The sequence below is a fragment of the Solanum verrucosum genome, unplaced genomic scaffold (genome assembly GCF_900185275.1).
Source record: "Solanum verrucosum unplaced genomic scaffold, falcon-dt-bn FXZP01000278.1, whole genome shotgun sequence".
In the NCBI taxonomy this organism is placed as follows: Eukaryota; Viridiplantae; Streptophyta; class Magnoliopsida; order Solanales; family Solanaceae; genus Solanum; species Solanum verrucosum.
In genome coordinates this window covers 5,019,214-5,305,367 of record NW_026020332.1, presented here as the reverse complement: position 1 = coordinate 5,305,367, position 286,154 = coordinate 5,019,214, and the positions used below count along the sequence as shown (strand labels likewise).

The 286,154-nt window shown below is 32.9% G+C and overlaps 30 protein-coding genes and 1 pseudogene across 38 annotated transcripts; 12 read left to right on the top strand and 19 right to left on the bottom strand.

The window, feature by feature from the left end:
* Window positions 1-7,402: 7,402 nt before the first annotated feature.
* LOC125836495 (RNA exonuclease 4-like) lies at window positions 7,403-9,541 on the bottom strand. Its single transcript, XM_049515667.1, has 7 exons — window positions 9,507-9,541; window positions 8,746-8,894; window positions 8,515-8,645; window positions 8,227-8,438; window positions 7,962-8,168; window positions 7,764-7,844; window positions 7,403-7,646 (listed from the first exon to the last, which is right to left on the bottom strand). Exons 1-7 carry the CDS (start codon window positions 9,539-9,541, stop codon window positions 7,403-7,405), a joined length of 1,059 nt encoding a protein of 352 aa, XP_049371624.1.
* A 2,589-nt stretch (window positions 9,542-12,130) lies between these two features.
* On the bottom strand, window positions 12,131-14,917 carry LOC125836373 (uncharacterized). The gene is made up of 7 exons (XM_049515549.1): window positions 14,842-14,917; window positions 14,065-14,216; window positions 13,322-13,452; window positions 13,000-13,217; window positions 12,712-12,918; window positions 12,470-12,550; window positions 12,131-12,365 (listed from the first exon to the last, which is right to left on the bottom strand). The coding sequence occupies exons 1-7, from the start codon at window positions 14,874-14,876 to the stop codon at window positions 12,131-12,133; spliced, it is 1,059 nt and encodes a 352-aa protein (XP_049371506.1). The 5' UTR covers window positions 14,877-14,917.
* Window positions 14,918-21,706: 6,789 nt separating this feature from the next.
* On the bottom strand, window positions 21,707-27,001 carry LOC125836590 (uncharacterized). The gene is made up of 14 exons (XM_049515777.1): window positions 26,691-27,001; window positions 26,313-26,457; window positions 25,434-25,501; window positions 25,259-25,312; window positions 25,085-25,168; window positions 24,904-24,989; window positions 24,636-24,716; window positions 24,049-24,179; window positions 23,743-23,784; window positions 22,887-22,963; window positions 22,714-22,807; window positions 22,556-22,637; window positions 22,227-22,299; window positions 21,707-22,016 (listed from the first exon to the last, which is right to left on the bottom strand). The coding sequence occupies exons 1-14, from the start codon at window positions 26,783-26,785 to the stop codon at window positions 21,848-21,850; spliced, it is 1,281 nt and encodes a 426-aa protein (XP_049371734.1). The 5' UTR covers window positions 26,786-27,001; the 3' UTR covers window positions 21,707-21,847.
* A 1,928-nt stretch (window positions 27,002-28,929) lies between these two features.
* Window positions 28,930-31,666, bottom strand: LOC125836253 (carbonic anhydrase, chloroplastic-like). Its single transcript, XM_049515426.1, has 7 exons — window positions 31,555-31,666; window positions 30,169-30,306; window positions 29,927-29,975; window positions 29,683-29,799; window positions 29,450-29,589; window positions 29,246-29,351; window positions 28,930-29,104 (listed from the first exon to the last, which is right to left on the bottom strand). The coding sequence occupies exons 1-7, from the start codon at window positions 31,638-31,640 to the stop codon at window positions 28,940-28,942; spliced, it is 801 nt and encodes a 266-aa protein (XP_049371383.1). The 5' UTR covers window positions 31,641-31,666; the 3' UTR covers window positions 28,930-28,939.
* A 4,369-nt stretch (window positions 31,667-36,035) lies between these two features.
* LOC125836494 (uncharacterized) lies at window positions 36,036-38,585 on the top strand. The gene is made up of 4 exons (XM_049515666.1): window positions 36,036-36,247; window positions 36,365-36,882; window positions 37,221-37,244; window positions 38,428-38,585. Exons 1-4 carry the CDS (start codon window positions 36,036-36,038, stop codon window positions 38,583-38,585), a joined length of 912 nt encoding a protein of 303 aa, XP_049371623.1.
* Window positions 38,586-57,550: 18,965 nt separating this feature from the next.
* Window positions 57,551-152,961, bottom strand: LOC125836709 (MYB-like transcription factor EOBII). Of its 3 annotated transcripts, XM_049515926.1 has the most exons (4): window positions 152,955-152,961; window positions 61,238-61,360; window positions 60,864-60,993; window positions 57,551-58,124 (listed from the first exon to the last, which is right to left on the bottom strand). In XM_049515926.1, the coding sequence occupies exons 2-4, from the start codon at window positions 61,314-61,316 to the stop codon at window positions 57,800-57,802; spliced, it is 534 nt and encodes a 177-aa protein (XP_049371883.1). In that variant the 5' UTR covers window positions 61,317-61,360; window positions 152,955-152,961; the 3' UTR covers window positions 57,551-57,799. The 3 variants fall into 3 exon arrangements, with proteins under 3 accessions (XP_049371883.1, XP_049371880.1, XP_049371881.1); XM_049515923.1 differs by lacking the exon at window positions 152,955-152,961 and having other exon boundaries at window positions 61,238-61,463; XM_049515924.1 differs by lacking the exon at window positions 152,955-152,961 and having other exon boundaries at window positions 61,268-61,371.
* Window positions 100,138-103,962, top strand: LOC125836491 (cysteine-rich receptor-like protein kinase 46). The gene is made up of 8 exons (XM_049515664.1): window positions 100,138-100,548; window positions 101,413-101,734; window positions 101,992-102,254; window positions 102,375-102,585; window positions 102,702-102,885; window positions 103,113-103,163; window positions 103,248-103,398; window positions 103,528-103,962. Exons 1-8 carry the CDS (start codon window positions 100,138-100,140, stop codon window positions 103,918-103,920), a joined length of 1,986 nt encoding a protein of 661 aa, XP_049371621.1. The 3' UTR covers window positions 103,921-103,962.
* Window positions 105,060-108,636, top strand: LOC125836490 (high affinity nitrate transporter 2.7). The gene is made up of 3 exons (XM_049515663.1): window positions 105,060-105,068; window positions 106,473-107,731; window positions 108,378-108,636. Exons 1-3 carry the CDS (start codon window positions 105,060-105,062, stop codon window positions 108,619-108,621), a joined length of 1,512 nt encoding a protein of 503 aa, XP_049371620.1. The 3' UTR covers window positions 108,622-108,636.
* LOC125836710 (LOB domain-containing protein 25-like) lies at window positions 118,787-119,407 on the top strand. The gene has a single exon (XM_049515927.1). The coding sequence runs from the start codon at window positions 118,790-118,792 to the stop codon at window positions 119,303-119,305; it is 516 nt and encodes a 171-aa protein (XP_049371884.1). The 5' UTR covers window positions 118,787-118,789; the 3' UTR covers window positions 119,306-119,407.
* Window positions 129,012-129,736, top strand: LOC125836711 (cyclin-dependent protein kinase inhibitor SMR6-like). Its single transcript, XM_049515928.1, has one exon. It carries the CDS (start codon window positions 129,196-129,198, stop codon window positions 129,508-129,510), a length of 315 nt encoding a protein of 104 aa, XP_049371885.1. The 5' UTR covers window positions 129,012-129,195; the 3' UTR covers window positions 129,511-129,736.
* On the bottom strand, window positions 137,570-142,455 carry LOC125836706 (uncharacterized). Of its 2 annotated transcripts, XM_049515920.1 has the most exons (6): window positions 142,200-142,455; window positions 141,978-142,069; window positions 141,463-141,562; window positions 140,007-140,838; window positions 139,603-139,736; window positions 137,570-138,511 (listed from the first exon to the last, which is right to left on the bottom strand). In XM_049515920.1, exons 1-6 carry the CDS (start codon window positions 142,292-142,294, stop codon window positions 137,641-137,643), a joined length of 2,124 nt encoding a protein of 707 aa, XP_049371877.1. In that variant the 5' UTR covers window positions 142,295-142,455; the 3' UTR covers window positions 137,570-137,640. The 2 variants fall into 2 exon arrangements, with proteins under 2 accessions (XP_049371877.1, XP_049371878.1); XM_049515921.1 differs by lacking the exons at window positions 141,463-141,562; window positions 141,978-142,069; window positions 142,200-142,455 and adding an exon at window positions 140,934-141,076.
* On the top strand, window positions 149,877-154,237 carry LOC125836708 (serine/threonine-protein kinase D6PKL1-like). Its single transcript, XM_049515922.1, has 3 exons — window positions 149,877-150,425; window positions 151,157-152,335; window positions 153,240-154,237. The coding sequence occupies exons 2-3, from the start codon at window positions 151,170-151,172 to the stop codon at window positions 154,072-154,074; spliced, it is 2,001 nt and encodes a 666-aa protein (XP_049371879.1). The 5' UTR covers window positions 149,877-150,425; window positions 151,157-151,169; the 3' UTR covers window positions 154,075-154,237.
* Window positions 154,238-155,674: 1,437 nt separating this feature from the next.
* On the top strand, window positions 155,675-159,594 carry LOC125836268 (altered inheritance of mitochondria protein 32-like). The gene is made up of 5 exons (XM_049515440.1): window positions 155,675-156,003; window positions 156,399-156,484; window positions 156,891-157,196; window positions 157,358-157,441; window positions 158,952-159,594. The coding sequence occupies exons 1-5, from the start codon at window positions 155,767-155,769 to the stop codon at window positions 159,259-159,261; spliced, it is 1,023 nt and encodes a 340-aa protein (XP_049371397.1). The 5' UTR covers window positions 155,675-155,766; the 3' UTR covers window positions 159,262-159,594.
* Window positions 159,595-159,716: 122 nt separating this feature from the next.
* On the bottom strand, window positions 159,717-161,360 carry LOC125836267 (U-box domain-containing protein 3). The gene is made up of 3 exons (XM_049515439.1): window positions 161,079-161,360; window positions 160,482-160,933; window positions 159,717-160,224 (listed from the first exon to the last, which is right to left on the bottom strand). Exons 1-3 carry the CDS (start codon window positions 161,291-161,293, stop codon window positions 159,899-159,901), a joined length of 993 nt encoding a protein of 330 aa, XP_049371396.1. The 5' UTR covers window positions 161,294-161,360; the 3' UTR covers window positions 159,717-159,898.
* A 12,282-nt stretch (window positions 161,361-173,642) lies between these two features.
* LOC125836277 (putative glucose-6-phosphate 1-epimerase) lies at window positions 173,643-178,113 on the top strand. Of its 2 annotated transcripts, none has more exons than XM_049515448.1 (9): window positions 173,643-173,667; window positions 173,747-173,888; window positions 175,233-175,307; window positions 176,554-176,610; window positions 176,691-176,848; window positions 176,957-177,088; window positions 177,310-177,412; window positions 177,618-177,717; window positions 177,812-178,113. In XM_049515448.1, the coding sequence occupies exons 2-9, from the start codon at window positions 173,808-173,810 to the stop codon at window positions 178,021-178,023; spliced, it is 918 nt and encodes a 305-aa protein (XP_049371405.1). In that variant the 5' UTR covers window positions 173,643-173,667; window positions 173,747-173,807; the 3' UTR covers window positions 178,024-178,113. The 2 variants fall into 2 exon arrangements, with proteins under 2 accessions (XP_049371405.1, XP_049371407.1); XM_049515450.1 differs by having other exon boundaries at window positions 173,649-173,667; window positions 173,760-173,888.
* Window positions 178,114-178,347: 234 nt separating this feature from the next.
* LOC125836278 (chalcone isomerase-like protein 1) lies at window positions 178,348-179,544 on the bottom strand. The gene is made up of 4 exons (XM_049515451.1): window positions 179,163-179,544; window positions 178,842-179,082; window positions 178,670-178,761; window positions 178,348-178,590 (listed from the first exon to the last, which is right to left on the bottom strand). The coding sequence occupies exons 1-4, from the start codon at window positions 179,482-179,484 to the stop codon at window positions 178,457-178,459; spliced, it is 789 nt and encodes a 262-aa protein (XP_049371408.1). The 5' UTR covers window positions 179,485-179,544; the 3' UTR covers window positions 178,348-178,456.
* Window positions 179,545-183,758: 4,214 nt separating this feature from the next.
* LOC125836276 (uridine kinase-like protein 5) lies at window positions 183,759-187,452 on the bottom strand. The gene is made up of 14 exons (XM_049515447.1): window positions 187,340-187,452; window positions 186,697-186,788; window positions 186,432-186,501; window positions 186,204-186,319; window positions 185,967-186,063; window positions 185,795-185,874; window positions 185,343-185,537; window positions 185,107-185,190; window positions 184,958-185,018; window positions 184,815-184,875; window positions 184,565-184,658; window positions 184,231-184,303; window positions 184,070-184,152; window positions 183,759-183,989 (listed from the first exon to the last, which is right to left on the bottom strand). Exons 1-14 carry the CDS (start codon window positions 187,404-187,406, stop codon window positions 183,828-183,830), a joined length of 1,335 nt encoding a protein of 444 aa, XP_049371404.1. The 5' UTR covers window positions 187,407-187,452; the 3' UTR covers window positions 183,759-183,827.
* Window positions 187,453-188,886: 1,434 nt separating this feature from the next.
* LOC125836198 (probable methyltransferase PMT9) lies at window positions 188,887-193,072 on the bottom strand. Of its 3 annotated transcripts, XM_049515313.1 has the most exons (8): window positions 192,543-193,066; window positions 192,254-192,418; window positions 191,804-191,986; window positions 191,119-191,713; window positions 190,687-190,799; window positions 190,358-190,578; window positions 189,269-189,594; window positions 188,887-189,070 (listed from the first exon to the last, which is right to left on the bottom strand). In XM_049515313.1, exons 1-7 carry the CDS (start codon window positions 192,783-192,785, stop codon window positions 189,282-189,284), a joined length of 1,833 nt encoding a protein of 610 aa, XP_049371270.1. In that variant the 5' UTR covers window positions 192,786-193,066; the 3' UTR covers window positions 188,887-189,070; window positions 189,269-189,281. The 3 variants fall into 3 exon arrangements, with proteins under 3 accessions (XP_049371270.1, XP_049371269.1, XP_049371271.1); XM_049515312.1 differs by having other exon boundaries at window positions 188,887-189,594; window positions 192,543-193,072; XM_049515314.1 differs by having other exon boundaries at window positions 188,887-189,594; window positions 192,535-192,727.
* Window positions 193,073-196,849: 3,777 nt separating this feature from the next.
* Window positions 196,850-202,096, bottom strand: LOC125836608 (uncharacterized). 2 transcript variants are annotated; one of them, XM_049515799.1, is made up of 7 exons: window positions 201,686-202,096; window positions 200,902-201,042; window positions 199,258-199,413; window positions 198,966-199,055; window positions 198,815-198,873; window positions 197,465-197,615; window positions 196,850-197,383 (listed from the first exon to the last, which is right to left on the bottom strand). In XM_049515799.1, the coding sequence occupies exons 1-7, from the start codon at window positions 202,013-202,015 to the stop codon at window positions 197,309-197,311; spliced, it is 1,002 nt and encodes a 333-aa protein (XP_049371756.1). In that variant the 5' UTR covers window positions 202,016-202,096; the 3' UTR covers window positions 196,850-197,308. The 2 variants fall into 2 exon arrangements, with proteins under 2 accessions (XP_049371756.1, XP_049371757.1); XM_049515800.1 differs by lacking the exon at window positions 200,902-201,042.
* Window positions 202,097-217,800: 15,704 nt separating this feature from the next.
* Window positions 217,801-218,507, top strand: LOC125836255 (uncharacterized). The gene has a single exon (XM_049515428.1). It carries the CDS (start codon window positions 217,891-217,893, stop codon window positions 218,272-218,274), a length of 384 nt encoding a protein of 127 aa, XP_049371385.1. The 5' UTR covers window positions 217,801-217,890; the 3' UTR covers window positions 218,275-218,507.
* Window positions 218,508-224,144: 5,637 nt separating this feature from the next.
* Window positions 224,145-230,835, top strand: LOC125836209 (uncharacterized). Its single transcript, XM_049515327.1, has 5 exons — window positions 224,145-224,573; window positions 229,244-229,280; window positions 229,397-229,633; window positions 229,774-229,821; window positions 230,172-230,835. The coding sequence occupies exons 1-5, from the start codon at window positions 224,272-224,274 to the stop codon at window positions 230,658-230,660; spliced, it is 1,113 nt and encodes a 370-aa protein (XP_049371284.1). The 5' UTR covers window positions 224,145-224,271; the 3' UTR covers window positions 230,661-230,835.
* Window positions 230,836-230,961: 126 nt separating this feature from the next.
* Window positions 230,962-233,793, bottom strand: LOC125836210 (glycerol-3-phosphate dehydrogenase [NAD(+)]). The gene is made up of 11 exons (XM_049515328.1): window positions 233,326-233,793; window positions 233,167-233,243; window positions 233,000-233,072; window positions 232,655-232,872; window positions 232,469-232,576; window positions 232,312-232,375; window positions 232,183-232,220; window positions 231,963-232,083; window positions 231,829-231,883; window positions 231,697-231,745; window positions 230,962-231,318 (listed from the first exon to the last, which is right to left on the bottom strand). Exons 1-11 carry the CDS (start codon window positions 233,468-233,470, stop codon window positions 231,157-231,159), a joined length of 1,110 nt encoding a protein of 369 aa, XP_049371285.1. The 5' UTR covers window positions 233,471-233,793; the 3' UTR covers window positions 230,962-231,156.
* A 2,233-nt stretch (window positions 233,794-236,026) lies between these two features.
* Window positions 236,027-236,374, top strand: LOC125836489 (early nodulin-like protein 2). The gene has a single exon (XM_049515662.1). It carries the CDS (start codon window positions 236,027-236,029, stop codon window positions 236,372-236,374), a length of 348 nt encoding a protein of 115 aa, XP_049371619.1.
* A 1,138-nt stretch (window positions 236,375-237,512) lies between these two features.
* Window positions 237,513-238,034, bottom strand: LOC125836488 (BAG family molecular chaperone regulator 4-like). Its single transcript, XM_049515661.1, has 2 exons — window positions 237,806-238,034; window positions 237,513-237,667 (listed from the first exon to the last, which is right to left on the bottom strand). Exons 1-2 carry the CDS (start codon window positions 238,032-238,034, stop codon window positions 237,513-237,515), a joined length of 384 nt encoding a protein of 127 aa, XP_049371618.1.
* A 5,049-nt stretch (window positions 238,035-243,083) lies between these two features.
* Window positions 243,084-243,626, top strand: LOC125836487 (uncharacterized). The gene is made up of 2 exons (XM_049515660.1): window positions 243,084-243,200; window positions 243,308-243,626. Exons 1-2 carry the CDS (start codon window positions 243,133-243,135, stop codon window positions 243,624-243,626), a joined length of 387 nt encoding a protein of 128 aa, XP_049371617.1. The 5' UTR covers window positions 243,084-243,132.
* Window positions 243,627-244,426: 800 nt separating this feature from the next.
* Window positions 244,427-247,919, bottom strand: LOC125836486 (protein WVD2-like 7; annotated as a pseudogene).
* A 4,300-nt stretch (window positions 247,920-252,219) lies between these two features.
* LOC125836602 (uncharacterized) lies at window positions 252,220-253,468 on the bottom strand. The gene has a single exon (XM_049515793.1). The coding sequence runs from the start codon at window positions 253,416-253,418 to the stop codon at window positions 252,279-252,281; it is 1,140 nt and encodes a 379-aa protein (XP_049371750.1). The 5' UTR covers window positions 253,419-253,468; the 3' UTR covers window positions 252,220-252,278.
* A 1,840-nt stretch (window positions 253,469-255,308) lies between these two features.
* Window positions 255,309-257,701, bottom strand: LOC125836485 (uncharacterized). The gene is made up of 6 exons (XM_049515658.1): window positions 257,484-257,701; window positions 257,315-257,388; window positions 256,425-256,555; window positions 256,286-256,335; window positions 256,123-256,188; window positions 255,309-255,552 (listed from the first exon to the last, which is right to left on the bottom strand). Exons 1-6 carry the CDS (start codon window positions 257,699-257,701, stop codon window positions 255,309-255,311), a joined length of 783 nt encoding a protein of 260 aa, XP_049371615.1.
* Window positions 257,702-260,779: 3,078 nt separating this feature from the next.
* On the bottom strand, window positions 260,780-264,581 carry LOC125836130 (uncharacterized). Its single transcript, XM_049515213.1, has 7 exons — window positions 264,499-264,581; window positions 262,896-263,145; window positions 262,718-262,800; window positions 262,110-262,258; window positions 261,968-262,017; window positions 261,805-261,879; window positions 260,780-261,436 (listed from the first exon to the last, which is right to left on the bottom strand). The coding sequence occupies exons 2-7, from the start codon at window positions 263,126-263,128 to the stop codon at window positions 260,842-260,844; spliced, it is 1,185 nt and encodes a 394-aa protein (XP_049371170.1). The 5' UTR covers window positions 263,129-263,145; window positions 264,499-264,581; the 3' UTR covers window positions 260,780-260,841.
* Window positions 264,359-271,603, bottom strand: LOC125836129 (serine/threonine protein phosphatase 2A 57 kDa regulatory subunit B' theta isoform-like). Its single transcript, XM_049515212.1, has 4 exons — window positions 271,332-271,603; window positions 271,082-271,214; window positions 269,296-270,725; window positions 264,359-265,188 (listed from the first exon to the last, which is right to left on the bottom strand). Exons 3-4 carry the CDS (start codon window positions 270,508-270,510, stop codon window positions 264,829-264,831), a joined length of 1,575 nt encoding a protein of 524 aa, XP_049371169.1. The 5' UTR covers window positions 270,511-270,725; window positions 271,082-271,214; window positions 271,332-271,603; the 3' UTR covers window positions 264,359-264,828.
* Window positions 271,604-274,151: 2,548 nt separating this feature from the next.
* Window positions 274,152-283,729, bottom strand: LOC125836226 (AUGMIN subunit 6-like). 2 transcript variants are annotated; one of them, XM_049515342.1, is made up of 13 exons: window positions 283,320-283,729; window positions 283,176-283,232; window positions 282,839-282,933; window positions 278,950-279,100; window positions 278,392-278,517; window positions 278,127-278,283; window positions 277,721-277,781; window positions 277,346-277,640; window positions 276,731-276,856; window positions 276,246-276,407; window positions 275,908-276,157; window positions 275,357-275,830; window positions 274,152-274,773 (listed from the first exon to the last, which is right to left on the bottom strand). In XM_049515342.1, the coding sequence occupies exons 1-13, from the start codon at window positions 283,533-283,535 to the stop codon at window positions 274,733-274,735; spliced, it is 2,211 nt and encodes a 736-aa protein (XP_049371299.1). In that variant the 5' UTR covers window positions 283,536-283,729; the 3' UTR covers window positions 274,152-274,732. The 2 variants fall into 2 exon arrangements, with proteins under 2 accessions (XP_049371299.1, XP_049371301.1); XM_049515344.1 differs by having other exon boundaries at window positions 275,357-275,827; window positions 283,320-283,645.
* Between the last annotated feature and the right edge of the window lie 2,425 nt (window positions 283,730-286,154).

Sequence of the window (286,154 nt, the reverse complement as noted above, 5' to 3'; positions counted from 1 at the left end):
TTCAGTCGAGTTGGCAAGGGTAAGACATTTTATAGGTTGTTTTCAATCACCAGATATGATACAGAATCAACCAAGCAAAATGTGCTATTAAATCAAAACAGGAATTCACATTTTACTAAAAGAAAAAAAAACAAGCAGTAACTTTCTCCAGAAGCTAGGATTGGAAACTCAAACAACACACAAGGAATAAAAGAACATTGCTAAAATACTTGTAAAATCACCAATACTTAGGTATTCAGCAAAAAAGTATTCATCAACATATAAGTATTAGGAAACATAACTAGCCTTAAATCGGCTTTAACACATAACACCGCAACGTAGACTAAAATTAAACTAAATAGAAAAGTAAAGGAAAAAGTTACTTGGTTCTGGGCAGCGACTGGAACTCGAGGCTGGATGTGACGAACTCCACCACCACACCGACTCAAAATAGCCGCGAATCAACCGAATTTCAGTGACGAAAATAAGAACTCCCAAATACTTAACAGGGTGCTCTTTTATTTTTCTCCAAAAACTCTTCCTTGAACAATAAGAGGGAGGGGGTATTTATAGGACCTAAAATCTCACGAAATTTGGAAAGATTTTCGCTATGGGATTTTGAGAATTTTCAAAATCCCTTAACAGAGAAGGATTGCCAACTAGTTAGTGTACGAATTCGTACCATTTTGAACAAAATTGGAAAAGGAAAATAAAAAATTAGAAGGGTATTACCGTTGAGGAAAGCAATGCTGGAAGCTTGAGGTGTCTTCGAGCTCGTGCTATGCACGCGGAGAGTACGAATTGAAGGATAAAAGAGGAAAATTGAGGCGGTGAATCTGAGGATTTAAAGTTGGGTTCGTTTGGTTGCTTTCGAAGAAGAAGAAGAAGAAGAAGAAGAAAGAGGTGGGATGGGTGGCGCTTAGGGGAGTTCTGTGTGTTCTTTCTGGGAAACAAAAAGAGTGTGTTCGCGCGTGAGGTAAAGGCGATTAGGAAAATAGTGGAATAAAGGGTGTAGGCTGGTTTAAAGCTTTTTGGAGGCAAAAAATTGGATTAAAAGCTGAGGAAAAATAAGTGGGTTAAGGAACTGGTCCTCTTACCATATCTTAAATAAATTGAAAGCAAAAGTAAACTACGTATTTAATTAAAGATTAAGCTTCTCAACTCTTGCAACATAAAACAATTATTTTGACGCAAAAAACCAATATGTGAATTAATCATTTTTAAAGAAATAAAATGCATATTTAATTAGAAACCTATTTTTAGTAAAAACGACCTTCTAAATGTTTATTCAAATTGAAAATTATATAAATCTCTATATTTTAAGTATTATATAATCTATATGAAAAAATGGCAAAAGTGTCTTGAAAAATATTTTTTTAAAAGTATTTTGATTTATGAAAATAATTATTTCAAATTGTTTGAAATTTGAGAAGCTTGAAAATTAACTAAATTGTGGAGGGTCAAAATTAGGTGTCAACAGGACCACCGTTGGGTTAGGCCTATAAATAAATTTTTGATGTAGTCTAAATAAATATTATATTTTTTGCTAATATATTTCTTAATTATGAGTAAATATTATTATTATTAATATTATAAATTAGTTTTCAGAAATTTATATGACATTCTAATTAATACAGTAAAAGTACCTATTTGAACTAACTAACTAATAAATGGATCACATATTTATTTGACAAGTTCAACATTATAATGTTTAGAATAACTAAATAATAATTATCGAGAAATAATAAGACACAAAATATGATCGATAAATAAATCTGAATTTTCTTATATTTAATATATAATTAGTATTTTATTATTTTAAAAAGATAAAATCAAGAGAAAGCCAATGATCTTTTACCATTTGATAAAGATTACATCTTATCCATTCCGTGACAAACTTTTGTCTTATCTACAATATTCTCATCAAGACACTCACCTTGCACACATACATACACTCATTACACTAACATTTTTCCTCTCCAAAAACCACAAAAAAAATAAAAATATAATCATTTTTAGATAATATTTTTGTTTTCGATTTTCAAGGAAAAAAATTACGAAAAATATGTTCTTTGACTTTTTTATATCTAATATGTTGTCAGTATTTTATTATTAATTATAATAAAAAGATAAAATCTACTGAGAGTCAATAATCTTTTGTCACTTATCAAAGATTTCATTTTGTTCATTTCGTGACAAACTTTTGTTTAACCTACAATATTCTCACCAAAACACTCATGACTTGCACACATTATATACACTCACTCCACTCTTGTTATTCCTCTCCAAAAAACCACAAAAAATATATTGTCATTTTTAGATAACATTTTTGTTTTCAATTTTCAAGAAAAAATTTGCAAGAAATATGTACTTTGATTTTCTTATATGTAATATTTTATTATTAATTATTATAAAAGAAAAAATCTGGAGAGAGTCAATAATCCTCTGTCATTTATTAATGATTCCATCTTATTCATTTCATGATAAACTTTTGTCTTACCTACAATATTCTCACCAAGACACTCATGACTTGCGCTCTTTTCTGCCTATTACACCCCTTCGCTCTAGTGATTGCTTCGTATACTACACTTCTTATCCAGCGTATTGAACTCGTTTATTCCATTCGCTCCCTAACTCTAAGAGCAACTCCTCTTTTTAGAATTGTTGAAGAAACTACTAACTCTAACTATCTAACTGTACTGATCGAGGTCGATCTCACTGACCCCTTGCTTTACTACGCCCAAGTCGGAGGCTAAGCAGTGCAGAATAAGGTGAAGGACTGAAGGTGGATATTGCTCATCAAGAGCTTGGTTAAGTGTCCAAGACCGTATGACACTCACTCCACTCACTTTTCCTCTCCAAAAACCACAAAAACTATATACTCATTTTTAGATAACATTTTTGTTTTGGATTTTCAAGAAAAATAATTACAAAAGATATGTTCTTTGATTTTATTATACCTAATATTTAGTTAGTATTTTATTATTAATTATTATAAAAAGATAAAATCTAGAGAGAGTCAATAATCCTCTGTCATGTATTAATGATTCCATTATTCATTTTGTGACAAAATGTTGTTTTACCTACAATATTCTTAGCAAGACACTCACCTTGCACGTATACCCAAGATAGGTGATGGAACAAGACCCATGACACCTCAATATACTACTAAAATCAAACAATAAACTAACTCAATGAATAATATATACAATATAGTCATTTGTATATATTAACCTGTTTTTACAAATTAAAATTCATGAAAATGAAAAAAAATCATATATAATTTAAATCCATTTGAAAGAGTATCGCTAACATGTATGAGACAAATAATAGTACAAGATACAGAAATAAGTTCATATAATTTTGTGAAAAGACATATCTATAGTACCTGAGAAGCTCAGAAGTCTCACACTAAATTTGCCCAAATAAAAAGTAATTAACAACTTAAATATCTAAATATCATATTAAAATTTAATCAATTTTCTAAATTCTACCTATAATCACATAAATTAAAATAAAAAAAATACTAAGATCCTTGTGCTAGCATGAGCACTTGTGTCTAGTAGGTAATAGAAGACGGAGCCTCTAATTTTTTTAAATTTTTTTTATGCTAATTAAGTAATATTTTGTAAATTATTCAGTACATTGTTAAAAAAAAAAAATCATACATGTAGAGTATGGAATAGAAATCTCACTTTTTATTAGAAGATTGTAAATTAATTAATCAATATATATTCAGATTGACTAAATATGTAAAATGAAAAGCCGTCCTTGTAGTATCAAAATGCTTGAGGCCCACAATTGGGCTATTTTAGAATATTTGAGAGAAAATGATCAAAATAATCCTTAATGTACATGTGGTGAATTGTTATTTGTTAAGAATCAAAATGATCATATTTTACTTAAAACTATATTTATTAAGTGGTATATATCAAGGACTAAAACAACTTAACTTCGGCCAATTTATACATTATAGATCATTTGGATCATTTTCTCAATATTTGACGATATCCTATCCTAGAATTAAAAGTTTTAATTTTCTTTTTATTATGTTTCGTGTACTTGATATAAAAATTTTAAATTCTTACACGTCATTATATTACATAATATTTTTTAATTCATTAAAAAAAATACAAACCTTATTATTAATAAAAAAAAAATTAAAAGGGAAGAAGTTATGGTGATCATTTCACAGAGGATCCTCCTATTTAAAGGATAAAAAGGATGGGGATACTTGTATATGGCCTCCACCATGTGATACGGATTGATTTATATATATCATATTTTATATAATCTAAATAAATATGATATTCTTTGTTAATATATTTCTTAATTATGAGTAAATATTATTATTAATCTTATAATTTAGTTTTTAGCAATTTATATGACATTCTAATTAATAGTAATAAATATCACCTATTTGAAACAACTAAACAATAATTGGATCACATATTTATTTGACAAGTTCAACATAATAATGTTTAAAATAACTAACTAATAATTATCGAGAGAATAAGCACAAAATAAGATTGACAAATAAATCTGAATTTTTTATATTTAATATATAATTAATATTTTATTATTTTAAAAAGATAAAATTAAGAGAGAATCAATGATTTTTTGCCAATTGACAAAGATCTCATCTTATCCATGATGTGACAAACTTTTGTCTTACAATATTCTCACCAAGACACTCACCTTGCACACATACATACACTCACATTTTTGCTCTCCAAAAACCATAAAAAAATATATATAGTCATTTTTAGATTACATTTTTGTTTTCGATTCAAGGAAAAAAATTACGAAAAATATGTATGTAGTTGATATTTTATTATTATAAAAAGATAAAATCTAAAGAGAATCAATAATCTTTTGTCACTTATCAAAGATTTCATCTTATTCATTTCGTGATAAATTTTTGACTAACCTACAATATTCTCAGCAAGACACTCACTTGCATACACTCACATTTTCCCTCTCCAAAAACCACAAAAAATATAGTCATTTTTAGATAACATTGTTTGTTTTCAATTTTCAAGAAAAAGTTACAAAAATATATGCTCTTTGATTTTCTCACATCTAATATTTCGTTAGCATTTTATTATTAATTATTATAAAAAGATAAATTTAGAGAGAGTCATTAATCTTTTATCATTTATCAAGGATTTCATCTTATTAATTTCATAACAAACTTTTGTCTTACCTCCAATATTCTCACCAAGACACTCATGACTTGCACATATACATACACTCACTCCACCCTCTCAATAAACCGCAAAAAAGTATATAATCATTTTTAGATGATATTTTTCTTTTTCGTGTTTCAAGAATTTTTTTTTACAAAAACATATGTTCTTTGATTTTCTTATGTCTAATATTTTATTATTAATTATTATTAAAAAAAAAATCTAGAGAGATCCAATAATCCTCTGTCATTTATCAATGATTCCGTTTTATTCATTTCCTGTTAAACATTTACCTTACCTACAAAATTCTCACCAAGACAGTACTCACCTTGCACTCCACTCACATTTTTTTCTTTTTTTTGTCATTCACCACTAGAATTCTACACACTCAGACTATTCCTCACACCACACACAAGATCTTTTACCCTCACACGAATACACACTCAACACCTCACAAAATCCTCACACCACTCCCATGGCAACACACACTCACGTTTCTTTGGTTAGTTCACCACTCCAAATCACAGCATTCATCCACAACAACTACAGAAAGAGAACTAATAAGTCGAGGTCGCGTTCATGCGTCTTGACCCAATTCTCCTTTATATAAAATATATAAATTTTTTACTTGACAAATCAGTAGACTCAATATATCTTTAGTGTGATACACGAGGAGAGGTCATATTTACGCGTCTTGAAAGTGTGTGTTTTGATTCCCGCGCCCCCTCCACACACACATATTTGAGAGTACGGAGCCAAAAGGATAATTTTTTTCTTTTAAAAAACATAAACAGTGAATTTTTTTTTTAACCAAAAGGTCTTCTGATAAAATTGACGCCGTTACTCTGTTAAAAAAATCGCTGCCCCAGCAGCGTTCTCGTCCAATTTTTTTTCTTCTTTTTTCCTTAACATCACTGCCCCTGCAGCGTTTTCTCAAAAAAAAAAAAAATTAAAATTAAAATCACTGCTAAAGAAGCATTTTATATATATATATTTCTTAAAAAAAATTTTAAAATCGCTTGCCAGGCAGTTATTTTACGGAATTTTTTTTTAAAAATAAATCATTTAACCATACATATGCTGTGGGAAATTCATTTTCCAAAGGCAGCAATTTAAAAAAAAAAAATCTCTGCCTGGCAAGCGATTTTTTAAATTTTTTTAAAGAAAATCGTTGCTATAGTGGCGATTTTAATTTTCAAATATTTCTTTTAGAAAAACGTTGTAGGGGCAGCGATGTTAGAATTTTTTTTTTTGACAAAATCGCTGCCACATCAATGATTTTAAGGAAAAAAGAAAAAAAATTTGGACAGAATTGTTGTTGGGGCAGCGATTTTTATTTTTTTTAACGGAGTAACGATGTCAATTTTGTCAGGAGCGAATTTGCCCTTTTGATTTTAAAAAAAACTGATATGTTGGGGTTATGCTTTTTGAAAGAAAACAGTTGTCTTTTTGGCTCCGAACGGCTAGTTTTGACGCACGTTCGTTGCACGTGAATGTCAAATTATGTAATATACTATTTTTAAAATTAATGTCAATGTTATCAAACCAAAAATATAAGTAAATGATTATAAATGGAATAATATATTATAAATTCCTATAAATAATTGATGTAAACTTTCTTATGAATACTAAGTGTATGCATATTGAAAGTTATGAAATCAATATCCGAAAATATTTGTATATGTTTATAATATAAATAGATAATGTGATGTGACACCTTACATCTCTTTGAAAAAGTTATAGATCAGAACTCTTCGAAAAAATCACATCCCTTTAATGTGAAAAAAATGATTGTTTTAAATTTAGGAATATTATAATAATTTACATTTAAGTTAGAGAGTTCATACTTTTAAGATAATATATTCTCTCACTAACGAGTAGAACTCTATTACAACTCTACAATGTATGTACACCAAAGCACAACCTATATATTGTAGCTAGACATGAATTGCATCAATACAATTGAGCCTTCTTTTCCTTTTTGGGCAAGGTGCAATGCAATTGAGCATCAATACAATTATTTTCTAAAGGAAGTCATTTGCAGCTATATGGTGCACATACATTACGAATGATACCAACTAAAATTGTAACATCATCATTGAATCTCATGTCACCAAAATAAAGAAGTCCGGGTTTAGTACTAAATAATAATAGCAAAAAGAACTACTATTACATTATTGAATAAGTAAATATAGTAAATGTTATCTAATAAAGAGTGTTTTCCCCCCTCTTAATCAATTTATGTAAGAATCCAAACACCAACAGTAATAATCAGACCGTGAGATTTCCAACAATTGTGCAGGCGTCATCTTCTCAAATTCAATTTGTCTCCATGACCCAAAAATATTACAAGTTTTTGGGTCAATAACAAGTGGCCACTCCTCCATTATATGAGCTTGTGATTTCATTTTCATGTACAACCTCATTGTTGCCACACAATCATCATATGGATCTTGAACTCTTGTCTGAATCTCATACCTATCAATCACAACATAATTTGATTTTAATTTTTGAAATTAAGTTTTCATATTTAGAAACTGATAAAAAACAATATAAGTCACAATAGTTAACAATTTTAAGTATTTACGTACGTACCCAAGATAAGTTTTGGTCAAGTACTTGAGTGAGTTGCTGTTCTTGTTTGTGTCCATCAGTGGAGGGTATTTTGCAGTATCCCTTCATACAAATTTAAAAAACGTCAAACAATATGAGGAATTTACATAATATAATACAATAATTTTTACGTCATAATTAATTGCCTTATTTATCAGGTTATTGATCGTTGTCACTTACCTTATCATTACTGATGAGTATTGGAGTCCTAAGCATTTAAAAACACGATCCAAATCGTGACCAACAAGGATCCTAGCCCTTCCACTTCCAGAATGAATTTGCCAAAGAAGTTCCCCATTACAAATATAATATTGAATTTTTCCTGCTACTTGGTTTATTGGCATTGTATTCCTCATGTGTTCTGGACTTATCCCCGATGTTTCATACCTAAACATTCACATTATTATTCAATTCGTCTACATTAGTTAATTAATTAATTGATTACCTGTAGTTAGTGATTGGCCTATTTGGTGCAACGTAGGAATCAAAGAGGATTCTTTCATGTTCATCAATTAGACAAACTCTTGCACAAAGGTCAATAGAATCATCGATGCCACCACCTACTATTTTACAAGAAATAGCAACAACTTTTCTTTGGATATTGTCAATCCTTAAGTCATTTGGAAACCCCAATCTCGCCACGCGATAGAGAAAACCCTGGAAAATAATCATCACAAGTATAAAGATTTGAGCAAAATAGGATAAGTTATTGAGTTTGAATAAACATATATACATTATTTGAGCGTGAAAGTTGACATAATTCCTTGTGAGCCCTTAATGCATTACGACTAGCAAAGAGTGTCAAACAAATGTTACATCCTAGCTCCTTGAAAATCTTTTCACAATTAGCCTTTGGTAATGGCCCTAAAATAAAAATAGAGCAAAATTTGTTAGCAATGTATAATCATGTTACAAGTCATATGACTAATTAGAACTTTTTGCTAGAAAAAAAAATTGTATATACCAATAAGGTGTTGTCTCAAAGATGCAAAAGATCGACAATGTTTTTCACAAATCCAACACATAGGTTCATGAACTGAATGATAGGATGTCCTCATGTGTTCAACTAGAGACTCCATTGTGTTGAACTTCTTATAGCATGCTGCACATTTCCTGTAGTCCATGAAATTTGTAAATAATTCAGCTATTATTTCAAAAGCTCGAGAAAACAGCCATAGGATAGAAAGACAATACAAATAAATTTACAAATAGAATGGATGACTACTTAGCCAAACTGACTTCTACTAGTGGATCTGGAACCTTCTACCTCTCCTATCAACAATTGTACGTAGAGCAAGGTTAAAGGTTTAAGTCTATTAGACAAATGGCAACTTTTGAGGAGAAGATATGAAAATAGAAAAAAAAGAAATTTTGTGTTACTCTTAGTATTAGTCCATCTGATAGGTTAGGTTATAAGGTACATGTCTCCCTCTAACCCTTGTAACTTTTTGTTATATATCGATATGATAGGGGTCGTCAAGATAACCCCTCACACCAAAGACTCACAAACTAAGGTGATGGCTTATACAAAAACCATCTATATATACATGATTATTAGTGCAGTTAAATATAATGAAACATTAATTAACCTATTTTTACAAATCAAAATTCACTGATAGTAAAAAAAATCCTATATAATTAAAATCCATTTGAAAGAGTATCTATCATGAATGAAATAAAAACAAGTTAGTAAAACTTTGTGCAAAAGACATTTATATATAGTACCTGAGAGTTTGAGAAGTCTCATATCTATGGTCCATGACATTAGTAGCGCTTGGAAGAATTATTAAAAATTGAATAGAAAAGAATGAAATGTGAGAATAGTTGAGAGGGCATCAAGGTATTTATATAACAGAAGACAAAGACTTTCAAAAAATTTTGAGTGCTAATTAAGCAAGATTTTGTAAATTATCAAGTGCATTAAAAATCTCACTTTTATAAGATTGTATCTTAATTAATAGATACATATTCCATATTGACTAAATTAAATATGCAAAACATAAAGTTGTTACGATGTAGTAAAAAAATACATATCCACTTAGCCAAACTGGCTTCTACTAGTGGATCTGGAACTTTCTACCTCTCCTATCATCAACTATCGAGCGAGGTTAAAAATTTAAGTCTACTAGACAAATGACAACTTCCTTCAATGAGGAGGAGATATGAAAAGAGTAATTTTTTTTTGTAAAGTTAATATGACTTTTGATTAAGATGCGAAGATCTTGTATAAGCTACTCCTTCCCATCAACTTTTTAGGTGTTACTCTAAATTGTACTAATCCCTCTGATAGGTTAGAGGTAAGGTCGGACTCCATGTCCCCCTCTAATCTTTTGTAACTTTTTGTTATATATCGATATGATATATATAGGGGTTAAAGCTAAGTGATGACTTATAAAAAAAATCATTTGTATACATGATCAGTGTAGTTAAATATGATAAAACATTAATTAATCTATTTTAAGGATTAAAATTCACTGATAGTGAAGAAAATCATATATAATAAAAATACATTTGAAAGACAAAAACAAGTTAGTAAAATTTTGTGAAAAGACGTGTTTATAGTACCTGTGAGTCTGAGAAATCTCATATATATGGTCCATGACAACAACAATAGTGCTTAAGAAATATTTAAAATTGAATAGAGAAGAATGAAATATGAGACTAATTGAGAAGGCATCAATGTATTTAAATAGGTAACAGAAGGCAAATCCTTGAATTTTTTTGAGTGCTAATTAAGCAAAATTTTGTAAATCATCAAATGCATTAAAAATCTCACTTTTATTAGATTGTATCTTAATTAATAGATATGGACTAAATTAAATATCCAAGACAGAAAGCCGTTACGTTGTAGTCAAAATGCTTGGGGCCCTCAATTGGGCTATTCTAGAATATTTGAGAGAAAATGGTCAAAATAATTCTTGAGGTTGAATTATTTTTGTCCTTGATTTATACTCCCTTCATTCTATATTAGTTGAACTTTTGCGGTGTTTCACACCCTTTAAGAAAAGTAGATTAAAACATAAATTAAACATAATTTTTCATTTTTACCCTTATTAGTTATTGTCAAATTTATTGAAGTCATCACATTGAAAATCCAAATGAAGGGTAAAATTGAAAGAACACTCTAAAAGTAATCTAGAAAACTGAACAATATATTAAGCTAATTTAAAAAATGAAAAATGCCTCAAAAATTCAATTAATATGAAATGGAGGGAGTATCACTTCATAAATATAGTGTTTAATGTACCTAAAATGTGCTTATTTTGATATTTTAACTGTAAAATTTAGTAGTTTCTGTTAAAGTTAAATTAGAAAATTGTTATTCCCTCAGTTTTTTTTATATGTCACTTTTTTAGATTGTACTTGTATTAAGAAATTAAGCAACTTTACCCTTCTCCCTTTATTTAATGTTTTCTTAAGTCAACTTTTCAATAAAGGATGAATATACTAGATTTCTAAAATTAAAATGCATTTGGATGACTATTTAAATTTTTTGGTTTATTTTCAAAAAGCAGACTTTATAGAATAATGAATGGAGAGAGTAATTAATCAATGTATGAAGTACTCCAATGAATATTAATTACTTATTAGTTTTCCTAGATTGGTCAAATTATATATTTTCAAGACTAATTAATTACTCTATCAAGGGTATAATAGGAAGAATATGGTAATTTATGCATTGATTAATGACAAGTATTTTGATCCAACTATTTATAAAAAAAATTGACATATATAAAACGAAACGAAAGGAGTAATTTTTTATTTTTTTAAACCAAATAGAGGGGGACATAAAGCCTAACGTCATTTTACATCTTAGAAAGATCATATCCTATTAAGATTCTGATTCAAAGATCTTTACAAAACAAAATAACTATACGAATGCATTTAAACTACAATTGTTAATGGCTTAATGCATATAAATAAAAGTACTCAAAAAGACTAATACCTGGCAATTGTTAAATTTTCATGGTTTTCTTTTTTAGAGTTAAATAATAAGAATTTTGACTAACATTTTACGATGTATTTTTTCATCATATTGATATGCAAGAAATTACAATTTATAGTACTTTTAGTATAGTTTTTGAATATCTAAATTTTTTGTTTAAAATACCGAATTAATGTAATCTAATTTAACTTTAAAAATTTGTCAAATTGACTTTCGAAAAGCACAACATGACGAATAAAAATGGACGAAGGTAGTAGAATTAAAGATCAAAATGGTCATATAATTTCATACATTATATCAAAAACCAAAACAACTCAAAGATGTAGTAATAATAAAAAGTAATACTATTACATTATTGAATAAGTATATATCATAGTCGATTGTCGTTCAGTAGATCAATTTCCTAGGAATCCAAACACCAACAATAATAATCAGACCGTGAGATTTCTAGTAATTGTGGAGGCATCATCTTCTCAAGCTCATTTTCCCTCCATGATGCAAAATTATTACGATTTTGTGGGTCAGTTGCAAGTGGATAATTCTCCCTTTTATGAACTTGTGATTTCATTCTCATGTACAACCTCATTGTTGCAACACAATCATCATATGGATCTTGCACTCCTATCTGAATTTCATATCTATTCGATTACAAGACAATTAAGATTGATTCAGGACGATGTGTGAATTTGAACATAAAAAGTCACAATAATTAACAATTTAAAGTATTTACGTATGTACGTACCCAAGATAAGCTTTGCTCAAGTACTTGAGTGAGTTGCTCAGCTTGCTTGTTTTCATTAGTGGAGGGTATTTTGCCGTATCCCTACATACAAATTAAAAATATTAAAAACAAAAAACATTAAACAATAGGAGAAATTTACATATAATTTTTTACTTTGATTGTAATTAATAGGAGTAATTAATGTAATTTAGTAAATTTACTCTCTTATCATATTACTAATTGTACATGCATGTTGTGTTTACCTTATCATTATTGTTGGGTACTCAATTTCTAAGCATTTTAAATCATGATCCAAATTGTGACCAACAAGGATCCTTGCCCTTCCACTTCTAGTACGAATTTGCCAAATAGGTTCCCCGTTACAAAGATAATCTTGAATTTTTCTTGATACTTGCTTTAGTGGCATTGCATTTCTCATGTATTCTGGCCTTATCCCCGATATTTCATACCTAAACATTAACAATATTATTGATCAAATCGTCTATATTATGTTAATTAATTAAACTTTAGTACGATAATTAATTAATTACCTATAGTTAGTGATGGGAATATTTGGTGCAACATAGGATTCAAAGAGGATTCTTTCATGTTCATCAATGAGGCAAACTCTTGCACAAATATCAAGAGAGCCATCGGTGCCACCGCCCACCATTTTGCAGGAAAGAGCAACAACTCTTCCTTGACTATTGCCAATTTTTAGGTCATCTTGAAAACCTAATCCCAACCTAGTCATGCGATAGAGCAAACCCTGAAAATTAACAAATATATTTAAAACTATGAGAAAAAAATAAGGTGTCAAATGAATAAGTTGAGTTACGTTTAACCATAGTTGTGTTGTTGGAATAAGCATACATTATTTGAGCGTGAGAATTGACATGATTCCTTGTGAGCCCTTAGTGCATTCCGGCTAGCAAGGAATGTCAAACAAATATCACATCCACGTTCCTTGAAAATCTTCTCACACTCAGCCTTTGGCAATGGTCCTAAAAATCCCATATAAAGCACAATTTGGTAGCAACGCATAATCATGTTACAATAATGTGACTAATTTAGCAGAAAAAAGTTAACTAGACTCGGAGGGAAGCTAGAATTAAGATTTTGGGGGTTGTAAATTTAGAGAAAAATATTGCAAATATGCTTGATGGTGGGGTTTGAAGCCACAACATTAGTGTGAAAATCATTTTCACCGCCCGACCCTTCCTTACCAGTGGCGGAGCCAGAATTTTCGATAAGAGGGTTCAAAATCTGAAGAAATAGACACACGAAGTAGCCGAAGGGGGTTCGACATCTACTATATATACCTAAAAAAATATTTTAACCATGTAAAAATAATATAATTTTCCGCGAAAGGGGGTTCGAAATGGTAAGGTGGCTCCGCCACTGTTCCTTACCACTGAGTTGTCAATCAAATTTGTTAGGGGTTCACAAGTTAATATATATACATATATTTATTTATTTAATTTTCTAGTACAAATACAAAGTCTACAAAAAAGCTAGAAGGTTCGTCAGAACCCACGAACCCCCACCTAGCTCCGCCTATATATCTAGACTAGTACTATTGCAACTTGTTGCTAAGAAGAAAAAAAAAAGATTACCAATGAGATGCTCTCGCAAAGATTCAAAAGATCGACAATGTTTTCTACAAATCCAACATATGGGTTCATGAACTGAATGATAAGATGTCCTCATGTGTTCAACTAGATGCTCCATTTTGTTGAACTGCCTATAGCATGCTGCACATTTGTTCCTGTAGTCCATGAATTTTTAGAGGGGTTAAGTTCTACGTACTGACAATATAATATAAACAAATTTGCACAATCTAGTCATTTATATATAAGGTAAGTAATGTAATTAGCTATGATAAAACATTATTTAACCCTTCATCATAGATTAAAATTCGCTGATATATAGTATAAAAATCGAATATAATTTAAATCTATTTGAAAGGATACTAATATATCAAAGAGTTAGTGCTGGGCTAGAGGAAAATCAAAGTTTATCAGAAGCTTGGTCTAAAATTCCTGAAAAATTAGCTTTTTATGATTACATAGGCAATAATCCGGGAAAAGGAGGATTATTCAGAGCAGGTTCAATGGATAACGGGGATGGAATAGCGGTTGGATGGTTAGGACACCCTATCTTTAGAGATAAGGAAGGGCGTGAACTTTTTGTACGTCGTAGTATGCCTACTTTTTAAATACATTTCCAATCGTTTTGGTAGATGACGATGGAATTGTTAGAGCCGATGTTTCTTTTAGAAGGACAGAATAGAAGTATAATGTTGAACAAGTAGGTGTGATATATAAGATACAAAAACAAGTTAATTAGTAAAACTTTGGGAAAAACAAAAACTACATATGTATATATAGTACCTAAGAGTCTCAGAAGACTCATATCTATGATCCATGACAGTAATAATAGTGCTTGAAAAATATTGAAAAGTGAATAGAGAAGGGAGATTGGTGAGAATAGTTGAGAGGGCATGAAGGTATTTATATAGGTAACAGAAGATGAAGCCTCTGACACTTTTTTTGATGCTACAATATTAAAATATCGTGTATACAATATAGATTAAAATTTTCATTTTTATAAGATTGGTATATTAATTAATATATATATATATATATATATATATATATATATATATATATAGAGAGAGAGAGAGAGAGAGAGAGAGAGATTGGTTAACTATGCAAAATTAAAAACCTTTGTAGTAATCAAAATCCTTGGGACCCCACTATTTGGGCTATACTCAGAGACGAAATCAAGATTAAGAGTTTGTGGTTTTTTAATATATAGTGGGGTTCAAATCCACAACATTAGTGTGAAAAACATTTCCACGACTTCTTCATTACCATTGAGTCATCAAGCAATTTTGCTAGGGGCACAAGTTAATATACATATATTTATTTAATTTTCTAGTACAAATATAAAATCTAATAAAAATATTGATTCGATCGAACCAACGAACCCCACCTAGCTCTGTCCTCTGGCTATACTAGAATATTTGACAGCACCATGTCCTAGAATCAGCAAGACCACTCATATCTAAGGTTCTAAAAAAATTTGAAAATTTTACATGTCAATATAATTCATTTATTCATTTTCTAAATTTACCAACCATACTTGAAAGGTAAACATTAAGTAATATATTTGTAGTTTGACTCTTGTGTAACCTAACTAATTAGGTGTACATATCAATTTGGGGATGTCAAATGGATGAGCTAATTAAATGTTGAATTTATGATATGTTAAAATAAAATGAGTTAATAATAGGTGAGCTATTAATCGTTTAAGTATTACTTGGACTGAAATTGACTGAATCTAGGATAAGATACATAATAGTCATGTCCCAATTAAATTGTTTTTAAAAAATAATTTGTTAAATTACCTAATAATTTTTAATTCATCAAACAAAAAAAAGTTATTAAGAAAAATATCCTGACAATAGTTTTCATAGATCTATTTGATAGCTACATATATATTTCAAATCAACCTATAACTTTTAGATAGGATGAATAAGACTGATCAAATGTGTTAAGAGTTATAAATATGTGAACAAATTGTTAACTCATTCAAACTCAAACAATTTAAATATGAACTAATTTTATCATCCTATCATCCTTAAATATGATATATGCTCAAGTAAAAGTTAAAGTTAGGAATGAATGAGATGCCAGAGTTATGGTTGTAATTATCTTCTATATGTGAAGTGATCAGAATAAATGCTTTATTGATACATATATATCTTTATCAAAGACTCTTCAAGTTAAAATTAATTTCGACCGTACATGTCCTGTCAGAAAGGCCAAAATTAACGTTAATATATACTTATGTTATTTGAGTTGACAAAGATATATTGATATAAAGAATATTTATAGTACTATATGATATAACAGGATAAGAAATTGAAAATCTTAATGCAATATGTCATAATGCACTAAGGTAAAAATGGGACGTACTATCGGAAAAAGCATTATTAGAGGCTGTAGATAAGGTATTCCTTTTTTATGATCATGTTAGTTTTACTTTTACCTATTCACATAATCTTATTTAGATTCATAAAGGGACTGATTCAGGCGGCTGCAAATTAATTAAGCTCTGTTATAGAGTATTCATGAGGGAGAGATATGTGTATTTCTTTTTTGAAATATGATAAGGATTTATGTCATAGCTTACTGTAACAATTTCAGATGTTATTATGCCTAAATTATTATTCCTTTTTCACTATTTAATTGTGGTAAGGGTGGTGTGTGTAGGATGGTTAAAGTATTAGGAACAGGATTATTTCTTTTTTATTGCCAATACATATTAAATACAGAGATACTAACAACGAGAAAAGTGTGCGAGAGAAGGAGAGAGGAGAGCGGGATATACAGGAGGGTGGGGAGCAAGTTTCTAAATACATGTGACTCACACTAGATACATGTATCTGGGATATCAGATATAGAGAGAGTGGCGAGCACGATAGGAGAGTGACGAGCGAGAGAATTAGATACACATGCAAATCCATTTGGATATAGTGTATCTATAACAAATTATACTTAATTTTAACCTCATGTATATCTGGGCGCGCTAGATACATATATCTGAAATCCAAAATCTGATAAGTTTTATAATATTATAAACTAGCATGAATCTAAGTAATATTAACTCCTAAACTAGAACTAGGGATATGTGAACAAACTGTATAATCATACTATATATAATAATACTTTGAATCATACTATATTATATAATAATTATGTGAATCATACTTTTTTATAAAGCCTACGTAATCATATATAGTAGGATTCGAAGTCAAAGGTTGTGGATGTGATTGGGCGTTACTTGCCCACTTGCTACCTATGATTATCTAAGATACTATCAGATATGTTTTTTTCCTCTAAAGTTACGATCTTTGTCTAAGATTTTCACCATAAGATATTTGGTCAATCTTTTTTTTTCACTAACAAATACTGGAAGTCACTCTATTTATTCAACTCTATCTTTTTGACCAAAATGGGACCCCACTTAATATATTCGTATATTATGGATGCTGCTAGAGAAAAGATGTAAATTTAGTGATTTACAGTTCAATAATAGTAGTAATTTAGTAGATTCTTGTGAGTTGGGACCCTTCTATTCTTCTTTTTGGTTCTAGCTGAGGGAGGATACATTAGAAAGTTAAACTTCTATATATTGATGATAGTGGAAAATTTCCATCTACTATCTAATAATCACCCAAAAGTAATTACTGAAAAGAATAAAAAATGTTCTTTAACGCATTAGAAATGATTTTAAAATGTATTTGTTTACCAACGGGATCAAATAAATCTGCTACCTTATAATGGCTCAAAACACCCTTACTGTAACATGATTCAAACATGTCATCCTTCTACCTATTGGATAAAATTTGTCTCTGACATTGTTTTCAGGCTTAAATAACGTTAAAGACAAATTTGATCTATTTTTAGTACATTAACGACATTTTTTAGCCAAAAAAGTGGAAGAAGGGACAAATTTAATCCAATAAATGAAAGAAAGACATTTTTTAATACGTTAAAGACATTATTTATCCTTTTCAAAAATGATTGCAACTATCTTGATAAGTGGAGTCATATATATATTATCTGGGAAAAAAAAGTCGACATAAACTACAAGTTAATTGATAAATATTTAAGTTAGCCGATAAAGGAAAATTAATTAGTTTAACCATTAACACAGTTTAATCGTTATAATAAATTGCTTGCAATAATTCTTTGGTAAATTATCATGATCTCCAATTATTATCTGTAAAATTGGCTTATAACTAAAATAATGCAAAAAAGAAAAATATTGCACTAGAAGGGTATAAAATTAGAAATAATTGTGTTCATCGAAGCTATTCCATAGAGGAGGTGAAATTGCTAATCTCATAAAAATATCCATTAATTTATATCTAAATTCTAATTCCATCGACTAAACAAACCTTATTGATGATGACTTTTAATTAAATTTGTTCCCTTTCTTTATAATAATCTTTATCGCGGTCAAGTATTTGTTTACGTTATGTAAGAATAATTTTATGTAAGTTGTGTGCCACGTGTTTTCAGACCTAAATATTGTCTAGTATGGGACTGTCAACTAATGAAGGTGAAAAATACGTAACGAATATGAATGAATATGCCAGAGAACATTTAGGTTTTTATATATTTTCATTTAAAATAAGTTTTATATAAATAATAAATAATATGAAGGTAGAGACAGGATGGGTTTAAGAAGTGATTGTGCGAAGGAGTGGGTGGTGGGGTGGTGCCGGAACTAGGATGCTAGCCTACTAGGTAGGATATCGAGGGAAGCAAATTCAGAATTTAAAATTTAAAATTTTATTATAATTTTAAATTAATATATAATAGATTGAGTTTATAATTAAATACTTATAAATATTTGATAACATTTTATATATGAGTAAAAATTGTTGACTTCCATTCTCTAAAGACCCGCCCTAATCGGTGGACGGTGAGGATGGGTGGAGTTGTTTTTTTAGCAATAAATATTTAATATTTTAGTCTCAATAATTTGTGTGAGGTTTATAATATTTATAATTAAAACCATCACTAGAAAAATGTAATTATCTGATTAATTCTCTTCAAGACCGTCAACTCAAAGAACTCTTGCTTATTCTTGAATCAATGAAATACTTGTTGTTGAAATTTCACTACGAAAGCGGAGTCAAACTTTAATCACAAACATAGAAGTATGCAAATTTGTGGTTCACCACTTAAATGAAGTGTTGATGATAGGAAAATACATTTAACATAATATTTTCCAAAAAATTATTTCATTGGAGAAATCTTTAAAAATACGAAAAAATGGATATACAGACAATTATTCTCTTTGACATGGCTCCTTTGTTTTTTTCTCTTTAACAAACGGATTGGGTACGTAACAAATTAAAAAGTTAGAAAGCATAAGATTCTTCAAAAATCAAAACGGTCAAAAGGCAAGCCACCAATAATCGTGTACGTAGAGGGAGTGGATACGTACTGATGTGATGTATATGTGAATATTGAAGGATATCCCTATATTCATCGCTACAAGGCGGAGTTAAAAATTAAGATACAAAATTTGCGTTTAAAATAATAAAATTCTAGGTTTATATATTTTAAATTTTGACTCTGCATGCATATGAAGGTTATGAAACCATTTTTTGTTCTTCTTCTGCAATTTGCTACAACTACTGCTATTTGTGCTACTTTAATTTGACAACTAGAACAGAGCTTGCTCTCATAATCTAAATAATTATCGTCTCGATTTTATTTTATGTGATACCTTTTGATTGAACCCTCCATTAAAAAAAGAATATTTTTTTTTTTGCTTTTTTTTTTTACCCTCCCTAGGAGCTCCCACCTCTTTTGCTCCCTTGGTGACTTGAACTCGCAACCTTCGGGTTGAAAGTGAGGGATGCTTACCATCCGAGCAACTTCCTCTCGTCAAAATAATAATAATAATAATAATATTGGTGCTACGACATGTGGTTTCAAATTTGTTATAATGATGTTTCTGCAACTATAACAACATGTCTAGTATCGTTAAAGGTACAAATCGAAAAATTGAAATATTAAATTATAATTAAATAATTTTTTTATCTAAAATAAAACTAATTAAAGAAAAGAGTCACATATGAAATGTAACTTCTTTACACCAATCATAGACTCTACAGTTACACCAAGTTTAATTAATATTTTAGTATATCTCAAAAACTTAACAAATTAAGGGGGTACTAATTAGTGGAGAATAAATGTTGGATGATTAATTAAAATATAAAAAGAAGTTAGGAGATTGATTCATAAATAAGAAACAATTAAATAGGTAAATTATGCATGCAGAATGAATAATATAAACACGTACGTGCATGACAAGTTCAATCCTTTAATTTTCCTTTTTGCATATGCGACTACTTTAATTTCTTTTCTCTATAGACTATAGTTTTCACTTTTTATCATTCAAAGGTTCGAACCAAAAGAGAAATGAAAAGTTCCAAACTTTGACTGACCTCCCACATCTTTTTGTCCATATATCACCACAATAAAATAAAATAGATTTTTTAGCGGTAATAAAAAATATTTTAGTTCCTATATTATGTTTTGTTGCAAAAATATTTAACAATAATTGAATTATTATTATTATTATATTTAGAGTCGCTAAAATTTAGACTGTCATTATATAAAATATTGGTTAGAAATATCATATTTATTATTATCGCTAAATAATTATTGCAAAATTCTTTATTTGTTGTATTATATATCTCTACTTTCTTGCTTCTACAGAGAGCTGCTAAAATTAAAAACATAGTATGAGATTAGTTTTTTCAAGTTATTAGATTGTAAAGGGAAAAAAAAAGTTCTTGCAAACGATGGAAATGTGTTAAACGCTTGCATTTGTTTATTTTTATTAGTGACAATTACTAATTGAAAGATAATCACTTAGAAGCTGATTTTTCAATTTTTATCAATATTATGCATCTAAAAGAGATCGAGTTTATTCACTCTTTATCACATCAAGCTGCCAAGTTTAGGAAGGTAATCAAAACCTACAATAATAATGCAGGTATACATTGAATAGAACATGTCGAGTTCAGGGAATCCCGATTGTAGACAGTGAAATTTTATTGATAAATTCATACTAAATTTGGATTAAATCTTAAATTTATGATACGTTGACCAAATTAATTTACTGGTTAATAAAGTCGGATTAATATTTAAATCAAAATTATATGACTTAAATCAAGTCCAAATTACATTTGGGTCAGTCCATTAAGTTGACAAGATGAGCCCAACTTATGTTCTTCAGGCCCAGGCCTCAAAATTGCTCGGACCAAAATTAATACCCCTAAAGCCCTAGCTCAAGCTTAGATAAAGAGGTCTTCATAAGACCAACATATAGACACATACATACACATAGAAATACATAAAGCATCCTTGCTCTTTGGTGGTGATCTGCAAGTCTTCCGCATACAAAGAAGTCTTCGCTCCAAGTGTTGAGCCACAAGTATTCCATCAAATCAAGAACATCCGTGAAGAGAAGAATCAGGGGATTATATCTTTTTCTTAATGATTTTATAAAGATTAGTTTGCTTGCTATTTTCCTTTTTTGTTTGCTGTATTTCAGGAATTGAAACTTTAGATGCTTACACCGAAATATTCTGCTTTAATGAATTGGAACAACCACCTAGATAAGAAGCAGAACAACCATAGTCGTCCTCCAGAACAAAACTAGAGAGCACTTTTCATGTGTGTACTATCTAACCAGATTAAACAAGATGCAAAAAGAATAGCACAAAGTTTTTGTGCTATGGCGCCGCAGAGGCTACTACTCAAAAGCTATAAGAATGACAAGTTGAAAAATCAAATGAGACTACAACATTTTGCCAAATGGTCTTAATTCCCTAGGCATGCCATCAAAATTCCCAGAATTCACATCAGATTGAAGTAATGGTCTCTTCCCAACTTTCCAGTGTATGCCTTCTGCCAAGTGCTCCTTGGTTGGTGTCAGCATTACAAAGTTTGGATCAGCCCTTTGATAGCTGCAATTTCAAAGATATCGAGAACTAAGAAATCTTTTCAAGAAGTTCCTATGATATCTACTGGACACGTTACACTTGGTAATGATTCCTGCCTCTCCATTAAAGGAAATTGTCAGCCAGCTTTTGCTAGCTTGCTGGCAGTACAATTGGTGATATCTACTAATTGTGAAAATATATATGGACTCAATATACAACTGAAGGATAACCAACCTTCCTTCTCTAATGTTGTCAACACGAATGCCAAATCCAAAGGCTGTTGCTCCTTTTGCCCGATCTCTAGTAGCTGTCAACCAACATAAAGTGATTATCAGATATCATCAGCCACTGAGGCTCAGCACTTCTGATCTATACTTCTTAATATGAGAAGGGCAGACACCAGTTGGCATGAAAATCCAACAGTTAAATTATTCTTTCACGATATCGTTTTAGCACATATTGTGATACAGTTAGTGTTCAGGGGCGGGATAAACTAAAAATTACAACAGTAAAACAAATACACTCTTTGATTATGTTATATGTGTAGCATAAATCATTATTACCTGAAACATTGAAAGTGAAGGAAGGTTTCCACCATGACTTAAACGCCAAAGCTACAGATGAGCTTAGAGGCCCCACCTTTCCCTGTGGAAGTAACATTTGCAGTTATTACCCCTGGTTTTGGTTAGTACGCAAAAGAGAAAATCCAGAAGGTGATTACCTTGACCAAAAAGTTTTTATTAGCTTGCCAAGATGCAGCAACTTGAAAAGTGGAATCGTGGATGCTGCTGGCCGGAGCTTTCTCATCATTTACACTGCCACAAAAGTTTACAACCAAGTCAGATCCTACTCTACTCTGGCCAGCCTAGAGCTTGCTACACTATCTCAGAATACCTTGTCTGCAACTCAAACCCGAAATCTATATAGTTAGTAATTCCAACTACTTCGTCTTCTTCTAATGGATTTTTCACCTGATATTACATAAATTACTTGTATTAGTACTACCATTAATGAATCACAGAAAACTTCTAGAATAATGTCAAAAGCCGTAAATCAAAATAAGCAAGCACACATTGTTCTGTTTCTGTTTTCAAATTAATGTTCATCAAAACCAGGAGATCTCAAATTAAAGCTTTTTACATTAATAAGAACTTTTATCGCCTCTGTATTTTTCGGAAAACTAACAGCGAAACCACCTTTCTAATCTGATTAGTGGTAAGCCCTCTATGATTTTCCTGTGTACTTCTTTTACTTTCCAGATTGTCTGTTGCACACCACTCCTGAAGAATTGGACTATACATACTTTCCGCACTGGCAAGAGATAATTCAATACATGAGGTCTCAATTAAACCAAGGAATAGTTAAAATTACAGAAATGTTCTATTATACAGACGTTAATACAACTTCAAATCCATGGAAACCATTGATGCATATTTCCTCTTTGACAAATCAGCAGAAAAGAAAAACTTGCCAAGACCCAGAGAACACATTGTATGTACTAAATAGGCGTAAAAACAGATTAACTATAACAAATATCTAAATCCAAGATAAAAGGAGGAGTTAGTGGCATATTATGCAACATAATTCTTGGGGACCCGTTCAGCAAAATTGCACTTTTATCATCACATGCCGCTGATTAAAATAGACAATACTTCCAAAATAAATTGAACTTGATGCAAATCCAAATTGCATTTAAAAACAATGATGCTAAACATCCTGAATGACATTTCCTTAAGGAAGAGAAGCATACCCGTCTTTGAACCACCACATGTTGATAGAATGAAGCAATAAACTGCAGAAAAAATTATTTAATATAAGAAGTATACCCCAGGTACAAATTACAAAATACGCAATTGAAAACAATAGTCAGTGCATAACCAACTAGTATCTAGCCAATAAAACTTCATAAAATATTCTCCTGATCCAACCAGAAATGGGTCTAGAATTAGGCCCAAAAGTCTATAGCAACAAATGAGAACAAGGGTTTTGCGGTAGTGCAGAAAATTATCACAAAAGAGATCTTAGCAAACCACTGAAATAAGGAAATGCAACAAACCTGTGAACTTTTCGCAAGCTCAAGGCCAAAATTGAAGGATGGGCTCAAAGGGCTGCCTGATCCCACTCCGTAGCCAATAGCACAGCTCCAATTTTCTAAGTTCTTAAACTTTTGGTCATTTTTGCTTCCAACTATCAATAGTAAACAGAACCAATAAAAATACTGTCCCATATGAATTTTGAGTTGTTCTCTCTCTCTCTCACTCACTATGCATGCATGCATCATTGGGTTAAGAAGCAATTAATGAACTGTAAAGGAACATTTTCTCTTAGATACCCAAGCTTTTACCCTATAAAACATCGAAATAAGCTTAAAGCACTTCCACCATGTGAAGTGGCCATGCATGTTCACAGCAAATGGATTCCTTGCACAGGATTAGAGACATGTATTACACATCTTATTTTATTGGAAGACAAAGGTCAGATATGTGACGCATAAATGGGAAGAATAGGACATCTTATTTTGTTGAATTTATCAGCACAAAATCATTTTTTCCAATCAGGGGTATATCTTGTTTACTAGTGACTAAATAATGAATATCTCTTTACCAAGGAAACTAAGTCAGTGGTAGAGTCCAAGAAAATTACACTGTGATTCATACTGCACCCCGGTGGTTAACCTTCCCATCTTGCTCACCAGCCATGCACTTTTGGGAACATCATCTCCCACTGCACCAACATTCATTAGTCCACTTATGAATTAAACAAGAAACAGCAAAAGATTATTCCACTCACAGCTGATAAAAAGGAATGTCCAGACCAGAAAACTTAGGAAAAGCAAGTTCATGTAAGCAACAACAGGTCCCATTATGTATGAACATAAAACTTAGTAACTTAATCATTGCATGTCACATACAAGCGAAAGGCATAAGAGTAGCTCCAACCGAGAGATTTGATGAGCCATATCTCAAACCCATGACTCCATAATCTTGTGAAGATACTCTGGACATTCAAAATGATCATATATCAGTCAATACATGTTCACAAGTCTAGACAAACAAATCTGACATCCCGGTCTATAACAGAATCAAACCAACCTATTCTTTAAAAGCACTGGGAAAATGCCAAAAGCTCCAAACCCGAATTTAGGGTAGAATGCACATGATCTCATCAGCAGTGTCCTAGAAAAGAAGCAAATGGAAGAACAATGGTACTGTTGTTTTTCAATCTAAAGAAAGAAGAAACTTCTTATGGAAGTGATTCAGACTTACGGATCATCATTTGATACGAAAAGATCGACAAATGTATGTGGATCCTCAACATCACTGGAACACAATTTGGACTTTCAGAGATAATCAAGAAGTTTACCATGTGCAAAAAATCACATCACAAAGATAATAAATCTTCAAGAAGCCAAAATAAAATTAAAGCAAAAGACAAGAATACCTTTGCCACCGAAATTGGGCATTTCCTACAATTTTCTCCTCAGGCTTGTGATCAAGCGGGCCTCCAACCTAAGAAGGCTAAGGAAAAACTTTGTTTCTTGTCAAGTTAACCCGTCATGAGGCAAGGAAAATGTTAAAGCTATACCAATATACTGTCCATAGACAACTTGATGGAACACACACAGGACAAGGCGTAATGTAATCTTTTACAAGAGAAGATACAGTTGACGAAGTTGAGAACTATTATTGTGAAAACACATAAACTACTGAGGAAGGTGAATTTTGCACACTAGTACCTTGACAATCTGCGGAGGATGAAGACTGCATGTCTGGCACATCTACAACTTCAGCTTGACCAATTTAACATATATACATATATTACCGAAGAACCTTAAAAACATATAATTATGCTAAGTTCAAAACATTAATGTCACAAAGGAATAATGGATATTATGGTACTCCACAGCCACTGACTTAAAAATGTTAAATATGTCTCTCTGTAGACAATCGAAATCGCAAAGCCACATATTTCAAATTGACCAGCAACAAAACCTTTCCAAGTAGAAGCAGTTCTTGCCTCTTAATAGTGAATTATGGTGTGAAAAATTTCCCAACATTTTCCAGACCAAAGCCCACAAGCACATTGCCAAATTTGAAATGCCACATATTTCAAATTGACCAGCAACAAAACCTTTCCAAGTAGAAGCAGTTCTTGCCTCTTAATAGTGAATTATGGTGTGAAAAATTTCCCAACATTTTCCAGACCAAAGCCCACAAGCACATTGCCAAAATAAAAAGAATTGAAAAGACTGAGAGCTGGAGGGATATAACTCATACTAGCTACTAATATAACCAAATTCATAAGACTATAGATGGATACAGTTGCAATCAAATCAACGTGTGGATCATCAATTGGCTTAAGCATAATTCTGGTGCTAAAATGCCTAGCTTCCTCGAAATAATCCTCAAAAAGGCATCTCAATGCCAGTTTCCCAAACAACATGTTATATGATGATTCCAGCATCCTACACCGCACAAAGACCATATTATATAACTAAATCTTGTACGAAGAGGCAAAATTTGGTTCGATTTCCCAAATTGAAGCTAGCATTCACATGGAAATTATTAGTTCACTATCTAAACTTAAACTTAATTAATGTTGGTGAGGGTGAAGGTGAGGATTCGATTTCCCAGCAAATTGTAAGGAACATATCAAACAAAATAAATAGTGATAATTGAGAATAGAGGTTAGAATAACCTTGTACGGGCGGCGAGAGGAGGAAAATCGAAGAGCGGCGGAACTAAGACCATAGGCGGTGGAGGTTCTACGGCGGCCGACCACAAGTTCCCCATCTCTCACTCTTTTTTCACACTTGCTATGCAAATTACAGTGAAGTGAACACCGGAAATTACCCAAGTAGGGAAGAAGCAAAAAAAAAGGCGGTTAGGGAAATTCCGAAATCTCAGAATCTTTGGCCGGGAGTTCCTCTTCTTACAGCGACTGTTTCAGCTTTCAAATGGACGCCGATTCAGTGACGTGGCATATGAAATTAACTACCACGTCCTAAATCTTCATTTTCAAATTATAATACAGTTCAATGCACTGTGTCCCAACAATCTTTTTTAGCCTATTTTATAAAGTAATGTATACTTTTTATATTATAAATATAATTTGCTAAAATAATTTTTTAACCCCTTTCTTATGAAATTATGCTAAAATAATTTCTATAAAGGTACAACGAGTAGAATAATAGAAAATTACGATTTCACAAGTTATATTGTGTTGGTCCATTTTTATACAAACTGCCTTCACAAGTAATTATCATATACTAAGAAAATAATTGCCTTGTTCTTAATGTGTGGGCCGTAATTTTGCTCATTTAGCTTGGACGCACGAATATTGAAAAGAGTTTAAGGCTTGGATGCACGAATAATAAAAAGAGTTTAGGTTAATAGAGTGGGGGAATGGGAGGTAGTAAGCAAGACAACTACATTTTGACTTTTTTCTTAATAAAATGAGTTTCGGTGTATGAGGTCGATGGGTAATAGAACTCCAATCCTATATTATTTTTTAAGGCTTTGTTGAATTTGAAATAACAGCCCTTGGCTCTTCCTCCGTCAGCTAGAGCTTGACTACTGTAACGTCTAGTGAATTGATTCCTCCTAAGACTGGCCAGCCCTATGCAGTATTATTGTTCACCACTTTTTTTACCCAACAATAAGCACATGACAAAAGGAAAATCATCACTATGACCACACTTTCTGAACTAGTAGTAAAACAAATTAGTTGCTCCAATATTATTTATTCCAATTCCCTCTGCAGAACAGAGTCATTATTACAACAACATACCCAAATGGGTAGAACGTACGTAAACATTACCTATAACTGAGTAAAGGATCAAAATTGTCCCTTATCTTTGAGATAAGAATCAAATTAATCCTTGTCTTTTAACATGGAGCACTAATAGTCCTTCATGTTTCAAGAATTGGTACATTTTTAGTACCCTTCCAAATAACCGTCAAACATTCAAACGGTATTTTTTTTTTTGCACGTGAGAAAGACGACCATTGCTTACCAATTCTTTTCCTTCTTCTCCCTCAAACAGTATTCATCTATTCCTAAGAATGGACTATGAGGCCAAAAAATCACTGCCCACTGGAACAATTGCTCAGCAGCTTGTGTGCAAGAAACTTGTTTGCAGATGAACACCAACCAACATGTGTAGTATCCTCCCAATTAAATTTAATTGGGTATTCTAGTTATCAGTATGTTATCAATAATCAGAGGACACCCAATGATCTCAGATTTTTATATTCTTTTCTCGAATTTAAACAATCTATCACATAGGACATTGAAGAAGACTCAATGATGATAAAAAGTATTTTACATTCATACAAAAAAAAGAATTTTACTTGTCGGAGACTTCCATTGAAGGGAAATAAACAAAAATTAAAAATAAAAATAAAATATTCTTCAAAAACAACAAGATGCAACTCTCTTTATTTTGATTTCGTTTGTCTGATAGAAAAATGATAGTCATGAACATAGGAATGGATGGGTACTATTTGAGGAGAAGATTTGGTTAGCAATGGTGGAAACAGAGACAGCCTTTCTCACGTGCAAAAGAAACTTCCGTTTAAATATTAAACGATTATTTGGAAGGGTACTAAAAATGTACCAATTCTTGAAACATGGAGGACTATTAGTGCTCCATGTTAAAATACAAGGATTACTTTGATTCTTATCTCAAAGATAAGGGACAATTTTGGTCTTTTTCTCCCTATAACTCATAAAGATAAAGAGGTTAATTCTTCCTCGTCACAAATACAACGAACATAGTCGTTATTACAAAGACAATTTCACCACTTGTCTTCTACCATAAAATGGGAGAATCCACCCTCTATTTTATTTAGACATTTTTTGAACTATATAGACGAATACAATACGAAGAAAAAGAAAGAGCAAGAGGTGTCACTATTCTCCCACTAGAAAGATGGTAGTTGAATTCAGATAGAACAAGGATGAGAAAGGCCAAAGTGAAGTCCCCATAGCTTAAATTCTCCTTTAATGAAATCATAGTAACCTCCCTTCAATGCCAATGTTTTATTCACCAAACCATCTCTCACAAATGGATAGGTCAGCAAGTTGGCTAGTGATACATTCACAGCTTCCTGCAGTTTATTCATTTCCATTATTTCTAGTATACATATCTAATCAATAAAGTAGTAGCTAGTACTAGTTGACTTCAGTGACGAAGCCAGGAATAAATTTTACACATGACGTTACACTATTAGATCAAAACATTATTTTACCTTCTCACAGTATTTGCACTGTTCTTCAAAACTTATATTTGGATGCTCAGCTAGCACCTTGGCCTTGGCAGGTAATCCAATTTTCACCCAATTCTCAATAAATTCACTGCAATATCATCACATATACCGTATATTAATTTCTTCAATTAGTCATGTTGTATTGTCGATCAGATCAGTGTATATAACTTAAATAACGATACATACGTTGATTCAGAACCATCTTGTGGAAGACTCATGAGAGCCTTGATACCTCCACAGGTACTGTGACCAATGACTAGAATATTTTCTACCTTCAGATGGAGAACAGCGTATTCAATGGCAACTCCAGTTCCTGAGTACCTAAGCTGTTACAATGCCAAATCCAATATAAATTAATTAAAATTAGGTAAATAATTAACCAAATTAATTATTATAGGGAATTAATTATGTATAATGACCTTGTCATAAGGAGGGACCATGTTGGCTATGTTTCGAACCATAAAAGCCTCACCGGGCTGAAAGTTGAGGACAATGGATGGGCTCACTCGTGAATCCGAGCATGCAAACACCAAAAACTGTATAGTTTGTTCGTTATGTAAAACACTCAAACGATAAAATTGAAATAACATTATTAATATATTCTTGAATATTTAAAATATCACTTATTTTCAAACGGAAGGAAGGAGTAATAAGATCTTGTACCTTGGGTTCCTGGCCTTTTTTGAGTTTGTCAAACAGTTCTGGATTTTTGCTGATACACGTAACAAAATATTATTATTAGGCACTCGTCATTTCAAGTCGTTTTTTTTTCTTTTTCTTTTGTTTAATTTCAATGTTTTTGTTGCTGCACTTGTGTGTATCACTTTTTCTGATTATTTAAAAAAAAAAATGAGAGAAAGGACAAAATTATTATGATTTATAAATATGAAAAAAGAAAACCTTACTCATATATCTCTGTTTTGAAATAATTAAAGCCACACTTGATCCTGTGAACCGGGTCGAACGGTTTGCTGCTTGTTTGTAACTCAGCTGTGATTTCATCGATTCTTTCTGCTACAACTGGTCCCAGCTCTCCCTTTTCACTGTAGTGCCATGATTTCCAAATTAACATATATTATTGATCGATCGATGCACACAATTTAAACTCATAGATCATTTTCTTCTCCATAAATCTAATTCAGAAATTCAAATTATAAACATATATGGCATACGTTCGAAAATACCTTATCTACATAAATATGGTAATGTGTATTTTTTACCCGATTCATATTACTTGACCCCATTAAAAAAATAGTTATTTCTATTTATTTGTCTAATTTATGAAATCAAAGAGAAATTTATTACTATATTTTTCTCTTTATATACCCTTAGTATTAATTAGAGCTGTCAAAACGGGTCAGTCCAGCCGTACCCCGCCCAAGCCTCGCAGGCCAAAGAATTTGATGGACTGGGGCGGGCCGACCCTTCATTTCAAAGGACTGTAAAATGATCAACGCTGCCCAACCCCAGAAGGGTCAAGGGCTGGGGCGGGCCGATCCTCTTTTTTTTTTTAATGTCAAATCAATGTCACAAACAGTAACATTGTTTCAATGATTCTAAAAAAAAACTAGCAATAAATATTTAAAGAAAAAATAATAATCTCTTAAGTAAATAATATCTGAAAAACAAACTGGTAAACTAAAGAACACTTCTGACTAAAACTTTGATTAGCAATACATAATTACTTAAAGTATTTTGTTAAATGAAATCAAGAAACAAATTAATTGTTCAAGCCATAAAACATTCTATCATATATAATATAAATAGTGTTTATTATTCAAGTCTTATATTCAAAACTAAATAATAAAGAAATTCATGAGGTAAGCTCCTTAGAAAAACTCCACAAACACTTATTTAGGTTTTCTAGTTTTTTATTTTTATTTTTTTAATATTTATTTTAATTAAAATTAAATAATTTGGCCCATGCGCCGACCCCGGCCCGGCCCCGATCAAGCCTCAAGGGCTAAGGGCCTAAAAGGGTTGGACTTATAAGCCCCTGTTTTAAACGGGTTTGTAAAATTCTATCTCAACCCTATCCCAATAACGGGTTGAGTCGGGCCGCCCCATGGGCTAAGCCTTTTTTGACGGCTCTAGTATTAATTAATAGTTAGGTAAGATAGTAGAGTAGTTGTTTGTCCAATTTAGAGGTCTAGATCATCATTAATAAAATTAATTTAGTAAAATACACATTTAATTAGTTGAATTCTTTTTTTGGAAATGTAATTTTAAAAAGTAATTCCATGATTTCATGTAATGCTTTAGATACGAATCATACGATAGATGGTCCAAACCTGAGAAGGTTCTGGAGGGAAACAATGGCCTCCTCGTAAGATTTGTTTGTCATGTCTTCTTTCTGCAATTCCCCATTATTTTTCATCAGAATTAATTAGCAAATATTCATAAAAAAAATAGTTTAATACGTGAGGGGACTTATCGAGACATAATATAATTCAAAATAATTAGATCGATGTTTGCTTTCTATAGTTTAAGCATTTTTTAGATGTGATATATATATATATATATATATAGAGAGAGAGAGAGAGAGAGAGAGAGAGAGAAAGAGAGAGAGAGGTGGAGCTAGGTGGGGGTCATGGGTTCGCACGAACCCATTAACTTTTTCGTAGACCCTATATTTGTATTAAAAAATTAAATAAATATATGTATATTTTGAATTATATTATGTCTGGATAAGTCCCCTCACGTACTTATCTCTGTTGAGGTTTTATTTTAATTATATTATTAATAAAAAAAAAATTAAAAAAAAACTCCAAACAAAATTGATTTAGAACCCTCAAACTCCTAACCTGGGCTCTGCCTCTCTCTATATATAATTGTTTGATAATCATTAATCCATGCATGGAATAAATAACCTTGTACTAATTATTAGGTGAGTTTTACTGTTTTCATTAATCTAGCCATGTCATTAATTATAACACGGTAAAAGGGTGAAATTAAAGAGAAAAAGTCATGCACGTAGGCTAGCATGAATATATATATATATAAAGAATGAACGACTTGGCTAGATTATTAATAAAAGAAAACATTAAACGAATTTAAGTAATATTATATACACCTGTATATATAGATTCAACATTTAATAATTTTGTACAAAACTTACCCTCAAAACAAAAAGACGGTAAGCTCTAGTCATGACTACTATATATAACCAAAGACCTTTTCTCTTGATAATCAATAAGAAATTTGTGTTATGAAACATGATGGGTGCGTTTGGTATGAAGGAAAACATTTTTCTCCAATTTTCTCATGTTTGGTTGGATTAAATGTTTTGGAAAATGTTTTTCAAATCAACTCATTTTCCTCAAATTTAAGGAAAATGACTTCCCTTCAAAACTTAAGGAAAATATTTTCCAAAACTCTCTTCCAACTTCAAATTACAATTATTTTTTTGTTAAAAAAATCAATTTATTTTGTCCCTACCCTCAAACCAGCCCCCCAACCACCCCCTCCCCCAAAAAAATAAAAATAAAATTTAAAGCTTATTTTTTAAATTCAATTTTTTTACCCACCCTCACCCCTACCCCCACCCCCTACCACCACCCCCTACCAAAAAAATATTTAAAGTTGTTTTTAAAAGATATTTCTAATTTCAATTTTTTATTTTTTTACCTCCACCCCCTACCCTCCCCCCATCAGCCCCCTATCACCCTCCACCCCCTTCAAAAAGAAAAAAAATCAAGTTTGTTTTTCAAAAATATTTTCAACTTTAAATTTTTATTTTTTCATCCCGATCCTCAATCACCCACCCTCCCTCCCTGGCCACCCCCCCCACCCCCAAAAAAAATTGAGTTTGTTTTTAAAAAAATATTTTCAACTTCAAAATTTTATTTTTTCACCCCTACATTCGACCCCCCCCCCCAACTCTCCTACCAGCCGCCCCACCCCCCCACCCCCCAAAAAAATTTAAGCTTGTTTTTAAAAAATATTTTCAACTTCAAAATTTCATTTTTTCACCCCTACCCTCGACCCCCCCCCCACCCATCCCTACCCAGCCCCACCACCCACCCCCTACCAGCTCCCCCCACCCCCCCAAAAAAAATAATTTAAGTTTGTCTTTAAAAAATATTTTCAACTTCAAAATTTCATTTTTTTCACTCCTATCCTTGATCCCCCCACCTCTTACCCAGCCCCCTCCCCCACCCCCAAAAAAAATTTTAAGTTTGTTTTCAAAAAATATTTTCAACTTCAAAAATTCATTTTTTCACCCCTACCCTCGACCCCCGCTCCCCCACCCACCCCCTACCAGCCCCCCACCCCCAAAAAAAAATTTAAGTTTGTTTTTAAAAAATATTTTCAACTTCAAAATTTCAATTTTTCACCCCTACCCTCAACCCCCTCATCCCCCAAAAAAAAAATTAAGTTTGTTTTTAAAAAATATTTTCAATTTCAAAAATTATTTTCTACTTTAGTAAAAATAAAAGATATTTCTCAAAAACATTTTTCATTCATAAATCAAATACTAAAATTTTTTTCCGGAAAATATTTTTTAGTCACCAACCAAACATGAGAAAATAAGTCAAAAATCAATTTGTTTTCCAGGAAACACAGTTTCCATGGAAAACATTTTTTTCCTTCATACCAAACACACCCGATTTTTCCATTCATTTTCCACCAAATCAGTTCAGTGGAAAAATGCATGATGAAAACTACTTAATTTTCATTGAAATATTGACCCTAATTTTTTCGTTTGAAAACACTAGTATTTTCCTTTCTCATGATTCAATCAAAATATTTGTGAGAATAACTAAATTTTATTGGAAAAATAGTGATTGTTTTAGTAGTGAGTTGTCTATAATTTCAATTACATACTAGAAGTATATTTCATGAATTACAAACTAGCTCAATGTGATATATAGCTGGTTGTTATACATATATATGACAGCTAGTTTATATATATATATATATTACACAGAAAAAAAGAAGCTGATGATTTAAGAAAAAAGAGAGTATACCAAAAGTTGGTGAATTAAGAAAATACTGAAGAGTTGCTAAGTCTTTCAAAAGCAGATGGAAAAGAAATTAATTTGGATTTGTTTGGAGAAATTTGGGTTTCTTTAGCCTTCTATTTATACTACTACTCGATTAGCTAGTATAGCTAGTCATAATTAGCTAATAATGAGTTATCATATTTAATTATGTATCATGTTGTTAGTACGTTAAATATATAATATATATGTATATATTAATATATTATTATATACTCCAAATAATGACAATAGTGTTGAAAATGATTTAAGGGTAATAATTCAATGTATTGAGTTGCTACACCTAGCTAGAACTTTGATCCTTATTTGTTTGTTTATGTGTAGAGTGAAAAGATTGAAGAACCACCTTTTCGTGTGGTATAGTGGATGGAGCTGCTCTTTTTTTAATTCAAATCTCGGATTTAAGTTATGAATATGCAAAAAACCCTTGGTAGGAAACGCTTTCCAACAAATAGGGGCCTACGCAACGCAAATTCAAAATAGTCAGACTTCAATGTGGGTATCAAAAAGGGGTTAGAAATAAAATAAAAAAATCGAAGCTTCCAGCAATCATAATTGACCTTAAAAACAAGTGGAACATTTAATTAATATTAACTGATTATATTATTTATATTTATACAGTAAAATTTGAACTTGCGCTGGCCATTCCTAATTCATTTTACTTATGAAATGTGCGCTAAATCAGAGTCTCCCTAATGACCTTCGTCTAATCTAATCATCATATTTCAACTGTTAGCTAATTAATGTAAGTGAATTTAACATGTTTTGAAGAAAATATGTCAGATTTGAAAAAAAGATACTCAATTTTTTAGAAAAGCATAGTTATTAACGATCATGATTAAAGTGTGTATTAATTATGACATTCAGTTAGTTAGATTCCATTTTTCAGTTAGTTAGTGCAGTTAGTTAGTGATGTCATAGTCGGTTAGAGAGCTAATTAGTTAGTTAGATATTTTCTCTTTCTCCAGATTAGTTGATGCATAGTCACACATGTATATAAGTACTTCATTGGTGATCAATGAAAGGTGTGAGTTCTCATTTTACCAAATCACATATTTCTTCTCTGTTATTGTTTTCTCTCAGTTGCCAGTTATGGATTCCATAGTTTCAGCCATGGTTGAGTTCTCACCATCTGTGTAATTCTTAATATGGTATCAGAGCAAGGTTAGTCGATCTGTTCTTCGTCTTCTAATTAGTTGTATTGCTGTTTGAATTGTTATCTTCAATTGATACGAATTTTCGAAGTTTATGTGTTGATTCAAATCTGAGTTCGATCACAATTTTCTTTTCTGAGTTTCGATCACAGTTTTCTTTTCTTTATCTTGTCGAGTAATTCACAATAAGTTTTGTTGTGTACATCCATGGTTGTCGACGACAATGTATACACATCTGAGGGAACTAACACATCTGGAAACGACACTAATAGTGCTTTGTATGTGCATCCCTCAGATAGCCCAGGGATGATGCTTGTCCCTGCTCAATTTGATGGAATAGGATATCAATCCTGGAGAAGAGAAGTTATGCGAGCTCTATTAGTGAAAAACAAATTGGGTTTTATTGATGGGAGTTGTGAGAAACCAAATGCCAATTCACCTCAATTGCGCAAGGAAATCTCAGACAATGTAGAGTATGTGAATAATTCTGCTGAACTTTGGAAGGAGCTAGAGGATAGATACGACCAAACCAATGGGGCAAAACTCTACCAGATACAAAATGAAATCAAAGATTTCACTCGAGGAATCTTAGACATCATTGTCTACTATACGAGGATGAAGAAATTGTGGGAGGAGTTGAACACTTTGAGTGTGAAAAATCAATGTAGTTGTGTATGCGTGTGTGGTGCAAAGGATGGTATGCACAAGGCAGAGCAAGATAGACGTTTAATTCAGTTCCTTATGGGACTAAATGAAGTGTACACAGTAGTGAGAGGAAATATCCTCATGATGAATCCACTCCCTTCCATGGGACAGGCTTTCTCACTGTTAATCCAGGAGGAAAAACAAAGAGAGTTTAAGCCTATTGGTCGAATGCCCACAGATTCAATCTCTTTGAATGCAAATTCTCTTAATAACAAGAGTCAATGAGGAAGGACTTTCAGGACAAATTATCAAGGAAACAGTTATGCAAGTGGTAATAGCAATTATGCTGGTGGTAACAACAGTTTAGGAGGGAACAATTATGCAGGTGATAATAGCAGTTCAGGAGGAAATTATTACTCAGGCAATAGCAATGGTAAAAATGCTATAGTGTGTGACTATTGTAAGAGGACTGGACACAATAGGGACAAGTGTTACAAGTTGCATTGGTATCCTCAAGGCAACAATAATCAAAACTACAGGTCAGAGAGTTACAATGGTGGCCAGAGTTTCAGACAACAAAGCCCAAACTTCAAAGGAAAAAGAGTGGTGACAAATGTATATGGTGCTGCAAATGACATGATGAATACTCATGGAGAAGAACAACCACAAGGTAACAATCATCCAAATGTTAGCTTCACAAAGGAACAATATGGACAGATTATGAACATGCTGCACCATTTCCAGAATGAGAATGTGGGAGAAGATACTGGTGCTAATAATGCCTCCAGTGTTGCTGTTGGATCCATGAACTTTGCAGGTATTGTGGTTTGTTCTTCCTCTACTGATCCTTCATGCAAATGTTTTGAATCAAGTGCTAATTTGTGGATCATAGACTTAGGGGCATCAAATCATATAACCTTTAACAGAACTTTCCTAATCAACATTAGAACCCTACCTTTTCCTATACTAGTTTCACTTCCAAATGGATACAAAGTTAAGGTAACAAAATTTGGGGATGTACCAGTCACATCTAATATCACTTTACATCAAGTATTATATGTGCCTTCTTTTAAGTATAATCTAGTTTCAGTCCATTCCTTAACAACTTCTATGAAATGCATAGTCTTGTTCACTAATGCATTGTGTCTGTTGCAGGCCCCTTCAGTGAAAAGGCCTCAGGTGATTGGTAATAGCAGAGATGGACTCTACTTCTTGTGCTCAAGATGCCTGAAGACTTATAATAGAGTCAATACAAGTCAAATATGTTGTTGTTTTCCTAATAATAGTCTTTTTTCTGGTTCTAGTAAAAATAAAACATACAATTCTTCTACTGTCAAACCTTGTCTTACAAATCAATGTAAAATACCTACTTCTAATGCAGATCAATCTCATAGTGTTCACAACTTTGTTCCTCTTGTTTGTACTTCTACTTCCAATAATATTGATGTCTTGTTTGATCATAATTCTTGTAACAATTCTGGAGATAATGTAGACTTGTTGTGGCACAATAGACTTGGCCATGTACCTTTTGTGAAAATGAAAAGTATCACTGCATTACCAGCCACCTTTTCTTCCAAACAACCTTTTCCTGCAACATTTGTCCAATGGCAAGACATGAGAGATTACCTTTTAGTCACAGTACCAGCCAAACCAAATCCATTTTTGAACTACTCCACATTGACTTATGGGGACCATATCACGTATCCACATATGACAACTACAAGTATTTCATTACATTAGTAGATGACTACAACAGGTCAACTTGGACACATTTTTTAAGTACCAAAAGCAATGCCTTACAAGTTTTGAAAAATTTCATAAGTATGGTGGAAAACCAATTTAACACCACAGTAAAAAACATTAGGACAGACAATGGGCTGGAGTTTACTAGCAATGAAGCACACCAATTTCTTTTATTCAAATGGATCATTCATCAGAAAATTTGCCCGTACACACTACAACAAAACAGTTTGGTGGAAAGAAAACATAAATATTTGTTGGAAACAGCCAGAGCCTTTTTGTTTCAATCTAAACTACCAATAAGGTATTATGGAGAATGTGTTCTGACAGCTACCCATCTCATCAATAGGCTTCCCTCAAGCCATCTGAAAAATAAGTGCCCCTATAAACTGTTGCATAAAAAAAACCAAATTATAGCCAACTTAGATCCTTTGGGTGCCTTTGTTACCTCACTGTGCCAAAAGTACTTAGAAATAAATTTGAACCAAGAACCACCCCACATATTTTCCTGGGATATCTTTTTGGAACAAAGGTTACAAGGTAATGAATCTGGCTACAAAGAAGATACATGTCTCTAGGGATGTGATCTTTCATAAACATGTCTTTCCTTTTACTTTGTCAGCTGACAACAATTCTTTTCCTTCTGTTTTGAGGTCTATTCCTTCTCCTGATTATACTGAATTAGACTCATGTGATAACTGTGTAAGTGACTTTAACAATGTAACTGATACAATTCCCATTCATCTACCTGACCACACCATTGAGGATCCCATTGCATAACCACCTCCAGCCCTTGCCATTACATCTCCAACACCACCACAACATATCCCTTCCACAGTAATGCAAAGAAAATCCCAAAGAGAAAATAAAATTTCACAACATCTGAAAGATTACATTGTCAACATTCCTAACTTAAAATCTGTTACCATCAACACACAAAACACACAACATTATCCCAACAACCTTTCTCTTACTGCCTTATTTACCAAACATCACCATGTGTCTCCTAATGTCATTGCATCTAACAGTCAAGCTCTTGTTGAGAATGTTGTCATGATAGTAAGCCATCATCATATGAGGAAGCATCACTGAGCCCTGCATGGCAGAAAGCTATGACACAAGAATTTGAGACATTGTATGCCAATAACATTTGGGATCTTGTAAGCCTACCAGCAGACAAGTAGGCAATTGGTTGTAGATGGGTGTACAAAGTTAAACATAGAGCAGATGGAAGCATAGAAAGGTTCAAGGCAAGACTGATAGTCAAAGGATATACACAACAGGCTGGAAAAGACTATACTGAGACCTACTCACCTGTGGTTAAAATGACTACTGTAAGAACCTTAGTAGCATGTGTTGTGAAGAAAGGCTAGGGTATGTTTCAATTTGATGTTAATAATGCATTCCTTCATGGAGATCTCCATGAAAAAATGTATATGAAAGTGCCTCCAGGCCTTGAGATACCTAATCCAGGGCTGGTTTGTAAGCTAAATAAGTCACTCTATGGTCTCAAACAGGCAAGTAGGCAGTGGTATGCCAAGTTGACTGATGCATTATCATTCAGGGGTTACACACTCATATTATGATCACTCATTGTTTTACAAGAAGACAGGACCCTTGGTAGTGTTTGTTGCAGTATATGTAGATGATATTATTTTGACAGGCACAGATACAACTGAGATTGCACAACTAAAAGTGTATCTGGACAACACTTTCAAGATCAAGGATCTTGGCAGACTCCATTACTTTCTGGGCTTAAAGATACTTGACACAACAGAGGGGGTTCTTATTTCACAAAGAAAGTTTGTTTTGGACTTGCTCAGAGAATATGATTGCTTTAATTATGCATATCTATCTTCACCACTAGACCCTACTGTCAAACTAAGAGCCAAGGAAGGTACTTCTCTACCTGATCCACCTTCTATAGGAAGTTGATAGGCAAGTTGAACTTTCTCACTAATACTAGACTGGACATAGCCTTCAGTGTTCAACAATTGAGTCAATTCATGCGAGATCCTAGAGCTCCCCATCTACAAGCATCTTATCACCTTCTTATATACCTAAAAAAAAATCCTACTTTGGGGGTACACTTATCTAAGGACCCTGACTGCACAATTCAAGCATTTTATGACTCAGATTGGGCATTCTGTCCAGACTCAAGGAGATCAGTTAGTGGCTATCTAGTATTACTTGGGAATAGCCCCATCAGCTAGAAGGCCAAGAAATAAGAGAATGCCTCCCTATCGTTAGTTGAAGCAAAGTATAGATCACTCAGAAAGGTTGTAGGAGAGTTGACTTGGCTTCACATGTTGCTTACTGAATTGACTGTTCCCATCTCTTCTCATATTGTTGTTTACTGTGACAGTCAATCGGCTATATACATTGCTCGTAATCCTGTGTTCCATCAGAGAACTAAACACATTGAAGTGAATTGTCAATTTGTGCGCAATAAGCTTCAGGAGAGGCTCATTTCTCTGCACCATGTGTCCACCTCTGACCAACTTGCTGACATTCTTACCAAGGCTCTCACTGGTGTCAAACATTCAGCCATTTTACACAAGTTGGCCATGAAATCATCACCTCCAACTTGAGGAGGGGTATTAACGATCATGATTAAAGTGTGTATTAATTATGACATTCAGTTAGTTAGATTCCATTTTTCAGTTAGTTAGTGATGTCATAGTCGGTTAGAGAGCTAATTAGTTAGTTAGATATTTTCTCTTTCTCCAGATTAGTTGATGCATATTCACATATGTATATAAGTACTTCATTGGTGATCAATGAAAGGTGTGAGTTCTCATTTTACCAAATCACATATTTCTTTTCTGTTATTGTTTTCTCTCAGTTGCCAGTTATGGCTTCCATAGTTTCAGCCATGGTTGAGTTCTCACCATCTGTGTAATTCTTAATAATAGTCATGTTTGTAACGTATACATACTATATTTTCACATTGTTAGTCAATTTAAATATGTATTATCAGGCTATACTGTGCCATCTTTGTCAAATTATCAATTTGTAACGTTTATCACAAAAAAAATGAGTTTATTTGACCGATTTTTTTAATTTGTATCTTGTATTGTTTTAATTTAAAGCAATGTTGTTTTGAGGTCCCCTTATGAGTACAAAAAAATACGAGTTTCTTTGTCATATACTATTGCCTAGCGGTTCGCAGTATCAATAATCTTGAGAATTTTACAAAAATATATGGTCTAATTAAAATAATTACATCTACATAGCTCATATTTAAAAAAATAAAAATAAGAATTAGTAATGAAATTTTTTTTGTAAACTAATTTCATTTATAGACAGATATCAAATAAAATTATAAGCAACGGACTAATTATAAAATTCGTCACTAATTTATTTTTTATAAGGTATAAGGACCACATCACATAGCTCGATCTCTTAATTATATCTTCTTCAATTCAATTAAATGAATTGTTAGGAGGTTTTGAGTGTTTCCTACCGCACTTTTGCAGGCTGAAAATTGTATATTTTTTATTATAATATCTCATAAGTTATGTCACATATTTTTAATGAATTTATGTCTCTAAGTTCAATTGCAAAGGACAAAAAATAAAGATTAGACTATTTGAATGACTACAATTAAATGATTTAGAGGTGTTAAATGAGTGGGTTGAGCTTAATTTAAATGAGTTAAAATGAAGTGAGTTAATAAATGGACAAGTCAATTACTTTAAGTGAGTTAATAAATGGACGGATTATTGACTTGTCCAAAAGTTATTTGGGCTGAAAATGAACTAAAATGGGGGTCATAACTCGATCCGCACAAATTTTACTTGTGTTTAAAATTCCTCATTGCTGAGCTAAGAGGAATTTTATTACAACTTCTCTTCGATCTTTTACCCATCACTATCTTATTTCACTGCATGGCCATTTGATGTTTTGTTCTCTCTCAAATAGTCAAATGTTTTCTTCCAATAATATGATATATATAAAAATCAATTTTAACATTTGACTTTATAATCAAGTATACAATTAAAAGTTCTAAACCAAACTATACTTTTCATTTTTTATTTTTTGAAAAGTTTGAATGACTTGAAAGAATTAACTTAAATGGCCGTTATCCAAACATTTAAACTAAAAATAACCAACAAACATATAATATATGTATGTATTCATTTATGATATCATCTAATCGTATAAAATGTATAATATAGACTGGCTAGTTCCGCAAGAATACCAAAAATAGTGGCTATCCCAGAAAAGATGCTCATGCGTTCTTCGGCCCACTAGCAACCCGGCCTTTTTCATCGGGTACAAAAAATATTCGTAGCTTTGTATACTAAACTAAAATGAAATTGAACAAAACAAGTAAAGGACTAATATATTAATTTTGTCACCTCTTTCCTCTTTAGAATTATAATAAGTAATTAGTAGGTGAGGATTAATATATACAATGGTGAAAATAAAAATAGTAGGATTCATATACATTTGAATCAAAATTGTTTTGGATTGAGTCGTAATTGTTGTTACTGTCACCTTTTTCCTCTTTAGAATTATAATAAGTAATTAGTAGGTGAGGATTAATATATACAATGGTGAAAATAAAAATAGTAGGATTCATATACATTTGAATCAAAATTATTTTGGATTGAGTCGTAATTGTTGTTACTGTCACCTCTTCTCTCTTTGCGTTAGTTATAATATGAGGCATCGTTTAAGTGGATTATATCGATCTTTATGGAAAATAACCTAATTATACAAATCTTTCTACTATATTTATTATTCGTATAGTTTGAAAAAATCCATATTTGTCTCACTAATTAGTAATTTCATACAAGATTTCAAGTTAGATACTCCTAAATATATGTATTTTTTGCTACCAGATACTTTCTAAAATACAAATTCATACGGAGAGAGGTGAGCGAGATAGGAGGGAGGCGAGCGAAAGAGTCTGTGTATCTTAGATACATGCAAATTACACTAGATATATGTATTTGAGATACCATATCTATTACGAAATACAAATATAAAGAGAGAGACGAAAGAGAGAAGAGAGAGCTAATCAAGATAGGAGAGATGTGAGTGACATATATATATATACTAGATGGGGAGGCCCGTGGCAAGCACGGGCCCAATAGTCAAAATATTATGCTTGTAAAAATATTAATACTAATGAATCAAGGGTGATACCTTTTGCAGAAGATGGATAATATCATATATTATATACTATTAGAAATATTTAGAATATGTACAACAGACATCAGTATGATGCCAACTTGAACGATCTGCAAATACTAACTAATGTAATACAACCAAAATAATTATCCTTACTTAGAAGAGTGATATAGCAGATGTTTCAGTTTTGATATATAAGATTAGCATGTCATTGCTTATCATATGTAGAGGATACAATTGTGCAACAAGCTAAGAAATGTCTGCTTTATAGTTTATACTTGGATCCATATGTGACTATTTAACACGTGTTTGCTCTTTAGTTCCTTATTTCTCTTCATCTTCTTTCGGGTAGCCCCATTTTGTATTCACAAAATTTTCTGGTGCTTCTCTCTCTTCTTCACTCTTTGCATGTATCATCTCTCTTCTTGTGTGCTTGAAGATTTTGGGGCGTCATACTTTCAAATGAAGTTGAGACGGTCCGCAACCCTATTGTCATTTCCTCTTAAACTATATATCTTGAATTTCACTTATTTAAAGGAAAAGTTGAACAAGAAATTTGTAAAGTAAAACCTATCCTACATGCATAATGACATAAAATGTGAAAACTTCTTCATAAAATATTATGTGTGTCAAAAATACAGATAATAACTCATTAAGGAAATGAATATTACCTAAATCATTTTCAAACATCATTAGTCTCCTATTGTATGATCATCCTCTCAATTCCACAATTGTAATTATGAATATGATAAACTATGGTGTTTTGGTATCGTCTGCCAGTCTGCTAATAAATCAGAAGTTGCAATTCAAACAATACAAAAATAACAGAAGAAATTTAGATGATACTAAAAGCATAGCTTCTATCTCAGAATAACTACTAAATACTAATACAACATCATCCAAAATAGAACACTATGGTTCCCTACAAATCTTAAAAGCTTGAAAAGTGTGTGAAATTGTACTTGAAGGCTTGAAAATTAGAGAATCTGAAATCAATCATTTTCCAAAGCAGGTCTGTTTGTAGAAGTTGACTGTTTTTCTCGGTCACTTGCCTCACTCAGCAACACAATTGTTTAAGCGAGTGAGGATCCAAAAGTTCTAATTGGCAAGTGTATGAAACGTTTTTGAATTAGAGAGGAGTCAAATAGTACTACCAGGAGGACGAACAACTCATTCACGTTTCAAAATTCCTATTGACATTGATGAGAATTTCACTTGCAATATTAGTAAACAGAGTTCATTAGCGACTCTAATTGAAGATTAAAAGTTAATTGTTTGGGATGAGGCTTCATCTTTTCCTTGTTGACACGTGTATTGTTATTTAGTTTGTAAGCAAACCACGTGCACTCCTGAACACCGCCACAAAAATTGTACTATGTGCTGGGATATTTTAGTCATTGAATAAAAGTTTTAATATTCCAGCCAAGTAGTATGTATGTAAAATTTCCTACCATTTATAAAAATTACAAAAATCTCCTCTTGGATACATCCCTCCCATTATGAATCATGTTCATATATAGTTATGTATCCCACAATACAGAAATGGATCCAACACAACAACATAGTAGAAACAAATGTATCCAACAATAGAGGAATGTATCTGACACAACAGAATCAGTAGAGATCAATGTATCCAACAATAGAGGAATGTATGACACAACAACGGAGTACAGACCAATGTATTCGACAGTAGAGGAATATATCCGATGCAACTGAATCTTAAGTAATGTATCATTTGCAATGTATTGAACAATTGAGTAATGTATCTGAGAGCAATGAAAATTTCAAAATTATTGTAATTAAGAAGACTTCCGGAATAGGATGTAATTAGCACGGTATGAGATTTCTCTATTTTATACAAATTTTAAAGAACATTTTACCCATCAATTTTCTTTTCTCTTATTATTTTACTCCTATATTATATATTTATTACCCTTATTTAGAAGTGGCACTTCTAAAGGACTAACACAACTTAAAATAATTGTACCTTGTGTTGAAAATGTGATGAGACAAATAAGGGCAGTTTTGGTATTGTGAGATAATTTCATAATTCATAATTCTATATCCTCATGTTGATTTTGTTAGTTTAATATTTCAGATGAGTTGAATTTTTCAGTTCAAATTTGAAGAAATTGTATCCCTAAATTATGTATTTTCACTTCAAAACTTCTAAATGCAACTTATAAGTATAAAGTATGAAATATTAATCAAAACTTAACATTGTCAATTTTGCTATTCTAAGTTTCGATTTTTCAGTTCAAAATTTAGAACATTATTATCCTAAATTTCAGTTTCCAATTCAAAACATCATGGCACTGTCATAAATATTAGTTTTCCAATTTAAAATTAGTATATTATATCCTTATGTTTGGTCTTGAAATGTTCATCATGTAGCTCAAACTTGATGATTTTAATACCAATCTTCCAACTTGTATATCTATGTTCAACAATAATTATATATGTACAAAATAAGGCTACAAAATAAGGCTTAAAAGGAGGAAATGATTCAGACAATGATTGGTTCACATATAAGGTGAAAGGACGGCCACACTGGTTGAGGTGTAAAGGAGGTGGGAGTGAATAGATTATAATTGAGAAGCCAATAGAGAAGGTGATGTGGCACCTCTCTATTTCTTGACATTTTTTTTTTATTTCTTTCAATTATTTTTTTTCTTGCAAAATCATCTTCTTAACTTATACCTCTTCAATTATATAAATTCTATTCTTAAATTAAATTTAATAATATTCATAACTCCCAAACCTTTCATATGCATAACCTCTCAAGCCTTTCATATTTGTAACCTCTAATTATTTAATGTAGAAGGTTATATTAACACTATAAAATCACCCTAAAATTATGTGTTATATTGTAGTGATCTTCAATTAGAGAATTAGTGGTAGACATGTTACAATATTTTTAAGCTTTAAGGTGCATTATCTTTTGGAAATATGATTTCATATATTACTTTTAATTAGCAAGTAAGGCTAATATGCCAAACCATATTTTTGTTTCTTTTGGATAAATTATTTTGGTTTGTTATTTTTATGATTCTCTTTATAACCATAAAAATGGAGATTCATTTTAGGAGTAATAATTTGTTATTATTTTTCTTGACTCTTGTATATAGGATGAAATGAAATCATCCAAAGATGGAGATTAATGGATTTTTAGCTATATAGATTGATTATTCTTTATTGTTTTAGGTGCTTAAGAAGTAATGTTTCTATTATATTATTTCCTTTTGGATTATTTATGTTTTGTCAAAAATGATTATATGTGTAGGAGGACTTATGATTAAATGTAATTTTGTCCTTATTCTTTATCTTTTTCTTCTTTTGCTAGATAATTTTTGTACTTATTTGATTATATTTTGCAAATTATAGGAGATATATCTATAATGAAAATGGTTAGACATTCTTACATAATTTGATTTTACAACTCTTTCTTTGTTGAAATCATATATTTAATATTATTTGTTTGTGTTCGTGAAGATATAAATCTTGAGTTTTTTTTAAAAAATTATTTAATTTAGGGAAAAGAGTCTGATATAACCCTCAACTTTGTCATTTGGAGCTGATATGCCCCTCGTTATGATAGCGGCTCATATATACCCTTACCGTTATACAAACGGCTCACATATACCCCTACCGTTACAAAATGAGCTCACATATACCCTTAATTTAACGGAAGTGAAAAAAATAGTTTTAAATTTATATTTTTGACTTTTAAATTTTAAAAAAATCATGTAGGGGTATATATGATCCTTCTAGCGAATTTCAAGGTATATTTTAATCTTTTTTATACATAAATTATTTTTTGAAGTCTTTGATTATCATTTTTTGAGTTTCTTATTCTTATTTTAATTTTTTCTTTCGTTCGTTAGTGTAAAGAGAAAATTTTAAAACCAATTTTTTTTGTGGCTATATTATAATTTAACACAATTTTTTTCCACTATATTGTTATTTAGTTTTTGTATTGAAAAAAAATTGGGACATCTATAATAAAGTTTACCATAATGAGGGGTATATCAGCTCTAATTGATAAAGCTGAGGGGTATATCAGGCCATTTTCCCTTTAAATTATTCTCTTTAGACCTCTATGTAATTCTTAGATAATTTGATTATATTATATTGATAACACTCTTCAAAAAATTTATTTGTTAATGTAAATTCATATCTGACTTTTTTGTTGATAATAGTAGTTTATTGTGTTTGTGGGCTATAATATTTTAAAACATAAAAGCATGAAATGAGTCGATAGATATTGATATGCTACTTAAACAAATACGTACATATACTTTCATAGTTTGGTGGAGCAATTTTTACTAACAAAAATGATAGAACATGAAAATGAAAAGTTAATTTATAATTTTAAAAATACAGTTGGTTTTATTAAAAATAAATTATTTATTAATGTGTAAAATTGCAGTCTTTAAAATTTTCATTTTTGTTGTTTTTGAGGAGATTTCAAGTTGTTTATTAATAAGTGAAGTTGCAGTCTTTATATTTTTCATTTTTGTTGTTTTCCAGGAGTTTTCAAGTTATTTCAAAATTGCGTTAATTTATAATTTTGAAAATACAGTTAGTTTCTTTGATTTCTATTTACTTATAATAGAATATTTGTCTCAATAACTCTATTTTTATTGTCTTCATTTTCTATAATTAATTTCTTTATTAGTGTAAGAATGTACAAATATAACTCCTATTATGTTACAGAATTTATTATATTGAATGTAATATTTATTTAAAACGTGAAATATACTTTTTAATATTTTTGTGTTTAAGCCAAGCAAAATTAAAAGAAATAGGAATTTGTATGTGTAATTTTTTTGAATCTTTTTTGCATAGTTAATTCTCTTTTTTGTTCTGTTTTATGTTTATTTTTGAATTTATTTTCTTATATTCTTTTGTTTTCCCAATATAAGTTGTCCCAAAAAGTAACTGGATATCTGAACTTAAATATAATAATATATTAAGATATGGAAACTAACTAATTAAGATTATTATTTTTCATCATTTAAATATGTAAACTTATTTTTATTTAAAATGCTTTGTGTACAACTTGGTAGTGCCGTATTCGTCCTCTAAAGTGTCACTTCTAATAAGGAGTAATATAGTAGTATCTTTTAATGTTTTATCGTAACGATAAATAGGGTTAATGAGAAATAGTTTTTTTATCTCTAAAGTAGAAGAGATGAGATCTCTTTGCACTTTACCATTTTCAGATTCTACTTTATAAGACTACAGTAAATATATTTATTATGTTGTTGTTCACTATCACAAACAGAGATCTTCGCTACCGTGAACTAATTAAAAAATTGTGTTAAATCCCCACGCGTCTATAAACTTGGTCCAATCTGATAGGCTATTCAATATCTTTCACTTTTGTATAAATACCTATACTATAGTTCTTTCTCATCAAACCACGTCTACTATTTAGGCAAATTTTATTTTCTTGATTTGCCTACCACTGATTTCTTCCATTGCTTTCTAAATTTTTATTTAAATCTCGGTATGGTTATACATTTTTTCTTTTTAATGGTTTTCAAATTTTGTCATCTGATAGTGAAGAATTTATCGTTCAAATTTCTTTATTATTGAAATTTTGTTGTCTGTAATCACCATTTGTTTTTTAGGGTTGTTTTGAATTTAAAACAAAAGGGTAAAATCTAAATGGGTCTACAATACAATTCCTAGAAATCCAACTTGAAAAATTATGTTAAAAATGGAAAATAAAAACTGAAATAAATTTAATTGAGAGTTATCCTCCGTTTGTTCCATTTTATGTGACACTTTTTATTTTTTGAGAATCAAATAGTTTAAGTTTGACCGAAAATTTGCGCATGGTATCTTCAATTTTTTAAAAATGGAATTTATATATTTGTAAACTACGTAAATATCAAAGTATTATAAGTTACAATAATTAATAATTCAAAATATTTTAAAGATGTATAAAAAATTTAATATCAAAGATTAACTAAAGAGAGAGTAAAAGGGGAGAATGGAAAGTAGGAAAAAAGGAAAAAAAACGAATATATAGAGAGAAATTGAGGAAAAAAGTCAGAAAAGTAATTCTTCATGTGGGTTGTTGTATATGTAGAAAGACACATGTACAATTAATGAGGCACAATTAATTTTATAGTACAATTTGAAATGCTTTTTGTACAACTTGGTAGTGTCGTGTTCGTCCTTTAAAGTGTCAACTCTAATAAGGAGTAAAATGAGTAATAATAATAAAGTTAATGTACAATTCTTTTTGCACGTTGTACAACTAATTTAATAAAGTTAAAAGTTAATGTAGAAAATTCTTTGCACGTTGTACAACTAATTTAATGTAGTGTTAGTCCTTTTAACTGTCATTTCTAAATTAGAGTAAAATATTCTGATGGTCTTTAGACCTTTGAAATTCTGACGTTGAAATGCAGATATAAATAAAAATTTTATTTTGTACCAGACACACTAATTGTCAGTTGTATGAGGGCCTCTTTGGCTGCCATTTGTATATTCTGGGACCCACTGGCTACTTTTTACCTATATGAATTTCTTATTTTTTCTCTCCTTAAATTTTAATCTTTTCTCTTACTTTTTCTTTATCATCAGACATTGTCTTCTTTTTTCAGCTTCTTTTTAACCCTTAACGTAATTTTAACTTTAGTTTAATTAATTATTTTTTCATTTTATTCTCTCTATTAATTTATTATTTTTTGTTCTCGAAATTCAAGCTATAAAATATTTTTTATAATATTAACATGACAAAAATTGCAACTAATAATATTTTAGGTTGAATTGCAACTTAGTGAGAAGGTTATATTTTGAACAAACACTATAAGTTGCAATTCTTATCATGTTAATATAATAATAGAAAAAATATTTTAAAAATATCAATTAAATTTCACATAGCTTGAATTTCAAGAATAAACATATATCATATAAATTGAGAGAGTATGTATGTATGTAGGAGTTTACGGATGGTCTTTCTATTATATTTTCTTGTTGGAGAATATTAGATACATTTAAGTGTTTACGAAATTAGAAAATTATGAAACTATTGAGAAGAGAAAAAAAATTGATTTTATACTCTTTTGGTATTAGTTATTTTATTTTTTTTACACATTCTTTAAGAAATTATTAATAAAAATGATAATTTACTAATTTACTCTTTAAGATATTTTTTTTTTTATAACTTTACAAATTTTGTTTATACTTTAAAACAAATAATTGCTACGGTAATGAAAATTAAAAAAATGATAGTTTAATTTTGTTAATCGATAAATAATTTTAATTATTATTTTTAGTAATTTATATAACTAATATAGGATAGAAAAATAATAGCAAATGTTAGGAGTATGATGAATTAGGCTAAATTTTATACTTTTAAAATTATTTAAAGATACGAAAAATAATAAAATTTGAAATAATGGTTAAAACAAAACAAAAAGTGGAAAAGTTAAAATAAAGGGAAAAAGTTAAAAAGTAAGAGAGAAGGAACTTTGACCCATTTTTTTGAAAATGAGACCCAAGTAAGTAATAATTGCAATGTTAGTCCTTGTAATTGTCATTTATAAAAGTTAATGTACAATTCTTTTTGCACGTTGTACAACTAATTTAATGCAGTCAAAAGTTAATGTACAAAATTCTATGTATGTTGTACAAGTAATTTAATGCAGTGTTAGTCCTCTAAATCTCACTTCTAAATAGGAGTAATTTGAGCATATGTATTTGTATTGTACAATACAAGAATTTATTATCCTTCCACGTGTAGAAAAGAGCCAATCAAATTGGGCCACAAAGGGCCAAAAATTATGAGGCCTTATAGGTACAACTTGAAATGCTTTTGGTACCCCTTTTAGGAGCTGTGTTAGTCCAACTCAAGTCCCACTTCTATATAAGGGTAATAATAAAATATATATATATATATATATATATATATATATATTCATGATGAATCATGTATAACAACTCCTTGCCGACTCTACATGTGATTTATAATCTTTCACGTGGACATATTTCACCATTGGTTGATTTTCACACATTAGAAACATGTGCTTTAAATAAACGAGTGGCTAAAATATTGAGGGAGTCATATATTTCGTATATGACTTTCTGTACCGTGAAAGTGTACACTTGTTTTTCTGTCGAAAGACTTTTTAATTTCTAACTCTTCTTTGATAATAAAGAAATAAAATTTGAATTTAACTCGTTTCAAAAGTTAATAATTACAATAAAAGAATTGTTCAAGTTCATATGAAGAAACCATTTATTCTAGTATTCCATTCTCATCCGGCGTGGGAATTAATTAATTCATTCATTTCTATTTTGTCATATTTTGAATGTGTATGTGTCTGAACTAATTAATTAAGAGAATTATATACAGATTTTATAGTGTTAAGAACTAATTATATCATATCCTTGCTCTTTTTTCAAAATATAAAAATTCCTTAAATTTGGTAGAATTCGATTACATCACAAAACATCCCGGTACATTGCGTTCCGATTCTGATTTCGTATACATCCATCAACATTTCAAAACATCACGTCCTGGTTCCGGATACATCACTCAACATCCCTATACATTGTGTACATTTCGATACATCATGTAAAGTGATCTATTTGACCGATACATCGCGTAAAGTAATGTATCCGAGAATAGGAGAGAGTAAAAAATTTTATAATTTTTTCAAATGATAAAATTTTCTTTAAAAATATAATAAAATAAGTTGTGTATTTTGATAAAAAAAATTATTAATAAATAAATAACCAATGGCACAGACCACATTTCATGCGAGACAATTTGAAGGTCATGCTGGTATTAAGCTAAATAAGATTCAAATGCACGACATAATTGTAGACAAGCAATGGGATATAGTTACGGGTCGAACCAATAAGTAGGCGTTTGGCTATGCGATACCATATCACGATATGGTGTTGCGAGATGGAATCATCGTTTGGACATGCGATTTTACGCTGATTCCATCTCATGATTCCATATCATGAGAGGTGATACCATATTCTCCAAAAACCATGATATGGAATTATATGGTGATTCCATATCATGATTTGAGATATTTTAATACAATAATTGATCCATGAGTTTATATTTTGTTAAAACAACCCCACATTTATATCTACTAACCATTTGTTTCATATGTAAATAAAATTTATAATCACATCATTACTTTTTAAAATTTATTATTCTCACCAATATAAAATTTATTATTACTTTAAATTTGGTGAATATAAATGATAAAGTAGAAATTCATTTGGTGAATATAAATAAGAACGAAGGGAGTAATACTTTTTTGATTTTTCATAATAAAAAAAACGTCTTAATTTTATGACTAAGCATAATATTGATAAAAGACAATTTTCACTGGCGGTGCCGCACTTTCTTAATTTTAGTATTCGCAAAATGTTCGTTCACATGACTGAAGAATATCGAGTCCAATGGATTGAGGACTTGGGAAAAATTTGATCAATTAGTTATTAATATTTAGTCAAGTGGACTAGTTATAATTTTTTTGATTAAATTTTAGTAGAAGTGTTTTTGACTCAAACTTGTGGTAACTTTTTAAAATTCCGTTATTCTATAATATTTAACTATTGATTTTTCTTGTAAATAGTTAGAAGTCAGTGATGTTTGTTAATTTTTATCTTAGTGTATTTAACTTCTAAGTTAATATTTACTCACTAATGTATGTTTTTTTTCTACTTTATCGGTTATTTGTAAGGGCCCGTTTGGCCATAGATTTCCCAAATAATATTTGGGAAAAAATTTGGCAAATAGTGTTTGTCCATACAATTTGCCATTATTTGGCAAATATTTTTGGCAAATATCCTAAATTCCCAAATACTAGTTTTTTCTAGTATTTGGGCCAAATCTCATTATTTGGGATTTTTTGAAAATTGAAATGTTACCCCAAACTTTTATCTTTTACAAAAACACCCTCTATAGTAGTTGTTTGTGTCGTATTACATAATTTTTCACGTGAACACCAACGTAGTGATGAAATATTCAGTGAATATTAAATGATGATATGGTTGTTGATGAAAATGATGAACAATCGGCTCAGGGTAACAAAGTCATGTGATTTGTCTACTTCACGATGTATGACACTCACTCCAAACTACCACATTGCTCTAGTGTCATGGACACTATTTGTTATTGTTGCAACGAAGATTCAATTGGCTTGTAATACAAACTGATGGTTAGTTTTGATAGTTTTTAAAATTTATGGGTATAAATCATATTTTTCTAAAAAAGTGAAATATATTTCCCAAATACTATAGCCAAACACATGGTGAAATTTCACCCAAATTTCACCCAAAAAATATTTGCCAAGAATAATTAGAAATTTATGGCCAAACGCTAGCTAAGAGTAGTTGAGAGATATGAGCATATCAAGTACAATTTATGTTCAATTTTTTTTATTAAATTAAAGTTAGATGAAACAATTACTTAAGTGGAGAACAAATAACTTTGTAATAATTTATTATGCGATTGTATAATTTTTGTTTATTTGATAAGATTGAATAAACAATTGGGGTTATTTTAATAGTTTTACAACTTATGAGATTTTTATGTTTATGAGAAAATATACAACACAAAAATTCCATATCACATGTCCAAACAAACCTTCAATTTCATCTCATGATTCCATATCATGATACCATATCGCATGACCAAACAGGCCCTAAGTGTGTATATTTTAATTATGAGGAATTTTAATAAATATATATAATTTGAATTATAATTATGAATAGTATCTATTGTTTGAATAGTTAGTATTCATAGCAATAGCTTTTAGAGAAGAGAAAGACTAGCGAGATTGAGAGATAGAGGATTTCAGGATACATCTTGTATCTCAATTAACTGAAATATACAAATTACATATACACAATTTCCTTTCCCTCTCCTAAAATCTCAATCTTACATATAAATACACATATTAACTTTGAAACTAAACATAGATATATATTTTATAACCCCTAAATTAAATACACACATATAATCTATATATAAAAAAATTCTGTGATACACAAATGGAAAAGTATTATACAGTTGTAGCACCCTTTAACTAAATACACAAATATAGTTCTTTCTGATAATAGTAGTTGTATCAGTTTTTTCCGATACAACCTAGTAATAAGTGTACCCATTCTTTATGATGCATAGATACAATATTTTTTGATACATAGATATAGTTAGTTGTATTAATATGTGTCAATTTGAAAAAGAAACAATTTGATAATAGGTGTATCAAATTTTTATACACAAATTTTTTTTTACTTCTGACATACATATAATTAAATATATCAATTTAAGAAGAAAAGAAGATTCAAACATTGAACAACGAATCGAGAGCCTAGAATGATTTTTTCATATATATATTGACATTAGTCAAATAAAAAATAAATCAACAATCATTAGTCATTAATAAAATATTAAAGACCAAGAATCACATGCATATATAGATAAAAATAATTTAGGCAAAACTGTAATGCGATTTCATATTAATATAAGAAAGAGAAAGAAAAGAAGAAATATTCATACAATGAATTGTAGAGAGGACGAGAAGGAAACGTGAGAGGATAGAGAAAAGTAAGAGAGGGAGAAAGAGGGAAGAAAGGAGTGTGGCAAGCTAGAGAGAAAAAGATTTGTTATAAAAGCATAAGTATAGCTATGTTAGATAATTTTTTTAAAGTATCGTATCAGGTTATGTTGGTTATGTATATATAATAGTTGTGTTTAGGGGTGTACAAAATCAAATCGAAAATCGAATCAAATCGTAAATCGAGTCAAATCGAAAAAGAACCTCGACTAGTGATTTGGTTTGACTTGATTTGGTATTGGAAAAAAAAAACCATATTTGGGTTGGTTTGGTTTCAACTAAAAAAATCTACCCGAGACCAAACCAACCCAACATTATATGTATAATTTTAAAATTTTATTTTATACATAAAAATATTTACTTTGATATAATTTTAAAATATTTCTTACACTTTTTCATAGTTTTTATCTTTTAATATATTATTTCATGTTTGAAAGTTAGAATTTTTATTGGTCCAATAAAGATTATAGTTAATAGATGTTGGTAATCATAATAAAGCTTAAATCAAAATCAAATTAATACTAATGCAAAAAGAAAATCAATTCAACACAGAATGACAATAATATTGAATATTTGTTCTTTATTTTTACATAGGTTTAGACAATTAAAATACATAATCTAATTTTAATTTCCTTTAATATTTAGTCATGTAACTAATACTTATTAAACTTATTTTAGCATGATTTAGTACTTTTAAATTATTATCATTTTTATTATGACTTATTAATTTACAATATTTGTTTTACGCGATTTCATTATTATTTTTTTGTTGGATATTTTAGTGTCATTAATCATATCATATTTTGTGTTATTTTCTTAAGAAACACCTTAGATAGTTGTATTTTGGTAGGGCTAAAGAAATATTTGAAGTACAAGTAAATTATATGTTCGTGTGAATACTTTACCGAAAATCCGAAAACCCCGAAAAAATCCGAAAAAACCCGAGGTTGAAAACCCCGAGTTTTATTGGTTTGGTTTGGTTTGGTTTATAAATTTAAAAATCCGACACAAATGGTTTGATTTGATAGTTGACAAATCCGAACCAACCCGACCATGTACACCCCTAGCTGTGTTTGCTTAGTTATATATTTTTTCCTTTAGTATCCCACCTAAATCTAATTGGACTGAGATGAATCTGATTTAAAATAAGCTAAACAATGAATAAATCCAACTCATCCAATTTTTATCAAGATTAATTTGTTTTCTTAAAATTGACTTAATTACAACACACACATATATATATATCAAATAATATCTTTATCTAAGTAATTTGACAAGGTTGTTTTTCATCTGTCAATTTTGCAAATACATAGCACAAATCAACCAAATTTTTAAATGAGCTGAAGTGGATTGGATAAAAATAGATTGAATTCATAAACTAAACTTAGATCGGATTAGACAAGTCATATTTTCATAATTTATTTTATCATTCTTAGTATCACCATAGTAATTAGCTAATTATTACCTTACTTACACCGTATTACCTAATTATAAATATTTTATAAAAATGATTTATCCTATCTTATATTAATTACTCAACCTATAGGTTATTAATTAATACTACTTATAATATCAAAAAAAAATTCAGTAATTACCTTATAATTAAACGAATAAAATATGCATGGTTGAAATTCATCTACTACTACCAGCCATATATCCAATTCCAAAAGCTCTATACACACCATATGACAATAATGACAAAAGCAATTAATTAAAGAACTTAGACACTTCATGTCCAACAACTAAATCAGTTTACAAGGTGACAATGACATGACATAATTACCTAGCCTTCCTAAACAAGGATCATGGGCCTAATTACACTAAGTTTCTGAATGTTTAAATGCTAAATTAGGGTTGTTTTGGAAGTTGATATCCTTTAGTCATAAGTAAGTTACATTAAGGGAAATAAAGTAGTCAATAATTAATAAAGATGAATTAATTAATATGATGAAAAAAAAAAGTAGATAGTGATACTGATAGGGACCATGTGGAGACTTCCCTTGGAGGATTCAAGAGTTAGGCTTACGTCCAACTTTAAACATGCAAGGCCATGCACAAATATAGTTAAATATGGAAAGCTAAGATTGAATTTTCCTAAAATAGATATATTGCCTTTCCATGTGTCTATTTTTCATTAATTTAGTTTGGTGTATGCTGGAACATCAATATATATTTTTATGTGTGTACATGCCTCATCATGATATTATTCTTGTCATGCATCTTCATATCTCTTCACGATGCATATAAAAAATTACACACTAGAAACAAACGTTTTTTCCATCGTGAATCAGTAAAAAAAATTGTGTTGTAAAACATGATTTTCACACATCATTCACACTAAACTAGCTCAGGAAACAGATTCTCATTGAAATATATATTGCGTAAAACCATATAACATTTTAGTAGTGTGATTTAAGTAATCGAGTTAGGGTGAAAGTAAAATTATCGATATGATGTGAGAGTAGTAAAATAAAAGATAAGACAAATAGTGGATATTAGGTGAAATTTGCATGGAAGATTAATATTCCAAGAAATTGTGAAATTACTAAACCCCTTGATAAATTTAGAAATTTCAAATGTCTAATCACTTTCTATCTTTGTCAAATATAGACTTAATTCCTATCTACAAAGTACATAGCCTAATTAGATGAGTAGTTGATGAGATACACTTTCTTCTAATGATTAACTACAAGTACATTATAACTTTTTTATTAAAGTGATCGGCTAACATCGGATTAGATTTTTTAAAATTTTAGATTAAGACACAAAATCATTATTGCTTGATCATGACATTGTTTTTAGTACTTATTTAATAGAAAGTTTCGAAAAGTGCTTATTTAATAGATTTAGGTAAGAGTCCTCTCTAAATATTCTTTTATTGAAAAATCTTACTAACAAAATTTTATCTAAGATATATATTGAAAACTAACTTTTAGTATATAGCGGCAATGTAGGTCATGTATTCGAGTCGCAGAAGAATCATGCATATATGGGAATATGTAGAGAATCATAGGCACCTCCATACATCTATATATTATTAAAATAATATGAACAGGGTTATATATAAGAGTTCGTCATATATATTACACATTGGAACACTTAAAGAACTCAAATTATGCAGAATTTTAGCACTATATTATATAGGCTAGCTGTATATCTAACAGCTTAATTTTTATAATACGTTACTAATGGTTTTCAATCTAAGGTTTAATTAATTACTCAAATTAAATATTCCAAACATAATTAATCTCCATTAAGTAATTGCATTGACCAGATATCCTCCATGCTCCACATGTTGTCATTTGTTTCAGTGAGAAAATTTGTGGCTTGAAAATTAGTGTCCAAATTTCCATTGTATGAAGTTGGAGAGTAAGTCTCTATGTTATCTGCTTGACCAGCTGAGGATATTTGACTACTACTTCCTTCTTGATGATCAATGTTTTGCTCTGAAGTTCCTTGTCCATTTATGTTCTCTCCTTGCTTAATGTGCTTCTGAATCCTAGTCCTCCAGTAGTTTTTTATCTCGTTATCTGTTCTTCCAGGCAAATGCTTTGCAATTTTCGACCACCTGTACAAGAAGTGAATCCAAAATTTAGAGTTAGTATCTTTATGACGAATACTATCTAATTTCTATACGTACACCTTTTTTTTTTATGTGTATGTCGATATAATTTGATCTGAAAGTAATGGATTCAGTTAAATCTGATTTATTCTAGTACTATGATCAATTCACTACTAAATATGTATATGTTATCTATACACAAAAAAGAAGAGGATGTATGTCAACTACAACATGAGATTAAAATGTACCTGGTTAGCTTGTAAAAACATAGTTAATTTTATTACATACTACACCTATTTATTTTTTTATAAGATAATGTAAAGTTGTTGGTTATACGCAGGATGTTGGTAAGATGATCATGGCCCACAAAGTTAGATTACAAAAGTTATATTTTTTTTTTCATAATTGAAAGTATTTCAATCACGTTTTGTAGTAGAAAAAGATGCTTGTCACGTTCTATGGTTGGAATTCAAACATTAAAGTCCCATTTGCCTCTTCCTATTTATTTAAACTCAACTCAACCAAAACGTTGAAACTAGAGAAACACACACACACACACACACTTACTTCCTATACTCACACCAAATATTATGTCTACAAAATAGCCACAAGTTGAAGATATTAATGAGCCAAGAAGAATTCAGAAGTCATTGCAATGCTCAATCCACCACAACTAATTTTTTGGTAATTCATGTTATGCACTTTCACTAGCCAGATTATATTTATGGTACGTTTTATTATTACATGCACCTATAAAAAGATTTTCAATTTTGATAATCAACACATTAGTATATACTCAACACACACATACACACAAGGTGTGAGTCAAGTTAGCTAGTGTCTTTGTTTTGTATATATGTTTTTCTTTAAGCATGTATGCACAAACAAGAAGTAGGGAAGTGGTTATATAGCTTTTGTTGAAATGTAAGACTATCTTATTTAAAAGTTTAAATCGAGTATATTTTTGTTGAGTTAGGCCCCTCACGTGCGAGCTTAACTTTTTTTTATGAGTCAATCACGTGATTCATTTTTTTGTTGGATAAAAGGTGATAGTGACTTTCGATGCTAAGACTTTTGTCTGCTCTTATATTATACGGAATTGTATTAAATGGTCATTTCTCATCTAAAAATTTAAACATAAAAGATAGACACAATTTTATTCACATATTTATACCTTCAATAATATTAACTAATAAAACTTAAGATTTTCATATAAAGTATACTTTTAATTATTCAATTATATAATATTTTCAACACCGACTAATAACCGTATCTGATAATTATTGGGTGCTACTTTTTCAGGCGGTTGTGTTAAAACATTTTAGTTACCCATCTAAGTACTATACACGGTAAATATTACTCTATTTTTTTTCTCACAATTTATATGATACAATTTAAAATTTCAAAACTCAAACTTTAGATTTTAACTGTGAATTTAAACGTAGAAACTTCTGATTGTTTTAAAATAAAATTTATATTATTATACAATAATTAACTATATGTATATAGAAATTTTGGTATAATTTGTTTTTATATGATTAATTTTCAAAAATCAAACTATGTCGTATAAATTAAAGTTTTATATACAAAGAAATTACGATCAAACAAAAACTTACTCTCAAAATTTAAACTGTGATACAGAAATTGAGACGGAGCGAATAAGTATCGTACAGCAAAGGGGTCCATTTATAAAATATAGAAAATAAGGTAGCTGTCAATTTCATAGACAAGTTGGAGGTGGGATAATAAAAGTCATTGACATGTGAGTGAAATGAAATTGGTTCTTCTTTAAATGGAAACTTCTATCTTTCTGGCTCACTTAAACAACGTGTTTTTATATCACATTGCTATTATGTAATACCGAATACTTGTCTCACCACTGTCCCTTTTTTTCTGTTTTCCTGAGAAAACGAAATATTAATATTCTCAGTTGTTCGAATGGTAAGTATCTTTCATTTTTAACTTGAAGGTGGTAAGTTCGAGTCACTAAGAGAGGAAAAAAAAAAGGTAGGAGCTGCCTAGACATGGGTGAAAAAAGAAAAAAAGAAAAAGTTATGTTCTTATTCTTTTTAAAGCATAGTTTACTTTCTAATCACTTCATACAAGTTAATCAACAACATCAAATTACTTTTCATGTGATAATTAACTTTAACATACCTTAGTTAAGCCCAAAAAACGGTTTTAAAAAATTAATTTCCCTCACCTAAAAATAGAAAATAACATAAAATAGTGTACCTTATCTTTGAGAGATATGATTTGCTTCTTAATTATAAATTATGAAAATACTTTTCTTTGTTATAATAAGTATAGTTTCTTTAGATCTCAAAAATAAGTTTGAAAGGAAAAATATGTAAGGCATCTTTTTAAAATTTTATTAATGGAAGACATAAACTAGATGAAAGTTTTTGAAGGATTTTTTTTTTATGAAACAAAAAATAGGGAAAATTAAACTTGTTTGGAACACAAATTATAAAGTACCTTAGATTATATTCTCCACGTTTAAATTCTCAGATCTTCCATATGGAAATTAAATTCCATCACGTTTTAAATATTGCTTCTCATCTCTCATATACAAATCTAGTACTATAAACATATATGGACTATATGTTATGGAGTGGCTCTCTTTGTCCACTCAACAATAAAAAAACACATGGGAAAATCCAATACTTGATGGACAAAATTCCACACCAATTTTTATTTGTTAATTTATGTGTAGTACTCTTTAGAATAATAATATGTACTCACTTGTTTCCCCACTTAGCATGTAGTTCCATGATCAAAAGTTGTTCTTCAGGTGTAATATTGCCCCTCCGGACATCAGGTCGAAGATAATTAAGCCATCGGAGCCTACAACTTTTTCCGGTACGTTTGAGACCTAAAGAAACAAGACATAGAGATATATAATATGTTATTAAATTAAACAATTTTTTTGTACATGTAACAAAAACAATATATGGGGTATGTTTTGAACAGACTAGTTCACGTTCACTTAGTGAGCTCTCTGTCTTTCACAGTTAAGGTGAAACGCTCAAACCCTATCACTCTCTTGATGTAATAAAAATATTTTTAACTTTTTTTTTTATATCTAGGATTTCGCTTACAAAAAAGGAAAAAGTTACCAGCAGATTTAGCTAGAGAGTTCCAAACACCTTCACCATGATTAGCAATGTAGTTAATGAGAATCAAATCTTCTTCCATAGTCCAAGGCCCTTTCCTCACTTCAACATCTTGAGAGTTGCATGTTTTATCCATCTTTTTTAAATTAAAAAAAGAGGTGAAGAGAAAAAGTAACCAAAAAAAAGTAGAGCGAGGAAGATGAGAGAATATTGAAGATATGTGGTACTTTGTGACTAGGAACTAATGTGGTTGGGCAGATATTTATAGGGGTTGGCTAAAATAAAAATTTGTTACTAATAATTTAGCCTTTAAGCAGTGTGACATAATGAGAGCTTTTAACCTAACTTACTTTATTATGAAATCATACTTATTAATCTTCAAAATGAGAACTTTGTAATAGCCTTAAAACTATATATATATGTGCGGGCATACATGACAGCTATTGATGTGGCCATGCATGTTCACGTTATGTAACCCCGCAGTAGTGGTGGAGTCAGAATTTCAATTAACTGGTGTCAAAACATAAAAAAATACTAATATCTTGTAGAAATCAAAGAGTGTGAATATATATATATATATATATCTAACTACACAGTGTAATTTTTTAATGTAGGAATGTAGATCGACAATCCTCAAGTATAGGTGGCTCCGTTACTGCCCGCCATCACTGCACAATTCTAGAACAATGTATATATACTCATTTAATTTCATTCTTTTTTCTTAAATTGAGTACCAAGTTAAATTATGTCACATATTTGTTTTTTAGAATAATATATAAAGAAATATTAAATTAATGCATATTAATAGCTAGTTTAATGGAGAAAAGATCATTCTAAATTATTATTTTTTGTTAATAAGAAAGTTAAATGAAAATATGAACCTTAATTAAAAGCCGTGTATAAAGTAATTATATCTCTCCATTTTAAAAAATGCAATCTAAAGTTTGCCTTCATTGCAAAAAGTTACAAGTTGCCTCCCTCCATTTAGAAGATCAAACATTTTTTTTTTGACAACAATGTATTAATATTTTGTGATTTTTTATATTAAATTATTAATTATGCTGATTCATATAATGCTTCTTATGTATTTTTTAAATTATATAAAATTGTATTTTTAGAAAACTTAAGAAAAAGAATATGTCCAGACTTAAATCAAATATAAGATGTACATACTCAGCAACCTTCAACTTAAAATGATACGAATGAAAGTACAATTGGTCGAATGATACCAACATTTTTGTACTTTACAACTCAAAATAGTAAAAAGTATCATATAATTAATATTATATAGAATAAAGACATGCAAAATAAAATTTCATAAGTTATTTCTTTTACCTCATCATGCCCCTCCTTTTTTCTTAGAGTTGTTTTGTTTAATATTTTTTATTTTTTAAAAAAAACTCTCATTTTCTATAACAATCGGGTTTCGTCGTTATAGAGAAGTCAACGGGGTAAAATTTGGAACCGAAAAACTTTTTCGTAGTATTTGGATTTTTCCAATCTAGTCCAGATTTGGACTAAATTAGAGTCGTTAAGGTGGAGGGAAATCTGGTAACAATTGGGAGAGTTAATTATGATTTTGGTTACATGAGTAGTTAGATAACTCGTTAAGAAACCCGTACGACTTTATGGAATTAAATTCGGGCGAGTAGAACTCCCGGAATCGATCTTAGCGTGAAGGGTTTTTTCTGAACGTCTTGGTTAGAGGTGTGTTGTGAAATGGGGGTCTTGGATTTATTAAAATAGCTCATTGGTTCATGCAAGCCGCCTTGGCGGGGATTTTTGCCGCTCTGGCGGAGTCGTTGCAGCGGGGTGAGGGCCGTTGTGGCGAGTTTGACGCGACTTAAGGTCGTAAATAAACCCCTAAACGACCTCATTCTGCACTTTTTGATATTTAGAGCTAAAGAACAAACCCCGGGTGACTCCTAACAGTTTTTCACCATTCTTGAGGCTAAAGGTAAGCTTTTCACTCCCCGAATCCATTTTTCGATCCGTAGAACGTAATAGAATGGGTAATTATCGATGGGGGAGGGTTTTTTTTATCTAGATTCTATGGTGGAAACAACCCTAATTTGGATACATGGGATCATGGGTTGATCTAGGGTTCATAGAATTGTTAGCAATTTGGGTAATTAGTGATTGTTTATTGATTCACGTATTATATTGATTGTTTGTAGACCAAGAACAAGCGGAACGAATCCGAAAAGGGAAGGATCAAGTTTCTTAGGGTTTCAAGCTTGTTTCAAGGTAGGTGATGGTTGTGATTCTAAGATTGTGTGATGTATGTTTGTTCTTGCTTCATTGTGATACTTGCATATATGTGAATGTTGCATTACTGATCACACTTGTTGTAAATAAGATAGATGAATGATGAATGTCATGAACCATGACTTAAATGCATGATCTTGACGATATATTTGTGATTGTGATTGTGGTGTGTTGAAAGGATCGGTACTTGCCACGTTCCGGCATAACTAACTTGGATCGGTTGCCACATTTTGGCATAATTATAGGATCGGTTGCCTCGTTCCAGCATAATCATTGGATCGGGTACCACATTTCGATATGTGAACTGTTTGGGTTTGGGTTACATGAGAGAATCAATGACTTGTCATAATCGTGTTTATTGTTGAGCATGTGATAATCAATATTGTATATGTTCGATATTTTGCATGTTTACAATGTTGTATTGACTTGCTTATGTTACACTTAGTGGGATAGCCGCGTGATCCTACCAGTACACTATGGTTGTGTACTGATACTGCACTTGCTCTTATTTTTGTTGAGTACATGAGGGCATCTTCTGGCGGCTACTGACAGACCTCGCTTAGAAGATCAGTGATCGTTTGAATTCAAGGGTGAGCCAATTCTTTCGGGCTGCCATGAGTTCTCTTTCGTCTATGTCCATCATTTCAGACTTAGACTTTTCTAGTTAGTATTAGTTCGTTAGTTTGGGGTTGCATCCCTTCTTGTTTAGACTTGTTGAACTTTAATTTAGATGTTTTGGTACATTGACTTTCAGGTTCTAGGTTATTTCTTCCGCATTGTTTAGTTCGTTGTTAGACTTTCGTTAGAGTTTATGGGAACTCTATTTCTTTCCTTAGTATTTAATTTGCTTTCGTATCTTTAAATGCCTTAGTTTTTGCTTTAGTTGCTTGGTTTGGGTTGTAGTAGTGGTTCTCCCATCGGAGGGTTAGTGTGGGTGCCAATCACGACAGTCTAGGTCGTGACATTTTCTTTATCTTGTATTTAAATTAAGTTAATACACTTTTTTTTACCTTATATCGAAACTTTTTCTTTTTTACCTTCATTCATTGTTTTTTCTCTTTATTTTTCTATTGATTTTATTTACTCTTTTTATTTTCTTTGTCTTTCATTTTTATTTGATTTCAAATTTAATTTCAAATGTCTTGTATTTAAAATAAGTTAAGTTCGAACGGATATCAAAATAAGTGAAGAAAATCAAATAAAACATTAAAAAAAATGTTAAAATTAAATGACACTTTTTAATTATTTTTTAAAAAAATACACATAATTTTTTAATAGGTGTGTCAATTCAAAAGTGGACAAGCAATTAGGGACATGGAGATTGATAGATTTTGATGGGTTAAAATTTAAGTGTTGGGCTTGTGAAAAATGGTAAAATTAAGATTTAAGTTAATTAAAATTTAACAAAATATTTATATTTTATTTATGAATAATATATAAATAAATTATAAAATTTATATCTATAATTTCTTGGTTCGGTTTAGTTGTTTTTGCGGGTTTTTTAGTAAAACCAAAACCAAACGTAGTAGTATCGGTTTTCAAATTTTTAAACCAAACCTAACCAAACTACACTAAATATCAAATTTTTTAATCGATTTGATTCAGATTGCGGTTCAATTTGGTGTATTAACTGTAATCATGAACAACTCTAAACACAAGTAAATTTAGTGGCATAGCTAAAAAATTCAGTTTTTTTTTTTTTTTTGGAAGGGTGTAAAATGAGAGTCTACCATAACGGAAAAAATAGTTCAAATTCTTTTTAAGGAATGTTGAAAGCTAGGAACAATAATAGTTGAATTGAAGAAGATTTTCATCGTTGTGGAGTGATTTTTCGATGAAAAGCATAAATTTTTTTGCCGAAAAAGGGACTAAAAGGAGAAAAATTGAAGCTTTTGGAGGAAAAATATTGATTTTTTGTTTCTAAATGGGGCAAAGAAAATGGTATGGATAGGGACTATTTTGTATTATTTAAAACTTAGATGCAAAAATAGACATCTTTTTAACTTATAATGCCTCTTTCACAAATAAATAAGACTTGTAAAAGCGATTTTTTAGTCAAATCATGATCCAAAATATATTGTGAGTTTGTGACTGTATCTATTGACAAATTTCACTATCATAAGACGTATCAATAGTTATATATTTTAAATATATAAAAAGTTACATGTTTTATCTCAATACTAAACATAAGAAAGCGAGAAATAAATAGGAGGAACAAACACTAACATAACAAAATAAATGTATTCCTATCTCATACTCTCATTTTTTTCGTATATTATAATATGACTTTCTACTTAATGTTATCTTCTAGTAGCCTTAAATCAATATATGTAATTAAAATAGTAAAGTTAAGTTATTTTTCACGGTTCACAAATATTACGTGTTTATAATCTCCTCATTATTACATAAGATTAAGATTAATTCCTCTCAAAATATGATGAAAAAATAATTCTATAATATAGTGATATTTTTTTTTATAACAAGGAACTACCTAAGATTCCAAATAATTGTGGTACTTTAAATTACAAAATTTCAGCGACCTCAAAGAGTGGTACAAGTCACACTGGACTCTTTTTTTTTCTTCTTTCTATAACGATACAAAAGAAGGGAAAAACAATTCAAACTTAAATATTTTGGTGTGTAAAATTTAGACAAGACCTCTAAATTTATAGCCCGCGATTAGATAAACCAATGTCGTTTTTTTATTTAAAAAAATGGTGGTGCTTTTACAAGAAAAAAAACGGAAAATAAAATAAAATTTTCATTTCCTATTTACACGCCAAAACCCAAAAACTTAATTGTAAAGTTAGAAATGAACATAATAATTTGGAGGTTCATTTTGAACTACTGCATTTTTTTTTATCGGATGTCAAACGGCCATATATATATATATATATATATATATATATATATATATAGAGAGAGAGAGAGAGAGAGAGAGAGAGAGAGAGAGACTAGAAAAGATTAAAATGATTTACGATGAACTTCAAAAATTGCTAGAAGGAATTCCAAAAAAATCTACTTTTAGTAATCTCATGGATTCGAAAACAAGAAAAAATATATTGAGACGGAGGCTATAAATTCCTTTTAGTATTCTAGTAATCACTTTGTTATTAATTCTTATCAAAATATTCAAACATCGACCTAAGACACGAACCACCTCAAAACTTGAGCCTCAATCTGGTCTAACCCTAACCCGATAACCGATCCCAACCACTACTTGAGATCTGACACTTATTAGTGATCGAAACTCGAACCTAATCCCAAATTGAGATCGGAGACCTGACTTCTAGCCAAGACCTGGGATAAGTTTGAGTCTCAGTTTGGGAGTTAGGTAGTGGTGTCTCTGAAGTCGGAACTCCGGTCTCAAGGTTGAAATTCGGGATGGGGAAGCAAGTGAGTTGGTCGAGATCTGACCATGGGTCCCTAGTCAGTCAGGATCAGAAGTCAAATCCTGAGTTGGGAAGGGAGTCAGGTCACAACCCTAACCCTATTCTAAGACTTACTCCCAAATCGAAACCAGGCGACCAACCCCGACTAGAAGATCCGACTGACCCCAACAAGTAACTTGAGACCCTAGCTAACTCCTAACCCACCCCATGGGCCTAACTCCCAACACCAACCCCTATTCTAAACTCGATTCCTAACCTCGACCTCGATCTCACCCCTAAGTCGAGACCAACTCTCAACCTCAACCCTGACTTTGGACCTCAATCTGGGAGCCAATTCTTAACCCTGACCCTAATTCGGGTTTCCACTCCTGACCTTGGACTCGATGCTCGACCCTGACCCAGATCCCAATCCTAACTCGAGATTCGATTCTAACTTTGACCCGTGACCAACTATTTATCCTGACCCTAATTATTTTTTTCCAATTTAAGAAAAATGACTTCTCTACGTATAGTACGTAAGAAATTAGAAACACACCCTTCTCTTCATACACAAATATGAAAAATTTGAAAAACAACTTCTTCATACCAAACTCACCCAAATGTTTTCTCTTCTCAACAAATCTATCTATTGGTTACTTCTATATTTATAGTGTTAGTGTTTTGCCCTGATTTTCTTACCATATTCGAGTTTTAATTTCTCCTTAAAAGAAAGTCAAAGTATTACCATAAATGCTTGAACTTTTTCTGAAAGGAAAATATAATTTTCTTCCATATTTGATTTATTCTTTCGTTAGAGGAAAAGTTTGGAGATCTATAAATTGAAGATCCATATTCTCATAGGATCCACAATGTAGTCATTTAGAGAGTTGTTTATGGGGAGATTTATTCTCTCAATAATTTATAATATTTTTCTTTTATATTAGTTTTCATATAATAATATTATGTTTTTAGTATAATTTTTGTCATCTAATTTATCATTGTCTTGATTTGCAATTATAAGCTTCCGCATGACGCCCTAATCACTTTTAAACCCAACATATAACACTTCAATGTGCCAAAACTCTTAGTCTAAGACAAGATCTCTTAGGAGTATACTGGAAAGGGTCTTTTTGTTTCTGGAGGTTAGGTTGCCATGTCCCCCTTTGGCTCTGTAATTTTTAGTAATCTTATTAACATGGTTAAAAAAAATAAAAAAACTAGCTCTGCACAAGGTGATTTTTACGTATAGTCCTATAAATATCTTGTTAGTGAAAAATTACAATATAATAAAATTGCAAGATTACAATTGAAAATAAAATGAAGAAAATAAATCTATTTAGGCTGAGGCGCGAATATCTCGCTCTCTTTAAGGAGATTCAAATCCATTGCAACAAATGTTTTTCACCGGTCCAGCAGTAGTCCTTCTTGACTTGTCCTCTCCAGGATACAACAGCCTTACACAAAGTATAACTCAACAACTCTGGACAAGAGTTGAATCCAAAGCTCCACAAAAAGAACAACTCCCTTCAACTAATAAGAACTCTCTTTTTTACTAACTCTTTCACTCTATATTTTTCTTGTGTATTGTGCGCTCCAAACCAAATGAAGACGGTGGTCTTCCTAGCAATGAATAGGAAGATAATGGGGTAGTAAATAGTGAAGATAAATGATCTTAGGAGTTACATAGGTTATAAGGTATAACGAAGAAATAAATAATAAGATAATAGAGAAATAATGGTCAAATGCACCAACGGCTAAGACTGTTGCAAGAAAGGAATTGAACATAACACTAACTCCAACAAATGGAGTAATGCGGCAGTTAACTCCAAAATGGAGTAACTCACCAATTAAAAGACCACTAACGGGCAGTCCCTATTCCTTTCTGCAACATATTCACAAAGACATAATAAGCCTAGGACATTATGTAACAATTTAATTAATATTAAAATGTTCAAAAGATCAATAATTCCCCACTCATTTTAATATTAGATAAGAGAGTCCATCAGCTTAAGGAAGACTACTATGCATAATGAAGGTGTGCTCTACATTGAACCTCCACTTAGTGAAACAGTAACTTTTACCCCGGAGTCGTAGTGGTCTCAGACTTGAACTATAACTTCTTAAGGGAAATAAAATATCACTGCTTACACATAATAATCAAGGTGTTAACATGAGCATTAAAGCCAACACGTTACGGCCTTGTGATATCCCGGTTTCATGAGTGCATTTGAGAATAAGCCCAATTCTCATAGGAAGCGACCTACTTCCACACTCACATAGGTGAAATCGGTTGAGAGTGCTTTTGTAAGCTTGACACTCCACCCATACGGGATACATATATTCATTAAGAGTTTTATCAACTCAACCTTCACAAATTACATGAAACAATGCACTCACATCATAGGGAGGGAATTAAAAAAAATAGTGCATTTTTCACAACAAGTCATCATATGATTAGTTTTTCCCTTTGAACTTGGTTATAGGATCTCTAGCCCTCAGGTTGGGTGTCACGCCCCGAGCTACCCCCAAGACGCGGACACGGGACCTAGGACCACAAATGATCCCAAGCTAACCCTGCTGGCATGATCATGAGCATACTAAAGAAACTAAAATGATGCGGAAGCTAAATCATAAATAAATATGAAAAGATGGGGAATACCCATATACTATAACTGAATATATAAAATCTGAGAGTTTAATACAAAAGAAATATCAAACTCAAAATACTAGGCTGAATCTAACTATGTCTGAAATAAGCCTCTAAACTGACTAGAAATGTTGGGACATGCCCCAACTAGATCTAGCAAAACTGAAACTAAAGACTAAAAATACTGAAAAGAAACTCATGACTATTGTCCTCGGAGAATGAGGACTCACCACTGATTCTGCTGAACTGGAGATTGGGAACCGATCTAAGCGTGATCTGAATGCTGAGAACTTGAACCTACATCACAAGAAGATGTAGCGCACGTATGCGTCAGTACTTGAAAGGTACTGAGCATGAAGGATGGAGTAAAGCTGAAATAACATATAACTGAACAAAGCATATTGAGCAATGATATAATCTGAACATGATATAGATACTGAAAATACTGAATACTGAGCTAACTGATGCAATGACCAAATTTATAACATGCTGAGACTGAATACTGACTGTACTGAAATATGGTCAATGCAATAGAGTCTGACTGAACTGTGGGAGCTACTAATAACCGACATAAAACCACATGAGCTAAATGTGGAGTCTGATGTATACGCCCTATCGAGAGGACCCAATATACCCTGCCAGAGGTATAGAGGCATGCTGGCGTGATCACTAAACTGATGTTGCCCACATAGGGGACTTACACCTACGTGGCTCGTAGTTCTGGGACTATATGGGTACGCTGAAACCCTAGTCCAACTCGGTATTATGCTACTCTCAATGAATTAAGTGGTTAACTAGTTATGACTGAATTTCTGTAAATACTGGATAGTTCGAAACTGAACATGCAAACTGAGAATGCAACAATTAATCTGATAATGATGCATTCATAAACTAAGGCATGTAAAACTGACTACTGAAATATCTAACCTAGCATGTGTAATTCAAGAACTAAAGAAATACATAGCTAGGGTTCTGAAATTCATACGATAAACTGAGCAATAACATGATAATCTGATTTGGAATATTTAAATAACTAACTCATGATGATCTGTTCAAATTCTAGAAACCCTAGGTCTGTTCATAATCATGAAATCAAGAATCTGACTGAATTCTAGGGACCTAATGGGCGAAAGTAACCCACTAGTGAAATCCCACATACCTGGTGACGAATTCCACGGAGAAATCTTTCGATTTCGGGGCTGGAACTGAAGAAACCTCGTTGCGTTCTTGAACTAGGGTTCTTGACCTTTTTCTCCTTCTTGATTCTAATTTTCTAAGTTTTGATTAATGATTTTGACTAAGGTAAGTTCTAATTATGTTTCTAGGCTTAAACTGATTAAAACCTCATGATTTAGGGTCTAAACGACGTATCTTAGGGGTTAAACGAAATAGAAAAAGACCAAAAGACCCCTGAATTAACTGCTGTCGGAGTGACCTACGGATTGGACCTACGGGCCGTAGGTCAATCTACGGTCCGTAGATTGCGTCCGTAAGTCAAGCCTGCTCAACAGGCCTTCACTAAAACGAGCATAACTTTTTACTCGGAGGTCGGAATTTATCAAACTCGGTGGCGTTGGAAAGATAATTCAATTATCTATCTAACCATAGGTCATGGGACACATAATTCATTTTGTACTAAAAGTTATGACCATATGAAGTTGACCCATCAGAATTTTCAGCTAACTGGCTGCTAACCTTCGATCTACGGTCAGACCTATGGACCGTGGATCGAATGATGGTCCGTGCTGGTCAACCGTAGTTCGGGACTGAAGCTGGGCTTTTGGGGCATCGATCCACGGATACAAACTACGGTCCGTGACCTGACTTACGGACCGTAAGTCCGGCCGTGGGTCAACACTTAGACAAATTTTCTAACTGAGTTCTGGGGAAGTTTTCTGTCACGAACCACGGACCTACAGGATGGATCGTGAGTCCATCTACGGTCCGTGGATGGTGTCCGTGAGTGCCACCTGTAACACCAGAAATCTAAAATCTCCATTTTCGGATACAGGGTGTTACATTGGGTTTCCTATTTCTGAAATCTCCATTTTCGGATACAGGGTGTTACATTGGGTTTCCTCATATATGACTCTAGAATTTATAGGCTTCAGTCCCATCCCCCTCGATGTGCTCCAGACCTTTTCTCTCGTTAAGTCCTTAATAAGAGGATCTGCAAGATTATCACATGATTTGACATAATCAACATTAATGGTACCATTTGTCAAATATGATCTTACATTATTCCTCCTTATAGGTCTGGATTTACCGTTGTAATAACAGATTTGAACTCTAACAATCGCAACAGTGCTATCACAATAAATTAAAATAGGAGGAATTGGATTTTCAAAATAAGGAATTTGAAACAAAAAATATCTTAACCAATTCGCTTTCTCACTAGTTGAAGCCAAAAATAATTAGTTCAGCCTCCATGGTAGAGTTAGCAATTATAGTTTGCTTTTTTTATCTCCAACAAATAGCACCACCAAAGTAAAGGCATAACCAGTGGTAGAACAGGAATCACATGATAAAGTGTTCCAATTTGCATCACAAAAGCCTTCAAGTACAGCATGATATTCTTTATAGAACAAACCACAATTTTTCGTTCCAATTAAATATCTCATAACTCTTGTTACAACATGCCAATATTCATTACCTGGCTTACTTGTAAACCTGCCAAGTACTCCTACTGCACATGCAATATCAGGCCTAGTGCAATCAGTCACATATCTCAAACTTCCGATTATGCTAGCATATTCCTTTTGATTTATTACATCATTTTCACTTTCAACAGTAAATAAGTGAACACTTGAATCAAAAGGAGTAGCAACATGCTTGCAATCAAGAAAGTTATATTTTTTCAAAATTTTCTCAAAATAATGTGACTGGTCAAGGAAAATTCCATCACATGTTCTTGTTATTTTTATTCCAAGAATAAAATTTGTCTCACCAAGATCTTTCATATCAAAATGGCTTCTAAGAATATTCTTAGCTTCATCAATAACATTCATGTTAGAGCCAAAGATCAACAAACCATCAACATATAGGCAAATAATTACATGTGAATTATTCCAAGACTTATGATATATGCACTTATTACACTCATTTGTTTTAAAAACCATTTCCAATCATGCAGGAATCAAACTTTTCATGTCAATGCTTAGGTGCTTGTTTCAAGCCATATAGGGATTTAGTAAGTTTACATACTTTCCTTTCTTTGCCTGCTTCAACAAAAGACTCGGGTTGTTCCATATAAATTTCCTCATTTAGGTTTCCATTTTAAAAAACAGTTTTTACATCCATTTGATGAATTTGCAAATGAAATTTTTTTTAGCCATAGCAATTAAAATTCTTATGGATGTAATTCTTGTTACTGGTGAAAAAGTATCAAAAAATTCTAGGCCTTCTAGTTGTTTAAAACCTTTTGCAACTAGTCTAGCCTTATATTTATCAATAGATCCATCTTGTTTCAACTTTTTTCTTAAGACCCATTTGCAACCAATAGTTTTACAACCTGGTGGTAAATCAACTAACTTCCAAGTTTTATTAGAAATTAGTGATTTCATTTCATCATGTACAACCTCTTTCCAAAAAATGGAATCATGTGAAGATAAATCCTCTTTTCAAGTGAGAGAGTCATCTCCAACATTAAACACATAAAATTCAGAACCAAAATCTTTTTCTACTCTAGCTCTTTTACTTCTTCTTAACTCAAAATCATCAACTTCTTTATTTTTCAAAGTTAGAGTAGAAGAACTAGGTAGTGACAAAATATTTTGTTCAATCCTTTGACCCCCACTATTTTTAGAATCAAAAGGAAATTTATTCTCATGAAAAATAGCATCACCCTATTCTATCACAATATTATCTTCAAGATTAAAAAATCTATAGGTTGTACTATTTGAAGCATAACCAAGAAAAACACAAGTAGTAACTTTCTTACCCAATTTTGTGATCTTGGGATCCATTAGCTTCACAAAAGCTAGACAACCTCAAACTCTTAGATATCCCAAACTTGACTTGTAACCTTTCCACAATTCAAAAGGTGTCAATTTAGACTTTTTATGAGGCACACGATTCAACACATAACAAGCAGTCAAAATAGCTTCACACCAAAAATTTAAAAGTGCATGTGACTCAATAAGCATGACATTAGTCAATTCAACCAAAGTTCTATTTTTTCTTTCTGCTACACCATTAGATGAAGGAGAATAAGGAGGAGTAGTTTCATGAATTATTTCCAATGATCTAACAAAAGAATTAAACTCATTTGACTCATATTCACGGACTCTATCACTTCTAATTCTTTTTATTTTTCTTCCAAACTGATTTTCAACCTCATGGAGATAAGTTTTGAAATTTTCAAAAGCATCACTTTTATTTTTCATCAAGTAAACTTAGAAAAATCATCAATGAAAGTGATAAAATATCTATTACATCCCATCACAAGCATACCCCTTTCCCACAAAAATATCCTTCTTCACAATTACATATTGATCAAATTCAATAATCTGTTTAAAGCCTGTTTTATTAAGAAGAAAATTAGACATCAAATTTTTTCTCATGAAAGGAGTGTAGAGTACATCTTTCAAAGTTAATACTCTTCCAGAAGTAAAACACAATTCGACATCTCCCGTTCCAAGCACTTGAGTTTTGTGAGAATCACCAAGCATGATGGTTTTGGGCTCCTCAAAATGAGTATATTTTTTCAACCAGCCTTTGTCATAACAGACATGGCGGTTTGCACCAAAAGCATCCACCATCCATCAACACTCTCAACCATGTTTATGTCAGTAATCACCGCCACAAAAGGTTCTTCGATAACGTTTGCCTGAGGGTCAGGACCACGTTTCTGGAATCTGCAATATTGAGCAATATGCCCACTCTTGCCACGAACAAAGTACGGTCCCTTATCTTGAACTTGTTGATTTTGTGCTTGGTTATTTTCACCATTATTTTTCTTAGGAGGTCTACTATTATTTTTCTTTAAAAAAAATTTCTTAGGCATCAAAGAAGTATTTTTGTGAGTTTCAAGAGTAGCATTATTTGAAGTAATTAAATTTACCTTTGTCGTGATGTTGCTCTCTTCTTTTTGTAAAAGTGCATCTTGGCCCCTTGCCTCTTCATCATCATACTTTTCCACTTTCTCATGATAAGAAATAAGTTCATCATCATCCATGGAGGCGTCATCAACTTTATTAGGATTCTTCTCAGTTAACACATAAGAAACATTGAGAAGATTTAAGTAGAAAAGTACTTTACCCTTCCATCTTTTGAAATGGTTACCATTGAACCGAAATGGCTTGTTCAAATCTCCCATCTTGACATCCGTTGTTTTTTCAATTGTAGCCATTACTGACTCTCCTTAAAAAATTTAGTGAAAAATTACAATATAATAAAATTGTAAGATTACAATTGAAAATAAAATGAAGAAAATAAATCTCTTCAAGCTGAGGCGCGGATATCTCGCTCTCTTTAAGGAGATTCAAGTCCGCTGCAGCAAATATTTTTCACCGGTGCAGCAGTAGTCCTTCTTGACTTGTCCCCTCCAAGATACAACAACCTTACACAAAGTATAACTCAACAACTCTGGACAAGAGTTGAGTCCAAAGCTCCACAAAAAGAACAGCTCCCTTCAACTAATAAGAACTCTCTTTTTTACTAACTCTTTCACTCTATATTTTTCTTGTGTATTGTGTGTTCCAAACCAAATGAAGACGGTGGTCTTCCTAGCAATGAATAGGAAGATAATGGGGTAATAAATAGTGAAGATAAATGGCCTTAAGAGATACATATGTTATAATATATAATGAAGGAATAAATAATAAGATAATGGAGAAATAATGGTCAAATGCACCAACGGCTAATATTACAGTGTTCAAAAGACCAACATATCTATTATACTATAATATTAGAATTCTACACCAATCATAAACTATATTAACGTAGAATTCTACATTCTAATCTTAAACTATTTCATTTTGAAACTCCAACTTGGAACAGGATATCAACCCCAATTAATGAACAGGGCCAATTGGTTCGAAACATGCATGTCTCAATTTTCATGGAGGAGTCATGGTAATTTCCAGCTTAATAATCACTACTAAAAAAACTGAATTTAATAATGGACTAATTTTATAGTTAAATAATAAAATTCATCGCTAATCTTACTTAACAATATATTTTAGTTAACTATAAGTAAAATAGCGACAGACCAACAATAAAGTTCGTAGCTGAGTTGAGGGATATTCTAAGAAGTCATAATCGAAAATCCCCCAATGGGTGAACGTCTGAATGAGGACAAGAAAAGCTATACCAACAAATTAGCTAGGGACAATCTTTTCAATAGTTTTAAAAGAAGAAAAAGATCCATGATGAATAGTAAAAATCAGACGAAGAATATTGAGCACAGTGCCCAAATCAGATATTTTACTAAATAGATTCAAATAAAGTTGAACTATATGTTTATAAATTATAATAACGTTGTTCGATCATTCAAATATTCTTTTGGATGGTATAGCAAAATTTTATAATATTTAGATTTCAAGAGATTTTTCTGGTAGTACTAATTATATTCACTCTCAGTATCTTTTTTCATATTCAATGAGTTAGGCTTAAAAAGAAAAAAGAGAGCAAACACTGGACTTATTTTTCTTTGCGCCTAGACAACTCACATTTCGTAAAAACTAAAAGACTAAGGCACTCCCTTCTTTTTCTTTTGAAAAGATTTTGTTAATGAAAAATATTCAACAAATCATCATTTGGTTTATGTTGCTCCTCCATCATAGGAGCAATATTAGGAGTTGTTTGGTTAGTGGGATAAGAGATAGTACTGATAATTTTGAGATAGAATATATGATTATTTTATCATATATTTGATTATCGATTTTAATAAGCCTAATATAATAAAATTAGTAACTATATCATATAAAATAAAGGGAAAAGGCTCAAATATCTTATTGAACTTTTAGAAAATGCTCATTTATGTTATTCGTTAAAAAAATGGCTGATATGTCATTTTCTTTTGAAAAAAGGCTCATTCGTGTCATTATTTGTTAACGGAAAATATTTTTGATTTTGCAAAATCATTTTTTACACGTGGTCAATTATGATTCGTCCATGTCAGTAATTAAATCTTTTTTAAAACAGAAAAGGGTCAAAATTGTCCATGAATTATGCAAAATAGACCACTTATACCATTCGTTACATTTGGGATAAAAAATACCCCCACCGTTATCCTAAGAGACCAAAAATACAATCCAGAGTTAACAACCCAAATTTTTAGTGACGAGTAATCCCTCCACCTAAGCGTTGCTAACTAGGATTCACATAAAAAAAAAACTAAATCTTTTAGTGGCAACTTTAGTCGCCACTAAAGGTTTTGACTTATTTTTTGTGTTTTTTTCTTCATTTAAAAAAAAAAATCACAAATGATATCGATAAAGGAGGAGTTTGAAGACATTATATATATTCTATTTCTATTCATATGTAAATGCATAAAATGAACAATGATGCACTATGTAATAAGAAATTTGAATCGAGAAGTAATTTTGATGATTTTCGTAATAATATTGGATGTTTTTAATATTTATAGTGCATACTATTCATTTTAGAAAATTATGTTGAAACCGAAAATTAATTATCATATTCTTTTGTTGAAAAAATAGGTTTTACTAGCGAATGGTTGTTGCATGGTTAGAGCCTTAGTCGCCACTAAAAATCACTCAATACCTTTAGTGGCAATATTTTTGGGATTTTGTGGTGATTTGTCGCCGCTAAAGGTCTAGTTCTTTTGTAGTGAATTCTAGTTGGCCACACTTAGGTGGAGGGATTAGTCTCATTTGGCTTGCCATGTCACTGAAAATTTGGGTAGTTAACTCTTGAGGGTATTTGTGGTCTCTTGGGATAACGGCGGGTATTTTGATCCCAAAATATAATGGAGGGTATAAGTGGTCTATTTCGCATAGTTCAGAGATACTTTTGACCCTTTATGATTTTTAAAATGAAAAAAGCTCAAATATGCAATCGGACTTTTTAAAAAGGCTCATCTATGTCATCGATTAAAAGTTTTGTTCATCTATGTTATTTCAGTTAACAAACTAATGGCATGAATGAGTCTATTCTCATACAGAAATGACATAAATGAGTCAAACTCTTACCGAATGACATAAATCAGTTTTATTTCTCAAATCTCAAAGTTCAATGATAGATTTGAATTTTTTTCCTAAAATAAAATAATCTTACTCGTGAAATATCTTTATCTATTCCATCGTGATAATCAAAGGACCTCATACCCTTTATTCTCCGCGTCACAAGTTATGTGCAAACAGTTGGGAATTTAATCGAGTAGGAGGTACTATGAATACATCTTTGTCTAATTTAGGAATCGAGTAGGTAGTACTGATTAGTTATGCCTTCACTGTTGTATTTAATTTAAACCTCAAAGATGAGGTAAGTTACTGTAGATTTGATTAGAATATATTGTTCTTTTGGGATGGCTACAACTACTACTTATGTAGGTCTATATGTAGGCCAAATCAACATTTCAAGAGTGCTTATACGTCTTTTCTCGTTCCCTTCCATTTTTCATATAGTTTCAGATCATACTTCCTCCGTTTCATTTTATGTGATACCTATTGATTTGACATAAAATTTAAAATTGTTATGTTTGGAATCGTTTCATTAAGGATAAATAAATATTTTAAAATTAAATAGTTTTCAATTATAAAATGTTGACATTAAATTAATTGGCCCTACTAATAGAGGACTTGATCCAAATTTTCAAACATATGTTGAGCAGTCTAGTCATAGTAAATTGAATTGTGGAATTAGGTGTAAAGAGTTGTTATCCACTCAAAATGTTATCAAAGAAAGACAAGAAGGGACAAATTGCGACCTAATATAGTGAGAAGTATGGTTTAGGCTAAAAATATTAATGGATCTTCCTCCTTACATGACTGATTCCTAACAAAACTAGGGCATCCCTCCACCCCCAACCCTAAATCTCTCTAGGACCTTCACCTCGGGACAGAGTTAGTAATCCGCATGCGAGTTTAACCGATCAAATTTAATAAATTTATTTTGAATAATTTATTTGTGTTTATAAATTTATTAAATATATAAAAATATTAAATTTAAAATTCCATTATAAAATTAAAATCTTAATTTCGCGAATGAGTCACCTCCCTTTAGATATATAATGGAATCCATCATCAACCACTCATAAACCTAAATAATCATCCACCTGTCTTGTTAATAAAATATTCACAACTGTATAGAATTTGACATTTCCTTTATAAACTTCAGTGGAAATAATACTAATTTAGGAAACCAACCAACCCCAAATCCCCTTTTTATGGGTATCAAACGGGGTGGGCGCTGGTTGGACGGTTGCGGGGCAAATCGATTGAGTTTTGGGCCTTTTTTCCTTCCTATGTGAATAAATAAAAGTTTAAGGTTTTGGGTCTTTTTTCATTTTCTTTGTGGATAAATTTAGCCCAAATTTGACAAGTCCACTTTTGCCCATAATCTCATTATTATGGTGCATATGTAAGACTTTCTTTTAGGTCTTATTTGAGAAAAATCACAAGAGATTGAGAGCAGCCATATAGAGAGAAAAGTGAGAAAGTGCAGATTTTCGCACAAACTCTAGCAGCCAATTTCAAATTGCGATTCCCTCTTCGTTTCTTATCAGATTGAGTTGATTTTTGGATAGCTTGTTTCTTTCAACTTGATCTTTGATTGGGAACTGAGTGAGGGTGATTTGGAGTCCTGTAGCTCCAGATTTTTGCTCGTGAACAATAGCTGCGGGTTTGATGTTTTTGCTTCTTTTATTTCTCCAGTTTTTGGTGCTATCTTGTAGTTGTGTTGCTCATTGTTTGGCACTTTGTTAGTGACTATTTTGGAGAACACTTTTGTAACTCTTGTTGATTTTAGTGGAGCTTTGACCTTGTGGTTTTTACTCTTCACACCGAAGAGGTTTTCCACACTAAAGTTTGGTGTCTCATGTGTTGATTTATTTTTCTTGGTTGGTTGATTTGTTTGCTGCCCAAATAGTTTTATTCTTGCATTATTTTGTCTTCTCTTGGTTCAAATAGAAGGGAAAGTTTGACTTGGGTTTTCTTCCGCTATTGCCCTGTCGTGCACATTTATTTTGTGCTTGCCTTTCCCAACAAAGTGGTGTCAGAGCATTTGGTTGTTGTTGATTTTCTATTTGAATGATGGAGTCAAATATGAGCAAGGTGGTTTGTTTAAATGGTAATAATTATCATACTTGGAAAGGCAAGATGAAAGATCTTCTAATTGTCAAGAAAATGCATCTACATGTGTTTGTTTCTAACAAATCTGAATCTATGAATGATGAGGATTGAGAATTTGAGCACTTATATGTTTGTGGCTATATCAGACAATGGATTGAATATAATGTGAGAAATCACATTGTTAATGAGACACATACAAGAAGCTTATGGGATAAGCTTGAGACACTTTATGCTCCGAAGACTGACAACAATAAATTATTTTTGTTGAAACAATTGATGAACATCAGGTATAAACAGGGCACTCCTATTTCTGATCATATTAATGATTTTCAGGGTGTTCTTGACCAACTATCCGTAATGAGTGTAAAATTCGATGAAGAAATTCAAGGACTATGGCTTCTTAATACTCTGCCAAACTCTTTTGAAACTCTTCGAGTTTCTTTGACTAATTCTACTCCCAGTGGTGTTGTGACCATGTAATATGCTAAGAGTGGTGTCTTGAATAAAGAGATGACAAGAATATCTCAAGGCTCATCTTCTTCTACTTCATACTCCAATGTTTTGGTTACTGAAGACAGTGGGAGAAACAAGTTTAGAGGTCAGAATGACAGAGATGAAGGTAGAGGAAAGTCAAAGTCTAGATTCAAGAATGTTACATGTGATTATTGCCACAAGAATGGGCATATCAAGAAATATTGTTTTAAGTACACGAGAGATATGAAACAACAAAAGAAAGAAGGCGATAATGAAAATCATGTTGTTGTTGTTGCTAACGATGACCTTCTTGTTTCTTGTAATGATAATGCCATTAATCTTGTTTGCGATGAGTCTAGCTGGTTTATGGATTCTAGTGCTACTTCTCATATCACGCCCAGGAAGGAATTATTTTCTTCTTATACTCCTGGTAATTTTGGGATGTTAAAAATGGGCATGCAATAATCATGAGGTTGCGGTTCTTGGTATTGGGACTGTTTGTTTGGAAAGTAATAATGGTTCCAAACTAATTCTCAATAATGCCAAACATGCTCCAAATGTCCGCTTGAATTTGATTTTGGATACCTTGATGATGAGGGTTATGTTAATATCCTTGGTGCTGGCCAGTGGAAGCTTACTAGAGGTTCAATGGTTATTGCCCGTGGTGACAAATTGTCTAACTTGTACATTTTTCAGGGCTCCACTTTCAGAGGCTCAGTAAATGTGGTGGAGAATGATATTTCATCATTATTATGGCATAGAAGATTGAGTCATATGAGCGAGAAGGGGATGGACAATTTGGTTAAGAAGAATTTTATTTTCGGAGTGAAACAAGCAAAGTTGAACAAGTGTGTTCATTGCTTAGCCGGTAAACAGAAAATAGTTTCTTTTCAGAGTCATCTGCCTTCAAGAAAACCAGATTTGTTGGAGTTGGTACATTATGATTTGTGTGGTCCTTTTAAGGTAAACTATCATGGTGGTGCACTTTACTTTGTGACTTTTATTGATGATCATTCGCCCAAACTCTGGGTATTCTCTTTGAAGTCCAAGGATCAAGTACTTGATGTGTTCAAGAATTTTCAGGCCTTGGTTGAGAGACAGAAAAAATTGAAATACATCCGTTCTGATAATGGTGGTGAGTATATTAGTTCTTTTGATAGATATTGCAGAGAGAAGGGTATTCGGCATCAGAAAACTCCTCCAAAGACTCCTAAGCTAAATGGTTTAGCGGAGATGATAAACAGAACTCTTGTTGAGAGGGTTAGATGTACGGTTTCAGATGCTAAGCTGCCAGATTCCTTTTGGGCAGAAGCACTTAATACTACTGCCTATGTTATCAATTTATCTCCTACTGTTGTTTTGAATGGTGATGTCCCTGACAGAGTTTGGTCTGGTAAGAATGTTTCTTACACTACAAAAAAAATGTGAATTGCATGGGGATTTTCATGGGGATTAGAATGAAAATTTGCAGGAAAATAAGTTTCCTACGAATTTTCATACTAATCCCCAGAAAAATTCCCATGTAATTCACACTTTTCTTGTAGTGTTATGATCATCTTAAAGTTTTTGTGTGTAAAGTCTTTGTGCATGTTCCTAAGGATGAAAGGTCAAAGTTGGATGTTAAGACTAGGCAATGTATCTTTGTTGGTTATGATCAAGATGAATTTGGCTATCGTTTCTTTGATCCAGTTGAAAAGAAACTTGTTAAAAGTTGTGATGTTGTGTTCTTTGAAGACCAAACAATTGAAGATCTTGACAAAGCTGAGAAAGTTGATTCTCAGAACAGTAAGAGCCTAGTTGATGTTGATCCAGTTCCTTTGACTATTCCACCAGGTGAAAATCTTCAAATTAATATTAAAGATGGTGATCATACTCAAAATGACATGTATGCCATTGATGCTCAAGTGCAAAACGATGTAGTTGGTCAGCAACCAACTATTATTGATGCTATCGAAAGTTCTCTCAAAAGATCTACTAAAGAGAAAATATTTTTATCTCGTTATTCTCCCAATGAGTATGTACTCTTGACTGACGGGGGAGAACCAGAGAGTCTTGATGAGGCCATGGAAAGTGAAGAAAAAGAAATGTGGATTGATGTCATGGAAGATGAAATGAAGTCTCTACATGATAATTATACATTTGATTTGGTTATTTTACCTAAAGATCGAAAAACTTTGAAAAGCATGTGGATTTTCCAGGTGAAACATGAAGATGGTAACCTAATTACACGGTACAAGGCTATATTAGTTGTAAAGGGCTTTAACCAGAAAAAGGGAATTGATTTTGATGAGATATTCTCTCCAGTTGTGAAGATGTCATCCATCTGTGTAGTTCTAGGCTTGGCTGCAAGTTTGGACTTGGAGGTTGAACAGATGTGTAACGTCCGGCAATTTGAAATAACTATGAAGAGGCTTAAAAATAAAAATAGTCGTTTTTGGAAGGAAATTCAAAAAAAATCTGGAATTTGGTTGTGTGGGAAATTAGTGAGTTTTGGCCAAATTTGAGCAGTCATAACTCCTAGCTCAGGATGAGTTAGGAGTAGTTCCAGTTATTTTTGGAAAGCCCTTGGAATGATCTTTCCAACGCTGCCAAGTTTTCTCAATTCCGAGTTCGTATGAGCGAGTTATGCCCATTGAAAGTTGGGCAGTTGGCAGGAAATCCGTCCGGAAATTTAAGGGGATTTTGGTCTTTTCCCTTGCCATTTCTTTTGGGATTATATTGTTGTGTTAGGACGATTCTTGGATCATTTTTTGTCCCATTTTAAAGAGTGACAGCTAGGGCTTGAGAGAAGAAGAAGAGAAGAAGAGGAGGAAGAAAAGATCAAGCAAGGAGTTTCCGTCAAGGATCCTCGTGGATATCGTCGGGGGTGATCCCTACTAGGTATGTGAGTTCTTAGTGTGGGTTGATCCTTTCCCCCACACACCAAACTCATTATTATTGAGAAAGATTGGATATGTTGTTGAAGTTGTTAGGTTGTGTTATTGATGTTGTTGATTGTGTTGTTGAAGTTATTATTGGTTGTGCGACATGATTTGGTTGTGTGTTTGAGTTGAATCTCTTGTATATTGAGGGGTTTTATTATCCTTAGTGTTTGGGGTTGAATCCAATAAGGTTACAGAGGTTTAGAGTTGGAGAAAAGACATAGAAAAGTCGAGTTTTCTGGGGAAGGGTCTGGCGCGTCGCGCTTGCCAGCGCTTCCCAAAGGTGACTCTGAAGTCCAGCCCTTGGGGCGGCGCGCCTCACAGAGCGCCAGCAGGTGCCTTCTGAGCTTCGAGGGCTGGCGCTCCGCGCCTTGCAAAGCACCAAGGACGCCATGTTCTCCCTTTCTTTCCACACTTTCTCATGCATGTTCCTAGGTATTGTACCTATGTTTCCTAGATGTTTCTGTCACGACCCGGGAGCACCCCCTAGTCGTAACCGGCGTACTCGACCTCGAAGAGGTCTAATACAAGCCTCTTAGCATTCATTCATCGCATAGACACCAAAACCATAAGGAATTAAAAACTTTCTTCACACACGAAGATACTTTCAATAAATAGCAAGCGGAAGACTTTCTAGACTTTATACAATATGTCTCAAAACCATCTAATACCTGAATATAACATTGGGACTAAGCCCACTCAAAACTTAAGCAAATACTAGAGAGACATAAAAAAGGAACATGTTGGTTATTTCCCTCGAATCTATGAGGACTCACCAAGTCTTCATCTTCAACTCTTAAAAACCTATCAAGTAGCCATGACATATCACCATCTCCAAATCCCTACACTTTAGTCAAAAAGCGAAAGAAAGGGGTTAGCACAATTAAGTACTAAGTACGGAGACCATGCAAGAAAATATGCACAATGGACATTTACAAGAAATGTATGCTTTCATATCCTTTGATAAAACCTTTCCTTTACAAGTATAAGAGACATAATACAAGTCATCATTAACATATAAGACCATAGCCAACCATACATCTACTTAACATAAATCCATATACAACTCATGCTTAACTTTAGAAGGACACATGTCATTTCATTACCATAGGACCTCTACCTAATATAACCTTAAGACACACTTGAGTGAGACAAGAAGTGACCGCCCACACAACCCTCTTCAAGCACACTTAAGTGTTCCCCAAGATTACCTTAGATAAGGACTTTATAGGCAAAGTGCATAATCATACCCGATAGATAGCATATTAATGAGATGATATGTATAATGATGCTTACATAAAATAAATCATTTTTAATGGGGCGTAGTACATGTGTGGTGAGTGACCATCAATATAGTATTTCCAAGGCCTACCACCCCCTTGGAGAGGCGAAAGAGGTACAAACCCCTCAATGTGGTTACCAGGGCCTACCACCCCCCGAGCTAGGAACCAAGGTACAAACCCCTCGATATGGCTATACGGGCCTACTACCCCCCGTACTAGGCAACCAAGGTACCAACCCCTCGATACGGTTATACGGGCCTACTACCCCCCGTACTAGGCTTGGTCGACTCACAACACTTATATAGAGAAAATCATATACATGTGTCCATTTCATCATCATTTCAATAATTATATAACCATTCGATTCATAGGACGTACATTGGACCTTCCATTTCCTAAGGATTCTATAAATGGGCATTTTATCAAACACATGATGGGTTATTGTTCATGTAAATGAAATCATGTACTTCAAGAGTATTAAGTCCAACCAATTCCGAAATACATATAAATCAGCCCACCAACAACATACATATATATATCAACCTTCATAATTTGATCATGGAAGCATGAAAACCATAAACATCACATAATAATTCCATTTCATGATAATATGCAAAAATAGACCATAATAGGATGTGTAGTAGTAATTCCATAACTCAAGAGTTCATAAATAATCATAAGGACCCATAAACTTGAAGTAGAAATAGAGGATAAATGGTTGGACTTGTGGAAAGGAAGGTTTCCACAATCAAACTCACATACCTCAACTTGTTCACGAGTATATCAACCTTAGAAATACAATTACATAACTTATTTAACTTCTATTAGCTCAGTAATATTGACATAAAATAGGATCATCATCATAAGTAAGCCTAGCATATACAAATACAACTATGCTCCCAAAACAGTGAATCTGGCCAGCCTAGTACCTCATGTTGCATATTAGATTTGAAAAGGAAAATGGCAGAACTAGACTTTATAACCTTCATGAAAGATGTAGATACATCTCTTAGGGTTGCAAACAAACAAGGATCACCGCAAAATATATTTTGTACAAAAAGATATAGTCAAGACACTAGCCGCTGGTCATGCAGGATTTCAATTCTGGGAATCTGGGCAGAACTTGCCCTATGTTGCGTCCCATATTTCGTATCCATAACAGTTAAATTAGAATTCTACATAAACATAAAAGTTGTAGGTATACGAGTTAGCTTTCCAAATCATATTTATTCACTGCAAACTAAGTTCTAGAGCAAGAGATATGCCTAAAATACCAAACACTATCCAGCTCAAAAACAGGTTTTGTCACTTACATCCGGAAGGAATGCCATATCCTATCGATTCATATTCAACAAAGCTTCTAATGTATCAAGAAGAGGCACCTAAGTCTACCAAGTCAAGACACACATCACATTATAAAGATCCTTCACATTCCATCATCATCACATATGAACAATAATAGAGGACACACTTTCAATCACAATACAATAACACTTTAAACAAGATCACCTTGAGATCACATGAACACCTTTATATTCACAACATGATTGCCTTTACTTCATTTGATTCTCATTCAAGTCCTTCACATCACATTCACATATATGATATCATGTCAACACTTCAATTCCTCCTATAATGCCTCCAAGGCCATAAACACAATACATTCAATAAGTAAACACCTCCACCATAAGTGGATCACACATCAATCTATCACAATTCTATATCAATTCTACCTTAACAATGAAGTTAGGTCCACTTACCCTTTTTCCCAAGCCACAATCACCATTCCTCAACTCTCCAACAATTCACAATAGATAAGCATAGATAATAATAGAAGTCAACTATTCAACTCAATCCAAGCATACTTCCATCATCATTCAATCATAAATAATAAACCCACTTCATAAGCCAACTTTAGGAAACTTGCCAAGACATGGGTTCATGGAAATTTTTTTCTTAAAACCATCAATAGACACCATTAATAACGTAAATCATCAAAAAAATCATTTAATGCAAGAACCCATGCTTAGAATCGAAATTAGGATTTTTGTGTTTTTGGAAGAACTTTGAATCATTTGAATTGAGCTCCTTGAAAGGAAGAATAATCAAGGATAAAGGATCCCCATACCTCTAAGTTGAAAACCCACGAGAATTGAAGAAGAAAGAACTCAAAATCTTCAATCCTAGCTCCAACTTCTTCTTCTTCTTCTTCCCCTCTTCTTCTCTTCTTCACTCAAGAACCCTAACTCTTACTCTTTTAAAATGGAACAAAAATGATCCACAATCAGCCTAACACAATAATATAACCTCAAAAGAAAAGATTTGTGAAAAGACCAAAATGCCCTTAAATTTCCGGATGGACTCCTTGCTAACTGCCCAACTATCAAAGGGCATAACTCGCTCATACGAACTCGGAATCGAGCAAACTCGGTGGCGTTGGAAAGATCGTTCCAAGGGTTTTCCAAACATAACTGGAAATACTCCTGGATCATCCTGAGCTAGGAGTTATGACTGCTCAAAGTTGGCCAAAAACTCACTGATTTCCCACACTTAACCAAATTTCCAGGTTCTGAACTTTTTCCAAAAGTGACTACTTCCAATTTCAAGCTACTTCATATTCATTTTAAATTGTCGGACGTAACACAATTAAAATGAAATTACATAAAAAACCCTCATAGAACCTCATTATAAAGTCAACACAAACTCATAGGCTCTTGCTTAACCTATCATTTTCCGAGTCGTTACAGTTTCCAACACTCTAATGTACATTTAAACCTCCTGAACTCATCTATAAACATGCGATCATATACCTTGAATCCATGATTCAATTCGAGGCGAGTTTGGATCAAAGTCAAGTGAAGTTAGAGTCAAGTTAAGCAAGTTAAGAAGTAAGGCCAAGCAAGTCTTTAGAGTTGTTCAAGAGTCTTTATTGAACGTTTTAACTTCATTCTAAAGCTCAAGTTTCAAGTCGAGAAAAGAGTATAGAGTTTCAAGTTAAGTCAAGAACATAAAGTTGAGTTCATTCCTCAAAGTTATTAGGGAACTATGAATTCCCAAAGAAGTTTTAAAGAAATATTTTTACATTTAAACAAGGTTGGAAACTGAGATTTCCAAAGAGCCTTCGGGCTAGTTTTTGAGTAATTATCTCAATTAGCAGGAAATCATATGTTTTAAAAACATAAAAACCAGTGCATTTTTTTGGAGTAGTATCAAAGAACCCACAGCTCCCATAGAACCATGTTAGCCACCATAGGTAGAAAAGGGTCATACTTTTTAGATGAGTCCTTTTCCAGATAGACTAGTGGATCCATTAGGCAGTTCAAGTCTTATACCTTTTGCCGGGTGTAAGATGCTCTGACAGCGTGAGGTCAATCGTTGTATCATCACTATAGCTCTTAAGTGATGGTTGTCGGTTAGAGAAACTCTCACAGCAGTTATTGTATCTTCATACACAGAAATTATTGTATTTTTATATACATCCGATCATTGTATTTCTATATACATCTCAGGCTTATTGTATCTTTGTATACACTCAGATTTTATAGCATGTTTAAAGTAGTCTTTATTTATATCGCACTTGTTTTAAATTGTCTTATATTGAAAGAAGTCAGTCAGGTTGAATTGAGTCAGGTAAGCTATTCAGTTTCTTCCAGATTTCCTTCTATCCTATGTTGATTAGTTTTCCAGCTCGCATACTCGTACATTCAATGTACTGATGCCAGTTGGCTTGCATATTATGATGATGCAGATACAGGAACATCGGATCAGCATCCTACACGTCGTTGATCCAGCTGAGCAGTTTAGAGTCAGTGGTGAGCCTTCTTGCTTTCCAGAGGACTCAATTATTTTGTATTCTTAAGTTTTGTTTTATTAGGATGTTGTGGGGTCTGTCCCAACATCCATCTCAGTACTTTAGAGGCCTCATAGACAGACAGACAGTCAGTCAGTTAGTTAGAGTCTCTCTTTTGTGTAGATATATGTAAATATTCTATTTTGAGACTCGAGTTGCCATTTTGGCCAGATTTTATCAGTTGGGTTGTTTTTAACCTTTCATTGCATTGAGTTATGCTGTTGAGTTAAGTTTTCAATGAGTTAAGAAAGTCATGCCAAGGGTTCACTTGGGGCCAGCAATGGTTTTCGAGTGCCGGTCCCGCCCAGAGTCTAGGCTCGAGGCGTGACAAACTTGATATAAGAGCACAGAGTTCAAGAGTCCTAGGGTGTCTATGAAACTGTGTATGTAGAGTCCTAATTATCGATGTGAAGCGCGTAGGGGTGTGCATTCGGTTTTTCGGTTTGGTTTTACACTATTCGGTTTGGATTTTCGGTTTTTGGTTTTGTAAAAGTGTAACCCAATCCGATCCAAAATAAATTTGGTTTGGTTTTGTTTTCCTCTATTCGGTTCGGCTTTTTTCGGTTTGGTTATTCGGTTATGTCAATAATTAATAACATATATAACCAAAGTAATAATATTTAATCCCTTAAATATACTTTCGAATATAAATCATAAGTAAAACTTAAAACACAATACTTAGAAGTATACCTATTATAGATGTAATTCAAACATAAAATATAAACGTAATCATCATGAAAGGCAATAACCAAAAAGGGACAAAAGTGGTTAACTCCAACTTAATTCTAAGCCTAAACATTTTATATATATATATATATATATATATATATATAATTCGGTTTTTTTTGGTTTTCGGTTTTTATTTTTAAAATCGAAAATCAAACCAAAAAACCAAACAAAGTAATTTATTAATCCAAAAACCAATCCGAAAAACCAAAAAACCAATCCAAATAAAAATTCGGTTTGATTTGGTTTGGTTATTCGGTTTAATCCGAATAGTGCACACCCCTAGAAGCGCGCCACATCTATAATTGGGAGGCTACAATATTTAGGAAGATTTCTCATTTCTTTCACACTCATCTCGTGCGTTAGAGTTGATCTCTAAAAAGTTTCCTTTTAATTTGTGCTTGCGTGTGTTTTCAGATAGTCATGCCTCCACGAAGAGTTGGCAGAGGGCATCTTCCTAGACATTATGTGGATGAGCAAGAGTTACCTTATACCCCGGGAGTGCAAGATCAATGGGAAGTTTCTAATGCCGAGTTCAAAGAGGCAATTAGAATTCTGAGTCAAGTTGTAACTAATCAGATTGGTCAGCAAAGGGGAGCTCGACAGGAAGCAGCTGACACTTATAGGATCCGTGAGTTCTTGGGGATGAATCCTCCGAGTTTTATGGGTTCGAGCACTTCTGAGGATCCAGAGGACTTCATTGAGGAGTTGAAGAAGATTTTTGATGTGATGCATGAGGCAGATACTGAGCGGGTTGAACTAGTTGCGTATCAAATGAAGGATGTTGCTAGAACTTGGTTCGACCAGTGGAAAGAGGGCAGAGCTAAGAATGCACCACCTGCGAATTGGGCCAGTTTTGAGGAAGCTTTCTTAGGGCATTTTTTTCCTCGAGAATTGAGAGAAGCCAAGGTACGTGAGTTCCTCACACTTAAGCAGGAGTTTTTGAGTGTTCATGAGTACAGTCTGAAGTTCACCCAACTATCCCGATATGCTCCGGAGATGGTGGCGGATATGAGAAATAGAATGAGCTTGTTTGTTGCTGGGCTGTCTCGGTTGTCAAGTAAGAAAGGTAGGGCTACAATGCTTATCGGGGACATGGACATATCTATGTTAATGGTTTATGTACAGCAGGTTGAGGATGAGAAGCTGAGGGACCGAGAAGGGTTCAGAAGTAAGAGAGCCAAGACCGGTGATGAGTCCGGGCAGCAGAAAGGTAATTCAAACCGTTCCTCCTTTCAGCAAAGGCAAAAGGGACCTGCTCCATCATCTGCTAGAGCACTTGCACCCAGATACAAAGGTGAATTTTATGGCCAGAATTCGAAGGACTACAAGGCTAGACCAGCACAATCTTCGGGTAGTGTGGCGCAGGGGAGTAGTAAGCCTCCGCCAAATGTGGTAGGAACCACTCAGGTATTTGTCGAGAGGGCTCCATTGGTTGTTTCAGGTGTGGTCAGAATGGACATTTCATGCGAGAGTGTCCAAAGAATAAGCAGGGTAATGGGGGCAATAAAGCACAGTCTTTTTCAGTTGTTCTACCAGACAAGACGGCACCTAGATGAGCTACTTCTAGTGTAGGTGGAGGAGCAAACCGCCTCTATGCAATCACCAGTCGGCAGGAGCAAGAGAACTCTCCTAATGTTGTCACTGGTATGATCAAAGTCTTTGCTTTTGATGTGTATGTTTGCTAGACCCAGGAGCAAGTTTATCTTTTGTAACTCCTTATATTGCAAATAAGTTTGATGTTCTCCCTGAAAGACTTTATGAACCCTTTTGTGTTTCAACACATGTTGGGGAGTCTATTCTAGAGGAAACAGTCTATCGTGATTGTCCTATTTCTATCAATCACAAGAGCACCATGGCTGATTTGGTTGAGTTAGACATAGTAGATTTTGATGTCATTCTAGGTATGGATTAGCTTCATGCCTGTTATGCATCATTAGACTGTAGAACCCGAGTGGTCAAGTTTCAGTTTCCGAATGAGCCAGTCTTAGAGTGGAGTAGTAGTTCAGCAGTGCCTAAAGATCGTTTCATTTCGTACCTTAAGGCAAGAAAGTTAGTTTCGAAGGGTTGTGTCTATCACTTAGTCCAAGTTCATGACTCTAATGTTGAGATACCTCATTTTCAGTCAGTTCCTATAGTAAGAGAGTTTCCAGAAGTTTTCCCTAATGATCTACCCGGAATTCCTCCTGAGAGAGAAATAGATTTCGGCATAGATCTCATTCCAGATACTTGTCATATCTCTATTCTGCCATATAGAATGGCACCAGCAGAGTTGAAAGAGTTGAAAGAGCAGTTGAAAGATCTCTTAGAAAAGGGTTTCATTCGACCGAGTGTCTCACCTTGGGGTGCTCCGGTCTTGTTTGTGAGAAAGAAGAATGGTTCCCTTAGAATGTGTATAGACTACCGTCAGTTGAATAAGGTTACCATCAAGAACAAGTACCCTCTTCTGAGGATTGATGATCTTTTCGATCAGCTTCAGGGTATCACTTATTTTTCGAAGATTGATCTCATATCAGGCTATCATCAGTTAAGAGTAAGGGAATGTGATATTCCAAAGACAGCATTCAGAACCAAATATGGTCATTTTGAGTTTTTGGTCATGTCATTTGGTTTGACCAATGCACCGACATCTTTCATGGACTTGATGAATCAAGTCTTCAAACCTTATTTAGATACGTTTGTTATCGTCTTCATTGATGACATACTAGTCTATTCAAGGAATGAAGAAGATCATGTTAGTCATCTCAGAATAGTTCTTCAGACTTTGAAAGATAAGGAGTTGTATGCCAAGTTCTCTAAGTGTGAGTTTTGGCTTAAGTCTGTGGCGTTCCTAGGCCACATTGTGTCCGGCGATTGAATTAAAGTTGATACTCGAAAAATTGAGGCAGTGCAGAATTGGCCTAGACCCACATCTCCAACTGAAATTAGAAGTTTCTTGGGTTTAGCTGGCTATTATAGAAGGTTTGTTGAGGGGTTCTCGTCTATTGCATCTCCTTTGACAAAGTTGACTCAGAAGGCAGTGAAATTTCAATGGTCTGAAGCTTGTGAGAAAAGCTTTCAGGAATTGAAAAAGAGATTGATTACAGCTCCAGTTTTGACGCTACCAGAAGGTACTCAAGGTCTTGTGGTGTATTGTGATACATCTAGAATTGGTTTGGGTTGTGTCTTAATGCAGAATGGCAAGGTTATAGCTTATGCCTCCAGACAGTTGAAAGTTCATGAGAAGAATTACCCAACCCATGACTTAGAGTTAGCGGTTGTAGTGTTCACTTTGAAGATATGGCGTCATTACTTATATGGTGTGCATGTCAACATATTCACTGATCACAAGAGCCTTTAATATGTGCTTACTCAGAAAGAGCTTAATCTCAGACAGAGGAGGTGGTTAGAATTACTCAAGTACTATGACCTGAGTATTCTTTACCACTCAGGTAAGGCTAATGTTGTTGCTGATTCTTTGAGCAGGTTTTCTATGGGTAGTACCGCCCATATTGAAGAAGGAAGGAGAGAGTTAGCAAAAGATGTACACAAACTGGCATGCCTGGGAGTCAGATTTACAGATTCCGTAGAAAGAGGAATAGCGGTGGCGAACGGGGCCGAGTCATCCTAGTGTCAGAAGTGAAAAAGAAACAAGATCAAGATCCCATTTTGCTAGAGTTGAAGGCAAATGTTCAAAAGCAAAAAGTATTAGCTTCTGAACAAGGGGGAGATGGTGTTTTGAGGTATCAAGGTAGATTGTGTGTACCCATGGTGGATGGACTCCAAGAGAGGATTATGGGAGAAGCTCATAGCTCCAGATATTCCATTCATCCGGGTTCCATGAAGATGTATCGTGACTTGAGAGAAGTTTATTGGTGGAATGGCATGAAGAAGGGCATTGCAGAGTTTGTTGCTAAGTGTCCAAATTGCCAACAAGTAAAACTTGAACACCAAAAGCCCGTTGGTTTAGCTCAGAGGATAGAGCTTCTAGAATGGAAATGGGATATGATCAACATGGATTTCATCACAGGGTTGCAAAAGTCTCGCAGACAGCATGATTCTGTTTGGGTAATTGTCGACAGAATGACAAAGTCAGCCCATTTTCTACCGGTAAAGACTACCAATTCAGCAGAAGATTATGCCAAGTTATATGATTAAGAGATAGTGAGACTTCATGGAGTTCTAATCTTCATTATTTCAGATAGAGGTGCACAGTTCTAGAAATAATTTCAGAAAGGCTTGGGTTCGAAGGTGAACTTAAGTACCGTCTTTCATCCTCAGACTGATGGGCAATCAGAGCGCACTATCCAGACCCTAGAACATATGTTGAGGGCTTGTGTGATCGATTTCAAAGGAAGTTGGGATGATCACCTACCTCTCATTGAGTTTGCCTACAATAACAGTTATCACTCTAGCATCCAGATGGCTCCATATGAAGCTCTTTAGGGGAGAAAATGTAAATCTCCTATAGGATGGTTTGAAGTTGGTGAAGCACAGTTGATAGGACCAAATTTAGTTCACCAAGCTATGGAAAAGGTGAAAGTGATTCAACAGAGGTTGAAAACAGCACAGAGTCGTCAAAAATCCTACACGTATGTTAGGAGAAGAGCGTTAGAGTTTAAAGTAGATGATTGGGTATATTTAAAAGTTTCCCCATGAAAGGAGTTATGAGGTTTGGGAAGAAGGGGAAACTTAGTCCCCAGTATATTTGACCTTACCGCATAGCCAAGAGAATTGGCAATGTTGCTTATGAGTTGGAGTTACCACAAGAACTAGCAGCGGTTCATCCGGTATTTCATATCTCCATGTTGAAGAAGTGCATAGGTGATCCTTCATTGATCCTGCCGACAGAAAGTGTTAGGATCAAAGATAACTTATCTTATGAGGAGATTCCTGTGCAAATTCTAGAGCGTCAAGTTCGTAGGTTGAGAACGAATGATGTAGCCTCAGTTAAGGTCCTTTGGAGGAACCAATTTATTGAGGAAGCCACTTGGGAAGCCGAAAAGGACATGAAGAAGAGATACTCATATCTCTTTGAATCTGGTGGAAATGTAGACCAAGGTACTAATTTCCTTCTTAAGTTCTCTTTAAATTTTAGTGAGCATGTTGTTGCTTGTTGTTATTTGCATGAATTACTTGTTAGGTGTTTGAGTTTCATGTTACACCCTTAGTCTTGTTAGAGTAATCCCATTCGAGGACGAATGTTCCCAAGGGAGAGATATTGTAACGTCCAGCAATTTGAAATAACTATGAAGAAGCTTAAAAATCAAAAATAGTCATTTTTGGAAAGAAATTCAAAAAAAAATCTGGAATTTGTTTTTAAGTGTGGGAAATCAGTGAGTTTTGGCCAACTTTGAGCAGTCATAACTCCTAGCTCAGGATTGAGTTAGGAGTAGTTCCAGTTATGTTTGGAAAGCCCTTGGAATGATCTTTCCAACTCCGCTGAGTTTTCTCAATTCCGAGTTCGTATGAGCGAGTTATGCCCTTTGAATGTTGGGCAGTTGGCAGGAAATCCGTCCGGAAATTTAAGGGCATTTTGGTCTTTTCCCTAGCCATTTCTTTTGGGATTATATTGTTGTGTTAGGCTGATTCTTGGATCATTTTTGGTCCCATTTTAAAGAGTGAAAGCTAGGGCTTGAGAGAAGAAGAAGAGAAGAAGAGGAGGAAGAGAAGATCAAGCAAGGAGTTTCCGTCAAGGATCCTCGTGGATATCGTCGGGGGTGATCCCTACTAGGTATGTGAGTTCTTAGTGTGGGTTGATCATTTCCCCCACACACCAAACTCATTATTATTAAGAAAGATTGGATATGTTGTTGAAGTTGTCGGGTTGTGTTATTGATGTTGTTGATTGTGTTGTTAAAGTTATTGTTGGTTGTGGGACATGATTTGGTTGTGTGTTTGAGTTGAATCTCTTGTATATTGAGGGGTTTTTTGATCCTTAGTGTTTGGGGTTGAATCCATTGAGGTTAGAGAGGTTTAGAGTTGGAGAAAAGAGGGAGAAAAGTCGAGTTTTCTGGGGAAGGGTCTGGCGCGTTGCGCCTGCCAGCGCTCCCCAAAGGGGACTCTGAAGTCTAGCCCTTGGGGCGGCGCGCCTCTCAGAGCGCCAGCAGGTGCCTTCTGAGCTTCGAGGGCTGGCGCTCCGCGCCTTACAGAGCGCCAAGGACGCCATGTTCTCCCTTTCTTTCCACACTTTCTCATGCATGTTCCTAGGTATTGTACCTATGTTTCCTAGATGTTTCCAACACTCTAATGTACATTTAAACCTCCCGAACTCATCTATAAACATGCGATCATATACCTTGAATCCATGATTCAATTCGAGGCGAGTTTGGATCAAAGTCAAGTGAAGTTAGAGTCAAGTTAAGCAAGTTAAGAAGTAAGTTCAAGCAAGTCTTTAGAGTTGTTCAAGAGTCTTTATTGAACGTTTTAACTTCATTCTAAGGCTCAAGTTTCAAGTCGAGTAAAGAGTATAGAGTTTCAAGTTAAGTCAAGAACATAAAGTTGAGTTCATTCCTCAGTTATTAGGGAACTATGTATTCCCAAAGAAGTTTTAAAGAAATGTTTTTACATTTAAACAAGGTTGGAAACTGAGATTTCCAAAGAGCCTTCGGGCTAGTTTTTGAGTAATTATCTCAATTAGTAGGAAATCATATGTTTTAAAAACATAAGAGCCAGTGCATTTTTTGGGAGTAGTATCGAGCACCGAATTGGGGGAGTGTTCAAAGAACCCATAGCCCCCATAGAACCATGTTAGCCACAATGGGTAGAAAAAGGTCATACTTTTTAGATGAGTCCTTTTCCAGATAGACTAGTGGATCCATTAGGCAGTTCAAGTCTTATACCTTTGGCCGGGTGTAAGATGCTCTGGCAGCGTGAGGTCGATCGTTGTATCATCACTATAGCTCTTAAGTGATGGTTGTCGGTTAAAGAAACTCCCACAGCAGTTATTGTATCTTCATACACATAAATTATTGTATTTTTATATACATCCGATCATTGTATTTCTATATACATCTCAGGCTTATTGTATCTTTGTATACACTCAGAGTTTATAGCATGTTTAAAGCAGTCTTTCTTTATAGCGCATTTGTTTTAAATTGCCTTATATTGAAAGAAGTCAGTCAGGTTGAGTTGAGCCAGGTAAGCTATTCAGTTTCTTCCAGATTTCCTTCTATCCTATGTTGCTTAGTTTTTCAGCTCGCATACTCGTACATTCAATGTATTGATGCCAGTTGGCCTGCATCTTATGACGATGCAGATACAGGTACACCGGATCAGCATCCTGCACGTCGTTGATCCAGCTGAGCAGTTCAGAGTCAGTGGTGAGCCTTTTTGCTTTCCGGAGGACTCAATTATTTTGTATTCTTAAGTTTTGTTTTATTAGGATGTTGTAGGGTCTGTCCCAACATCCATCTCAGTACTTTAGAGGCCTCATAGACAGACAGTCAGTTAGTTTGAGTCTCTCTTTTGTGTATATATATGTAAATATTTTATTTTGAGACTCGAATTGCCGTTTTGGCTAGATTTTATCAGTTGGGTTGTTTTTAACCTTTCCTTGCATTGAGTTATGCTGTTAAGTTAAATTTCCGCTGAGTTAAGAAAGTCAGGCCAAGGGTTCGCTTGGGGCCAGCAATGGTCTTCGAGTGCCGATCCCGCCCTGGGTGTAGGCTCGGGGCGTGACAAGATGGATGTTAAAACTGCTTTTCTCCATGATGACTTGGATGAATAAATTTATATGGAGCAGCCGGAAGGCTTTGAAGTCAAGGAAAAAGAGAATTATGTTTGCAAATTGAAGAAGAGCTTGTATGGTCAAAAACAAGCTCCCAGACAATGGTACACGAAGTTTAGTTCTTTTATGAGTCAGCAGGGCTTCAAGAAGACTTCTTCAGACCATTGTGTTTTTGTGCAAAAATTCTCTGATGACTTTATTATCGTTTTGCTTTATGTTGATGACATGCTTGTTGTTGGTCATAATACTTGCAGGATTAAAAAATTTTATTCTTGCCTTTTTTTGTCTTCTCTTGGTTCAAATAGAAGAGAAAGTGTGACTTGGGTTTTCTTCCGCTATTGCTCTGTCATGCACATTTATTTAGTTCTCTCGTCTAGTATAAGCTTTCTTAATTTTTATTTTCGCATAAATTTGTGAAGACTTTATTTCGCCCCAACTCACATAAAAAATTTTAACCATTATTTTTATATTATTATTTAGCTTAAACATTCAAGTTACATTTTATTTTGTGCTTATATATGATTAGGATTAGATGAATGTTAAGTTGATTGGACATTTTAAGAGAAATAGACTTTTAAGTATGGTGGAGAGATCAGTTTCACCATCTCGTTCGGAATCGGATCTACGCCATTTTGGATCTTATTCAAATTAGATTTATGTATTTTGTCTTAAAATTTCTGCTAATTATTTTTTCTTTAATAACTTTAAATTGACTATTAGAAGACAAATAGATTTCAAAAAGATGATATCCAAGCCCAAATCATATTACAAAATGTTTGGAACGGAAAAAAATATTGAAAATCCAATTTATAAATATGCTAAATATAATGTAAAAAGTCAATAAATTGTCTTTTCGTTCACCAAAAAAAAAAAAAGGTGATGTACAAATTTTATAATTTTAGAGAAAAAACTTAAATTCAAATTTAACCAAAAGGAACAAAACAAAAATAAAGAAATCGTATATAGGTTAGTTTAGAAGTTCAAAATTTATACTAGTGAGTTCGCAAAAAAAATAAAATAATACTGAATTGGTTTATAAAAAAAAATCGTTTTGATACAACTTCATATATATATATATATATATATATATATATGCTCCACATCTGCAATCGTGTCTCCCTCCTCGCGTTCGCATAAATTTAAATCCACTCCATTCCATTGTCATTCCTATTTTTTTTATATAGTTGTATGTGGACATAAGTTAATGTTGTGTTGATATGATAGAATGCCCATACCATAATGGATGATAAATGAATGGTTTATGTTGAATTGAAGTGTTAAAATGAGTTGAATATTACTGTCCAACTTTTGTTGTGAAATTTCACTTTATTAAATTTATATTTATTTTCATTTTCTTAAGAATATTTAACTAATATCCAATATTAACAAACTGTAAATAAAATTTGCATGTTTGCTCTTTGCTTCTTCTTATTCAACTACTTCTTCTTAAAAATCTTTTTCTTAATTATTGTACAATAGAATTTTTTCTTTTGAATCTGTATCAAATTGAATTATAATTCGAAGAAATTTTTAATATAAAAAATGAATTATTTATATTAAATAAGTCTTGAATATAATGGCAAATCACCATTATTGCAATAGGAAAGAATTGATCGAATGGTAAGCACATCTCACTTCAGACTCAAAAATTGTGAGTCTGAATCACGAAGCGAGCAAAAATGATAGGGGCTTCTAGAAAGAAGTAAAAAAGAAAATTTGACTTAAAAAATCATCATAATTACAAGATGAATTTGTTACATTTGTTATTTTTTCTGATAAACTGATGATGAGGTTTGACATTGGTGCTGGCAAGCCATACGTTAAAGTTAAAGGCGAAAATTGACTAACAAATTGAAACGGATGGAGTACGGGTTGCTTTTGTGAATGTGACCTCATCATCATGACTAAAAAAGAGAATGAAGATTGTTGCCACATGTACTGTTTCCAGTTAAGTCTACACTTGAATTTATTACTATGTGGAAGAGTTAATTTCTCTTGTACTTTGAAGCCAAATTAAGTACAAATTGGCATGTTCTTTGTGGGATTTTGCTAGCTTTCTATCTATAAAAGAGATACCATGACTTAAAGCAAAACCAATGGATGATAATTAATTTCAAAGAATTCACTTTGTGGACTAGAAACCATGAACTATAAGTACTTTCTAATTAATCCAGCTACATTTTGTTGGTTTATACTGAACTGTCAATGCAATTACTTCATCTTTAGTAAAGTGATTTCAATGCCATGTCTTAATTCTTTCTTCCCAAAGGAATGTATTTGGACAACAAATATTGATTTGAAGGCCTATAAAGAATATCGATGAATCACATCAACCTAAAACATTCTTTATGTTCGAGCCTATATTTTAAAACACGATCATATATTTTGTGTCATATAAACATGTTAAGCATTTTATGTAAATTATACAAGATAGAAATTACTACGCTGTGTGAAAATGTTGTTAGAGAGAGCACACTTTTATTATTTAATGATATTTCTCAACACGTCTCTTACGTTCCCGGTCTGATTCTTTGATGGTGAGAGTCGATCTTAGGACCTCTATCTGCTCTGATACCATGTTAAAGTGTATGACCATCTCATCTAAAGCTTAAGTTGTTAAAGAGAGCACACTATTATTATTTAATGATATAAATTACATAAAGAATTATATTTATATAATTTCTTAGAATCAATGTAGACTAGATTAAAGAAAATATAATAGAAGAAAAAGAAGAAGATCATATAGATTAAATGATATTTACAAGTAAGGAAATAAGTTTTCATTCTATTATCATATAGATTCTACGAAGATGTCTAAGTAATTCTTTTGATTTGGTTTTAGAATAAAAGTCTCAACCCAATTTAGATATGCCTTGTCATAGTTTTTATTTTTAGAGTCAAACTATAAAAACTTTAACTAACATTTTATTATATATCTTTTCATTATATTGATATGCAAAAAATTGAAATTTATAATACTTTTCGTATAGTTTTTGAATATCTAAATTTTTTTGTTTAAAATATCGAATTAATACAATCTAATTTAATTTTAAAAATTAGTCAAATTAACTTTCGAAAAATGCAACATAACAAATAAAAGTGGACAGAGCGAGTAACTAGCAAGAATTGTTTTCTCTTGATTAAGAACATATTTAGACGAGCTTATAACTTATCATTTATAATCTGTTTTATTATTTTGATCTCTGGATCGTTTAACATGATAATAAGTAGTAAAAATGAAAATTAAATATGTTTAATTATACATCAATTCATCACAAACCCAATTCAGAATTTTTTCAAAAAAACATAAATTTTCCCCAAAATATGAAAACACAACAGAAACCCAGAAAATAAGAAAAAAAATGAAAAAAGGAAGATGATCGATCACCTATTATTTCTATGGCCAATGTCATCGTCATCGTTTTGTGTTTAATCTTTTCGATTCTTCCGGCTGCTATTGCGAATCCTCGAACAGAGCTCGTTTATAAATTCTGCGGTGTGGAGCAAGCTGATAATGTTTCAGAATTCAACCAAAATTATGCAAATGCAATTGTAGCTATGGAACCCGAGATAAAATCCAACAAATTCTCAATTTACGGAGAAGGATTAGCTCCGAATCGAATTTTCGTTTTGGCTCAATGTATGGATGATCTATCTAAAGAAGATTGTCAGATTTGTTTTTCTGCCATTAAAACCCAATTGCCTGGTTGTTTTCCCCATATCAGCGGTCGAGTTTTCTTCGATGGGTGTTTCATGAGATTCGAGAATTATAGCTTTTTTTATGAATCCTCTTCTCCCCATGACGTTAAAGTAATTTCTCTTTACCCTTTTTCTTTTTCTTGCTATTTTTTTTTTATTCAAATTTTATATTTGGGGATTTATCTTTAAAAAACAACAAGAATTGTTATATCCTATGTTGCTCGGATTCTTCAAAATTGTTGTAGCACTCATGTCAGATCTTCCGAAATGTACTACTTTTGGAGTGTCACATGCACCATCAATATTTTTAAAGACTCCGAGCAACATAGGCAGATTCTCTCATGTTAAATGTGATTTTCCTATTTGCACGCTATGATTTGAACCGGTTTGGCATCATGTAGCTCCGTACTTGATTAGAAATGTGTTATCATCTCATTTGACTGATAGTTTAAGCCATTAGGACAGGGTATAGGGTATAGTTTTAGTTAGTTAATTATATATTCAACATGATCCCTAACATGATGGCCTAATTCTTTTTTCATGAGCAAAACACGTGGAAATTCTTTTAGAGAATGGGTGACGGTGTGTGTGTCTGTTTGATACAATACATGTTAGAAGTGTGTGACCCCTCATCTAAAAATTAAGCTATTAGGGAAGGTTCACTTTATTTAAGTAATCACTGCCTTCGTTTCAATTTGTTTGGCCTATTTTGACTGTGAGGATAAGAAAATAAAGAAAACTTTTGAATCTTGTCAAATATACCAATATGTTTTTTTAATCTTGTGTCCTTAAATATGTCATGAGTTGGAAACAAAGAGTTGCTGGAAAGGGAAAGAATCATTCTTTTCGAAACGTACTAAAAGGAAAGTAGGCCAAACAAATTAAAACAGAGGAAGTATATGTTTAACAAATTTGACAATGGCTAGCTTGTTTATGGTCCTCATGGTTATCTTTTTTGGTTAAATTTGAATGAAGAGATGCAGTGATGCAGTGAACTTGAAGAATGATCAATTTAGGGATGTCGCTACCAAAGTCGTCAAGGATGTGGTAACCATGGCCCCAGTTCACGGTGGCTATGCAGAAGGACGAAGGAAAACATATGGTTTATCAGTTTATGGCATGGCTATCTGCTGGAATACTTTGGACGAAAAAGCATGTTCTGATTGCCTTTCAAATGCAAGCACAGCTGTTCTTGATTGTTTGCCATCCATTGAGGCACGCTCCCTTAGCGTTGGCTGCTATTTTCGTTACTCAGAATTTGAATCTAGCAATGGTTCGAATTTCTTTAATTCTAAAGGTCAGCTCTACATCTCATGCTTGCTCTTGAGAAATTTTTATGGGACTTTAATCATCTGTATCTTAAGACAATAGGCGTATTTTATCTTGTTTTAGCATCTTAAGTATTATTTTTCCAGGTTACTATATTATACCCGCTTTAAGTAGTTAACTCTAGTTATCTGTTCGTTTTAAGTAAGTTAACCAAATAGTGTAAAATAAGTATACCCTTTTAGTGCACAAAAGGGAAACTCACTTAAGAAGGAATTCATTTTGCAGGAGCTATTTTCATGTACCTTGTATTTATTCTTGTTGCTGTTGGTGTATGCATAATAGCTATTCTGGTTGGATATATTGTGGGCACAACTCTCCATGAAAAACGAGTGAAACACCAGACGAAACATAATGGTGATTCTTCGGATCTTGAGTCATCTGTTATGAAAAGGAGCCTGCATTTCAAATATTCAACACTAGAGAAATCTACAGACAACTTCAGTGAAGAACGCAAGATTGGCCAAGGTGGATTTGGTGAAGTCTTTAAAGTATAAAAGCATACTACTTCGTTTTCTTTTCTTTTCTTTTCGTTTTTCTCACCCCTGTTTTGCTTCTCTGCTTTGACAATGTTAGTTCTGCTAAATAAGTCTAGAATATTTCTGAAGTAGGGGACTTTGCCAGATGGTAGAGAAATTGCTATCAAACGGATGTTTTTAACTACCAAAATTCGGAATGAAGAGATATCCAATGAGATAGACATTATTGGACAAGCCCAACACCAGCATTTAGTTCGTTTTCTTGGCTGTTGTTTCACTGCCGATGACAGCTTTCTTGTATATGAGTATCTAGAAAATAAAAGCCTTGATCTTATCTTATTTGGTACGTATTTTATTCTTAAGATCTTTAATTCTTCTCCTCCTTTCCCGAAAAGTCATTTGTAACTAGAAATACTATCATACTTAGTTGATTTTCTTGACTGTATGCATGGAAGAAAGATCCAAAGAAGAAGAAAGAATTGGATTGGAAGAAAAGGCTCAAAATAGTCGAAGGGACAGCTGAAGGTTTAGAATACCTTCACAATGATTGCCAAGTTCGAATCATTCACAGAGACATCAAACCTAGTAATATCTTACTAGACTCGAAATATCGTCCCAAAATTGCAGATTTTGGTCTTGCCAGGTTAGTGCATTTACTTTAGGTTCATTGCCTTCAAAAAGTCGAGCCTTCTTAGTCGTGTTCAAGATTTATGTCACCAGGAAACATGGAGAACTACAAGTGTCTATTTTTCATTTTTATTAAGACGAGCTTAAATGGAGCAACATGGACAATGATAATTCATATATCTGACTTCGACTTGCTTGGAATTGAGATGTAATTGTTATTTGTTATGTTATTGGTCTTTCCAGAGTTAATATCAGGGAAAAAGGAAGTGCACCTCTTGTCATTGCAGGCACATTGTATGTAATGAAGCACTTAAATTTGGATTAACCTCTTACCACTCTTCATTTTGTCCTAGCCCGTGCTAATCCCTATACCTGCAGCGGATACATGGCTCCGGAGTACCTTGCTCAAGGACAATTAACAGATAAAGTGGATGTTTATAGCTTTGGAGTTCTTATCTTGGAAATAGTAAGCGGACGGGAGTTCAACAAAATTCCAGCCAATGACACTCTAGACACCCTTGTAACCATTGTAATTTCCCCTCAACACTCAGCTTTTTCAAATTTACTTCTAGACGTAGTTACACAATCAGGTCATTTTATATTTCTATTTTTGACAGAATTTGTGTGTTTGATATTATCTTATTAATTTAACGTGCAGGCTTGGAAACATTTCAAGGAGAAAAGGGCATATCGGATAATAGATCCAATTATGGAGATAGAAGATGTGAATGAAGTAGTAAGGGTGGTTCAAATTGCGCTGCTATGTACTCAAGAGTCACCTATTATGCGTCTAGATATGTCAACAATCATTAAACTACTTACACAAGAAAACTTAGAAGTGCCTGTTCCTTCAAAGCCTCCTTTCATTGATGATTCATTTTATGGTTCCGAACAACATGGCTCTATTCATCAGCATCATCCCTCTGCATCATCAGTTGATTCTTGCAGATATTATGACACACACCAAGATAATGGCTCTTTTCATCATTATCGTCATCATCCCTCTGCATCAATTGATTCTTGTTATGACACGGAAAGTGTTTTAGGATGACAATGGTGCTCTCTTTATGGCCTCTGCAAAAACAGAGCTAGCCATTCTATTTCACGAGGAAAATGATGAATTCTACAGAGCTCGGATCAGATAATTTTGGAGATTATTATGAAGCTATCCGCCTGTAAAATGAGTGTATCCATTTTCCCAGCTTCGCGCTATAGTGCAGACTGCAGTGCTTTGATCAAGACCGGTTAAATCCCGGAATACTGCAAAGGCTGCTGGAAAGACCAGATAAGTAGAAAATTAAGTTATGTATATTGACTGTGTTAAGTTTTTTTATATCTTTATAATAGAAATTTTACTTATAATACAAGTGACCTTAATGTTATTTAACCTACAATGATAGAAATTTGAGGTAGATTGATCTTATAGTTCAGTACAAATGTTATTTTAGTTATATGAATTTTGTCACATAGGAAAATTTTCTTCTATTCAAATTGCAAGAACTGACAGAGAGATCATTCAAACCATAACTCCGTAAGGGGAGTCATTTTCAGCAAGCTCGATTGATGGGGACAACTTAATTTGGTGATACTGTCAAATGACAAAACAAAATTGAGTTTATTTTGTTTGGAACTTCTATTAATAGACAATCCGTGTACGCATTGTTAAGGTGATTCAGGTGATACTGAGGAGGGCAGGACCCTTCTCTACTTGTTTTTCTTTACCGTTCAAAGCAAAAATGATTATTTATTTATTTTGATATATAAAAAAAACATACTACATTATATTTGAAACTTCAAAGTGAACTTTGAACCCACTATAGAAGTATTTGGTCAATATGAGGGTCCTAAGAGCCTGTTTGACCAAATACTTCTATAGAGGTAGACGGGGTGTATATAAGTTTAGTTAATCAACTAGAGAGGTATTTTTAAAACTGTTAATAGTTCAGAATGAAACTAATAATTTGCGCCGAATTCAGAATATTTTCCATACTTCTATGAACTAACCATAGCCAAACCCTCTCTAAGAATATCTATATCCATGCTCCGAAGTAAAGATGGTTCTTCTTAACAAGTCGTTGTTTTTCCTACACATTATGTTTCTAAAGTGTATGATTTTTTTTTGTCCCTTTTGCACTCTCCATTAGCGTAAACCAATTCAAAAAGTGATTTCAAAGGCACTACCATTACCAAATGTGTCAAGTTAGTTGCTCTCATTTCCACATCAAGAAATTGTAGCAAAAAATATGGACATTCTTTTTTCCTGTTTTGGCCATTAAGTGACGTCCAAGAAATTATGTCCATATATTCATATCATATCAAGGTATCTTCCTTTTTATGGGTTATGGCCATATCTTAGGTCCAGTAATTCCCTAAAATGTGCATAAATTCCTTCTTAATAATAATAATATATAGGTGTTTGAAATACGGAGTAACCGTTTTCCCCTTTCGTAAGAGAATTTTATTTTGCACTTTTGAGATTCTTCACTCTCAGAAAAGAATACAACAACATAATAGTGTATTCAGCTCGTTTCCGATAGACCTTCAGCTCAGACAAAAAATAGACTAAAAAAAGACGTAATTGAAATACATGAGACAATAGATAGTAACAAAATAACAAATAGTAGAAGAATAGTATGACAACCAAATAATACTACAATCGAACTACACAAAACAACAGATATATATCAATAAAATCGAAGAACCTTAAACTATAAGCATAGCATGAACGCCCTCTTACTAGCATGAACAACATTCACCCATTTACTAGCATGAACGCCCTCTTACCTACTAACTTTTTTACCCTAATTCATCTCCTTCGCACCTTTGTATCTAAGGTCATGACCTCACTACACCGCAACTACACCATGTCATGTCTAATCATCTCTCCACAATATTTCTTCCGTCTACCTCTACCTCTCTTGAATTCATCCCAAGTCAATCTATCACACCTCCACACTGAAAATACGTGCTTCTTCTCATCACAGGCCCAAATTATCTAAACATCACTTTCTACATCTTATCTTCCACCGAAGGCACTCTCAAAACATAACTTCTTAAAAGAGCTTATGTACCTACACTCGTGTTTGTGTATGAGTATTCGACTATTCGTTATCTCATTTTAATGAGACGATTTACATGATTCAAAATTATGCCAAAGCACATAAATATTTTTTCTTCAAGACTATATTATCCCATTTAAATTTATTTGCTCGGACAAAAAAGAAAAGAATAATAATAATCAAAATAGAGATACAAGAGTCACACAAATTCAAATCAGTGACTAGAATAGGTTTTTAGACTAAATAAAACAAGTTGATGGAGTCAAAAGAAGATTACAAGTTTAACTCCTCCATGTAACCTTAAATGCATCTTCTGTCCATTTGCGGAAGTAGTCACAACACACTTGCTACATTGGCTCATGCAGCATAGGCGTGTTAAATTTATTTGAACTCAATACTTTGAATCGCATAAATTTATATTTAAAAATTTGCAAATGTCGAACACAATTTTAATATTCAAATACAAATACGACTATCACTTCAAAAACAAAAGTTTTTTTTTTTTTTTTCAAATTTCACAATTTTCACGATAACGGGTCTCAAGTTTAAAAGGTGGTGCTTGGAAGCTCTGTTTTCTCATCAATCTACTCACGTTAACCTTCACTATAAATATAGTACTTGCTCAAGTTTTCCAAATTCAATTCACTCAATAGCCATGGAAGAAGAGAAATCACAGTCCAAAATCGATCATTCTCGTAATAATTTCTCCATAGCCGTAGATTATGATCACAAAGCCACAGAATTCCGCCCATTTTCATTATCTTCACCTCACATGCGAGCTTTCCATCTCGCATGGCTCTCTCTATTTTCCTGTTTCTTCTCTACTTTCGCAATCCCTCCACTTCTCGAAGTTATTCGTAAGGACCTCAATCTCACCCAAACCGACATCGGCACAGCCGGAATCGCCTCCTTCATCGGTTCCATTTTCTCCCGCCTTGCGATGGGACCTGCCTGTGACGTGTTCGGTCCACGTGTTGCCTCCGCCACCCTGTCACTCCTCACTGCTCCGGTAGTCCTCTCGACTTCTCTAATCTCCTCTGCGAAAAGCTTCATATTAGTTCGATTCCTTATCGGATTTAGCTTGGCTAATTTCGTAGCGAGTCAATTTTGGATGAGCTCTATGTTCTCCGGATGTACTGTTGGGCTTGCTAATGGATTCGCTGCCGGTTGGGCAAATGTAGGCTCTGGCGTGACTCAATTAGTCATGCCGCTCGTATATACTCTGTTCACTACAAGCTTTAACATTCCTTCGTTCATTTCATGGCGTATTGCGTTTATTTTCCCAGCGATATTTCAAGCGGCAACAGCGATTTTGGTACTCGTATACGGCCAGGACTTGCCTGATGGAAACTACAAACGTAAAATTACAAATAATCAAAGTGAAAATTTCTGCAGCGTACTTTTTAATGGGCTGAAGAATTACAGGGGATGGCTATTGGGATTGACGTATGGATTTTGTTTCGGAGTTGAATTGACTACCGATAATATAATAGCAGCGTATTTTTACGATCGGTTTCATGTGAATATTGAAATGGCAGGGGGTATTGCAGCAAGCTTTGGGCTAGCGAATTGTGTGTCGAGGCCTGTGGGCGGGATAATTTCTGATAAAATGGGGAAGAGATTTGGGATGAGAGGGCGGTTATGGAGTTTGTGGGCGGTGCAGATGGTGGCTGGATTGATGTGCGTGCTGCTTGGCCGAGTGAATACAGTTTGGGCGTCTGTTCTGGTTATGGCGTGCTTTTCGTTGTTTGTTCAAGCTGCTTCAGGACTCACATTTGGCATTGTGCCATTCGTATCCAAAAGGTAAATTCATAAATCAACTTTAAACGTTTTAATTTTTTTTGGCGTTTAGTGAAGTAATTGACAGCGATAGAATTTTTTATAATATATTTTAAATCACGAATTTAAAGAAAGAAAATCTTTTAAACTCCATTTTCAATCAAACGTCTCCCATTAATTGGTAGTTGTTAAACTTTGAACAGCTTAAGAATAATGGCAAGTCTCCTTCAAGTGTCAGTTACAGAAGGGGAATTGAAATTCTCTTCCTCTTTGTACTGCAAAAACTAAAGTTTTCGACTAGGACAGAAGTGTTAAAACTATCGAACTTCCGACTCTTATACAATTTTACTAAATGAACTAACTATAATTCATTACAAAATATCTATCATACAACAACGAATTAATAAATAACATATTTTCAATTTCATTTTATAAATTGATAACTTCATTACAAACTTTCAAGTAAACATTCCAGAAATGGTGACAGGAGACTCGATAGCGGCATGTACGTACAGGAAAATAGTAGCAAGCAAAGTCATACTAATTATGATTCAGAATAAGACACGTAGAGTGAAAAAGCAGCTCAATTTCACATTAATTTATTGCCCTAAAATAATCCCAACTCATTTCTATAAGTAATTTGTCCTGTTGTTCTACTTGATGTATGCAGGTCGTTAGGTGTAATATCAGGCATGACAGGAAGCGGTGGGACTTTAGGCGCAGTTATAACACAACTCCTGCTATTTTCAGGTTCCACCAAATTCTCAACTCAAACAAGCATATCAATTATGGGCTTAATGATGATTGTCTTTACTCTGCCTATTACACTAGTCTACTTCCCCAAGTGGGGAGGAATGTTTTATGGTCCTTCAAATATTGATGAAGATGATGAAAACTACCACCTACTACATTAAGACTCATGTTGGATCCAAAAATATAGATTGAGTACTAAAGTATATATGAATAGTAAGTTAAATATAGGAATATGTATATATAGCTATGAGTTTAAAATAGCAATTTGTATGTATTATGTTATTTTTATATTATTAGTTATTGATAATGTCGGTGTGTGGAGTGTTTATAATACAATTTAAGAGAGCGTATAATTTCTGATGCGTTATTTGATCTACACAGCAAATTATTCAGAGCATAAAGCAGGGGCAGAACTAGAAGCCCTGGTATAGGTTTAGTCGAACTCAATAACTTTTGCTCAAATAGTGTCTATGTATTAAGAAGTTTATTAAATATGTATAAATATTAAGTTTAGAACACAGTCATTAACACTTAAAATCATTATTATAAAATTTAGAACCCTTAGAATTAAAATTTGATTTCACCTTTGCATAATCCCTAAATAATCCGACCACAAAATGATGATAAATTCAGCGATTATTTGGTATAACATACAACATTTTTCCAAAGGCAGAAATCATCACAAAAGAAGGAATATTGAAGGCCCAAAAACGTTGTGGACAGTTATGTTGGGCCATCGAGTCTACCGTTACTTCCTGGACCAAGTTTGAGTGCTCATACAAATTGTTTATTTGTTTTAAAATGGGAATTTATTTTTATTTTATTTTTGCATATATCCACTCAAATATAACTTAATTATGTTTCATGGTTATAGTTTGTTAATTACGATACGTAGCTACATGTTAGAGGGAGGAGAGAGGGCAAAGGTGGAGAGAGACAAATTGTATATGTATATATATCTGTCAAATTATATATGCATATCTGTCAAATGATTGTATATATGTAATTGGTATACATATGTATTTGTATATCTGGCGGGAGAGATTGAGAGAGGGAGGAGAGAGGCGAGCGAGAGAGGGCAAAGAGTGGAGAGAGACTAATTGAATATATATACATATGTATAATTTGTATTTGTATATGTATAAGCGACGTAATTACAGTTAAGAGTAAGCTGTGAGCCGTAATTAATTCAAACTATAGCTATTTTAGCTAATTAACTAGTATATATTTTCTTATATGCGTAATTTTCCCTTTTATAATTTAGTTGAATATGAATAGATTATTAATTTAAAACTCAATAATTTAAAAAAATTAAAATTTAGAATCCATAAACTTCAAAGTTTAGTTTCATTTATGATTATGAAACGCAAGTCACTTCTAAGTATACGGTATTTCTAACGTTAGATTGTTTGGAATTTGGGATAACGTTCATCATTATGCAGTTTACACAACATAATCAACATTCTTACTAATTTTACGTGACCTCCTACATACAAGTAGGGAGATCCTGAACTAAGGTATGATTCCATTTTCCTTTGATGACAAAGAAAGTTAAAGTGTATGTAGGAAGTTTTTGAGTTACAATCTTGTCGTCACTCATCATAAATAACTTTGCGTGCTTAGTTCAAGAAAATATAGAGTATATATTTTTTTGAATATGTGTATTGAGTGTACCACGAACCTAAAATAAATAAAAGTGTCTTATTTCAATAGGCTAAAATGATCATTATTACCAAACTCCAAATTTTAGTACCTTTAAATTGGTTTGCCTTGTGGAGTCTAAATTATTGTCCAGAACTACAACCAAACCCAAAATATAAAAAAAGAAAAGAAAAGAAGATTACTCCAAAAAGTGATTGTGATTGGGCAAAAAGAAGGCCTAATACTCCCCTTATCATTGTAGATGACATGCCATCAGGGCGGAGCCACTTAGAGTCGAGGATGTTCATCCGAATTTAATCATTAGTGAAAAATTATATTATTAAAACATAATGACGGAGCTAAAAATTTTACGAAGGGTGTCCAAGTATTACATAAACAATTTTTTTTTATGAATGGATGCACTGAAAAATTTAAAATATTAATACTACCTTTTTTTACGAAAAAATGTTCTAAAATTTTAAATATCAAACTGCATAATATTTAGATTTTTTTTTGTTTAATTTAATATATATGAATTGAATGAACAAGCATAAAATGGGTGGGCGGATTTAGCTTTAAATAAAATCATTTTTACGTTTTAAGCTTTCACTAATCTTTGATGACGACAACAATAACGAGACATCAATAATGGAAGCAGAATCAAACGAGATGTTTATGTCTTCCATGATTCTTAGATCCAGAGGTAGCACCGGTCCATCAATAGCAGCATCCCTTCCTCTCGCACCCGGTCTAGTATCTCTTAGGTCGATATCCAGTAGCTCCAGTAGCAGCAGAGGGAGAAGATCGGTAGTAGAAGGTAACGAACTAGAGACTCAGAGATTTTTGTTCGCTTTTAGCAGTTTTATAGAAATAATTTAGAATTTGTTTATTAACATTAAATTAAATAATTACATTTAAGATTTATTTCAAATTTTAATGAAAAGAAATAAAAGGTCAAATTCATTGAAAATTCAATTGGCTACTAAATGTAAATTTCTAAATAAGAATCGTTTTGATGAATTATATTTGAATTAGTTCAAAAATCACAAATTTAATAACTATTATTTAGAAAGTAATTTAATTAGCTTAGACAATTGAAGGAGCAAGTTAATAAGAGTAGTAATAAAATAGAAGAGTAATGATTATAAAATACAGCTATGAGGATTCAAACTCGAGCCTACAGTGTGAGCATAAGAGGAGAGCCTCACAACACTAGGCAACAACATCTTATTGTATTAAGAATGTCCACAATATTAAATTTAACCATTTCAAATAATATTTACATATATATATGGTATAATTTTTTGGGGAAGGAGACACCCTCGGGACATTATAGCTCTGTCACTGTTAAAATATAGTTAAAATTATATTTATGTATATATAATCGATGTAAAACTCACTATAACTTCTTCGTATGTTGACTCTTCATATGTTTAACCCCATTTAATGAAAAATCTAGTCCGCTATTGCGTGCCATCATATTAGAATTATTTGTTTCCTTATTTGTTTGAGCTAGGTACCTCCTTTTATATATAAACACAAAAACATGAGAACGTGAGCTTATAATTGCATAGGTGGTCGGCGAATATCAAAAGCCAATCTCTTTATATTATATAGTCTATAAATAAAATTTTAACCTAACTTTCAATCGAAAATTCCTTAACGACGAGCTAGAATTAGTAGGTTATTTAAGCCCCACCTATTTTTTTTTTTAAAAAAATTGTTCTAAAAAATAGCAGAAGAAGTACTTATATAAAGATAAAGATCAAAAGGTGCTACTTGAAAGTAAAAACCATCATATACAGAATCTATGGTATATCTTAATTCCTAAAGCTAGCAAATATATCAATATATTATGCAAGAATTAAATTTAAATGCAATGAACATAAAATAATATTATAATAAGTAAATAGAAAATGTAGTTGGGGGTGAGAGGCGTATTATACTATATAAATAAAAAAAAAAATTAAACAACCAATAATCCACTTCCTAATCATTAGCAGCACATTTCATTTCACGTTTTGTGATTACTCAATACTGTAAAAAAAAAATCTGCAGCCCTTTTCTAAGCTAGTGATCTATTAATTTTCCTTAAAATTTAATTAATTACAAAAATACATAAAGATGTGTGATAATTGATGATTGGGCAGAGAGAGGCAAATTCAAAATTTAAAGTCGAATGCTTCAATTCCAGTATATACAAGCAAAGTGAGGCTACAGTATGTGACAATATATTCCGATATAATCAATGTGATGCGACATCATTCTATATATATATATCGACACTTATGTTCATAACGGATAAGTATATAATAGTAATGGGCACAAACAAATATTTGCATATATCAACGTTTACTCGTATTTGAATTTCTAGACTCGCCCCCTAATATGTGATATGTGAAAAATCTTAGCAATGGGCATGGGTGTTAGGTACTTTTGTTTTTCTTCGATAATTCAGTTTTATATATATATATATATATATATATATATATATATATATATATATATATTATCCCCTATCAATTTCATCCCTTGAAATTTCCCTCATGATTTATTTTGATAAAGTTAAAATAAGATATAATATATATATATATATATATATATATATATATATATATATATTATATCTTATTTTAACTTTATCAAAATAAATCATGAGGGAAATTTCAAGGGATGGAATGGAAAGGGCTAACCTTCATCATAAAAAAAGTTGGGCTCAATAATTGATTTCCTTTTAATATTATAAAGTATGGATTCATGTATCTCAAAATTTTGTAATGAAAATGCTTATATATATTACTAATTTATTTACGATGATGAGAGATTTCCACAATCAGAATGGATTCCCACCTCCCAAAAAGAAGAAGCCTTAATTAGTACTCCTCTTACTTTCCTTTTTAGTTTGTTTAAAAAAGAATTATCTTTTTTTATAACATTTTACTTTTAATTTTTCACGTGGCATGTTTAAGACCACGAGATTAAGAGCAATTTTGTACATTTGACATAACTTTAATTTAGGACCACAAGATTCAAAAGTTTTCTTTAATTTCTTAAACTCCATATCAAGTCAAACCAGACCACTCTTTTTGAACGGAGGGAGTACTTCATAATTGCCACTCATTATTTAATCACATCAACAATAATTTAAGTACTCCTACTTTCCATTTTGTATGTCGACTTTGAAAGAGGGAAAATTAGAAAGAAAGAAAAAAAGGTAAGGAGAGGTATTTGATAATTGGAATGTCCTACATTGATGATGAATGAAATTTAGGATTTTTTATAAGATTTAGGTAAAAAAAATAAAAATAGTTAGCTTTTGAAGTGTGTGTTAGATACAAGATTAAATTTAATATGGTATCAAATTTAGGTCCAATGTAGAACCTCAAATGTTTAGATTCGGGCATGAAAAGGGTGATGAATGGAATGTGCGCAATCCTTCTCATTTGTGCTAGTGTTTGGGTGTTTGGGTTGTGAGTTACGTCCAAGACCTAGTTAAGTGACACAATAGAGTGAATATATGTTTATAATTAACCATAGCTTGAGGCGGAAACTATTACTCAATAAACGCGTGAAATGTCGAAAACACACCTAAATTATCACACACTTCAGTATAGCCAGGGGTGGAGACATCTTTGGTCAAGGGCTCATTTGAACCCCTTCGACAGAAAATTATACTTATACATGATTAAAATGATTTTTTGTGTATATACAGTAGATATCAAACCCTCTTCCGCTAGTTTGTGTCTCTACTTCTTCAAGTGTTGAATCCCCTTATTAAAAATTCTGGCTCCACCATCGTGCATAGCAATACTTGGCTCATGAAAACGAAATGCGTGAGGAGACATGTTGAGAATATAATCATATAAATAAAAATATATTATCAATAACAGGTTAAATTTTTAAATGAGTTGATTGTATATATATATTACAACGGTACTAGAAAAAATCAACTTTTTTTTCAGGCAACTACTGATAACATCCTATTTGTCTAGCATGACTGAAAGGGACAGATAATTGAACTATTCATGTAATATTATCCGTCCTTTCATGAAAGATTTTGGATCAGTGAATTGACATTATTGTTCTGATGGACACAAAAAAATTATAAGACTTCAATAATAGAGGCTATCATGTTTTTTCGGTGAGCTCAATTATAGAACCTAATGTTTTTTTTTTATCAACTATAGATTTGAGGAATATCCATGTATATATTTGGTAGGTAGGGGGGAGTTTTTTCTATATGAACCTTTGACAAGAATTTTAATTATTTGGGTGATCGACACTTTTTTTTCCTTTAATTAATGAAAACGTAAACCAATTACCCACTATCAATAATAATAAAGTGTTTATGCAACATCAAGCATGGCATTAGAAAAAAGATTTCTTTTTATATGTAAAGATATATAAGGAGAGTGCTCTTACTTTTATAAAAATTTAGGCAAAAATCAAATGTGTCGATCAAAAAACCATACTTATAGGCTATTGCTAAACAATGAAACTACTAGCAAATCATATACTTAAAAGGCACATGAACTCCAGCATAATTAGAAATGTGTCGTTCTTTTTAAACAGAATAGAAAATATAACATATCGAAAGAGATATTCATCAACCGGAGGTGAAAGAAGTCCAATCATGGCCTTTCGCCTATAAAAAAATTGTGGTGGAGTGAGAATATGTTCACACGCGCGTGCAAATAAATATATGAAGGGAGAGAGTCTAGTGGGGTAAATAAATAGTAAAACAGCAAAAGATTATATTTATGTTCTCGTAAAATACTATTCCTAATTTTCAAAGAAATGAAAGTTGAATTTGGTGAAGCAAACAAATAGAAGGAAACAAAGAGCATAAAAACAAAATAGGACAATATTCACAAACAAATCGTATGACATAATTGACTCTGCAACCCTGCCTGCTTCGGTTTCTAATTTCCTTTTAATTTGATTATTTATTTTTAAATTAGGTATTTTGAAATTATTTACTATATAATAATTGTGGTATATTTTTGTGTCACCCCTCTATGTGAGTAATAATTCTGAGATAAAATAATATATTTATTCTTTTCTTTCAAAGTTTTATTCAGAAAAACAAGATTAAATTAAATTGAAAATAAAAGTTTATCTTTATTTACTTAGTATAAACCAAAGGCATGTTTAATGCTATGCCTTGTAGTTGTATATCTCAATTTTAGTCCAATAAATTAAACATCTCTCTGCATAGATATATCAATTAAATAATTTTGTCATTATTTTGGTTTTCATATTACAATTTTAGGATAACTTGTTGTGCAATCAAATATAATAATTCCTAGAGATTTAAGTTATCTATGTGTCTAGTAAAACCGACTTCTATAACAAGTTATTACTATTTAGGTCAACAATAACAATAATATATTTAGTGTAATTTCACAAATTGATGTATGAAGAGGATAAAGGGTACGTAGATCTTATTTCTATCTCAGAGGTAGAAATATTGTTTCTAATAAATCTTCAACTCAAGAAAAAATAGTCCAATGAAAAAAATAACGGAAGTACAAAAAACAATTGTTAATAACGAAAAATAATAGATAGTAACAAAAGAGAAACTACAACAAAACAATGTGTTAATCGAGGTACAAGGAATCAACATATGATAGCATAAATTGAAGGATAAGAAACTATAGAAGCAATACTACGACTACTAATATAAAAGGATGATAAGACAACACATTGCTACCTACTAACCTTTTATCCTAATATTTGTCTACCACACACCCTCCTATCTAAGGTCATGTCCCCGTTAAGCTAAAACTGTATCATGTCATATCTAATCACCTCTCCAATACTTCTTTGGTCATCCTCTACCTCTCTTGAAATCATCCATAGTCAACATCTCACACCTTCACTGGGGCATCCATGCAACTCCTCTTTACATGTCCAAACCATTTCAATCTTATTTTTTGCATTTTGTCCCTATACCAAATACACTCTCACCTTCTCCTAGATATCTTCATTACCATGTATGTCATCCAACTATATATGACTTGTTATAGAAAGTTATCTACGATTGTAGGTCAACTTAATATGATATCAGAGCTTAGATTTAATGGGTCGCATATGACAAAGGCAGATGGTGGTGTGGGGCTTGATGTACTTTTCTTTACGAGTTTAGAGACACCATATACAGAAAGAAAGAAAAAACTAGTTGCGGGATTTGGTTGTCATAAAATACTCAGATAATGTGGGGGCATGCAATGGATCTCAAAAATTGACTCGTGGATTGTGGTGATGGGCCACAAGAAACTTAGTTTGACGGGGAGATTATTTAATTGTGCGAATAAAGTTACATTGATAGCTAAAAATATTGAGAATGAATCTACAGATAAAGTGTAGGATCTCTTGATAGTGTGATGTGTTTTGGAAAAGAAATGTATGAGTTTGCTCCAAGCAGACAGTGTTAAGAGTATTATTGAACTATTTTAGCCCAACAACTGGTATCAGAGCTCAATTTCAATGAGATGAGTATGACGAGGGCAAATGATAGTGAGACTTGATTTACTTCTCCTTACGAGTTTAGAGACGTACACATACAAAAAGAAACTATTTTTGCATTTTAGTTGTCATAAAATACTCAGATGATGATGTGGCGACACACAATGAATCTCGAAAATTAACAAAATTTCACATTGGTACGAACTTGACCTAAAGCGGACAAGATCACACTGTACTAAGAGTATCTCAGACCGTTTTAATCGAAAAAATTAAATTATCAAAAAAATAATATAATTTTGTATTAACTAAATTAGGCCTTCACATCAACGATACTCACCAATCGCATCCGTGCTTCTTTTGTTTGTTCTTGTTCTTTTGAAAGGGACAGTAATTAAATTTTGAAGTACCAAAAGTGTGGTATTGTATTGTATATATATACCAAAAATTGAATGTGAAGCAAGATCATATGATGACAATATACAATAATCTCTAATTGGAGAATAATGAAGTCGGCAAGGGACTTTACAGTCACCAATATTGTTAATATTAATAATTAATATTGCAACCCCGTCCCTATTTATTATGGTTGGTCTTTTTGCTTTCCATTCACTTATAATATATATATATGCTTATTGCCTTCTCTTATTTTCTCTCTCAACTTTTGTTCTAGGGTTTTCTTCCCTTTCAACTCTTTTGTTGTTTTTAAGTTCTAATGGTGAAATATTCATTAATCCTATAGGAGAATCATCAAGGGACAAAGCTTGAAAATTAGTCACTTTATCAAGAAGATCAAGAGGTATATATATCACTAGTTGTCTCTTTTATGGTTTTTTTTCCCTTCAATGTATACTATATGGTGTAGATCTAATATATGTAACTCTTTTTTAGACGTTTTCCTATGGATGAGTTTAATTGGCATATTTTGAAGGATAGTCAAATGAAATAATAGTAGTTGTGTGACTATTAGATTTTGTACGTATAATTTTGATTTAAAAAAAGGTCTTGTTTTGCGGAACTTTAATTTGCAAGTGGAATATATGTCGAATAAAATCATATAAAAGACTTTAGAAGTAGTAGTAATTAAGTCCACATGTCATGTTTTGCTACTGATGACTTAACTTCCCCTAGACGACAAATTATTTAGAGGCTTAATTTGAGTCTGATTTTAGTTTGATCCAATCTAATTAATTAGAGGATGTTCACCTTCAATACAACAAAAACAACATTTAGCGGCAATAAATATACACATTAACAAGAAGTGATAAAGCTTTTACCGGCATTAGTTAATTGTCATTGGATACATTGTGCTTTAGGGACATTTACAAAGAGTGCTAAATGCCGCTAAATATACATTTTTAGTGACAATTAAACTATCACCGTATTTAATTTAAATTTAGTACTCAAGCAACTGCACGATAAACACTTTAATTAAGGATAGATAACACTTAATTAGGTATTTCTCATCACAGTTTTGAGAAGATCTCTTGTTGAAGGGAAATGGATGTAAGTTTTATTTTAGAGATAATGTTACAGAATTAAATACTTTAATCTCGTGTTTTATCTTTGATACGTATATGTTCAGGATTAAAGGCGGGAGTATTTTATTAGCTTCAATCTTTAGTGAGTATATATACGTACCATACTACTTAAAAAATCACTTTTTTTACTTTGAAATATATTCAGTGGCTATTCTCGTACATATTTTCATTGAATTAGTTAAGGAAAAAATGTTCAGTAGTTATTTTTAATATTTCAATGAAAATTTATTTTTCGCCATGTGTATTTCCGATGAACCGGTTTGATAGAAATGAGCTATCTATGTAAAAATCATATATATAACACAAATTTCTTCTTGATTCAAGGCGGAAAAAGTCTTCATTTGTGCCAATGGATTTATGTTTTGTCAACTGATAGTGTGAAACAATTTAGACCATCATGTTATGTTTTATCCGTTATATAATAAGAATTAATTAGTACTTCTACATATCAAGTATTATGATATTGTAAAATGAAAATAGAGAAACAGAATATTTGTACCATCATGTAAGATTAAATCGACATATAAAAAGTAACTCTTCGTAGCAAGTTTGATGATGGTCATCTCATAAATAAAGTTATAATCTACTTATAACATGTTAAATTGTTCTACTAACCATATGACTATATAACTTAAACTCATTGTGAATTAACACAAATTCAATTTCTAATTACTTAAACAGGATGTCTTCTACTAGCAAATACTCCACTCCTCCATGTGCCGCTTGCAAATTTTTGAGAAGAAAATGCTTGCCAAGTTGTGTTTTTGCACCTTATTTTCCTCCAGAGGAGCCAATAAAGTTTACAACCGTACACAAAGTATTCGGGGCCAGTAATGTGAGCAAGCTTCTGAACGAAATCCAGCCTCATCAAAGAGAAGATGCAGTCAATTCTCTAGCTTATGAAGCGGAGGCGCGATTAAAAGATCCTGTCTATGGATGTGTTGGAGCAATTTCAGTTCTTCAAAGGCAAGTTCTTCGCCTCCAGAAGGAACTCGATGCAACGAATGCTGATTTAATGCGATACGCCAATTATGAAAAAGTTAATAATAATAATAATAATCAAGAAAGGAATCATAATTTTCAGTATGGGAGAAGAATGGTGAATTCTGGTTACTATAATTATTCTTCTGCATGGAACAATGGTATTTCTGGAGGTCACAACAATATTGGTACTGATAATTGTGATGGTGGCAGGTGAGGAATTGTATTTGTTAATTAACTTTGTTTTTTCAATTGAGGGAAAGGAAATTGAACTTGAATTAATGTACAAATTGAATATTGTGTATTTGGTGGATTATTGATCGTTGCATGTTATATAGATGGAGATATGTGTTTTGATTTATGCTAAAATAATAATGTAGCAAGGTATTGTGCTCTTCTTGTCCCAACCGAAACAAATCCTACTAGGAATATTATTTTTTGTTATTAGTACTATTATATTTTGTTGCTTGAAAATAAGTACAGGAGTGGGGCTTATCATTTTTAATTTTTAGTGGTGCTAGCAATCGAGGTTAATTACTTAATCTTGGTTCCCAAGTCAATAGCATATGAAATTAGGATCATATATACATCTCAAGCTTGGATCTCCGGATAGATTGTTCACATATCCAATATTTGACGATATTTGAGTGTGCTGGGGTGGATGAATGAAATCGGGTCCTTTGAATAGATTTTCACGCATCCAGTACCAGATAGTTGTTAGAAAATAGCATACACAGCGGAAGCATTCCAAAATCATACATCTTGCATGAGTATAGACAACAATCACAAATACGTATCACATACAAGGTATGCTGAAAATTAACTCAGGATTACCTCTTGAAGCGTGTGCAGATATCTTGAAGCAAATCCAACTCCAGCTCTACAGTCTTCTACAGTGATCCCAAATAACAATTGAACTCTCTCAATACTTGGGTGGGCAAGTATCGTATAGAATACTGAATTTTTTTTCTAGGTTAGAAGAATCCCTACTTATAGAGATGTCTTCCTAGTCCAAAAAGGAGAAGAAAGTATAAATCCTTATTCTTCAAGAAAACCCCTGAAACTCACGTTTCTTTCTTGGATGAAATATACACGTTACTTTTCCTTCTTCTCCTAGAAAATAGGATTCTGAGTTCTAGTTAAATTGGGCACTGGAGGGACCACTGAATTTATTACTGAGGCTTCCTATTATGGAAATAATTCCAAATAATTAATTTGAATTATTCTTACCATAATAAATTACAAATCATTCCACTAAAAATTCGTAATTGCACTCCTCTATATATATTTTGAAATTCACCATTAAACACTTATGTAATTCCCCATGTTAAGATTCCAGATACTAATCAATAAATTAAATTACTGACGAATTTAATTCAATGATTAATTTCCTTTAGAGCAACACTTAACTTATTTCATGTGCCAGATTCATAAATCTACCGGCCGGGTTTACACATGAAAACTTATAAGTTTCTCATAAAAAGGTGTATCATCAATCTCTATACTGAGACATGGATTCCATCAACTAACTAATTATTTCACCAATACATATTATCATCATCCAATCTACCAGACATATTGACCCATCTCAGAATCTCACCTTTTAATAAATCAAAACGATAATTAATATATACAGATCATAATCGTTATATCAAGATTAAGAATATAAGTACATTTAACAGTTTAGAGAATATGTTTTTATCAGTCAGTCTAAAACATCTATCTCTGCTCGGTCCCGTTCAATACATACAAAATGCACTAGCACGAGAAGTTAGAACTATACCATTCTCATAATCAAGATAAATTACATTTAATCTCGTGCTACAATCTTTCTGATGGTTTTGTCCAAAATTTCCATCTACGATTGTGAACTATAACTTTTAACTTATAAGAACCGATGATTTAATCTTCTGTGTATAAGCTTAAACTCTATACACCAAATCATCTACTATATAAATTAAGGACACATATATGACAATTGATCTATTTAATGTAACACTTTATTGAATTGAATAAATGAATAAACAATTGTTCAATAATAATACTATATCAAAACGCATGGTTAATAGTATATCCTAACAATAGTGTCTGGGTGTGTGTGGATGTGAAGAGTTTCTTGCACTGTTATATGATATTGGAGTAGTTTTGATTCCCTCATCATGAACTAGCTTTTGAATTAATCAAGTTGCTCTATCATTTGCATACCTAGTTGTTGATATTACTGCCTATCATATCACCAATGAGAATAATTTACAGACGTTGGCGCACCTAACTGAAAATTGGAAAGTGACAATATATCGACCGCATCCTTCCTTCAAATCAGGAGCGGATCTTGGGGGTGGGAGCAGAGGCGGAGCCAGGATTTTCAGTAAGGGGGTTCAAAATCTGTAGAAACAGACACATGAAGTAGCCGAAGGGGGGTTCGACATCTACTATATATACGTATAAAATTATTTTAACCATATATAAATAATATAATTTTCCGCCGAAGGGGATTCAAATGAACCCCCTTCTTACAAGGTGGCTCCGCCCCTGGGTGGGAGAGTGTTCACCTGAACCCCCTTGAAAAAAATTACATTGTATATATATATATATATATATATATATATATATATATATATATATATTTTGAATTCTGTGAACACAAGACAAGAGGTTGGCTCAATGATTTAGGGGTTCAAAATTTGCTTGACCTTCCTAGTTCAAATTCTTGGCACTACATTTTTATTTTTCGAACCCCCAAGTAAAAATCTTGAATTCGCCACTGCTTCAAATAGTATATGAATAGAGGAAATGAGAAAAATAACTTCAAATATATATATATATATATATATATATATATATATATATATATATATATATATATATATATATATAGTATGATAGAAGTGACCTATTAGGAAAATGTTTTTGGGATAATTATGAGGCTCAATAATTCGATCTATCACTTAGTTTACAAAATGTGTACAAAACATATTAAATAGTAACATACACTTTATACTAAATTTATATTTACAAAACATATTAGATAGTACGTAACATACACTTTATACTAAATTTACATATAATATGCATACATATACATAATTATATATATGTTGTTTCAACTTTCATGATGTTTATGTCATCACCACACTCTCCAGTTGTTGATTTTGACTTAACTTTCAGTATATTCTTTTTCACTCACCAATAAACATCGAAAAATAATTTTGGACTTGTAAAACTATTTACAGTAATTTGCATTGAGTAATCTATATGACATTCCCTGCCTATTTAGCCTATACTAACAAACATTCCAATGTCCATTGTGGCTCCTTGCGTTTGTGTGCTATACAAGCTAGTGACAATGAGTATGGACAAATTAATTACTACTAGTACCTTCGTTTTAATTTATTTGTTGTATCCTAGTTACTATTAGATGGTCAAAAAATATTTTTTATTGTAATTTTTAAATACTTTGAATTATTTACTAGTGTGACTTATGATACTTAAATTCAGTTTTTAAATATGTACATTTTATTTTTAAAAAAATTATGTTTGAATTCACACTAAATATTAGTTAATTTAAGTTATTTAACCTTCACATTCTGAATCAAGCCATATAAATTAAAATTTTGATAGTAATTTGTACTTGATCTTTATATATATGTATGTAGTTAAAATTCATTAAAAATTAGCTCAACAAACATCTAATATTCCATAGGAAGGCCATGAGCTAAAAAGAAAATTGAAGGCTCTTCTTTTTAAAAAAAATACTTAATATGTGTACGAGGGAAAATGGGGAGGTCATTACAAGATAGAAAATCAAAATTGTACCAAATAAGGTAAAAGTTTAAATAGTCACCCAGTTGAGCTATCAAAATTTCTTAATAGATTTGAAATCTTGTTTCGTGTAAAATCGATTTATTCCACAGAAGGAAGATTACATTAGTTTTCCTAACTATTTACGATTTATCATTTTTATCTGAGATACAAAATCATTAAGTACAAATGTGTAATAAGTCGCCACAATAGACATCTATTATAGATAGCTTACGAGAGATTCCATGGAGGAAAGCAATTTGCAACAATAAAGGGGCTCTCAGATAAACATTTGCAATTTTAAGTAGTACAAATGTGTAATAAGTCGCAACAATAGTTTGAGTGTTTAATCAACTTTTCGAGACATGTTCAGGCAATTCGATGTCATAATTTCCTATGTACTATTTGAACTTACTGTGTGTGTATACTTGGAATCAATTTGACATACAATGTTAATATCATTGACAGTGCATGCCAGATGAAGTACATTATAGAGATAAATTTTGAAGAAAACAGCAGAAGAACAAATATTAAACGTTCAAGCTTAATAAGGGAGAATATTAATTAATAGGTTCATTTTTTCTGCATACTTTCATATTAGCTGATGAAAATTGTGATTATGTGGGAAATTTGGAAGATACAGGGATTAAAACTTTTACAAATCTGATCTTGTCAAAAGGAATTTACAGATGCAGAGCAAGTTGACCTGTAGAAAAGGAGCAACATACTAAGTTGAAAGAATCAGGGGCGGAGGCGTGGAGCGAGAATGCCTGGATACGAGTTCAGCCGAATCCAGTAACTTTTGCTCAAATAGTATATTCGTATTAAGAAGCTTATTAAGCTAGCGTTTGACCATAGATTTTCAAATATTCTTGGCAAAGAAAATTTGGGTGAAATTTCACCATGTCTTTGGCCATAGTATTTGGGAAATATATTTCACTTTTTTAGAAAAATATGATTTATACCCATAAGTTTTAAAAAATATCAAAACTAACCATAAGTTTGTAGTACAAGTCAATTGGATCTTCGTTGCACCAAATAACAAGTGTCCATGCCTCTGTTACCCTGAACCGATTGTTCATCATTTTCATCAACAATCATATCATCACTTTCATATTCACTGAATATTTCATCACTACTTTGATGTTCACGTAAAAAATCATGTAATACAACGCAAACAACTACTATAGAGGGTGCTTTTGTAAAAGATTAAAGTTTGGTGTAAAATTTCAATTTTCAAAAGATCCCAAATAATGAGATTTGGCCCAAATACTAGAAAAAAACTAGTATTTGGGAATTTGGGATATTTGCCAAATAATGACAAATTGTATGGACAAACACTATTTGCCAAATTTTCCCCCAAATATTATTTGGGAAATCTATGCCCAAACGGGCTCTAAATATGTACAAATATTAAGTTTCGAATGCAGTTATTAACACTTGAAATCATCGTTATAAAATTTAGAACCCATAAGGTTAATGTTGGGATAAGCATTGTTTTGATAAATGACGAAATGCATTTTACACGTTGGCAAAGTCATCTCATGAGAAACTGTTTCAAGAAGGACTTCTATTTCATAAAGGAGTTTCATTGCAAGAAGAACTCTAAATGAAACAGAGTTGTGGAATGAAAGAGGAGTCAGTGAAGGAGTAGAAGACTTCAGAAAGCAAAAGTATAAATAGGAGGAGAGGCGTCCATACTAGACACACACTTACAAAGCAAAAACAACTGAGAGATTGATTTCTGAAGTGCTGTTGAACAAAGAATATAGAAGAACAAATCTAGGAAGTTTTCTTAGTATTTGTGATTTTTATATTGTTAGATCAGTGATTTATAAACTGATTAGAGGATCTTACTCTTTAAGTTGAAGGCAACTTGAAGACATTGGGACACATACCTTGGAGGTTTGTGCTAGAATGAGATTAGGTAGTTAATCTTTAGGTTACATAAATTCTTTGTAATCTCATTGTTGGTTGAGGCTCGTAGTTATTTAGTGAAGTTGGGGTAAATCCTGTTGAGGAACAGGTCGTGGCTTTTACACCTTTTGAGTCGGGTGTTTCTACGTAAAATATTGTGTTCTTACTTTACAGTCTTTACACCTTCTTTGAAACACATTAGACAACTTGGTTCACTTAAGTAAAGTCTGATATAAAAGTAAAACAATCTAGATCGTGTAGAATATCAGTTAAAATTCTGACTTCTCCCATGTGAAAGATGATCATCAGAGCAATGGCATACCTGCTTTCCACGCAAGAAGCAACACCAAACTGCTACAATTGACCTGAACAAAGAACACATTAGAGACTGGTCTGAAGCAATTAACTCGACATATCTTGTCATCTAGACAGATCTCTATAACAGTCACTCGTTATAATGGTATTTTGATATAACAACTCCTGAACGGACTTTTCATGTTATATTTTACTTCACTATAACAATATTCCATCTATAACAGTAATGCCATTCATATTTTACACTATTTGTAAAATTACCACTCTAGCAGTTGTGCACAATTATTGTGTAACACTAATATTTTGTAAGAAATATATTATATATAAAATAAAATATTAATAAAATATTTATGATAATCATCATTAAACTAGCAGATAAACCTCTAATATTGTATTAAATTGGTTAACAAGCTAAATATTTGGACAAAAATATTCGTCAATTTAAGCGAATTTGCAGCAAGAATGTTCCGACTTTAGTGTCTTATTAATTACTTGCCGGTTTCTTTTCATAGAGTTGATTTTGTTATATGTTTTTTATTCAATTTAATACTATGTTCGATTCAATTTGTTTGTCTTACTTTTCCTTTTAGTTTATTTTAAAAAAAGTATAGTTCTTTTTTGACAACTCTTTAATTTTAATTTTTCACCTAACATGTCTAAGACCACAAAATTAAAAGATTTTGGTACTTTCTACGTAACTTTAGTTTAAGACTATAAGATTAAAAGTAATACATTTTCTTTACTTTCTTAAATTTCATGTCAAGTTAAAAATCAGACAAACAAATTAAAACGGATGAAATAATATATATGCATAACTGTCTAAAGCTGGTGAACTAATTGAATTGGTGCATATTCTTGAGAAGCATCATCAATATGCATGCATTATTCATTCAAGTACAAAGCAAGTATTTATTCTGATGTTTATGCTTTTATCTCATTCTGTTGTTTCCTAAAATACAACAATAGCCTAAGAGATTTTTTTAAAAAAGATAGAAAAAGAAAAACACACAGACATTTCATCTTTTTAATCGATCATAGGTCAGTCAGGCATAATAATTATAAATAACCAGAATGAAAAGTGAAAATGAGTTGGAAAAAGAAGAACACAAATAATACATAGTATCAAATGGACAATTACATTTCACATAATAAATTAAACAAACATATTGTGTATATTCATAATCAAACAAAGAGAGATATGGAGATGTCTAGTTGAGAAAATGACATTAATGTCAAGTGTCAATTTCACTAGGCCATGCATTTGTTATGGTTTGTTCCAACTTGATACGATTATTCTTTATTTACTTGTACTTTAAGCTTTTATATTACTCCCTCCGTCTGTGGCATCTTTCGAATTTCGAAATTCAAACAAGTCTATCTTTGACTGTAAGTTTTTCATAGATCTTTTAAACATTTTGAATTATCTGAAAATTTCGTGCACAAATTGTCGGTCAAACTTAAACTGTTCGACTCTCAAAAAACGAAAAGTGTCACATTAAATTGGGATAGAGAGAGTACCAACTACTTGATATACTACCTCCGAATGGGCCTAGCATTGTGTGATCCGAATTTAGTCGAGGCTCCAATACGAGTTTCGACACCAGGTGAGAATTTTTTAAAAAAAAAAAAAAAACTACTTGATATATATTTGACAGTTTTTTTTTTTTTTGTAGCTATTCGAATGTTTTAAAAAAGAAAACTTGTTACATTGAAGGAGAAAAAGGATAATGAATGTAAATTATTATTAAGCTACGTTTGTAACAAGTTGAATTTGTATATTTTAATGGGAGTTTGACCATAAAAATTAGACGTATTTTGTTATCAAAGTGGATGTACTTCAATAACATATTTAAAAGAGTTATATTCAAAAGAACACATTATTAACTCAATTAATGAAATATAACGAGAGAGAGAAAAATCTATAATATTCATACTCCAAACAACACCTATTATTAAATTCGATTAATAATGAATAACAAGAATACAAAAACAACATAAACGATGATTGACTGAAAAAACAATAATTAAATATTAATTACAAAATTATATTTTTTTTCAAAAAAACTTATAGCTATTACATCATTAAATAGATAACAAAAAATTATATTGTAATAATAACCATAAAAACTAACTTAATAAAATTGAGTGACTTTTGAAATACAAAATAATCAACCCGTTATATTTGGCCGTGAATACTAGTTTGAATTATTTTTTATTTTTTGTGAGTAATTTAGAATAAAAAAGTCATTTTTGTGTTATTCAGATTTCAGAAAATTCTGAAATAGAATTCCAAGTTGAATTTTGAAATTTTATGGTGAAAAATATTTTTCAAAATTCAACTCCAAAAAAGTACACTAGAACGAGTAACATATGGCTTGATATACAGTGTAAAATTTAGTCTCATCCTTATAGACCCTAATTTGATATATATTTTACGTATACATGACAAAGGAGTGACAACAACACTAACTACGCTTTAATCCCAAATAACTTGACGTCAACTAATGAAAATGCACATCGTACAATAACAAGTTAAAATATAATACACCAAAAAGTCTTTTTGCAAATCATTTTCTTCTCATTAAATTATAAAGAACCACAATATTTATTTATTAATCAAATTATAAAGAACCACAATATTTATTTATTAGCTCAAACGTTTTGTATGTACAAATGCAATGAACCAGCAGGAATGGGACGAATGATAAGAATAAATGAAAAGGATATGCTGATTATTAAATCATTTAATTAATAGTAGTAGCATTTATTATTGTTATTTGGTCAACAAGAGTGGGGATACGGGCCCGATAGTGAGAAAAACAGCCATGTGATCCAAAAAATACAAGGTATCCGAGGCTCAAATATACATTTTTACCTCAAATTTAATTAAAGAAAAATATATATAGTATTTATTTGAATTTCAAATTTAGAAAAAATAAAATAAAAACTGTCAACTTATATTTAGATATGAACATCTGAAATGACTTTATACTATATTACGGATTTTTTAATTGACTCTTGAACTTACATAAAAAGTAAGGATCACTTATAATGATTTGCAAACAAATTTGTTGAACTTGACTTGACATAATAACATGAGAAACTTGGGCACTTTCACTAAAAAAATCATTGTAAGAGATAAGGATTCAATTTGACAACCTTTTTCTTTTAATCCATCCTCACTCCACCCCAAAGAATTGAATTTAGTTTGAATTTATTTTAGTTTATAACTTTCTAGATAAGCTTAGATAAAAGATTAATGTTATTCGATCCATTTCAATTTGTTTATCTTGTTGCATGGGCTTGACTAACATAGTTTACATTTTTTGTGCAGTTTGCAATCAATTGCACACTAAACATGTTATCACAAAGTGTTCGCCACAGAATACTCATCCAAAGGATAGAAGTTGTGGATTGTCCCGGGTTAAAAAAAAAACATCTCTTTACAACAATCACATAAATATCATGCCTAAAAAAAAAGTTATTTTTCAAAAAGTCTTCTTTCTTCTTTATTTTGTGAGAAAATTATGGACATGGAGGCTTAACCTTAAAAGGCCTTTTGAAGGGCTCCAGCACGAATGGGTTTGGGCCGCAGTGGCATCCCAACAGAAAATAATGACACTTTACAGGGGTAAAACCGGAAACTAAAAAACTCACATTGGCGGGAAAGAGAGCCGTTGCTCTTCTACCCACCAAAAAACTGGCGCCAAAAATCTAAATTTTCAGTTGCCCATTGCCCGAAATTTTACGGGCTGCCCACTTTTTTTCCTGTCCCCCTCCCAAAAAAAAGAATTTTTTTCATATATATATATATTTAATATAAGATTCTTTATGAATCTCATATATTTTTTCTCTTAATAATTATTGCTCCAAAGTTCAATCTCCTCTGTAACTTTTTTTTTCCCTTCATTTTAGCGCCTTTTTCCCCAATTTCTTTGATTCAAAGTTTTCGCAAAAAATTCACCCTTTTCGTTCGTTCAGTTACTTTGATATCCTCTGTTTTTCTGTCTGCTAAAGTTTGAATCTCTATTCAATAAAAGATCATTTTTTGCGAATTGGGGTTTTGTTTAAAACATGGGATTTTCGAAAAAACATCAAGTAGAAGTGAACAAAGAAGAAAATAAGAAATGGGTAATTGCTGGAATTGCGATTCTTGCTCCGTTGAGATCAATTTCTACCAAGTCAAGAGGAGATAGTTCTGAAGATGAAGAAGAATTTTCAACAACTCCGACGGCGAGAGGTTCAAGGATACCGGAAAGACTTCCATGTCCACCGGCGCCGATGAAACGCCGGCCAAAGTCCACGTGTCATTATAATAGTGGTAGGGAGTTTTTTAATCCACCTGACCTTGAATCTGTATTTATACGCCATGTGGAAAGAGCTAATTGAGCTAATATGTGTAAAAGGGCAAAATGGGAACAAAAAAAAGTTGCTATTTTGCTTTTGTTGATCTGTTTCTTTCTTCTAGTTTTTTTTTTTTTTTTTGAGTTTAGTAAGTTTTATTAGGTTAGTTTGTTAGGTTTAAGTTGATGGCGATAATGTAATATACAAGTTTAGTTTGTAGTTTTTTTATTTTTCTACAATGAGAATATGAAAAATCTCAATTTGCAAGTTTCTATGTGTGAATTGGTTCAAAATATGCTTCTCAATTTGTACAACTTTTGCCTATCTACTTTCCTTTTTCCTAATATGTAAAACAGGTCAAAAGAATTTATCTCAATTTGCAAGACTTTTGATGTCTACTATTTTTGTTTTGATATGTAAGCTGGGTTTTAAAAAATATATTCCAATTTGCAAGACTTTCTACTTCTATTTCACTGTGTTTTTTCGAACTCTAGAATAATCCGCAACTTGTACCACAAAGTATGGTGAGCACTTTGTGTAATGCAAATTCTTTGTGACAGACTCGACTTAAAAGATATTAAGGAGAAATCGATCATGAATCATCTGTGTAAATAACTATCCTCCAAATCAACTGAGTCATCTCAAAGGACTCTGTTTCATTGTTTATAATATGTTAACCGGATTAAAAAAATTGCACCACAATTGAGTAGCATTTAGCAAGACTTTCTGCACTCAGCTTTCCTTGTTTATATATGTACAACAAAATATTCAGTATAAATTTTTTAAATAGAATTCGTAAATTAGGATTCGAAAAGAATGATATGTATGCAAATTTTACCTTTGCCCTGTTAGTTGTGAAGGTAGAGGTTATTTCTTATAGTCCTTTACCTCAAATAACTCGATTGATCTCACAAATAAAATTTGAAAAAACAATATATATGTAAAAATAAAGGTATTTTTATTAGACCTTTGGCTCAAATAATGCGAATAAAATTTGGGTGTTTCATAGTATTCTTATTATTTCACCTACTTCAATTTTGCAACTCTGTTTTCCAAACCTAATCAAGCAGATGCACGTGGATTTTAAACAAATGGAGGGGGGAAAAAACAAAAATAACCTGGATACATATAAATTAACTAAGGTAAAATCTTTTATTCATGCACTGCACGGATGCTGTCTTCACTAACAAATTCACTGACCAATCCCAAAAATTAAATCATCTCTTTTACTCCTATGAAGTTGCACTTTTTCAGCACATACCAAAAATATTTTTATAATTATAAAAACATTTCATTGGTTATACAAAAAAAGTTTTAGTTTCTTTATAAGGTAAGTCTGTGTATATTTTATCTTCCTCATATCTTACTTTGTTGATTATACTGACTATGTTATTATTTATGTTTTTTTTAGTGAAGCTTTGAACTCTTTAATTAATTCAGACATTGTTAAACTGTTATATTTTAAAGGGGACAAATTAAAAATTATATTATTGAATCGATGTAAATTACATTATATTAAGTTAGATGATGGTACATAAACTAGGACGGAGGGAATATTTCTTTTCTCTCTTTGGGAAAGGATATTGTAAAAAGGAAAAAGAAAGAAAAAAAAGAGTGTAGCTTTACTTGACACCCAAGAACTTTTTTGTAGCATTTCAATAGTCTTTGTATGTGTCCCACTTTTAATATTGGCAAATCCAACTTCTCCTCGTTAAAATGCCTCACTCGTAATTAAAAGACAAACACATGCATAATGGACATGTACTGTAAGAGAATCCTATGTGGGGTAACTATAAAATAAAATGTTACTCATTGAAATTAATGCACACCATTTTCGTGACAAAGAAAAAGTTCGCCTTTTTTTTCTTTTTATTTTTCATCATTTAGTATTCGGTATTTATATTAAAGGTCGATTATTTCATATTTGCATCGTATAGGCAGTGGCGGATGTAGAGTGTGTTCAGGGGGGTCATCCGACCCCCCTCGGAAAAAAAATTACACTATATATATAAGATCAATTTTTTTTGTGTACGTGTATATAGTTAAAATTGAACCCCCTGAGCATATGTCAAAGGAGTAGCTCAATGGTTTATGGGGTTCAGGATTTCGCCTATGTTTTATTTGAACCCCCTTGATAGAATTCCTGCCTCCGCCACTGCGTATAGGACGGGGACGCACTCTTCCTTAAAAAAAAAAGTTCATTCCTAGCCTTCAAATTTGAAATATCTGGTTAAGAAATGAACAACTTCATTTACTGCACTACATTATTTGATAAATTTATCTTTATTTGATTATCGATCATGACTTAAAAGATTCAAATTACGTGTTTAAATAAATTTTATTTCATATCGCATGAATGGGATCGTTAATGTATTGTCAAATCAACGATCTTTAGGGAATGACTTAACATGTTAAATTTACCTAATTAAAGTGAGTTAGAGTAGATACCTTTGTGTGCATGACCAGCTACTTAATTAGTGTATGAAACTTTTCTCATAATGTAAGATGCTAATTAATTCAGCCTAAAATAAAGAATAAAGAAAGTACTAGGGATTAGAGAAGTTTAGCAAAGCAAATTCATTATCTGCAATAGTACACCTAACTTTGTCAGATTGACTAAAACATTGTTTAATTTACGTCCTTTAATTTAAAAGAGTTAACAGTAGTAATGATTTATTGCGAAAATTATGGAGAATAATAAACATTCAGCTTATGTTATGTATTATAGCTACACTTTTTAAGAAAATTATAATTCGCGGCAACTGTTTTTCAATTCTTGTTATTCGCCTGATTTGTGTAAATATAGAATTTGTATAATTCAGTTCTTGATTGTATAAATTCAAAATTTATAGTATGTTTATCCTAGCTATTTGCATACGATTTATGAAAAATTTATAATAAATTACCATGTTTGTATATTGGCAAGCGAAACATACAAATGTATAGATACAAAAATTATATATACTTATCTTATTTGCATATTCGCAAGCGAAATATACAAACAAACAGAAATATGCAAACCACAGTCTCCATAACAAACAAAACTATAGCTTATGGAGCGCAATTATCGAAACTATAACTATAGAGTCTTATTATGTCTATTATATTTGTTATTTCTGAAATATTCTCCAATTTATTTTATTTTATTTTGCATTATCAAGTCACCTACAGAATTTTACCACAAAGATTTAGAAAAATGTTTTTTTTTAATAATCAACATATATATCGTATTAATAGCGAAGAAAATATGAAGAATGCTCCAACATCTATTATATATATAAAAAAATATATATATAATTTTAATTATTTATAAAATAAATATAACTTTTTATTGAAAAAGGTTCAGATAAATCTCTCAAGCCCTTACTAATTCTACCGTTTTACAATACACCTAATATATAGGCTAAAGAAATTAAAATTGAACCCTTTCGATAAACATAACCTTGAATAGGTAATTACGAAGAAGTCGTTTGTAGAAAATGAAACTAAAATTAGATTAGAGTAATAAAATAGAAAAACATTTACCCTCCAATTAAAATGAAGAGTGCTAGTTTAGGATAAGTGTGAATTGTTACCTCGTTGGGAGCACCTATGCATGCACCCAAAATTATCTCTTTTTAAATCTTATCTTTAAACACACAAAAAAGACAACTCTAAATAATTCTGCATCTATAGAAGAGAGACTTTAATGATTGGCCGGAAAAAAAAAAGTAGTTTTTAAAAGTTAAACTTAAATGATTTTTATGTTAAAAAAATAATAAGCAGAAAGAGTCCAAGAGTTCAACTTTTAATTTTTAACTTTTTAAGTCATTTTAAACTTATTTTAAGTTATTTTTTAATTTTGTCAAACACTTCCAATTTTTTTTTTAAAAATGACTTAAAAATAAGTTTGATCAACTTTTAAATCAATCCAAACAGACTCAAAGTGAGCATTTTAAACATAAAGTTTATATACTGACATCAAAAGATGTGGTTCAATAATTAGGTTTATATTTCCCTTAGTTGAAAGTCTCGGTTCAAGCTTTGGGTATATAAAAATTCTTTATGGGAGTGTTACTCTTTGAGGTCCTATTTGGCACGGATCCAAACTAATCGGGCTATAATGTGAATCCAAATGCCAGGTGAAAAATAAAAACAAATAAAAATTGTACTCTTATTGAATACTTTGATCCCAATTTTTTCCCACACAATCAATATTTCTATGTGTAAGTTGCGAAGAAATTTATTTATTTTTTGAATTTTTTTTATTTTAATATGTGAGCCATCTTTCTTTCTATCTCTAAAAAGATCACGCTTTTATAATTAAAAACAATTTAACTTTAAATTTTTTAAATAATTTATAATCATACAAACAACCCTACCTAAATTAGAACAAAGAAAATAAAAACAAAAAACTCAATACATAAATAATTAATTTATACATTATTAATATTTAATACATAGGTAACTCTAATCAACCATCTCAACAACCTCAAATGGAATGATGAACTTTGACTAACCCAAATAAAGACTAAAGATAATAGTTTAATTCATCTCATTTCCATTATATTATAGCCAAGAAAGAGTAGTTTATTTGATCAATCATTATCTGTTTTGGTGTAGGGACACTGATTTTATTAGCCAGAGAGTAAATAAATTAGATATAGGGATAAGGCACAGGTATCCTAGATTATGACCGAAATTTCATAGACACACAAAAACTTAACTAGGGTCATATTACCCTCCCCCTCCCAAACTCATTTTTTCGTATTTTTGTGCACCTTTTATGCTGACGCGGCATCTTCAACCATCCAAGTTGGTTATATTTGTACACATGTGTTGTCACGTGTATAAATATTTTTTCTAAAAAAAGTTATTTTATTTTTACAATTTTTTTTAATGTTTTATATTTTTTAAAAAAATCTCTTTATCTTGTATTTAAATTAAGTTAATAAACAATTTTTTACCTTTTATCGAAACTTGTTTTTACCTTCATTCGTTGTTTTTCTCTTTTGTTTTTCTATTGGTTTTATTTTCTTTGTCTTTCGTTTTGATTTGATTTCAAATTTTATTACAAATGTCTTATATTTAAAATAAGTTAATTTTGAGCAGATGTCATAATAAGTGAAGAAAATCAAATAAAACATTAAAATCAAAGGACACTTTTTATTTATTTATTTATTTAAAAAAATACACATAATTTTTAAAAATAATTAAAAGTGAAAAGATGATAAATTAATTAAAAAAAGTTAAAAGTGAAAAAGAAATAAAAATAAATATTTTACAAAGAAAGAAATAAAATTAATTAAACATATATAAATTTTAATATCAATAAATATGTGTACTAACTAATTATAAAGTTACCAATAAAAAATGACATGTGTCCAATTTGTGTACTCATCACTTGCCTTCAAGAGAGTATGCATTCTCTATGTCATGTCGCGTTTGTGGTGTATTTATTCAATTTTAAATTAGTTTATGAGGTAATAAGACCTTAATTAAGTTTAAGTGTGTCTATGGCATTTCGATCATAGTCTAGGGGGTACTTGTGTCTTATCCCAAAGATATATAATAATTCCTCCGTCCATTTTTAGTTGTCATGTTGCATTTTTTAAAAGTCAATTTGACTAATTTTCAAAGTTAAATTATATACATTAATTCGATATTTTAACAAAAAAAAATAGACATTCAAAAACTATACGAAAAGTATATAAATTGCAATTTTTTGCATATTAATATTATGAAAAATATATCGTAAAATATTAATTAAAATTCTTATCATTTGATTCTAAAAAGAAAATTATGACAATTAGAAATTGACGGAGAGAGCATATACGTAAACTATAGTAATTTAGTAAACATACAAGGATAAAGATTCCTATTGATTGGCCTAACATAGTTAAGTTTGATTTTCAAGTGCACAAAGATAAACATCAATTATTGGACCTTATTTTTCCATCTCATCCATTAAGGTCAAAACATTATTAGTCGTACGAATTTAATTATATTTTGTTGCAATTTATGTAACCTTATTTAACTCGACATACAATGTTAAGCTTTTTAAATTTGTGGTAGGAATATTAATAGTTTGTTTGGTCATATTTTTAAAATTAGTTTATTTTTAAAAAATAAATGATGAAAAATAGTATTATGTATTTGACCAAAAAATTTAAAATCACTTTTAAATAAGTAACAATTAGTGTTTGATTAAGTTTTTTCAAAGTTTGACCAACATAGGCAAACGAAACAATTATATGTCATTTATGCATTAATTTTATAAAATAACTAATATCAAAAACCGTATATTTTTTATAAGAACGACATATAAATAAGAACAGAAGGGTAATATATTTTGAAATTGAAGAGGAATCCAAGGGAAAAGTATAATGGGGGGTTGGAGGAATCCTATGGAATAATCAGTTGCCCAGAAAATGATGCTTAGAGTACTACTCCATTGTTAGTCAAGTGTGAACACTGAACACAACAGCACGTTTCCCAATTTTCTAAAAGTAAAACAATTCAACTCTTTGGCGGGAACTTTAAAACAGATTTTTTTTGTATTTGCGCTTAATTTTAAAATTCAACATGTTAAAAAATGTGAATCGTTTTAAATAAATAATATATTATATATTTAAAATTTTTGGAACTGGACAATTGCGCAAGGAGTGTAATTTTTTTGGGGTCCACTGTTTTATCACTAAGATTATATGTTTTTTTCAAAAAATGTATATTAAAATTTTAACTGTATCAACTAAAACAAATATAAATTCAATTATTTAAAAATAGAGAATAATTTGGGAGGGAACAAAGGTAAAGTAAAAGAGTCAATATTATATTTTTAAGCAGGTTGAGTCATTAAAATAATCTTTTTATTTCTTAAAAGAATTGCTTAAAATTTAATGAAAAATCAACTAAATATGTTGAGACTTTTATAGGTTAAATACTCATAGTTAATTGACTTTTGAATTATAAAACAAAATTAAGAGACTTTCTAGGAAAATCACCCTTAGTTAAGTGACATCTAAGTAGAGCTGTCAAAAAGGGCCGGCCCAGCCCCCCCCCCCCCCCCAAGCCTCGCGGGACAAGAAATTTGAAGGGCTGGGGAGGGCCGGCTCTTCATTTGGTAGGGCCTGAAAATGCTCAACCCGATCCTAGAAGGGCTAAGGGTTGGGGCAGGCTAGCCCTTCTTTTATTTATTTTTTTAAAAATTTATAATTCTATAACATCAAGAAAATGAGAAGATTTTCAAATCAAATATGGCAAATAATGGTGTTGTTTCAATAACATTAGGAAAAATCTAATGTAATTAGCATGTATCTCGCATATCAGATACACGAGTGAGAAAAGAGTGACAAGCAAGATGGGAGGGAGGCGAGGTTGCGAGATTTGTATATGTATCTTAGATACATGTTAATCTACTTGGATAAAGTGTATCTAGAACAAATTAACCTAATTTTGAGTTCATATATTCCAAGATACATGTATCTGGGTACGAAGATTCATAATATTACAACAAATCGTGTATTCAAATAATTAGATTATACACTAATGAGATTATTGTAAATTACTCTTAAATAAAAAGTTTTGGCTTTTGGGCCGACCCCGGCCCAGCCCCGATCAAGCCTCAAGGGCCAAGGGCTTACATGGGTCGGGCTTATAAGCCCCAGTTTTAAATTGACTTAAAAAATCTTATTCCAACCTTACCCTAATAATGGGTAGGGTTGGGCCGGTCCCATGGGCTAAGCCCATTTTGCCGGCTCTACATCTGAGGTATCATCTCATGAAAGTCACCAGACTCATCCCTATGATTAATATTAAAATTGATGTAATTAGTATTAGCATTACAATTTTAACATATTCAAAAGTTAAATTATTATTACTACTATTGAAATAATTTTCTTGTAACACTATATGAATTTGGACGTTTGTCCGACTACACGCCATTGCTGATTGTTTTGTTTTTTTTTTAAAATAAACGATTCCTTCACGTGTATCTTACAGAATGTAGGCAGCAAGTTGAATATATTCCTACTCCTGGACCATTAGATGAGCTGATGGTTATGTATTCAGTTAACAGTATGAGAAGCCAAATACTCGTAAAGAAGCGAAGACGAAGACGATGATGGATCAACAAATGTACTCCCAGTTCCATTTTGCTAGTATACAAATACAAAAAGAAAGGAAAATTGAAGTGTATCAACAAGGATACACTAATGTATGAACACACAAAACCCAGCATGGAAGGTGAACCATACACATGTATATGTATGTCGCACTGTTCCATGTCCAAAGAGACTCAACCCAGTTCCAGAAGTCACCAACTCTTGCATTGTCAAGACCTACTAAAGCTCCTTTCCACAAATAATAAGCTACAGGAGGAAAAACCAGAAATATTAACACTACATTGCATGCTGCCCTAATAAATGACTTCAACGTTTTAGCTTTAGCATCGAGTATCAAGGGTCTAGCCATTAAACACATAGGGACCAGCATAAGTGCGCCGAGTTCTGCAGTTGCAAAGTTTATGACTGACATTATGCAAAGTCCAGTACAGGCGGCAGCAATTGTGACTGATTTCAAAAGGGTCCATTCCATTCCTTGAGTTCGGTTCATGTGTAGAAGAGAAAAGGAGGAACCCAGAATCGCTTGCAAGATTAAGAGGATGAATGCTGAAAGGATAATCCAGCTTAAGAGGTTGGTCAGAGGTGGTGAATCTTGTACTAGAGACAGAAAATGTGGAAGTAATGTTACAACGGCACCCCAAAAGTGGACAATAAACACGGTCTTTGCTGCATGAAGCCATCTCCAGGATCGAAATGAGATGGCTGGGATATCAGAAGAAGCTGGAGAAGATGTGACCTTCGTTTCTATCCCAGAAATCCTTCTGGTAGAATCAGCGAAAAGAGAAGCTGCGACCATTGGAAGAGGAGCAACAAGCAAGGCAAACGGTATCATGTAGACTCCAACTGACACAAATTTATTCGGAGATGTCAAAAGATAAAGAAAAAATGACTGGTGAAACTTCTCAAGCAGATTATTTACAGAACGGATCACTCCTTCAACCAATCTGCAACAAGACAAGAAATTTTGAAAGACAAATTAGTTGTGCTATTAATATAATTTATGAATTGGGGAGGGGGGGGGGGGTGGATTTCCAATTATTAGCAAACAAAAAACCACTTCTAGCGTTCCAAATTGGCCCTCCCTTTTCTGTTCAGGGGATGCCCTAAAATGACCATCCCCTCTCTAGTAATAGCATTCCTTATCCCATTTTGTCCTTTTTTTATACTTGATGAGTCCATTTTTGTCCTTTCAAAAGCGTTTAAATAAACCTTGAAAAAAATAAGGTTTATCCACAGAAAGTAAGATAACATTGAACATTTTGTGAGGGTTAAGCATTAAAATTGGTAAGAAGAGAAGAACACGCTTCTTCAGAGTGATGCAAACATAAAATATTTACAGTATTTGTTATAATTAAGTTGAAATTAATGTTACTAACTCATTAAACCTCCAACATACGAAAATGACAATATTTATTCCAACTCCTCAAAGAAACACCTTACATATGATTTCAAGAAGGCGTCAAAAGATGACATCAATCACAGTTGATATTTCATTTTTCAATAAATTAACCATAAAATAATTAATTTGCCGCACTCAATTTCATATAAGATTACTTTAGTAATCTACTAAAAAGTTGGGGGAAAAGGAAGAAGAAGAGAAGCCCTGAAACTCAAAGTAGCAGCAGAAAAGGACTTGCACATTGGATGAAAAAGAAAGTCATATATTTGAAGGAAAGGAATAAGTAAATCAAAAGAAGTAGAGGAACATGAGTGGTCAAAGAATAAATGTCACAAATACTAGATGAATAAGAGGACAACAAAGATAACGTTCGAATTTCGATCATACGTGAGAGATGAATCCTATTACTTTTTTCCCCTTTACTTTTTAATCTTTTAAACTGAGATTTGAAGAATCCACCTTTTCTTGTTTAGAATGGTACCAATTCTTATTCGGATCATTATTGACTAAATGCATACTTCTCTTAAAGCACAATGGATTCACACATGTAGCAATAATCCTGCGCTTTGCATGCTTTTTGTCACTAAGAGGTAGCTTATAATAACACTGGGGGAGAGAAGGGGATTGAGTACTGACCTGCCACCTTGCAAAAGTAACTCGTTTGGTCGGTTTTTGTAGTTTGCTACACGTTTTGCTGAGATCTCCATAGTAATGGCATCAACTTGATAATCTCGAAAAACACCATGAGGACCTGTGGGAACACCCAGTGCCTAAAATAAAGTAACAGTTGCAACATATGATCAGAAATCCAACAGAGTAACTTACCTAACATTCACAAAGACTAATTTTTCTAACTTTGAAATGTTTTTTGTGACTAAAACGTGTAGCCTCCCACAACTGGAAGCACACAATCCAACCACCAACAAGCCACAATTCTGTTTTCTAGAGGGTTTGGGGGGATGGGATGTTTTGAAAGCATGTACCAGTAAAAGTGTTACCTCTTAGGTGTTAACAAAGAAGTGTCATTTTGAAGTATATACCTGATTATATAACGAGCTAGCAAGTGTAGCAGTGCCTTCAATATATTCTGCAACAGAAATACCAAAGTTCCATTGGGGATTCAAACTTCTAGCCACTGTGCCCAGTTTGTGAAACAGTTCAGCCAGACTTCTCAACCACCAAGAGTCCAGCAATGACTCTAATTTCTCAACCTTCACCCGTAATCGTTGCCCATTTACAGCCAAATAGTTCACAACATTGATCAGATCGAGGTTTGGCATCTGTCCATTGGATGCTTCAGCATATAAATTGAGAACATCTCTCTCTGCTTTCTCACTGCCATCTGTAACCTTTATGACAAGGGCAGCAGCCATTGTGCCAGCACGTAGAAAATCATTGGGTCTCTTTCTTCCAGTTGTTGGACTCGCATTTGATTCAAATAGACTTCTTCCAGAACTATCAAATGATGGTGTGTGATACTCTCTTAGCCACGCAGCAACTGCAGCATATTCCCCATGCTGTGAATCCGCAGCAAGCCATATGATATCTTTAGCTAACCACGTCACTCGAGTGAGCAGGGAGAAAATTGAGTATGCAATACCTAGTGATAAAGCCTCGCCCATGCTGGTCTTAACAGAATTATAAGGGGTCACCAATACAATAGCCTCCTTCCCATCACCACGTGGAGCTCTTATAAATCCAACTGTATTGATACCATATGATGAACAAGTATAATTCTCCTGAGCTATTCCTTGATCAGGACTGGAGAAAAAATGCAGGGGGTTAAACTTATTCACTTGAGGTAGGAACTTGTGAAAATTAACTTCACCGCCCAAATCCGTTATATGTTGTGCAACCAAATCTTGAATTCCTCTACATCCATGAAACAAAGGAATGATTTAGATATACATGTAGATATAGAGTAGAATTAGGCTGTCAAAAGTAGAGATAAACAAATAACGACTTACAAAGGTACTACTGATCTCAAATAAACTTTTCCTACTCCCCCCTTAGACACCTCAATGTATGTACAGTGGTTTATGTTGGTGAAAAGTTTCCCTATTAAGTTATTGTCTGAAGATTCTGTTTGCTCCATTATCGAATAAGGAGAAGAAGACATAAGAAACGAGGGGTGTAAAGAGTCAGAACCTTAATTGCATAATGCTATTTAGGGCACAAAAACATGTAAAGGAAACCACGTAGACTCTTTGCTATATCTAGCTTTCCCCACCAAAATAGTACAAATAGAAAAGGAAGTTCCTTATCATGTGATCATCTTGAAAGAGTACTCCTACATGAGATAATGAAAGTGTACACTTTTCACCAAATTAAGGACATCATAGTTTTATTAGAAAATCTCAGTCAGCAAGTAATCAATGTTCAATTATCATTTGTCAACTGTTTTCTTCTAAGGATCTCAGCTACATTAGAAGAAAGCAACATGGACACATGAAGGAAAGATATTTGGCATAAAATAATGTTGAGGCAAGTACATACATGCTTGATCTATCAGTTTTGAAATCAAAGCTAACGACCTTGTTCACAAACATTCTAGCCCGTGAAACATCATCATTCGACATCATGGGACTAGCAGAACCTGCAAAATGATGGTCCAAACCAAGGTTAAGGGGGAGAAGTTTTATAGCAGTAATCACTAGAGTTGGACATTCATAGAAAGGACAAGGAAATTTTACAAGGTAAGCATAAAACTAGCTTTCTATCAATCAATCAATCAATCAACTACAAATCAATCCTACATTAGTTGTTCGGCTATGCAATCCTCTACATTCACTCTACTCTGTTCAACCCTATTCATTCTAAAACTGAATAATTGAACTTTATTCCAACTCACATTACAAAAACTCAAGGGGCAAATTCCTGCAAGAGCTCAATGCCATAACGGCAAGCTACCGTTAACATTTTTCGTGATCTAACATTCGTGGAATTTGAAATTCTGAAGAGATAATTTGTGCTTTCACAGCAGAAAAATGAGGAATAGCAGGATAACTAACCAGGCATGAGGGCATTTTCGGAAATGTAAGTGTTCTTAGCGAGAACAGGCAAAAGTAACAGAGCAAAAACACCAGCTGCGCAGCAAGCCACACTGAATACATACCAAAATGCAAGATTAATCAGTGAATAACTCAAAACCGTTAAACCTCTCATTCATATGCTTAATTTACTACTTCAAAAAGTGTATGAAGTTTAGATACAGAAAGAGTAAGCGAGTAAACCTAACAATGAAACTGTGAGAGATAAGGAAGAGGCCAAGGCGGATGATTGGTCGAGGCTTCGCCTTCGCTGGCTCAGCATCCGCCATCGTCTCCATCGGCGTCGATAATTTCTCCTTTCTCTCTCTTCGAAATCGGATCTACTCTACACTCTTTGCTCTCTTCATTGATTCATAATTTGTCTTCAAACGACGTCGTACGGATTGAACTGTTGACTTGGGATCCGGCGGGTTTCATCGGGTTGTCGGGTCAATCAACTTCTGATTCAACCCTCTTTGCCGCTTTTGCCCTTATTTCAGCTACGTACATTCCATTGGTTAGTTTTCTTCTTGCGAAAAAGGACAAATATAGTCTCCGTTATACTTTTGGGACATTGGTGTTCCTATCGTTCAAAAACTTGAGTATATATACCTTTTATACTAACAGGCATACACGTGTCATAATCTTATCAACCTATACGCTCTAATTTTTGGACGGCAGGGGTACCAATGTCCCAAAAGCATGACGAAGGGTAGATGCATTCCATTTACGTTAGTTCGGAGTATATTTGTCCTTTTTCCTTTTTTTCTTTTTTTATGCAATGTCTAAAATTTGTATTTTAAGTTGCATTGAAAGTTTCATTGTTTTTAAGAAATATGATTATTCAAACAAAAAAGGATCTAAGTTATCTTGAACTATTGAATTTGGTGTAAAAATATGAGCAACTTTCACATATAACAAACACAAAATTCATATTTGTATGTTATAGCAAAGTTTGCATAATTACGCTCCATAGCAAACATAAATATGTATATTTCGCTATACATATACAAAAGAAAGCAATTGTATAATCTGTTTTGGTATACATATACAAAAAGATCAATTGTATAAAGTGAGAGAGGCGAGTGAGCGAGCGAGATCTGGGAGAGTGGCGAGCGAGATCTGGGAGAGGGGAACGAAAATATATGTATATATATAATTTTCACGCATTTTATACATTTGTGTTTTTGTATAAAGTGAGAGAGGCGAGTGAGAGAGCGAGATCTGGGAGAGGGGAGAGAGGGAAACGAAAATATATGTATATATACAATTTTCTCTCGCTTTATACTAAACAAACGCATTTTATACAATTTGTGTTTTTTGTATAAAGTGAGAGAGGCGAGTGAGAGAGCGAGATCTGGGAAAGTGGCGAGCGAGATCTTGGAGAGGGGGGAGAGGGGAACAAAAATATATGTATATATACAATTTTGTCTCGCTTTATACAAACACAAACACACTTTATACACTTGTGTTTGTATAAAAAATGAGAGAGGCGAGGGAGAGAACGAGAGTGGCGAGCGAGATTCACCAAGAGAGATGAAATAGCAACAGTTTGCTATGAGGTACAATTAAATCAAACTATATTTATAGTATTTAATTTGAATTAATAATTTGCTATTATATACAATTTTCCCTAAAAATATCCTTCGTTAACCTTTTGACTCCAAAATGCCCCTAATGTCAACGTATTGGCTCTAAGAAGTGACCAAAATTTAACTAACGGTTCAAAAAATAGCTATTTACCCATTTCTTTCTCCTTTACAATTGAGGCCGGAAATTCTTTTTGATTTAAAAACAATATAAAATTCTTTTATTTGTCAATTTTTATTTATTAAACGGTTTTTTCTTTCAAACAAGAGTTTAGGTTTGTGTTTATTATCTAAAAAGATTATTTATTTTGTTAAACTATTCAAATGTTTGACGTGATTTGTAAGCAAATTTCACTCTTGTAATTTTTTTTAGATATTCATGTTGTTTATCACTCAATTCATTTTAAACCTGTATTTAAATATAAAGGAATTAGATATTTCATTTAGTTTGATCTAATCCATTCAACTCGTTTAATATTCAATTTCTACCGCTTCTTTATCACTACTAATTTAAATGGTCAAATGTCTCAAATATTGATAACAACTCATAAATAAGATTCATGAATATATTAACACATGAATTTACTACACCACAAGGCCCAAGAAAATCCTAACGTTGGCTAAACCTTAGATATTAATCAGATCCCTATAATATGCTACTCCCTCCATTTCATATTAATTGAATTTTTGAAGTGTATCACACCCTATAAGAAAAGTAGATTAAGACATAAATTAAACATAGTTTTTTTATTTTTACCCTTATTAATTATTGTCAAATTTATTGAAGTCATCACATTGAAAATCCAAATGAAGGGTAAAATTGAAAGAACACTATAAAAGTAGTCTTGAAAATTGAAGAATTAAGTTAATTTGAAAAATAAAAAATGCCTGAAAAATTCAATTAATATGGAATGGAGGGAGTATTACATTAGAAGTAGAATGAATACCCTTTTTTCTTTTTATATTGCTACTGTTCATTTAAATTTTTTTTCTCCACTATTTAAATTTTGAAGTCCTTCAAATTAATATTCATGGTTCAATTTATATTTGTTTTGGTCTACCTTAAAATCAAACTGATTATGCTTGTTGGAATGTATCTATCAACTAAATACACAATGTCTCATATTGTGGTCCATGTCTATCAGAAATCAAACAGATTGATAAATCTATTATCTATCAAAATATCTATACGTGAAATATTTCACTTTAAAATATGACAATTATTTATCTTTTGTTGATAAAACAACAATCTCACATTTATATATATTTTTCAAAAAGTTATATAACCTTAATAATATAAATAAATCATTCCTAAATACTTCAATATATACAAGCAAACAGTAGAGAAAACATGTTAGCATGTCTATACAACATTTTAATGAATAAAAGTATGTACAACATCTCCACAAAAATCCTACCAAAAAAGAAACATCTCCACAAAAAACATATTTATAGTCATGACAAATTATAAATTAGTATATTTATATATTCAGTTTGATTTTTTTAGTATAATAGAATCAAACCAAATATCATCATTTATTCACATTGAAAATCAAATCAAATCATACCAAATCAAGAGAATATGTCAATAGTTTCAACTTTTCTTAGACGCATTTCCCTAAAAAAAAAATATGTCTTACAAAGAAATTAATGAATTCCATACTTAAAAAACAAGATAGAAGATATTTTTATAACAGAGGGGAAGTCCCGTAGGCCGTAGAATTTATTTGTACGTAACTTACCAAAAAAAAATTATTAAAATTATGTTTATATTTAATATAAAAATATTATTTTCTGCTATTCAATTTATAAATAACGATGATCTGATTTCCTATTAATGGAAAGGATAATGATGTTGATTGATATAAGCATGTATGCTTGATTGCAGACATTGTGGCACACACTGTCTCTTCTCTTTTCCAACGCGTGATAGGGCAGGGCATGCACCATGGCTTTACATTTACTAATGAGTCATCAATTGCAAAATTAAAATTTTAATCTCTTTCATATGGAGAAAATATTTTTATAAGATAATAGCTTTTCTATATCGTTTAAGTAATATGTAAAGTTTATTTTTGATTATTTATAAAATTATATTACAGTCAAATATAGTTAGAGTGAGGAGGATCAAACAAGAGTAGTTGTTTGGATAGTAATCGTCTTCTATTTTTAATTTTAAGATTTTAAATTCATCAAAAGAGTGAAAGTGGTGAGAATTCCTAGAAGGGATAATGAAAAGGAGGATATATAGAAATAGATTCAAAATTAATTATTTTGGCTCAATATGTAAGCTTCTTATATTGATATTTTTAAAGTTGTAAGTTTTTATCTATCATTTGTTGTAATTTAAATAAATTTTATGTTCTAGGGCAAAAATACTGGGTTCAAAAGAATTTGACGCTATAATATTAAAAATCCATCTTTGAATATGCAGTGATACAAACTTAACATAACATATTCAAGTGAAACAATTAATAATTATGATAATTTATCAATATATATTTACATGCAAGAAATCAAAAGCTCACATTTCAATTAATTGAATATTTAATATGTTGAATTTGATATCTGCCTAATATCTGAATTTATAATAATTGAAAAATCAAAAATATTATCAACCATACTTTTATTTTATGTTTGTAATAATTAATGCGTCCTCCTATATCATGATTCATGTACACTTAATTTTCTGCATGGACCAAGCACATAAAATGTCTTTTTCAAAAATAAATGACGATAAAAATGAATTCAAAATTTTTATTCTATTTATTTATTTTTACTTATTTATTATTTCATTGAAAAGATCAGTTTTATTTATCATTTTTAACGTATCAAGAAAAGATAATTATCCTTTTCATGTTTTATTTTTAGCATTAGTTACTTATTTTCTAAATATTTTTTCAAAAACTAATCCTACGTACTAAAATATCAATTAATTGGAATAGTATGGTAAAATAATTATTCAATTATTGTTTTTTAATGAGCGTGTCGAGCCTAAATATAACAAAGTAATACTCCCGTTGTCCCTAATTACTTGTCCACTTTTAAATTGGCACACTTATTAAGAAAACAATGATTAACATAGTGAGTTTACCATTTTACCCCTATTAATTATAAAGTGGATGAATTGAAAATTTAAATTTCAAGAAGTTCTACCTTTTTCAAACTAATTAATTGAGGGTATAATAGGTAAAAACAATTTGTCCATTCTTGATTTGTCAAAATGGATAAGTAATTAGGAACAACTATAAAAGGAAAAGTGGACAAGTAATTAAAGACAGAGGGAGTAGTTAATTAACGGATTATATATTCCAATATATCACGTTTAATCGTGCCATAATCTCATTATTAGGTGACCAAAAAAGAAAGAAAACTATAGAAATAGAGTAATTAATTGTCTTGTGGTCATGATGGACAAGAAGACACTAAGGTAAATATTCAATAATTATTCCACAATGATGCACAAATTTAGGCGTGCTGCCTATGCGTTGACCTATGTTCTTATAGAATCAATTACTTGGTTATTTCTATCTCTTTTTTTTTTTTCGTTTGTAAATCTCGATTTAGTATAATAGTTTACTAAATAAAAAGATAATTTGTTTTAGGCAAACTGTGTGCAACATTCTAGTTTAACAGTTCGTAAATCACATTAAAAAGATATATCATATTCTCTCTGTCCCTAATTATTTGTCCACTTTTAAATTGACACACACCTATTAAGAAAATAATGATTGACATAGTGAGTTTATCATTTTACCCTAATTAATTATAAAATGGATGAATTAAAAATTTAGACTTTCAATAAGTTATACTTTTTTCAAAGTAATTAATTGAGGATATAATATGTAAAAAACAATTAATTTCTTGATTTGTCAAAATGACAAGTAAAAAAGAAAAATTTGACAAGTAATTAGGGACATAGTGAATATTACGTAAATTTTGTGCAACTTTTGTGACCTCTCATTTGAAAGATCACTTGCTCAACCAATGCGATTACCTTCCATATCTAGGATTAACTTGCCTTAAACAAAGATTAGTTAAATGGATAATCCTTTAATGACCGGAGAATATTGACCGGCGGTGCACATGCGGCGGTTCTAGTATGTCACATGCGTGCATGTGAAGCCTCCGCAATAGTAGTTAATGTTTTTGAGTTTCAATTAATTAATTATTAAAAATATATATTATTTAATCATATGTAAAACAAGAATAATGTATTTATTGATTTGACACATGTGGCGAACACAAATTGTCATTTTTTGCTATATTGATACAATAAAAATATATATTTTAAAATGTTGATCCACATAATTTAAATTATCAACCATTAGGAGTAATGAAATTACAGTTGGAGCAACAAAAAAATGCTTGAGCTATATATGATTATTAGAATTCAATGAATTGTCCCATCAAGGACTATCATATCGCATTTGAAATAGTAGAAGTTTTATATTTTAAGGAATCAATATTTATTTCGTTAATGATTCTTTCTTAAAATTTTATATTTTTATATTAAAGAGGATTTCTTGGTCATATATAAAGGTTGAATTTTAGATTTACGATTAAATTAAATGAAAACCAAAAATGCATTTTTAAATACTTCGTCTATCCTAAATTAGATGATAAAAAAATTCATTCCATCTACGCATTAATTAAGCTAATAATTTTTTTTACTCATTTTAAGTAAATGGATTCTTTTAGTTTCTCATATAGATAAAATTTAGAGTTTGCAAACCATAATATTTTTTTTGCTGTTTAAATTATTACTCCATTAAAATGCGATGGGAAGACTTTAGCGTTTAATGAATAAATAAAAATAGGTTTTGTTTTAGCAAAAAAAAAAAAAACGAAAATAAGCAATTGGCATTTTTTATTTCTAAGTCCCAACTGAAATTTCAAAATTGCTTGCAATTTAGGGTGTGGAAGGATTTTCATCTATGTGAATTTAGTTTAATACTTATATATGGTTTAGAAGTTTGGATTAAATTTTTTGTTCACACATCTTCTAATTAGAGAAAAAAATAATGCAAATGTCTTTTTAAAAAGTAATAAATGACTTCATATTTTCTAAAAATGTCAAATAGTTTAAAACACATTGGCCAAAGGACTAACACTATTTCTCTATATGAAATACTAACTACTTTGGTCTGCGGGTAATATATAATCTACTCCATCAATTCTTTGCCGGTTGTTTCTTTCGAGACAATTATTTAATATATATTTTTAATTTCTCATATGATTTGTTAATTTTTTAGATTACAGTTCATTTTTTTAACAAACTAAAAATTAGTTTATGAGAATATGTTAGATTAATACTAATATTAACTTATTTAGTATAATTTTAAAAGTGATATTTGTACGCAGACCTTTATCCTATCTTGTGAAGGTAGAGAGAGATTGATTCTACTAAACTTTCAACTAAAGTAAAGCAAGAAAATGTCGGAACATGATACAAAATTTTGTAAATTTATGTCAACTTTAGAAGACAATCTAATATTCTGTGTAATATTAAGCAATATATAAATAAATATTAAATTAAAATATTAATTATCTAAAAAGTAATTTCTTGTATTTATATGACTTTTGAAAAAATAAACAAAATCTAAAAAATGATCCAATTTCTTCTTCTTATTTTTTTCCACAAATCAATCATCTTTTTCAACTTTAATTGGAATGTCCTACTAAATTAACAACATAAAAATAGTTCTCTATGTGCTAATTAAAATGAGTTCAAGTTTTTTTTTTTTTTGCTAGCTATAAGGAATCATAGTAGCTATCTTTCATGTGCTTTCTAGGTAAACTTCATCTAAATGTAACAATTCGCAAATCACCAAATAAATATAAATTGCATTAACAAGCTCGTACGAGAAAATCAACTTATATCGAAAAGTCCTGCTAAATTAACAACATAAAAATAGTTCTCTATAAGCTAATTAAAATGAGTTTGATCAAAATACTACTTTTTTCATAATTACGAACTGTAGTCACTATCTTTCATGTGCTCTCGAGGTAAGACTTCATTTCAATGTAAATATCATAAATCACTGACAAACATAAATTACACTAATAAACCCACATATTGCAAACTCGACTAAAAAAATACTAATGATATCAAACCTAAAATAAACCATTTAGAAGATCTTTGTTCAATCAACTCGACTATAGCCTAGTCGGCTTAAAATGGAATTTTAATAAGGATATCCATATAGCTGGCTTAATTGCTCTCCGTACTCTGAATAAAAGTTGTCCAATGTATTCTAATGCAAATATTAATATGCATTTTTCCAGCTTTCTCTCTCAAACACACAGTGCTAAGTTACAGTATACATATTTTTGTATTTTACGATAAAGAAAGAAGCTTTCTATACTACTACTCCCAGTTCAGTATAAGAAGCAAGAAAAGGAGTTGAAAGGTAAAGCACAAAGAGAATTATAGTAACATTTTTTTTTTATATATAATTTCTTCTTAAAGGTGAAGACAGCTTTTCTCGAATCAATTTGCTTTAGCTTTGCTTTGTTTCTCTGTCTTTTGCTTTGCTTCTTAGTTTTCTTTCATTCTTTCATTCATACAACTTTCTCTCCTTTTCTTGTCTTTCTTCTTTTTCTTCTCCATTGTTAATTTCTCTTCAAATCCCATTACCCCACTAAAACCCCAACTCACTAATTCACCAGAAAATTGGAGTATATTACTTACCATCTTTCTTGTTTTTTTTTTTTTTAATTTCGATCGGATCTGATAAAGGAGTTGCAGAGTAAAGATTGTTTCACTTTGGAGCGAGTTCTTGAAAGGGTCTTAACAGTAATGAAAGATTAAATTTCTGGGTCTCATTTCTTTAATCAGGTAATAATCAAGAACCCCTTTTTCTGCTATTTGTTTGTTTATCTGTTTTGTTGATTCTTGTGGAATTGTGCGAAGAAGTAAAGAAGGAAACTTCAGAGAACCATGCAAGAAGTGTTAAAGTTTATGCCTTTTTTGGTGTATGTTCTTTCCTGGATTTAGGAAGTAACTTAACTGATAATGTAATGTCTGGTGTGAAAGATCTTTGATATCTACTGTCATGCAATTGTGTAGTTGAAGTTATGTTTGATTTTAAAGCATTGATTGTAATGAACGAATCCAAGATGTACTCCTACAAGTAAAGGGAGTTCGAACAGAGATTGGTTGTTGAACTGGAATAGAGTGTATTAGTTTAAGTATAGTGTTCATACAGAGATCATTGACTCCAACTTGTTTTGTATTGAGACGTAGTTGATTGATTGACTAGTTACAAGTGAAGTATTGAGTGATTAGTTACATGTTAAGTATTGAGACGTAGTTGATTGATTGATTAGTTACAAGTTAAGTATTGAGACGTAGTTGATAGATTGATTAGTTACCAGTTTATTAGTTTCTTTGCCAAAGATTCCTTCCGGTTTGTTTAAGAATTTTTTTGCTGGTAATAGAACCGATTCCAGAATTATTACTTATTAGAAAAAAATACTTTGTTCTACATGGCTTTAAGTGCTTATTTTGTCTCATAGAGTAACATAAGCTAATACTCTCACTTTTTGTGGTACAATGGATGTGTCTAGGTGAAAGAGAATAATGGAGTCACTTGTTGAAGGAATCAGTTCCTTGCCAAACAGTCGCACTCCCTTCACTGCTATAAAGGGTAATACATCTTCAGCTTCCAGGACAAGTCGTCCTCCCCATCCTACATCAATGAGACAATCTAGATGTAAAGAGTTGTCCTTCGATCCAATAGCTATTGATATTGGGTCAAAGCCAACTGATACCCCAACAGGGTCGGTGGCTGCTTCTAAGAGTTCGCATAAATCATCCAGTGATCGTATAAAGAGGGATGATGTCTCTGACTTGAGGAGACACTATTCTGAATCGACTAAAGGAAAAGAGTGTCTGAGAATAGAAGATGCTCTTGATCAACCATCAGAAGAATGTTCACTGGACCGCGTATTAATCTTTGAAACCAAATCATCTATTAAGGATCCACTTCATGATAACAAGCACACTACGTCAGGTGGCTATGTGGAACGCAGGGATTTTATGTTACATGCTGTTGCCAGAGGAGATGCTGACCTTCTAAATGGTCAGTTGACATCTCAATCTGGAATAAGCTATTGTCCTAGTCCACAGAATAGCTTTTATACTGCCACACAGTACATAGAACCCAAACAAAGTTTCACCACTACAGAAGTCATCAGTGAATGTGCTAGCAGCATGGCCAAGTCTGGTGGAAGTGGTGATGTTAGCAACTCGTGCGATATCAGTGATAGCAGAAAAACAAGTTTCTACAGAGGCAGCACAGGTAGTGATATTAGTGATGAAAGCAGCTCTACTAGTGTCGGCAGTACAATGTATAAACCACATCAGGCAAATGATACAAGGTGGGATGCAATTCAAGCCATTAGATCTATTGATGGAACACTGGGCTTCAACCATTTCAGACTTCTGAAGAGATTGGGAGGTGGTGATATAGGAGATGTTTTTCTAGCTGAGTTGATTGGCACAAGAGATTATTTTGCCATGAAAGTGATGGACAATGCAGCTCTAGAGAGTCGCAAGAAAACTGTAAGAGCTCAGACAGAAAGAGAGATACTACAGTCTCTGGATCATCCTTTTCTACCAACACTATATTCACACTTTGAAACAGACAAATTTTCTTGCTTGGTGATGGAATTCTGCCCTGGAGGAGATTTACATGCACTTCGGCAAAGACAGCCAGGAAAGTTTTTTCCCGAGCATGCTGCCAGGTTAGGCTAGTTTCTGAAATGCATAGTTGTTGATGTTGTAGCTATTTTACTTAAATCTCCTTTCAGCTGGAAGTGTTTTATTTTGTCCATATATCTACATATTCAGGACATCTTTGATCTGTGTTTTATTTTGTCCATATATCTATATATTCCGGACATCTTTGATCTGTAGGTTTCACGGTCAATAAGTTAGTTCTTGCTGCAATCTTAATGATCAAAGTACGTTACATTGATTTCCCAATAAACCGGTCTCTATCATATTTGATTGTTTTTGTCTATGTTAACAAATTTTCTTTCTTGAAACCTGCATATATCATGATATAAGGGGGTCTCAAGAAACCCTATTAAATTGGAATTCCTATTCATATTTGGCATAAGGGAGGTCCTGGATAAATTGTAGTATGGCTAGAATATTATTTTTTTAGCTACTTCTGTAGCATATAGTGGTCTTACAGTTCAAACCACAATGATGAGAGCTGAGATATCCTGCACTATGCTCGTCACAGTTCACTTGTTTTTACTCCATTTGTTTGCCTTGACGTGAATTGAATTAAACAGATTGCTAATTCTATCTAGCTTTCTTCACTTTTATTAAACATTGAGCTCAAACTGGATCCTTGTCTTTTATCCATTAAGCAATTACTGCATTTACATTATATTATTTTCCAATATACATGTTAATATTCATCAGTAAATCATTCGGTTAAGAAATGAAAACTGATTTGCATAAAGTTTGTAGTGTTGGTTATTATCTCTGTTAGAGTGCCATGGATAATGGAGTGGTTTTCTCAACTCAAGATTTGTTTGTTGTTTTCCATATCATGGACAAAATTTACGAAGGTGCCCATGCATCTTGATCAGTGATGTTAACTTGCTCTTGTTATGTTGTTGTTTTGGAGTATAGGTTTTATGTAGCAGAAATTCTCCTTGCTCTAGAATACCTGCACATGCTTGGAATCATTTATAGAGATCTTAAGCCAGAGAATGTTTTGGTTCGAGAAGATGGCCATATAATGCTGTCTGATTTTGACCTCTCCTTGAGGTGTGCTGTGAGTCCAACATTGGTTAAATCCTCAAATTCAAGCTTAGAGTCGAAGACTTCATCATACTGTGTCCAGCCTGCTTGTATTGAGCCATCTTGTGTCATCCAGCCTGCATGTTTTTCACCGCGTTTCCTAAGGCCCAAGAAAGGAAAGAAGACGAAACAGAAATCTGAGATGCACAATCAAGTGAGCCCGCTTCCAGAGCTCATGGCTGAACCGACAAATGCTCGATCCATGTCTTTTGTGGGAACACATGAGTACCTTGCTCCAGAAATCATTAAAGGCGAGGGGCATGGTAGTGCCGTTGATTGGTGGACTTTTGGGATCTTTCTCTATGAGCTCTTGTTTGGGCAGACACCTTTTAAAGGAGCAAGCAACAGAGCCACCTTGTTTAATGTCGTTGGCCAGCCCCTGAGATTCCCTTCATCACCTAGTGTTAGTTTTGCTGCAAGGGACTTGATAAGAGGTCTACTTGTGAAAGAGCCTCAGCATCGCCTAGCATATAGGCGGGGTGCTACAGAAATAAAACAGCACCCTTTCTTTCAGAGCGTTAATTGGGCACTTATCCGGTGTGCTAGTCCTCCAGATGTACCAAAGGCATTTGTGCTACATGACGCGCCCAGAGCACCAGCAACAACGGGTCCAGGTGTTGATGTGAAACCTACTGATAATTATTTTGAGATTGATTTCTTCTGAGTATACTTGTTTTCTTGACAGTTTAAGTCCCCATATCATCTATGATGAAGATCCCTTAGGAAGAACATCAATTCATTGTTCCTTTCGTATGAACATGTAAAGTGCATACTGTCCTGAAATGCAAATGCATAGGAATTGGATTATGGAATGCCACTTTTTCTCACATATCTTCTTCATTTGTCAGTGTTTAAAGCTTATCCAACTCGACAAATGAAATGGCTCGTCGTTGTTGTCTACTTCTCTGGTCCATAAAGTTATTTTAGGTGCAATGGCCAAGTATGTTAATATGAAGGAGTGAAATGTGAGAAGCATAAGGCTTATAAAGGTGAGTTTTGCTGCTGGTGCTTTTAGAGGTTCCACTTATGAAGGAAAGAGTTGATTGACAAATGAATTGGACTGATTGAAGCAAGGCAAAACTATGCAAGTCTTTTTGAAAGATGACTTTTACACAACCATCATCGTCAGCCATCACCATCATTAGTGTCAATCATAACAATCACCAACCACCTCTACGATTACAACCACCACTGCTATCAATCACCAACAACCACCGGTAGTCACTACTCACTATCACATCAACCATTCCAACTATTACTATCAACCACCATCACACTCCTATTATAAGCTTGTACAAGTTTGTTACTCCATCTGTCCCTAATTACTTGTCCACTTTTGAATTGACACATCTATTAAGAAAACAATTAATGACATAGTGAGTTTACCATTTTACCCTTATTAATTATGAAGTGAATGAAAAATTCTACATTTTTCAAAGTAATTAATCATTTAATTGAGGGTATAATAGGTAAAAAAATTTTGTCCTTTCTTGATTTGTCAAAATGGACAAGTAATTAGGAACAACTATAAAAGGAAAAATGGACAAGTAATTGTAATATTTATAAGTACACCAATGCCACCACAACCAAGGAAGTACAAGTTTGTTACGGTACTTATTGCCATCGCATACAAATTTCTTTTAACACAATTTTTTTATAAAATTCTTTTCTACTAATGTAGAGTGAGTTTTCAGAAATTCAAATTGTTCTCTAACCTAATATACTAGGTAGAGAGTTATGTGACTCTGACCTAGCGTTTAGCAATTGAACATCTATTACAAGACAAGAAATTAGTCAAATTTACTCCTATTTTTATTTACACCCACCGTTCAAATTTAGAAAGTTGGCTGCTGGAATTTAGCATGACGCCGACAACACGCATCTTAAAGTCAAATATGAAAAAAGGGACTCTTTTAGTGCCCTTTCCTTTTTAGTTTACCGCCATATATATTTAAGAATTATTTTAGATTAGAAATTTTAGCGTATGTCCACAACATACACATTAAAGTTAAATATGAAAAAATGGCTCTTTTAGTGCCCTTTCCTTTTGAGTTTACTGTCATATAAATATTTAAGAATTATTTTAAATCACAAATTTTAAAAACTTATTCTAATATACTGTGTCAAGTCAAATAGCATCACCATGGACAGAGTAAAAAAATATTTCTCTGGACTTTTCATTACCTTTTTCCAAATAGTCCAAAGAAAAAAAATGGTGCTTATGAGTTTTGCAACATAAGACCAAATAACTTGTCAAAAATTCTTGCTACTTAATACTCCAATAGGCTCATTCTCTCCACGTTTCCCATTTTACTTTCACTACTCTCTCTCTCTCTGCGAATTCTAACAAACACCGATGGCCGGGAACTCGGAGGACGAAATCGTCTCCGACGACGTCAAGTTTGGGTTCCAGCGCCCAGAGATGTATGAACTTAAGCTTGCCGGTACTGCTACCGTCTACGATCGTCACGTATTCCTCTGCTACAAATCACATGAAGTTTGGCCTTCTCACCTTGAATCCTCCGACTCTGATCCACTTCCGAAGCTATTTGCTGCTACACTTAAAGCTCGCAGGGATGATATCAAACTCAAGGTTAGTAATTACTTAAGTCAACGTTAGTAATGAACTTCGCCTCTATTGGATTTAGTTTTTGATTCAGAAATTAGCATATCGGTTATTTTGGATCTAGTATGGATAATACTTTTGAACTAGTATAAATAACATTATTGAACATTTGTTTATAATTTATAGTGTTCAAAGTTTGATACAAGTATTAGAATACTTGGCTGGTCGATTATAATGCACAATTAGTAGGTTGACGTTATTAGCTTTTCAAATGTGTGTTGGATAAATTTTTAGTACGCAATATAATAGTTCCACTTCGCTGATCAATCAATTGGAATGTTGTCTGTAGTTTTACGGTTTTAGCTTTGCAAGTGTGATACTGAGTTTAATGCGTTTATTGGCTCGGTGATTGTTTGTGGTAGACTATTTTGACGATTTGCGAAGTACGTGAAGACATTGGACTATCGGATGGAGATGTTCTGATTTTTCCTGATATGATCAAATACAGGTAGTTTTCAACATTCTTCTATGTTCTTTTAAATATCATTGTATTATTCTCTGTGTAGTAGACTAAAAGTGATGAAATACATGACTAGTCTGTCTGAAATCTAGAAAAGAAAAATAAATTAGTCCTGTATGATTAAATACCATACTGCTGTACTCTTCTATCTCATAGAGTAATATTTTTGGCACTTTTTGCATCTCAATATCTAAGTTTTAGTTTAAAATAAATGAATTAATGTAGTTCGATTTACTTCTTTTTTAGATTTCACTTAGTTAGCAAAAAGTGACAAACTAGTTAGGACCAAGGGCTCACTTTTTTAATTACCTCGAGATTTTGTTGAAACATTCTATGCATCTCCAAGCATTACCTTACCTTGAACTTGAGTTTATGTCTGGTTCTTTTAATCAAGGAATTTGAAGGAGTCAGATGTTGATGCTTTTGTTGAGGATGTGCTTGTGAGTGGCAAGCCATGGACTTCTGGACCGCAGGAGACAATAAGTGGTTCTTATGTTTTTGTCTGTTCCCACAATAATCGAGATCGAAGGTGTGGTGTCTGTGGACCAATTCTGATTGAGGAATTCAGCAAGGCAATTGAGTCCAAGGACTTGAAAAACGAAGTTCACGTGGCTGCTTGTTCACATGTTGGTGGCCACAAGTATGCTGGTAATGTGATAATCTACAGTACTGATAAAGAAGGGAAAATTGCTGGGCATTGGTAAGAGCTAATTATATACTTATTGAGGTGCTCTTCTAGTTTCCATCAGTTTCTTGACCAATTCAGTAGAATGTGGCATGTTAAATGGATCAAAATGGAGAAGCTCCTCATTAGAATGTCTATTATAAATATGTTATATGTGGTCCATTGTCGTAATGCAGGTATGGCTATGTTACCCCAGATGAGGTACCTATTTTGCTGGACGAGCATATCGGAGAGGGAAAAATCCTTGAACGACTTTGGAGGTTTGTATTGGATGTGCTTTGCTTTTGTTTCTCATTTGCACAATTTGGGGTTTGCTCTATATTTGTCATAAATTCTTCATTTAGCTTAACGGAGGTTTGGCCTCGTCAGCTTAATCTTAAGGAAATATTTCCGATGCTTTTCTTGGTAAAAGTGCTTATAAGATGTAGATTTTACTCTTCTGCTTTGGGTTTTCTCAATGTAATTATGATCAGAAATTAAGCGAGTTTTTGCCTGGAAAAAGAGTTTGCTCTGCACATTACCTTTAATCATCAATCATCTCACCACATGCTAACTCGCTTGAGTAAAACTTGGTTTAGACATTCAGTGATATTAGTTATACAACGGTTATTTTCTTAATCTTCAAACCAAATGTTGAAATCATTTTTCTAATACCTCCAACCAAATGACCCTCAGTGCATGAAACAGAGAATATAGACTTTGTGCTAACTTGGTACTGTTTTAGATGTTATTGAATTTCTATAGCTCATAGATGTTACAAATTTGGTTCAGTCCATTTTTCTTTTCTGGTGTAGGTTGGTGAGGTAAGAATAGCCTTATATTATGATTATGATCCTTATGAAAGAAAAATGATTTGATCTCTCCCTTACTCATATTAGGAATTTCATCTCATAAATCTAACTAAGGTCAACAAATATCATGTATGTTGAACGAATGTGTTTGGCTGGACAAGCAACCTTGTAGATTAGTAGACGTGCATACAAGTTGTCTCAAATGCCACCTATCCTAAAATAAAGTATGCATTAATACATAAGCACCGATGCATACACACACACATATCATGTATGTTGAAACCCTATATAAACTTACCTATTCTAGATTATCTTTTTGCTGCCTTAACAAAACCACTCATTGTGACTTTAATGTTAACTTGAAGCCAAATTCAATTGTGTTATTTGCACCAAGGTTAAAAATAGGTCAATCACTGGCATCACTAATAGAAAATTTGCTAGTGATTTCAAGATAATGTTCTATAATTGTTTCATCTGCTCATGTTGCCAAATTTTTCATAAAAGATAATCATAATAAAATTTAGCCCATAGATTTTTTCATGCTTGATCATGAGCTTTGCTTGTGAAAAGCTTTAATTATTGTATGTTAATTAATGAACTATCGTGATCAAAAGTAAATAAAGAGTGGTAGAAGATAATGGATCTTTGGTCTTGTTAGTGGATCTATTTTTTTTTTCTATTGCTTTTTTGCTGGTGATGGATGCCTATTCTCCGCATTCAATTTGAAGACGGGTATGAATGTCCTTGTTGGTGGGAAATGCTAGAGATTGATTTTGCTGACTAGTTACGTAATAGAGTGCCAAAGATAATGCCTTTCCTATTACAGAAAAGTGAATTCCTAGCATTATAAAACTTCTATTTTGATCTCTCTAAGTTTCAGTTGGAAGCAATGTTAAGCAGTTCAAAAGTTAAATATTTGCTCTTTTTCTCATATTATTTGGAGTACAGTTGTGATACACTTTACCCTGGTTAACTATAGGGGCCAAATGGGACTGCATACTGAGATAACTAATAAGGTGAATGAGCTGAGTGTTCTCAGTGGAACCACTGTGGACAAAAAAGGAAATGCGCCTGTAGAAACTGCTAGTCAGGGCTGTTGTCAAGGTGCTGCAGGATTTTCTTGTTGTAGAGATGCAAATGCTGAGGGAAAAGAGGTAGAGAAGGGACAGGGAAGACTTCCATCCTGTTTCAGAAAATGGGATAAACCTGAAGTTTACACAGCCATTGGCGTCGTTGGAGCAGTGGCTGTTGTTGCTGTTGCTTATGGATTTTACAAGAAGTCACGCTGAAATGTTGTCAAGAAAGTGTATGCATCCAGAGATTCTTTTTAGAGAGTAATGATGTAACTCTAGACCATGACATTTGCTACGTGTTAGGTGTGAATTTTTCTGAGGGAGTAAAACGTAAATGCAGAACGTGTCCGACTGGGGAGATGAGCTCCTCTTGTTTTCTTCAAGTGAGCCACCGTAAAAGGGCCACTTAGTTACACAACTGTTACTTACTACATATACCTGCAGGTTTAGTCTATACTCTACAAAGATGCTTTAAATTCAGGTGTGGAGGTCTTACTTCCTGGTGGTTTTGGTTAAAGATGAATAATAAGATCAGCACGGGTTTTGGGATGTTGCATGTCTTGTTGCAAAAGTTTGTGGAAGTTGAAGTTGCTTTGTACATGAATTCACATTACTTTTACTTTTCATTTGATATATTCCTCAAACTAATATTTCAACACTTAACTTCAATATTTGCAAAATAGTAAAATATTACTGTAGTGTAAGAAACTATCTAAACCCTATAAGTTTATGTGCAGATATTATGATATAATAATCATACCAGATTGATCCTTTACCCCTTTCCAAAACTCAGAAAGAAAATGAATTGTACTGCTACTATCAACACAACTTGAACATCTATCACATGAAAATGTCATGTTCTAAGTTTTGAAATCATTTCCTCTAAGAGAGCTACTGACATCCCTTCTGGTTCTCCTACTTGCTCAATCTGTCTCATAATCTGCTCAAATAACACAATATTCTTCGTCTGATTACTCGTTTGGCCACAATTTGAACAGTCTCTTAGAAGAAAAAGCAGTCTTTTTGCCTTGTCTCTGGCTCTCCTTGTCCCATCAACGCTCAACTGAAGCAATGCTGCCATTGCTCCTTCCCTTAAGATCATTCCTCTGTATCTGTCTCTGCAGCTATCGCATATTAGGAGTAGAATTGTCACTGCATGTTCTTTACATTGTCTTGAACCTGTTGAGACAGTAATACAATCAAGTAATTAAGCATTCTACACTCTCTAACAACTTAAGTGTTTAGGTAATGTGGTCACACAGTTCTACGTGGTATCAGAGCAGCAGACAAGATGTCATAGATTTAAATCATAGTGCCACTTGAAAAATCAAAAAATATTTTCACGTGGTTAACCTTCAAGAGGCATAATAACATTAAGTAGAAGTGCACTATTTCTAATGACTTAAACTTTTAGATGACATGATCAAGCAACTAACCTTCCTCCATTGCCTCCACCAAACACTGGATTGCTCCCTCTGTTCTTGCAGCTTCCTCTAGTGCAATTCTTGATGAAGAAACAAGATTCTCTAGCAACGCCACTGCTTTTTCCATTACCAACTCCGAGGTAAGTTTGATTAGTCGGATCAAGGTAGCTACCCCTCCATATGAAACAATGGAAGGAATAAGCTGATTGCAAGTTGAAAGATTGTGAAGTGTTGACAAGATATCCAAATTAGCCTGGAAGCTTATGTTGTTGTAGGATTGTGAATTTAACAATTCAAGTAGAATTGGGATTGCCCCAAATGAAGCAATTTCCATCTTGTTTGAACCACAGGAAGAGAGGGTCAGGAGAAATGCCACTCCTAGCTCTACTAACAACTTGTTTTCGCATTGAATTACATCTAATAACACTGTTATACCCCCTGATTTTGCTATGAGTGTCTTATTCCTGCAAAAATTAACAAGAATATTCATCATTTCAGTTCTGAAAATCAAACAGGTATCGATACACTCCTATTTGTTAACATGTTTGGTATAACAAAAGTCATTTTTCGTACCAAACAGACCCCTGAATGAAATATACATGCGCTAACCTTTCACTGCGAAATGCTAGGCTAAGGAGAGCAAAGAGTGCAGCTTCAATGACTTCACAATCATTAGTACTCAACATCAAAATCAATGGAGGAACAACGCCTTTTTCGGCTATTTTGTGCCTTTGCTTGTTGGAAAATTGAGCAAGTTGTCTTGCAGCAAGGAGCTGTGCTTGTCTATCACCAAAGAGGAGAGCTTCCACGACCATTTCTTCCATGGCTTGGAAACCCCCTCTGTCTCCCTTTAGTTACCACTTGTTTGTTTATCAATATTTTGTTTCTCTTTTATATATGTATAAATAAAAGGGTAGTAAGTATATTGGGTTGCTTGAAGAGTATGTAATATGTGTGCCTTTTCAAGATTCTCTTTTTAATTTGATCTATATTTCTTGATTGGAAGGAATTCCCTTTTCAACTCTTCTTTTTTTTACTTGACTGTCTTATGTGGAAATACCTTGGCTTGAATCTTTAACTTCCCTCTTATGCAAGGAACTGTTGTCAGCTTTATCCCCTAGTTTACTTATTATCAAGAGATCCCCCATACCCTTGTCAATATACTAAACCATATATATATGACCATCAAATGTCGTGGCAGAATGATAAGTATGCATTTATTCTTAATTAAAGGTCTCAGAGTTGACTTCTGGGTATGGAATTATCTTTGGTTGAAAGCACTTTACCACCTAATATGGGACATTTGCAAATCAAGATTATTTAGTCAGGCCTAGAACGCATAACAAATACCGCATGGAAAACCAAAGAAAAAAGACAATATTTGCAAAAATGTAGGGTATCATTTGAGGTGAATGAACTTGAAACACAATATCCATGTTAATAGCATTGGATTCAGTGTCTGATTCAGAATTTTTGAATTATGCATTTTGGATCACAATCTTTATAGTTTACTAGGTTTTGAATATATATTACATATTTTAATAACATAAATATTATTCCCTCCGTCCCTTTTTAGTTGTCCACTTTAGAAATGGTACACAGATTAAGGCAACAATGATTAGCACAGTGAAGTTACAATTTTACCCTTATGACAACTTTTCACTTCAAAATTACAACCACTTATTTGAATTCAAGTGAAATAAATTGGAGGGAAACAACATACACTTTTACAATTTTCAAGAAGTGTAAATAAGGGTATAATAGGAAAAAATTTGTTGTCCTTTCTTGATTTGTCAAAATGGACAACTAAATAGGAACAACTAAAAAAGGAAATATGGACAAGTAAATAGGGACGGAGGGAGTACGTAGATCTGAACCAAAAGCATTGAGTTCTATTGGTCCATAATAATTATAATGATGGCTCCGTCCTTGATTGGCTCCACCCTACATATATTAGAAAGGCAATATTTTTGGTTTGCCTTGTAATTTGTAAATGGAACATTACACAGTCAACAGCTGAAAAATCAAAGTAAAGTAGCCGTTATCCATTTTGTTTTTGTGGAATTAATAGCTTTTTCCATTTCGCCGTAAACTTTACCGAAATCTTCAATCTTTCCCCCTAAACTCTTTGCTTTGTAGCTTTTTGACTCAAACACTATATATTTCAAAGGATACAACAAAAAATTAAAATTAAAAAAAAAAGTAGTACTACTATTAAATTTCACTTAATTAGTCATCATGTTTTACATGATTCAGCTTAAAAAAAGTATAAAGTTAGTAAAAGGCCCGTACTTCGAAATGACAGTTGGTTTGGAAGATGGTCATCCACATAGATGATTCGGGATTGATCTTTTCTCAATTCCTTCTGAGTTGAGTCTGTCGGCTGTCGCATAAGGCTTGCCTAGTACGATTTACATTCTCTGTGTAGTTTGTAAACTATTACACAGTGAGGGTTTATCTAGTGGGCCCTACGACAAGTTTAATCATCAGAATATATATAGGGGTGTTCACTGTTTGGGTAAAAATCGATCCAAATCGAGAAATCGAATTAAATAAACCAATTTTATTTGTGTTGGATTTGGTTTGATTTTAGATTTTAAAAAATCAAAGAAATAAACGAATCGAACCGACAAATTATATACATATATTTTATTGTTATACATACATAATGATTTTTTCATAAACAATTTTAAAGATATTATATATGTTTTCATCGAAATTTATTTAGAATTTACTCATGAAAGCAAAAATGCCTAAGGTGAGAGTACATATCTTATTGGTTTCATGTGTATGAGTGTCTATAACAATTCTTTGTGGGACTGTAAGTCACTATTTCTTCTTATAGGACAAAATAGTGAATTTTGAACCTTTATTCACAGTAAATTCAATGATCAAAAGTTCTGTAATGTCAGTTATTCTAACTATTTTTCGTTTTGAATAGATTGTTATCACATTTTCACATTTTGAATGAATTATATTTCTTTTATTTTTGTGTATGATTAATAACTGAATAATCGAACTGAAACCATTAACAACCAAATCGATAAATGTATATTATATTTGGTTTGATTTTGATAATTATAAAATCGACTAAATTGATTTAATTAATTTTGATTTTAATCAATAACCGACTCAAACCGACCCGTGAACCATTCATAAATACATATATCTATCGCTTATCAACAAACTTGAAAATGAAGGAACATGTTACCGACAAAAAATGAATTAATTAGTATGGTACTAATTAATCAATCAAAACACTCTATCAACTGTGTGGTTTTTTGCTTGATGGTAAAAATATCAATTTTGGTATGTAAATAGTATTAGACAAAACATATCCCGTGCTACATGTTTTAAATTACTAAAGAATTTTGTCAATATACTAGATATAGGACCCCGTGCCAGCACGGGGCCCAATATATATATTTTTTATTATTTTAATTTATGTCATATTATGAAATTTGAGAAGTTATTGAAATTTTTATATGATTTTAAAAATATTTTAAATTTTTAGCTATTGTGATCTGTAGTACTTTTTTTTTAACATAATTTTGAAAAAAATATTTATTACTCTGTTTGTTCTAATTTTGTGGCACACGCAGAATTTCAAATATTAAGCATTTTTATATGTCCCTTTAATATATTAAGTCGTTAATTATTGTATTTTATTGTACATTTTGAACCTAATTTTTTAATAATATATGTTATTTGTCATGTCCCAATTTATGTGGCATTAATTGATAGATTTGTTGGAGTCGAGAGATTTATTTTGTTAATTATTGTAATTTATAGTTTTTTTTCCGTCAATTTCAAACAATATATGTTGTTAATTGATAGAATACTTTTAATGTAATTTTTTTAAAAAAATATGTGTGACTGTCCATGTCCCAATTTATGTGGCACATGTAAAGTTTTGACAATTAACCAAAATTTTAATACATTTAAAAAAATATTTTTAAGTCGTTAAATTTTAAGTAATAAGTAATTTAAATTGTTGTATTATTTATTATAATTTATAATACTTTTAAAGTAGTTAAAATATTGTACTATTTATTATGATTTATAACACTTTTTTTTTTAAATTTATGTCATATTATGGAATTTGAGAAGTTATTGAAATTTTTATATGATTTTAAAAATATTTTAAATTTTTAGCTATTGTGATTTGTAGTAATTTTGAAAATAATATTTATTAATCTATTTGTTCTAATTTATGTGGCAGATGCAGAATTTCAAATATTAACCCTTTTTTATATGTCTCTTTAATATATTAAGTTGTTAATTATTGTATTTTATAGTACATTTTGAACCTAATTTTTTAATAATATATGTTATTTGTCATGTCCCAATTTATGTGGCATTAATTGATAGATTTGTTGGAGTCGAGAGATTTATTTTGTTAATTATTGTAATTTATAATTCGTTTTTCGTCAATTTCGTTGACTATTTTTTTTATTAATTATTGTAATTTATTGTTTCTTTTTCGTCAATTTCAAACAATATATGTTTATCATATAATCCATTTTATGTGGTACCAATAGAATTTAGAGAGTCAATTAAATTTTGTATATAAGTTTTAAATAATTAAGCTGTTAATTATTGTAATGTATAGTATTACTTATAGTATTTTTAAATATATTTAAATATTATATGTTAGGTTTTTTATCCTAAGTTATATGGCATTGATAGAATTTAAAGTGTCAAATAATTGTTAATTATTGTAATAGATAATATGGAGTATTTAAGTCATTTATAGTATAGTATAATTAATATATGATATGTAGTATTTAAGTGTTATATTATGGAATTTGAGAAGTTATTGAAATTTTTATATGATTTTAAAAATATTTTAAATTGTTAGCTATTGTGATTTGTAGTACTTTTTTTTTACATAATTTTTAAAATAATATTTATTACTCTATTTGTTCTAATTTATGTGGCACATGCAGAATTTCAAATATTAACCATTTTTTATATGTCTCTTTAATATATTATGTTGTTAATTATTGTATTTTATAGAGTACATTTTGAACCTAATTTTTTAATAATATCTGTTATTTGCCATGTCCCAATTTATGTGGCATTAATTGATAGATTTGTTGGAGTCGAGAGATTTATTTTGTTAATTATTGTAATTTATAGTTTTTTTTTCCGTCAATTTCAAACAATATATGTTGTTAATTGATAGAATACTTTTAATGTAATTTTTAAAAAAAAATATGTGTGACTGTCCATGTCCCAATTTATGTGGCACATGTAAAGTTTTGACAATTAACCAAAATTTTAATACATTTAAAAAAATATTTTTAAGTCGTTAAATTTTAAGTAATAAGTAATTTAAATTGTTGTATTATTTATTATAATTTATAATACTTTTAAAGTAGTTTAAATATTGTACTGTTTATTATGATTTATAACACTTTTTTTAAATTTATGTCATATTATGGAATTTGAGAAGTTATTGAAATTTTTATATGATTTTAAAAATATTTTAAATTGTTAGCTATTGTGATTTGTAGTACTTTTTTTAAACATAATTTTGAAAGTAATATTTATTACTCTATTTGTTCTAATTTATGTGGCACATGCAGAATTTTAAATATTAACCCTTTTTTATGTCTCTTTAATATATTAAGTTGTTAATTATTGTATTTTTTAGTACATTTTGAACCTAATTTTTTAATACTATATGTTATTTGCTATGTCCCAATTTATGTGGCATTAATTGATAGATTTGTTGGAGTCGAGAGATTTATTTTGTTAATTATTGTAATTTATAGTTTCTTTTTCGTCAATTTCAAACAATATATGTTGTTAATTGATAGATTTTTTGGAGTGGACTATTTTTTTATTAATTATTGTAATGTATTGTTTCTTTTTCGTCAATTTCAAACAATATATGTTTATTATATAATCTATTTTATGTGGTACCAATAGAATTTAGAGAGTCAATTAAATTTTTTATATAAGTTTTAAATAATTAAGCTGTTAATTATTGTAATGTATAGTATTCATTATAGTATTTTTAAATATATTTAGATATTATATGTTAGATTTTTTATCCTAATTTATATGGCATTGATAGAATTTAAAGTGTCAAATAATTGTTAATTATTGTAATAGATAATATGGAGTATTTAAGTCATTTATAGTATAGTAATTAATATATAATATGTAGTATTTAAGTGTTATATTATGGAATTTGAGAAGTTATTGAAATTTTTATATGATTTTAAAAATATTTTAAATTCATAACTATATATTTCAATGTACAAGATTTTGAGAAAATAAAATCTTTAAAGTTAAATTATAATGTTTTTGAAATTTAAATTATTAAAACATATATAATGATTTTATAGAAAAAATAATATCATATAAAATTAAATGAAAAGGATAATAAATTCAACTTTTACCATGATAAGGTTGAAAAATATTATTTAAGTGGAAGGAGGTGGGACCCACTTATATATTTTATATAGTAAGTATTGGACATTTGTAATGATTTAATTGGGACAATGGTAGTAAATCCTAGAGTCTTCTAATATATAGTAATATGACATTATTTGATTGACGTTTGGTCAAGTACTTTTTTCAAAAAATTGTTGGGTCGTATATTTTCGTCACTTTTTACTTCAACCTTGAAAAAAATCAAGTTTGATTGAACCAGTTTTTTGAGTGAAAAATAATTGCTCACAATTCATATATAAAAAATTAAGTGTATGATTTAAAATAAATCTTCTATAGTAGTGTTGCTACAACACATCACATTAAGAATAAAACAAAAATTACTTCCTCCGTCCCATTTTATGTGGCAATATTTGACCGGGCACGGAGTTTAAGAAATAAATGAAGACTTTGAAATGTTTACCAAATTGCCCTTTAAAAAGTAGACTCTTTTTTCTCTCTCCTCATAAATGTATTGGAGTATTATTTTAAGATTAAGTGGGACCAATAAGGATAAAAAAGGAATTGTACCTTTATAAACTTACCATATAAGGAAATGTGACATTTTTTTTGGGACTGACCAAAAAGGAAATAGTGCCACATAAAATGGGACAGAGGGAGTGTAAATTAAAAAAAAGTATCACATAAATTATTTATTTATGTGTATATTTATTGCTTTTAAAAATTGTTTTTCGTAGTGCAAACAAATTTAACAATTGTTTTCTTCGTGCGATTTCAAGTTGATTTTTTTCCTATTGATGTTTGGTATTCTTAGCAGATGTTTCGACATGCCATTTCATGTTGATATCATGAGATAAAATTTCAAATTCTTCAAAAAAACATGATATGGGAATTTCAAATAATGATTTGAGATTTTTAAATATAAAAATTGACCACAAGTTTATATTTTGTAAAAACAACCCCACACTTATATCTACTTGTCATTTATTTCATATGTAAATAAATTTGAAATTCATATCATTAATTTTTAAACTATTTATATCTCATAGAACAATTACATATTCTCACAAACATAAAATTTATTATTAATTCAAATCAATTCTTACTTTACCATTTATATGCACCAAATTCATTATTTTAATCAAATTTATTTACCAACCATATTGACCAACAAATGGCTCCAAGGTAACAATGATGGTTCGTCTTCCCGGTCATATGATTGAGAAATACAAGTTCAACATGAGAAAGTTGTCTATATTATGTGGGAGGATTATATTAGTAAACTACTACTTATGTTAAATTGTTTTTGTAGAATTGAAGTTTGATCAACAAATCTTATATTTTTTTTAGATAACTTTGTGATAATGCATTATGCGAATTTATAAACTTTTGCTTATTTAATAAAATTATATAAAAAATTAAGATAATTTTAATAGTTTTAAAACTTTTGGGGTTTATATGTTTATAAAAAAAAGAGAAAATACATAATTACCCCCATTAAATTAAGATGTATTTTTGATAAAGACACTTAAATTTTGCGGGGGTCCTAATACACCACTTAACTAGATTAATGTGAAATTATTGAACCATTTTTCGATATTTTATAGAGAAAGTGTATATCACTCGCCTGAAGAGCGTGAAAACCAAAAAAAGTAAGATTAAACTTTTCTTTTGCAATATTTTTTATTAATTATATAAATAATCTTTATTTTACTGTTAATTTTTTTTTCTTCTCCTTCCCGAGGTTCACCATTGAAGGAGCTTGAAGTTTTTTTTTTCTTCTTTTTTTGCTCTCTTCTCGTTTTTCATTTAGATTGGATTTCGACGGAGAGATTTAATTGTAACTAAATAACACAATCTCAGTACATAAAATAAAGTGCCTTTTCACTGACAAAAAAATCCTATTGATAACGGAAGCAACAACAGATTTGTTGTTTCATCCTCATATTGCTTCTTCTCCTTCTTGATTGTCTGGGGTGAGAATCTCCGGAAAGATGATGGCAACTTCGAAGATAGAATCGTCGGCGTTATTTCAATGTTTTTTTTCAAATACAACCCAAGTTGATTTAGAGCAAAAATCATAGGCAAAACACATAAAAAGAAGACTTTGATAGAAATTTTAATTTGAAAACAATAAATTTTGAAAGCGGATTTGATTTTTCAGTTTTAATTTTGATTTAGTGTTGTAAATGGTGTTGTAGCAATGGCGGCCACTCCACAATGAAGAAGACCAACGGATGGGTTAAGCGAAGAAAGAAAAAATAAAGAATTAAAACTAAAAAAAAACATAAATAAAAACAAAGATTAGAAAATTATATAAAATTGACAGGTGACAAACTATAATTAGTGCGTGCTTAAACCTTCTTTTTTGTAAGTGGGATTAACTGAAAAATGAGATATTTATATCACTTTTAAATTATTTAGTGGGGTACTAGGACCCTTATAAAGTTTGAGTGTCTTTTTAAAAAAAGTGTTATAGTTGAATGGGGTAATTATGTATTTCCCCTAAAAAAAACATTAAAAGGTTTAAATTACATGTTCAACTAAAATAATAATTTTATCTCATAATTTTATATCACGATTTTATATCGCATGGCCAAACGGACAATTATTGAAGTCTCAATTCGAATTCATGATAGGTTGAGGGAGCTTAAGAAATGGCTGTCTATAGCAGAACTATTTAGTACAAATGTCGACTTGAAAATGACACAGACAATTATTAGTTCAGAGAATCCTATGAGAAACGTTTATAAATAAAGGAAAAGAGAGAAGTATCAAAAGCACTTGTAAATTTGGTGCATTATTAGTTTTATTTTCTAATTATTGACAGCCTTAAAAACACTCATTTACTTAACTAATTGAAGTTAACTACACCCCCAATTTTGCAATATTAGTGAAATACATCCTTAAATTCTCATCAATTTAGGAATGTTTTCAACAATTCTCTCGATTTTTATTAAGAACTCCATGATCCTACAAGAGTTTGAGATCACTTGCTATGTCTTGTTGCATATCGGAAGTGTATCAGGAGTATATCAGGGGTGTATTTAAGTTTAATTAGTCAAGTAAAAGGGTATTTTCAAGGCTGCCAATAGTCTGAGGATGAAACTTATAATTTGCGTCAAATTTAGAGGTGTTTTTGAAACTTCTTTCTAAGGAAAATGATATTTTCCTGCAAATTACTCTAATGCATATATTGTTACTACTAGAAAATGAGAAATTATTAAAGGATAAAATTTCATTGTTAAATAATAAATTTTTTATATTAATCTCATTTAGTTACTGATTAGTGATAAATTATAAGAAAATTCAACTTGCTAGGAGCATTTTAGCAATAAATTAGCTGGAGATTGTCGACAAATTCTCTAATTAATTTCATAATTTTCTAGTAGTTTGTTTCTATTGGATTAAATCTTCTTTTTTGAGAGTTAGAACCTGTCTTGTTTAATTTAATTTGATGAAAAGTGATTAAATTCTAGTAATAACTAAAAACTAGAATTCTCCTTATCCTTCTTTAAGGAACAAATTAGAAAACAATCCTAATAAGTAATATCACGTCCTTAAACATGTTTACCATATTAATGACATTTGATTATAAATTACGTACAAACAAGTTAATAATAACACGAAACCAAAATTTTCAAGCATACGTGATGCTGGATTGCTGGTGCATTTATATTTAATATTAGTATTAAAGATTGCGATGAAGTGGTAATATATACACAACCATCTTTTAAAGGTTTTAAATTGATCAATTATTTAAAATATCTCTAATTTTGGTGCAAGTAATTAGTTTCGTCTCTGAATTATTGAACGCCTTAAAAATACCCTTAATTTTGGTGCAAATTATTAGTTTCGTCTCCGAACTATTGAAAGCCTTAAAAACACTATCTGCTTGACTAACTAAATTTAGATACACCCCCGATCTGTCACATGACATAACAAGTGGTTTCAAACTCTTGTAGGAGCATGATGATCTTAATAAAAAACCGAGAGAAGTGTTGAAAACACTCCTAAAATTGACGAGATTTTAGAGGTGTATTTCACTCATATTGCAAGATCAAAGGTGTATTTAAGTTCAGTTAGTCAAGTATAGAAGTGTTTTTACTGTTGTCAATAATTCGATGATGAAACTAATAATTCACTCCTAATTTAAAAGTGTTTTTCAATACTTTTCTCTTCTAGAGTTGAACCTTGAAAATTAAGTCGGTAATAGTATAGTATGGAGTACTTTATTTTATAGGATGACTTCAAATAATTCTACCTCAAAATAGATATTGACCATCGAGCGAAAAATCAAAAATCAAAAATTGAAAAGATAAGAGTTTACGGTCTCTTGCTTTATATAATTTGGTATGACGTGACACAAACTTGGTGTTTTTTAACATAGTCTACTGGTATTTTGATTTGACGTGATACATATATTATATTATATTATATATATATTTTTTATTTTTTTTATCTTTTGTTTAATGTGAGTCATATATAGATTACACCAAGGCATGCATGAGGTGTAGGGTTTTATTCAATTTCTAAATGTGCTCCTTCAATTATTGGTTATAAAATCATGATTGGCATTTGCCATGAGTTGGAAGTTTCAAATTTATTATTTTGTTATTTTTCAAGTTAATGATAAGGATAAATGTTTGATGTTCATATTGTAAATCAATATATAGTAAAAAACCCAAACTCTGCTTTACGTAAAGTTGTCAGAGTACAATTAACCTCTGCTTATATACTTGCTACCTTTTATTTTCTTTTAGTTATCATGATTTCTTTTATTAGAATCAAACAATAAAAATTTCAATTAATATTTTATGATATTTTTTTTTATTGTATTAGTATGCAAAAAGTTACAATTTATAGTACTTTTTATATAGTTTTTGAATATCTAAATTTTTAGTTTAAAATATCGAATTAATATAATTTAATTTAACTTAAAAAATTAGTCAAATTAACTTTCGAAATGCTCAACATGACAACTAAAAGAGACGGAGGAGTATTATGTTATATTATTGGTCTAAGATGAAATATATATGTTATTTTTGAAAAATAAATTATCAATCTATATATTTGTAACTAGGGGGTTTGTAGTTCGGTTTGGATCGGTTATTGGTTAAAATCAAAACCAAATCAATTTAGTCGGTTTTTTAAATTTCTAAAACCAAACCAAACCAAACGAAAAAATAACTGTCGGTTTGGTTCAATTTTACTGGTTTTTTTCAGTTTGAAAGTAATATTTTTTTTGAAGAAATACGTATTTCGATAGACATAAACACCTAGTACATTAACAATACACAAAAAAAAACTATTGTTGGTTCAATTAAGCAATTATGCAATACTAGAGTTATCATTATACGAAAAAAGATGATTTAATTAAGAGAAAATGTGACTATCTTATGTGAGGTATGGTAGGTAAAGAGTAAAATAATGAATTTTGATGGACTTGGACTTAGGATTGTAATAATTGAGCTAGAATTTAAATATTGGGCTTGATAAAATGGTAAAGTTAAAAGACTTAAGTTAATTAAAATTTAACAAAATATTTATATTTTATTTATCAATAAAAATAATTATAAAATTTATATATCTAATTTATCGGTTCGGCTTGGTTATTTTTGCTGTTGGTTTTTAGTAAAACCAAACCCAAACCAAATAGTATCAGTTTTCAAAGTTTAAAACCAAATCTAACCAAAACAAATCAAATATCAATTTTTTAATCGATTTGGTTCGGGTTACGGTTCGATTTGATTTTTTAACCATAACCACGAACAACCCTATTTGTAACGGAAAATGATTAAGAATATTTTTGACGTATTAGAAATAATTTAATTTTTTAAATTTATTTATTAGATTTCAATGGTTTTAATGTTAATTTTTGAGATAAAAGTATTTTTTTTAAAATTTATACATAGTTTCTTCAATGTTTCACATTGTGCGATTGAATGGATGGAAAAGATAACTATGTCTTCTCATTTGAAGCTGTGAATTTTTGGTTCAAAATTGATGCAAACATACTTCTCAAGTTTCTTCAAACTGAGATTTGAAAAATATTTAGTGTGAATTTATACAAAATAAGTAAAAAGTTATCAAATAAACATACTACTATTAATCATACTAATAATTCCCTTTCTAGATATTTCCTCCCACCATAATAAACTATATATATCGAATATTAAATTCATTAATCTTTAATTTCTATCTTATGTCTTAATTTATATAATCATCTTCTTTTTAGTCCGTATAAAAAAAAGTAATGCATTTTTGTACTTAACAATAATTTAATTTTAAAATACTTTATTTCACGTTTGATAAAATAATATATAGTCCACGAACATTTACTTTTTATTTTAGATCATAATTTTTTTTTTAAAAACTTTATGCCAAATTAAATTACGAAAACGTTTCACAAGGAATCAGAATTTTCTTTGGTCCCTCCCATCGCCCACTACGCGTCCACATCCACCGCCCCCGTCCTCTCCAACAATTTCTCTTTCTATCTATTTTTTAAAATTCTTTTTTTAATATTATATATAAATATAATATAAAAAAGGATAGAAAGTCGTACAGAAAACGCTAAATGTACGACATGGATTTGTCATGAAGTAGAAGTTGGTGGCCTCTTTCAACACATTAATCAACACTCATCAATCGCTTTAAAAAAATGTGAGTTTATTGTATTTGATTTCATATATTATAGTTCGTCCTTTCTGTTTTAGCGGTTCAGTTTCAGCCATTTGTTCATAATATTAATGTATTTCTGTGCTTATCGTGGAGCACTTTGCGTTTGCAGGTTTATTTTTCTCATTTTTTTGGTATTTTTTTTGTCGTTTTCTGATTTTATGTTCTACGTGTTTGATTATGGTAAACTGCTTGTTATTGTAGATTTTGATCAGTATCAAAGAACGAAATTGCAGTGAAAAAGTTATAATTATGTCGTGGAACGTAATTCACGACGGCGATGGATCGGCTTCGCGAATCGTATTGAAGGAGCATACTGGATCAACTGCAGAGGTTTTTGAAATTTTTTAATTTCATTTTCCAGTTTTTTTCGTAGTATTTTTGCATAATTATGACTATTTTGTGTTGATAATTGTGATATATTTTGTTTTGTGTTTAGTTTATGAAGGGTTTTAACTGTGTTCTCCCAAAATTATGACTGTTTGTGCTGCATAATTATGATTTAAGTTCCGTTTTTCGGTTCTGTACATGCTCTTTTTTTTAGTTCCTGAGATTCACGGATTTGTACATTTCTAAAGCTTGACGAGAATGCTAGAATAATTCACTGAATACTGATCATCCCAGCAGGGACAAAAACATTAGATGATTTCTTCAGATAGATTTGGTGGATATAGTTATCTGGTAACTGTTGTTGCAGGTGGGAGGTGGGAGGTAGCAGGTATCCGGTGGCAAGCTGGTCTAGATACCACGGTTTATCACATTTCTTTTTATTGAAGATATTTGGCTTAATATCTCTTTACCTTTAGCTGAAGCCTGTTGGTGAAAGTGTTTTTGTTTCCCCATAACTCAGTAATCCTAAATTTGATCTTAGTGACTTCTGAACTTCATCTCTGCATTTGCATTTTTTATTTTATTTTCATTTGTAGTTTGTTAATTAGTTTTATTTTGGTATGTGGAATGCTGTCTTTCAAAACTAAATATGACCTCATTGCTGAATTATGGCTTTATTTTTCCCATCTCCAACAATTTATCCAGTAGTTCCCAAAAACTACATACTCCTAGCTTGGATGGTGAGCAACCTCTTGATTAGAATATTACTAATAAATAGAGTAGTTAATTTAAGAGGTGGACTCCTTCCATTGAAGAGATTCTGTAAATGCATGGTGCTTGCTTATGAGAAGCTTAAATAGTTAACATAAAGTAACAGATCAGATAGGAAATATTTTCCTTAGCTTTTCTTGTTGTCATTCCTATTAATTTTTATCCCAATGATTGATTATACCTTGGGCCTTTCTGGTTACTCTTGATTTTTTTGTTGTCTTGCTAATGGTTTAGTCTTCTTATATATGGTCTTATTTTGAACTTTAGTGTTTAGAGAGTGAACTTTAGTGTTTAGGGGGTCGGCATTATCTAGTCAAAACTCTGTGGCTTACTGGCTCTGAATACTTTTGGGGAAATAATGAAGTGGCAATATGGAGGATCCTCCCCTAAATGGAAAGATCCAAATGCATGAAGTATACATGGCTTTATGGCCAGGTCAAATATCACAAATTGGTTGTGGGACTACAATGATGCTGAGTTTTATGGGTCGGAAAATAATAAAAGGTTCTGTTTTATTGGGACTTTTATCTTTTTTCTTTCATGTTATCTAATTCTAGTACATATTCTCTGCTGCAGGTGCTTTTTCTGGGTGGTCAAGTTATTTCTTGGAAGAATGAACGAAGAGAAGAACTGCTGTTCAGGAGTAATAAGGTCTAAACGTGTTCACTAAACTTGTTCTGAACTCTGGTTATCACATTCCAATGCATTTGATGAATGTTCTTAGTGAAAACAGAATGTCAAACCTTCCGTTATATACTAATATAGAAGATTCTGTTTTCTGCTACTCTTTGGATTGCATTTTGTTGTATGACATGCATGCGGGCACAAAGCTTTTGTGACTAAATGCTATCAATTTTATGTGTCAATGCAACAGTTCCATTCATAGTCATGTCTGTCTTAGGACTTCTGTGAATATGAAACGAATAGTTGTCCTCTCTGGAAGTTAACAATTTTAGACATTTGGATTTGCACCTTCAGCTGCATCATCTTCAGTTTTGACTCCATATTTGAAGATATGGGGCTCTCAACTTGAAATAAGATCAATATATCAATTACCAGAAAACTAAATTTCAAAGGTTTGGAGTGAGGAGTTAGGAGGACCACTGTAAATTGGAGTTTGAAGAACTAAATGAAAAGTACTTTCCCTCCTTGGAGAAATCTCTGAAAGGACACATGTTGAATTGCTTATGTATAGTAAAGATTGAATTGCTTTGCTCACTTGTGTCTTCACTTGGTCTACCACTTCTGAAACCAACTAATTGACTGGCCTCTCCAGCATTGTGCAGTACGATGAGCAACTTCTGATCAGTACCTAAATCATGCGCTCACTTCTACACCATATCAAATAGGAGTCACATCTAACAGGCTACCTGTCTTATGAGAGAGCTTTTCTTTTAGCAATTTTACACCACCTTCTACTAGGATTCACAGGTTAGAATGGCTGATCAGTGTTTGATCTATGATGTGTGCATCACTGAATAGGTATCCAGCGACTTAAGAGAAAATATGACGAGCTCTTCAGTAGAGTCCATAAAAAGAAAAAAAAAATTATCCTCTTATGCAGGGTAAAATGCCATTTAAATATCTAGAGATGTCAAATCTTTCAAGGAATGTTGAGCTTAGTTCAAATCAGCAAAGCATAGAATGTTGACTACAGTCCATGTTGCTCGTGTAAACATAAATGTGTCTTTGGTATAAGGAAACTTCTTCAGGTTTCAAATATGTAAAATTACTTGATCTCTCACATAACTTGATCTGCTTGTATGTTTAAACATACAGCTCACACTCGAGATATTGACTTTAGATCTTTGTTCATTCATTTATTGCTTGCCCAATACTTTTACAGCCCTTTTCTCTAATTATTGTCCTGATTATGGGTTCTTGCACTGTCTCGTAGACCCTGTGGAAACCTCCTAAAGCCTTCAGAGGTGGAATACCTATCAGCTTCCCACAGGTTGTCCCACAAACTGAACTAGCAATTTTGGGGTTCTTTCCTTTTCAGTTTTGCATCTTAACTAGAAATGTGTACTGCAGTTTGGAACTTTTGGTTCTTTAGAGCGACATGGTTTTGCAAGAAACAGAGTGTGGTTATTGGATGATTCTCCTTCTCCTCTACCTGCAGCAAACAGTCAGTCAACTGTCGATCTCATTTTGAAATCCACAGAAGAGGATCTGAAGATCTGGCCGCATAGGTGGGGAGAATACATAGTCGTACATTCTATTAGCTGATAGTAATGCACTATCCCCAAGTCAACAAATTTATCAAGATGTACAATGGTAACCCTATTCTTGTGTGGCAGGTTTGAGGTGCGGCTACGTATTTCTCTCAGTGCTGGCAAGCTGACTTTGATCCCTCGTGTCAGGAATATAGATAACAAGCCATTCTCATTCACGTTCTCTCTGCGTAATTATTTATCTGTTTCTGATATCAGGTTTGCCTTGTTGGTTCACTAGTTATTTTTCTGGTAACAAGTTGGAACTTTTAATACCTATATTATTTTCCCTTTTTTGGGGTTCTTGCAATGAATTCAGACCTACGCTTCAATATATCATGCTCATTCAATCATGAACTGTTCAAAAAAATAAATTATAGCTGAACTTCGCTAGATACGTCACTATCCTTTTCAGATAGGTGATGCAGTTTGATTTGCAGTGAAGTGCGGGTTGAGGGCTTGGAGACACTTGACTACTTCGATAATTTGCAGCGGGGAGAAAGATACACAGAGCAGGCAGATGCAATTACATTTGATAGTGAGGTAATATTACTATGTTAGGCTTGTTCTCCATATTTCTCGAAGATAGACGCCTTGATTTGAATTCAGGACCACTAGGTGCCAGAGGAGCTTCTCTTAGATCACTTTAGTATATGCTTGGTTGTTTGAATTTTTCAAATTTCATTGAGAAGAGGAGGAGTACGTTCTCACTATTATTTTGCTGATCTAGACCTTTTCACTTTGTTAGACGGATAGAGTATATCTTAGCACACCAACAAAAACTGCTATAATAGATCACGAGAAGAAGAGAACTTATGTCCTTCAGAAAGATGGAATGGCAGATGCTGGTATGGTGATTACCTTTTTTCTTTTAATTTTTTATTCCTTTTTATCTCTATCTCCATCGAGTATTTTTAACTGTAATATGGATGTGATATGCAGTTGTTTGGAATCCTTGGGACAAAAAGGCCAAGTCTCTCCCAGATTTAGGTGATGAAGATTACAAGAAAATGCTGTGTGTGGATTCTGCTGCTGTTGAAACTCCCATTATCTTAAAACCTTCTGAGGAGTGGAGGGGGCGGCAAGAGCTCTCTACGGTATCTTCAAGTTATTGCAGTGGACAATTGGACCCTAGGAAAGTTCTTTATGGCTAATCTTATCCATGGTCTGATTCTACAAATTTATTTTTGTATACTATATGCACCTTTTGCTGTTCCACAAATTTATCAGTTTCGGAGGGGTTAAATTTAATATTACTGGATCTATTATATGAGCACCTAATTGCAGTTTCAAATTGTTCACTGAATTTCATATGAACTTTCCTTAGTCAGGAAATCCCTTCTTAGTGTTGCAAGTGTTGCGAGAGAGATACCATAAGTTTTTTTAGTTTTTTTTTTTTTTTGGGGTGGGGGGGCCTGGGGTTGGGGGTTGAGTTTTGAAGTTTTGCATAATAGAACTCACGAAATACTGCATAATGAAAAATCAACCATGTTGTGATCATACTTTTATTGAGCAATTATTCATCAGTTCAAAGTCACCAGCTTATTCTTTAACTACCTAGACTAGAAAATGCTGGAAACCTACTACTTAGAACAGAGAGAACATGGATGCCCCAAACTTCTCCTTGGCGTCTTTGTCAAATGGATCATCACCTAAATACATGTAGATGAAGGCCCTGCAGAGTAGTTCACTTTCCACCTTGCTCACAATCTCACCCTTTACTGCATTTAGATAAAGTTGAAGTTTAGTTAAGTTTGGCATGCAAATTGATGGCATGAAATTGATAAGAACTAATTTTACCTTTGGTCTGAAGAACATATCCTGGAAGCCTTGAAATCTCAATTACAGAACCAGAATTCAGCTTTATGTCGTCAGATGCTTCACCCATGATCCTAATATAACAACAGAATATTAGAGTTTAAACATTCATGGCTGAATAGCAATGATTAGCAATTTAAATCAGTTATAGTACTTCTTAGTGAGCTCCTCATTCTTTCCACCAGTAAGCTTCTTGATGGCAGCTCCGAGGCCTTCGTCAAAGTTCTTTCTTACCATGTTCATGGTTAGGTTAGAGAAAACAATTACCAACCGCATCATCATTCCCAGATCACTATCAATCACCATTTGATACATCTCCTTTGTTGGTTTTGATGGTGCTTTCGCAAACTTAGCCTGCATAAGGTCTTTCAATTTCTCATTGTCTGCATATATTCCTGTAGCCAAATAATCAGATCAGTTTGTGTAGAAATAGATTAGGACATAAGTCAATAAGATATATTTAATGGTGTAATACCAAAGCCATAGATTTTGATGCCCATGCCAAGCATGCTCTTCTTCCTTAAACCTACAGCTTTCAACTGTTTCCCATCTTCAAGTTTGACAGGAAAAGAGACTCCAGTTTTTGGTTCAACCTCAACTGGAACTTCCTCTTCTTTGAAAGTTGCACCATTGGGTTCTTTCTCCGGATCACTTTTGGCTTCATTAGTCTTCTCTTGTGCTGTTTCTGTAGTCTTTAGTTCACCTTCGATCGCCTTCTCCTTCAAAGCAAGACCACTCTTGGGGTCAATTTCGACTGCATCAATCTTGGCAGTGACATCTTCCATGGTGGTTGGCATTTTTACACTGATTATGGTTAAAGGCCGAGATGAAGATAGATATGAATTGTGTTTCTGTTTTGCTGTGGTTTGAAGATTCAAGGTGAATGAGGTTTATATAGGGAGAAATTTGCTAGAGGTCTGCTGTGATTCATAAATGTCTCATGCAAGTGGAGTATCATTTTGGACAGAGAAAGGATGCATCTCTGCGTCCTTCCTCGGTATGAGCATTGAGATAAAGAGAGGTAAATGGTACTCTTCGATTTCAACTTAAGTGTCTTAATTTAGAAATTTCAATCTAAGTGTCTTAGTTTGTTTAATTACGAAGTTTGAACTAAAACAAGTGTATAATGTACACAAACACTCTTTGGATATTGCCGTTATAACATGCTAAGTAAAAATATTAGAATTTGAGTTACTCCCTCTGGTTCATATTAAGCGTCTCTTCACAAAAATATATTAAGACATAAATTAAAGGCTACTTTCTATGATTATTCTTTTGATTATTTTCAAATTAGTCTCCTAGGAGACATAAAGTAGTTAAGAACCTCATCAGAGGAAGGGTTAGTATGAAATAAAAGATCTCAATAATTTTCTTGAACTTTGATTAATTTACTTATTTTGAACTATATTTTTTTTTCTCAATAATTCACTTATAATATGAACCAGAGGGAGTACAATCATTCATGTTAAAACAGTGTAAAAAAGGAAGTAACACACTTTAATCAAAACGTAAGTACATATTGTCATCCAGTCCTTTTCTGTTTTATATTATTTGTTGCGATTTCTAAAAATAGTTGAATTATTTAAAAGTCTTAATTGTGTTTTATTTTTATTGTTCTTAACTATAAACATTTCAATAGTGTAAATATTTATGAAGTAAAATTATATCTTAAAATAGTAAATAAAAACAAAATAATCAAAATCATTTTCTAAGTAATACTATTGTTTATAGAAGGCGTATATGTAAAAAAAAAACCAATAGATAATTTGAGACGGAGGGAGTATGATAGCTCATTTACTGCTTTTCTTGGTGAACGAAATATGTAATAGTGTGGTTTTATCTCCTTGCATAAGTTGCATATTTTACGCAGTGGGGAACACATTTCAAGGACCTTGGCTTTCATAAATGTATGATCTCTTTTCGATGTGATACGTTCATTTCAAACAATTTCAAGGTATTAGATAAATTTGAAAAAATCGTAAATTTAAGTTCTATGCATGCATTGGTCCGTAAGTTTTCATCGTGTCCATCTGAGAATCAATCGATTTAGCATTTGGACACGTTGAAAACGTATGAACCAATGCATAGATTTTAAAATTTTGAGTAACTTTTGAGTTAAAAATCAAAATTGAATGACTTTCTGAGAGAAAATTAAATTTATCCATTTAATATTTTACAGTTGAAATTCAAATATTCTCAAACTATATGAAAAATACTATAAGTTAGTTATTCTTCACATATCCGTCCACCGCCGGAAATTCTGAAATGAAGTCCATTGAAACAGACATCCATGGTCTTTCAGGGATGGGAAGAGGCTGCAACAAACCTGCGACCCATTTGCGTTATGTTTTTTTGTTCATTTGACATACATGGCAAGTTTTCATATAAGCTTCGATATCGTCTACTATTTTTTGGTCAGAAATACACACGGGACAATAGTGCCTCATAGTTCACATAATTTTAAAGTTTGAGAAGCGAAAAATGTTATATAAATTGAGACGGCAAGAGTAAAAAAAAAATTGTTTTGAATATTCAAATTACTTTTATGTTTAACCAAAATTGTATTAAATTCATTTACTAATAAAGATATTCCATTTTCTGTCTGCATTTTGCTTATTTATAAATATTTAAATATTATTACATTTTCTACAAAAATATATATGAATTTTTGACCAAACTAAGTCGTTATTTAAAGCAATTTACCAAAATAGTACGTTTTTTTAAAATTTTTACAAAACTAGTATAAACGTCGTATTCCATAGTAACGTTTTAGGGTATATTTTATTTTAAAAAATTTTAGTTGTGTGTTGACGGCGTTAAGTTGAGAAACGTTACTGTGAGTAACGTTTTATGCTTAAAAATGTTACTATGAGTAACATTTTATAATATGTTACTTTGAGTCACGTTTTACTCCTAAAATGTTACTCAAAATAACGTTTCTTAAGAATCCAATCCTGCAAATTTAGAATAAAATCCTGTAAATATAGCTATAGAACGTTACTGAGAGTAACGTTTTACCTTTAAAACATGATTGTATGTTTGGAGCGGACACATCTAATATACCTATAAATTTCAATTGATTGGAGTTGTTGTCTGCATTTTTTCTTTGATAAGTCATTGCTATTGAAGTCTACCTAGTCTCGATATGTTACGTATATTTTATCATTCAGATGCCAAAAATTGTTTCCTGCATTAGCTCAAGTGCATTAAAATTCTAATAGTTACTAGTATTCCATGAATCACGCCATTTGTGTTTAATTAGTGGATGTGGAAATTGGCTCGGTTTAGAAACCACACATAGGTTATATATGTGCAATAGTTTTAGAATTTTCCATTTAGTACTACATGTAGCTAAGTTAAAAATCAACATTGTGTTCAGTTGGCTTAGAAATAACCAACATTGTCATATCACTATCTTAATTTTTTGAAATGGATTGTTTGACGAGAGTTCTCTATTAAGTTCTAATTTATGCAGAAACGAGCTATTGAGGCCACACAAAAAGCTAACACGACTTTGTTTGGATGCGACATGTCATACTTTTTTGAGAACTACAAAGTGGTCGCTGATATTTTTTGCGAATATATTTTTGTTGTTTGGAGGGAGTTGAGTTGGTTGCTTCTTATGTATTTGGCACTCTTAATCATAGAACACAATTCTTTCTCTCGATCGAACTGTTTCGTACCTAATTGGAAGGTATAGAGTTGGTTGTTTCTAAAAGACTCTCGGCTCAAGTTCACAGCTCTGCAGTAGAGTTTAACTTCTCCATTTTCAAGGACACCAACATTTCCAAGCTTGATCATTGAAGCAACAAATTCCCTGAAGAACGTAGCTTGATCATTGGCAAATGCCTTAACAATCAATCCAATCTTGTAGCCATTCAACAAACTCTCTGATGCAAAAACATCTTTGAGATGATTGTTCGAAATGTCTCCTGGAGACTTGCAATTCTGTAATTTTCTATTTTGTATTATCTCCTTGGCACTTGCTTCAATCAAGTTTACTCACCTAATCCACGTTTACTCAATCAAATCTAGGCTTTATTGCAGGATTCGATGGCCCATGATTGGATTCTTAAGAAACGTTACTGTGAGTAACGTTTTAGGAGTAAAATGTGACTCATAGTAACGTATTATAAAACGTTACTCACACTAATGTTTTTAACTTAAAACGTTACTCACAGTAACGTTTCTCAACTTAACGCCGTCAGCATACATCTGAATTTTTTAAAAATAAAGTATATCCTAAAACGTTACTGTGACATAAGTTTATAGTATTTTGTAAAATTTTAGAAAAACGTATTATTTTGATGAATTGCTTTAAATAATGGCCTAGTTTGGTCAAAACTTCATATCTATCTTCTGATTTTGTTATGGAGATAAATGTATTAACAATTCTCATAAGCATAAGGTGCTTTTTGTCCGAAAGAAACTAAAGTGCGGAGTCAATGCGATGTTTATACTACTAGCTAGCTATCATGTTACTTTTTGAAATTTAATTACATGAACTTATTTTTATAGCAAACATGATAGGTAACTTATAAACGATGATAATTACTACTACATCAAAGAAACTTAAATTTGAAAAATATTTAATTACTAGTATATATACTTATGCTTATATAATCAACATATATAATGCTTGGACTACACGTAATACATTGTGACAACATACATTATAGTGCAAATATTATTTTAGCTATATATATATATATATATATATATATATATAGGAGTTATACAGATCAAATCCATCTAGATTATTCATGCATACTGAACTACCGATCACGATAAATGAAATGATACAAGTAAGTTATAAACATGTACTAATACACATTTCCTCATGAGGAGCAACAATAATATTACGAAAAATGTGAACAAAATTCAACTACAACTCTGTCAGTAAATCTTGCGATTCTTTTACTTGTCTTTCATCCCCTTGAAAGAGTAAGACCTGGCTCTTTCTAATTAGAACAAAAGGGGGAACAAAGCGCGAATTCCTTATGGCTAAGATAATGTTTTCAGGAAAATGTTACAAAAACCGTCTATGGATTGATTATATGAGCACTAGATTTCTATCCCAGATAAAAGAGGGACAGAGTATATATATGTCTACGTCCTCTCCAAGCTTACATGGTTGATGCTAGGAAGAAGTAACTCGACTACCAGTACCAAAATAACGATCTCCGAATTCTCCCATACCAGGAATCACATGTAAGTCCTTGTTAAGTGTTGTATCAATCTCTGATGTTACAATCTTCAATCGCGGATATTTGTTGCATACAGTATGTAGTCCCTCAGGGGCCTGCATCCAAATATTAGTCGTTTTGGTAAACTGAATTTGTTTCAAAATACTTTTAAGTTGTGTTTTTTATGATTACTTACTGATATAAGGTTTAAGAAAACAATGTTGGATTCTGGTACACCTTTACTAAGAAGCACAGATATAGCTTTCACCGCGGAATTCCCTGGAAAGTAAGTTATTGGTTAATTAGTAGACAAAGTTATTTATTGATTGATTGATAGAAAGAAAAGCATTTTCCAACCTGAAGCAAGTACTGGATCAAGCAGCAATACATGTCGACTTGCAATATCTGATGGTAGCTTCTCATAGATCAACTGTAATGTTGCTCGGATCAGTAAGGAACTACATTTTGTTCTTTATGTTTTGCTAGTATTAAATCCTCTGTTATCGGAGATTATAATAAGTTTGAACAAGGAGAAATTGTGTCTGTATGGATTGAAGACAACTCTTTATGCGGTTTCTACTTTATTGAGTGTCAGAATCATATCTGTCGAACTATTTTAGTTCATCATATTTTTGACAGAAGCATTTCTAACATTAAGCAAAGAGACTGGTAATTGGTATATATGACTAACCTGCCTTCCACTTTTACCCTCCCCGTGGATTAGAATTTTTCCGATTTTGATTCCCTTGCAGCAAGCTCTCAATGCATTTTCCATGCTTTCTCCACTGCAACACAAACCATGTCAACTTCCAATTTGTTTATCGAAAAGGCATTTGAATGACAAGCTATTCTTGATAATTGGAGTGTAACATCGAACAGAAACTGTCTGATATGTTGTAAATGCTACTCATTCTATAATAGACTAGGAAATAACTAGGTACCTTCTAATGATAGAGACTCCACACAAACGTTTACAGAAAACGACTCCACTATAAACAGATCCTGCAAAAGAGGAAAAGATAATTCTTTCACCAAGTTCCTGTTTATAAATTTTGAACACATCAGGTGAGAATCGGAAAGTTACCTGTAGGAGTGATTATCTGCTTCTCAGTAAAGGGAAGATGACCAAGACCATGCTCCACAACCTCAAAAATGAGTAAAAATAAAAAAAAATGTTTCACAGCAATGCTCAGAAGATGATTCATTGAGTACATGAGATAAAAACAATCATACCAAGCGAATAAGGCGATCTGCATAAAAAACAAAGTCATGCTTGGTTGTTTTTGCATTTCGCACAAGTGTATGCATCCCACGTATCTAGAAAATGGACAAGTGTTATGGGACTGTTCCACCTTGGTCTTCAAGAATGTTGAAGCACAGATCAAGACACTTTAGCATATTCAAAAATGTACAGTACAGTACTTGAGAATTGGACCGCGATCAAGAAAACAACCTTAACAGATACGTACCTGAAATGTAGACTGTATAACAAATACATTTGAGTATATTTTGCAAAGATCATGTTGTCCAAGCTTTGTACGAATGTGTTGAACTATCAAATCGATTGCAACATCATTATCTGCTCCTCGAGGAATTATTACATCAGCATATTTCTTTGTTGGACGAATGAAGTCCTCAAAACCAGGTTTAACATGTTTGGAATACTGCATATCAGATAGCATAATCAACTTGAAGAATTCAAATTTTCAAATGAATCAAGTTATTAACCCAAAGTCTGGTGAATCATATAAAACTCCACAACTACCTGATATCAAATTAGCATCACAGGTAAGAGTAGCAAAAGGTTATTCAAAAAATAAAATCAGTCTTAAGAACAAAAGAACTGCTAACTTGGTGACCTGCCACACAATTTAGGACCAACAGAAAATCCACAACTGTAAAGTGCAAATGAACTGCTAACCTGATCTAGCACATTGAGAATGTTTCTGTTCCTCTCAACAGTATCTCGTCGTATCCTCCTGGCCAGACGTACATCAGAGTCTGCATTCATGAACACACTAACAGTTTACGGGGCAATGTTGGAAATATGTCCTAAAAGGCTTCAAATTAGAGAATTTCAGTTAGAGAAGAACCTGAATCAACAAAGATTTTCATATTCATGAGATCACGTATACGAGGATCATGCAGAATAAGAATTCCATCTAAAATGATGACATCTGAGGGATTGACCTGCATTCAAATAGAAAAAATGTAATAGAGAATCATCTGCATTTGAAGTATGAAGCTTCTAGATGAAAGTTGTGAAGTCACAATACGAACAACATGCAATTTCAACTTAAATCCTTGGCCAAGGAAGATGAATATATTACCACACGAGCTGGTTCCACGCTCCTATGGAGTTTGAAATCATAATTAGGAATGTTAATTCCTCGTCCATGTTTTAATTCTTCCATACACGAAAGCAGAAGCTCTGTATTAAAGGCATCTGAAAAGAATACATGATTAAACAAACCAACCTTAGACGGTGTTCAATAGAAAACCTATTCTAGCAACATTTACCATCTAGTTTGAAACTTCAAAATTAGTTAATTCCCTACCAGGATGATCAAAGTTGTGTTCGTGAACTTTCTCCAACTGTTCTGCAGTTAATGGATGATAAAATGCTTCCTGAAAGTTAACATTAGGTTGATCAAATGTTAGACGGTGATGAAAAGTTAAATATAACAAGAATGAACTCTCCACAATACCAACATTTACCATCAAAAGACATTTAAGTAGGATACAATAATAGGACATCAAGAGGCAATTCTCATATTACAAAGTGAAAGTGCATAGCAGATAGAAAAGTGAGCAAGATATTACTTGACTGATTAGTACGACTCGTTGATTCTGAAGCTGTGAAATAATCATATTGCAAACAGTTGTTTTGCCAGATGCAGTCCCTCCAGCAACACCTTCACAATTTCAATAGTTCCTTAATGATTATAAAGAATGCACATATAGATATGAAATACCAATTTGACATAAGATATTCTCAGGCATACAAGGACCAATATCAGTTATCTCTGATCAATCGATACCAATCAATTAACTACACATCAATCCCAAACTAGTTGAGCTCAGATATACGAATTCTCTATATCCATTCCACGCTATTCAAGCTATTAACATTAGGTTATTTCACATTTAATTGCATATCAAGAGTAGGCTAATGCATTGTGTATGTATGTCTACGATTAGTCCAAGTGCGATTAATCCTTTCTGCAATACAATTTTATTGAGGCGTCCTTGGCATAGTACATTATACAAATATGCACTCTTTAGTAGTTTTGCAAATTTCGGTGTGCATAATTTCAAATAAGTTAGGCACTCATCTTTTCGATTACAAACATAGGTATACATGTGCAAAAATTAACAAACATTAATTCTGAACCAATATTTTAACAACGGATTCAATGATAAGAACCTTAAAGGTTGAATTCATCTCGCGAGGATGAAGCCTTACCAATAACAAAAGGTACCTTCAACACGATTTGTGCAGCATCTGTAGAAGCAGCCATTTGAGAATCCATCGATCAACTTGGAAAAAATGAAGGTACGTGATTGATCTCTTAGGCTAAATCTTCAAAAAAAAAATTTTTTTTTTTTTTTGTATGATAGTTTTCGTAGATAAATAATGAGAATTACACGATGGAAGTTTACCTCGTAACGATTGATTGATGAAATTATATATTCATTTAAGCTAGCTCCGTGGAGTGTCCATGGTAAAAATAAGAGTCACAACTCTGTTTGGGTGGGTGATTTTATTGTTAATTTGTTGTGAATTGTGGAAGAAGCAAACTGAATGAGCAAGAAAATCTCATGTTGTTTTGAATGCCTATTTATTATGTATTGTTATTTTGAACATTTATTTATTGTATTGACTTTAATTAATATCCACCTATATATCTATATATAGATATAAAGAAATGTTACACTAGTAGATTACTTTTATATATTGTGAAGATTACATGTTTTATTTTTTAAAATTATGAAGTTCATAGAGATTGGTACACGGTCTATAAACAATATCATTAAGAATTTCAAGATAGAAGTTTACTTCTTAACGGTTGATGAAATCCACCTGAAAAATCAATCTCAAGAGGTCGATTTTTCAAGAAAGAAATAATTATTTTTAAATGAAATATATCTTCAGAAGTAATTTTTTTAGCGCCTAAATCAATAAAAGTAATTACGGTTATCAACCTCCTTTGGTTTCCAAGAAAAAATGAAGAAATTTTTATACACATTATGACGCGGTCTACACACAATATCATTAAGAATTTCAAGATGGAAGTTTAACTCTTAACGATTAAAAAAATTATTTTTTTATTTGAGCTCGCTCTGTGGAGTGTCGAATTATTATTTGCATATATGTACTATAACTATTAAGTTTGGACATCTATTTTATTATTGTGCTCAACTAACTAAATAATTTTTACGTTATTGAGTACTTTTATATATTATTATAGCAAGTAACTTATTTTACTTTTTAAAATTATGCAAGGTTATATATTGATATCTTTTGGCTAACATGATAATGTAAACCTTTTTTTTACTCTATCGTGCAAAAAGTTGAACTCATTATCACAACTAAAAACTATCAAAACCAAAAGATATTGGAAAAAGATCTGAACCAACTCGATCCATCTACGTCCCCAATTAAGTTTCATGAATGAACAGAAACTTGGGAATTCAATTAAAGTGTTACTGTGAAGTACTATCTAATATTTTTGTAAATAGCTTACAATGCAATTAAAGGAACATAACTTCATATCCTTGCACTTTGACATATATCTAAGAAAAGTAGAAAGTAAATTGGCCATCCAAATCATTAGATACAACAAAAGATATACTTGGAACTAGAATAACCTTTTTTGGACTGCATAAATTATAACATAGCACAGATGCAATTGGAAATAATTTAATTGAGAAATAAAACAAGGAAACCACCATATTAAAAAATTTAAAATGTAAAACCTACTTTTCACAAGTTAATATTTAATTTCTTAGTATATTTTATGGACCAAAGTTAAGGACAAAATATTGCTGTGAAGAACATAACTCTAACCCCACCTCCCAACTCCTTTGCATATGTATATATTCAATAGTACATTGATCTTTTGGGAACACTTTTTTTTGGTTCCAAAAGCCAACAATAGATCAGAGTTTCCCCACCAGAATCCAGCTTTCATTCCTGAAACACAGAATTTTCCGACCCGAAAATCAGTTAAAAACTATAGAAAGATAGTCCCAACATTGTCATTGATAAATTAGACATATACAACACATTGGCCATGACGATGCCTCAGCCAGTTCCTAGCAATGACTTGCTGCTACATTATGGGACCATGAATGAAACGAGGAGTCCATTCGCGAAGAGAAACATACATACCAAAACAAATGCACTAAATTGTTAACTTCTCGCGCCAAAATTTCTTTCTTGCTATTAGAATTCTTTCTTCGCTCAAGGAGAGAGCATCAGTCCGTGGTTCTACCTCTGATGACCATCCATCCCATTTTAGAGCAGGCATGAATTTTCTTACGGAGTTTATTATATGAGGCTTGTCCCTTATAATGATGAATCCTTCTGGCCTTAGCATACGGTCCATCTCAATAAGTAGATCCTCGATGCTGCAGCCTCGATCTTCTGTCTCTGAGAGGATCATCCACGCATGAAGGAGGTCATACGTGCGTGGATACGTTGAAAATGATTCACACCTAATTATATATGATGGTTAGTATTCAGTAATTTGAAGGCGCAACATAGAAGGGGTATATATTGCAAGACTACAACATCATCATTCAAGCAACAAAAATGCTTCTATATGTTTCCCCCTGGCTCCTTTCATCCCATTGACGTGACCTACTTTCTACTTTGAATTCTTTCAAAAGACCGACCTCTTTCATCGATGTGTTTTACAGAACTATGAAAGCTGAGGAAGAAGGTTGAAATCTTGTTCATTTCCGTTTCCATCTGTTACAGAACTCCTATCCGTACAACTATATAAATCTACCTATTATTTTATTGTTCACATTACAATTTACACACTAAGAATTGTAGATGGGGAATGAGAGATATGTAAGTCTATAAAGAAGTGCATAAGTCTTTAACAAGCTATGGGGATAAACTTGAAAGAAGCAAAGAGGGATTAGCATTATATCGTTCACTATTAATTCATCATTATTTATTTCTATTTTCTTTCATCCTCAACTTAAGTAATTTTATAAAGATCAAGATCCTCTTCTGTAAATTTATTAAGAAAAAAAAGAGCCATACAAATCATTGGTAATCTTCCAATTATTGACCACTAGATATGTAATAAATGAGAATGGATTTTGGATTTCTAAGATTGGAAAAGTAAGCAGTTAGCAGTAGGGTGACCATATACCACTAAAACAGAGCAGTTATTCTGCTTATCCATGGGAATGGGGAACGAGGATGCAAAGAGAACAATATCTGAAAGAGTGGAAAGTAACGCACCAGTCATGAACTGTTCCGATTAAGCCTCGATCATAAATTATTTTCAATCTTGATGACATATTAACAGGAGCAACATTCATCACCCAAATGTCCTTATCCTTTAGGGCAGCTGCAAACCCACCGAGGTTTGAGTTCATGTCCATCACATTCCTAACTGAGTTCTTAAGGATAACAGACTTCATCTGCTTCCAATAGTCAACTACTCTTTCATGCCATACGTTCTGGGAAATCAAATATAGAAAATAGTTAAAAGACAAATTGAACAAGAAACAGAAATCATTAAATAAAATCCAAAAGAGATACTGTCTTCACTGATTTGAGAAACTTACAGTGTCTTTATGGAATTCATCCAAAGTGACACCAATTTCCTCCAAGCGAGGTGGCGGAGCCATAAGCCTCCGTGGCCAAGGTTCTAGCCCGGTCCCTTTTTCCTTATGCACCTCTTCAATAACAAATAATATAAAAATTATCAGATTAAAAAAGAATATTAAGTATGTGTGATCTCCTTGCTAGAAGTAGTTGAATAGAATGAAATAATCACTGAGAATGACAGTTCTATGTGAACTGTCACTTCATCCATTTTTCTTTTTTTATGAAGTGTGAGTTGCCACTTCTAAAACAATCACTTATAATCCACAGCCAAAAGTGGCTATTGACGCCACAGTATAAGCAGAATGGTTCATCATTTATCAGAATGATATATATGTTCAGCCATTCAAGATGTGGATTGAAGAATATGGACATAGCAGTTGCATACTTACTCGCTGAGTAAGGAGTGATGCAAGCTTTCATCGGTACATTCCAAGATTCATCGGGCTCATCACCAGAAATGCACAAGGGAGGTTGTGTCCCCCGACTTCTCTTCATATAACAACTGTTACTCAGAGGTTTGGCCCATATCACAGTTTGGTCTCTCCTTGAAACAACTCTCCAACACATTCTTCTCAATAGATCATACATAGCATTCCAAATTCTTCGATTCTCGGCATCATGCGCATAAGCTTCAGGTGAAGAGTACACAAAATAACCACCTGGTCTGAGCAATCTGTCAAGTTCTAACAGAAGAATGCCATCTCTTTGGAGCCAATCAATTCTACAGCGTGAACAATGTGCCAACTCAAATGACCTGCTAGGATAAGGTAGTCTTTTGGTGCCCAAGACTCCTAGTGTAGATGGGATTCCCCTTTCCAAAGCAAACTGTATCTGATTCTCATGTACATCATTAGGAGCAAGTGACATAGCTATAATATCATGGGAAAGAAGATAAGCCCCAAAGCTCGCAACACCACAGCCAACATCAAGAACATTTCTTATGTTTCCACCATTGCTGAGTTTCTCACCAGGCAATTTGAGCATCTACACAAGAACATAACCAGACCATCGAATTATAATGCAATTCCTATAAACAAATCAACCTGCATCATAAGTAGACTTAAGCTTAGTTACCCCTGCAATTGCTGCAATGTATATGTCAGCTCCATAATGAAAATGTGTTCCTCCGCCAGGGAATTTTATCTTGTCTCCATCCACAATCATCCAGTTTTGATCCGACTTTTCCTGAGCAAGATGTGTATGGGGTATGTTTGCTTTCCACACTTGGTCTCTACTAGCTGGCCATCTAATTGGGATCTGGAAATCTAACAAGGACCTCCTTGCATCAAAACTAGACAGAAACAATAACAATAGCAACATCTAAAAGTAACCTCAGTAATGCACAAGAGGACAAATAGTAAACAAATTGAGTAAAGGGAATCAATTCAACCTCATCAATAACCGATACAAGTAGTGAATAAATTGAATAAAGACAATCAATTCAAGCTCATCAATAACCAAATTCCTTCATGGTTTAGTACACTCCCTTAACAAAAATCCAGAAAAAAAGCAATCAATGCTGACCTTGTAACCAGCTGGAGGTGGGATAAGACAATTGAAACGACGTTGAGGAGGAGGACAATGCCTCTCATAATGCTCCATAACAGTCAAATTAAGCCTCAATCTCAATTGATATATCAAATTTCTGTCAAGACAGGGTATCAACTCCGAGTAGGTCATATCACAAACCTAAATAAATAGTTCAAATGAAGAACAAAACAAGGAAAAGCAAATCAAAATCTTAAAAAACCACTGTCAAAATGCAAACTTTACAAACATCAGTAAGCCAAAAACTCAAGAATTACATGCATACAGGAATACTTTTAGGAACTTCAAGTTCTTGATCTTCCATATCCATATCCATGCGGCCATGGTAAGAAATCCCAGTAACTGGATCAGAACCATCATCAATAGCTAAAGGGTCACGCGCTATAGGAAGACCCGGACCCACAAACGAACAATTATAAAGACAAACCAAACCCAAGAACACAATCATCCCAAATAAAACATATTTCAGCAACTTGGGTCTATGAGACAACTCCTTCTTTTGCTTCATTTTTAACAAAAAAACAAAAAACACCCACTTCAAGATTTCAGCTTTACTCAACTGGGGTTCTTGAAAAAAACACTCAAATCCCAAGTAAGAGATGCAGATCCATTTCTGTCATAGCAAGCAAAGAATTAAGACTGTTCAGTACCCATAAAAGGAGTTGCCAAGATTCACTTTTTCAATTTCAGCGTGTGTTTAGGAGTTAGTAGAAGGAACATGTGGGAATTTTGGATGACTGGGAGTTCAGCTCAGTGTGGGTTGGCTACTGTTTGGTGCCACTTTTAGGAAAAAAATAAAAAAATCCATAAAGTAGCGGTGTAGATCAAATACAATGAGCTTGATGAGTCGTTTGGTTTCTATTGGATATTGGAATTTGGACATGAAGAAATATCATTTTGACTTTTGTCTACTTTTTCGGTACTTTTAATGAATTCAAAAAGTGATTTGTATAATCACATTACTTAAAAAAAATTAATTACAAGTAAATTTTAATAAACATCAATTACTCCCTCTAGTTCATACTTTTTTTTTCCGACAATACTTGTCCACTATTGATTTTGCACGCTTCTTAAAAAAGTGTAAATAGAAGGATAATTTACCGAATCACCCTCCGAATAAAAATAAGTACAATGTCTTAAAAATGTAATAAGGAAAATGACTATAATTAATAATAAGTTAAATTAGAATTAAGTGTAAGATTATTCATTAATTTCATAAATTGGACAAGTACTGTTAGACATCTCAAAATAGTATAGTGGACAACTACTATTGAACGGAGAGAGTACAAGCAAATGAATTATTGGGATATGGCACATTGTTCACAATAAAATATTTAAGAATAAAAATTAAAGGTTGTTTTACATTATTACCATTATTTCGAAACTAAACTCCTACAAAATGTAAAATAGTTAAGAACATAAATAAATGAAACTCCTACAAAATGTAAAATAGTTAAGAACATAAATAAATGAAGGATAAATGTATAATAAAAGTCACAATAATTATCTTAAACTTTAAATAATTCAAGCATTTTAAAACGGAAATTAAATAATAATACAAAGATTAAAATCACTAGTTTCCATTTACTTAATACGGACTAGAAGGAGTTTCAACAACCGCTTAAGAGTAGGCATTCATGCCGTTTGAATCAGTTCGGTAATTTGATTTATATTTTTTATTTTTGAATTAAAGAAATTACAATCAAATAAGTTTGATATTCAAATTAATCGATATGGATATTTTGAGCTTCTTCTTCTTACAAAAATAAATATCTAAATCAAATATTCATATTAAATTACCTTAATAATTCCTCATTCTTACCGCAATCAACCAAGTAAAGTGGAAAAGCCATAACTTAGTAGTAAATTTTACTAACATTATATATGAGTTTAGGGGTATTCACGGGTTGGTTTGGGTCGGTTATTGGTCAAAATCAAAATCAAACTAACTTAATCGGTTTTAAAATTATCAAAACTAAACCAAACCAAATATAATATACATTTATCAGTTTGATTGTTTTCGGTTTTGGTTTGGTTTGGTTTGGTTCGGTTATTAACCATACATAAAAATAAAAGAAACAATTCATTCAAAACATGAAAAAAGTGACAATAATCCATTCAAACGAAAAATAGTTAGAATGACTGGCATTACAGAACTTTCGATCATTGAATTTACTGAATAAAACTTCAAAATTCACTATTTTGGCATAGAAGAAAGAGACAATGACATTTCCAGTCCACAAAGAATTTCCATAGACACTCAAATACATGAAACCAATAAGAAAAATGTTCTCACCTTGGACATTTTTTCTTTCATAAGTAAATTATAAATAAATTTTGATGAAACATATATAAAATCTTTAAAATTGTTTATGAATACAATATATTATGTATGTATAATAATAAAATTTATGTATATAACTTGTTGGTTCAGTTCGATTATTTCTTCGGGTTTTTTTGAGCAAAACCATAACCAAACCAAATACTATCGATTCTTAACAATCTAAAACCAAACCAAACCAAAACCCAAATTAAATCGGTTCATTTAATCGGTTTGGTTTGATTTTTCGATTTGCATCGGTTTTTATCCAAACCATGAACACCCCTATATGAGTTAATACCCCATGTATAGGGTATTCGACTTATTAATAGTATTGAGGATATGAGTAAAGGATTAATGTATAATAGGTAGGATTACATATAAAGTATAAATTTTTCGAATATTCAAAAACCTAAAGTTCCAAATAATAAATATAGTATTCAATTCAAAATTCAAAAAATGTAACACTTGAATCCAAATCATAAATATATATATATATAAAAAAAAAGATTTTGATTTGAACTTCGAGTTTGCTCAAAGTATGTCCAACCCTTCGGATGGGATGTCTACATATATCAAACAAATTGATTTTTCAAATTCATACACCAAATTAAATTTACGATAAAATGAGTCAAATAAAATTTATTTACATTCTATCTTTCTATCAAATCAATAAATACAAATCATCTATTTTTTCATTTATATATCTTCAATTTAATTTATAATTAAAAATTAAATTATTTAATTTGATATAAACATCACGATATATAAATAAGTTTTTATCATTTGTCATATTTTTCAAAAAAGGGAGAATAAAAATAAGTGGGATCTTTCTACATAGTGTGTTCCTTTTCATTTTATGGAATTATTCTGCAACTTGAGGGTAGGGAGGGCCACCAAAGGAGGCGTGGGGGTAAGCTTTAGGAAAATGCTTCTTTTAAGTGTCACGCGCTAAAGCGGAATTTTGGTCATTTCAGCCAATCAGAAGTAAACGTGTTTAACACGACAAATTTTGTTACTGTTTAGATCTAACGATACTGACTCAGCTGCCTAATAATCCTTCTATTCCAACCTGTCTTTTTCTTTTTCTCAGTTTTTTTTTTCTATTTTATGAAATTTGCTATAAATAGAAAAAGGGATGGAAGAAAACAAAAAGGAAATTTTGGCGGCATGGAATTTCCATTTGTATATTGCTATTTTTTTAAAGGTAAAAAATATCTTAAAATTATTTCAGAAGATACCTTTCATTAATTTATTTTGTTAAAAATAGAAAATTAATATACCTCTGATTTATTTATTTTTAAATTATTATTTTTATTTGTTTCTCTTTTTATTTTTAAAGTAACATTTTAAAATAGAAATAAGGGAGATGATTAGACAAAACATGGATACATTTTTAATTTATTAAGGACATGACCCTATAAGAGATTTGGAAGTAGTCAAGTGGTGTAGCACTTTGCGAGGGAGGCAAGGCCACAAGGGCTAGCTCCTCCTAATAGACTTACACTAGTTTATTTCTTTATAATCGTATGGTGTATTATTGTTCGATGTATGTTACTATTTGTTATTGTATTTTCCGGATATCTTGTTATTTGTTGTTATATTTTTTTGTAACGGTAATTCGCAAAACTTCTCTTTTGATCAAAGAGTGTATAAAAAACAACTTTTCTACTCTACAAAGTAAAGGTAGGATCTATATACATGACTTATGGAATTACATTGGATTTTAAAAAAAATCCAAATATGAGTAGTATATTTGATCACTCACAAAATTCAGAGATATGTCTGATTTTTCTCAAAGATAAATTTGTCATTCTTTAATTCAATGACTAATTTAAATTTGTTAGTTAAATATATATTCATTGAATGGGTATCTAAACACACATGAACCTTTTTGTAGATTTATAATAGATCTATTAATTTGGACACTTCATATTTGTGACCTTAGTGATTTCTCATCTATTAAATTGGGATATTATTCACCTTTGAATGACACTTGAAAGAAGAAAAAATTGTTATATTATTTCATTTGCAATAAATTTACAACACGCTAAACTCTTATCAATTTCATCTCCACTTGCAAGTGAAGTTTCGTTTTCTTCTCTAAGAAAATTGAAGCTACATACAGTCTCCATACCTGTGTTTTGAATATTTATCTACAGGAGAATTAAAGTAAATAGAGATTCGTTTATATGGATTCAACTTTTTCACTGGCTTCTTTCTACAAGGTTTATATTTTATATAATCAGAATTTTTGCTATGTTTTACATTTATAATGTCAAGCTTCTCAAAGTGTATGAAACTGGCCTCTCATCAATTACACCTCTTCAATTAGATAAACCAGTAACTAATGACAAAGTTTCACCTGGTGCATAACAAACCATGATGCAATTTACAATCGTTGAAACCTGAATCATCAAAAGTTAGTTCGTCTACATGTCAAAGGCACCAAAACTGACTGGCACCCTACACAGCCATTGAATATGTGATCGTGTCAACGCTGAGTTCTATCTACACCAACCAACCATTAGCCTACAAAAATGTTAAGAGCCCGATGGCATCACCACCAGAGATCTCTTTCAACTAGAAGATGTGCACCATGTACAGTTTGGTTAAGTCTTTCTGCAGCGTGTGAACATTAAAGACCATAACTGAGAACTATCAGGACCCAAAGTCTCATGAAGGGCATTGTCAATTGTCACCACTTAGTATTACACCTCGCGAAGTCTCTTAGCATTTTCAACTGTTTCAATGTAGAAGTACAATCTCCACAGTGTTGCTTTGTCCTACAATAACCCATTGGGAACTTAGAAACCGGGAACTTGGAGAAATTAAGAACACAATTGCAAAAAAATAAATATGTTTACCTCGTTTTCTAGATCAACATACACCTCACTGCAGGAATGTCTCTCCACTTGCTTACCACGGCAGAAAATCTGGACAACACGATCAAGATTCTTAGGTGGAAGGTCCCGTATTAGCTGCCGAAGGTGTTGTTTTTCAGGAAAGGTCATTAACCTGCCAACGGCAAATGAAAAATCCATAGCAAAGTTTCAGGACAAATCCGACGAGCAACAAGCCAACATAAAATTCCGAGATCTCACGTACTATACGACAACAATTAATCAACTTCGCATAAATACCAAATTAATTAGGATCTGCCATATGGATACTCTTTAATCATTCTTCCCTATTTGAGGTCCTTCTAAAATAACAATGGAGGAATTAGACCCTGCCCTGCAGGATCAAACTACAGACCTCTAATTTACAAGTAGATGCTCCACCACTGAACTACAGCAGCCCAAAAAATCTACAAGATATTCTACTATTGACTTCTAAATTATTTTTTGCATGAGTTAGGCTTCTAATTCTGTCATGCTTATAATGGACAGAAATTTACTTGGCTTCAGAAGTGCAAGGAATTAACAACAAAGCCCGGCCTCTAATTGGGTGTAATAAACCTGGGCAACATATTGTAGTTGTAACAAGGCCAAACATTCAGATACATTAAGGCACTCACACAGTTGTAACCTTTATACACACACTGCTTTCTACACTTGTCAGTCACTGAACACCAACGAATCCTTCTTCCCAAATTTTTACTTCTTTCTCTTTTTTTCTATGAAGAAGAATTTCATTAAAAGGCATCAAGAAGATGCTGACAAAATTACAGGGATTAAAAGGAGTTGCTCTGTTACTCTATTCCTTCAGATCTATAACAGAATATTTATCAGAGAATATAAAACAGAAATAGAAAAGAACAACATGGATCCCACTACTAAATTTAGACAAAGTATAAAATTGTCATACTTTTTTAACCTCGGACATTTTAGACTCTTTCTCAATCTAAAGGCTGTGTTGTAGGAGTTGAATAATGTCAGAGATAATTTATTTTATGAAGTATGAAATGGATAAAAAATGTATTGTATCAAGCATTATATCAAACAAATTATAATCTTGTTTTGAATCTTCTAAGAAGTTTAGGTTTCAGAGAAGATTTAGAAGCAAAGCCAATCCAACTTGTTAAAATTCAGCTTCCTAAGGTTCTTATACGCCAAACAAACAAAACAGAAACGAAAACAACAATAAAACGAAACAAATTTTGAAATGAGAACTTAAAATCTTCATGTATCAAATATTCCAAGTATAAAAGAACTAACAAAACATACTAAAATGGGAACAGCAAATAATTCAACTTCCAATTTGTTGTGAAATACCTGCAATTCGACATAACAATATCAAGAAGTTCTTCAAGCCTCTCCTCCATGTACCCAAGCTGGCATATTGTCCAACCACAGATTAGATATAGCTAACAAATTTACTAATAAAACTCCTGATAGAGAGAGAATCAAGCTCCAGCCAAGTTACCGTCGATACAAGTTCATCACAATGCTTCTCTATCAGACTCTCAACCTTTGCGCTATCATTTTGTAGCAAAAACTGCAAATCATTGTGGACCTGGAAAACAGGAACTAAAGTGATGAATCATTTCTTTGCAACTACATCAGTTCAACATTCTAAGCAGCAAAAGCATAGCGAAAATGTTAGTTCAGTTTAATAATCGAAGCTTTATTCTTAACCAGTAAAACTCGACAAAGAGAACAAAGCAAGCCTAGAAAAATGCACCAGAGAGAGAGAGAGAGAGAGAGATGGATCTTACATCCCCGTCTTCAGGAGTTTCTCCAGCATTTGAACCAAATTCATTTTGATCCTTCTTTGCAAGGGATTCTTTTACCTGTTCACCGTCAAGTTTTTTAACATCATTCGTTGTATCTCCTCTAGATGGCGAGATATTCAAGTTTTCTCTTTTTGAATCCTACATATAAGGAGTCAATAAGGAGTCAAAGAAAGTGTCAAATACATTTCTGTAAATAAAGCCAAAATGTGGGGTGAGACTGAGGCAGTGAATTGTTTCACCAATAGATAGCTGGATGAAGGAAGACCCTCAGGTCTGTTCGGAGGGCAGGAAGGAATTCCCATCACCCAACCACACCAAAATATGAAGTCTTAACATAACACAAGTTTTTGTTTAGCATTATAGCCACTGAAGTTCAGGTTGGGACTCTTTTCCATCATACTAACTTATCAAGTACTGCTCTAATATCTTCTTTTGCCCGACCCGTTTAATACTACTTTTTATTCCTTGCTGGATAGATAAGGACTGAATCATGCAAAACGAATTTTAGCTTATCATTTAAAAACAAGTTAGTCAAAAGATTATTATAAAGAATTGGCTAGTCACCAACAACATACCTAATGTTAGTATTCCCACAAGTGGGGCCTGGGGAGGGTAGAGTGTACATAGACCTTACCCCTATGGTAGAGAGGTTATTACGATAGACCCTCATCTCAAGAAAAAGCATTTCAAAGTAGGTGAGGAAAAGAGATAGCGGAAGCAAAAAGCCATGGCAAAATACTATGAAAGCATGTCAAAGCATTCTAAAAAAGGAACAGTACCTACAACAAATGACACAGTACTAGAAGTACAAGAAACAACAAATAGTAACAAAAATCGAAGGACAAGAATTGGCTAGTCAAAAGCCTGAAATAACCCCAGCCTTGCCCTGTCTAATTCATTTAATAAGGGGCCTGGGTTGATTGCTTCTTCCACTTCACAGTTCACACGAGTAACCTAGCTCGTGAAGGCATGTTTAGAGAGTGCTTGAACCGGCGGCCTACAGACCATCCACTTAATGGGTGGTGTTTGGTCCGAACCAACCGTATTAACACGTATAGTTAAGCTTCAAGTCACGCTCTCCTGGATAAATTGGTTAAGGCATTGGAAAGAAGTTTATGCTCCCTAATTACAAATATTTACAGCTCAAAAAAGAATTATCATTTCTGCTTCTTTTTTACCAAATTCACAGAAAAGAAGAACAAATCTCAACAATTTTTTATAATCAAGAAATCTCCAAAAGCCACCTAGGTGCACGGTCCAAAACTTGGTGGACAACAGGCTTGCCCTTTTACCCTTCTTCACTTATACATCAGGCTTTTAGAGATAAGATTTCGAACTCATGACATGCATCTAACTCACATTAGGCGTTGCCCTCTTACCACTGAACTGAAGTTTGGAGAGCATATCTCAACAAAATATATGGCCGAAAGATTATTAAAAGACTCCTAATACAGGGACGTTTATGGGTCACTTTTTTAAAACAACTACTACATTCTGTACAAGTAACCTGTAATGTTAAGCCTCAGATTTCTTTTGAAAATTGAACAGACGTTACCAAAAGATAGCATGTCCTAAATGAAACATGAACACACTTGCTAATTCTTAAAAAAACATGAAACCACTTACTGAAATAGGGGATGCTTTGAGCTTCTTCTGAGGGCGGTTCCCTTGATCAGAGTCAGATACAGCACCAGGTATAGCTAATAAACTTTCTTTATACCTTAGGCATGACCGCAACTGACATATGGAAAATACAGGATCCAGAATCTACATTTAAATTTCCAGTGTGAAAATTATATTAATATAATCCATCCAAATAATTATTGAGAAATTCAGCAGGCTTTCTATCATTATTTGTATATTCTTTGCTTAGAAATGATCACACAACTCACATACTGGCACATCTAACATTTATCCTTTGCTATTGTTACATCTTTAGGAGCAAAGAGGAGAACCATTGACTGGAAAGAAATGACCACTTCCACAACTATATTGGCACAGGCGCTGAGACCCCATTTCTTACCACAAATACATGCTCAGAATAAATGATTCATATATCATAAAACTATTCTCTCTGTTTTATATTACTTGTCCCCTATAAACCTGACACACCCCTTAAGAAAGCTTTAGTTAGAGGTGTATTTTACTAAACTAACCTTATTAATGATGTTTTGGAATTTTAAATTTGACTACTACTACTTTATGTTGTTATTCAATACTGAGGGTAGAAAGAAAAAAATATAATAAAATCCTCGCGGTCTCAAAAATTGAAACAGCTATTTTTAGTTGAGGCCAACTAATATGAAAAGAAGAGAGTATAAAACTAACACTCATTCTAGAAATAGGCAAGTATAGGGAGAATTTTGAGTCATGTGCAATGTAGGTGAAGGGAAAAGTGGATAGTGTATACCTCGTCAACTTCCTGTGAAAGGGCAACAATACTTTGCCGAAGCAACAACTTCAATCTTTCCATTCCGAAGTTTGAAACATGAGATCCAAAACAATCCGAAAATAAGGAAGCAGAACCACCGGTATATCTAAACTCTTTGGCGATATAGCTATTCATACTACTATTCTTTTCTTCGACAGCACCATTTACTTTCCCATTTTTCTCAAATATCTGATCTGAAATTGGAAGAAAATCTTCATCCTGAGAAATTAACTCAGCCACCTCAGATGCAAAAAGCCCAAAGTAATCTGGTCCCTGTCTGTTGCATTCAGTCGAAGCAACCCGACCCATTTAAGATAATAGCTCCAATGCCAACTTCTGCACTGAATTACTATTGGACAAGTGGTGATAGCACTCACCAATGTATTACTGCAAAGCAAAAACAAAACCAGGTTGACTGATAAGTTGCCAGAGTAACACGGAGGGAGCTCTTCACCATCAAGAAAATAGAGTAGCTAACACAAATATAAACAAGAGATGGAATTGTGTCATATATATTGAATGACAAAAGGATGATAACAACTATATTTCCACAAGTGGGGTTGGGAAGGGTGGATATATGCAGACCTTATCCCTACCCTAGCAGGGTAAAGAGGTTGCTTCCAATAAACCCTTGGATCAAGAAAATCATTTCCAAAAAAGGTTTGAAAGAAGGCAAGATTAAAATGTTAAGATGAAAATACTAAAGAAATAAATATATAGACAGTACAAATATTAAGGATAACCGAAGTAAGAGAAACAATAGTAGTAACAAAATTGAAGGATAAGATAATGTTAGCATACTAGTAATAATATTGGAACAGGAATAGACAAAAGCTTCAATCTAGGACCCTGCTCAACCAGAACTATTAGAAAACACTCTATTATCTACTAACCATCTACTATAATCCTCGACCTCCCCACTTTCCTATGTAGGAACATGTTCTCGACGATCTGCAAATGAGTCCTGTCTTGTCGAATCACTTCCCCAAAATTATTTTTGGGTCAATCTCAGTCTTGCTCCCCACATCTTGTCCACCACGGCAGCTACTCCTACCTTTCCCCGTATATCTTCATTCTGTTATCTTGTCTCTTCTAGTATGACCGCACATTCATCTAACCATCATCATTTCTACGACCTTCATCTTCTAAAGGTGAGATTCTCAACTGGCCAACATCCCACCCACATCATAGTCAGTCTAACAACCACTCTATAGAACTTACCTTCACTTTCTTACCACATAGGACACCGAAATGCGAGCTTGATATCCCCATTTCTTTGACTTATAGATATCTAAAGGTTTCTTTCTTGGAGATGTCTTGTAAATCAATCATTAAGTCCCCATCCACCTCCTGTGATGCGACACTAAACTTGCACTCTATGTTTTTTGTTTTATGTGCTCAACCTAAAGCCTATAGACTCAAGAGTTTGTCTCCATATCTCTAATCTATCATTAACTTTGTCGCACGTCTCACTGATCAATACTTTGTCCTCTGTGAATAACATACACCACAGTACATTTCTCTAGCTTCTTCTCTAATGCAACTAGCTATCTTATCCCATATGTTATCTGCATCACCACTACTCCCCCAAGCCTCCATCACTTCTAACTTCTCCCTCATCTCCCAAGCTCTTACAGGGGTCAAGCCACCCCATTTAATTCTCGGTCGGTCATACAAAGTCTTTTTCCCCTCCCTTTTAATCCCCAAGTCCATCATCAAAAGTTTATGTTGGGTAGTGAGATTTTCACTTGGGATAACCTTGCAGTCCTTACAAAGGCCTTCATCGCCTTTCCAAAGGAGTAAGTAATCAATCCGAGTTCTGGCCACCCTGCTACAAAAGGTAACCAAGTGAACCTCCTTCGAGAAGCATAAATTAGCTATCACCAACTCAGAAGCTTTAGCAAAATCCAAAAGCCTCTTCCGTTTTTAACCCCTAACCAAAACCAGCAAGCACATTGTCCAAACAGCTACTGGTTTATCCAATGTGACCATTGAAACCTTTGTCAATGAATAGCATAACGAAATGTGGTATACCCCTCACCACCTCATCCAAATCCTCCCAATAGCGCTTCTTGACCTCCTCCTTCAAGCCCACTTGCGGCGCATAAGCACTAACAATGTTCAAAGTAAGTCCTCCAATAATAAGCATGATCGTCAAAACCCTGTCAATGATCCTCCTAACTCCACCACCTATCTAAGCTCTTCATCTACCAAAATGATTCGAGAAAAGAAGAGAAGAGACATTCGAAAAAAGAAGAGAAGAGAGAAGTCACGACTCACGTAAGAGAAGAGAGAACTCGCAGCAGCAGTCGTCGCGAACTCGCAGCAGCAGCAGGCGCGACTCGCGACTTCAAGTTTCCAGTCAAACTCGCAGCAGCAGCAGTGGTCGCGAACTCTAATTCCAGTCGAGGTATTGATTTCAAGTTTCCAGTCGCGATGTGAGAACGAGCAGTCGCGACATCAAATTTCAAAAAAAACCCTAAAAAAACCCTAATTTGGCTTTAATTATTAAAATTCAGACTTTAAAAAAAAAAAATTCAAAAAGGACGCCTATTGCATCGCCATTCCATGTCACCGAGTTGCCGTGGCTCGCCTTTTTGACCTCGCCACGCCTCGCCAGAAATAGGCACAGACCCCTCGCCACGCTACGCCAAAGGCAAAAGGCACTTGCCTTTAAGAATACTGCTAACACCACAGTTATAAAAAATAGCATCGGCAATGAATTTTGCCTAATACTACAATTTTGTTTGAACTCGTCCAGCTTGAGTGACTAAATAATTACAAGGCAAAGTGTCATTGTACAACAAGTTGAATGCCTTGAAGCAGCAACATAAGTGGACACACAAGAAATTACATTGATTTATGAAAAAAAGATTGTTCATGTGCAAATGTAGTTGTATGATTGCCTCTAGGACAATGTTTTGGACAATGAAGGTGATGAAATGTGACAAGGGTCTGCCTCGCCACAAGGCGAGGCGAGCGGCGAAGCGCTCGTTTTTTGAAGTGTGGCGCCAATTAATACCAAAAAAATAAAATATTTACTTGTATATCACTACTAAAAAAACAGCGTTTAGAGACAGATAGCGACGAACAATATTCCGTCACTATATAACGATGGATTTGCGACGGAATAACCATTTTGTTGCAAAATTAACAAATGATTTTTTGATTTATAATATAGCAACAGATTTGCAACAGACTATTTAATCCGTTGCTAAATATTGGCGCCTAATTTTCCCTACGGATTTAGTAACAAAGTAGTGGTGACAAATTTAATTAATATTGGGCGACGGAATTAGTGACGGAAAAAAGGTTGCTAAACTATTAAATATATTTTTATAAAAATTATATTATATAGTGACGAAAATATCCATCAATATAATTTTTTCTAAATATATATATTTATTTGAAAGCGACGGATGTTAGAATCTGTCACTTATTTCGTTGCAAGCTTCAATTTCAGATTTTAACTACTCTTATTTAATCTCATCCGTCCATCATGATTCATCAAACTCCAAGAGTCAATCTCATCCTCTCATCCGAATTTGATCAATGGTCCTGATTTAAGACCCTTGCTTTCCTATTTATACAAAAGACCCCAAACCCCTAATTTTTTTCTTTCTCCTCTCCTCTTCACCAAATCCGCCGCCCAGACCCCTTTTTCCCTCATTTCCGTTCTTCATTCTGGGCAGTGCAGCCTGGAGAATGAGTAGAGAACAACAATGGAGAGCTCCGGCAGGCGTGCAAAGACCACCAGCGAACCTCCAATGCTGGCAACAACTTTAATCGGCGAGCAACCAGGCGACCAGACGGTCTCCGTCCGGCAACAGCAGCAGCACGGAGATGGTGCCACCAGTTGCCTCCCTCTCGGGCGAAAATCGTCAGCAACATCAACTCCACGCAGCGAGCAGCGATGGTGAGCATCGGCAACAGCCAGCTCCAGCGAGCAACATCAGCAAATGCCGGCGACACCCAGGAGAAAATAATGGCGCAGTTCCAAATGGACAACAGTTGCTGCCTCCATCTTCTCTTTTTTCCGACCAGCAACTGCGACTCCACGCGAGTTCGAGGAGGATAACGGCAAGAGCATTAAAGCTTCGGCCAACAACTATGAATACGAAGAAACAAACTAAAAGTTCCGGTAAATTTTTCGAATTAAGCTAAGGATCCATCCAGGTAGGTCCCTTTAATGTCATTTTGTTAACGCTTACTTGTTCATATACTTTTCTGCTAAAGTTTAATTTATTTGTTTAAGACTGCTTACTGTTATCTTGTTACTCATATGCTTGACTGATTATTGCTATCTATTCATTCATTTTGGCGATGGTCCGCTTTAAATCCCTTTTGTTAACCAACTTGTTCCTTATTCAAATTAGAAAATAATTTGTATGCGTAATTTAATCATTGATTATTTTTTTTGTTAATTGAATGTTTGATTTTGGAAAATAATTGGAGTAACTAGCTGATTATTATTAGAAAATGGCTTAATTATGGTATAATTTAAGTGATTAATGGATTTGTTCAAAATTGGTATATGATTATAAATGGCATATGATATGCATATAATTGTTTTCTCTTCTTTAGTTGGACAATTTGGTCATAAGTTGTATAACAACTAGTTATTTATAGTAGTATGATTGAATTTTGATTCTTCTAACCAACTTATGGTAAGTTTTTGAGACTTCCATTTTGAGATAAATTCTAGCTTAATTCGGTAGAAAATTAGGAGTAATTTGTTAATTGATTGTATTACCTTGTTAGCTTGTCTGTCAACTAATATGTTATGATTTAATGACTTTGTTGATAGCATCTTGTATGACAATTATCTCCTTCTGCCTAATGTGGTATAAGATGATTGGATAAAACCTATGAAACAGTAGCTACAAGTATGTATACTAGTTCTGTTTCACAGATGGGACTAGATTCAGGTTTGCATAAGGTTGAGCTCTTTCAATCATTCTGGTTCATGTTGAGTTGAAGAACTTCCTCTTCAATACTAGATGTGTTATTTATTCTGTAGGGTTGACGGAAATTTATTTGACAAAAAAATGGATAATATTTCATAGCAAACATTCATCTTTCGGGCTTGTCTAGGAAAATACTCCATGCTAGACACTTCAGTTGTTTTCTTTATTTTGAATTTATTGAGTTTGCAGATCCAAGATGCTGCATGTTCCAAAGTGAGAAGCATCTTAACGCCATTAACTATCCAACTAGCCTTGCAAAGAATTTTGTCGTTCCCTTGTTTAAAACAGTATACTGTAGTAATTTTGATGTCTCAGGCATCTCGTATGAAAAAGTTGAAGTCATTGATGCAATCTGTACCCAAGAGTTATTCAAGAGATGCAAAGGATAGTCTCATGAAGTTCTCATATATTTCCTCTTCCAGCATCATGATCTAATCTACGTTTATATTTATAATATCTTTCCCCTTCGTGTGTTCCTTGCCACGGAAAGAAAGAAAAAAGAGAATGTGATAATCAGCCTTGCCCACATACCTCAGCACTTTAAACAAGTAAAGCTACATAACATCGACACGTTCACTTAGGTTGTCGCATGCCTTAGGCATTTACTCTATTCTTGTACAAGTATGCCAGTTAATTAAACATGTTTTAGTGTTTTTGCCTAATATGTTTAAGTTACGCGCAACTTAGTTCCATATTTTGGAGATCTTAAATTAATACACATGCATGAATATAAAGCTAACAAATTAGTGTTATTGCTCTTAGGTAGATTTCTTTCCTAGGCTGACTTTATACATCCATAATCTTCAACGTACAACCTTCAAAGTCATTCTTCATGTTCTGCTTTTTTATACGGTGTTTTTTATGTCTTGCCTACTATTTTATATTCTGGCTGGAATTGCTGGTGACTTTTTGTTGAGATGGAACTATTGATTTGGTTTTGCTGCACCATCATTGATACATATAAGCTTAAATGTACGGTAAGTTGGCAAAAAAAATATTAGCACATTTAATTAAGCTAAAAGGTTATGTGTGTTTCAACATTTTCCTTGCATTATAATTTTATTCCTAATCTTTAATTTTTTCCTTTTATCTCAATTTATTACAAGAAAAATATGAAGAAATATTAGGGGAAAGAACAACCTCTCAATCTTATATTGATCAATGTGAAACATACTACCAAGCTGCCCAGGGAGAAAAGAAGAGAAGAATATAGGGTCTTGGATCTGAAGCAAAAACTTACTACAGGCAGAATCTTTGTACCTTATCATCTGTAGAATATTTTAAACCCTCTAAATATTATTTTATATGAATTTTTGTTATTTTAGATGTATTTAGTATTTGTTATTTAATTTATTTCAGCAGTGTATATTTAAAATAAATAAATGAAGTGATTTTACAAGAAAAAATTTAGCAATAAATTTAATGACGATTTGGTCGTTGTTATAAAAAAATGTTGGTGACAGATTAGCAACGAAACATTAAAGTGGCAAATGTGCTGGCTCAAATAACAAAATATTTTGTGACGGATTAGTGACAGAAATTTCGTCGCGAATTTATTTTAAATGACGAAATTAATTATGAAATTAGCAACGAGATATATAAGTATAACAACAGACTAGTCTGTCGCTAACAATTGGCGACAGAAATCATTCGTCTCTAATACGTCGCTAAACTTGCGACGGAACTCATATTTTCATCGCTAAGAGATTACTAACGAGCGATATAGCAACAACCAATAATCCATCGCAAATCCGATTTAACGATGGAATATCATAGATTAGCGACGGATTTCGTCCGTCGCTAAATGCTGATAGGGATAAGGAATAAGTACCTCTAGACTATGACCGAAATCTCAGAGACACACTTTAACTAAACTAAGGTCCTATTACCCTGCTAAACTTACATTTTTTGTAATTTTGTACGCCTTTTCTCTTACGTGGCACACTCTGTGAGTCCATGCAATTGAGACGCGTGAGAGATATTTGAATATCATGTAAGCCAAAAAGGTGCACAAAATTACAAAAATAATAGGTTCAGGGGGTAATAGAACTTTAGTTTAGTTAAGGTGTGTCTCTGAGATTTCGTTTATAGTCCAGAGGGGTACTTGTACCTTTTCTCTATATAAATAATCAAAATCTCAATAGCAAAAACATACTAGCGAATATTTCAATTCAAAAACTGAAAATAGATAGTATATCCTAAAAGTCTAGAACATGAATGAGAAAAAAAAGAATAAAATTCTAAACAGTGAGAAAAAAAACAGAGGTAGAAGTGACTTTGAAGAAGAAGAAGCAAAAAGAAACAGAGTAAGAAGAACTCTGAAAATGAAAAGAAGAAATACCACTTTCATTTGCTTTGAGACTGACCCTCTTCTAGGCGAAAAGGGGAATGAGATTTCCAATCGATCACACGCCCGGCATAAGAGAAGGAAGGGCAAGAGAATAAATAGGCACTGGCATATTGACTACTTGAAATACGGACTATATACGAAAAATGGGGAGGGAATGAATTAAAAGAAAGCCTATTTGCAGGCAACAAGGATTTGCTGCTTTCTTAGTTAGAAAAAAGAGTTACCTAGCTAGTGGGGCGAGGTAGTTTACTTGCCTTTGCACGATTCCTACATTAAGCTCTCTGTGCCTTACTTATTATGAGTTGAGAAATCGATATAAGAGAGAATTCGCCAGCTATGGAGGAGTTTAGTTAAAAACCTAAAATTACCTTTCAACTTTTAAAATCCAAAATTTGTTGCCTTTTTTTAAGAAAATACAAAAGATGACTCCTTTCTCGCCTCTCGCCGTTATCACCATTTGAAGATTGCCTCGCTACAACGCTAAAAGGCGATGATAGGTTGTCTTGCCTCTCACTGTTGGTGACACGGCGATAGCCTTTCACAACACTGCTCTAGGATATAGTTAAACTTAAAATCTAGTCACATTAAGCACAAACAAAACAAAAAATTTTGGACATTTGATAGTTAGTGTCTTTTTTCATGATGTCGGTGTCAGCTTCTGCACGCCTCTACTAGCCCTTTAACCAAAGAGTACAAGAATGGTGCCCACAACTAGCCCGATCGCCCAAGTTAGTTGTCCTCATTAAGAATATCACGAGGTATCAACTACCTTCTTGATCATCCTCAATCAACCCGATCATCTTAATTTAGTTGTTCTCACTAAAAACATCATGAGGTATGAGAGAAATATAAGAGAAGAATATTATTGAATTGTTGTTGGCTACATTATTACATAGAACCTATTTATAGACACTACAATAGGCAGCTTTTCCAACTAGGATACTACAATACAATCTTTTTCTAAGTAGGACACTATATATTATTCCTATTACTATTCGTATTCCAATTCTAAATTACTATTCTAACACTCCCTTCAAGCTAGTGTATACAAATCATATGTATCTAGCTTGTTGCAAATATAATTGATACGAGGACCGATGAGGAGCTAGGTGCGACATCTGCAAGTTGATCACTCGAGTTTACAAAATTTGGCAGTCAATCTCAATATGCTTAGTCTTCTCATAAAATACTGGATTTGATATAAAATGTCAGTCAATTTCAATGTGCTTGGTCTTCTCATGAAATACTGAATTTGAGGCATAATGTCGATAAAACACAATGATAAAATTACAGTGTTGAACTTCCAAAACCAAGCTCGCAAAGAGTGTTTCAGACTATAAAGTGACTTACGTAATCGACATACAAAGCTACTAAACTCCACATAAGCAACAAAATTAGGTGGTTGTTTCATATAGACTTCTTCACGATGTAGCAGTCACCGGAAAGTGCTTAAAATCTAGTATAAAGTATATGGATCATGTTGGAATCAATAGATGAGTCAAAAGAAAGTCACTAAAAAATCTAGCTGGAACAAACTCATATGTCGGATCAATAGATTTGATGGCTAAAAGTGATCACAATCTAACAAATAATATTATATGAAAGGGTCAGAATGATGGGAAGACCCAACTGAAAATAAAAATCATATAGGAAAGGTCAGATTGACGACAAGATCCTATTGAAAACAAGAAATAATATGAGTCAGAATGATTGCACAATCCTACGCAAATCAGATTTGAGGAGTCACCAAAAAGACGAATGGAACTACACAAATCAAATATGAGGAATCATCGAAAAGACACACGGTGTTATGCAACTCAATTATGAGAAAGTAGTTTAGAAAAATTCACGGTACTACACAAATTAAATATGAAAAGTAGTCTGGAGAAATGCTCAGTGCTACACAAATAAGATATGCAAAAAAAAAGGTAGTCACCGAAAGGATGACACGGTGCTACACAAATTAAATATAAAAAAATAGTCACCGGAAAAATGGCACGGTGCTACACAAATTAAATATGAAAAAATAGTCACCAGAATGATGGCACGGTGCTACACAAATTAGATATAAATAAGTAGTCACCAGAATGATGGCACAGTGCTACACAAATTAATTATAAAAAGTAGTCACCGGAAAGATGGCACGGTGCTACACAAATTAAATATGAAAAAGTAGTCATCAGAAATATGGCACGGTGCTACACAAATTAGATATGAGAAAATAGTCACATAAAGGATACAAAGTGACTCAACTCCTGCTAACATTAACATGGGCCAGATGGGCAACATATATGAGTACTAGCCACCCGCCGGCAGCGGAAGCTCTTTGATTTTCTACCAAGATCATATAGGCTCTGATACCATGTGAGAAATATATGAGAAAAATATTATTGAATTGTTATTGTCACGACCCGAGAGCACCCCCTAGTCGTAACCGGCGTATTCGACCTCGAAGAGGTCAAATACAAGCCTCATGGATCATTCATTGCATACGATACTTAAAAAAAAAAGATTTTAAAACTTTCTTCAAGATACTTTCATTAAATAGCAAGCGGAAGACTTTCTAGACTTTATCCAAGATGTCTTAAAACCATCTAATACTTGAATACAACATTGGGATTAAGCCCACTAAAAACTATAACAAAACTACAAGACAAAAAGGAACATGTTGGTTATTGTCCTCGAATTTATGAGGACTCACCAAGCCTCATTTTCAAAACACCTTAGAAATCTTTTGGATTGACTCTTTGATTGAAGAAGGAATCAAAGATGAAGAGTCCCCATACCTTAATCTTCAAGAACCAAACGAAATTGGAGAAGAAATCAGTAGCCACCATCCACCCTAGCTCCATCTTTCACCTTGAGCTTTCATGGGGTTCTAGAGAGAACCTTTTTGAAAGAGGGAGGGTTTCTTTTTTTTTCCTAATTGGAGTGATTTAAATGGAAGAATTTTGGTCAAAAAGGGGGCTTTATAATTTCTAGGAAAGGCAAAGAATAATAGGAACTCAACTTAGGAAAAGAATTAAGGACCCACAAAGTTAAACTTAAAGGTGTTCACTAAACCCGTCTAAACTCGTCCTTTTGGACAATGCTTCACTATTTCGAGCATAACTTTTTACTCCAAAATTGGAATTGGGCAAACTCGGTGGCGTTGGAAAGAGGACTCAGAGACCTTTAATTGGATAGGTAAAGGTCCACCTAATTCATTTTGAGCTAAAGATATGACCATTTGAAGTTGACCTTTACAACTCACTAGTTCAAATGACTAGTTTTCGGGCGTCACGGTCATTTCTCATCATTTCATCAAGTTCTCAACTCCAAACTCACATGTGAGGCTCTAGTTTCACTAGTTCGTTTTTAGGGTCGTTACAGTTATTGTCTACATTATTACATGGAGACCATGTCTCCCTATAGACACATTTTTCAACTAGGATACTACAATAAAATCTTTTTCTAAGTAGGACATTATATACTATTCTTATTAATAATACTATTCATATTTATATTCTAAGTAGGACTGTATATACCTATTACTATTCTAATAAGGTACTTGCAACCTTTCCACCAACACAATTACTTGATAACTCTATTCATCAAGGTTTGGATGAATAAAAAGAAATCACCTAATATTTTTGCCCCCAATAGAAATTGAACCTAAAGCCCCATGGCCTCCAACCTACCACTTCATTGACCATAGAGGTTGCCTAAAAGAAGTCAAGTTAAGGATCACGAGAATTCAGTAACTTTTGTCTAAACCTTGCACATATATACAAAAAATCTACTAAATATGTTAAATATTTTACCATGAACTCAGTTATTATTATAATATTAATATTAACTTGAGTTTGTTATAGGAACTCATAAACTTCAAATTATAGATCCGTCGCTGCCTTGGGTGATCATATAGTTGGGATTTTTTTTTTGTTGAAAACAACTCGTGTAGTCTAGGATACCCACTTTAGAAAAGTGATTGAATAACAAATATCAAGAGCTAAGTATGACAACAAAGAGTCTTTCGAAAATAATTTTTCTACCTTCATAAGAGGTAGTGATAGTGGTAAAGTGTGCGTACATTCTACCCTTGTCATACCCAACTTGTAGGATTTCACTGGGTATTTTGTTGTTGTAAGAGCTACATATGCCCAACCAAGTAATAGAAGAAAAATTGGAAACCCTAGTTAACCCAATCAATCCAGAATAACTGCGATCAAATCCAACATCAGGAATACAAAAGTTATAAACGAAAATCAAATCAATACCTTAACTTGAAAAGAATAATCTCGAGTACTAGGTCGAAAAATCCTTCCTCTTCTACTTCTTCGTTGTGGGAGTTTCACTTTTTCCTCTTCCTAGGGGAGTATTTACCAAAAGCGATGTATAACCCGAACAGTTTTCACCTGCTACGTAACTGAATAAAAAAGTTTTTTATTATGTTAAATTTTTAAGGACTTGCCCATAAACTTTTTCTCAAAAACAAATTCACTTTATTTGAAAATAAATTTTATGTGAATTTGAACAGATCTAAAGCATTTTAATTTCAAAATAACCGCCTTATTCTGACGTGCTTTTTCAACTTCTTCATAAATCGTAAGGGAGTGCCTCATGGGACGGCACACAATAAGTAGGTCAAATTTATCCTTTTAACTTTGACTATATTTTTTTCCCATTATTTCTCTCATTTGCAAATCAAAATTAAATAACTTAGTACTCCTATTTGGTTATATTTTTGAAAAACTAAAAGAGCTTGTTTTTTTCTTTGTATTTCTTTGATATAATATTTATATGATAGTTTGATTGGAAAAAAGAAAAAGATTAAAAATAGTTAAAATTTATAGTCTAAAATTAATTTCAGAGAACATTTTGATATGAAATTATGATTTCAAATCAACTTTGGACAAAAATATTTTGATCCATAAATTATGTTTTGCTAAAAAAAGACCCATCAATTTTAATTTATTTTTTTTAAAAAAAAAACCCTCATTTGTTGGCATGAAAAGAATTGTTGAAGATGAAGAAAACTGATGATTGGAACATGTCAAAGAATAGGTATTGTAGTAGGACTCTACGCATAGTTAACTTAGGACTCTACAGTTCTCTCCTTATATAAGGAGTATGTACTCAACAATTTTAATCATCAATATAATCCTTAATTTATCTAATCCTAGACGTAAGATTTCTACATGGTATCTGAGCATAAAAGCTCTTCCTCTCTCTGAGTATTGATAAAAAAAATGTTGCAATGGCCCCTTCTACCAACACTATGTCGATCTCCTCACTTCACCAACTCATTGTCGCTTGCTCCATTAAACTTAAGCCAACAAACTACCTCATATGGAGGACACAAATATCTCAATTGATTCACGTGATGAAACTAACATATCTCATCACAGAGAATGAACCAAGTAAAAGTAGTTGTTCCACTGGACAGACTGCTGAGACAGTTGTAGCAATTGAGAAGGATGTAAAAGATAGTGGCATTATTGATGATTGGAAGGAGAAATGTGTGTTGCTAAGGAGTTAGATCTCATGCACCTTGACCGAAGAAAGCATATCCCTAATTGTGGGCTGCTCAACTGTCAAGGAGATGTAGGAATGCTTGGAAGAAACTTATCTTCAAGCAACAAAAGATAAAGAGTTTTAGTTTAAACAACAACTACAAAGTGTTAGGCTGGTAACCAAAAAGATTGATGAATACATCAAGGAGTTTAAATGCATATTTGATGGCCTTGCAGCCATTCACAAACATATGGATGAAGATAGCAAAGTAATCAATTTTGCTAGAGGTTTAGGTTTGAAATAGAAGACCTTTACTGTCATGTTAGGTAAGGCACTATATCCCACCTTTAATCAATTTATTAATGCTCTTAAATGGTTTTGATATAAATGAAGTCGAAGAAGAGGCGTCACAACAAAATCATAATATGGTATTCTCTGCCCAAAGAGGCGTGGGAAGAGAAAACAACAACTTCAACTCCAGAGAAAGAGGTTTCAAGCCTACTGGACAAGGAGTAGGTTCTCAGAACAATCAATATAGACTAGGTTCTCCGAACAACCAAAGTTTCCTAAGTGAAAATAAAGAGAGGAACATTATTGAGTCATGTCAAATATGTGGTAGGAATAACCATACTGCACTTAAGTGTTTCTATAGGTGGGACTACTCGTATCAATCTACATATGAACTACCACAAGAACCGACTTGACATCACATCCATACCAAAACGTTGACAAAACAAGTTTTTGTTGGGTATTCGAAGCAAACTAGGAGTAATCATTCCTCTACTCTCTAGCTTGGAGGAAGTGTTGAAGATGAAAGAAGCTGATGATTGGAACATGTCAAAGAAATGGTCCAACGAATCTTACTGACGTGTTTACAACACTGTTGAAGAGTTAGAGTCACACTAGGATTGGACTACTTATATCAATTAGGATTATATTACGACTAGGATTAGATTACAATTAGAATTATAGTACAACTAGGATTAGATTATTTATAAATGTCTTTTATTATTATAGTAGTAATATGTATTGTAGTAGGACTCTAAGTATAGTTGACTTAAGACTCTACAATTCTCTCCCTATATAAGGAGTATGTACTCAACAATTTTAATCATCAATACAATCCTTGTTTTCTCTAATCCTAGACGTGAGATTTCTACAAGAGTATGTGTATCATACGAAATGATTATATTAAAGATTAATTAATAACTATTATTGTTGAATAATCGATTTTTGTAACTTATGTGTATTTGAAAATTTGTAATTGCAAATATTTCTTTATACAAGGAACTATATGTGCAATTTTTCAATATGGAGCATTATGATATTTTAATATCTTCCTTATAAATTATGGTTTGTTCATTTGATAAGATCGTATAAAAATTGAGAAAAAATTGATAGCGTTCACAAATTGTGGATTTCTTATGTTTATGAAGAAAAAAAATACAACTTCAGAATCCAAATTACATATCCAAAACCAATGTTTTATTTGGACATGCAATTTGAATTTTTAAGTTGTATTGCTTGCTCATAAACATTAAAAATCACAAGTTGTGTTTTTATCAAAATTGTGTCAATTCTTTATACAATCTTTACTAAAAAAAGTTTGTAACAAAAGTATAATACACTATCACAAAGTTATTCTTAAAAATACAATGTTCATTGATCAACTTTAGTTCAATAAAAAATAAATAAGGAGATAATGCATAAGTACCCCTCAAACTATATCCCGAAATCCCAACGACACCAACTTAATTAGGGTCTTATGATCTCCTAAACTATTTAAAATGGAACAAAACATACCATACAATGTTAACATGACATGAAGAGTGTGCGCATCGATTGAAGGCTACAAAAATAATTTTAAAAATAATTAACATGTACAAGTGTCATTTTTAACTGGACATTACTTAATTAATTAAGTCTAATTAGTTAGAGTTCTTCTTCTTCTAAACCATTCTAGTGTCTTCACCCGCGCCTTCTCTGACATACAAGTGTCGTTTTCAAATCTCTCTCCGACGTATTCTCCAGTGTACAAGTGTCATTTTCAAATCTCTCTCTTGCATCTTCTCAGAATTTTCTCGAATCTCTTCTCCAGTGTCACGCATTATTGGGAGTAACAACTCTAGCATTTCAACACATATTCTTACGAGACATTTCTCTTAAGCAACAGGAGGAAGAGAGAACATCATATTACTAAACTTCAATTCCTAGTGTTGTACTTAGGGAATAACAGGCGGTGGCTATAGCCGCACCTATTGGTAGATTCGGCAACGGCCTGTGGTGGGTTCCGTGGTGGACGTGGAAGTCATGGTGGGTACTGAAACATGTTTGTTCGTTTTGTTTACTTAAATGCCCTTTTTGTTGTTATGAGAAGTGTTTTTACTAATTATAGACTTGATTTTATGTTATTATGATTTAAATTTGAGTTTTTGTGAATCAATTTTGTGTTTGAACTTGTGGATAATGTGCATTTGTGTTTATGAATGAAGTATTACATATTTTTTTGGTTGTAACGCGCGTGTAGTACAGACATAAGATACCCACATGGTTATATATGTCATGTCAGCATTTAGGGTGACATTTATTTCATTTTAAAATTGTTTAGGGGGAAATATGACTCTAGTCTAGTTTAGGTGTATCGTTAGAATTTCTGGTATAGTTTGAGAGGGCACTTGTGCATTACTCCAAAAATAAAACTAAACTTGTTGGTCAATTTTATATTTGAAAAATGTAAAATCATGATATGAAATTTCTAAATCGCATGTTCATTCAGTCTACTTGATGTAGCGTAGGAAGAAAAACTTAGTTTGAGCGTTACCTATTGCCTCATCTCCCATACACCTATGACATTATTAAGGCCAAAAGCCATATTTAGTTGTTGCTTCTGATTGTTTCTTCTTGACCGACAAGATCCAGCCAGATGATGTCCGCTGGTTGGCAGTGAGAGGACCCTGGGCATTAATTAAAAATAATCATTTAATTTTCTTTCTTGCTCTACCTTAACCGTGGGAAAAAAAGTCTATCTATCTTCCTAACTTTGATAGATTTCCTCCAACGCAAACCATAAAGATACCACAAGAATTCATCTTTGATTTTAAATCACAAGATAAAATCGTATGGCCAAACAACTATTAAAAAATTATTTCTCTTCTATTTCAAATGGATGTTATACTTCTACTTATAGAAAAAATAAAATTATTTTCATAATTCATTTATTCAAAAGAAAAATATATTTCAACACCAATCTCAACCAAACACACCCTAAAGTTTCTAATTTCCAGTTAACTGGATCTTGCTTTTGTTCGAGTGGCCGGCGGGATCACCAAAACCCTGCAAAAGCCCTAGCGGGTAAGAATTGTTAGCCTCTAATGGCTTCTATTCTTCGGAAATCTCTGCAAAACAAATTTCTATCAGCGGCAAGAATTACCACAATCCTCAGCTCTAAACCTATACCTACATCACCTTTGTTCCATCATCCTTCTTCCAGCGGGCTTGGTCAAATCCCATTTTTTCTTCAAGGAGGAACGTCGGATTCAAAACTGAATGTTGGGTTTTACCCAAGCTTTTCTTTTGGGCATTTCCTAAATCCAGTTTCTCCAAATGGATTTATTTCACCTGTGGAAGATATCGTTGTTGATGATGATTCGCGTAAGATTTGGGCTGATAGTGTGAAGAAGAAGAGGAAGAAGAAGATGAACAAACACAAGTTGAAGAAGTTAAGGAAGCGCCTAAGGAGGAAGACGAAGACATAGTGTATCTGACACTGTGTCATCGGTGAGGAATTTGTTATTGAGGCTGCATTTTGTCGTGTTTAGCTGTTGTGAATCTCTATCTGGCACAGCGTCCATTATTTCAGTTTTAAATGCCGGAAAGATGTAATTTTTTTTTGGTTTGTGACAATTTTGGTAGAAGAAATTGCTGAAACAAGTTCTAGGAATAATTGTGTTTACTTTCCTGTTAAATGATAGTATGCTTGGGATGCTCATTAGCTTGTATTTGATGAAATTCTTAGTAGTCTAACGTCGATAATCCATCATCTTTTTTTGATGAAGCATAGATAATCCAACAGGCGGTCTCATTAGTAAGATGATGTGTGAAAAGAGTCAAGTTTTCAGGGGCTCATAATTTTTCTTTTGCACCTTTGCTGCTACAACATCTCAAGCTTTGAACTTTCTAGTTAGGCAATCAACTTAGTGTGTATTATTTTGATAAGAAGTAAATTCTATTGTTGTAATTGATATAACCCATCAATAAGGGTATGTTGGGATGACAAAAGATCAAAAGCAACACTTAGATTAGTGATTACTCTTGAAATGAGCTGAGGAAATCTAACCAATAGTCTACCTCCTGTACAACTAACAATTTACACCATAAGCAAGGATGAGGAGGTATTTTGTTGGAGCATCTTGATGTAGCAAATTCTATGTGTATGGGTTCTTGTTAGGTCCTCGGTGCGATGAGCATGTTAAGAGGGGTAACTTCTAGCTCTTGGTACCTCTATAAACTAATCAAGTGATTGACCAAATAACTCAATGAAGATGAGACTGGATGGCTCTCTTACAATATTATGACTAAAATATTTGGTAAATGTTCGACCATTTCTATTTGCCTTGGTGATGGATAATCTGACCCAACATACTCAAGGGGAGGTGCCATGGCGCATGCTATTTGTAGATGACATAGTATTGATTGACAAAACAAGTGATAGAGTGAATGATAAACTAGAGATTGGAGGCACAACCTAGAGTGTAAGGGTTCAGGTTGAGCAAGATTAAGATAGAGTACTTGGAGTGCATGTTTTGTGACCAAACTCACATGACAAATGTGGAAGTGATGATTGATAGATAAGCCATCTCCAAGAGAGGAAGTTTCAAGTATCCAAGGTCAATAATCCAAGAAAATGAGGATATTGACAATGATGTTATACATCGTATTGGAATGAGTGAACGAAATGGAGGTTCGCATCTGGTGTTTTGTGTGATAAGAATGTGCCACCAAGTCTTAATGTTAGTTTTATAAAGTGGTTGTCACACTAACTATGTTGTATGGGGAGGAGTGTTAGTCGGTCAAGAATTCGCACGTCCAGAAGATGAAAGTAGCGAAAATGAGGATGTTGAGATGGATGTGTATGCATGCTAAGAGATATGATTTAAAACAAAGATATTTGGGATAAGGTAGGAGTGATCTCCGTGGTGGACAAGATGAGGGAGGCGAGATGAGATGGTTCGGGCATAAGTAGAGGTGCACAGTTGCCCCAATGAGGAGGTGTGAGATGTTGACTATGGTGGGCATAGAGAGAGGTAGATGTAGGGTGAAGAAGTATTTGGGAGAGGTGAGTAGGCAAAAAAAGAAGATAATTTCCCCTCTCTGCTTCAACCTCCATTTATTTTCTTCTTCTTCGTCCAAAATAAAAACCAGACTAATTAAGGAGGTTTAGCAAAATCTCAGCACCATGGCATTAAGCTTCAATGCTGCAGCCAGGGTGGACAATTTTGAGTCACGACTTCTTTGTCTAGTTTATTAATATCACAATGGTAAAAAGCACTGCTGCAGAGCTGTCGATCCTATATAAGTTATATGACCTACTATTTCCACTGCTATCCACACAGTTCTCACTTTCTCTCAATTCTAACACTCTCCCATCACCCAAAACTCAAATTTCAACTTAACACTTGCCCAAGGATAACTTGCTCCAACACACCACAAATCCACCAAGATATCAAAAGTTCCTCTAAGAAATGAGGTTTTTTTTTATATATATTATTTCTACTATTTTTTCTCAAACAAAAAGGAAAGAGGGTTTTTTGAAGAAATAGGAAGGGAAATAAAGCACAAAGGGTATTCAACAGTTGCTCTTGATGAATCAGTTCAAATCTAATCTTCTCCACTCATGTTTGACACTGTTTGATTGAGTTGCCCAGATTTACATAGTTATTGCCTTTAGATTGTGTGTGTTGCATGTTGGTTGGTGAAAAAGTGAAGTGCAAGGATGTTTTTGTCTACTTGTTTACTAGTTGTTGTAGTTGGGATATCATTATTGCTAAAATTGAATTGAGGTGACTAGAAAAAGGTCGAAGTCATCAGCACTGGGCATGGCTCGCAAAATCCAAGTAACCAAGGTTGATAAATGTAGGCATGTCCCTAACGAGGTTGCCTCATGGTTAGGACAGTCAGTGTGAGGAAGTTCATTGCTAAGCTAGGTCTTGATTGTAAAGAATCAGATGGTCTACAGGCAAGGAGAATTCTGAAAATCATACTATAGAAAAGATAGGTTAACTTTCAAGATACCAACCCTGAGGGGTAGCTCAGCTGGTAAAGGCCTGGGACAAAGTCCTTCAGGTCGCCGGTTCGAGCCCCAGCAGAGCCACTGGAGGCATTACAAACCGGCCGCGTCTCCAGGGCCCCGTGGAACTAACCGTGGTGGACCCGCCTTGAAACAGCGGGACCCGGTGGGTACAGCTAGTCGGGTTCGCAAAGCGACGCCCGGAAACCACGGTAAAAAAAAAAAAAAAAAAAACTTTCAAGATACCCAAACACGATCATGACATCCCTTCTGAGGGTTTTTATGCAAATATGGGAATACCTTGGCTTTAATGCCACTCAAGTTTGAGGTGAGATTGTCCATTTTGCTCTTAAGGTGCTTAATAGCTTCTTTGGTCTTAAAGCCGTGGAAGACCGAAACACGAGTATGCATGAGGAACCAATGAGATGACAGCTTAGCTTTTCCCATACAGTGTCAAGGGATTAATGACAAAAGCAGTCAAATGAGTCAGTTCAAGGTCATAATCTGCACAAATTGAGCAGCCTGATTTCACTTCATCAACACCAGGATCATGTCCAATCGTAACTTCAGCGAATCCAGAAGGATCACCAGAGTAGAGGGAGGGGGGGGGGGGAGTTGTAAAAATGGATGATTTTAGGTTATGAAGGTGGAGTTTTTGCTTAGCATGTGCTTATGATGACTTCATAACACAACACACATTATGCCATGTACGACTCGTGTGTTTATGAGATACATTTTACCGAGTTCAGGTGTCTATATGGTCACTACCTAAGTTCGAGTATCTAATTGACATATCATACCACATTTAAGGGGAGCCACACATGTGGTTAGCCCTTTCGGATTTGCTGATCAAGAATTTTTTTATTGAAAGTTTGTCTTCTTAAACTTCTTGTGGATTTTCCTTTTAATGCATGGGAATTATTATTGTGTATATCTGTCTCGGATATTCTAGTAGCATCCCATAGTTGAATCTGCATGTATGTCTGAAGTTGATTTTTGATGACCATATGCAGATGCTTTGAAGGTAGGAGCTGCTTGTGGACTGCTGTGTTTTTATTATGGTTTCCTTGAGAAATATTTTGATAGACTCCTCATATCTTGGAGAAAACAAAGAGGAATGACATAGGTGATTCATGGTAACTCTGTTTTTTGACCCCAAAAATAATCCTGGAAGTGGCATCACTGTTGCTCAGTAGACACACATGGACATGAGTTTGTCCTTCTTTTCTTCTGTCTGCCCTGTTTGTGCCCCTTTCTTCCCTCTGGTATAAAGTGTGGGTCTTATTTTATCATTTCAAGTGTATTTCATCACCACAGGAAATAAAGATTAACTATCAAGCAGAAACTGGCTGGGTTTTAATGTCTCGTAGGGCCAGAGTTGGAATTTAGTTAACCTTTTGGTATTTACGCATTCATTCGAATTGATTTGAAAACCATGTGCACATTCAGTGTTTAGTTTCCTTTTAATATGATTGAGAGGCCTCAACTGCCCTTGTCTTGGAGTGATTAAGATTGTTAATGGAGTCACATCTTGCTGCAGTATCACAGTGGGGGCTATGGTTCTTCATGTCAACAGTCCGTTGGTCCGACTTGTACATCTTGTTCTCATGTTGTGGACTTGTAGTACCTAGGTGTGTGGTTCTGTGTTATGGACCAAACAGAGCAGGGCATACCCTCAATGTGGGGTGATGTGAGGAAAACAATCATAGATTCTGGGCCAGGTGTAAGCTCTTAGTATATATGAACTGAATTCCATTGAAACAGTATTTTGTGCAAGTGTCAAGAGAATTCAACTTTTTTGTTGTTAAATCCATCGAGAAACCTATAGTGACAGTAAAAAAACACTAGCTGATTTCTTCTCATTTGTCCAACCATTAGTCGAGATGGATGCAAGATGGTCTAGACAGTACTATTCATAGAAAAAAGAAGACCTGTACTTTTTCCACCTCAATTACTACAAAGCAGGTGGAAAGGTACAATGAATGAGGTATTCCCTTTCTTATTTTGATGACAAAGAAAAAGAAAAGTAGAGGAATCAACTTTCTCTTTTCAAGTGAGAAAATCACAACAAATGATTAGTAGTAGTTTTTTAGGCAAAAGGGGAAGAGAAATATTACCTTCTCTTGTGCCACTTTAACTCAAATCTGCTGTAATTCCGGACATTCTGCTCAAATAATTGCTTAACCCTTTTGGTTTTTTCAAATGAGGTTGGTGACTTGGTTCCTATACATTCGACACATAACCATGTTTTTCTCTGTCATTTCATCTTTTTTTTGGAAGAAGTTAAAAGGTCTTTAATAATGGAAATCATATCTCCCAAATCTCAGTTAATATAAACATATTGAAAGATCAATATGCCAAGATAATTATGAATAGTTATGATATTATAAGTTTTTTCCTCTCGACTAATATGTAACTTCTTTAGCACATTCATTTTTTGTGGTTTTCTTGATCAAATTACAATAATTAAGGACCATGCATAGTATGAAATAGGGAGTCGCTATATACATTAACTACACTTTATACATGAAATTAGTTCATAAGGATGTTGCGCTTAATTTGAAATATAACTAGAAAATATCAGAACCTCAGAGACATACCATGAGAAAGAGCCACTGATGTCAAAAGGATTGGTTCACATAAAACATGGACTTAGACCTAAATCTAAGCTAATTTATTTTATTTTTTGAAATACTTGAAAACATGAATTTGAAAATTAGCTCAACTATACATATAGTTATTGAAGAAAGTCAAAAGTCAAAAGTCAAATTTTCTATTTTTTGTAAAACTTCATTCAAATGCCACCATATATTTTGGGTTCAGAATTGAGGGCTTCACCCTACCAAGCAACGTTTAATTTTTTATTCATTTCAAATTTATTAGATCGTTCTCTCCATATAAGATTTTCACCTCATACAATTCTTCATTCCTTTCGAATTTATTAGATCCTTTTCCACATTCAAGAATTCCCTTCTTCCATCTTCCCCTTGATCTAATATTGCAATTCTTTCGTATTTCAGCCATTAAAACCTTTTTTAGAGCTTTCATCCTTTTTACTTCGTGCCTCGAATTTACACCTTTAAAGTTAAAATAAAAAAATATTTACCATCCGAACAATTTCCGATCACTGATACAATTATAAAACATGAAAGTGATACAAAGACACATAATGCAGAGAGAGAGAGAGGGGACCATGACCGATCAATAAGCACATTCTCTTCCACGTTTTCTGTCGGCTTTAGTCGTGTAGTGTAGTCAACAAGAGTAAACAATATCCAGAGTGTAAAGTTCTTTTCTCTTCTAAAAGAGTAAAGGAATTAGGAATGTTCATTGATCCACAATGAATCTTCCCATTCAATAGTAATAGTACTATAATTTTCCCATTTCAACAACTTAATTGCAATACAGTGTTTCTTTTTTTCAAGAAAACCCCAAAAAATCGTTTTTTTTCTGTAGCAAGGAGAATATGGGAGGGGTTACTTCATCAATGGCGGCGAAGTTTGCGTTTTTTCCTCCAAACCCACCTTCTTATAAGCTTATTAAAGATGATCTCACGGGTCTTTTGCTGCTTAGCCCTTTTCCTCACCGTGAAAATGTTGAAGTACTTAAGTTGCCCACTCGTAAAGGTACTGAAATTGTTGCCATGTATATTAGGCATCCTATGGCTACCTCCACTTTACTGTATTCTCATGGAAATGCGGCTGACTTGGGTCAGATGTATGAGCTTTTCATTGAATTGAGCATCCACTTGCGGGTCAATCTCTTGGGGTACTTTACTCTTTCTCTTTCTCCTTTATCTGTTTGAAAAGTCTTGATTTTTAGCAAGTTAGAGAATTGGATATGCTAGTTTGGGGAAAAATTTAGTGTTAAAAGTTTCAAGTTTGAGATATCTTAATTTGCTTGAAATACAATTCTTTTTGAGTAATGGAATGCAATTGGGTTCAAATTGAGCTGAGTGGAATGGATGATTTATACAGCTGGTCCTGGCTGGTTTGGCATTGAGGATTAGTAGAATATTTGTTATTCTTTGTGTCTGCTGACTGAAGCTTCTAGGAGTTTCTAAATTTCAGATTTTGTGTCATCCTGGCAGCTAACAAACACTTTCTTCATTTAGTACTGTAGAGGGAAACGAGATCTTACCACTTTAATTCTTATATGGAGATTGCTTTATTCCTTAACTATCATTACCTGTTCTGGTATTTGCTTTGCACGGACCTTAATTTTTAGAGGATGTTCTGGTATTTGATTCCATCGTGGTTGATGGTAAAATAGATGGTTAAAGCCAGCTTCAAGGAATTTTCTGATGTAATATTACCTGCGGAATTGAGATGGATTCAATGAGAATAGTGAAGAATTCAAGGAGTTGAAATTAGAAGGTATGTGAATTGTATGTAAACGTGTGAAACCTAAGGGATATGAGAACATCATCTGGAAAGAGTGAAAGGCTTAGAGAACGGGGTGAGGGTGTTAAGGAAAGGGAGGAAAAGGGTAAGCAAGTTCACTTGCCTATTGATTACATTCCTGAAAATGAAGTTGGCAGCACCAGAATAATTTTGGTATTCTCAAAGCATAATGTAAGTTGAGTTGTCATCTCCATAATTGGATTCTATAACTAAATTCAGTTATGAGGAGTTTGGTTTACCAGGATCTGAAGATTCAATAACATTGGAGTATCTAGAGTGATGATTTTGATTCACTATCGGTAGTTACTCTGTACCTCTACTAGTAGGAGGTAGCAGGTATCCGTTAGAATAACCGATGTAGGCACTAGCTTATCCCAAATACCACCCATCACTAAAAAGCGTGATGATTTGGATTCACTATTTTCTCATACAGGCTTTCTCCACCCCAAGAGAATTCCAAAAAAAGCGCAACAGGCTTAATTTTGGTAAAAGAATGATAGCAACACTTTATTGAGTTTCTTCATGTGGAATGGAGGGATCCAAATTTTAGACTGGTTGATGCCATAGGTTTTAGCTAATGATTGGCAATGTTTTGCATAAGGGATGCCATCTTGGACTTTGTGAGATAAATGATTGTCAATGAAGATGGATGAAACCCTTTCAGTAGTATCAACTTTCCAGAGGGTCAACATTTGGATAAATCACGCTCCTTTCACCTTTAGGAAGACACCTCTCCCCCCGCTGAGTGCCCTCCTTACCATCTGCAGTAGTCATCAGCAGTTGTAAACTTGTAATTTGTAATAGGGTTATATCTGTATGCCCGGTAACAAAATTATGTATCAGTCTTCTGAAATATGACCGCTAGGGGGAGTTAAAGAGAAGATCATTGATCTTAAATGAAAATCCACAAGAAGAGAATAAAATGGTGTTTAAGTAATGATGTTTGCATGATTGTTTTTGTATATAACTTTTAAGGATAAGAAACACAGCACGTGTCTTTATGGGGCTAGTGACCAGGAAGTTCAAGAACATCAATGTTAAATTTAAGTTTCTACGCATTTTTATGTATGATTTTGTGGACACGTTAAGCTTGAAAGTACTACCAACTGAACTCTTTATAGATCTTTATACTTTGGATCAAAGTTGGGCTCTGATTCTTTCAATGGTTCCCAAATGCTTTTGTAGTATGATATTCAAGCCTTAACAAAATCCATTGTCAAGTATGGTAGTAGGATAAATGTGAGTCCGGAGCCAAAAAGGCAACTTTTTTTTTTTTTTTTTTGCAAAAATTCCAAAAGGGCAACAGAGAAATTAGAAATGGAAGAAAAGCAAAGGGGCAAAGGCGCAGGCCACCCGATACCTTGCCCCAAACGTCGTGACAGTCGTTAAGTTAAAGGAGGAAGGTGTGTGGTCCCACACACCTTGTAAGACACAGGGCTCCCACGCCTTCCTCATATATATAAAGGACTAATCTTTTAATATAGAGATGTTCCATCCTGTAATATATTAGTAATTTTAAGTGTCCTTATTCACTTTAATATTTCACTGCTGAAAAAATTAAATAGAAAGCACGGTAAAATTATATGGCTAAATAACAAAATTCGTCGGTAATTCTATATAGCAATGCATTAGGATGGATTATCATAAGATTCTAATAGCTAGAAGTAATTTAGTGCTGAATTAGCAACAAGTTCATAACTAATTTTTGTTTGTAGTGTGATTAATGATGTAATTATTCGACAAATGAATTTATCAGTTTTACCTATTTCTCTTAGGTGCTGTTTTGTTTGTTTCCCGCTCGGTGTTTGGTACCCGATTGGAATCCGACTAATTCTGTATTCACATCGAAAAGTTTCACATTGGGAGGTAAAACTCTTCCTAACAAAGATGACTCTGTACCCAAGAAGATTCGAACACCACTCCACCACAACCCTTGTTGATTCTTAGGTTCTATTAAATTGAGTTTGGAACCAAAAGGGCAACAAATTTTTTCGAAAATTCCAAAAGGGCAACTAAATTATTTATTAAACTAAAAGGGCAACAAATTTTAACAACGTTTAAATTAGGGTTTCCGCCGCAAGGCGCAGAAACCCATGAGCCTTGCAAGGCTCAGCCGCCTTGAGCCTTACAAGGCGCAAGGCTGTCTGCGCTTTGTAGGCGATTTTTTTTTTAAAAAAAAAAAAATTTGGTTTTATTTTTTGAGCTGTTATTAATTTCGAAATACCATAGATATGCTACTCCACTAATTAAAAGTTAATACAAATTCAATAAATTATAACTAAATGTACGTATAAAGATTTGTTCATATCTTTATACGTACATTTAGTTATAATTTATTGAATTTGTATTAACTTTTAATTAGTGGAGTAGCATATCTATGGTATTTCGAAATTAATAACAGCTCAAAAAATAAAACCACTTTTTTTTTTAAAAAAAAATCGCCTGCAAAGCGCAGACAGCCTTGCGCCTTGTAAGGCTCAAGGCGGTTGAGCCTTACAAGGCTAAAAGCTATTGCACCTTGTAATACTCATGGGTTTCTGCGCCTTGCGGCGGAAACCCTAATTTAAACACTGTTAAAATTTGTTGCCCTTTTGGTTTGATAAATAATTTAGTTGCCCTTTGGAATTTTCGAAAATGTTTGTTGCCCTTTTGGTTCCGTACTCCTATTAAATCTTTATATTTTCAACTAAAATTACATGTTGGGTGAAAACTGTGACAATTATTTCCAAAGCAAGGGAGCTTGTCTCAAGAAGACTAAAATCTAGATCCATTCTCACACCAGTAATCCTTGATAACCTGATAGATGAAAACCACAAGATTATCATAATTAGTTGAAAAATATAAAAAACTTTGAGGAAGGCGTGGGAGCCCCTGCGCCTTACAAGGCATGTGGGGCCATGCGCCTTTCTCTAACTTAACACTGTTACATATTTTGGGGCAAGGCGTGGGGTGGCATGCGCCTTTGCCCCTTTGGTTTTTTTCATTTATTTGTTGCCCTTTAGGAATTTTTGCAAAAAAAAAAAAGTTATCCTTTTGGCTCTGGACTCTGATAAATGTATTTTATAGCCATATAAGTTGTAGCTATTTCTCAGACTTCGAAGTTCAAACCGAACTAGACACATAGTACTAAGGGTTATCTGCTGCTCCGTAGAGATATGTTAACACCCAGAAGCAAGCTTGTTAGTGATTCCAATTTTCTGAGAACTATTTCTCTATAGGATACAAAGTAGTTCAGTATGTGCATCAAGGCATTATTCATTAACTGTGTGCGTTAGGGAAAAATAATATATTGCTTGTTACTGCAGCCTGTTTGCCTTCAATGTGATTGTAATCTGCAGAAATATATGAGTTTATTAATGACATTATCCTTCTATTCATTAGCATAAATATGTTCAATAATCCTCCACTTTGTGATGACATTTACTTGGTTAGTAGTTTTTAAAACCATGGAACCACTGAATCTGAGGCTCTGTTTAGGAAACTCAGAAACAAGATTAGGTTTGCTGTAATTTAATGTTCTGAACATGGTTAGGAATTATATGGACTCAAGTTAAAGTAGTTCACCATTACTAGTTGTTTGGCTAAAACAATGAGCTGAACATAGTTTTAACAAGTCTTAGTTTAAAATATCTGGTAAAAAACATTAGGGCTTTGTGTAGGACGTCAAATATATTGGTGTCATAAGTTGGGTACACCATTTACTAACTTGAAATCTTTATTAGATCAGTTTGCTGTCAAATCCCCATAAAGGTCATACCGTCATAGTGGATTGGCCTTAAACTGCTTCCAGTTTGGTACCAGTGAATCTAGATGTTCTCATACCCTTCCTGAACGGATCATAGAAGAGTGGAACATTTTCCTCATTTTGGATTTGCATCAGGAAGACAAGACCATCGACTGACTTTATTATTTACCATTGTTAAGTCGGGAAATATTTGCTCCTATTTATTCCATATCACCCGATTTGCATGAAAACTATCTAACAAAACAAACATACGCTAATTGATATTCCTAATACCCCTTAATTTTGTGTAGGTATGACTACTCTGGGTATGGACAGTCAACTGGTAAGGTATGTAGCTTTAAACATCATTTCATATCTTTGCTAAAATCATACCGTATGCTGCGCTTTTCACGTGTAATAGAATTTGACAATATCTTACATGGTCTTGTACTTGCTATTTGCAGCCAAGTGAGCAGAATACCTATGCAGATATTGAAGCTGCATACAAGTGCCTTGAAGAAAACTATTGCACAAAGCAGGAAGATGTTATACTTTATGGCCAATCAGTTGGTAGTGGGCCTACTTTGGATCTTGCAGCTCGTCTACCACGGTTAAGAGCAGTCATTCTGCACAGTCCCCTTCTTTCAGGTTTACGAGTCATGTATCCTGTCAAGCGCACGTACTGGTTTGACATTTACAAGGTAGCATTCATCTCTTTAGTGTGGCTGTTTCTGCTAGTAGTATTTACATATGTATATGTGATTGCATTTGTATTTATGGATGTGAAAGGTTGGGGCCTTTCTACCTCACTAAATGAAATGCTTTCTTGATTGTGTTGCAGAATATTGACAAGATCCCTTCGGTTAATTGTCCCGTGCTCATCATTCATGTAAGTGTGGCATTTACCTTTGACTAAGCTAACACAATTTGTTGAATTGTCCATTTTACCTTGTTCATGAATTATGATATGTTTCGAGAAACAATTAGGCTGTGCATTTTATAGTTCACAAAGAAACGAAAGATTTTGAAGGACCAAAGTTTTCATGTCTAAATTTATATATCCTCTTGAAATCATAGCATGATTGTTGTTTCGATTCTAGACAAAAATCAGAGACGCAAGACTAACTAGAAATAGTAGGAACAAAATTAATACTGCATATTTTATGTTTCCCCTTCGAGCATCAGTCATTGCAAACATTCTACGGTGTGTTGAGTCTGTGGTGTTAATTGATATTGCAGGGAACTGCAGATGAAGTAGTTGATTTTTCACATGGCAAGCAACTCTGGGAATTATGCAAGGAGAAGTATGAGCCTTTATGGATCAAGGGAGGGAACCATTGCGACTTGGAGCTCTATCCAGAATATATCAGACACCTAAAGAAGTTTGTAGCAACTATTGAAAGGTTCCAATCACAAAGGATCAGTTCTAGGAAAAGCACAGACCAGTTTGAGCCACCAAGAAAGAGTACTGATGTTTTTGAAGCTTCAAGGAAAAGCAGTGACCGTAGAGAAAAACCGAGACACAGCACAGACAGGCCTGAGAAGTTAAAGAATCATTCCAGTAATGCTATTACAGACAAACTAGAAAAACTAAGGATCTCTTTTGAACAAATGGAGAGATCTCGGAGAAGTGTGGACTGCACTGAAAAATCAAGGAGAAGCATCGATCATCAATTAGAAAGAGCCCGGAAGAGTGTTGATAGAATGGAGAGAATACGAACTAGTTGATAGTTATAAAATTTATTCAAAGTTTGATGGTGTGGGTAAAGAGTGAAATGAGTTGGTTACTATTTATGGTTTTCAAGATATGCATTTGTTTGTAAAATCCTTTAAAATAATTATCGCTTGAATCAAATAGGTGATGTTATAAATTTACTCTTTTATATTTGTGTTACTAGATAATTCCCTTAGGTGGTTTGGTTAACAAGAGAGGGAAAACTCTACTTGAACAACAGTGATAAAATAAAGTGAGGAAAAATGCATCTCCTCATTTTCCATATCCAAGAGAAATTGGAAAACACAAGGTAACTCAAATGCTATGATTTCTTGGCATCAAATTGCTGATGGCTTATGAGGAGGATACCAGCCCCTCCTCAAAATTGTACTATTCATTATAAGGGGGAAAAACAAGAGAAGCAGGGACTGATAAGTAACCAAAATCTGGAGTATCTAGATTTATATATTGACTTCAACTCTCTGCTTATCAGTTCAAGTGAGCAGAACTTTACAGCAAGGGCAATCTGGCTGAGTGCTCGGTATATTCAACTATGGCTGAGGGAGCAAGACGGCCACTGCAGATCTCATGAACTGTTGAGAAAAGGGGGAATAATTCTAACCATCCTCGATGACTTAGAACCTCGTAAACCTCCTTTGCTGTAGAGACACCCTTTAAGAAAATTTTGAACATAGCAAAGGTATCAACTTGCTGAAGTAGTAACATAATTGCAGCAGTGGATAAATATCAATTACTCCATTTGTTTTAAAGTAGCTAGTTAAGTATGAAGAATACAATATTCCCTTGCTTATAATTCCATATAGCATATATTGGTATATGAGATTTCAGAACATGTACTTGTTCTCAAAGGTGAACCATTAAGAAGGCAGTAAATTATCTAGTTTTGTGCTAGATATTCTGGCATGCTTCAGTTCCCCCACAGTAGAAAGACATTCTGGATTTATATGCTTTGTACTTTTGTGGAGCATTTGAATGTGTATATGCATTTTCAACACCAGATACAGATAATCAACAATCAGACTTAAGTACCTGCAGCTTTTGGCCTTGCAACATCTCTGCTTCAAGTTCATCAAAAGACCTAAACAGACCAGCAAGATGAAGAATTAGCACATTGTCTTCTTGTCCATATTTAGGACGAAGAGCTAAGCCAGAGTGAAAAACCTTTTTCCTCCGTTCCTTGCAAAAGCATCAGCACATCTCCTGTTTCTTCCTCCCACTGCATATAAAATCATATATGATTGTTTATTACCATGAGTAAATGGTATACACGAGTAGAATGAAAACTGCCAACTTACAGCAAGTAGTTATCAGATCTGCTACTCCACAACTCTCAAAGAATGTATTATCTTTGACAGAAGGAAACAATAGCTTGGATAAGGCCTTCATCTCTCTCAAGCCAATTCTCATTATTGCAGCCTGTTCGGTCGTTTAGAAACAAAGAAGACACATTAATCAGGGGAACAAATTGCTCCATTTACTTAAAACACAGAGATTCGATATCTTTCTGGCTGTTACCTTAGTGTTATTTCCCATATCGAGGCCGTCCACAAAGCCTGGTATATCACAAATTTAAATTCTATGTTACTCAAAGCTAGAATCAACTAATGATAAGATACAGGACAATAAAAGCACAAGTATATTAACCTGCTGCTAGAGCCACAACATTTTTAAGAGTTCCACAAAGTTCGACTCCTTCCACATCTTGAACCTATTTCCATTAGATTAATTGGATATCTTATCAGAGAATGCCAGAAAAGCTTAAAACTAGTAATACGTTCAAATGCAGTTATGCAGCACTCACAGCTGAGACCATAAAGTAAGGAGTATTGAATAGGCGAACCCATTTCTCCGCAATCTCTTTGTTCTCCCTATATCCAACCGTTGCTTCACTGAACTTCTCAACTGCAATCTGCACTTGAAATTCTCAGCCACATTCATTTTAAGTTGGTTGACACTAACATGTAACAACAAATTTCTCGAAATAAACCTCATTGGCAATGTTGGCTCCCATTAGAACACAACAACTGATCCCAAGAATTTCAGAGATGAGGGTAGAGATCATGCAAGGTCCTTCCTTCTTGACCTCCATTCCTTTAATTAGGGAAATTGCTACAGCATCTTTCCTAATTTTCCCAATTAGCCTCTTGCAAATCCCCTCCATGAATTGATGAGGAGTCACAAACACTAACATGTTAGCATCCTTCACTGCACAATTTCCACCACTATAAAATTAAAAAGGACTTAAAACACTCCACAAACTACATTTAAAGCTCAAATATTAACATCTTGTTAATACTACAAGAACAACAACAAGTTCAACAATGTCTAATACCTGCATGTTCAATATCAGGATCGGCAACAACATTTTTAGGTAATTTTATACCAGGAAGATACTTAACATTCTCCTGTGAAAAAAAAACACCCAGTTAAAATATTGATCTCCATATTACTACAAGCGTTAGAAAGCATAATTAACAGAAGAGTAAACAGGGCAATTACATTGGTCCGATTGATGACTTCGGAGAGTTTTTCACCGGATGGCAATGTCTCCTCAAAGACCCACATCCTAACTTCATCTAAATTACACCAGAAAATTAAAAACAACATAAATGAACGTTCAATTTAGACGTAGAACGAAGAAAAGGGTATAAAACAAACCGTGGAAAGAATTGATGTTGAGGGTATTAGAAGCAATGAGCTTGGCTGCAACACTACCCCAATTTCCACTACCAACAACGGTGACTCTTGATTTCTGAAGAACTTCATCTGCAACTGCAACAGGATTGGTATTCGAAGGCGCCATGAAAAGGGTAGTTTCAAGAATGAAATGGGAAATGTGAAGGTGGATGTAACAGAGAAATGGAATTAATGGAAGAGAGGAATATTTGGAAGGAATGGGTACATAGAAAATGGAAGGTAGAGGTTGATTTTGGGCGGAGAAGGCAGACACGTATCGTTAATAGCAATGCGTGTCATGTTAAAATCCGGCGATCTACTCTATGAAAAAAAAAAAAAAAACTACCATTTCAGCCAGGCAAAGAGAGACCCCCCACTAAGCTATGTGGGTTGGCAATGAGTCTATGACATTAATCAATCCCTTCAACTTCCTCCTTCTCTTTCTTCCTTAACTCAACCAATTATCCAAACCTACTCCTTTTAGCCCCATGCCCTACCCATCCATAGTAATTATCACCCGCCAAAGAATGTGGTGTAATAGGTGAGACTATCCTTTCTTAATTTTGAATTTTAAGTTCGAGGTCTGGGTATCCTTAATAGCAATTGTTACCTTAGAATGGGCTTTACTTAAAGACGAATTTGGATTAACCGCACTTTAATGTGAGATACTATACTTTAGAAAAATAAAAAAAAATCCATAATAATTATCTCGTCCATTTCAATTATTTTTTTGTTACTATAATTTCAGTTCAGATATTCCTCTTGTATTATATTTAGGTCTTAATTTTAACAAGGGATACGTGACCAAAATTTCAAATGATATCTTATTTGATTTGATTTATCGATTTCGCGTGTTTATAAATTAAAAATAGATAAATTAAGTTGATATATTGAACCAATCGATACACATTCCTAGAATGAATTGAGTGGTTGGGTTTCTAAAAAAAATCTAATAGTTAAAATTGGGATGGGTCACTTGATTTTGAATTTGTCGGGTTCTGCAGTGCAAATTAAGAGCGAGGTATTTTTAACTTTTTTTTTGTCGTATAATTATGTATAAGGTGTATAACAATGTAAAATGTGTGTGAACACCTTTTATACACTATTATGCATATTTATGTAAATCTATATTTGTATAATAAATGTATAATGTTGTATATAGTATAAATAAATGTATAATGTTATATATTGTGTAAAAATAATTATGAAGGTATAATTTTTTTTATGGACTATGTGAATATAATTATTTTTTCTTAAATTACTCTTGTCTTTAATAGACAACTCGGTAGATATCACATTAATTAATGTGGAAATTTATACTCCACCAGATCCTAATTAATACAAACTTATCTTTTGCCGTTCTTTTTGACTTAACTCAGTTCCTTTACAATCTTTTTTCCCCCTACTATTTCTTTTTATATTTTTTCTCGCAATTTAATTTATCATTTTTTTTTAATGTATTTCATTATTTGTTATTTTGCCTAATAGTTACAATTGTTTTCAAATGCTTGCTACTTCCTTTTGTTTTTTCTCAGAACTTTTTATTTTGATTTCTAATGTGATTGTTTATATCAACTTTATTGATCTATCTACATATTACTATTATATTATATAGTTTTGGTTTACAACCAGCTGGTATGACATACTTTTTTTTGTTGCTAAAAAAAACATTTTTTGACTTCTTTTTCCTTTTCTTTCGTCCCTGTTTTTTCTCTTAGACATGTTTAGACCTCCTCTTTGTATCTCTTTAAAATCTAGTATATTTTTTTGTTTGAGTGTTTGTTTTTGTTCCATCATTCATATTCACCTCGTATTGTGTAATTCAAAATTGAGTTTTTGACTTATAAATCGGGGATGGAAAAATCAGCTCATAAAAATAATAGATCTGTCCAATAAATTTAAGTTAAGATGGATTAATAATCTACTTATTTTATTAATTCAATTAATTTAGATCTCCTTAGTTCAAACCTTCAACTCTATAAAAATAACACTTAAATCTAAACCCTACAAAAAATAACTAATATTTTGAAATTTATATAATACACTAATTTAATGCGCTATATGGCACCAGTAATCTTAACCACCGTTAAAACTTGATCCATTAATAAAAAACCTAATCCACTGTAGACAATTTTATAAACTTTATTTTATCCCTTCGTTTTGCTCAATTTCCTTGGGTTCATTTTTACTCAAAACACAAAAAGTGGATCATAATTAAAGATGCAATGGAGCTAAATAGTAGAAAATAATGAGAAGAATATGTCATTGACTCACTAATTTTATGTATACTAATTATCATTAAGTGTTAATAATATATTTAAAATGTTTGTAGATCGTAATTTTCTCTTAAGAATTTAGTCAGATTCAACAAGACCCCTACTTATTCTTGTGGCAGAAACAACACCCCTTTATTTTCGAACAAAAATGCTCATCATCATCCCTTCATTCTTTCACTTTTCTCTGCCAATCATTTTTTTCCTTCCATTCATTTTCCGCCATATCCGATTCCAGTCCTTCTATAAATTCCACCTTCACCACTCTCTTTCAATTCATTCTTTAGCTGTCAAGTATTTCTCTAAAAGAATAAACGAGAAGTACTGTTAATAAAGAATCTATTTATTAATAAAATCAAAAAGAAAAAAAAAAGAAACAAATCATCATCATAAAATTAAAATAAAAAAAAATGGCACGCCAATTAGTTGCTCTGGCTCTTGTGTTGGTTGCCCTTGTTGCAGGTGTTTCTGCACAAGCAGTAGATTCCCCTGCTTCATCCCCTGAAGCCAGTGCACCAGCTGCAGATTCGGTTTCAGTTTCTCCATCTTCTTCTGAATCTCCTGATGCATCGAGCCCTGTTGCTGCCGATGTGGAACCTTCATCTCCACCTGCACCAGCTAGTGAAGCCAGCGCTGCTCCTACTCAATCTCCCATTTCTGCAGCACCTGAGGCTAGTGCACCAAATGCTGCTGCCGATTCCCCTGTTGCCGCTGGTCCAGGAGGGGTTTCATCTGCTGCAAGCGATGACTACTACTAAACCACCAAATTATATGCTTTTGATTAATTAGATGAATGGTGTTTTCGGATTAGAGTGACTCTTTTTTCATAAATATATATTTGATTGTGAAATTTTCTGATTTTTTTTTTAGTTATATTAATAAAAAGACATATAGAAGAATGTTTTTGAATAATTTTGGGAGGTGCCTAATAGTCTTTAGTACTCCAATGAAATTTTGAAGAGGTAGGTAGTCCATAATTATTCTAAACCAGTCACAATTTTTTCATTACGACCATAAAGTTAACGGTATAAAAAAGGCATAACATAAATATGATCATTAATTTGGCATTAACTTATAACTATGACCTTTTAATTTTGGATGTGTACAAGTATGCACTTAAATTTGTATAAAATTAAACAAATAGATACATTCGTCCTACATGACACCCAACGTGACAATTTTGTGTCCAACGCGGCGTACTACGTGTATTATGCCAGGTAGGACATGTGTGTCTATTTGTTCAATTTTATGTAAGTTTAAGTGTCTACTTGTGCACATTTAAAGTTGGAGGATATATTGTCCACTGAAGCCAAGTTAAGGGTCATACTTATGTATTATGCCTATAAAAAAGTTGTGCACTATCACTACATTAATAAAAAATATTCTCTTCATTTCGATTCGTAAAGAACTTTATATATTATCAAAATAAGTGCTAGATTTCTTCCTTTCTTAACTAGTAAAAGTTCTCCGTGCTCACATATATACATCATTTGATAGATGAATTTTGTATAATATTAGATTCTCTTTACAAATGATGTAAAAACAGATTCAAGAATTTATAGGTTTCAATTCAGAGGGACAATTTACATCGGCTCATACATTTTAATACATACACATGAACTATATACTGTTACAATAGAGATAAGCGAGTAATTAATTAACCAGGACAAGGTTGATTTTTAGCGTAAGCTAAGTCATTAATAGGCCCTTTTCTTACCGTCTTGACCCTCCATTTCTAGGAAAATTGTGTTGAGGATCTGATAATCTAAGCCTTGCATCTTCTGATCGATTCATATTAGTCTGTGCTTAAGCAAGAAGCTAGAGATGCTCTGCTACATTAATTATAGTTATAGAAGTGAATTAGTACTAATTACTAGTAGGAATCTTAATTAGACACTAGTGGTTCGATAAGAAGAGCAGAAGTTTGTCTTTGTCTCTCACCCCAACCATATGCAAGTGTTCATAATCTTCCCTTTCTTTCCCTCTAAATAACAGCCTCTGCTCTTTTGGTTCCAAACCAGTTACAATTGACAACATCATCTTCAATTCACCTGATGAGCCAACAAAACGAAATATAACGTTAATTTTCGTGTGAAATAAGGACATTATTGACCCAATTCAGTAACAAAGACCAACTATTGTGAATTTCACATACATTTTCGACCACATAAACAAAGTGGGAGGCTTACCAAAAGTAGAAGTGGGTTGGATAGAAATGTCATGGCAATTAGAAACAGTTGAGACTCTAAGTGTGATGATTGCTTCTCCATTTGAATTACTAATATTATTCTCACATTCTCTTTTTTGAACTAACATACCTCCTGGACGTAATTCCCATTTGATTTCACCACCATTATTGTTAATAGTACTATTACTTTTAACCTTCCTTGAAAACCTCTTCGATCTTAACTTTATCATTTTTTTTTATCAACACAAAAAATTGAAGATATGTAATAGGATAAGGAAATTGGGTGACTAATTGGCTTCTTATATAGTATCCTGGGTCGGGCGGAGCTAGAATTTTTAATAAGGGGTTCAAAATCTGAAGCACTAAACACACGAACTAATCGAAGAGGGTTCGACATCTACTACATATACATAAAAAAACTAATTTTAACCATGTATAAATAGTAATATTTTCTGCCGAAGGAGATTCAGATGAACCCCCTAACAGAAGGCCGGCTCTGCTGCCACTGGGCCCTGTACGAGGACAATATTAATTATGTTTACGAGTATAATAATTTGAGATAATTTCAGAGACCTCCCTTCACGTTTAGTTTCATTGTACATATGTTGTTTGGACCTTCAAAAAATTAGCATGGATCTCTGAAATTATCCTTTGATAATTTAGTCACATAAAAATTAAGGCACATGGGTAGGTGGCGGTTTGTGCTTGATTAGCGCGGGGTCAATTTTAATGTGTTATATAAACAAAGTCAGTTGGTCATATTAATCAAATTACTAAAAGTGATTATTGTGAGACTTTTCACAATCAAACAACCAAAGGAATGTCTGCAATTTCCTCAATCTGATATTTGGCCAAAGAAATTAAACTGCTTTTTTTCATGGCCTGCCTGTTTTTTTCTTAATATCCTATTAATTAATTGAAATCATGTCACGTAAATTAAAAGAGAAAAGAATATTTAAATAATTGTACTTGCTTCAAGTTATTTAATGGGCTTTAATTTTCCCATTATATAGTATATTTCTAATCCTTTCAAGATAAATGCTACGTAATTGTTTTGTTTATTAGAGAAAAAATATATTTCAACCTACATGTATAACTTAAATACTCCACTAATTCTTCTTGCATAGAAATGGACATTATTTTGTCGTTACTTGCTTACTTGTGTGATTTAATAATTTGATTGAGTGGCCTCTAACAAATAAAATGCATCGAATAATTTGGTCATATATATATATATATATATATATATATAAAATTTAGATTAGAAGATTAAGATATATAATATGAATAGGTATCTTCTCATGTGAGAGAGACACCCGCAAAGACAAAAATATATAGATAAAAATGTAAAACAACTAGTCTTAGTTCTGGAATAAAATAATTTAGTGGTGTTTTAATTTTTTGTTTCTTACTAATTTTATGATAAGTTATATTTGGATTAAATAAGCATCAGGGTAAGTTATAATATGATTTGTTATTTCAGAATAAAATAATAAAAATGACAAAATACCTCTGAGGTCCCTTAAATCGTTTTTTTACTAAATAACTAAGGTTAATAAATATTTTTTTCTTAGAAATTATGTCATGCTAGTGCAACAAATCAAACAATTAATAAAAAAATAGTATCAGATTAATTACTCCAGCCTAACTTTATTTTCAAACCAAACGATGTCTTAAGTTTTTTTTATAAAAATCATCTAAAATTGTTAGCTCATGGAGTTCTAGACTTCTAGCTATCTCATAAATGCCTTAATTTTTTAAAATTATTTAATTTGATTACTAGTTTAGTTTTGATTAAATCTGTATACTTTACACCATGTTTCCAGCTTACCCTACATATAAGTTTATCATAGGATAACGAGACTAGTTTTACCTCTAATATGATCGACCATTTTCTCGTACTACACACTTACCTTCTCCATGCCACCTTATTAGCTACCTCGAGTCATTCAACTTATTCAAAATAATGAGATTTTGCATGTTATTTAAGAAATAATGATTGACATAACTATTATTTTATAATAATAATTATCTTAATTGATGTTTAGTCTTAGGTCTTAAGAAATAATTTGAGAATAAATAATTAAGGAAAAAAAGATAAATATATTCTCGAACTATCGTAAATGGTATGCAGATACCCTCTGTCATTGTTTTGGGACATTGGTGCCCCTGCCTTTCAAAAACACTACAACAAATTCGATTATCAGGGACAAATAATTTCGTCATTTATAAATCATATTTCGTCACTAAAATTCTTGTGAGACGAAAAATAATTCGTCACTCAGTCGTCACTAAATGTGTGTCTCTAAAAGTATACAAAGACGATTTAGTGCTTCGTCGCTAAAAGTATTATATTAACTATAAAAAGAAAAATCGTCCCAAATGCTTAAACATTTGTGACAAATTCATTTGTCGTAAAAAGTATATTTTTTGTAGTTAATAGTATGTTTTGTCACTAAAACGGTTATTACTACCGACAAAATTATATCGTCGCTACTGACTATATTTTATATACCAAAAATTATTTTGTTATTAAATGTATTAATTAGGGACAATTTTATTATTTTTAGACAGAAGCAAATAGATCGACTTAGTCTATGTAGTTTACCAATCACAAATCAATAGACACGCACAAAAATTAGCACCAAGACTTGAGAATTATTTTTTCTATCGTCTTTATCGATGAAAGTGTATCAAATAAAAAAACAAAAGTGTTAAACCAACAAATATTAGTGATCTAGTGGCAGAATCGTACCCCACTCACGATACTTATAACCTGGATTGTATTTTTGAAATGATGCATAATTGTGTAATTTAAGAAAATTCATGAATTGAACTTTTTCATTTTTACAAAATGGACCGAATTCGTTGGTTTTAATATTTTTCCTCGCCAATTAACGAAAGGATTCTGTCTATTTCTTATGAAGCACTTATATTATTCTTTTTGTAAGTTGTCACTTATAATTATGAACAATTGTAGCAAAAAAAAATTGTATTTAGCTATGAATTTTTTTCGTAGCAAATAGTTGAATTATTCACTACAAATTTTAAGTCGTCGCTATTTAACACCTTACATATTTTGTGACAATTGTTTTGTTGTCACTGAATCACAGATTGTTTAGAGACAATAAAATCTTTGTCACCAATTATTTATACTATTAGTGATGAAAATAAATATCATAATTAAAGTTAAATTCTTATAGCTAAAACTTATAATATTTAACTACGAATTCTAATTTGTCGATATTGTAACAACAAATTTTTTTAGATGAAATTTTTTTGGGTAAAAAAATCAATAAATTTTAAGACAAAATAATTTGTCATGAATTAGATACATTATTAGTGACGAAATAATGTGTCACCGATAACTTTAAATTCGTGACTAACACTACTTAACAAATGGCGCCAATTAATTTTTTGGTGGGAAACTTTAGTAGATGAAACTTTGCTACAGTTTTTTTGTTTCATCACTAAAAGTATGTGTCTCATATATTTAAGCACGAAAAGTAAATTTTGTCACTAAAAGCGAGCAATTAGTGACGAATTTGATGTCGTAGCTAATAATTTTGTAGCTATATATCATATTTGTTGTAGTGAAACTAGAGCTTGTATACCCTTTATACTAACGTACATACACGTGTCAAAATCTTATCCACCGACCTGATATTTATTAAATATCGGATCGACGGATAAGATTGTGCCATGTGTCCCTATTTAGTCTTTCGTTAGAGTGAAGGGCATATATGTTGTAGTTTTTGGATGACATGGGCACCAATGTCCCAAAACTATGACGGAGGGTATCTGCATACCATTTACGATAGTTCGAATATATATTTGTCATTTTCTCAATAATTAATGTTAAGACTAAACATGAAAATAACAATACTATGTTTTTCATTTTATATGCTAAACATAAAAATATGTTTTTAGTATAGTGAATAAGTAAAAATGACTAAAAGAGAAGTTAACTTTGGTAGCTAGAGATCTTAATTTAGATTTGGCAAGTATTGAAATGTGTAGTAGAATCTGAATCATACTTGCCACTTGGGATATGATTCTTTTTCCATATCCCCTTACATGATTTTCATTGTTGTGAGAGTAGATATTATTAAGTACATTGGAAAGAATAATATCAATTGAAGATTTTGCGTGTCTTATAAGTGTTACTAGCTAGACTAGGTCGTTGATACGATGTTTGCGTGCATCACAAAAATAGGGAAAGTAGAGAAAGAATGAAATAAGTGACCGGTATAAGATAACAAGATTAAAGACATTTTAATATATTTGATATATATTTAATTTACAGTCACAAGATTTAAAAGTCTTAAACTTTGTGACAAGTCAAAATTAGGCAAACAAATTGAAACGAAAGGAGTATATTACATTTTAACATGTTAATAAGTTATCTATTTTATTTTTCATGTTACTAATATATTCATTTTTTATTGGTTTGCAAGTAGTTTATCTTTTAGATACAAAAATAAATAAATTGATACTCCCTCTGTTCAACAATACTTGTCTAGTGTCTACTATTGATTTTATGCACTTCTTTAAAAATTATAAATAGAAGGGTAATTTTACTATATCACCCTTTGAATAAAATAAATACAATGTTTTAAGAAATGTAATAAAAAAAAACACTATAATTAATGATAAGGATAAATTAAGAACTATGTGTAAAATTATCCATTGATTTCATAAAGAGGACAAGTATTGTTGAAATCCCAAAATAGTATAGTAAACAACAATTATTGGACGGAGAGAGTAGTATTATTGTTCTCCAAACTTAAGACGAACCATTACAAATTTAAAATCACCCGTTTTAATGAGTAAATAAGGAAAGATTACTCCCTCTGTCCCTACTTACTTGTCCACTTTTCATTTTTTAGTTGTCCCTAATTACTTGTCCATTTTGACAAATCAAGAACAAACAACTTTTTTTTACCTATTATATCTCCAATTAATTATTTTGAAAAATGTAAAACTTCTTGAAAATCTTAAGTTTTTAATGCATCTATTTCATAATTAATAGGGGTAAAATGATTAACATATCAATAATTATTTTCTTAATAGATGTGTCAATTTAAAAGTGGATCAGATGAAGTCAATAGTTGCACATTTCCCATTGACTTGGGAAACACGTAAAATGACACGTAACATTTCCCATTATTAATCAATATGCACAAGTTTGACTAATAAATTCAACAATTCCCTTGCTTCCCATGCATCCTCCAAATCAAAAGTAGATCTACTCCTCCTATAAATAAACTATGGTTAATATTTTCCTAATCCAATCAACTCTTTGAGCTCACAAAAACATAGCCAACGATGAAGAGAGAGGATCGCCAACATGGTCTTGTTCAAACCTCCCTTTGGAGCCCCACACCCAACTCCAGGTACTTTTTTAGCTCGAACTATGTATACATATACTAAAATAATTAAAATGTAAACATTTTATCATTTTGGAATCTACTAACGATACATTTTGGTTCTGACTCCGCAGGTATGTTAACAAGTTGAATTCCCCTCCCACAGCAGGGTTGTTCACAAAGGCGTCACCAAAGCCCTGGAACCATTCCAAGTTCACAGGCAAGTGTGGCAGGTCTAAATGCACAATTTGCCATTTACAACCAGCTGGAAAGGCCAAGGGGACAAAAAAACTGAGGGGTTGTGACATTGTTACTAACTATAGATTGATGACTTGGAGGGTCACGGATACTAGGCCGCGCTTGACCTTTTCTGGATTCTCAGCTACTAGCTGCATATTGGACCATTTGGCTAATGATCACATGGATCTTGATGATGTTGATGATGATGAGTGATGAGCGGACAATAACAATTGTGATATATAGCTACAAAATTACTAGTTATGAGTCGTAACAAAAACTACATGATTTGTGTTTAAATACATTGAGGCACATACATGAGTGATGAGATTGCTCAATGGCAAGCCCAATTGGTTGTTGATTCCGGTTGCTCGCCATTTACAATAGAAGTTGAGGAGCTAAAGAGCGACTATTTGTAACGTGGAAGGTGTGTGGGGGAGGAATCAAAGGATCGAAAAAGAAGGAGATTGGTGTTTGGTGGGAAGGAGATTGGTGTTTGGTGGAAGAAATGTGATCTTAGTACATTGACTTGGTTTGTATTTACAGTCGAATAAACTGTTGTACTAAGATTTTCTTATGTTTATAATGATTTTATTGTTGTAAGCAAACAATTGTTCATATCAGAAATCATGTATAACCCGAGCATGTTCATGCCAGAACTAAATAAAGCAGGACAACCTTGCAGTTTGTGTTATATAGCACAAAAATGAGAAAAAACTGCAGTTTTTCGATTTTAAATTGTAAAGACTACTCACTGCAATATGATTTTGATATATTAGGCATGCACTTCTTTCTGATACTTAAATTGATATGGTTTGAATGTCACCCTGAAACTTTGTAAAGTTCTACTTTATGATGTACAAAGGAAGATACAATATGGAACAATGCTCACACTCGAAAACTTAGACTAGACTACAGGGTTCAACTTTTCATAAAACAAGTAACAGGAAATGGTGATTCCTTGCATATATAGCTTTAACACAAGTAAAGCTATGTTATTAATGTAATGAGAGACATTATACATCTATGACTCCAAATTGATGTTGTATATTTGGGGATGCGTTCTGATCACGAGACATTACTGTTGACAAGGTATGAGAATTTATCGGTTTTGGGCAATTCTTCTTTCCTGAATACTTGTAAGAGCAATTCTTGCCTGAATATGTAGAAGTTGGGTGTGACGCCAAGTCTTGCATTGTGCTGTTACGGGGATTTCTTCCAAGTTTTGGTGACTGAGGACGTTTAACTGGGGTCTGCACCAAACTAAACCATATGAACAACCGCCAAGAGAGTAGAGCATGGACAAAACCTAATCTATTCAAAATATGGATCCAGAAGGTACTTTTGGGGGAAAAAATGAGCATTAGACAGTTCATTGTTTAGACTTAAGACTATAAGAAATGAAAAATCCCGTAAGTTGATATAGTTAAAATCATCATGGCCATATATCATGACATGTTTTGACAATGGGAACAAAGTATTCTTTTAGGATTATCTGAATCGGTGATACAAGAAGTTATGGTAGTACCTTTTTTGTGTGATTTCTTGCTGTTTCTCTTTCCTTGTAAAACTTAGGCAGGGGACGAGCTCTGAAACAAAAGCTTTGTCGAAGTTTCCTGAGCTCCATTTCAGCTTTCTCCTGTGAGCAAAAGGGTATCCGTTCATATCAGGTTAATTTACTTACTGCTTGCAGTTGAAGAAGTCATGCCAAGGCATTAAAGAGTTAAGTTGTTGTAGAGACAATAAAGAAAGTTAGAAAAATTGGACAAGCCAATAAGGAAGCTCAGGAAGAACCTTTATTTTTGTTTGTAGCTGAACTTTCTGTACCTCTTTTGCATTGAATTTCTCCTCAAGCTTCTGAAGCAAATTTACAGGTGTAAGATGGCATTGGACTTCAGAAACACAAGGAGATAATCCTGATCTCGAAGATGCCAATACGTATAAAAAAAATGCCTTACTTGTTTCCTTCTTGCAGCTCTTTCTTCTGTCCTTAGTAGAAAAGGAGTCGATAAAGAGGGCGATTGTAGTTTGTTACGGCAGGCTGTTAAAGACTTGGAACAACTGCAGAACAGTACTAAGGTAAGAGAGATCCAGTGGCACAACAAACTGACAGAATTCTATAATCTGCATAGTGCAACTTGGATTCATGCCAATATAGGGCATACCTGGTGTATGATTGATTTATGAACCATTTCTTATTTTCGGTTGACAAACATTTGACTATGCAGTTTTGATTTCAATTTGCTTACTGTCTGATTATAGAACTATATTCTAGTAGAATCAACTTCTCCTCAACCCAAACTTCTACTATAAAGAGCATCTCAAATATTCCTGCTATGTTAGCTTTCATCCATTTAGATCATAATGGTAAAGTGCGTCTACGATTGCTAGAATGTCCTAATTAGCAGATTTACATGTTAACTCAATGCCCTTCTACCAAGTTGTTGTTGCCTTTTTACATGTAGCCATCTACTGTATGTAAACGTAAAATCCGAAGTTATTTTTTTGAAGATACTTACACAGATGACCATATATTCCATTTAGGACCGGTTGTTTGACTTCCTGAGGCTGATGGATGAATTGGTGTTTCCATCCTGTAAATTTGAAATAAAAGCGGACCAAGTTAATGGTTGTTGCTGTTTTCCGCTATGAAAAAACATGCAATATTTTGCAGTTGGAAAGCTTGATATGTCTTTTTACTATGATATAATAATACCTTCTATTTTCAGAAGAAGGGGTTGTCATGGGATGTTTGGCTGCACCATCTTAAGTTTCCTGCAGGTGAAAGAGAGACAAATTTTAGCAAGTCCAGCATAATATTTACGAGTTTATGTTTGGCGCAATAAAAGATTATTAGGTAATTACAAGTAAGTCTCTTTCATAAGCATTAATCAGATAAAAAGATAACTTACTTGCTATAACAAGTTAAACTTAAGTGATAATATGAGTAATACCTTAGATAAAGTTATTAGGAGGATTAGCACTTAGCAAATGAGAGATAAATAAGCAGAGGAAAGTAAGTACCACAGGAGTCTTTAGAGGAGTTATACACTTCTTCGCGGCATTGGGAGTGATCTTTGAACTTTCCTTCTTGAATGTGGGAGGGAGAGGAGGAGGCACCTTATCTGTCTCTTTGGAAGGAGTAAAATTCATCAATCTGCTCAAAGATTTCGAGGTTGATTTCTTTTCATTTGCGAACGCTGACGTGGGATTCTTTGTGATTAGAGTGAAATTGTTTTCTTTATTGACAAGACGAGAAATGTTATGCCTAGCTGGCGAAGGTGGAATTTTAGACTTTATAGAGTGAACTGATGATTTGAATGAAGAAAAAGCTGTTTTTTTCTTGCTCGTTGCAGATGTAACATCTTCGTCTTGCTTAGAGCTGGAACTCTGCTGGATCGATGAAAAAAATCAGTCTCCATACACTAGCATATTAATCTAGATCAATCAATCAGTTAATCAAACCATCAATTAATCAACTTCTCAATCTACTCTATATCTAATCCTCTCTACTAGAATCCATTTCATTCAGGTTAGACTCACACATTCAAGTTACTATTAACCAGACTAAAAAATTCTTGACACAATTTAATATGAGTGTAACTGTTGGGCAATGCCATCATCTTGCCTATGGCGAAGTCAAGTGATGGGCCGATATGGCCAGGGTCAGAGTCATGATCGAACATGATGCTTGCTTAATGAGTTTAGTTAAGAACTAAAGATTCACGTCATTTCTATCAGCTATAACGTTTGGCACGATGGTGATCATTTGATCCTAGCTGTAACAATAACATAGTACAACCTAGAATAGCAATTCAAGTAAAAACCATAGGAGTGAGTAGAACATATTTACCTTCAGCAAAGGTTTCTCTGTATGAGATGTTTCGCTAAGCTCTGATCCTGAAAATGTTTCTTGGGGTTGTTTCAATGAAGCTACACGCGCTAAAGACGTGACATTTTCTTTCTCCTTCACATCAGCAACTCCTTCCATTGAACTATTGACATTGGGATCCACTGCTAGAGTATCTTGTTGGGTATTTTCTTGTTCAAGCAAAGCCGCTGCCTTTTGGGCAGCAATTTTCTTGTAATGAGCTTCAAAGAAAGCTTTTTTCTGAGCAACAGAACCTGGTTGAGCATACCTCTCTGCTTCCTCAACATAACGCTTGTGAGGGAATGTAGACCATTTATCCCATGCCAATGACTCCGTCGTAAATCTCCCAAAAGAAATAGACTCCCCTAGAGCATGCATGTGGTTGCCCTGAATTTACAAGAAGAAAAAATAATTATCATAGTTCAGGATTCAGGGTTCGTGTGTTTACTTGTTTATATTTTGAATTGTCATGAAAATTCTAGCTCAGGTGCCCGGCCACCAAATAGGAGACTATAGAAAAACAAAGTAATAATACCTGTTTAGCTTCATTGGGTGGTAATGCAGAAGCATAAGAGAAGGCATGCATAAGACAAGCTGAATCTCCCATTACAGGACAAACAACAAAACAACCTGAAACAGTACTATAAAATGTTACTAGAAAAAATTACTAGGATTATTGTTCTGTTGTTGTTGTTGTTTTTCTCCCTTAATAATTATAGCATGTAATTTTTTTTCTCACACACACTTTTTATGGGTCTCTGAGCGTTTAAATTTGAAATTCAAATGGAAAAAAGTGTAAAAGAGGAACGTTGTTTAAAGGTGTAGGCCCCCTGCTTGCTGAGGCAAAAAGGAAAAAAGTGAATTCTGCTTGCTTGACCAAGACAGAAAGTTGAGGTCTTTTTCAGTAGAAGGTGGGGCCTTATCGTTCATACTTCAAACTTCAAAGTTTAGATTGGTTGGGACAATTTCTAGTGGCAGATGGTTTTCGTATTATGTTGCTCACGTTCATGAATGTTACATTGTAACAAAATGTATATATTATTGTTTCGTTTGCTGGATTATATTACGAGTAACAAGACATTTTATGTGAGTGTTTAGTAGATTTGTAATCATCATATTAAAGGAGTGCGCTTCTATGTGAAGCTCATATTTCACAGCAAGCAGAAGAAAACGTAAGGTTATGCCTTTTTGTTTCTCAAATGTCATGTGATTTGCAACAACAAATGCAACTGGCTGAACCACCAGTTGTTATAATGTCATATTTTCAAGTGAAAAACAGTAGCAACAGCATAGCATAGGAAAGCATCTGAAATTTACCAAAAAAGAAAGAGCCATATCAAATGGCTGGACCCAAACAAATGCTATTATTAGCAACTACTATAGTTCAATTGCTATTTTTTCACATGCTAGCAACATTCTAATTTGTACTTTCAAAATTCTAGACAGTGCAGTGACTGATCAGCTATATGTTGGTCGATGTGCAGAATCATTAGAAATAGTTTCAAGAATTTCTGTTTGCAAATAATAATAATAAAGGAAGAAAGCATATGCCAAGCTGTATTACTTCGCATTGAATTAAGAAATAAGCTGTTAAAATTGCTGGATATGGAGGATTCATAGAGGATTTCTGTTCAATAAGTAAAAAAGAGGCAATGATATGAGAATACAAGTCACCAAATTTGTTCTCAGATCTTCTTTATTTCCCTTTCTTGTTTCTCAATGATCGATTTCAGAAGTTAATAGTACAATTTTGAAACAAAATTAATGACCCATGAGAAATTAGTATCTTCCTTGCCATATTCATTGTTTTTGTCTATCGTCTCATCAATCTTGTCGTCGTAACATCTACACGCCTCATATTGAACAAGGCATCACAAAACCATGTCCATTTGTATCTCGTGATGTTTCAACAGTTCAGAGTTGCTTAACCTGCACATTTGCATCTCATACATCAGACTGTGCAGTAGTTCTCTTTTCCTTGTAATCCTTGCCTCATCTTTTTCAGTCCTTTATTGCCTCATTGCAACAACTACAGTAACAGAAACCAAACAGAGATTGAAAAGTTGCAAAACTTCATGCAATGGAATGGATATTTTAACAATCCAACGGGAAATGGAGTTGGAAACACTGTATGTCATATGCAAGTTCCATTGAATCCTTTGTTTCAACTGGAATTCTACTTTTGGGTGTTGTAGCTTCACTGGATACATCAAATCCACATTGTTTATAACATGCCACAAATTCGACTGCCCTTACAGCACTGATCAGTTTAGAGGCGGGTCACTGTCCTGCCACTTTGTGCATGTGCGAAGATTGTCTCCCAACCATAAGTACTGTAAATCATCCAGTTACCGTTAGTATATTCCTGGTGTGTTTAATAATCCCTTTTCTTCTGGGAGGATTCCTGCTTAGTCCATGTTTCTTTAGAGTTTTGTTGCTCCCTAGATGGTAGAGGTAGTCCCACAAAAAATGCCAGTCTTATGTAAGTCATCGAACAATAACCTAGAATGAAACCAAATAGATGAAATGACCAAAAAAAGCAAATGAGACTCCATCCTGAAGACACAAGTGCTTTTATAACCTCACCCCATAATTCCAATAGGTTCAGCAGATATGATTCCCACGTGTCGCCTCCCAAATATGACCTGATCCACAAGCACAAAAGAAGTGGAGAAATTTGAGTATTATAAGAACTCTTCAAAGACTAGATAAAGCTATATATAATAGTTTATCCTTGGTAACTGATTGAATGATAGCTCGCATAGCTTCATTTGAGCGCTATTATACAAATAGCCCAGTAATATTAGAACAGGATGATGAATTTTCCATTATGAAACAGCAGAAGTACTAATAAATCATCTAGGCATGGTGAAAACTAAATATTCATCTTAGTTACCTTCTCACCACCAACTAATCTGATCGTACTATCAACAGCTGGGCTACATATTTTCAAATACCCAGCTGACAAAATGTACACATCACTATTTTCGAACTCCACCTCTACCTGGAGAATATTCACCAGAGTAGACGACATGTCAGCCCAAGTTCTACAATAACAGAAGCACATAGTAAGCAAGCTTCCATATTCTAAGAGTTGAAGTGAAAATGCATAGAACACCTACCATTAGAGACTAAATTAGAGTAGATATCGGAGAATTTATCAAAAGAGCAGCATAATAGCTTTGACGTTTTAAATAACAGGCAAACCGGTATCAACATTGTGTACTTAAACTGACATCTTTGGTCCATTTAATATGGTTAATGATTATTTTTTTTTGATAAAGGGTTAATGAATTTTCTTGAGTATAATAGCATTCTTTCTATAGCAACACAATTACATAAAAAGGAAATTATTTTTGAAAAGCTCCAATCAGTTCAGAGAGTTGCCTAGTTATCAATTTTAAACCAAAAAAGTGTCTGGTAATTCAGGTTATACTTGAAACAGGCAAGATTAGAAGAAAATATAATTTTCAGTAAAATACACAACGATGGCCTGAAGGTTCACATGCCTCAAACATAAGCATATAATGCTAATAAGAGTGAAAGTTAAGCGACTTACTAAATTCATATGAAAAAAAGTGAAGTGGTGATTTACTGTGGGGTACATTTGTAAGCAATCAGCCCAATTTTTTTCTCGAGTCTTTAGAGACTTAAACAACTTACTCCTTAAGTTGAAATCCAAAGCCCAACATTAGTTTTCCAATGTCCATATTTTACTTTCCAAAGTAATCTAAATTCCTCATACAAGCATAATCACCATAAGCTTTTGTGTTAATCATCCAACGAAAAAAAGAAGAAAGCAAAGTTACTTTCTCGAGAAGAAGTATCATCAGTGTTCTATTTTAATATAATATCTATTGATTTTGCTGTAGCAATTGCACACGTCTAAGACATTGCAGTAATTCTCACTGCTCACAGATTTACTAGATTGACAGAAAGCAGATATATAGAAGTTAATACTACTGTTATTAAACACCCAGTAACTATTTTTTGGGTAAATTATTTTCAAGTGGAAGCTTTATAGTAAGTTTCGGTTAACCAAGTTATGAGTTGGCATAAACTTTAAACTAAAAGCAGGTCTCAAATGATTTTATTACAAAATATTAGGTATGATACTTTCAATATGCACACTTGTATGAATTATTTTTCTTAAGGGATTATCATTAGCTATTTGATTGTCCAGGTATGAGCTGATAACTCCAGCTAATATAGTTCTTGACAGTACACCAATTCATTCATTGGTCTTTGAGGCAACAGAATCAGCTCTCAAACTGCTATGAAGTCCATTTCCAGCAGTTTTTATCTTTGAAAGGAAATTACTGCTCTAATTAGACAAATACTAGTTAACTCCATCAAAATGATGCTGAGGAAAAGATAAGAACTTGAAGTTTTCTACACCATAAGCAAAGCTTAAAGTTAAAGGATCCCAACAATTCTACATTTTGGGTACTCAAAACTCCAAGAAAAGACATGGATAAACTTTGCAAACAATAAAAGGGCATTCCAGAGCACTAAGCTTCTGCTACTGGTCAGACGGAGGCAACTTGACCAGTTAAGCCAAGGTTCCCCTTCCAATAAACTCAGCAAATCCACAGAAATTTAATCTTGGTATTCATATATAAAGTTTTATCTTTTTTCTCTGAGTTCATTTGATTTCAATAGTAGAAAGAATAAAAGGAACATATAGGAGGAGAAAATCAATAGAAAGACACGTACAAACTTAGGAGAGTGAAGAGCAAATCTGGTGAGCTGTGGGCAATTTGCAGCAGTCCGTAAGCTTCGTATAGCTCCCCTTTAAAAAAAAAAAAGGTAATTTGCCTACAACCACTTGCACAATAGAATATCATTTGTATTGACTATACTTCAAAACAACAATCAAACATCCCCAGCAAATCAATGATACATATATTATCTACTTTTTGTCAATGAAAATTGAAGGATTTCCATAACAAACAGAGTCAAATGATAATGGGAAAAGCCTCTGTTGGGACATGTGTTCAAAAGGGAAATCCTCTGTACAATTGTTTCTTGGAGGATTCTGCCAACCTTCTAACACGTTTAACTCCTGTATAGTACTCCATCAATTCATGAGCCACATCTTCTGGATGGCAATTTATAAAGGCCTTGATGAACCGCTTTTCTGTCATTCTCATTGCTCTTAACAATGAAGGACCTTTCACTCGAGGAACCAGACCCATATCATCTAGCTTTGCCCCTAATAAATACCTTGGCTTTATGGCAGTCTCCAAATTCAGGAACAGCAAACACGGGTTATCTTGAACCAAATTTGCAGAAAGCTTCATTGTACCCAATATATAAGTCATGTTTCTCTGAACCTTATCAACAGACAATGTTAACAAAAATGGAGACCTTCCAAAAAGCCTAAAGACTTCATCTTCAGAAAACCCATGTTTCTCCAAATTAGCCACCTTCTGACGGATAGTCTCGGACCGCGAAATAGCAAACAACGCAACCACATGTTTATACATTGTAGTACCCTTTTCCACACCGGTTCTTCGAATAAAATCCATCTTCTCATCATCCAAAGAGGTTCTTGGTATCAGAGTTGGTCGAGCTAAAAGCATGGAAACTAACTCACTTCTGCTAAGACCCAATTGTTCATAAAATGCAACAATTGGTTTAATCTGCTTATGGAAGTCATAAGTAAGCAAAGACGGATTTCGAACAATGGCCTTAAGAAGAATTTCTTTAGTACCAAACAAAGTCTGGAAAAACTCAAGGCGTTCTTCCAAGCAACGATTAATCCGACAATCAAGGAAACGAGGACGGCAATTAATAATCCTGGTGAGATCAGAGGATGGTAAACCTAACTCACTAAGTATTTTGAGCTTTGAGTCAAGTAGTTTGAGTTCCATTCTTTGCAAAGACGGGCGTCGCTGAAAAATCTTGGAAATGTCATCGTCAGTGCAACCCCATTGCTTAAACAAATCTGCTGAGTCTTTGGGAGTACTACTGAGTTCTTCTTCAGTTTGGTCTTCTGGAGATTTTTCAGGAGAAGGCAAGACAGCAGCTACAGTGAGGAATCTGAATGTGTTAGGGTTTAAAGGATTTAGGGTTTTAGAATTGAAAAACAAGAAACGGAATTGGGTAAAAACATTGAACTTAGCTGCTTTCATTATTAGGGCAAAACAGAGCAAAAATGAAATCTGTAAGATTTTTGGTCAGAATGGAGGAGACGATGTACGTTCGGTATGAATTGGGCCGGGTACCCGATATAGTTGTTTTGGACAAAGTGCACAAACAGCCTATTTCAAGCCCCTATTTCAGACATAGCCAAAGTTCCTATATTATTGCAAGTTTAGCCGCTTTCAAATAAACTTCAGTTGGGCCGAGTCTGAAGTTCAGACATAGGCAAGTGTGTTTACAACATCAACGTATCTAGTGAAATCCACAAAGGGTATGTGGAGGATAGAATGTACACAACCCTTACCACTACCTCATGGAGATAGAGAGGTTATTTTCAAAAGATTTTCGGCTCGAGTACAACAAATCCAAACAATGTAGAAACATAGTAACTACAAAGTGAACAACAAAGTAGTAGGATAATCGAAACACAACAACCAACTGACAATGTGAGATGTCTAAAGTAAGAACTACAATAATACGATTAGTACAAAGTAAAGCAGTGCAGAACATATATGCAAGGTGTGAATCACCTAAACACATGAACAAGTGCTATTAGGTACCAAAAGGCTAGTAATAAGACAACTCTTAACTACCTACTAACTTTCTACCCTTATCCACGACCAAGGCCATGTTTAAGATGCGTCATATCATGTCTAATCACCTCTACTCAATACTTCTTTGGATATGTAGGTGTGTTTACTTTTCAATACTAGCATGTATTTATTAAGCTTCTCATTTTTCCTAGGGAGGTAATTGAATGTGTTGAAAACATGTTGGATCATTTTGTTCATAGGATGAAAACTCTCTCATATGAGAGTGAAAAAGAAAAAAATGACTCATAAGTTAGCAAGATATTCAATTGTGAGTTTACTCTTATTGTGATCTCACATGTTATTTTTGCTCAAGTAGTACTCTTTTACAGTTCTCCAAGAAAAATCATTTCTTTCGCGGAAAGTTTAGTAAACACTTTAGCTGGATTGTTCTAAGTTTTGGATTATCAATATGTATTTTATATTCCTAATTATATCCTTTATCTTTGTTTCTTTTATCCTTTAGTGAATATTGGCATGCAGAATGTTTTGTTCGTTAGGTGAGATTATACTGGATATATATGTTGTTGTTGTAAAATGTTTTGTTCTTTTTAGGTGGTTAGGATCTGATTTCATTTGTGCATAATGTAGTCAGATAATTGTGTTTCATTAAGATGGAACCCGCTAATATGTCCAACGTTCCTGCTGCAATGATGAGAGGTTATTCCACCTGGAACAAAAGGATCAAACCTTCCACACCCCAAATTTACAGGTTGTACTTTTTCCATTAGTCCACAAGAATCAGACACCATGCAAGCATGTTTCATGAAATGCACCATAACCAAAAGAATTCCCAAGATCTTTGGCGAACTCTCTGTGCATACAAAGTTCATTGTTCGTGGATGAATCTAATTTAAAAAGTTGAAAAAGAGAGAGGATACTTTACATTATTTCTTATGTATTGTCTTGCATATCACAGGTCCACTATAATTCTCGACGTTAATCCATAGTCGCAGCTAATGTCATTTGGGTTTTACTTATTAACACTCATTACCATAAGATGAGTAAAAAATTCTGCAGCAGCTTAGGGTTTTTATTCACTTTTTGACTCTGAAGTCACTTGAGCCTACCAGTAATATCATAGGTACTGAAGCGAAATGAATAAGCAGCCAGAAGGGGTAGTTTCTAGTAGGGAAGTTTAACTTATTGAAATTACTGGTCTCTGTAAAATATTTTTATGTTCCATGTCCTCTAACACAAATGTTGTTAATGGCTGTTGATGACATGGCCCTCAAATTCGCTCTAGCTAGAGCAAGAGCATTCCTCTACTGCTCATCAGAGCGTCATGTCCTAAATGTCTCCTCGTGAATACTCCTCTCTCTGCAGTTGCAATGCCCAGGCAGCATCCTCATCCTGGCTTGGTGGTAATTCTATACTTGTCCTTAAACTAATATCTCCGTTTCTTGCTGGATTTTGATGCTGACCTTCTTTACTATTTAAATCTCCAGCTTCTTGTCTTGATTCTACTTCTTTTGGAAATAGTAGTTGAATTGTATTCCAAAGGACTGTGTTCACAGTGCAAGATCCTCCATTGCTGCAAAAATCATGTGTTACGATCACACATCAATTCTAAAAAGTTCTGAAATTTCGCAAACCTACAACAACATACTCAATGTGATCGCACAAGAAGGTTTTGGGGAGGGTAAGATGTATGCAAACCTTACACTACCTTTTTCTGGGTAGAGAGGTTGTTTCGGATAGACCCTCAAAGTTTGGCAAACCTCACATAAATAATTAGAGGTGTCATCTCTCTGTACATGTAACCTTTTAACTTATAAGGCTAATCATTATTTTCTTATCAAATAAAATCTACCCCTCCAGCTTTATAAAAGTATTCAGAAATGCTAATATTATACTCACTCTATTTCAATTTATTTGTCTGGTTTTGACTTGATACGGAATTTAAGAAGGTAAAGAAGATTTTGAATCTTTTAGTCTTAACAAAAGGTACGTAGAATATACCAAAATGTCCTTTAATGTTGTAGTCTTAAACATTCACATAGAAAATTAAAATTAAAGAGTTCCCAAAAAAAGAAAGAGGACATTCGTTTTGAAATGGACTAAAAGGGAAAGTAATACAAACAAATTGAAACGGAGGGAGTACCTGATAAGCTGTCTGCACTTGGGGCATCGCGTCCCACATATGTCTGCAGCAGATTGCAAACACTTTCTACAGAAACTATTATAGACAAATAAATCAGAACATATAATTGGAAATTTCTTCTGAGTATTGTTGTATGAATCTGAGTTGATGTGAATGCCAATACCTGTGTCCACAAGGAGTGGTACTCGGTTCAAAACATATCTCCAAACAGATCTGCAAATACAATTGAACAACTCGAAGTTGAAACTGGAAATGTCAATAAAAAGGCATCAGGATCCAAGACTGGACACTAAAACTCTTACGGCACAAGAAAGTTCTTCACGAAGTGGATCCATGCACAGAATGGCTGAACCAGAAGAGGAAACACAGGAGTCCTGTTCTTCTGATGCTTCAACTCCTTCTCCAGTGAATCTTTGCTCTTTCTTTTCAATTTCTGCTCAAAAGTGAAATGAAATTATTTTACTACTTATAGCTTTGTAAACATGTTGAGATTAAGATTCTCATTGGATTTTGGCCCTGGCTTCTATTACAGAACCTTAAATGAAATTTTAGTATTAGAGAACCTTAAAAGTTTGTCTCAAATGGTTGAGGCTCAGAATGGAACAGTTCCAAAATTGAACAAAATGAATATTAAGAATTCATACAAAAGCCTCGCCCTATCAATATAGTCCCAGTTATCCCAGCAAGCCACCAACTAATTTGGGGAAGCAAAGTAGTACTCCAATGTCTCAACGTATGTGACAGGCTTTCTTTTTTAATCTTTCTAAAAAGAATGTCCTCTTTTTACTTTTAATGAAATAATTTATAGTCACACGAATAGTCGAGCAGTGTTTAACACCATACATTTCAGAGGGCTCTTTTTTCTTAAATTTTATGTCAAATCAAAAGGTGTCGTGTAAATTGGGATGGAGTGAAGTAGTAGACTACTGGTTGTAACCATCTTGGGTTGTGGTGCACTGGTGAGATTGCTTCACCCTTAATCAGAAGTCTCGGGTTCAAACCCTGGGTATGGAGAAAATTCTGGAGCGCCACCCCCGAATGGGACCTGCAGAGCGCGATCCAGATTTAATCGGAGCTCCAATGTGGGTTCTAGACAACGGGTGGGAAACCAAAAAAAAAAAAGACTACTGGTTGTACATATTGGCAAATCATAACACCAAAGAATTTAGATTTGACCAAAAATAAAGGGAACCTGTTTTTGCAGTGTCATCATCATCAAGATCAACAACAGCAATGCCTACGGAAGCAGGGCTTGTCCTTCGTTTCCTATAAAGATCAAAAGTTTATGAATTTCCAATTACCCTCATAAAAGAATTGCGGAGAATTTAATCAAATCAAGTTCAATTCGACAGCACAATTACCTTCTGGAATTCGTAGGTGGAGTCACAAAATGCTGCAAGCCAGTAAGTTTCTTTTGTTTATGCTGTCGATCAGGAGTTTCTTCCACACCAAAACTAGCTATCAGAAGTGCCTCTTCGTCCCAACCCGCCATTGCAGCCATTGATTTGAATCTTGGGCTGAACAACTCCTCGCGTTTTTCTCCATTAACAGGACTCTTCTTCAACTCTTCATTCACCATTCTGTATTGAGATTCCCCTGTTTCTTTGAGGAACCTAACTTTGATTGCTCAGATTTGTAAGTAAATATTTATTTCAAATGAATTTATTTTGAAGTGTATTTACAAAGCCAAATGTTTAGTGTGTTGGAGAAGTTTTTTCTTACTAGGAAAGTTGGCAACTGAAAGAGAAGTATTGGCATTTTGAAAGTCCTTTGTGAGGACAACTTCTTTTGGTTAGTTTCATCTTTCTTTAAATAGCTTTCAATTCCATCTTTCAAATGCAATGAATAACAGCAAGAAAATAATACTCTCTTTTTTTTTTCTGGCCTCTCGGCCCCTCTCTCTCTTTTAAACTTGGATTAATTACAAAATTTGACTTTGTTCTTTTTTATTTCGCCACTAATAACTTGCTTGTTGATACTCCCTTTTTTCTAATAAATTGTTCAATTTTTTCTTTTTTTAGTTATCCTTAATTACTGACAAATCAGAAAAGAATTTTTTTTTTTTATCACTTGTCTATTAATACTCCCTCCATCCAATAATAATTATTCACTATACTATTTTGGGATGTCCAATAATATTTGAGCACTTTATGAAATCAATGGATAATTTTATAATTAGTTTCTAATTTACTCTTATCATTAATTATAGTTTTTTCTTTATTACATTTTTTTAGACATTGTATTTATTATACTCCATTTGTCCCTAATTACTTGTCCATTTTTTAATTGACACATATTAAGAATACAATGATTGACATAGTGAGTTTACCATTTTACCCCTATTAATTATGAAGTGGATGAATTAAAAACTTAAGATTTTTATTAAGTTCGACATTTTTCAAAGTAATTAATTGAGGGTATAATAGGTAAAAAGAATTTGTCCTTTCTTGATTTGTCAAAATGGACAAGTAATTAGGGACAACTAAAAAAGGAAAAATAGACAAGTAATTAGGGACAGAGGGAGTATTTCAAAGGGTGATATAGTAAAAATACTCTTCTATTTATAGTTTCTTAAGAAGTGTGCAAAGTCAAAAGTGGACAATTATTGTTGGATAGGAGTAGTATATTGTTCTTCAACCATTGTGGATAGTAGAAAATATATTTTCTTTTTGTGAGAATAGGGAGGCACAAAAAATCTATCTTCTAATTCTTCCGTCTATACTTAGTTATGATGGGTTTTCTTTTTAATCTTTGTTACACTAGAAGAGCTTGTTGAATCTTGAGAATCTTTAAGAACAATGTTTAACACGTCTAATGAAGTATTTTCCGTAAGATTTTCGTCAGTTTTAGTCTTGCCGTATTTAATACACGTGACCTTAGATTATATAAAAAATAAATGAGTTTAGTCCTCAATACATGCAAATTATGACCTCCCTAACTAACTCGTAAGCTATCCAAACTAGAGTTCTCAAAGGCTTGAGTAGTTATGTCGTGCCATGAAGTCATTTTCATGTTCAATTTTAGAAATTCAATACTTGCATAATCACGAACCTATCGTGCTATATGACAAAAAAGTTAGTCATAGCACGCGACATTTTGCAAGATTGAGTACTTTAATTTCCAACTAAACATGGTTCGTGAGGGGTGGAGGGTTGTGGGGTTAGGGGTGAAGGCAGGGACGGAGCTAAGTGGGGGTTCGGACGAACCCAACAGCTTTTCCGTAGACCTTGTATTTGTACTAGAAAATTAAGTAAATATATATGTATTAACTTGTGAACCCCTAACAAAACTGTTGACAACTCAATGCTTAAGGAAATGGAAGAAAATTTAGAACCCCCAAACAGCTAATATTGGCTCCGCCCCTGAGTGAAGATGGAGTGATTGTAGATATATCGAGTGTTGCATCTGGCATGTGGAGGTAATAAGCAAATTTCTATGGCGAAGTCAGTGATGGGCTGCTTTCATTATTAGGGTAAAAACATTGAACTTGGTTGCTTTCATTATTAGGGTAAAAACATTGAACTTAGTTGCTTTCATTATTAGGGAAAAGACAGCAAAATGGAATCTGTAAGAATTTTAGTCAGCATGGGGAGACGATGTACGTTCGGTATGAATTGGGCCGGGTACCCAATGTAGTTGTTTTGAACAAACTGCGAAAATAGCCTATGTCCAGCCCCTATTTCAGACATAGCCAAGGTTCCTATTTTCTTACAAGTTTAGCCGTTTTTAAATCAATAGACTCGAGTTCAACAAATCCAAGTACAAGGAAGAAGGAAACAATGTAGAAACATAGCAACTACATGGTGAACAACAAGTAGTGCGATAATCGAAACACAGGAAGCAACTGACAATGCGAGATATCTAAAGTAAGAACTACAATAATACGGCTAGTACAAAGCAAAGCTGTCCGGAACATATATGCAAGGTGTGAATCACCTAAACACAAGAACAAGTGATATCAGGAACCAAAAGCCTTAGACAACATGCATAGGATAAATCTTAACTGCCTACTAACCTTCTACCTTTATTCGTGGCCTGCTACCCTCTATAGGCTGAAGATGCGTTATATCATGTCTAATCACTCTCTCCAATATTTCTTTGGATAGGCAGTCGTGTTTCCTTTTCAATACTAACATGTATTTATTAAGCTTTACCTTCTCATTTTTCCTATTGATGTAATTGAATGTGTTGAAAACATGTTGGATCCTTTTGTTCATAGGATGCCAACTCTCTCATATGAGAGTGAAAAAGGAAAAACTGACTCATAAGTTAGCAAGATTTTAGTTGCAAGTTTCCTCGCGTTTATTTTTTTCCTCAAGTAGTCTTTTATAGTTCTCCAAAAAAAAATCATTTCTTTGAACAACATTACCAGGGATTTGCTCTATTATATGGTCGAGCAACATTTTCGAACTTAATTTTTCTTTTGTGGAGGCGTTAGTGAAGAGTTTTGCTGGATTGTTCTCAGTTAGGGATTATCAATATGAATCTTATATTCCTACTCTTTTATTAGTTTATTGGCAGGCAGAATATTTTGTTCTTTTAGGTAGTTAGAATCTGAATTCATATGTAGATAATGCAGTCACATACTTGTGTTTCATTGTGTCATCAACATATTCATTGAATTCTCCGTGCATACAAAGTTTGTTCATTGGTGGATGAAACTAATTTAAAGAGTAAAAAAGTTCGTTCATTAGTGGCTCCACATTAGGAAATCTAACTCTATGTTCCTCGCCCTCTAACACGAATGTTGTTAATAGCTGTTGATGCCATGGCCCTCAAATTTGCTCTGGCTAGAGCAAGAGCATTTTTATACTGCTCGTCAGAGCGCCTTGTCCTAAATGTCTCCTTGTGCTCCTCTCTATGCAGTTGCAGTGCCAATGCAGCATCCTCATCTTGTCTTGGTGGTGATTCTCTCCTTGTACTTGTGCTAATGTCTCCATTTCTGCTTGACGTCCCAGAAGGCCTCACATTTTGTCTTCTCATAGAGTGAGAGTTCCTTTGTTGTGCATTTTGAGATCCAGAATCTGGACTATGTAACGCTAGGATCCTATCTATTCTTCTTCTTGAAATAGAGTGAAAGTTCGTTTGCTGTGGATTTCGAGATCCAGAATCTGGATTATGTAATGATGCTAGGGCCCTATCTGTTCTGCTTCTTGAAACATTAGAATGACTGGCAACAATTCTTGCTGGATTTTGATGCTGAACTTCTCTACTATTTAAGGCTCCAGCTGCTTTTCTTGCTTCTACTTCTTTAGGAAATAGTAGTTGAATTGTATTCCAAAGGACTGTGTTTACAGTACAAGATCTTCCATTGCTGCAAAAATCATGTGTTAAGATCATCTCACATCAATTCTAAAAAGTTTGAAATTTTGCAAACCTCAAATGAATAATTAGAAGTATCATCTCTGAAAATGTGACCTTTCAGATAGAAATTACAAGGCTAATCATTCTTCTCTTGTTTAAATAAAATCTCCTCCCCCTCCAATATTATAGTCCCTCCATTTCAATTTGTTGGTCTGGTTTAAGAAAGTAAATAAGACATTTTTTAATCTTATGGTCTTAAGCTAAAGATATGTACGAATGTACGAAAATGTTCTTGAGTTGTCAAAAAAAGGAAGAGACATTTTTTTGAAACGGACCAACAAGAAAAGTAAAACAAACAAATTGAAATGGAGGGAGTACCTGATAAGTTGTCTGCACTTGGGGCAACGCGTCCCACATTTGTCTGCAGCAGATTGCAAACACTTTCTACAGAAACTATTATAGACAAATAAATCAGAACATATAATTGGAAATTTCTTCTGAGTATTGTTGTATGAATCTGAGTTGATGTGAATGCCAATACCTGTGTCCACAAGGAGTGGTACTCGGTTCAAAACATATCTCCAAACAGATCTGCAAATACCATTGAACAACACTCTAAGATGAAATTGGAAATGTCAATAAAAAGGCCATCAGGATTCAAGAATGGACACTCAAACTCTTACAGCACAAGAAAGTTCTTCACGAAGTCGATCGGTACACAGAATGGCTGAACCAGAAGAGGAAACACAAGAGCCGTGTTCTTCTGATGCTTCAACTCCTTCCTTATCTCCTTTTCCAGTGAATTTTTGCTCTAGCTTCTTTTTCTCATTTTCTGCTCAAAAGTGTAATGAAATAATTTTATTACTTGTAGCCTTGTAAGTTGTAACATGTTGAGATTTAGATTTACTCATTGGATTTTGGCTATTTGAGAACCTTAAATGAAACTTTAGCATTGGAGAACCTTAACTTTGTCTCAAATGGTTGAGGCTTAGAATGCAACAGTTCCAAAATCGATAATAAAAATTCATACAAAAGACTCGCCCTATCAATTTAGTCCCATTTTTTTCAGCGAGCCACCAACTAATTTGGGGAAGCAAATTAGTACTCCACTGTCCAAATTTATGCGACATGCTTTCCTTTTTAATATATCCCTTAATGAAATAATATGTAGTCACACAAACCGTGAGGAATGTTTAAGACTACGAATTTCAAAAGTGTTCTCTTTTTCTTAAATTTTGTGTCAAATCAAAAGGTGTCCGGTAAATTGGGATTTGAAAAAAGATAAGAGAACCTGTTTTTGCAGTGTCATCATCATCAAGATCAATAACAGCAACACGTATGGAAGCCGGGCTTCTCTTCTGAGCCCTTCGTTTCCTAGAAAAAACATAAATTTGAGCATTTCCAATCACCCAAATAGAAGTATTTCCCAGAATTTAATCAGATAAAGTTCAATTTGACAGCTTAATTACCTTCTGGAATTCGTAGGCGGAGTCACAAAATGCTGCAAACCAGTAAGTTTCTTTTGTTTATGCTGGCGATCAGGAGTTTCTTCGACAACAAAACTGGCTATCAAAAGAGCTTCTTCGTCCCAACCCGCCATTGCAGCCACTGATTTGAATCTTGGGCTGAACAACCCCTCGCGGTTTTCTCCATTAACGGCTTTTGGATTTTTGGGACTCTTCTTCAATTCTTCATTCACCATTCTGTATTATGATTCCCCTTTTTCTTAGAGGAAACAAATTTTGATTGCTCAGATTTGCTTGAGAGAAAATGGATGCAGCTTTTTGGCATTAACGGTAATATTTCCAATGTAACGGCTAGTTTTTTTTTTTTCTTTCACGTTTTGTCCTTGTGGTTTAGGTTAACTCTAGTTTTATATAGTACATTTGACCTTAGATTCTATAAAACTAATGAGTTTAATCCTTAATTCATGCAAATTACGACCTTCCAAACTAACTCGTAAGCTAACCAAACTAGAGGTCTCCAAGGCTTGAGTAAGTAATTATGTTGTGCCATGAAGTCCATTTTCATGTTCAATTTTAGAAATATGCAATATTTGCAAAATCGCAAACCAATTGTGTTATATGACAAAATAATTAGTCATAAGTTAACCCACAACATTTTGCAAGATTGACTACTTTATTTTCCAACAAAACATGGTTCGTGAGGGGTGGAGGGTTGTGGGGATAGGGATGAAGGTGGAGGGATTGTGGATATATAGAGTGTTGCCGACTCAGAGGCGAAGCCAATATTAGAAGTTTGGGGGTTCTAAATCAATTTGTTTGGGGGTTCACAAGTTAATATACATAAATTTTTTTAATTTTCTAGTACAAATATAAGGTCTACGTAAAATATCACTTACGAAACCTTTTTAAAAACAGGACTTCTCGCAAGAAAAATTTTAACTTGCAATGGTTATTTTTTAACCTCCAACTGCAATTTATGAGTGAAGTAGTTTGACGACAGTTTTTGACCTCCATTTATCACTTTCAAGTAAAAAAATGATCAATGAAAATATCTTTAAGAAAAAAATATATACGCACAAGAACTTTCTAAGAGAAAATTGTGAATTTTATTCAGTTTTTGCCAATATAATCAAACATAGATTAGTAGGCCAACTTATGCGTACCTCCACTAGTTTCAAGGGTATCTATAGAGGTCCTTTTACTTTTCCCTAAATTTTCCAAGGTTTGCCTATTACAAACAAAGAACAACATGATCAATGTAATCTGACGAGTAGGTTCTAAAGAGAATATGGGGTAGAGAAGTTTCCGATAGACTCCAACTCGAAGAAGTGTAATCAAAGTTAGAAGGTTTGCCTATTATTGCCTAGTGGAAATGAAAATTCAACTGTCAATTGTCTTAGCAGAACAGCTAGCACACATTCACCAGCAGATATGTCTTCTCTGAGAAGCTTAATGGCCAGCAATGGTAAATTCAAAGAGTAAGGTCATTCGACATTGTGTGCCTTTATCCAGAAGATTATCTACAGAAACATTTCATACCAAACATACATGTGATAATACAGACTAGAAGGAAAACTAGATGCAAAAAAAATAATCTTAAAGCTACCTGAAGAATGATGTTCTTTCAAACTCATCACTTGTAAATCCAACAAAAAGAATACCAAATTAACTCCAGCTACTCCTGCACTTGCAGAATATAAAACCTTGAAGCGCTGTCACGCAATTCCATATGTACAGTCGTTGCATTGGAACCCAAATAGAGCCAGTATCCATCTGTTCACTGAGAGACCTGGGAAAGCAACTTTAAGGAAAGTATCATGGTATGAACAAACAAGGAGACGTGACTCATCCACCTCCTTTGAGACAATTCCCATCCTCGATTAGCATAGAGGTCAGCTCATCAAGGTTGAAGTAACATTGAGACATATACCAGTCTCTAGCCTGTGGATGAATTGGGAGTTATCCTATGAGAAACTAGCACTGGCTCATTGCTAGCAGCTTTCATTGCTGCAATCTCCTCTAACCGTTTCCAAGTCATTTCACGTTTTGTCTTGTTCTCTTCTTCATGAGCCTGATCTTCTTCAAATTTGCGCAAACATTCTTCAAAGAGTTCAGGATCAACATCAGAGAAGATTTTGCGGACATTCAATGTCAAGCTTTGTACTGCCTGATTCCAGTGGCCTCTCGCATTCTTTTCCAAGGCAGGAAAAATTATTGGTAATATAACTTTACGATTTTGTTTGATTAGGTTCTCAACATGATCATTGTTCCACAGGAACAAAGCCCTCTCAGCCACCTGTCAATGCAAAGATTTGAACACAGTGAAAATGAAAAACAATTTGTCACATGGGGAGAAGGAGAAGGGGGGGTGAAGGAAGCTGCAGATGTATATGACCAAATTGATCTGTTCTATCTCATTCTACCAAATAACCACACTACATTTTTTTGGTAACAAATGTAAATATTACCGTTAACAACCAAACCAATACACCTAAAGAGCACCCAACTCCACAACTACCTTCTAGGAAAGGGGTAGGTGAGTTAAGCCTCCAATATATCTCCTAATTACATGAAAAACTGTTGAATTAAAGAGCCACATCTTTGGTCTTTCCTAGTCTTTCTAACCATATCTAATCTAACACTGAAACTTAGGTTAATCTGTGTATTGTTGTAACTGTAGTCACACTACATCATATGTCCATTTATCATTGGTTTTATTATAATCATAAATGTTAGAGCATATACTTGTCCCTTATTGGTCGGGTAAGTGTCTTTAAAAGGATTTATAATGTCCTGGGTCACTCCACTAATAGTGTCACGGTTTTGAGTTTGATGCTCAGATTTAGTTCATACAATATTATAGCAAGCCTAGGTAAGCCCATTTCACAACCATCTTCTTCTCTCTACCTAGGGTATTGCTCTGTCTTCTCTTTCAAACTCAAACCATCAAGCCGCTTTGGGATTCTCTCAATTCAGTTCAATCCATCGAGCCACTAACTTTGCTCCACCACCCACTCCTTAGACTGTTAAGCCTACTCTCTGTCTCTCACTCTCTCTCACTCTCTCTCTCTCTCTCTCTCATCCACTACTAGAAATAGAGTTTTTCCCACCGCAAATCAATGGGAAATTAGTGCTATAAAACATGATTTTCCCACTGAACCAACTCACTGGGAAACGGATGGTGGGAAACAAATTCTCGCTGGAACAACTGGGAAGCTTCCTAATTTTTACACTACTTTTTCTTTTCTCACTGATTCTATCAAAATATTTGTATGAATAATAGCCACTAAACAAATTTCAGTGGAAAAATAGTTATTTTTTAGTAGTGATCTCCAGGCCCACTTCATCTTATTGAGCCTACTCTCTAGTCTCTCCTACTGCACATCCACCCTCATCCTACTGAGCCTGATCTCTCCATACAAAAGGTCCACTCTTCAAACAAATATTAAAAAGGAAGTTTTCAATCCACGTGTAACGTGAGAGAGTGTTGGAGCATACACTTGTCCCTCATCGGTTATCTGTTATATAATGGTTCCCAAAGTAGTTTATAAAGCCGTGAGCCGCTCCACTCATTGCCATAAGGTTTTGAATTGTATGCTCAGATTATGTTGGAGGGTGACATTCTATCAGGTTATCCTAGAAAGTAACAACAGAGAAGACACGCCATCTCTAGCCTTGGCCAAAATAAAAGCAGCAGGTTAGAGTGTCTAAAGGAGAAACGAAATCGATTTGATCAAGACAGGTGAATCCATGATTTGAACTTTATGGATTCGAGTTCAAAATTCAACCACAAACCATTTGGTTTACTGGGTTCAGAATCTATTATTTGTACTTATTTAGTGAATTATTCTTATATATATACATAGCCTGAGCTAAAGCTACTGGATTCAGATGAACTCATAATTCTAACACTACATCAGCCGCTGGATCAGGAGACATGACCAAATCCTGTCTGGTTTATAACACATAGAAATGCCATGGAAAACAATTTGGGGTGCAGAATTGAAAAACTCCCAACTGTTTACCTAAGTACGCCACTTGGAAATAACCATAAAGAGCTAGTGATATGGGATGGTATAATTGCAAAAACTGAGAAGAAACTGGCAAACTGGAAATCTCAATATCTATCCTTTGGTGGGAGAACCATTCTGATAAACTTTGTACTAGACTCTTTAACTTATGTTATGTCCCTATTCCCTATGCCGGCCAAAGTGGAAGAAAGACTTGATAAATTACAATGGGACTTCCTTTGGTCGAGAATCAAGGTAGGTAAAAGAATACATCTTGTCAAATGGCAAACTGCTTTGCTGAGTAGAAGCTTTTGGGGAGGGGGGGGGGGGTGTGGGTTGGCAAAATGGTTGTGGAGTTTGGAAGAGAGGATTAAGCACTTTGGGAGGAAGTAATCAGTAACAAGTACGGCCAGAACAGCCCATGGGTTTCCAATATGGTGAATATCCCGTATGGTGTCTATCTATGTGTGAGAACTATCAGAAATTTATGGCGTCAACTATAGCACAACAGTAGATACAAAGTGGGGGATGGGACCAGGGTTCTTTTCTGGAAAGATCACTGGATTGGTCCGGACTCTTTGATGTCTTCCTATCCAGATATATAGACCCTCAGCTCTTCTCCAGATGCTATGGTAAATGAGATATGGTCTGAACAAGGGTGGAATTTAAGCTTCATAAGGTTACTAAATGACTGGGAGATAGGGAGAGTAGCCAAGATGCTACAAACACTAGATGATTTCAAGGGTACAAATCTGGAAGTTGATTCAATGATTTGGAAACACAATCATGATGGTATCTTGTCAGTCAGCAGATTGTACAATAGGAAAGTGAAGGAACTTCCAGGGGAAATCTCTGGACCATGGAGTAAGGTATGGAAGAATAAAGTTCCAACTAAAGTGAGGCGTTTTCCATGGCTAGTGGCTAGGAGGGCATGCCTAACTCATGAGAAGCTGCAAAGAAGAGGCATTGAAATAGCTTCTTGGTGTTCACGGTGTAATGAGACAAATGAGACTAACAGCCATCTATTCCTCCATTGCAAAGTCACTGCTCAACTATGGGCCTTTTTCTAAGCAGAACACCACACAAACTGGACAGTGCCAGAACACACCGCAGACCTTCTTAGTTGTTGGGTGAGGAAAGAGGGGAGTAAGAGCCAGAAGAAATAGTGGAACATGATACCCTCTTGTATATGGTGGACTATTTGGAGAGAGAAACAAGAGGTGTCTTGAAATTACTGCAGAATCAGTACAAATGATCAAATGGCATTGTATGAAGACTCTCTTTTTTTTTGTGTAAAGAGGAGGGTATAGAGGATGCTGGACAGATTTTAAACCTTTTTTTCTTCTTTATAAGTTTAGTAGCAGCTTTCTTCAGTTGTTTTTTTTTTGGGTCACTGATGTAAATCTTTTTGGTGGTTGCCAGCATACCCTCATTGCTGATGAATACAACTTTACCTTTATCAAAAAAAAACCTATATTATGCTAGTAGCATGTTGCAATAGGACAATTCATGCAGTTCTTACAACCTCTGTTGATCGTTCTTGTTTGCAAATACATATGTGGTCCAGTTGCTTGGAAGTATTCAATATGAGTACATGAATGTTTTTGATAACTTAGAGTAAAATGAAAAATTTGCACAAAGCACACTCATCGGGCACGGGTATGTCGGGACAAATGAAGGATTCACGCAAACATAGCTTATAACTTGAGTGATTGTCATATTCATCATGTGAGTTGATGCATCACAGTTCAATTGTAGTACACCCATTTATTATCCAAACCCATTAGAAAGTTGTCCTAGAAGCTTCAGAGTTTTGTGTCTGTGTGGGGTAAGAAAATCCAACAGCCTGCGTTTTTCTAAGTTCTACAGCATTCGCTTGCCTGAATTTGCAAAATACTATATTGAATAATGATCAAATGAATATTTTGTACCATTCTTTTCCTAGTACATCCAGTTTGTCCATATATATTCACGTGATCACGTCAAGTATTAGTGGTCACAAAGTTTGGATTTCAAACTATACAGAATTATCTTTCAAGCAAACCTGTACTTCTGATTGCTACGGAATACAGAGTGAACTTTCTGTCATGCTTTTTAAATTTAATTCCTATCAGACCATGCACATAATTTTTTTTTGATAAAAGTAAAGTTGTAATCTTCAGCATTAAGCATATGTTGGTCAGCCCTTGCACATAATTCTTACTAACATGTTCTTAGTGATCATAAGCCACAATTGTTTGGTGATTTCAGCAACTTTTAGCTTATTACAAACCTTTTTATGAGGTAGCTAAATTTACGAAGCATAGCAAGATTCAGTCTAGTGACCCATGAATTCTTTTAGGAATGAAGAAATAACAGAAAAAAGAATGTACCAAATCAACCAAAAAACCAACCTGAAAGTGTGAGCTGCTCAAGCAACGATTGATCCGACGAAACAAGGGAACCATACAGCGCTGGAACTCTGGAGGCTGAGTTGCTTCTAAGACCTCTTCCAGCTCACCTATGAACATTACCTCCTTTGAACTGTTTGTGATAGGCCAATATTTCAACAAACCTCTTATGACAGTATCAGCAAGCTTGCTGTCCTTTTCCACAAATTGTGTTATGCAGTAAGATAACTGCTGATGATACATTTGTACGCATTTTGGTTTATGAAGTGGAATAAGAGCTCGAACAAGGAACAACTTGTGCTCTTCCTTTAGTGGTAGAGCAAATCCATTGATTATACTGCCCAAAATTTCTAAGAGTTCTGCTATTCCATTATGTTTCTCAGTTTCAAAAATAAACCGATAAAATATATTGTTGATTGATTTCCTAATGAATGGGCGGTGCACCATGAACTTTCCATATATACGGTGAAGTACAGTCTTCAGGTACTCTCTTTCTCTTGGATCTTCTGAATCGAAAAGATCTAGTAACCTTAGAACAAATGAGTGATCAACGTATCTCTTAGCCAATTTTGCATCAGTCTCCGGTGATGCCACAAACCTGAGAAGGAACTCATACACAATTTGTAAATGAGGCCATGCAGGGTCCATCATCGGTTCGTCATCTTCCAAGTCAAAACCTTCCAAAACTTTGTTTTCACGAGGCTGGGGAGTAGGAGGTCTGAATAAATTTGTGGATACCATCTTAATTACTTCTTGCATGACTATTTCTGTAAATTTCCCATTTGCAGAAGTAACATAATCAACTAGCTCCACCAATGTCTGACGCTTGATCTCTTTTTCTTTCGTGTTTTTAGTTGGGTCAGAAAAGTCAAACAAGACACAACACAAGTTCAGCTTTTTGATGAACAAGTTTTGCTTCTCAGAAGCTGGTACATCCCTCAAATTAGGCAATGCCTCATACGAGAAAACTGCTGCATGTCCATTCACCTTAGCATTTATACCCTGTGGAAGTCTATCTCCATGATTCAGTCCTGCAGCTGAAGAACCAGTGACACCTGAAAGAGATAAAGCACTCAAACTCCCTGGTAGGGAATTAGACAAGTCACTGCTTCTTGAACTATTTGAAGCATTTGACTGAAATGCAGAAGTTCCTCCATCACGATTGTCTCCTGACTTGGACGGCTTCCGTGGGAGCCTATTGAGTATCTGTTTGATCATCACTTGAAACTATACCTTCCTTCAAGTTGACCAAAATGCTTGCTGATCAAAACACTCAAAACTTAAGACACATTGTCAATCAAAAAGGTCTAAAAGCTGCAGAAATCCAATTACTTAACCAATTGAAGTGACCCACGGGGATCATGCAACTCACAAAATTCTTATCTTCACCACCCTAAACCAACATAAAAGGTTCATACAATCCACAGTTATGCCTGTATAACCAAATGAATCTCCTCGTCAATTGAAATCAAGATTATAACATAAAGGGAAGTAAAATCAAGAAATCCCAAATATCTACTGAGTGAGTTAGTCATAGTTTCTTTCTTATATCTTGAGGAATAAATCTATCAACTATTCTACTTTCTAACAAAAACCATTTTTTTTCTTCAAGACCATCAAGCTACTCCCATTAAATTCATAAAAAGATGTGTTCTTTATGAACCCAAATCCAGATGCAGCAAATTAACAACCCTAATAGATAAAGCATCAGAATTCAAATATCAAGTTTACAATTCTGACCCAATTTATGTTCTTTTATAGCAATAAAAGAGGAGAAATGTTCACCAACCTTCATTCTTTCATTTATCTGAGATTCAAACAACTAATAGTGATACATCAAGATCAAATAATGTTGAGATCTGGGCATGATTTTAGAAGGAAAAAAAAAAAAAACCCAGATGAAATTCCTCACCAAGAATCACCTGCAAGAGTCCAAGAAAGGAACTTTAGCACAAAAAACAGGATGAAACAAACAAAAACAAAGAAAACAACAATAACAAATAATTTTGGTGGAAAATTTATGAGCTTTTAATGCTTACATTAAGTTGGTCTTTGGTGGTGAACAAGAAAATAAAGCTGGACAGTAGGGAAAATAGATTGAATTTTTGAGAGTTTGGGTGAGTGATTTTCAAATCTGAAAACAACCCAAAATTAAGGGAAGACAGTAAAAGGGGATGATGGATTTGAGGAAACCAAGCTCTGGTTGTTGTTCCTTAGATGATGATGTGTTTGGTTAGCAAGAATTATTGTTCTCCCCATTTTCTCTTTCCATTTTGTCTCCCAACTTTCCTCTTTTTTTTTTTTTACTCTCTTTCTCCAACTTTCCTCTTCTTTGTACTACTATTTGTTTTCATTTTATCTACTTGGTCCATTTGATTTATTTATTTTTTATTCCAATTTTTCTCACATATTTCAACCTCAAATCCACAGATTAGTTTCTCCATAATAAGAAAATAAAAATTCTCCATAATTCCAGTTTGGTACAATTTGTTATTTGACCATTTTCACCCTCAAAAGTCTAAAGAGAGTTGGAGAATGTGAGGGATAAAGATGAGAGTTGAAAATTGTACCTCGGAGCTTACCAACTGTAGTCATTAGAGATGTTCATCTATTTTTCCTGTTTTGTAGAAGAAAGTTGTACTCCCTCCATTCATTTTTGAACTATACAAATTTACATAGTTCAATCTTAAATGGATATTAGATTTAACTTAATCGAAAAAATTGATTTTAAAAATAAAAAAAAATTGTCCCAAATCAGGTAAAGAGTTCAAATTTTCTTGCAGGGTGAAAAATTGAGATAATTTAATATGAAAATACAATATCGATAAATCACAAATTAAGATGGATCTAAGTACTAACTATAATGATTTAAAAGATAACTTATTGACTAATAAATTCAACCAAAATTGCTATATTGTCATTTTAAAGAAGAAAATTGAAATTGGATATAATATTATTCAACCTCTTATAGTTTTGATGAAGGAGGGGGCATTAATTATCGAACATATTTGATTGTCTGTAAAAATAATGGAGAATTTATTATGTATGAAAATCATAGGTATTTCATGGACAATTTATTATTGTATTTTTTTAAAAAAAATGATTTACGTATACATATACATCTCTCCACATTAATTTTTAAATTTTTGAAAAATCTAGAATTTAACTTCAATTAAAATATCAAAATTTTCATCATCAAACGTATTTTCCAAACTTCAATCTCAAAGGTAAAAAAAAATTATGATCAAACACCTCGTCCTCCGAAATCATTTTGAGTTAAAAAAAGCTCACGAATCACAAGAAAAAGAAAACGACGCAACCCAAAGTCCAAATCCATCTAGTTGTCATTGTGCGGTTGCTTGCCATTTATGTTTTCCCTGCTTACAACGTTTGGAATTTAGTTAACTTAAAGCAACTTTGTCTATTCAACACTTCTCTTCTTTCATTGGTTCAATCTCTTTTTCACATCTCTATTTTTAATCATATAACATAATTCTCTTCTTTTCTTTTTCCTTTTTGCATAATGCTCATTTTGAATCTCTATTTTTTAAAGTCAGAATCATCTAACATTTTCATCATTTAAAAAAAAATGAGAAAATTTGTGTCGTTGTTGCTTTTAACCCCACAAAAGTGAAAAAGATCCAACTAAGGCATGAATATGAAAATTTAAGAAATCTTTTCTCATAAATAAAAATAGAAATAATAAAAAGACAATGATAATAAAGATCTTATATGAGGTGGTAGTACTTGTCTGCATATTTAAGTTATCCAACGGCAACATTACATTACCTTCAGGATATGGCAAAACTATGGATCAGAAATTAGTCATCAAAGATGATTGGAATCCTCCCAATATTAAGATAACATATGAGCAGTCCCATCTCTTTCCAATTGTAACGCTCCAACTGGCACCTCAACTATTTCATCGAATACTTGTTGCTACCCAGTACAAAGTACTAGATAACTCTACCCTTTCGAGACGGATGAGAAAAGACCACCTAGTGTTTTGTCTCGACGGAACCTTCCTATAACACTCTAATTATAGCACTAGAACTGTTCCTGCAGCTGTGTTAACTTTGCTTTCACTATTCCCCCAAGTTTTTTTCTTCAAGTCTCTGTCAATGACCAATGGAGCAGACAACCTTTTCCTCAATTCTATTTGATTTGATGTGTTGATCACATCGAAACTGTGGGCATGTTGTTTTGTAGAAAACCATATATTCTATCAGCTAAAAACGAGACTTACTAAAGAGGAAGAAGAAGCAGAAGAGAAGACCTACTGAAGAAAAAACAAAACTATAATACTCAGCTACAGGAAGAACAAAAATTCATCACTGGAGGTTACTTTCATTCACTGCACATTATGTAGGAAGCATCAATCATCCTCACTGACCCCTACCTCTGTTAGTCGACAGATACATGTCCAAACATACAACTCGGAAAAGCAAAACAATAAGTTCGTTATAGATAAAAAGCCATTGGATAAAGAAATTCAATGGAAAGGACAAAGGTTTGAGTAGTCACAATAAACACTGTGGAACATGTAAATATTGACAATCACCGCGTAATGGAAGGTGTTTAAGAATGTCTAGAAGGGAAGGTAATTCATACATCACAATATAATCCTTTTTGCACAGGTGTGCTTAGTGTGAGAAATCGAAAGCTAAAATGGAATACTACAGGGATTCAAGTGCATCATGATCAAGTTCAAAGAAGGGAGACGATGACAGGAGAAACTAGAAAGATAACTACACCAACAGCTGATAAAAAAAAACTTTGTACTTGTAGTTGTACAATTTAAGAGACATGGAAGTTATTTCCAAGTATAAACACACCAACGAATGTAGGATATAAATTTAAAAGCTGGAGTAGCTTTACACATGCCTCTAATGCATAACGAATAAGAACTAAGGGGTCTTGGAGCTGCACGATGGAGACTCAATTTTTTCCATCCAGGCAGTAACTGAACAATTCTTTACTGTCTGGAACAAATAAAGGCATGATAGTTGCTTATCTACAATAGATCTTACTGTTAAACTGACAGTGTAATGAACATATCAATGCTTAACTGCCAACAGATGTTAGCGTAGCTCACAACAGTAATAAAGCACTTTTTCCCTTCAGTTTAGAGAGTACATTACACATTTGGGGCAGTTCTGATGCCTCCAGAAGAGCTTTATTCTTAGGAATTCAGATTCACATGGTGAGCGAACATTTGAAGATAACAACAGTCTGTCAAGCTGATTTTTGAGAAATTTTGAGATGTCAAGTTCCCTCTGCTCCTCAGAATAAGATGAATGCCATAAAGAGGATACACATAAACGAATGATAAAGAAAGATGTGAAAGTTAGGAGGTTATCCCAAGTCACTGAAAGATAGGAGGTACAAGGTTCTGAAGATCTGTAGTAGGCTGAGCAGCAAGGTCATTTGAACTTTAATCTCAGTGCTTCATTAATGCAGTTTCAGTTTCTGATAAAGGTGCTGCAAGCGTAAAGTTCATTAAACTATTAAACTGAGAGTGGTCTGGTAAAGGAAAACAGAAGTAGATTACAATGCAGATGAACCCCAGTCCCAACGCATATCTCACCGAACGACCAGTAATTTGGTCCAAATAGAGTGAAACGGATATAGAGGTATCATTCAGCTGACCCCATCTAGTTTGGTTTAGTATAGTTGATATTTTTATTAAAATGAAGCTTTGAACAAAGAACAATTGAGAAGTCATTCAATGTCCAGAACTAGGAAATGCTTTCAAAAATCATTCATCTAGTGCCCATCAGTTAGGGTCATGGAACCTATACTTTGAATTAAGAAAAATATAGCATTGGCACATTTATGGTAGGCAAGTTGCAATTGAGCTCCACGATGATACTTTTAACTCGTAATCCCCAGGTCTGGGGAAAAAAGGTAAACCTAGTGGAGCTAATTTAAAAATTCAAATCGTGTCAGTAGCATGGTCTAAAGAACAAGAAAACCAGTATTGAAAGCTATAGCCCAGGGAATACAGATAGGGTAGTGGTAATAGAACTGCCAAAATAATAAACAATTGCTTAAACCAACATACCAAGTAAATCTTCATACGAGTCTGCCAACAGTGACATATCCATAAGCAAAGGAGGAGAAAATACTTGATCTTCAGCTTCATCCAAATCATAAAATGACCTGCAAGCATCAGAAACTGAAGAGTTCGAACCCATGGTCGAAAGAAAACCATCTATGCCATCATAGTCATCAAGAGATCGCAGATCATTAAAAAAGTCAGGAAGTCCCTCTGACTTGATGCCCACATGACTGTGTGGAGCATGGTTACCAAGAAAAGATGAATCTGGTTCAGGTGCAACCAGCTTTTTACTTCTCAATAAGTTTGATTTGTTACCAAAATGAGAAAACCCAACCCCTGGTACAGGTATAAAATAGTGCTCAGAGCTATCATCAGAACGGCTATCTTGAGATGATTCCGGATAGCACGATTGGGAGCAAAGTGCAGCTTCTCTGACAGATCTCTTCAAATTTTGGACAAAGCTAGTGTCATCATCTGCTGAAATACAGACAACATTTTTTAGAGATTCCAAACTGAAGAAAATCAGTGCACGCATTTAGAAGGAAGGAAAAAACCTTGTGGAGGATTATCCATTGAATTATTCGAAATTGGCAGATCTGGAGATTTTTTCTCATGCATATTTTCTATTTGGCTGGCCTGAGCTGAGACCTGTCTCTTCTGCATGTTCCCACCTTTTCCGGAAGAATTTGGCGTTAAACTAAACAAAGGTGGAAGTTTTAAGGCAGGGGAACTGGCTGATGCCTTTTCAAAATGCATGGACGACATTTTTGAGGTCATCTCAGCTACCTCATCAGTGCTGTTCTCCTGTAGAATTCCTATTGTTTAAATTCCGTGGTGTGTATCAGAAGGTAAATATGTTATAAGTCCCATGAAAGGCTTCACAAAACATTACCAATGTTTGTCTGCTATTCTGTGCTTGGACCAGTGAATGTGATCTAGCATGATGTTCGGCCATGGGGAGAAGACTGGATGAAACACTATTGACTTCTTCTGTAAGCTGTGCAATTGAATTCTGTATAGCTGGACCAACTTCCTTCAGTTGATTTATGAGCACCTGGAGAGCAGTTTCAACACTATATTATCATCATAATTAAGTTAATGCAGTGTGTACATAATGCTGAGAATTCCAGGAATACCACTTCCTCTTCAGATAATCAACTTTCCAAATGCTAAGTTACTCAGAATCTTCAATGGTCTCGACACCAGTTTCAACGGGTAGGACATGAATGAAGGCACTTTCGTATGGATCCTCCAAATACACAAAACATGCTGGAAATTACCAGAACCCAATGACCAATGCATACTATATCCCATACTCCACTTGAGCCCATGTAAAATAGTTCAAACATGCAACCAAATTCGACAGACTGTACAAACCTGTATACTTGCTAGGTGTTGCCGATGTTCAGCAAGTGTTGCACTCAAGGATTCAGCATGACCACTCGTACCACCATCGTGTGAGCTTCTCAGAAGCTCTGGACCCTCTCCATCATTTACTTTTGCCTGAAAGAAATTATTGTATTAGGAACAAAAGAACCGGTTTCACATACTTCTAACCTAATTATTGACAAACGATAGATAGGTTCCAGTACTATAACTTCACATATGGTGAAGCTTCATCAGAACACAGACCGTTGATAATTTCTCCTTAAGACATCACTAGATAAAGATGCTAAAACTGATAGAAGCAGATACAATGCTCTATCACATGCCAAAACGGTTTATGCACATTCCTTGACCGTAGCAAAAGTGCTGACACCATAGTAAGATTCTAACTTCTAAGAAGTTATTTTCCCTTTTGGACCACTAGAAACTCCACATATTAAGAAACATCACAAACATACAGTTATAAGAATGACTAATTCCATCAATGTAGTCTAAACATTGAGATTTTTGGGGTCAAAGTCACTCTTTTTTTTAAATCAGCAACGTTGGGGTCAAAGGCACTCTTCAAAAACCTAAAATCTTGAGTCAACATAGAAAATAGCATACTAATTGAAGTGACTGCTTATGAATTCGTTGTAAGGCATGTGTCCAACGCCTCAACACTTCAGCTATATCAATAGTAGGATGGCCTCTAGCAGTCCTTTCATCAACTCGAGAAAATCTCTCATCATTTGCTTGAGTATGAGAAGAATCTGGATTGTTCACATGCATTTCTCTATTTACAACTGCTGGTGATCTTTCAGACCGTTCATTATCTGGATGCGATGAAACTAAATCACGAGGTGGCGCCACAGAACTTTGATCCATGGCTGCAAGCAAAGCCGACCCAGATATGCGATATCTGAACAAGATTATTAAAAAAAGAACGTGAAGGTAAGTCCAGCTTTGGAAACCAAAAATCATACAGAAAGTGATCTTTACCTATGCTCACGATGAGCTATAAGATCCTCTATTGGGCCAGAAGCAAGAATCTCATGCTGATCTGTAGAGCATATGCATATTAGTAATATGATGTATAAGACGCTAAAACTGATCCGGAATCACTTGACTAGTTATTAATTCATTGCAATATCAAATATATATCTGTTTGTGACAAGAGAGGGATAGCCCAGTGAAAGGGTCGTCCACCTCCAACCATGATGTGTGTTCTTTCACCAAGGGAGCAAAGTGGGGTAAAGCCAGTGTTGACTCCTAGGCAGGGGAATGGGTTACCATATCAAGGGCAAAGTATGGAGTATATAGCATATTGTAGAACATACTAATTGAGCATTTATGGAAATTCATAATGACGGTCAATTGAAGATAACCATCAACTGTTTGTACTCACTCTGGCGAGATAGCAAAGATTCCCACAAGCGAGTAGCTCTTTGGACCATATGTGAGTTTTGACTTGAGCTTGATACAAGCTCATCCCAGAGGTCACCTTCCAACTTTACTTTATTTCTAACATCATGCAGTTTTTCAAGTTCTTGCTGCAAATAAGCCTGAGATCAAGGGGATCAAAGATGTATTAGAAGAAACAGTTACCACAATGAATATAAGAACAGAAATCAAGACTAAATCCTCAGACAATTCATAAGATTTTATCTTACCTCTTCAGCACAAAGGCCTCGAAACTCAGCTGTCATCTCATGAGCCAAATTAGACCACGTAGCCTGTCTGTGAACTGCTATTTCTGCATTTTTCAGAAACCTTCTTCTTTCAAGAGCAATCCTAGCCTACACAGACAAACAAGGCCACAATTATATCTCCAAACTTGCAATAATAAATTAAATCATGAAAGTTATCGACATAACATATAGGGTCAAAGACTAGCTAAGTAAATCAGTATAGTCCCACTCAATACCTTATCAAAGGGTATTGAAAATGGAGAAACTGTTACTTCATGGAATATTATTAGGCTTAGTAACTGGAAATAGCTTCATAGGAAAGAAAACTAATCCCTCACAAAAGTGAATAATTCAAGATACATTTACGCATTGCATCTTAAAATTGCAGAAATTGAACCCTTGTCTTCAGATAATAACTACCCAACAGAGGCACTAAATCATTAGATTTCAAGGTCCCAGCAACCCATCATGTGGACAAACAATGAAATAATTTTAGAGTCCTTTATCAAATGAATGGACATAAAGTCAAAAGAATATGACCTTGGTTACAGGAAGTAAGGTGGCTGCATGTGAGAAAGCTACATCCGTCAATGAAGCAGGTAACGGGTTAGAAGCAACATCAGCAGCAAATGTTCGCCTATGAACTTCCCTCAAAGCATGCAGTGAGAGTTGCCACAGAAGTTCGACGAATCTGCAGTACATGTGAAACAATCATGAATACTAAGTACATGAATGCTATCATGCGTCCTTTTGCATGTAATATGTACTTATGGAAAAAGACCGCAAAAATGGAACCCCAAACAAACAGGTAGGTAATACAGTATAATAAGCGGACAGAACTAGAATTGCATGGGCAACTACTTATCATGCCAAAAGATTGTGAAATTAGATGATTAAGTAACAGCGGCACAGAACTCAACGATACTTGTTCATTCATAAATTTACATTTTTTTATGAACTAAACGATAATGGGTCACCTCTCTATCCTTCACTTAAATAATAGGATTTTGTCTATGACAATTCGTGATGTGCGTCAAATCCACACATCAGTCATCACATGTTGCACTCTTACTACTAAACCAAAACCGTGTGGTTATTCATTCATATATTTACTCAGATGTGTGTTGAATAGCAAACATAGCTAGGGATGTTCATGGAAAATTCAAAAATCAAACCTAACTGGAAACCAAATCAAACTGAAAGGACGTTTTTTCCGTTTGAATTGGTTTTGGTTTTTAATTATCAAACCGACCAAATTTGAGTTTAATTTGGTTTTAAGCAAAAAATAGCTGAAAAAACAAACCAAAGCGATTATATAAATACATAGTTAAAATTTCATGGTACATTTTGATCTTTTACAACTTGGTTTGTCTAGAGCGTTGCCTTCATAATTATCTAGCTTTCTGTCTTTACATTCTAATTTGATTGGTAGTTTTATTTTGATAAGCCCAAGAATCTATTTCATATTACAATAACTTAACTTTAATTGAGTCACTAAATTAGTAAATTATTCATCACTATTTTATTTTAGTTTTTGAAATTGGTAACTTAATTATTCATCACTATTTTACTCAATTACCATCTAGATATCTTGGTAAATGACAATTTTCTTAAAGAGTAATTATCTTGGTAAAGTTATGATGGAATGTGTTTACCCGTTTAAGTCACATATTTGGAAGAAAAAAAACAAAAACTGGTAGCAAACGTAAAAGAAATCAACAAAATTGACAAAATGACTTAATTGGTTTGATTTTGGTCCAATATTTGAAAAACCAACTTAATTGGTTTGGTTTCTTTTTAAGGACAACCGACTCAAACCAAACCACGAACACTCCTAAATATAACGGTCAGTGTTATGTAGTTTCAAGCCCAGCTTCCTTAGGACTTAGGAGCTCCATGATCTCGTCTGGATAAGCTGAATAAAAATGAATTACAATTCTGAAGTGTTGGAGTTAACTTTATGGATAATCAGTTATATTGTTTGAAACTTTGAATAGAAGTGCTACTCAAAGTGCTGAAATTGAATAAACAGCTGATGTCTTTGATGAAAAGTGTTGGGAGTGTTGGTAAACACATTTTACTAGTTAAAAACTTAAAATTATGGAATAGACAGTTTATGTCTTTGGTGAAAAGTGTTGGTAAATACATTTTGCCGTTAAAATTATTGAATACCCTTAAGAGTTCTTAACATTATATATAATTGGCTATTGCAAGAATTTCAGTTCTAAATTCAAATACAAATTAATGATGACTTAATTCACTTTAAGTTCTTCATGATTAGATAGAATTATTTTTGACAAAAATAAATTATTTAGTTGAATAACATAAATCATGAATAATTTGACCAAAGTTGGTAAATAAGAAAATAGTTAAAATGGTGCAAAATATTCATGAAGAGAATTAAGAATATATTTTTTTAGCTACTAATTAAAGACTAAACATTAGAATTGCCACCTGCTTTTAGGAATGTTCACGGTTAGGTGAAAAATAATTTCAAACTGAAAATCGAATCAATCCGATTAAACAAAACTGATATCTGTTTGGATTTTGTTATAAATTTTAAAAACTGAGAATATGGTTTGATTTGGTTTTATTAGAAACAAACCGAATAAAGAACTGAACCAAACCGACCAATTATATACACAATATATTAATTTTCATAATTAATTTTAAATACTTTGCAATGTTGTATACTATTTCATCTAAATTTTATTCTTACCATTAATTTTATCCCTTATATGCTAATGGACTTTCAATCTATAGCCCAGTTCTTAAAAAAAGTCATGAATCCAAACTCATTTATTTAAACAACGTAAACTGAGCAATGTACGTTTTTCACAAGTTTTAAATGCTTCTCTTTACAAAAACAAGTATCTATTATGATTTGTATGGAATATTTTGTTCTGTACAGAATCAAGTCTCATTGAAATTTCTTTCTCATGTGCTGAATCGAGTCCCATTACAAGTTTCAATCGAGTCCCATTTACAAGTTTCTCACAAGTGTTAAATCAAGTCCCACTTACGAGGTTATTTGATTTTGGAACATAAATTACGTCAAAATTTCTTTTTATGATTAAATATTTATTTATTTACTCTTCAGGTAATTTCAAATATATATTGTTCACAGTATTCCATAACAATTTTTTTGTCAAATTAATAATTTATATATGTTAGTTAAATAAATAAGTTATATTTATTAAAGTTAATCTTATCTATTCAATTTACAACTTAAAGTAAATTGATAAAAAGTTACTTTGTATTTAGCATCAAAAAAACTTATTAGTGTTAACAGTTGTAAGGGTATGTTTAGGAAAAAGTTCTTTCATATTTTTTTTACCAAAAATATCAACTGCTTTTTTTGTTAGTTTCAACAATTTTACCCGAACACATAAATGCTTATCAACACTTATCTTAAAAGCTACTAAATTTCAGCTCACTCAAATGAGATGTTAAAGAGATTTCAAGCTGCTTTATAAGGGAAGAAATATCTTTTAAGCTGAAAATCAATAAGTTAAGAGTGATCAAATTATAGCTTTTAGCTCGTTTTGGCTTTAAAAATACTTGACATAAAAGTACGATAAACACCAAAGTAAGCCAAAAAGTACTTAAAACCAACCTAAACACCTTCTATGTCCCCTCCTGATGCTGCAATCTAAAAGTATTTTCTATAACTTGCTCCTTGATCATTCCTGTCCATAGTATCGGGCAACATATCTCCATGTGTTTAGTCAAAGAAACCTAATAGTTGAACCGTAGAATCAAAGGTCTATAAAAACAAAGCTACATCCCCAACACTAGTGCGGACTTAAAACTTCTGCACAAACACCTTCCACCAAGTCCTAAACCCTTTGCATTTGCAATAAGATGACCGGCCAAACAGTTTTGGATAAAATCAAGCAAGAGATAATGTGATTTCACCCACTTTCAACAGAAACACCACAACTTGAGATGCAGTGACCAAAAAAACAGTAACAGCAGCAGTCCAACTCCAAAGATTTGTCTCCTCACTTAGAGGAGCTTGGGTGGTAGGAATTATCAGGATGCATTCAGCTTAGTATTCTAATAAGATAGCTGTTTAATTGTGTGCTAAGTGACCAAGATACAGATGAGTTAACCAAGCTGTGCCACTTAAATATAAAATATCTTTGAATGCAGAAAAACATCAGAGTTACAATACTGACTTTTGTTGTACGTCTTGAGGGTGAGCTAGTTACTCCAAACTCAATTAATTAGGTAGTGAAATCAAAATTAGTCTCCACAAAAAAGAATCTTCACTTCGCTGACGACTACTACCTTGTTGTAACGGCTCTACGAGAAAGATGCTTCACAATGTAATCAAATGGTCCAAATGATAGCTCAACATTAACAGAACAGAGAAGTTCTCTCATTGAAAGCTGTAAAAAGTTATTGCAAGTAATCATTAACCAACCTTGGTCCACAGCATGTCGCAAGAGATGAGACCCTCGAATTGCTTCTAGGAAGTGCACCTTGTGATTCCAGCTCACTTATAATCCCTTGCACAACCTGAATCAACACAAATTAAGAGAAAATGAAATAATTTAGACAAAAAAAGAAGAAGTTCAATCTAAATTCATGAAGCACATTCTAGTTAGAATAACGATTTAAAAGCTAAAGCATAAGTCAACTTGATCAACTATGTCTCAATCTCACAATAGTCATCGTTCAGCTATATTCTGCACGTCTCACTTAAAAACTGTAAAAAAGAAATACAATTATCTTTCATGAATAGGCAAAAGCAGACATACCTTGCGAAAATCACGAGATTGCGCCGAATCAAATATTGGCCAGACCTTATCGAAATCCTGAAGATCTTCACAGTGAGAAAAGAGAACAAAACGAAAACGAGTATCAAACACAAATCCGTAAACCTGCACAAGCTAAAAAGTTACCTTGGCGGATTGTGCAGGGCCTCTAAGAGAAGAAAGTAGGAAGTAAAGAAGCTGTTCTCCCAATTTAGGGTTTGAATGACGAAAAAATCCAACACGAGGAGTGCCATTGTTAGCTACGATACCTATGATCGCTGGATCCAGGCCTAGTAACAAACAGTTAGTGTACATTGCACTTTCTAACTCCATCTCCCTCTCCTTCTCTCTGTCCATCGTCATCCACACCTTCACTGTTTGCAACTGCAATTTTGCTTCACTTCTCGCCTTTCCGGCGTCTCAATCTGTGTCCGGCCGGTGGATTTTCCGATTTATAACATGATTTTCTTGCTAATATGAGAACAACAACCCCTTTTGGATAAATTTAAGAATGGCCTGTTGTTGGATCAATTTGGGACTTAAAAGAATATGATCTCAAAAATGCGGGGTGCATTTCTGAATTAGTTGCTTTGTAGTGGGGTCAGGAAGGATAAAAGAAAATTTTGAAATGCGTAACGTGAACCGCTTAACTATGTTGGCGTCAAGCCTTGTCTTCAATGATCTTGTTAAGGGAGGTCTTGGGTTCGAGCCCTTTGGGTACGGAGCCGCTTTTGTAAGAGAGCGTTTTATTTTTAATGTGAGATTTATTGGTGAATTTGAATTTAGTCAGGCTTTAATGTGGGTATCAAACAGCGGATGAGAAATAAAAAAAAAATGTTCTTTTTATGCTTCCTAGTAGATTGTTCAAATTTTTATTAAACTTAAAATTAAATTAAATTATAGATATTTATTAATTTAATTGTTATTGATATTTATTAATTTAATTTTTCTTTATTTATTATAATAATTGAAACTTTCATCTATTAATTCATTAAAATATCATATGTCCAAAGAATACTTTCTCGATAAGATCTGTGCAACAAGATATGAAAATTTTAATCAAGTCATAACCAATAATATTAAATCTTATAAGAATACGTAAAAACACAATATAATTGGGATATGAATACATATTTCAAATATCATATTTCTTTTCTAAAAAATTTCACTTTTTGATAAACATGTCATAGAAGAACAAAGTCCTTTGAAATTTTTAAAATATGTGTGCACTAACAAATATGATTGTTGATGTAGTAAGCAAATATCATATAAGCTAGACCATACATCAAGAAAATCAATCTTCAAAAGGTTATTGATAAGAGGTTCAAAGTTAATTTCTTATGCTAGGTAAATCTTTTGAAGATTCAATTTTGTGACTAAAATAAGAATGTCAATTAAGAAAATTCGTGATCAACCAGGAGTTATTAATTACATGATGTTTACAAATAAGAAAAAATATGCGAAAGAAAATTCATTCTCCTTTAAAAATTAAAAGAATTCTTCAAAAAGTCATTAAAGATTTATGTTATTACATGCAAATAACAAAATTTACTCTAAAGTAATAGCATTATAATAAAAAGATGTCTTTGTAAATCAAAACTATTGAATTGAAGAATCCGATCGGATGAGTTTTCTGCCTAATTCTTAAGCTTTGATTTTTATTCTTAAGGTATAACCTATTTGTTTTTAAGAAGATTTTGTTAGGTGTATGTTTACAATAGTATTTTTTACATCTAGAGTAATTGAAGTGTAATACATCGAAGATTTTTTATGAAATATAAAAAGTAAGTTTGAATCAAGTGAATGACATTAAAAACACTTTAAAATATTAACAAATAATTATTACTGCGAAATAAACTTGTTCATTGTTGTTATTTAAAAAAAAACAATGATTAATGTCTTTTCCTTATGGTACTTAAAATTTATGTTCAAACTTGAGTTTATTTAAAGTAGATTAGGGAATTGAATCTTCTTAAATTGTTGAATTTAGAATAAAAATTCATATGAACTTCTATTATAGGTATTAACTTCAAACACATATGACGAGGTTATATGCTCTAAGTTCATGCAAAAAAAATCTAAACTTTATATACATGTAACATTCAGTCATGAACGTGACCTCCTAACTTTTCGACCATAATCATGCAACTTCAAGCTCATATGTTTGACCAACTAAAAGTGGTTGAAGTTGTAAATATTTTTACACTGTAAATATGGCTTAAATATTGATCTAAAATTGAACATTCATGTATTTATCTCTCATTTGATATGTGAGGTGATCAAATAAGTAATATTCCATGAATTGAGATATCTCATCAGATTATTTTATCCCATCTTTTATATAATGAGCCAGAAAAGTAATTTTCTAATACTTCAAATCAAACATTAAATAAAATTAAGAAAAAACTATGGAATATAGCAAACATCAATGTATCTTTCGTGTATATAGCTATAATTTTTTATGATATATGAATATAATTATATGATAATTAGCAAATTTAATTATACACGAATTGTCAATTTTCTTTTTAAAAAAATTATATGTATTTAAATAATTATTAAATATGAAAGGTATTACTACACGCCTAATAATGCCATAGGCACAACTCTATTCCCCAAGCTTACCCTTCAACGTCTATTCCCCCCCCCCCCTCCTCTCTCAATTTCCTTCTAATTCAAGATTCTTTGCATTACGAATAATTTTTGTAATTCGTTTTTATCGAATATCTTCTAATTGCATTTTTTTCTCATTTATATTAAGTTTATATTTGTATAAATTTATATAATCGATCGATTTTCATAAGATTTTGTTTGAAAAAGTTATTTTCACTAACATTCAAATATACATTTTAATTCTGTTAAAATTCATTTCGATACAAATGAGGCAATACATAAATACATTTCCTTTTTTGGATTAAACATATATAGTGATATTTGAATGTTGAATATAGTAAAATACATATACATGCATTTGGATATTTG

What these genes read in the sequence shown, in the direction of transcription:
- LOC125836590 (XM_049515777.1), bottom strand. Translation starts at nt 26,785, where the DNA reads ATGGGGAACTTGTGGTCGGCCGCCGTAGAACCTCCACCGCCTATGGTC. An exon ending in CCTCTCGCCGCCCGTACAAG is followed by an intron (nt 26,458 to 26,690) that starts GTTATTCTAACC and finishes TGTGCGGTGTAG; the next exon opens with GATGCTGGAATCATCATATA. An exon ending in GACAACATTAGAGAAGGAAG is followed by an intron (nt 22,017 to 22,226) that starts GTTGGTTATCCT and finishes TTGAAATTGCAG; the next exon opens with CTATCAAAGGGCTGATCCAA.
- LOC125836278 (XM_049515451.1), bottom strand. Translation starts at nt 179,484, where the DNA reads ATGCCAACCACCATGGAAGATGTCACTGCCAAGATTGATGCAGTCGAA. An exon ending in CATCAAAATCTATGGCTTTG is followed by an intron (nt 179,083 to 179,162) that starts GTATTACACCAT and finishes ATTTGGCTACAG; the next exon opens with GAATATATGCAGACAATGAG. An exon ending in AATGAGGAGCTCACTAAGAA is followed by an intron (nt 178,762 to 178,841) that starts GTACTATAACTG and finishes TTGTTATATTAG; the next exon opens with GATCATGGGTGAAGCATCTG.
- LOC125836226 (XM_049515342.1), bottom strand. Translation starts at nt 283,535, where the DNA reads ATGACGATGGACAGAGAGAAGGAGAGGGAGATGGAGTTAGAAAGTGCA. An exon ending in GAGGCCTTTGTGCTGAAGAG is followed by an intron (nt 278,284 to 278,391) that starts GTAAGATAAAAT and finishes CCTTGATCTCAG; the next exon opens with GCTTATTTGCAGCAAGAACT. An exon ending in ATAAGCAGTCACTTCAATTA is followed by an intron (nt 276,857 to 277,345) that starts GTATGCTATTTT and finishes AATTTCTTTCAG; the next exon opens with GCAAAAGTAAATGATGGAGA.
- LOC125836487 (XM_049515660.1), top strand. Translation starts at nt 243,133, where the DNA reads ATGAAGAGAGAGGATCGCCAACATGGTCTTGTTCAAACCTCCCTTTGG. An exon ending in AGCCCCACACCCAACTCCAG is followed by an intron (nt 243,201 to 243,307) that starts GTACTTTTTTAG and finishes CTGACTCCGCAG; the next exon opens with GTATGTTAACAAGTTGAATT.
- LOC125836491 (XM_049515664.1), top strand. Translation starts at nt 100,138, where the DNA reads ATGGCCAATGTCATCGTCATCGTTTTGTGTTTAATCTTTTCGATTCTT. An exon ending in GAATTTCTTTAATTCTAAAG is followed by an intron (nt 101,735 to 101,991) that starts GTCAGCTCTACA and finishes TTCATTTTGCAG; the next exon opens with GAGCTATTTTCATGTACCTT. An exon ending in CCTTGATCTTATCTTATTTG is followed by an intron (nt 102,586 to 102,701) that starts GTACGTATTTTA and finishes CATGGAAGAAAG; the next exon opens with ATCCAAAGAAGAAGAAAGAA.
- LOC125836210 (XM_049515328.1), bottom strand. Translation starts at nt 233,470, where the DNA reads ATGGCGCCTTCGAATACCAATCCTGTTGCAGTTGCAGATGAAGTTCTT. An exon ending in GAGCCAACATTGCCAATGAG is followed by an intron (nt 232,577 to 232,654) that starts GTTTATTTCGAG and finishes TTTCAAGTGCAG; the next exon opens with ATTGCAGTTGAGAAGTTCAG. An exon ending in TGTTGTGGCTCTAGCAGCAG is followed by an intron (nt 232,221 to 232,311) that starts GTTAATATACTT and finishes GTGATATACCAG; the next exon opens with GCTTTGTGGACGGCCTCGAT.
- LOC125836485 (XM_049515658.1), bottom strand. Translation starts at nt 257,701, where the DNA reads ATGGTGAATGAAGAGTTGAAGAAGAGTCCTGTTAATGGAGAAAAACGC. An exon ending in TGATGACACTGCAAAAACAG is followed by an intron (nt 256,556 to 257,314) that starts GTTCCCTTTATT and finishes ACTTTTGAGCAG; the next exon opens with AAATTGAAAAGAAAGAGCAA. An exon ending in GTGAAGAACTTTCTTGTGCC is followed by an intron (nt 256,336 to 256,424) that starts GTAAGAGTTTTA and finishes TTGTATTTGCAG; the next exon opens with ATCTGTTTGGAGATATGTTT.
- LOC125836489 (XM_049515662.1), top strand. Translation starts at nt 236,027, where the DNA reads ATGGCACGCCAATTAGTTGCTCTGGCTCTTGTGTTGGTTGCCCTTGTT.
- LOC125836267 (XM_049515439.1), bottom strand. Translation starts at nt 161,293, where the DNA reads ATGGAAGAAATGGTCGTGGAAGCTCTCCTCTTTGGTGATAGACAAGCA. An exon ending in CTAGCATTTCGCAGTGAAAG is followed by an intron (nt 160,934 to 161,078) that starts GTTAGCGCATGT and finishes TAATTTTTGCAG; the next exon opens with GAATAAGACACTCATAGCAA. An exon ending in GGTGGAGGCAATGGAGGAAG is followed by an intron (nt 160,225 to 160,481) that starts GTTAGTTGCTTG and finishes CTGTCTCAACAG; the next exon opens with GTTCAAGACAATGTAAAGAA.
- LOC125836706 (XM_049515920.1), bottom strand. Translation starts at nt 142,294, where the DNA reads ATGGAGACGATGGCGGATGCTGAGCCAGCGAAGGCGAAGCCTCGACCA. An exon ending in CGAAAATGCCCTCATGCCTG is followed by an intron (nt 141,563 to 141,977) that starts GTTAGTTATCCT and finishes ATCATTTTGCAG; the next exon opens with GTTCTGCTAGTCCCATGATG. An exon ending in TTACTTTTGCAAGGTGGCAG is followed by an intron (nt 138,512 to 139,602) that starts GTCAGTACTCAA and finishes GTCTTGTTGCAG; the next exon opens with ATTGGTTGAAGGAGTGATCC.
- LOC125836495 (XM_049515667.1), bottom strand. Translation starts at nt 9,541, where the DNA reads ATGGACCATAGATATGAGACTTCTCAAACTCTCAG. An exon ending in TTTGAGACAACACCTTATTG is followed by an intron (nt 8,646 to 8,745) that starts GTATATACAATT and finishes TTTTTATTTTAG; the next exon opens with GGCCATTACCAAAGGCTAAT. An exon ending in TTGACCAAAACTTATCTTGG is followed by an intron (nt 7,647 to 7,763) that starts GTACGTACGTAA and finishes TGTGATTGATAG; the next exon opens with GTATGAGATTCAGACAAGAG.
- LOC125836253 (XM_049515426.1), bottom strand. Translation starts at nt 31,640, where the DNA reads ATGAAAAATAATGGGGAATTGCAGAAAGAAGACATGACAAACAAATCT. An exon ending in AAAAAGGCCAGGAACCCAAG is followed by an intron (nt 29,800 to 29,926) that starts GTACAAGATCTT and finishes CAAACTATACAG; the next exon opens with TTTTTGGTGTTTGCATGCTC. An exon ending in TGGTCCCTCCTTATGACAAG is followed by an intron (nt 29,590 to 29,682) that starts GTCATTATACAT and finishes GCATTGTAACAG; the next exon opens with CTTAGGTACTCAGGAACTGG.
- LOC125836198 (XM_049515312.1), bottom strand. Translation starts at nt 192,785, where the DNA reads ATGAAGCAAAAGAAGGAGTTGTCTCATAGACCCAAGTTGCTGAAATAT. An exon ending in ACATTGCAGCAATTGCAGGG is followed by an intron (nt 191,714 to 191,803) that starts GTAACTAAGCTT and finishes GTTCTTGTGTAG; the next exon opens with ATGCTCAAATTGCCTGGTGA. An exon ending in CATCACTCCTTACTCAGCGA is followed by an intron (nt 190,800 to 191,118) that starts GTAAGTATGCAA and finishes TTGTTATTGAAG; the next exon opens with AGGTGCATAAGGAAAAAGGG.
- LOC125836709 (XM_049515923.1), bottom strand. Translation starts at nt 61,370, where the DNA reads ATGGATAAAACATGCAACTCTCAAGATGTTGAAGTGAGGAAAGGGCCT. An exon ending in CTCTCTAGCTAAATCTGCTG is followed by an intron (nt 60,994 to 61,237) that starts GTAACTTTTTCC and finishes TTGTTTCTTTAG; the next exon opens with GTCTCAAACGTACCGGAAAA. An exon ending in CATGCTAAGTGGGGAAACAA is followed by an intron (nt 58,125 to 60,863) that starts GTGAGTACATAT and finishes CTTCTTGTACAG; the next exon opens with GTGGTCGAAAATTGCAAAGC.
- LOC125836708 (XM_049515922.1), top strand. Translation starts at nt 151,170, where the DNA reads ATGGAGTCACTTGTTGAAGGAATCAGTTCCTTGCCAAACAGTCGCACT. An exon ending in TTTCCCGAGCATGCTGCCAG is followed by an intron (nt 152,336 to 153,239) that starts GTTAGGCTAGTT and finishes TTTGGAGTATAG; the next exon opens with GTTTTATGTAGCAGAAATTC.
- LOC125836608 (XM_049515799.1), bottom strand. Translation starts at nt 202,015, where the DNA reads ATGGGTCGGGTTGCTTCGACTGAATGCAACAGACAGGGACCAGATTAC. An exon ending in TTTCACAGGAAGTTGACGAG is followed by an intron (nt 201,043 to 201,685) that starts GTATACACTATC and finishes ATTTAAATGTAG; the next exon opens with ATTCTGGATCCTGTATTTTC. An exon ending in AAACTCCTGAAGACGGGGAT is followed by an intron (nt 199,056 to 199,257) that starts GTAAGATCCATC and finishes CCTGTTTTCCAG; the next exon opens with GTCCACAATGATTTGCAGTT.
- LOC125836129 (XM_049515212.1), bottom strand. Translation starts at nt 270,510, where the DNA reads ATGATCAAACAGATACTCAATAGGCTCCCACGGAAGCCGTCCAAGTCA. An exon ending in TGAGCAGCTCACACTTTCAG is followed by an intron (nt 265,189 to 269,295) that starts GTTGGTTTTTTG and finishes TTGCATTGACAG; the next exon opens with GTGGCTGAGAGGGCTTTGTT.
- LOC125836710 (XM_049515927.1), top strand. Translation starts at nt 118,790, where the DNA reads ATGTCTTCTACTAGCAAATACTCCACTCCTCCATGTGCCGCTTGCAAA.
- LOC125836130 (XM_049515213.1), bottom strand. Translation starts at nt 263,128, where the DNA reads ATGGTGAATGAAGAATTGAAGAAGAGTCCCAAAAATCCAAAAGCCGTT. An exon ending in TGATGACACTGCAAAAACAG is followed by an intron (nt 262,259 to 262,717) that starts GTTCTCTTATCT and finishes ACTTTTGAGCAG; the next exon opens with AAAATGAGAAAAAGAAGCTA. An exon ending in ACCACTCCTTGTGGACACAG is followed by an intron (nt 261,880 to 261,967) that starts GTATTGGCATTC and finishes TGTCTATAATAG; the next exon opens with TTTCTGTAGAAAGTGTTTGC.
- LOC125836373 (XM_049515549.1), bottom strand. Translation starts at nt 14,876, where the DNA reads ATGGATCATAGATATGAGTCTTCTGAGACTCTTAG. An exon ending in GAGTCTTCTGAGACTCTTAG is followed by an intron (nt 14,217 to 14,841) that starts GTACTATATATA and finishes CATGGACTACAG; the next exon opens with GAACAAATGTGCAGCATGCT. An exon ending in TTGAGCAAAGCTTATCTTGG is followed by an intron (nt 12,366 to 12,469) that starts GTACGTACATAC and finishes GTAATCGAATAG; the next exon opens with ATATGAAATTCAGATAGGAG.
- LOC125836268 (XM_049515440.1), top strand. Translation starts at nt 155,767, where the DNA reads ATGGCCGGGAACTCGGAGGACGAAATCGTCTCCGACGACGTCAAGTTT. An exon ending in CCTGATATGATCAAATACAG is followed by an intron (nt 156,485 to 156,890) that starts GTAGTTTTCAAC and finishes CTTTTAATCAAG; the next exon opens with GAATTTGAAGGAGTCAGATG. An exon ending in ATCCTTGAACGACTTTGGAG is followed by an intron (nt 157,442 to 158,951) that starts GTTTGTATTGGA and finishes GGTTAACTATAG; the next exon opens with GGGCCAAATGGGACTGCATA.
- LOC125836209 (XM_049515327.1), top strand. Translation starts at nt 224,272, where the DNA reads ATGGGAGGGGTTACTTCATCAATGGCGGCGAAGTTTGCGTTTTTTCCT. An exon ending in ACTGGTTTGACATTTACAAG is followed by an intron (nt 229,634 to 229,773) that starts GTAGCATTCATC and finishes ATTGTGTTGCAG; the next exon opens with AATATTGACAAGATCCCTTC. An exon ending in GTCCCGTGCTCATCATTCAT is followed by an intron (nt 229,822 to 230,171) that starts GTAAGTGTGGCA and finishes TTGATATTGCAG; the next exon opens with GGAACTGCAGATGAAGTAGT.
- LOC125836277 (XM_049515448.1), top strand. Translation starts at nt 173,808, where the DNA reads ATGTCGTGGAACGTAATTCACGACGGCGATGGATCGGCTTCGCGAATC. An exon ending in TACCTATCAGCTTCCCACAG is followed by an intron (nt 176,611 to 176,690) that starts GTTGTCCCACAA and finishes TGTGTACTGCAG; the next exon opens with TTTGGAACTTTTGGTTCTTT. An exon ending in AGATGGAATGGCAGATGCTG is followed by an intron (nt 177,718 to 177,811) that starts GTATGGTGATTA and finishes TGTGATATGCAG; the next exon opens with TTGTTTGGAATCCTTGGGAC.
- LOC125836276 (XM_049515447.1), bottom strand. Translation starts at nt 187,406, where the DNA reads ATGGATTCTCAAATGGCTGCTTCTACAGATGCTGCACAAATCGTGTTG. An exon ending in TTCTCAATGTGCTAGATCAG is followed by an intron (nt 185,538 to 185,794) that starts GTTAGCAGTTCA and finishes TCTGATATGCAG; the next exon opens with TATTCCAAACATGTTAAACC. An exon ending in TGATCCAGTACTTGCTTCAG is followed by an intron (nt 184,153 to 184,230) that starts GTTGGAAAATGC and finishes CTTACTTTCCAG; the next exon opens with GGAATTCCGCGGTGAAAGCT.
- LOC125836602 (XM_049515793.1), bottom strand. Translation starts at nt 253,418, where the DNA reads ATGAAAGCAGCTAAGTTCAATGTTTTTACCCAATTCCGTTTCTTGTTT.
- LOC125836711 (XM_049515928.1), top strand. Translation starts at nt 129,196, where the DNA reads ATGGGATTTTCGAAAAAACATCAAGTAGAAGTGAACAAAGAAGAAAAT.
- LOC125836255 (XM_049515428.1), top strand. Translation starts at nt 217,891, where the DNA reads ATGGCTTCTATTCTTCGGAAATCTCTGCAAAACAAATTTCTATCAGCG.
- LOC125836490 (XM_049515663.1), top strand. An exon ending in GTGCCATTCGTATCCAAAAG is followed by an intron (nt 107,732 to 108,377) that starts GTAAATTCATAA and finishes TGATGTATGCAG; the next exon opens with GTCGTTAGGTGTAATATCAG.
- LOC125836494 (XM_049515666.1), top strand. Translation starts at nt 36,036, where the DNA reads ATGAAGAAATTGTGGGAGGAGTTGAACACTTTGAGTGTGAAAAATCAA. An exon ending in ATGGGACAGGCTTTCTCACT is followed by an intron (nt 36,248 to 36,364) that starts GTTAATCCAGGA and finishes AAGGACTTTCAG; the next exon opens with GACAAATTATCAAGGAAACA. An exon ending in TGGATCCATGAACTTTGCAG is followed by an intron (nt 36,883 to 37,220) that starts GTATTGTGGTTT and finishes TGTCTGTTGCAG; the next exon opens with GCCCCTTCAGTGAAAAGGCC.
- LOC125836488 (XM_049515661.1), bottom strand. Translation starts at nt 238,034, where the DNA reads ATGATAAAGTTAAGATCGAAGAGGTTTTCAAGGAAGGTTAAAAGTAAT. An exon ending in CCAACCCACTTCTACTTTTG is followed by an intron (nt 237,668 to 237,805) that starts GTAAGCCTCCCA and finishes TTGGCTCATCAG; the next exon opens with GTGAATTGAAGATGATGTTG.